Source organism: Oryctolagus cuniculus, chromosome 11 (genome assembly GCF_051225735.1).
Source record: "Oryctolagus cuniculus isolate XC-2025 breed Fujian yellow rabbit chromosome 11, ASM5122573v1, whole genome shotgun sequence".
In the NCBI taxonomy this organism is placed as follows: Eukaryota; Metazoa; Chordata; class Mammalia; order Lagomorpha; family Leporidae; genus Oryctolagus; species Oryctolagus cuniculus.
The window spans coordinates 85,180,623-85,437,558 of NC_142877.1; the positions used below are offsets into that span (position 1 = coordinate 85,180,623).

Consider the following 256,936-nt stretch of genomic DNA (forward strand, 5'->3'; position numbering starts at 1 on the left):
ACAAATGTACATGTTATGTTAGAGAAGACAGTATGCGCGGGGCTGGAATTGTGGTGTTACAGGTAAATCCACCACCTGCAACACAGGCATCCATTATGGGGGCAGTCCCAGCTGCTCCAGTTCCTATCCAGTTCCTTGCTAATGTGCCTGGAAAAGCAGCAGAGGAAGGCCCAAGTGGTTGAGCACCTGGGCCCACATGAGAGACCAGGAAGACGCTCCTGGCTCCTTGCTTCAGCCTGGCACAGCATTGATAGTTGTGGCCATTTGAGGAGTGAACCAGGAGATGGGAGATCTCGCTATCTCTCCTTATCTATATTTCAAATAACAAAATGAGTGTTTAAAAGTAGAAAAACAGAAGAAGGTATTATGTGCAATCAAATAAAGAAAAAGCACAGAAAAAGGGAGTTGGGGCTAAACAAGTGGAATCTGCAGTTTAAACGGATTGGTTCAGAAAGGTCTTTCTGAATAGTTGACATTTCAGTAAAGACGGACAAGAAGAGTATAGGCAGCTAACAATGACGTTATTCAAGAACCTTTAAGTAAAAAAATGTAAATTAAAAATGTCAATGAATGTTTTTAGGTTAAATTCTCAGAAAAACAATCACCAATGTCAAAATGTGTGTATATTTTTAAGATTCTTGCCGGCGCCGTGGCTCAATAGGCTAATCCTCCACCTTGCGGCGCCGGCACACCGGGTTCTAGTCCCGGTCGGGGCGCCGGATTCTGTCCCGGTTGCCCCTCTTCCAGGCCAGCTCTCTGCTATGGCCAGGGAGTGCAGTGGAGGATGGCCCAGGTGCTTGGGCCCTGCACCCCATGGGAGACCAGGAAAAGCACCTGGCTCCTGGCTCCTGCCATCGGATCAGCGCGGTGCGCCGGCCGCGGCGGCCATTGGAGGGTGAACCAACGGCAAAAGGAAGACCTTTCTCTCTGTCTCTCTCTCTCACTGTCCACTCTGCCTGTCAAAAAAAAAAAAAAAAAAAAAAAAGATTCTTGATAAATATCAGCTGCCTGGCAGATAACATCAGATTAGACACTCACTGAAAATGTATGTGAGTAATCAGGTCCACAAATTCCAACACTATATACATCATTGTTTTTATTACGAAGTTGAAAAACAAAACAGACAAAATGCTTCATTGGTTGACTGCATTTTCTATTGAGAATGTATCTATTTCACGTATTTTGTAATCAACTGTAGGTTTGTCTTTTAAGAAACATTTATTCTCTGAAATGTACTTTTGGAAAAGTTTGTTCTGTGAATCACGATAGTTTATTCCGTGACTTTTTATATATCATACAAATGTTTTTCCCAATTTGGTTTTTCTCTTTGAAGTAATTATCTATTTTTTTAAAGTTTTTATTTAGTGAATGCAGTTTTTCACAGATACATCTTTAGGAACATAGTGGTTTTTTTCTCCCATACCCACCCTCCCCCCATCAACTCCCATCCCACTTCCCTCTCCCTCTCCTATCTCCTTCTTCATTGTCATTGTGGTTCATTTTTAGTTTGATTTTATATACAGATATGCTCCATGTATGGTTTTTTTTTGTTTGTTTGTTTGTTTGTTTGTTTGTTTTTTTTGCCACAGAGTCTTGGCCTTCCATGCCTGAAATGCTCTCACAGGCCATTCAGCCAGACCAGGAAGCCTTAAGGGTTGATTCTGAGGTCAGAGTGTTATTTACAGTGAATGTTATTCTAGGAGTATGCTGTGTGCACTGCCTCCCATATTGGACTTTCCTTCCTTTTTAATTCTATTATTTTTACCAGGCACTTGATGTTATTTATATGATCATTTTTATACTTAAACCAATCTATATGTTGATTTTAACATTTAATATGATCATTTTAACAGTTAAGATGGCATTTATGCCACCGATTTTTATGGGTTTGGAGCCCCATGACTAGTTCTTAGGCTGAACCCTTAGAGGTAAGTCTGTATGACTGTATGTAGAACTATACTATGCAGAACTAAACAGTTACAGACTACCTCCTCCATCTCTTATTCCCCTCTCATTTTTAACTGGGATCTTTTTTCAACTGCCTTAAAATACATATGATTAACTCTATGTTACATAAAGAGTTCAGCATACAGTATGAAGAACAGAAAAAGTCAACTATCTATTTTTATGAGCAGAAATACTTTCAAGTTTGTGCAGTAAAATATACCCATCATTTTCTTTATGATTTAATTTTGAAGTAAAGTTCAATTATTTCTTACCTCCAAGAAAAGGTAATCAGATATTTTTCTAGCTGCTTTATAAACCCATTTTGAATTGAGTATATTTTATAATATAAATTTCTTTCTTTTTAAGATTTATTTTATTTCTTTGAAAGACAGAGTTATAGAGAGATGTAGAGGCCAAGAGAGAGGTCTTCCAACTGCTGGTTCACTCCCCAGATGGCCACAATGACCAGAGCTACACCGATCCGAAGCCAGGAACCAGGAGCTTCCTCTAGATCTCCCACATGGGTGCAGGGACCCAAGGACTTGAGCCGTCTTCCACTGCTTTCCCAGGCCACAGCAGAGAGCTGGATCGGAAGAGGAGCAGCCAGGACTAGAACGAGAGCCCATTTGGGATGCTGGCGCTTCAGGCCAGGGCTTTAACCCGCTGCACCACAGCGCCAGCCCCAATATAATATAAATTTCATGAAGTATAACTAGGAATGTAAAATACTCCAGTAAAATTTATGTTTCTTAGCAAAATCCAAAACTCAAGTGCTCATCTTGTATAAAATATTTTAAAATGGAAGCATGAAAATGTCAGCAATTATAATAAATATACCCTTTTGGATTTTTATTTAAAAATTTAATTGAGTATAATACAAAAAATATGTATTAGAGAAATTTTAGTATTAAAATAAATTTAAAAATCATTCTCAACATATTATTGTACATTATTTATCTTCCTAATATATAGTCCTTTGTAAAACAGATTTACACATCATAATATTTTATATTTAAATATATGTGTGTTTGGGGAGAGACAGAGAGAGTGTAGATAATATGCATTAACAACAAACAGAATCAAATCTAGAACAAAAATGAAATGGATATATCAAACTCAGAGTAATAGAGTTACCTTGATAAAGCATTAAATTTAACACTAAGCTTTCTGACTTAAAAATATTTGATACAACAAAATCAGGCCTACCTTTGCTTTCTCATAACAAGTGGCCCACAGGGCTTTTGTAACCTTTGCTTGATTGAATTACTGCCACTGCGAGGTTCACTGGAGCATTTTCTACTCCATAGCAGTCTCCATCACTCTGATATTTATAAATAGCAAGAGCAGCAGGCTGCAAACAAAAACTTCCAATGGAATAGTACAGGTTTTTTAAAACACTCAATATTAGTCCATTTTTAAATGCTTACTAAATTGTCAGCCCACATGTAGCTTATCATGTTTGCAATGATTTCTAATTTCCTATATTTGAAAACAACAAGCACTTCAAAAATATTTAGAAGTGTTATTCATTCAAGATTTTCATCAGTTCGTCTATATAGCTTCACATTACAAAATTGTGTTCATTTAATCAAATATAAGGGCATTATAAATAATACACAGTTCTTAATTATCCTACAGTAATTTGTTCTAAATCTTTCCTGGTTTGAGTTCCAAAAATAAGTAGGAATCACATTTGATAGATTCCATAAATCATTTCAATTTTGTGCTATCTGCATTGTGTGCATAAATTAAATTGATGTGAAAAATTCCCCTCACTAAAAAGGTTCATCCTTAAATTATGTGACTTATGGAGAGGATATACATATTTAGGCAAGTTTTGTATTACATAGGCATAAACTTTGATCAGTAAATACATCTGAATTAAGATATATTTTGGATTCTTAAATTTGTTCTATAAATCATAAAAGAACACATTTTTAAATGATCCTTAATTCCACACTGGTAAAATAGTGTCTTTTTCTCCCTCTGCTGGTCTATAAGGGTATTTAACTTTAAACTACATTCATATATTTGTATAGTAGCCTAGCATAGAGAAACAGAAACACCTTATAAACATATTAAATCTTATATTAGGACTGCAATCATAATAAAATCTAAGTAAAAATGAGCATGGTCCTAAGAAGTGAAAACTAGACCGGCGCCGCGGCTCACTAGGCTAATCCTCCACCTGTGGCGCTGGTACTCCAGGTTCTAGTTCTGGTTGGGGCACCAGTTCTGTACAGGTTGCTCCTCTTCCAGTCCAGCTCTTTGCTGTGGCCCGGGAAGGCAGTGGAGGATGGCCCAAGTCCTTTGGCCCTGCACCCCCATGGGAGACCAGGAGGAAGCACCTGGCTCCTGGCTTCAGATCAGTGCAGCGCACCGGCTGGAACAGCTATTTAGGGGGTAAACCAATGGAAGGAAGACCTTTCTCTCTTTGTCTCTGTCTCTCTCTCTAATTCTGCTTGTCAAAAAAAAAAAAAAAAAAAAAAAGAAAAGAAAAGAAAGGAAAACTAAAAGGACACTGGCATAAAACCACAATAATAAAAACAGAAAGACACAGGAAAAGACAAAAAAAAGCTCAATGGAAAGAATAGTACACCCCAAAGAGTTTATCAGGAATTTAATACATTATAAACACGATAGTCTAGCCGAGTGCGGAAGGAGTTTATTAATAATGTCTGCTAAAATAATTTGTTATATTGCTAGAAGAAAACAAAGACAGACTTCCATTTCATACCCTACACAAAAGCAAATTTCAGGTAGAATCACAAAAGTTTAAAACGTAAGTTCTACCCCAATGTAAATATTACGATATTATGATGAATTTCATACCTTTGTATAAAGGTGGTAAAGGTCTTCTGAAATAAAACAAGACATTTAGAAGTCATAAAGAAAAAGTAGTCATATTTAACTAATAGTGTGCACTAATTTCAAAGAGGAAAACACCATAAACTAAATCAAACACAACTGATTGGTGGCAAATATTGTAACATACATGATAGATAAAGCCATGAATTCTCTAATAAACAGAAAATTTCTCTAACCTGGTAAGAAAAAGAAAAGGAACTTAGAAAAACAAGCAAAGATTCAAGCTAAGGAAATGAACAGAAGTAGTCTAAATAGTCAACATATAGGGGCCGGTGCCCTGGCACAGTAGCTTAATCCTCTGCCCGCGGCGCCGGCATCCCATATGGGCATCGGTTTTAGTCCTGGCTGCTCCTCTTCCAATCCAGCTCTCTGCTATGGCCTGGGAAAGCAGTAGAAGATGGCCCAAGTCCTTGGGCCCCTGCACCCACGTGGGAAGAATGGGCGCAGATCCGGCCCTTGCGGCCATTTGGAGAATAAACTAAAGGAAGGAAGACCTTTCTCTCTTACTCTCCCTCTCACTGTCTGTAACTCTACGTCTCAAATAATATAAAATTCTGTTCATCCTCAAAAATAGTCAAGCACATTGAAAACAAGGATGAGTTTCTCCATGAGGGTTAAAAATAATTAATAGTTTAGTAAGTTTAAACCCTGTGCTAAATGGTAAACATTAAAAATATATAATATTCATCAGTGTAAGCTGCTGTAATCTTTCTAGAAGCATTTTAGCAATAACTATAAATCAAATATACATACACACAAAATTTGACAAGGTAACCCCATTTGGAGACATTAATCTAATCACAATTAAAAGAAAACACCTAAAAATATACATGTAGTAACACTTAGTGTGCTCTATTTGTAATAACCAAAAGCTAAAGAACATTCAAGTATCAAAGATAAAATATATGAGTAAGTTTCAGGATGCTCTATTTTGAATTTATTTCAAGAAAAGGTCATAATTAGGAATATATCTACTAATCAAAGGGAATGTTTATTGATCACAAGGAATCACTAATAATAGTAGGAACAACACTATGCCATTTCTACATGATTCTTCATATTTAGGTAAGCATAAAAGATACTGTAGAACTGAAGGAAAGGCCTTACTAGTAGCTTATGGAGAAATAAGAATGGAAAGAGCAGGGAAAAAACTTCAACTTCTCACATACACATCTTTAAATGTTTTTCCTAGTTAACATTAATACCAGTATCTTTATATTAATATCAATAAAATTTTTAAAGAAAAAGTCAGTATGAAGTATTCATGTTTACCTTTAAGGACATAAGGCATATTTTACACAGATTTAAGTCATAGGCTCTATCTTAATTGCTCTTTTTTTTTCTCCAAAAAAGGTAAAGGAAACTTTAACCGACTAGTAGTGTGGGTCCATAAAATTTGAGTAAGCAGAGAAGAGAGGTGCGGGGGCATGTCCAGACACTGTGGGGGCAAACAATGCCGAAGTACACACGTGTATGGGGAATCCCACCAATAGAATGTTGAAAACATTCCCACAAACCCCATCCCTTGTCAAGAGCCACAGCCTCACAGGAAGGTAGAGAAAACCTTCCCCCACTTGTTTTCCTGGGTTTCAATGGGGGTGGCTGTGACGGAAGAGGCTAGTAACACACAGCTTAAAAACTACTCTAGAAAAGTAGTGCAGTGTTCTTCCTGCCTTGGCTTCATCTGAGAATCAACTGGAAAATGAAAAAACAAAAACTCTGCTCCAGCTGACTGAAGCTAAATATTGGAATTGGGGATTGATTCTCCTGTACTGGCCTCATATTTTTAAAAAGCTCTCTAGGTACCATTAATGGGACAGGTGCTGAAAACCTGGCACTGGAAGTGGAAGCTAGAATCTGCTGTGTGCCTCAGGCAGGCAGCATGAAAAGAGGGGAAGATGGTTTATCTGCAAGAAGAAAATAAAAACCTGGAATGCTATACCCATGGTTGTCTGCTATTTCCTTTTTAGTTTAAACATCTTTATTGCCGTATAACTTACATATCACAAATTTACCTATTTAAATTATAGCTTGATAGTTTTAATAGCGCTGTATAGTTGTGCAAGCATCAATGCAAATTATAATACAACTGTCAATTTCATCATCCCTAAAATGTTTACTCATGCCATTTATAATCCATCTCAATCCCCAACCCCGTCTGAAATGTCCAATGATTTGCTTTCTGCCTCTACGGTTTTGCCTTTCTGAAAAATCTATTGGAATTATACCCTACGTAGTCTTTTGTTTCTGACTTATTTTGGGGTTGGGGATCATGCAGTCTTTTGGCTGTATGAATTCCATAAGATCATCTGGCCTAGGCCTGTCAGGGCAACTGCAACTGGGACTCAGAACTGAATAAATATATGGCAGGTTATTTTTTTTTAATACTGCTTCAAGTCTGTCGCTCCCCCTCTTCGTGGAGGAACGACACCAAACCCTGCCTAGGCTTCATATCCGAGTCACGGCACCATTATGTCGCTCCCCCTCTTCATGGAGGAACGACACAGGACCCTGCGCTGTTCTTTCGTCTGCTCGGCCCTCCCCGGGTTTGCTGCTGGTTCTTCCCGGGTTGGCTACTGTCCCTTCCACCTCCGTGGAAGGGCAGTTCCCCCGGCCACATTCCCCACTTCCGCAGGGGAGCAGCACACCGCCGGCCGGCTCTCTCGGGGGCTGCACAGGTGTTCCCCTTAGATGTTCCCCTTAGATGTTCCTGGTGCGTGCCGTCTCTCTCCTCCTTTATAGTCCTCCTCCGCCAATCCCAACTCGGCTGCCCACACGCCAAGTACGCTGCTCTCCAATCAGGAGCAAGTCCTACAGTTTATTGGCTGAGCTGGAGGCAGCTGTGTAGAAGTTGCTTTCTCCTCTCCCAGCGCCATATTGTGGGAGAGCAGATGCATAGAATAAGTCTTAATTCCAGTAACTCAGTCCAGTCTGGGTTGCTCCCCACAGATCCCCCTTTCTTTTTATTTTTTGGCGTTGATACGCGCCTGTCTTCGGTGTCCCGCGGCACACACTCTGCTCTACTTGCTAGAGTTGCCACAGGTTCTTACAAGTCCTATCAATCAGGCAAACCGAATCCGGGTCCTCTCTTCGCCATGTTGTGAGGAGGTTTTTAGGCGCTGATGCGTGCCTGTGTTCGGTCCCTGCAGCGCATGCTCTGCTCTGCTAGAACTGCCTGCAGGTGCTTACCGCCTTACTAATCAGGCAGACCGAATCCAAGCTCTCTCATTGCCATGTTGTGGGGTGACTTATTGGTGTTGATAACGTGCCTGTCTTCGGTGACCTGCGGTGCATAAGCTGCTAGCCGCCCGCAGGTGCTCATCGCCTCACTAATCAGGCAGACCGAATCCAAGCTCTCTCATTGCCATGTTGTGGGGAGGCCTTTCTATTTCTCTATTTCTCTATCTCCGGGCATTCCTATTTCTCCCATTTTACTTCTGTCTGCCAACATTCCTATCTCTCTCACTTTACTTCTAAACTTCTGTTTCTCTTATCCCTGCGGCTTCCCGGCGCCCGCCCCGAGGCTGCTTCTCGGTGGCTTCCCGGCTGAGCCGCTTCAGCCCGCTTCTCTTATCTGCGCGGCTCGGCTTCGCGCGCACACTCCGCGGTCTCGCACTAGCCCAGCGTTCCCTATCTACTTGTGCCCCGCACGCTCTCTCTGCGCGCAGCAGCCTCCGCGAGTCACACAGCGTAGCTTACGTCTCCGCCACTAGCATTCAATCTAAGTTCCCCGGGCTAACCTGGCGAATTCAACCCAGCTCACGTTTCCGCCCCACGATCTGGCTTCCCGTCCTCTGCTCCCCGGGCTAATCAGACGGATCCCAACCTGGCTTACGTTTCCACTTCTGGTTTCAACTCTTCGCCCCCCATTCCCGGGCTAACTTGAGAATCCCAAAGTGGCTTTCGTCTCCGCCTCGGCCTGCCCCCCGCGGCTTCAATTTCCCTAACATTTTTCTCTACCCAGTATGTTTCCCCAAGCTTTCCTCCAACAATACTCCTCCCTCATTTCTCCTGGCTTCTCCCCACAGTCCGTATCCAAGTCTGTTTGTTCTAGCTTTCACTTTCACTTTCGACCTTAGAGATTTCTCCCAGCTTCCCCCGTAGTCCATATCCGAGTCTATGCCTAGGCTTTCAATAGCTTCTTCCGGCACCTTTTTCGTCCGGCTTTCCCCTAGGCTCTCTCTAATCTCTCTCCAGTATTTTCCCACTTTTTCCCGTTTCTTCCCTCCTAAGTTTCCTATCCGAGTCACGGCACCATTATGTCGCTCCCCCTCTTCGTGGAGGAACGACACCAAACCCTGCCTAGGCTTCATATCCGAGTCACGGCACCATTATGTCGCTCCCCCTCTTCATGGAGGAACGACACAGGACCCTGCGCTGTTCTTTCGTCTGCTCGGCCCTCCCCGGGTTTGCTGCTGGTTCTTCCTGGGTTGGCTACTGTCCCTTCCACCTCCGTGGAAGGGCAGTTCCCCCTGGCCACATTCCCCACTTCCGCAGGGGAGCAGCACACCGCCGGCCGGCTCTCTCGGGGGCTGCACAGGTGTTCCCCTTAGATGTTCCCCTTAGATGTTCCTGGTGCGTGCCGTCTCTCTCCTCCTTTATAGTCCTCCTCCGCCAATCCCAACTCGGCTGCCCACACGCCAAGTACGCTGCTCTCCAATCAGGAGCAAGTCCTACAGTTTATTGGCTGAGCTGGAGGCAGCTGTGTAGAAGTTGCTTTCTCCTCTCCCAGCGCCATATTGTGGGAGAGCAGATGCATAGAATAAGTCTTAATTCCAGTAACTCAGTCCAGTCCGGGTTGCTCCCCACAAAGTCCCTGAGAGTTTTCACTCAACCCCCCTTTTTTTTATGGTGCTGTCTTATTTTTTTTAATTTTTTAATTTTATTTATTTATTTCACAGAGCTAGACAGTGAGAGAAAGAGAGACAGAGAGAAAGGTCTCCCTTCCATTGGTTCACCCCCGAAATGGCCGCTACAGCCGGAGCTATGCCAATCCAAAGCCAGGAGCCAGGTGCTTCCTCCTGGTCTCCCATGCAGGTGCAGGGGCCCAAGCACTTGGACCATTCTCCACTGCCATCCCGGGCCACAGCAGAGAACTGGACTGGAAGAGGAGCAACTGGGACTAGAACCCGGCGCCCATATGGGATGCTGGTGCCACAGGCGGAGGATTAACCAAGTGAGCCACAGTGCTAGCCCCCTCCCCCCTTTTTAAGATTCATTTTTTTTTTATTTATTGAAAGACAGAATTAGAGAGGCAGAGACAAAGAAAGAGAGGTCCTCCATTCCACTGGCTCACTCCCCAAATGAATACAACGTCCAGAGCTGAGCCAGTCAGAAGCCAGGAGCCTGGAACCTCCTCTGGGTCTCCCCCAGGAGTGCAGGGGCCCAAGAACTTGGGCCATCCTCCACTGCCTTCCCAGGCCACAGATCAGAAGAGGAGCAGCCGAGACTTGAACTGGACCCCACATGGGATGCCATTGCTGCAGGCTGGGCTTTAACCCACTATGCCACAGCGCTGCCCCCCTCCCCACCTTTTTTAAAAGATTTATTTATTTACTTGAAAGGCAGAGTTTCAGAGAGTAAGAGGCAGCTAGAGAGAGGTCTTCCATCCACTGGTTCATTTCAAACATGGCCACAACAGCCTGAGCTGGGCCAATCCAAAGCCAGGAGCTAGGAGCTTCTTCTGGGTCTCACACTTGGGTGCAGGAGCCCAAGGACTTGGGCCATCTTCTACTGCTTTCCCAGGCCACAGCAGAGAGCTGGACTGGAAATTGAGCAGCTGGGACTCGAACTGGAGCCCATATGGGATGCCGACACCAAGGCTAATTCTTCAGTTGATGATTTTGTTGGCCTGCAAATGATATCAATATCTGGCCCTTGGCATAAAGAGGTTCCCTACAATATTTAATGCCATGCTGTTGTATAGGTCAGTGTGTACTCTTTTTGAAATGTTGAACAGCATCCCACTCTGCTTACGCATTCTCCATCTGAAATGAATATAGCCAGTTTCCAGTTTGGGGCACTAAGAATGATGCTGCTACAAATAGTCACACATGGGTGTCTGTGAATGTTTGTTTTCCTTTTTTTATTCGGTAAATACCTAGAAATAGACTCATCTAATTGTAGAGAAAATGCTTAACTTTTTTTAAAACCTGACAATTTTTTTTTTCAAAGTGGTTGTACCATTTTACTTTCTCACCAGGAATACATGAAGAAGCTAGGAGACAATTCTCCTGTGTCCTTTCACATTTCTACACATTTCCCAAGCAGATGAATTAATCTCTCTTTTGTTTCAGACTACCTTTTTTTTTTTTTAAGACAATGTTTATATGGTGAAGAACCTTGAAGTGGCCAAGAACAAGTTTGTTTGCTGTCTCCTGTAATGTAACGTCTTTCTCGTATACATTGCATCCACCTGGGAATCAGGGCTCAGGGAATTGGTACAAAAATTATAATGCTCAGGCTACTGCCTAAATTATTTTTGATAAGAAACTGACTCTTGAATCAGTTTGGAATCTTGTTTCTTCTACTTTTATTTATTAAATGTAGGATAATTAATTGCACTTCTGAAGCTTCCAGTTTCTTCATATTTTATCAACCAGTCCTTAGTGTTCCTGTTGGATTTTAGTCAATTTTACAAAGTGTGGTTTTTATTTTCATTTCCGTGATAATGAGTGATACTGAGGATCTTTTCATGTGCTTCTTGCTACCCATACATCTTCCTTGAGGTCTATTCAAGTTAGTAATTCTCTTTAACATGGAATTGCCTTCTTATTATCGAGCTGTAATACACATATTCTAAATACATGTCATTTTGCAACTATGTGGCTTGTGCTTTACCTTCTGAAGAGCAAACATGTGAAATATTTATGAAGCTAAATTCACCAATTTTTTTAACAGATTATGCTTTTGTTGTCATATCCAAGGAACTTTCCTCAACACCAAGATCATAAAAATTCATATGTTTTCTTCAGATGTTTTATATTTTTAGCTTTTATATTTAGATTTATTAGCCATTTCAAGTTTTACAGGTCACGATTTTTGTTGTTGTTTTGTCTTTGCCTAAGATTCAACACCATATATTGAAAAGATAATGTTTTCCCACTGATTTACTTTGTCAACAATAAAATTATGAATCATAATCTATAGACCTATTTCTTGACTCCCTCATTTTTTTCTAGCCTTTTGCTAGCAGCACAATTCTTATATAACAGCACACTGTTTTAACTGCATAGAAAGCTTCAAATCAAATGACTATATTTTCCAAGTTTTTTTTCTTATTTTTCAAGTATTGTCTTACCTATTCTAGGTCCTCTGAACATTATTCCCATTAACAGTAGTAGCAACAGGCCAGTCCAGGATGACAGACTAGTGTTGAAGTAGGAATGAGTTCAAAGTGGTTAAAGTCATCCAGAGTGTTGGACATTCAGGCTGGGAAAATATGTGTATGAATTTCTATCTATGAATGAGAATATGGTTTTACAATCTGACCAGTCTGACCTCTTATTCTGATAGTTTTGGTTGCTCTAATAAATTAACTATTGCCATTCAGTTTTTTTTTCTAATTTTTTTTAAATTTTTTTTTTTTTTTGACAGGCAGAGTGGACAGTGAGAGAGAGACAGAGAGAAAGGTCTTCCTTTGCCATTGGTTCACCCTCCAATGGCCGCCGCGGCCGGCGCAACGCACTGATCCGACGGCAGGAACCAGGTACTTATCCTGGTCCCCCATGGGGTGCAGGGCCCAAGGACGTGGGCCATCCTCCACTGCACTCCCTGGCCACAGCAGAGAGCTGGCCTGGAAGAGGGGCAACCGGGACAGAATCCGGCGCCCCAACCGGGACTAGAACCCGGTGTGCCAGCGCCGTAAGACGGAGGATTAGCCTAGTGAGCGGCGGCACCGGCCGCCATTCAGTTTTATTAGCAACTAATTATTTTTTCTTGTTTTCTTGAAAGCTCTGCTATCCAGTATATATATATTAAAAAAAATTGAGTCTATTTCAGAGACTCTTTGAAGCAGTGGACCAGTTATACTTTCTATAAATATACTTTCTATAAATAGACTCATATTACAGGCTTTGGAGTTTAAACATACATTACTCACTTTGCAAACTGTACCAGAAGACTGATTTTTGATTCCTAGGAATTATTTTATTTCAGAAGCAGAATTCAGTAAATTAGATCCAGAAACATAGAAATTAATTACATGGAGACAAATGTACTAATGAGACATATTTAATTATGGTTATTTCTTTGGGCATACTGCTTCTATTATTTCTAGAGCTCAAATTTGCTCATGGAGTTTTGAATAAGCTTTTCCCTATCTAATAACCTACCTATAAACTCAAGTTATTCAACTAAGCTTTTACAAATTGAAATTGAATGCTTTTTAAATGGTACCTGATTCTCACTGACCTCTCAAGAATTCAGAAACAGATGCCTTTAATGGGTCTTCTTATTGTATCTGGTAATGCATTTATTTCATATGTTCAATAAGAATCCATCCTTCCTTTCACCAGGATATATCTGACAAATTGAGAGTGGAAACAAAGTCATAACAGAGTTAGACTTGATAATTCTCTAGAGCTATCAAAGTAGTTCACTTCACATCTGGAAGCAACATACACAGTCTGCTCATGCCACAGTGGATTGAAAGCTGTTTGACTTGCAAGGACCCACTCCCACAAGTGTTAAGAAAATTTACTTCCTGGGCAGGTCAAGGATCTTAAAATATTTGGGCAATCTTGAAGGGTATTTCATCCAAATTGATAAGCACTGGAAAAAAATCTTTTGTAGAGATTTCTGGCTCTTAGTTTTCTAGATCAAACTAAAAGAGAAAAGGCAATTTAAGAGTCCAATCATACAGTACTTATGAAAAGGACAGATAAAAGCTACTTTTCTAACCATTATTTGCTCAACCTTCTGTGTTCTATGCTGCTGGTATTACTTAACATCTCTCAGTGCACATATGTAGGTAATCACATCAAGACACTATGAGAAGGGCCAGCACTGTGGTGTAGCGGGTGAAGCCACTGCCTGCAGTACTTACATCCCATATGGACACCAGTTCGAGTCCCAGCTGCTCCACTTCCAATCCAGCTCTCTGCTGTGGCCTGGGAAAGCAGTGGAAGATGGCACAAGTCTCTGGGCCCTTGCACCCATGTGGGAGACCCAGAGGAAGCTCCTGATTCCTGGCTTAGGACTGGCACAGCTCTGGCCATTACAGCCATCTAGGGAGTGAACCAGCAGATGGAACATCTCTCCCTCTCTCTCTCTCTGTCTCTGTCTCTACCTCTCTATAACTCTGCCTTTCAAATAAATAAATCTTTTTTAAAAAGACACTGAGAGCAACCATTTTTTTGTGAACAGTAATAATCGTTGGATATCACTGGTTATCACAAGGGGGAGACACTTAAGAAAAGTCATACAGTATTTGTAAATAAAGCAAAGAAGAGCAGCACATTCTTTCAATGTCATATCGGAACACTGTTCAACAGGAATACCCAATAAATCTTTCATTATAAAGGGAGAATCATTAATTTCACTATTTGTTTAAATTGTCACCTAATAATGATTAAAGACCTACAGTGTGTGATTTTGCCTGTTAACTTGTATATTTTTGCCTGCTATTTTCTTTCAGTAGAAAATATAACCCCAGACTTTTTGGTATTACTGATTTTATTGTGTGTGTGTGTGTTTGCCTAAACTGGCAAGATCACTGTATATTATTTGCCCAATGTGAACAGAATTCTTGTTCCTTAGAAAGAGCATAGTGGTCCTGCTAGTTGAGGAGAGCAAATTTTGAACAATTGCTTCTTCAATGATTTATGATAGTTTTTTACCCTTGTAAAAATATACGACATGTCCATGGCACAAAACTAAGAACCCTTGCTCCAGCTAATTAGGGAATTCATGGAAGTTTATAGGACAGATAACTGAAATGAATTCATTTATTCGGTTAAAAATATGTATTAAATACCAATCATGAACAATGTCTCCACTACACATTACAGATATAATATTAAACATGGCATACCACTTTGCTGCCTTAAGAAAACTTGTGTTCACCTGAAGAAGCACACGACAAACCAAATAAATAATATACATATAAGTTACTAAGTTTTAAAAAGTATAGCCAAGGAAGATAGGTGATACATTATAGGGGGGAATGAATCACAACTTTAATTATGATAATCTTTGTAGAGGATCTTAAATGAAGACCTTAGAGTTGCAAGAATGAGCTAATGAGTATATGGTAGAAAAAAAGTCTTAAGAACTGGTTTTCGGGGCTGGTGCCATGGTGCAGGCGCCTGTAGCACCTGTATCCCATATGGGCGCCGGTTCTAGTCCCGGCTGCTCCTCTTCCAGTCCAACTCTCTTCTATGGCCTGGGAGAGCAGAAGATGGCCCAACTCCTTGGGCCCCTGCACCCGCGTGGGAGAACTGGAAGGAGCTCCTGGCTCCTGGCTTTGGATCAGCGCAGCTCCAGCTGTTGCGGCCAACTGGGGAGTGAACCAGTGGATGGAAGACCTCTCTCTCTCTGTCTCTCCCTCACTGTGTGTAACTCTACCTCTCAAATAAATAAATAAAATCTTAAAAAAAAAAAAAAACTGGTTCTCAAACTTTTTAATCTTAAAATCCCAACCCCTTCAATTTAAGATGTACTCAAGGAAATAACTTTTCTCATTTATACACACAGAGATCTCACTACCGCAATGTAAGTTCCAATTGCAGTCTTCTGAATAACCCATTTAGTTGGGCTTTGATGAAGTATCCTCAAGTATCCCTCTTTAGGATGTGGTAAGGAGATAAGCAGATACATTTCTCTTTTTTAGCCTTTAGAGTTTTCCTTTACAGGGTACCAGCAAAGTTCAGACAATTCCACTTTCTAACCTATGGGTTATTGATGATTCCAGCCTTCAATTATTTAACTTACCAGGTTTTTCAATGCCATTCCCACATGCTTAAGCCAATATATTGAACTATACATTCTGGGTGAGATAATCTGTGACAATAAATTCAGCCCAGTTGCACCTTATATTTTATGCTTCTTGGCCTAATCCCTTAAAACCCACTCCCAGATACATTTTTTACTTTTGTACTAATTCAGATTAGCAAGGAGCTGAAACACTTTTGGTGTGTGGGCTACTTCCCTTTCGAGCAAATCTTGTACTTCTTACCCACTCTAGTTCTGGGAGCAATTATAAGTGGGTTATGAGGAGAAGCAGTTTGTGGGATAAGTGAAGTCATTAAAAGGTTTTTATATAGAAGAGCTTTGCTTCTTTCTCTCTCCCTCCTTTCTCTCTTTCACAGATGTCTTATACATTAGGAAATTGATGACTGGAATGGAAGAACATCAAAGTTCACAGCTTCCTCCATACTGCTTAAACATCCATATCTCATCATCCTACCTCTTCCAATTTCTATCAGCACGGAGGTCTAGAAAGAATTTAGAATTCATTTGTATTAAAATCCTGCAATCCTCACAATCAGTCCTTGGGATTGGTTCTCACCAGTATCATCTCTGGTCAGAGAAAATGACTCATTTAACACTGCTCTTCAGACTTTCTGGTTATGCATGTGAGATATTTTAAATGAGTCATCAGCAGAAACCAGGTAAGGCCAAAAATGTCACAACCACGCTTTTACCCTAGCAACCTAGCTTCATAATCACTTGACAGTCTCATTTCTTGACCTGCTCATGTACTTTATCCATGCCAACATCAGTGATCATTTGAATAATAATGTCTTTGCATATCATTAATTATCTATATCTTTATATTTTTGTTTATTTGAAAGAGTTACATATGGAGAGGGCAAGACAGACCGGTGTGGGAGGGCGAGAGAGACAGCATGAGAGAGTGAGAGAAAAACAGAGAACTTCTGTTGACTGGTTCACTCCCCACAGGCCACAAGAGGCAGGGCTGGGCAAAGATGAAATCAGAAGCCTAGAACTCCTATCTGGGAATGCTGAAACTCCACCTACCACATGTGTAAGTTAAGTACAAGTACCTGGGCCATCTTCTGCTTTCTTAGGTACAATAATATGGAGCTGGATAGTGGAACAGCTGGGACTCCAACCAGTGCCCATACAGGACGCCAACATATCAAGTAGAGGCTTAACCCATTGTGCCACAACACTTGCCCCTATATACTATTTCTGCCCAGCATCCCTCAATTATGAGAACCATTCCTAAATTTAAAGTTCTGCTTCCTGGGACCATTTCTGGTACCAGTCAAGGTCGTGGCAAGAATATGTGGCCAAAAAACTAGAAAAATTCAAAAAGAAGGAATTTATACAAATATCGACAAGGTGTGAGAAAACCACAAGGATCATGAATATGCTAATATTTGCAGGTTCTTAGCATGCCTTTTCTGTTTAGTATTTAATTTTATTATTCATATAAAATATAAATTAAAAAGTCATTTATGATCCTCCCTTTTTTACTACAGCCAGCTTTCAATTAATTAAAAATTCAGTCTTACCCATTTCTCCTCCTAAACATATTTGCACATATAAAATATCTTCTCTTCCCTACTATGCTGTGGCATCAGGATTCAATACTGCATGTGTCTTAAGGATTTTATCATAGCCTAGATAATATATATAGGACAAGCTGGAGATGAAGTTGAAATAATAAGGTGGTCATGGAGAGTCTTCAGTGTCATAAATTCATTCCCCTTCACAATACATCAAAAGAAAAAAAAGGGGGGGGTACCAGAATCCTTCACATGTCCCTATTATTTGTGCTTCTGCAACTGAATGGTAAGTTTGAGAAAATGCATTCATGCAACATCAGCACAAATTATGTGTATTTGAATACATACATATCCTGTTACAGTCCTACAAAGAAAATTTAGAGAAAAGTGCTATAAACATCCAAAGGCAGAATTTAAGCAGTCCCCCCTTGCTGTGACTCCACAGAATGCAAATTACATGGTCTCATCTTATTTTAGAAACAAAACTGTATCCTATTAAAGCCCAATCTAAATTATGACCTGGGAATTAAAAACTGTAATATAATGCATAAATATAGACTTGCTGAATTCTTTATTTTGATTAGTATCACTGTGAAAAATAAAAGGCTTTACATGAGATAAATAGGGCCAATGTATTCAGTTTTTACAACCTGAACCAAAGTACCATTTTTGGACTGTCGGTATCAAGGTGAGATATACACATAGTTCTCCTTAGAATTGCTATATTTTCTATATACTTGATGTTAGCTATAATTACATAATACATAACAAATGTAAAGGTAAAGCATACCATAGGTCTCTTATCTGTGTTGCAGTTACATATGATAATGGAAACTGTGGATTTCTGTACTAATTGTAAATTAAAGTTAAATTCACAGTCCTTATTCATTTTAAAATGTTATAATTACACCTATGCATAACTCTACTTTATATTTTTCTTTAAAAATAGATTATTATATTTAATGTTCATCTTGTTAAATAAGAATGAGTGCTAGGTGGAAGGATCACTTTCCCATTCTTTTCTAAACTCCACAAAGGATTTAGGCCAGGTAGGTCTCAACAACTGTCTAGCTTTGCTTCACAGAGGAATTTTCTATTAGAAAGAATAAATGTCATTAGTATTGAGAAAAGCATTCCCTTTTTTTTTTTTTAAAGATTTTATTTATTTTATTTGAGTTAGAGTTACAGACAGTGAGAGGGAGAGACAGAAAGAGGTCTTCCTTCCGTTGGTTCACTCCCCAAATGGCTGTAATGGCCAGAGCTGTGCCGATCCGAGATCAGGAACCAGGAGCTTCTTCCTGGTCTCCCACGTGGGTGGAGTGGCCCAAGGACTTGGGCCATCTTCTACTGCTTTCCCAGGCCATAGCAGAGAGTTGGACTGGAAGAGGAGCAGCCGGGACTAGAACCAGCGTCCATATGGGACGCCGGCACCTCAGGCGGAGGATTAACCTACCGCGCCATGGCGCTGGCCCCAAAGCATTCCCTTTTAACTGTCAAGAGAATAGCTATATTTTTCAGCTACCCTGCAATTAATCACTACATCTTTTTAAATTTATTTTTAATGAACACAGGAGAGGCTGGCGCTGTGGTGCCAACATCCCATATGGGTGCCAATTTGTGTCCTGGTTGCCCCATTTCCTATCCAGTTCCCTGCTAATGTGCCTGGGAAAGCAGAAGATGGCCCAAGCATTTGGGCCCCTGCACCCATGTGGGAGACACAGAAATTCCAAGCTCCTGGCTTCAGGTCAGCCCAGCTCTGACCAAGCTTCTGGTTTCAGGTCAGCGAGCTCTCAGCCATTGTGGGAGTGAACCAGCAGATGGAAGACTTCTCTCCTTGTCTCTCCCTCTATCTGTAACTCTACCATTCAAATAAATCTAAAAAAAAAATGTACACATGAAGGGAGGGAAATGCACACTTAAGAAATGGTCAAAAAAAAAAATAGGAAGACCTTTCTCTCTGTCTCTCTCTCTCACTATCCACTCTGCCTGTCCAAAAAAAAAAAAAAAAAAAAAAAAGGTCCAGATCCCACCCAGTTCTGTTGTTATCCTACTTAAATAGTTTGTTATTAAATTTGAAGGACAATATACTGAAAATATTATTTTTTAAGTAACAAAAGTGACTAAAATGTCCTCCAGGATACTAAAACAAAGGTGGCTAATTTGAAAGCTGATAGATTTTTTCTTTTTTGACAGGCAGAGTGGACAGTGAGAGAGAGACAAAGGTCTTCCTTTACCGTTGGTTCACCCTCCAATGGCCACTGCACCACGCTGATCCGAAGCCAGGAGCCAGGCGCTTCTCCTTGTCTTCCATACGGGTGTAGGGCCCAAGGACTTGGGCCATCCTCCACTACACTCCCGGGCCACAGCAGAGAGCTGGCCTGGAAGAGGAGCAACCGGGACAGAATCCGGCGCCCCAACCAGGACTAGAACCCGGTGTGCCAGTGCCGCAGGCGGGGGATTAGCTTATTGAGCCGTGGCGCCGGCCAAAAGCTGATAGATTTTTATATAACTCATCCAACACTTGTCACGTGAGAATTTCTGTGTGCTTCCTTAATGTTTTGATTGCCATTACTCACTGACTGAGTTTACTTCTTTGGCAAAGACAATCTTGCATGCTTTTCAGTTTGTTAATATAAATATGTTATTAAAGATTTTTCATAGAGAAAATAATGTGATTAAGATTAACATATTACAGAGAAATAATTGTTAGAGGTCATTGCAAGCACTTCATACCATCAACAAACACACATCACAAGATTGTTGATAGAGAAAATAATGTGATTAAGACTTAATATATTATAGAGAAGTAATTCAGTTAGAGGTAATCACAAACACTTCATACCATCAACACACGTCATAAATCGCTTAACAACTGAGCTGCATTCTAAGAACTGCATCGTTAGTTCATTTCATGGTTGTATGAACATCATAGCTTGTATTTACATAAAACAGAGATTGTACAGGTCAATCACATTTTGGTCTCTTGCTACAATCGAGTAGTAAAAGGGATGAGCAAGGCTGCCACCAGTGTAACACAGCAAAATGTTTTACAGTAAAAAAAGTAGGAATACAATGCAAAATAACTACTGAACTAAATACACAAATAAAATAGTAATTTTTATTGTTATCAATATGTATATACAAGTTGTGTGATATTTTATGCAACTGGCGCACAGTTGGTTTGTTTATACCAGCATCACAAGAAGTGATTAATTCTTTGTGCCATGATGTTACAAAGGCTACAAATGTGCCAGATGATAGGAATTTTTCAGCTCCATTATACTTTTTATTTATTTATTTGACAGAGTTAGTGAGAGAGAGAGAGACAGAAAGGTCTTCCTTTCATTGGTTCACCCCCCAAATGGCCGCTACGGCCGGAGCTATGCTGATCAAAAGCCAGGAGCCAGGTGCTTCCTCCTGGTCTCCCACGCAGGTGCAGGGGCCCAAGAACTTGGGCCATCCTCCACTGCCCTCCTGGGCCACAGCAGAGAGCCAAACTGGAAGAGGAGCAACCAGGACTAGAACTCAGCATCCATATGGGATGCCAGCACCACAGGCAGAGGATTAACCAAGTGAGCCACGGTGTCGGCCCCAGCTCCATTATACTTATATAGACATAAAATGCTCTTATTCAACACATGACTGAGTAAGAGAGTACTTGGTAACATTTGTAGGAACAGAATAGACAACTTTATTTTGTTTAAAAAATTTTTGAAATCCCTGCATATGTAGGTTCTTCAAAAAGTTAATGGAAAAAGCATGTTATAGAGAAACAATGCGTGGATTCTAAAATTTTTTCACAACAAAATAGTCATTTTAACAATTTTCTCATTATCTTTGAAGTTTCTTCATGTGCTTCTAATTTTTTTAAGCATTAAATTTTTCCTTACACTGAAAACTTTGTCAATGAGCCAGCCAAATCCATCTAAGATTCCTGAGTATTAAACTGGCTGACCATACTTCAGTGCAAACAAGATGTTTAAATGTGTAGCACCTCAAAGACACAATGATACACACAATACTGTAACAACTAACATAAAGGCACTTCTTCTGTGTACCTTTGGGCTTACATGGAATACATTATCCATGTAAATTACTCTATTACATATTATTTCTGGTCTACAATCTTTCAACTACAATATTATAGGTGAAAAAAAGACTGAAAATTTTGTTTTTTCCCACACAGGCAGAAATCTGAACTGAATCAATATGAATCCATTTACATTCTTGAATTATCCCACTTAGTTTGAATAATTTATTTTGCTGCAAACATTTCAGTATTTTAATTTCCTGCCTGAGATCTTCCTGTGACTGTTATCTAAATATATTTATATGGTATATGCACTGATTTATTTTCTAAAATTCCAAACATTCCAAGTTATGAAATTCCTGGGCTAAGGGTTTTGGAAAGTAATTTATGAACCTACATCTTGTTTATTTTATAGATAGGCACTTGGAGCACAAAGAAGATAACTAATTTTTCAAACTCACACAGCTAGTAAGCAGTTGAAATGGGATTCATTTCCATGTAGGCATTTACTATGATTTAAAATGCTTCCCCATTCTTCCTTTATCACTAAGTAAAGATTCTGAACATGTAATTTTGAATGCACATATATGGATATGAAGATGATTTCTTTTTTAAACTAGAACATTTTATTGCTCAACAGCGTTACTAGCTAAAAATAATTTCATTTTTTCAGGAGGTGGATCAAGTAGGTCATTCTCAATGAGTCAACTGAAGCGGGAACATGGATTTATTTGTATGTGTATGTGGCACGGCTGTTCACACAGAATGCCCAATGCACTGGCAGCATGGACTGTCCAAAAAACCAGTGAGAATTACTATATAATAATCAGTCTGCAATGTGGGAATTACTGAGCTGGAAAAGTTTTCAAAGGGCTTAAATACATCTGTCTTGACTGAAATTTTACAAATTGAATTTCAAAAGAATTGAATTTTAAGAGAATTGAATTTCAAGAGATATCCTCACATCTTGGGATGGATGTTGGGAAACTCAGTTTTTTATTTATTTCCTATTCAGATTTCTACATTTAGACTTTTGTTTTCACAAAATCTAAAAAAATGAATGTTCATGAGTATAGATAAATGAGCAACTCTTTGGAGAGTCCAAACCTAGTATTTACTATTTTAGCAATTAATTCTGAAACAGTATCAGTTGCATAATATCAGAAACAAACTTAATTTTATCATCTGCAGTGTGTCCCAAGAAAGCAAATTTAAGCTGGTTCTTAAAATTTGTAATAGCTTTTTAGAAAGTGGCAAATAAATAATTTTTTATATTTGCACCTCTAAACACAGATTTCATCCTTTTCAAGTTATAAGTGTGTAAGTTAGTAACTCAAGCATTTTTGTTTCTATCATACTCTACATAACTGATTATGGATGTTTCTCAGGTTCAGTAGTAATCAAGACAACAGAATGCAGAACACTGATAAATTATTTCAATCATAAGAAAAGATTAATTCCCAGCTTTAACACTAGGTTGTTTCTGATTTCTTGGACAGAATGTAATCTATGACTGCTGAAATTTCTATGAACACAAAAAGCTGTTGACTCATGCTCATGGTTTACTTCTTAGGCCACTAATGCAAAATCGTTTCTGTGAAATCAAAGAATATGGATTAGCCTTCAGAGCTGATGGTAGGTCATACACCTACAAAGAATTTATAAATGTCCATAATAAATTACAAATTGTGGTTATTCAGATCACAGAATACACCTCAAATGTTTTCAAGTGGCTAGTCATGGGTTACTGTAAATGGTAAGCCTCTCTTCTCTGATTCAAAACTTATTTTTATTACTCTTTTAAGAAACCAAGTCCAAAGTAAACCTGTCTGAAAAAGCATGAGAGGTATACAGAATATAGTGGATGAATTTAGCTGTTTTTTATTACTTTGATTCAGCAAAAAGTTATTGTGAATGTTTGTAAGATGACACATTGGTACTATAATAAATTGCACAGAGTAAGATGAAAGAAAGCTTATCTACCCTTCTCAATATTTAAGTATAAAATGCAAGTCACACAAAAATGCTAATGTTTTAAAATGAATTCATATTTTAATCTACATTTAAAAGCATGAAAATTAACCTTCAAAACCTAAAGCCATGCTAATTAACTCCAGCAGAATTTCGAAAAGCCTTCTAAGAATGGAAAGAGGATGATGATGTCATTAAACATGTATTTGATTTTCTAAACTGCTTTTACCTATTGAGACAAAAATTGAACAAATTCAACATTTTTTAACCCAAGCCAACTTCTACTACTTTTTTAAAATTTATGTTCTAATAATAATAGTAATCCATACAGAACAACAAAAGATACAATACTGGGGGGTTTTCTCAAAAAATTTGGGGGAGCACCAATGGAATAGGTCTATGACCATGCTATCATGAGCCATCTCTATTCCATAATAGGAAAGCAAGGTCTCTCTGTGATGTCAATTGAATTGTTTTATCTGCATTTAAAGGTTAATTTAAACACTAGACTAGTTGGAGTATTTCTATGTTGTCCATTATGGAATTATACTATCTAAACTCCACTGCTACATGAGTCTCTTAATTTGGAATTATGGCATTTGGCTATCTGTAGATGAAACAAGAAGTAAAGTTCCTAAATCCCTTCATAAAGTTCTTCTCATATCCAAAAGGAGGTTTGATCATAAGGAATTCAGCTAACTTTGGCATAGAATCATCAGGTAAATGTCACCAAATACCAAAGATTCATTCAGCCACATAACTGATTCATTCAGCTGATAATCTTCTGAAACCCATACAGTTACACTCTCATTATAAACACACCAAAAGTATTTCCCTTGAAACAACCAATTCTCTTAGTCAGGATGAACTTTTTGAAAGGATAAAACATTGTAAGGCTGACGTAAATCATGGAAAATTACTCAGCCTAATCCTTTAGCAGGTTGCATCCAGTGATCTCTAGCTCCATTAAAACCACTATAGGTAGGCAGGAGTTATGCAAAAATCAACTCTTCAGAAACCTTTGCTAAAGACCTATTGTATTAGTTTCCCTTATTTTTCTATTATTTTTCATCTTGGGAATATTGCTGAAGGTAATACATACTTGTCATGAGCACTCTATCATTTCTAACACGTGAAACTGAGTAATAACGAAAGTGGTAAATAGGAGTGAAACAGAAAATCAAGAGTTCACAAAATTCATGTGGATTATGGTCACTGGAGACTACAAGAATCACAAATGCCAGCGCATAAGAACTGGAATTAAGGGGGCCAGCATTGTGGAATACAAGGTTAAGTTGCACTTGGGATACTAGCATCACATATTAGAGTATTGTTTTGAGTTCCAGCTACTCTACTTCTGATCTAGCTTCCTGCTAATGTACCTGGGGAAGTAGCAGGTGGTAGCCCAAGTGCTTAGGCCCCTGCCATCCATGTGGGAGAACAAGATCAAGTTCCTGAATCCATGCTTTAGTCTGACCCAGCTCTACTTGTTGCAACCATTCAGGGAGTTAACCAATGCATGGAAGACAGCTCTCTCTCTGATACTTTCAGATAAATAATAAATATTTTTAAAAAGTGAAAAAATAACTAACTGCAAAGGACTGATAGGATAGAGATATCCTGTACAAAACAGGGAGATTTCTCATATACTCAACCATTTTTGTGATTGCAAATGCACAAGATAACCGTAAGCATATATTTTAAATATACCAAAGAACTGAATATTGTTAGGCTCAACTGTTGAAACAAACAATAATCTCACAGAATTGGTGGTAAATCATCAAAGAATACTAATACAAAAATTATAAAAGGAGAATGATTAGGAAATTCATTTTGCTGTACCTTATTTTGTTGTATCAGGCACAGGAGAAAACATCACTGTCATCTTCATGGTTTAGGGCTCTTGGGCAGGTGACCTGACTGGCTTTTAGAGTAGTGAGCCATCTGGTAACATTTTTGATATAGCCTCAATTTAATCTCAGGAGAAAAGAAATCCATTTGAGCTGGTAGTTTGCTTTCACAGTGACAAATGAGCCCCTAGAAGGAGCACAAATGGTCTTTCAGTACTGTAAAATATTCATCATTGATGTGTGTTATGCATTGAATTCTGTTCCCTCTAAAACATATGTTGAGTTCAAACCCACACGGACTGGTCTGTGACCTTATTTGAGATAGGTATTTACAGATGTGATCAAATTTAAAATTATGTCATTAGGGTGGGATTTAATGTATTTACTGGTGCCCTTAGAAAAAAGGAAAATAGCAGACAAGGACATATGTGCTCAGTGAGAACACCACGTGAACACTGGAATTATGCTGCCACAAGCCAAGGAACTCTCAACAGATGCAACAAAGACCTGAAACGCATCTTCCCCTAGTGTCTTCAGAGGGAGCAGGGATTTTCAGAGATCTTGATTTTGGATTATACATTTTTGGCTTCTAGAACTGTAAGACAATAAATGTCTGTTGTTCTAAGATACCACACTTTGTTAGTAGTAGCTAAGAAACTAAGTCAATGTGTATTCTAAATGACATACTTCTTAGGCTGGAGGCCATGCAAAGCTTTCAAAATTTTTTTTTTTTAGGCTTAACTGAATAAAACATGTTAGTTTCTGACAATATTTAGGGAAACTTCTTGGAATGACCTTATAGAAAGAAAGCATGGGCGTCCGGCCTAGTGATTAAGCCCTTGTGAGGTGCCTGTATTCCATATTAGAGTACCCGGGTTTCAATACTAGCTCTGCTTCTGATTCCAGCTTCCTGCTATTGTAAACCCTGGGAGGCAGCAAGTGATGCCTGAAGGGCTTGGATCTCTGCGACCTACCTAGGAGTCTGGACTGAGTTCTCAGTTCCTAACTTCTGCCTGGCCCAGCCCTGATTGTTGAAGACATTTGGAGAGTCAACCAGAGGAGAAATTTTCTCTTGCTTACTCTTTGAAATCAATAAAAATTTAAAAAATTAAAAAGCAAAGAAAATTTGTGTGAGCTCTGACCAAAGAATTGGATAATTATAAATATAACAATAACAAAATATACATGAGGGCAAACTTAACAACTATGACAATGTTAAGGTGAAAGGGCTTCTATTCAGCCAGATGTGTACGCACAACCTAATGATTTAGGCAGATTTATAGACTATTTGTAAATCCACAAAAAGATTTTGAAGAAAAGGATTGTATCCTGTCTTGCTTTTATAGATTTACTTGGTTTATATTTGTTGTCCAACATTATTTATTTAATGTAAAATCTTTTTTTTTAAATCTCACAATGTGAATAAACATACAGTAATTTGACCAGGGTTTATTGGAAGGATTATGGTACAATACAATAGCCATATCCAAATCATCAAAACCTATCTATACCAAAAGGGAATTCCTGTGATGGACAATTTTGTCTTTCAGAAGGTTAAGCTGATCACTATGAGTCATTCATAGCCAGCTTAAATTGGGATAATCATCCTTCTGAACATTTGGTGGTGATAGATCTCAATTTAGAAGCAACTCATATAGCTGGGATGGCAAAACTGTTCATTTAGCATGTAACACAGCAAGGACATTGCCTTGTATTTTGGTCTGCTTATGAACTTCTTGCTTAACAACCATTATCTCCTTGTGAGTTTTTCATAACTTCCACTAAATCATTTATCTTTTGTACTGATAGTCAAAAGAGGTCATAAATCATTTCAGTTTATACAATATTGTAAAATAATGAATAGTTCTTAAAGCATATCTACTCTCTTTTTATCCTTTGCCACAATACAGGCTTCAGTCAGAGCTATTAACTCAGCTACCTGGGAAGATCAAACACAGTATAACAGAGCTGCTTGCATGGCTGCATTTTCACTGGTTACAACAAAAAGGAATGGCATTGCCATTTACAAAAGTGAAATTCATCTATGAGTTAGATTAAATAAGAATTAATTAAAAGGATGCTTGTAAAATCTGACCTGGGTATTCTTAACTCCTGAGTTATTGCTGTACTCATGTTTTCTCTTCATCTTGAAGAGGAAATCAAGTTACATGAATAATGTTTGAACTACATTAAATAGGAATACATAAAAGAGACAATAAAAGGATTTCATTAATGGAAAAGTTGAGAAATACTGAGTTGCAAGAAATAACAAGGATTATGCAGTAGGTACACAACAGAGATTTAGCACCATATTAACAGAAGCTTCAACCAACTTGGCAACTACTGCCACCTCTTGCAAACAACCAAGAGATATGCTGAGAGGCAATAAACAGGCTCCTGGTGAGTTAATTCCACCAATTCATCATCTTGTGTTCCTTGAAGAAAACAAGGATAGGAATGCCCAAAGTGAGAGGTTATTGAAGAGAAGAATTCAGAGAATATGTCTTCCATTTTGCATCCATGGGAGAGGCTCATGAGTTGCCTTTTCTTCTTCTTTTCCTTTCCTTTCCTTCCTCCCTTCGTTTCCTTATTTTACTTATTTGAAAAGAGACAGAGTGAGAGAGCAACAGACATAGAGTGTGGATGGCAGGAACTCAAGTACTTGAACCATCACCTGCAGCCTCCCTGAGTACATATTATCAAAAAGCTGGAACTAGAAGCAAAGCAGGGATTTAAACTCAGACACTCCAGTGTGGAAATGTTCCCAAGAGGCACTGTTAACTGCAGCACCGAACACCCAGCCCAGTTTTCTTTTTTAAGAATTTGTTGTTTGTAACAACAGGTAAATCTTTGTCTTTTCATTGTCTTTTATGTAGACATTTAATAAAATGGAATTGTCTCCATTCTGTTGGACAGAAAATATCCTGCTGACAGATTTGAGGCACAATTTTTTGTTTCTTGACAAAATCATGACTTTTCTCTAGATTGCTAATGCCCCTTGTTCAGTTAAACTTGAAAACAGATTTATGAAGTATTCCTGTGAGTTACTTAGATTGGGGGGGGCACAGTAATAAATCATTTATGTTTTATATAAGGATGGAGCCTCAAAGAAGAATCAAACCCTTTTGTAAATTGTTTAGAGTGAAAGAAATATGAAGAGGGGGTCTATAAATTCCACATGTGGTATAATCAACCTTATATACGTCCACTTTCTCACAAAAATAGCCAACACATGTTAACTGTCTTTCTCTGTATATATACTAAAGAAAGCTGCACATAAATCTACCACTACTAAATATTCACTTCTTCAAGTGGAGGACAGGATACAATCTTGTGGAAACTAAAGTTAATATTAGAAACAACTAAGAATCTAGGCATCATGGTTCTTTTGCTTACCCTGAGTTGTTGAACACACAAGCAGCTTGTTCAGGTAGGTTTCTTAGCCAACTATATAAAAATACTGCAACAATAGACATGTGGACATATTTACTTTAGTAGACTCAATAATGGCTATAATTCCTGAGATTTACAAAGGTTTCAGTGGCTATTAGGATGACATTGGTGAAGGTTTATATTCATTTGAGTCTTAGTCATTAATTTCAAATATTCAATGTATGTCAGTAGCATCTTTAGCCCAAAGACTAGAAGTAAGCTGACAGTGCATCAGTTCAGTCCATGCAAAGGAACTGCTACAATATGGGTTGTACTAATGTGGAACATTCTGATGAACATTTAATTTCATATCATTACAGAGTAAGTCAGCAGAGGTATACAAATTTGGTAAAAAGCTGCAACACTGGTAAGATTATAAGTTACCAGTGTTTATTGGAGACATCTTCCTGTTATTTTATTGGTACTCTGAAAATATGTTAGAATAAAATAATGCTACTTAAGGTAGAAAACATAGCATGTGTGTCCACCAGGAATTGGAAGGCTTGCCTTACAAATAGATAAAATACAGGGGATACACTGGAGTGCTACTGAGATCCTCTAAGTGGTGTCGTTGGGAGCTAGTTTTTCATAGGCTCCTTACCTAGTTTCAGCAGAAAAGTCACTTTTCCAGTGCTCAAACTCTTTACAGATATTACATTTCCTAAAAAATGAAATACGTTCCTACTATGTAACTCAACTGTTCTACTTCTAGGTATTTACTAAACAAAAATGAAACCATATACCTATCATGTAAGGCTTAGACACAAATGCTCACAGTAGCTTAATTCTAAGAGGCAAAAACTGGAAACAAGCTAAATTTCCAACCAGGTGGATCAGAATCATGGTATACTCATATAACAGAATACTCAGCAATAAAAAAGAAACAAATCATTATGCATTTATTAAATAACCAAGCTGACTAGAAGGCAGAACGAGTATATACCATATTATTTCAATAATATAATATTTTTGGAAATGCAGAGTATAAAGGGACAGATCTTTATACAGACAGATTTATGGCTGTCTAGAATCTGTTTCAGGAACTACCACATTATTGATTACAAAAGGCCATGAAGAAAGTTTCAGAAGTGATGGAGATGAATACATAATTGCAGTGATGATTTCATAAGTATATGTATGTATCAAAAACACAAAATTGTATATTTCAAGTATGTTCAAATATATCTCAATGCATATGTAAAACCCAGGGTCAACAGGCCCCTGAGGTGTCCATGTCTGTCACAGGGCTCTCTTTTAACGCCATAGGTGATGATTCAATTAGGTTTCTCAACAAGAATTATTCAAATAAGGAAAAGAGCTAATATTAAAATGCTAGCAAAGTAGTATTTCCAATTTTAGTATTGATTTTTCATGAAGTCTATCAACTAAATTACCTTTCAATATCCACAGAACAAAAAATTAGAATGCAAATATTTTTGCCATTATAGAGTTCAACAAAATTAAAATCCTTCCCAGTTTCTTACTTCATTCATTCATAGCAAGAATTTTTTTTTTTTTTTTTTGACAGGCAGAGTGGACAGTGAGAGAGAGAGAGAGAAAGGTCTTCCTTTGCCGTTGGTTCACCCTCCAATGGCTGCCACGGCTGGCGCACCACGCTGATCCGATGGCAGGAGCCAGGTACTTCTCCTGGTCTCCCACGGTGTGCAGGGCCCAAGCACTTGGGCCATCCTCCACTGCACTCCCTGGCCACAGCAGAGAGCTGGCCTGGAAGAGGGGCAACCGGGACAGAATCCGGCGCCCCGACCGGGACTAGAACCCGGTGTGCCGGTGCCGCAAGGCGGAGGATTAGCTTAGTGAGCTGCGGCGCCGGCAAAGAAATATTCTTAATGCTAAGTTTCTTCAGCAGCTGAAACCCTTGTATCTTTCTTAACAATGGATATGACACATTCAGCTCCTCAAAGGTTAAATTAATTCAACATCAAGTCTATGGTGTACATTTTTAAAAGGACCAAAGACTTAAAACACCCAAGGTGATGACACTTACCTTCTACACATCAAATTTAACACGCAGCTCTCCCATAGAAAACTATGCTTCCAGACACAGTAGTTGCTACCACCAAAGACAACATTCAGTAGAAACTGCAATAGAAACTCACGATTCTGTAGGAAGAATAGCTGGTGACAAAGCCTTAAGTCTCATCAAAATGCCAGTTACACGGCCTGCACACTAAACTGGAAAAAATTTGTTGGCAAGAAGTTACATTTATCACCACTGATTTTCCATGTCATACTGTATCTTCTCAGAGACACTGATACTAGCTTGAAAAGTACAGAATTTGCAGTGGTGCAGTCTCAATCATTAGCTCTCCTTTGACCTTGTTCTTCTCTGACTAGTCTGTTCAAAATCTTTCTACATTTCAATGATTGGTATCAACAATTTATACCTTGACCTTTTCTAGAATGCTTTATCCATAAAAGGATTTTTTTAAGTTTAAAACAGAAAATAGAAAATACTTATAGTCACTAACATCTAGCATTATCTATGAATATTCTATTATTAAATCTTTACTTCCGGCCGGCGCAGCGGCTCACTAGGCTAATCCTCCGCCTTGCAGCCCCAGCACACCGGGTTCTAGTCCCAGTCGGGGCGCCGGATTCTGTCCCGGTTGCCCCTCTTCCAGGCCAGCTCTCTGTTGTGGCCAGGGAGTGCAGTGGAGGATGGCCCAAGTGCTTAGGCCCTGCACACCATGGGAAACCAGAAGTACCTGGCTCCTGCCATCGGCACCGGGTGCGGCGGCCATTGGAGGGTGAACCAACGGCAAAAGGAAGACCTCTCTCTCTCTCTCTCTCTCACTGTCCACTCTGCCTGTCAAAAAATAAAGTTTAAAAAAAAAATCTTTACTTCAAATGAGATTGCTTTTTAGTGTTTACAGAGTCTAATGAGGCCCCTATTGCTCACACATGCATATTTAATGCAGGTCAGTTAAGCTGCATTAGCCTGAATCTCAGCCTCAATCAGTGTCCTTCTTGATGCCAGCACAGCCAGGGTAGCTTGCTAAGTTTCACTGTGACTGGCTTCTGCTGAGGCCATCCAAGAGGCCAGCAGATGGGTGAACACAATTACCACCTTCTATGCCTTTGCTGAAGATTGTATGTCTTCATCACCATGAAAACACGCCCTCACTTTTTGGTTGAGGCCAGCGTACATCTGAGTAAGGCCCAATATTGCACCTTACCTCTCTCTGGTAGAAACAACCTATTTCCCAGGAACAAACCTACCTTAACTTTGGTAGTTAAAAACTGCACACCTGCTATAGGCATTTGGTTTTGTGGTTGACACTCCCATCTCATTTTGCAGTGCCTGGGCCTGAATTCTTCCATCACTCACTGTTCTAGCTTCTTGCTAACGCACAGCCTGGGAGGCAGTGATACTAAGTATTGGGTCCCTGACACACATGGGAGACCTGGACTGAGTGAGTTCCTGGCTTCACTCTGGTCCAGCCTCACCTGTTGTAGACATTTAGGGAAGGAAGCAGAGGATGGCAGATTTCTTCAAAAAAAAAAAAAAAACCAACAACAACAACAAAAAAAACCACAGTTGTCTTAAAATCTTTTGCCAAACTGCTGCAAAAATATACTGCACACTTACAAATGGTGCAGTATAATTCCCTACAGACTGCTGAGACCAAAACTCTCAACATACACATTTAAGTCTGAAGCCTGAAACCACAAGTACTGGCCAACCTAAGTTTCTCTACTTATCTATTGTGTTTCCTCGAACTTTACCTGTTTTATCCCTTGATGTAGTGACCTATACAGCACAAACTTTTAGATGTTACATTCCTAAAAACACAAGCATCCTCCTCATAGCCTCTATCAATAGATATCCTTTACAAAAGCAATCAAGACTAACAGTACATGTACAATACCAGCCCAGGTCCTTCTCCCAAACTTACTTATATGTCTTTTTATCACCTGTGCATAGAACAAGTGTGACAGACAGTAAGGAGAATATGTGTATTAGGTTGAGAGTGTCTCTTCCATGTGGAATGAAACATCAGAAATGGCTGTGTTTCCTCTATCAGTAATAATATACACAAACTATTTGGTAGACATCAAAATGCATCCCAAGCTTCTTCCCTCTGAAATTCCTCTCATGTTGACTTCCCTTCTAATCTTCACAACCTTGAAGACTTTTCTCAACATTGCTTCACTCATGACATTTTCCAGAATTTCTCCAAATGAAACTACTTTGTAAAATGTGGCTTAAAGACCAGTAACAGAATCACTGGAACAGCAAATTAAAAAGTACATTACTGAGCTTATTTGCTCTATCCAAATCTCTAGGGGTTGGATTCTCTGGTACACTAGGTTGAACCTCAATTTGCACCTCACTGCCACTGATCACCTTTTCCCATTTGTAGCACTGACTATCCTTCAAGATCCTTGGATTCTATATTTAAAGAATACTTAAAAAGGACCTTGCATAAGAGTAGCTGCTCAACAGTTTTTCTGTTTGTTTCTTTTTAAGATTTATTTGAAGCAAAGAATGAGACATACCTTCCATCCACTGGTTCACTTCACAAATGGCTGCAACAGCCAGGGCTGGGTCAGGTTGAAGCTGGGAACTAGGAACTACATCCTGGTCTTCCAGATGGGCACCCGGACTATCACCTGCTGTCTTCACAGGTGCACTAGCAGGAAGCTGGATCACAAGTAGCCAGGACTCCAACCAGCTCTCAGATACATGATGCCAGTGTTGCAAGTGGTGGCATAACCTGCTGCATCACAATGCCAACCCCGACAAAAAAGCTATTAAAATAAACTTGGTTTTCACTCACATCTCAAGACTAGATCCCCTTCCAAGCGTGCCATGACAAAATATCTAGAAGTAAAATCACGTGTGAAATCATTACAAACTATTTTATTTTGAATCACAGTATACAGTCTTCACCAACACAAATTTAGGCTTCCTGAGATGCCTATTGTAAAAACAATAGTTTACTGCAAATGTCTAAGCACTACTTCTTAATAAATAACAAATTTGGTGTTTGCTAAGCATCTCTTACTACATTTTTAACTTAAGAATTAATCAGTAGTAGAGCATGGGGCTCCCTCAAACCTCAAATATTTACCATTTATAAAGCTATTATGCAATGTCTTATAAATCTTGTACAGCCCCCCCGCCCTTTTTTTTTTAACAGTGATTGTAAGTACTCCTCATTTCATTAAAATTTTGAGGCAGGAAAAGCAGTTATCCCAGTAGTTTCCCTCAGCCCACAAGGATTTAAGAGGCAACAATGTTTTTTTTACAGAACAGGGTCTCTCCCATGAGATCTAGAAAGCTTAATGCTAGACATTGTTCGGGTTTCCATCATCATTACCCTTTCAAAGTCTTATAGTAGTAAGTAGTTCCATTTAAGAGATTGTTTTTAAGTATCAGACTCTGGGAATTATTATTTTAAAAGATATTATTTATTTATTTGAAAGTCAGAATTACAGAGGGAGAGACAGATAGTTAGCTTCCTCCTGCTGGTTAACTCCCCTAAATACCCGCATCAGCTGGGGCTGGGCTAGGCCAAAGCCAGGAGCTTCACCTGGGTCTCCAATGTCAGTGCAGGAGCCCATAAACTTGAACCATCTTCCAATATTCTTCCAGGTATGTTAGCAGGGAGCTGGATCGGAAGTGGAGCAGCCAGGACATGAACTGGCGCGCATATCAGTTGCCGGTGCTGCAGGCAGTGGTTTAACCTACCATGTCACAGAGCAAGCACAAAATTCTGGGAATTTTTGCACCACATGGCTTAATGAAGGCCCCCCTTGTTATACAGTGGGAACAGATTACTTCAGCAACCAGCTATATTCTCAGCAATGTACAAAATCCATTTGCCTGTCACATGTACTTAGTTTAAAATAATTAAAAAATTCAAGGGGAGCATTTATTTCACGATTAAATTGTAAAAATACAGAGCTAATCACTAAGTTGAAACATTTCATTTCCTAAGGCAATTTATTTCACATGTATAAAAGAAGATATGTGCTTGAATCTTGTCTCCAAAATGGGTTTTATCAGTTCTTCAGTTTACCTGCCTTTAGAGGCAAATAAATAAGATACAAGTCCTGTTATGTGGAACATAAACAAAATATATAAAACATATACTTTATACATAGTCTATGTCAGCAATCCAGTTTATGAACAAATTTAGTTCATTGTCAGGAGGCACTTGTTACGCAAAATAATCGAATGGACAGTCAGTAAATATTTTAATCCCTAAGGACGAAGGTGTGATTTAATTTTTTTCTTGTATTTTTTGAAGAAGATATTCCATTTGCAAATTCAAGTTTGGTTGGCCCTTTTTAGTCTTTTTGCTCAATATTTTGAAGACTTCCATTTTCTTCTTTTTGTAGAGCCTTTGAGCTGCTTCTCTCTCTTGTTTTCTCCTCTCAAATTCCTGAAATTATTAACATGTCACTTCATTAGTACAAACAGAAGATATAATTCAGATCTTGTTTTCAAACAGCTATCACCATGCAAATACTCGAAGGGTTGTCTCACATTTTACAAAATGTAAATCATTTTTTTTTAATTGAAGCAATGCTCCATTTTGCTTTCAAACTATGATACATGACCTAACATGGAATAAAGTTATTCAACAGTTTCAATCATCCCCATGAAAATAAAACTGGGTGAATGAAAATAGAAGGCATACCTATCTAATAATTTCATTTAATTCACTGCACCAGAGAAGCAGAAAGGATGCTGGAGTTTATCTTGTCCAATTTTCCATATAACACTAAAAACTTCATTTCCAGTATTTGTATCTGATAACCTTTTTTAACATGTAATTTACAAGTTTAATAAAACATTTGTTCCTTAGTATTTATGTGCAAAATGTTCTGCTAGGCAATATAATTTTGATCACTACAGAGCTATCCTGCAGGTAGAGTAGCAGGAAAAGCTATTGCCTGCAGCCTGGACATCCCATTTGTGCACCAGTTCACAACCCGGCTACCCAACTTCCAATCCAGCTCCTTGCTAATGCACCTGGGAAAACAGCAGAGGATGGCCCAAGTATCTGAGTCCTTGCACCTACGTGGGAGACTTGAAGAAGCTCCTAGCTCCTGGCTTTGGACTGGCCCAGCTCCATCCATTACAGCCATTCGGAGAGTGAACCAGCAGAGGGAAATCTCTATCTCTCCCTCTCTGTAACTTTGCCTTTCAAACAAATAAATAAATCTTAAAAAAAGAAAAAAAGGCTATCCTGTACTTCTTTTACTTTTTTTTTTTTTTTGACAGGCAGAGTGGACAGTGAGAGAGAGAGAGACAGAGAGAAAGGTCTTCCTTTGCCGTTGGTTCACCCTCCAATGGCCGCCGCAGCCAGCGCTGCAGCCGGCGCACTGCGCTGATCCGATGGCAGGAGCCAGGTACTTATCCAGGTCTCCCATGGGGTGCAGGGCCCAAGCACTTGGGCCATCCTCCACTGCACTCCCTGGCCACAGCAGAGAGCTGGCCTGGAAGAGGGGCAACTGGGACAGAATCCAGCACCCCGACCGGGACTAGAACCCGGTGTGCCGGCACCGCAAGGCGGAGGATTAGCCTAGTGAGCCGCAGCGCCAGCTATCCTGTACTTCTAAGACTCAAGTTTGTTTGAATATGAGGAAAAATTACCAAGTGTTAAATATAAACTTGAAATGTACTAATCAGAAAAGCACTACAACATTCTCACTAAAATATGGAAGTTAAACATAAGTTCTTAAACAATGTAATATGGACACTGCCTTTAATTTCTGCTATGATGCAGAGCCCCTAAATGATACAGCCTTTTATTTTTGTAGTGCCTTATAAATTGTTCATTCATATACATCATATATGACATAACATATTCTACTCATTAAAAGGCACTCGTGCTAAGTTTAATGTTCATCCTACAGATGAAAAGTTAATATTTCACTCATGATCCCAATTAAGTGGCAGAAGTGAATCTCAAATTCAGACTTTAGAATTCAGAGTCTGCAATTTTCCACTATGTTTTTCTGTATCACTTGATGCTACATTATGACATAATACATTCTTTATTTTAAAGAACTGAAACTTATTTGTGTTAAGTATATACAGCAGAGTTTACATTTCAAAACTATTTTTTAGTATCTCTGCCATCAATCATCAGTCTTTAATTAATGTTCTTAACAATTTTGGTTTCCCAAGAGTAATGGTGGTGACATTTATACTAACATTTGAAATCTGTAAGAATAAGCTGCTGTCACATTTTCATGATTACAAAGCCCTAGCTGTATATAAAGGAAAATTTTAAAGTACACTAAATGTTTGCTAGTATATTTCATCTGGTATACTATTTCAAGGGTTAGAGAAACACATAATGTAATAAGGCATACAACAGAGGTCCAATCTTCCCATGGAGAAATTATTTCTGCTTAATTCTAGTCTGCCATAGCAATCATGACCAATTCAGACATCAGACCCAGCGTCCTGAATCGCCCAAATTTAAATGTAAAAATATAAAGAATATTACGTGAGTGCTACCTTTGGGGTATGTCTGATTGACAGATTATCCTTTTATAATAAAACTTCAATAAAAAAAAAATCAAGCACTAACCACTACTTCCACAAAATGATAACCTTGTTGAAACTGGGTAATTTTGTTCTACCTTTTTTTTTTTTTTTTAATATTTTGCTTTATTTATTTGGAAGTCAGAGTTACACAGAGAGGGAGGGAAAGGCAGAGAGAGAGAGAGAGAGAAAGGTCTTCCATCCGCTGGCTTACTCCCCAATTGGCCCCAACAGCTGGAGCTGTGCCAATCTGAAGCCAGGAGCCAAGAGCCCCCTCGGGATCTCCCACACAACAGCAGGGGCCCAAGGACTTGGGTCATCCTCTACTGCTTTCCCAGGCCATAGCAGAGAGCTGGATGGAAGTGGAGCAGCCGCAACTCGAACCAGCGCCCACATTGGATGCCGGCACTGCAGGTGGCCACTTTACCCAATACGCCACAGTGCCGGCCCCTTTGTTCTACTCTTTTAAAAAGTCTATTTAATTCTTGTTTTCTGGATCTTAACTTTTTGCTAAGTTAAATCAGTAGGTTCCTTATTGGCAAGACCAACCATTTATAAAGAAACACTTTATTCTACCAGCTTTCTTTTGCCTTCTACTTGCTTCAGTTTAAGATTTTGAAAATCATTTATTTATATGTTTCTTAGGTCAGTGATGGTCAAATTACTTTGACAAACACTGTCCAAGATGCTCTATTATTAACCTATAAGCAATATCATTAAAATTCCTACTAGTACTGCTTGCAATAATTTCAACAATCAAGGAATTATAGCATTATTCAATTCTCTAACTCTGCTCAGACAATCCATTCATTCCAGGAATATTTACAGAGAAATTACAAAATGTCCAATAGTTTGAAGCAGAGTTTGCACATACATTTAAGAGACATAAAGAAAAATGTACCTAAATATTTTTAAAATGGTACTTACTTGTTTCTTAGCGGCACGCACAGCTTGTATCTGTTCATATTCTTCTTGTGCTTTCTGATTTGATGTTTTCTTTTTATTTTTCTTTGGAACAGTAATGGAGCTTTATAAAGTAAATTAGACATATAAGACACAACGATTTAATATTACTACACCAAAACTATGATGCAATTACATCAGAGATTGTACTTGCACAGTAAAACTGCACCAACACAAACTGAGGAGGGAAGAGAGAAGGAATCAGAAACAAGGTATTAACCTGATTATGAAAACGCTCAAATAAAGATGTAGGCATCTAACCTAGCCATTAATATCCCTGTTTCCCATACTGGGTACTAGGTTCCATTTCCTAACTCTAGCTTCCTGCTGATGCAGATCCTGAAAGGCAATGGTGATCATTCAAATAACTGGGTTTCTGCCACCCATGTGGGAGACCTGGATTGTGTTCCTAGCTCCTACCATTGGCCTGATCCAGTTCTGGCCATAGAGGGCACTTGGGAATGAGCAGTAGATGGGAGTACTCAGCCTTGTAAGGAACAAAATTTCAAAATCAGATATTAAAAATACAGCAGCAGGGGCCAGCAAAGTGAAGAGAAACCGACAGCCTGGAAGAAAATATTTGCAAACTATACAACTGATAGAGGCTTAAAATTCAGAATCTATAGAAAGCTCAAGAAACTCAACAACAAAACAAACAATCCAGTTAAGAAACAGGCAAAGGATTTAAACAGACATTTTTCAAAGGATGAAATCCAAAAAGCCAACAGGCACATGGAAAAATGCTCAGGATCACTAGCCATTGGAGAAATGCAAATAAGAACCACAATGAAGTTTCACTTCACCCCAGTTAGAACGGCTTTCATATAGAAATCAAAAAATAATTGCAGGTGAGGATGTGGTGGGAATGTAAACTAGCACAGCCATTGTGGGAGACAGTATGGAAATTTGACAGATCACCAAATGACCCACCATCCAACACCTGTGAGTTTACCCAAACAAAATGAAATCAGCATATGAAAGAGTTATCTGTACTCCACATTTACTGCAGCTCAATTCACAATAGCTAAGATTTGGAATCAACCAGATGTTCATCAACTGATGACTGGATAAAGAAAATGTGATATATATATACACTGTATACAGCCACAAAAAAACAAATGAAATCCCGTCGTTTTCAAGAAAACAGATGCAACTGGAAAACATTATCCTTAGTAAAACAAGCCAGTCCCAAAGACAAATCTCACATGTTTTCCCTTATCTGGAATTATCAATGGAGTACAAAAAAAAAAAAAGTAATGTATATGAGCAAATTGACATTTTGAGATTCGATTATTGTTTACAGCCCTTGTTTCTACTGTTGAGGAACATTTTTTTACATAATATTTATTCTTTACTTAGTGGAAGGTTGAGATTATGATTACAAAATAAACTGAAAATATGTCCTTGTAAAAATTAAAACAAAGAATATGAAAGGAAGTAAGAAGGAGGATGGGGTGGTACCATGAGTGGGAGGGAAGTATCACTATGCTCCTAAATCTGTATAAACACAATAGATGAAATTTGTTCACCTTAAATGAATCAAAAAATTTAAAAAAACTTTGTGACATTTTTCTATGAATATATATATATATCTTGAAGTCCCTTTGCATTTTAGTTTCTCTCATAAGGAAATATAGAAACTGCCCATTACCCCACATTATGTCCCCATCTAACTTCCAGCTTTGTTCCCTTACCTTTTAGAGTCAAGTTTCTAGAAAGAAAAGTGAATATACTATGATTTTTATTCTCTAGTCTCATTTTAATTCTCTGATATCTGATTTCTATTCTCACACCATACAAACTGCGTATCTAAAGAGAGTGATCATCTTCTAGTCAACTATGATCAATGCACACTTTTCACAGTTTGAATTCATTACTTTTGAATGCTGTACTCCCTTAGTTTGGGTGATATTCTTTCCAGATCCTTTCTAACTGCTCCTTCTTAGTCTGTCATGGTACAGCCTCTTCCACTTCTTTTACTTTTTTTCCTACAAGGTATTTCTCTTCCTGGTTTCCATGCTCTTGTCTTCAAGCAGCTATCCACGACTATGGCTTAAGATGCCACGAGCACAAAGAGCTGAAAGCTTAATCAATGTTATCCACTGTGAAATTTTTCTTCAAAGTCACCAATGACTGCCTACTTCACATATTTAAAGACCTGTTCTCAGTTCTGTTTTCCTTGGACTTTATAGTATTGATAGTTAACTAATCCTTATTTCTCTTTACTTCTGATGTGGCATTTCCTTTTATTCAGTTTTGAAAAATTTATGTAATTTCAACTTCTTCCTGTTTTCACCTAAAAATATGAGGTAATCTTTCAAAATATTTTTGTTAGCTTCTTTCTTGTCTCATGATTTAACTTCTCACTTCAAATGTTTCTCTCCCTCTGGAAAGGACTCGAATCTGAGCTGCTGTGCAACTCTTTTCCCTGTGCTTTAAGCCTGTTACTTAATGTAACAGACAAGCCTAAACTTTCTGTGTCTCTGCCTTTACCCTAAGTATACTTTTTCCTGGGATCCTAACTGGTAACAAAAGGAAGACCTTTCTCTCTGTCTCTCTCTCTCACTGTCCACTCTGCCTGTCAAAAAAAAAAAAAAAAAAAAAAAAAGATAAAAGTTTATGGCACCAATTAATACCTAGTTTCTTTGAAGTTTGGATTTCAGCTTTTTTGAAAGATGTCAATTATGTGCAAAAATTTTACGTTAGATCCTATAAAACCAAACGTTATAAAGCTTTATGTGTTTCTTAATTGCAACTCACTTCCTTTTTTCTGAGAGAATCCAAATTAACAGCATCTGTAGCAGTTAACACTCATTAGCATTTACCACGTACCCACAAACTTTCTAAGTGGGTCACAAATTAACTCATTTAGCCTTCACAACAACGTCATGAACTACTTCAGAAATACCACAGAATCTGTGTGTATGATGCATTACAGACTGTCCAACATCATGGCTCTGAATACATGCCCATTTTACAGGAGAGGACAGCAGGGCTCCAATTTAAATCTCACTCTAGAATACAATCTGGTTGATAACTACACTTGTAATATCTGTCAAATCGTCATTTCAAACACCGTGTATTAATTACACACACTCTTGGAGTTAACTATACTCCAAGTAAGTTATCTGTCCTTGAGAGGTAGAAATCTGAAATCCAGATTTTTTAATTTCCATTCCATTACTTCTTCAACTATGCAAAACCAGCTTAATTTGGTTATTTTAAAAAGCCTCCACAGGCTGGTGTTGTTGCATATCTTGTTAAGCTGCCGTCTGCAACTCCTGCGTTCCATGTGGGCACTTGTTCCAGTCCCAGCTGTTCCACTTCCAATCCAGCTCCCTGCTAATGTGCCTGAAAAAGCAGCAGAAGATGGCCCAAGTGCTTGGACCCCTGCCACACATGTATGAGATTCGGATGGAGTTCCAGACTCCTGGCTTTGGCCTGGCTCATACCTGGCCACTGTGGCCATTTCAAGGAGTGAACCAGCAGATGGAAGACCTCTGTCTTTCCATAAATCTGCTTTCAAATGAGTAAATAAATCTTAAAAAATTTTTTTTCACAAAAATATGTCTACCTGTTTACATCTAAATGGGTAAACAAGGAAAACTCTTAATTCCTAATTGCTCTAATATACCTTCCAAAAATGCTACATATGTTTAAAATAAAGAATTCCAAAGAATAAAAAACATACTTTACTGTTCTGGTATGCTGTTCTTCCGGCTCAGGCAGGCGGACAGTACGCTGATCTTCAGACAAGGCCTGGTCAATGCTATACTGTTCTTCAGGCAAAGGCTGATCAGCTTGCTTTTCTGACAGCGGTCGGTCAGCTTTTCTTAGTTGCTTCTTTAGCCTTTCCTCTTCAGCTAAATAGAGATGTTTCAAATGATCTGGGTATCGATCTGTGAACTGGGATTCTTGCGATGTCTGAGCCTTCTTTTCCCTCCGTTGCAACTTCTTGTAATTTTGCTGAATCTTCAGTTTTCTTCGAAATGCAAAGCCTTGCCCTACATTGAAGAATACCAGTAAAAATCATTTCACAGAAAATAAGTTGAGTAAAAAATGAAGTTGTTAGTAAAAATGAAAATTTTTTTATATCAGCACAGAGACGGGAACTACCTGGTTTTACTTTAACATTATTTTAAACAACAGATTTAAGCTGAAGGAGAAACAACAAGTCTATAACAAGTCTATAAAAATAGCAAACAGTCTGCAGACACCCAAGGTAAGGATCTCAAAGATGTAAGGCTGTTGAACAATTCAAGTTTATAACTGTAGTCACAAGTCAAAACAAATTTCTTAATTTATGTGAAGTACTTATTACGTTCCTTCGTATAAATATTTTAAAATAGAAAAAAAAAACCTCCAACCTAATACCTTACCTAGAAATTTACTATTACACGACTGACTCGAAAATACTTCAACACCCCCCCCCCAAAATGGTGGTCTATGAATTTCTGAATAGCTAGCAGTGATCTGAACAGGGAATTGACTTAATATGTATGCCAACTGCGACCTGAGGGACCTTACAGACAAAAAGTCAAAGTCTATTGAAAGCATCGAAGGGAAAAAGTGAAGATTGGGGTATCGCGACGAAGGCTTTGAGGTGGTGTACGGATTTCTAGCTCCAACCTTCTCTCTAACCTTTACCACAATACAAGCGAAATTAATCCGCAGGCGCGCTGTGCTTGCGAATTCACCGGGCAATAAACGAATGGGCACTGCTTCGGGTTCAGTTGAAGATGCTGAAAGACAAAGCAAACACTGCCCCGCCTTCCCCTCCAGAGCCGTGAAGACCACAGCCTCCCTTGGCTTAAGAACGGCTTTTTACGGCCCGAGGAGCACTGGGTTTGTGAAATCTAAATCTCCCGAGGTGCGGCGGGTCTCACATCCCAGCATCTCAGCCCCGAGGACCTATAAATGGCTACCTCCTTACCCTGGCGAACGCTCCCCGCGAAGCCCTGCGTATGACTAGGCCACCAGGTTCTCTGTTTCCCGTTCTTTTTCCTGAAACCAACTGGAGAAACCCCTTCGCCACGCGTTCCAACACCATCAAACTGCCACCTCGCCGCCGGCCTTACCGGCGCCATGGCGAACTGTGTGTCGCAAGAAACGGACGCCTGCAAAATACGTCACCAGGCTGAAGCAATCCATTACGCAGCCAGACTCTAGCTCGGAGCTCTACTTATACGGCCTGTGCTGCTTTGGGCCGAACCATTGGCCTCCCATGTTTGCGCCACCTACAGCCTGGGAGGGTGAGCGTCATGGCGGCTGCCGGCCTTCTCCCGGTGACCCAGGACCTGCCCACTCTGCATGCTAAGTTGCAGGGGCTGCTATGGTTCCTCAGGGACGCTTTATCCATTTCGAATGCCCATACGGTGGACTTTTACACAGAGTCCCTGTGGGAAGAGCTGGTCGACTTGCCCCCGGAGACGGTGCTCGCGGCGCTGAGGAAGTCGGCGCTGGAGCCGCAGGCCCGGCTTGCGGAGTCGCGCCCCCTGCTGGAAGCAGAGATGGGGTCAGGTGAATGGCGGGTCACGCGGGCGGGGGTCCTCTCCTGTACCGGCCCAGTGCGGCGCGTCCCCTGGTGGTCGTGTCCGGGAAGCTGGAGAGCGGGGGGCCGAGGCGGGAACTGGGCGGCTGGGCTGGGGAAGCCCAGGAGGGAGCAGGTTAGCCCCAGGGTGCCGCGGGCTCTTTTCTCCTGGCGCTGCTGTGTATCCACACTTAAGGAAAACGAGAATTAGGACAGAGGCGTTCATTCGATTAGTAATTCAGCAGTAAGTTTGTGCTTGCGTGGATAGCATTCCAGGGGGAAACAGAACAATGTAAACAAGAAAGAAAAAAAAGTCGGTCAGTGGTAATGGCCAAGTAGAACATAAAAACGGCGGCTGCGTAAAAAGATGGCCTTAATTTAGGAGTTGACGGACATGGGAAGGCACCAGCCTGTGCAGAGTCACAAGCCAGGGGCAGCACCGGCAGGGCCGGGCAAGGAAGTTAGCAGGGGCCACATCTCAGGCAATGTAAAAACCTAACGTTATTTCTGTTTGGAAAGATAGCTCCGTTATTTACAGAATAGACTCCCAGGCAGCGAGGCAAAAGCACAAGGTAAGGGGCCAGTTAGGGAACTATTTTAGTAGTACCGTAAGGAAAGGATTCTCTCTTGGACAAGGATGGTAGCAGTGGATTATTCAAAAACTATTTATGCAAAGTGTCTGTTCTAGCCCATGAATTTTAGTAGGCTCCAGAGTTCCATGCTGTTAAGAAATTTAGATTCTAGAAAGGCGAGTATATTTTGCAGGCAGAATGGTAAGAAGTTGTCAACAGGCTCCTAGGACGTACTCTCCTTTGCATCAGTGCTTTCTGGCCCTTGTCCTTGCTAGTGAACTAAGTAAGCTTAACTGTTTGTTCCATTTTCCGCAAACTTAATTATTTTTTAGATGGATGTATTTATTCAAAAAGCAGAGTGGCAAGGCAAGAGATTTTCCGTATGATGATATACTTCCCAAATGGCCACAACAGCCAGGTCTGTGTGAGCCCAGAAGCCAGGAGCAAGGAACTCCATCTGGGTCTCCCACTTAGGTGGCAGGAATCCAAGTACTTGACTAGTCTTCTGCTGTTTTCCTAGGTGCATTAGCAGGGAACTGGATTGCAAGTGAAGCAGCCAGGACTCTTAACCAGAAATCTGATCTGGGACTGATAGGGGATAGTGCAAAGTGTGAACTTGGTGCAAATCGCTTTTTATATCTTCCACAATAATTATTTGTAACTGCATTCAGTTAAGAGTAGGATAAACGCACATCTATTTTGTATTAATGTTGAAATGAATTTAAGGGAGTTTAGAATAAGAATGGAAGATGAAATTAAAGTTAAATTCATGGGGCTGGCGGCGTGGCTCACTTGGTTGATCCTCTGCCTGTGGCGCCATATGGACGCCATGTTCTAGTCCTGGTTGCTCCTCTTCCAGTCCAGCTCTCTGCTGTGGCCCGGGAGGGCAGTGGAGGATGGCCCAAGTGCTTGGGCCCTGCACCCTCATGGGAGACCAGGAGGAAGCACCTGGCTCCTGGCTTTGGATCGGCACAGTGCCAGCCATAGCGGTCATTTGGGGGGTGAACCAACGGACGGAAGACCTTTCTCTCTGTCTTTCCCTCACTGTCTAACTCTGCCTAATTAAAAAAAAAAAAAAAAAAAGAGCTGAGCTAATGCATGTTTCTTCTCTACAAGGCACATGCTGGCTTTCAAAAAATAAAAAAAATAAAGTCAAATTCATGAAATCCGCAATGGGAAAAAAGTAGTTTTAAGAAAGAAGTGTGACTTGATTTTACGCCCTCCAAAAGTCTCTTATTAGTAATTTGATTATATTTATAATTTTTTGAAACAAAAAGCCCATTATGTACCTTACCTCAGTAATAAACACACTGATAAGAATTAATTGTTCTTAGAAAATAAGCCTAGGCTCAGATTAATGAATGGAAAGTAAATACTGGTCTTCTCAGTAAAAGGATAATGGTGCAATTGACAGGTACTAAGGTAGTGGTATGTTGAGGCATTGTGGAGCAGCAATGTCTACAGTGATCTTCAGAAATGACGATTGAGGTAGGAAATCAGGTATCTTTGTTAGTGATGGAGTTAAGGACCTGCTATCTCAAAAAGTGCTGATGAGTCTATTGGTTATTTCAAGCCAAAGTCAATGCAGGATAGGTAACCTCAGAAACAATCATTTGATCTGTCTTTTCCTACATGAAACAAGCCAAATGATTCTTTGGGAGGGATGTTCTTACCCACCTATGCCGGAAATTAGTTGATCATCAGAGACTGAATAATATGAGCTGCAACAAATCTGAATAAAATGACTCTGAAAGCCTTATCTTTCACTAGCTTCTACATCACCCCCTCCCCTTACTTCTTTCTCTTGTAGATTTATTTATTTATTTATTTTGAAAGGAAGAATAATAGAGAATCTGTCATTCTCTGGATAACTCCCCAAATGGCTATAACAGCAAAGACTGGGCCAGGCTGAAGCCAGGAGCCTGGAACACCATCCAGGTCTCCCTGGTGTATGGGGCCCAAGTACTTGCGCCATCATCTGCAGCCTTCCCAGGCAGTTCACGGTAAACTGGATCAGAAGTGGCGGTTACTAAGTAGAGCACCAGATCTGAGTAGAGCCATCAGGGCCCCAACTGGCACTCTATTATGAGATTATGGCATCACAAGCAGCAGCTTAACCCACAGTGCTACAATGACGCCCCCCCTCTATATAATCTCTTAATGACAGCCCTGGAATTTACTACCCTACTCTAAATAGTCATTTGTCCTGTTCTTTCACACATTTATTCTTTGTCTAAAAAGTGTAAAAGGATTGTGCTTTAGTTACTCTTCAGACTTATTTGTAAAGATCCTCATATACATGTAAATTTAATAAAACTTTTTTATGCACTTGTTAACATTTGTATTATTGATTAGTTTCCTAAGTCCAATCAGAGATACCACATAAGAACTAAGGGGAAGGGGCTGGCGCTGTGGTGCAGTAGGCACCATATAGGTGCCAGTTCGAGTCCTGGTTGTTCCTCTTCCCATCCAGCTCTCTGCTATGGCCTGGGAAAGCAGTAAAAGATGGCCCAAGTTCTTGGGCCCCTGTACCCACATGGGAGACCTGGAGGAAACTCCTGGCTCCTGGTTTCGATTGACCCGGCTCTGGCTATTGCAGCCATTTGGGAGTGAACCAGCTGACGGAAGACCTCTCTCTCTCTATCTTCCCCTCTCTCTGTAGCTCTGCCTCTCAAATAAATAAATAAATCTATCTTTAAAAAAGAGAGCTAAGGGGAAAGTAGAGGAGATCTCTCTCTGTCTCTTACAGCACGAAGGAGAGGAGAGACACGAGATTGATTTCCAACCAGTTACTGCACTGACATAGATAATTTTTATAATCTTACCATCACTTGTTAAAGCTTTACAACATGGATTTTATTTTGTATTTTTAGACTAAATTTTATTTGATTTATTAAATCTAAATTTTTTATTCAAGCAGCAGATGTATAGCCTAGCAGTTGACATTTCTGTGTCCCACATCTGAGTTCCTGAGTTGTTTCCCAGCTCTGGCTCCTGTCTCCAGCTTCCTGCTTCCCTCCTAGGAGGCAGCAGTGAAGGCTCAGGTCATTGGACTCCCTGCTGCCCTTACTGGGGAAGAGGTGACTTGCAGTCCCAGCTCTGCGCTTGGCCTGGCTCTGGCTCTTGTGGGCATTTGGGTAGTGAACCAGAGGATGCGAGCTCCCTCTCTTTCTCAGATAAAATTTTTTTTATCTCTGTGCCTCTCTGCCTCTCAGATACATATTTTTATAAAAAATTAGAAAACATGTTAAAATAATTGTTTAATTTGTCATTAAATGACTAATTTTAAGTTAATTACTGTGAATTTCTGTGAATCTCTTATCTCTTGCTTTTGTTTTCTGACAATAGAGTTAATAGGAAATTAAAACATTCAGTTAAAGCAAACTAAAAGCACTACTGCAGGTCTTGAATGCATAGTCAAGATTATAAACTACCAAATTTCATATCAGGTTTAGTGAGAAGTATCATTAATACTAAAATTCTCTTTTGTACTTTAAAGCTGATTGTGGGACACAGTAACAGTGTTATTTAGTGGGCTTTCAAACAGAGTTCTTATTTTTGACTTATCTATAGTATGGTAATACCCACTGTTAACTGTTTGACTTCCATGTTGATTCTTATGTTTCAACTCATCCATTTCTTGTACTTTCATTCTACTAATAGAGGGGTTTTTTTAGATTTATTTATTTATTTTAGACGTAGAATTACAGACAGAGAGAGGGAGAGACAGAGAGAAAGGTCTTCCATCCACTGGTTTACTCCCCAGATGCCAGAGCTGGGCAGATCCAAAGCCAAGAGCCAGGAGCTTCTTCCAGGTCTCCTCCACAAGGGCCCAAGAACATGGGCCATCTTCAACTGCTGTCACAGGCCATAGCAGAGAGCTGGATCGGAAGAGGAGCAGCAGGGACAGGAACTGGAGCCCACATGGGATGCTAGCGTAGTAGGTGGCAGCTTTACCCACTACATCACAGTGTCCGTCCCTAGAAGTTTTTTTTTAAAAAGATTTAGTTATTAATGTATTTGAAAGAGCAATAGAGAGAGAGGGAAGTAGAGAGTGAGACAGGGAGATTTTCCATTCACAGATTCACTCCTCAAATGGCTGCCAACAGTCAGACCTAGGTTAGGCCAAAACCAGGAGCCAGGAACTTCATCTGGATCTTCCACCTGGGTTGCAGGGAACTAAGGCATATTATCAGGAAGCTGAATCAGAAGTGGAGTAGTGAGAATTTCAGCCTTTACTCTAATATGGGATGTCTGCATTGCAAGTAGTGGTTTTATCTGCTGCACCACATTGGTTCCCTGTAATAGCAAAAGTCTTATGCTCAAGTTTCAGAACTCAAACCTCCTTTGTCACAGCAGACCCTATATTTATATCTGTATTGATCTTTGTTTCAAGTTGTTCTCTACTAGCCTATATGGTATTGTGGCCCTAAATAGTTGAGTATTTATTCCAACTAAGTCCCAAGTGTTAGGAAATTCACTAACTTTAGATAGACTTCTTGGCTTGGGGGTTGCCCGTTATGGTCTAGGATGTGTGTTAGGAATATTTAAAAAATAAAAATACAGTTGTGTATGTCTATATGGATATGTACATATATATGTGTATGTGTGTATTACAACACTATAAATTAGGTACTTCTCCAGCATTTTATAGATGAAGAAATTGAGCGTTAGAGCAAGTAAATACACTACCCATAGCCACAGGAATAAATAGTCTGAGAGCCAGAATTCAAACCCTAGTTCTTGCACACTCATGTACTCATTTCGTTCATTGTGTGCCTACTATGTGGCAGGACTTATTCTTGGCTCTGGTGATGTAGCAGTGAATAAAAATCAAAGTCCTTACAGAAGTCATGTGATATCATGATGAAGTCATTCTTATCAGACACAGAAAAAATTGGAGCCAGTAGGTAATGAAGGGAGGGCTTACACTTGTTTGTGTGAGAAACATGCTGTTTCAGTGGTCCACTGAAGTCCCACAGGAGATTACTTCTCATTCTAACCATACACTTGCTTTGCATGCCTCCCAGCTCTGCAGTTTTCTGTAACTGTCTATCTTTAAAACTCTACAAGAATGCAACAACTCAGACAAGATATTCTGGATAGGTCACTTGTCCCCCAAAGGAACCTCCACCAATGAACTGGAGCCAACTCCCACCTTGGGTTTCCAGACTGTATTAATTGACTTTTTCATCACAATAATGAAATGCCTGCAGCAACTACCTTATAAAGAGAAACTGTTTATTTTGCAGTTGTTTTTGGAGGCCAAAATCTAGACAGCATGGCACAGGCTTTGGCTTTGACAAAGGACCCAAGGCAGATGTGGCATGGTGCAGCAGGTGCAGAGGAAAAATCACATGATAAGCCAGAAAGCACAAGGAAAGTAGGCCCAAATCCAGGCTTTCAAAACAGCTCCTTCACAAGAACTGCCCTACAGGCACATGCACAGTGATAGAAGCATCTCGCACATGGCCTGGCTCCCATTAGTGACACTCAGAAGACCAATCCTTTAACACAAGGGCTTTTGGGGAAAGGAGGACATTCACTATCCAAAGTAAGAACAGAAAACTAATGAGCCCGTGTATCCAAGTGGCTTTTGTTTTTCCCTTTAAAAACATCGCTTTGTCTCAACCTCCTTGAAAATACTTGCATTGCAAAGCTCTGTTCCCAAATAAAAATAATTATAAATAATTATTTTGGGAGAACTCTCTGTTAGTTATATGGACATCCTTTTAGATATTACATGCTGTATCAGATGCTATTAAAAAAAAGTTAAAGAATTGGAGGGGAATGAGAGCTGAGTGAGGTTGCAATTTTAAATAAGATAATCAATGTCTTCCTTGAAGACAATATTTAAACAAAGATCTGCTTAAGAAAAATCTGAGATGAGTTAAATTTAACAAAGTTTATTTGAGCAAGAAAAAGTTTCTAGAACCAAGCAACATTGAGGATCAGTTTGGTTCAGAATATCCCACCCCCCCACATATGCAGGTTATATTTATAGTCAGAGAAAAGAAAATGACACGCAACCTGATTGACTGCAGTCAGCATTTCCTTATTTGGGCATGGTGTGATGAGGCGTTTGTCTTATATGAACATGGTGTGATCAATTGGCAGCCTGTGATAGGCTGAGACTCAACTGCTGTAATTGACTGAGACAGCTACTGTTAAGAAAACACTCTTAATTTGCAGCTCACTACATATGAAGGCAACTTTGGGCCAGATATTTTCACCCAAATATGGAACTGACTTAAGGCAAACTTACCAATTTAACAACTTGAAAGAAGTCAGAAAGTGAGCCATGAGTATATATGGAAAAACATAGTTTCAGACAGAGAAAAAAACACAAGTACAAAGGCCTGAGTAAGCTCATACAATGTGGCATTCCGTAGAATTCTAATTGGGTATTACTGAGCCCCCTTGAATCCATGTTGGTTGAACATTTGTTATCCATATGCTCCAATAATTGTAAAACACTGTCACCTAGATGAACCATAAGTTCAAATAAATTAACTTCATTAGGGTTCAGTTAGTATCTGAATACATTGTGGGCACTGCTGATTTATTTATTTTTATCAAGCTTATTTTTATTTAGCAAATAAATTTCTAATTTTTTTTCAATATATGTTTTGATTTTTCCTCAAATTAAACTATGAAAGGGACTTTAGAGTTAAAATACTGTGGTTAAATGTTTCTCTTCTTACATTTAATTTCATGTTTATAAATAACTTAGTTGAATGTGGAAATGCTTTTTGAATGATTAAGTGTACTTTAATATGTTCAGTGTGATGATAAAATTGGTACAATAAGGACGTGCATGTCAATTCCTTGTTACTTGTATCTTATTCCTTCAAAGATTTTGATTTTGTGTTGTTTAAATAACATTTTTAAATTTCATATTCATGTATAACTTAAATTAGAATAGCTTAGGCAAAAAATTCCCAGCACATAGTAAGGCAATATAAATTATTTCTTTTAAAAGCAGCAGCGTGTATTTTTATTTTTTCCCTCTATAGACTACAGGATCATAGTTAGATTAGACTCATGTGTTCATAGAATTTAACTCACCCTGCTTTAGTTTGAAAATTTAGGAAGTCAACTTTTGGTTAAACTCTGTTAACACAGTTATCAAAGATTGAAACCAAAAATACTGTTGGGGAAGCCAAAGCATAAATTATTTGATTAAATATGCATTGGATAACAGTCATTTTTCATTTTAAAAAACCTGTTCAACTCAGTTCAGCCAATACTTACTGAGCACTGTGCTCTGGGAGTTGTATGGATAACAGGAAAACTCAACTATGGAGCTATTACAGTAGCACTGGTGAGAGTTAATAGGATTTGAAACATAGCAGTGATGGGCGAGGAGGCTTCCAAATGACAGATACTTTTACATCAAAATTGATGTGTGGTTGGACATGTGGATTAAGGGTACAAGAAGCATTTAGAAAATAAAGTAGCTTTTAACTTTTTCACTCCATGAACCATCATGTTATTACAAGATAGAAAATTGAAGGGAAAGCATTGCAGATAGTGAGAACATTCAGTTCAGTTTTGAATTGTTTGAATTTGTGGACATTTAAGTAGAAATGGATATAGAGTATTTTTATGTCCTCGTGAAGATTATTGTTGACAAGGAACTGTTAATTTCTTCTTGAAATTCTAGGCATGAAACAGTACCATCACTTTGTTTCTAGAACTAGGTACCACAATAATATTTTATTGAAATATGTTATCCCCTTTTCAGAGACCTTTCAGTTGTTGTATATATAAAAATTATTTCTTTAAAATTTATCAAAGCTTTAAGATTACTTCTCATGGAGTGGGGGAATGAAGAAAGTGGAAGAATTTAGATGTTAAAATGAGTGTGCAGTATCTTAAGATGTTTCAGTTATTGATTTCTACCAGAGAGAATTCTTGCCATGATTGACTCAGAACCTAATCCTTTTCATTAGTGTTGTTCTGGTTGATTTCCTTTATTATCCATTGTAATTACTATAGTGACATGCTAATACAATGCAGGAATTGAGAGTAAAGTATGATGTCAGACTGCCCTGTAACATGCCCTGCCACGCTCTGTGCAAACTTGGGTAAAGTGTAGCCTCCTAAGTCTCAGTTTTTTCCTCTCCAAATGGCTATGAGAGCACTATGTAATTCATAAAACTGTCCCCTGAAAGGTAAAGTGTTTAACATGGTATCTGGTACATGGAATATATGCATTAACGGTTAGCAATAATGGTCATGAGGTATTATGAATTCTAACAGTAATCATCTTCCTTAAATTGCTGGATAACACTCAGATAACTTTCATGTTTTAAATTTTGATTTATGGATTAATTAATATACATTCATTGTTCTTATTTTTAGTTTTGAAATTTTATTATGCATTTGTGTACCTTTAGATTTTCTTAATCAAATATGTGTATATGACTTTTCTATCAAGACTGAACAAAAAATAAAAAGAAGATAAGCATATGTTAAATTACAAGATAAGCATATGTTAAATTAGAACCTGAACAGGAACTTCCAGTAGAGGGAGATATGGGCAAAAGAATCAAGCCACCAAATATGCAGGTGCAGTGAGCAGCAAATTTAAACACAAAGCTTTCCTCCTTTGAAAAACCTAAGAAGTAACTAAATGTAAATTAAACGATGCAGTGGTTTCTGGTTTGTTGGTTGCCACACTCAAACTGATTATACAAGTACTTGGGGAAGCACTGTGAAGGCTAGATAGATATACTGCCACTTAACTTTCTCACATACTGTGTCAGGGATGGAAGTAAAGACAAGACCATTCAGTACGCTCCTCTCTCTCTGAACCTCTAAAAATAAAAAGTCACAGAAGTTACTGTCTGGATCACTTGAAAGCAAAAAATGTACAGCAAATGTATTTCCATAAGTCAAAGATGTTTTTCATAGAGTTCTAGACTGTCCAAGTAAACTAGTGGAATGAATAAGAACACTATACTTTTTTAAAAAAAAATCATTGCTGATCAGGTAATATAGTTATAATTTAGACCTGTAATTTAGGGCTCCCTGAAATTACTGGGAGTCCTATAACTAAACCCAAATTAACAACATTTAATTCAGATTAGATTGGAATTTTTTCAAGGATTTTCAGTAGGATGGTTAAGTTGGTTTGAACCTTTACTTCTCCAACAGAAACATCACATTTCTTTCTGTTGGCAACTTTGTCCAATAACTGACTATTATAATAGTCCCTCTGCACTTTGAGATTTAATGCTCTTATTCTATCACACTATAAGAAATTGCTGCCCTGGAACTTGGGGATGTTGAGACTGCTCTTAAACCTGAGAGTCTCACGTAATAGTTGACTGAGTTTTCCCTTCTGTAGCATGCCTAAATATTTTGACGTAGATTTTATTGCTTTTGGCTGCCTTAGTAAATTCAGTGTAAAATGTCCACAGAACTTTGTATATAATACATGAAATGGATGTTAAATAAAGTCAGTACAGTAATTTTGTAATTTAAATTTCTGTTTAGTTCAGTCAAATATCTAATTTTCACATTCCTGCCTGTGTTCATCTTATCAATAGATTTGATCAATATTACCACTACCAACATAATAGAAATAGATCCTAGCTTTAAAAAAATAGAAGCTTAAATATATACTTTTTTATTTTAAATTTTGTATGCCATCAGTTTTCTTATTTTCAGGTTTGTCTAGGTTGATATTTTTAATTTTATTAAGAACTGTGAGATAAACTATGCAAGAGAAAACTTCATAGCAGATAGTATGGCTTGTTTTATAATTTTTTAATTTTTTATTTTTTTTGGTAGGACTGCAATTGTTTCCTAGATGGCACCATACTTTCTCCTTAGGTGAATATTTTCACTTAACCACTAAGTCTGGGTATTTTTTTTCAAGTATTAAAAGTAATTTTCAGTGAGTCATCTGCTAGGACTCATTTGTCTAAAGAATTTCTTAGAACCACTACGGATGAATTGGAATGCCCTTTTTAAACTCATAAATTGAAAAGTCTTGAAAATGGCCATAGATTACTAAGATTGCATAATTCTGTCAGGATACCAATGTACTTGCATCAGAATCTGTGGGACTGTGCTGTAGCAATATGCCAAAACCTGAGCGACTGAAAGCAGTAAAGTGTATTTTCGTGTATGCTGCATGTGCCTTTGTAGTTTGGTAACAATGCTATCCTTATTGTAATCCTTCAGAGATTTAGGTTGAGGGAAGTTCCATCTTCACACACACTTCTTCAATTACAGAGCTGGAAAAAAAGTTAGTGACTCTTCTGATAACTCATAAAACTTCTGACTGAAAATGTTTTTTTCATTTCAGTTTGCATGAACAAGATTTAAACACTCCTGAGTTCAATATGATGTGTAATCCTCAAACAGAAGAGTCAATGTATGTTCGTGAATAGTACGGCATTTTTCCATACTATTTTAAGTTCATGAGCCTTACTGCATTAGATTTAAGGATGTGTGGTTTAAAACTCACTGTGAAAATAAAATGACCTAGCCGGCGCCGTGGCTCAATAGGCTAATCCTCCACCTTGCGGCGCCGGCACACCGGGTTCTAGTCCCGGTCGGGGCGCCGGATTCTGTCCCGGTTGCCCCTCTTCCAGGCCAGCTCTCTGCTATGGCCAGGGAGTGCAGTGGAGGATGGCCCAGGTGCTTGGGCCCTGCACCCCATGGGAGACCAGGAAAAGCACCTGGCTCCTGGCTCCTGCCAGGATCAGCGCGGTGCGCCGGCTGCAGCGGCGGCCATTGGAGGGTGAACCAACGGCAAAGGAAGACCTTTCTCTCTCTGTCTCTCTCTCTCTCACTGTCCACTCTGCCTGTCAAAAAAAAAAAAAAAAAAAAAAAAAAAAAAGAAAATAAAATGACCTGTTTTCACCAGATCATTACCTGATTAGTTTAAGAACTGTTATGTTGACTGTATTGAACATATGTACACACCACACACACTTCCGCGTGGCCCAGATGATGCGTGAACTTGTTTTCAAGAACATTTTTACCCTAAGGTTTTTACCATTGTTCCACATGCATTGTGGATTGGGAATAACAGTGTTACACAAGCTGACTTCCTTCAAATACTCAGCTGTAGGTTATCTTAGACAGTTCATAAACTAGATAAGTACATTACTGTTCAGACTTTAATATTTCTTTTTCTCTTTTCTTTCTTGGCTAATAGTTCAAATAGCAAGCATATGAAAGGGACCAGTACAGAAATTCCAAATTTTTTTTCTCTGTCTTGGTTGTTGGAATGTTTAGATTTTCTTTTTTTTTTTAAACTTTTATTTAGTAAATATAAATTTCCAAAGTACAGTTTATGGATTAAAATGGCTTTTCCCCCCCATAACTTCCCTCCCACCCACAACCCTCCTGTCTCCCGCTCCCTCTCCCATTCCATTCACATCAAGATTCATTTTCAATTATCTTTATATACAGAAGATCAATTTAGTATGTATTAAGTAAAGATTTCATCAGTTTGTACCCACACAGAACATAAAGTGTAAAGTACTGTTTCACTACTAGTTATAGCATTAATTCACATTGAACAACACATTAAAGACAGAGATCCTACATGAGGAGTAAGTACACAGTGACTCCTGTTGTTGACTTAACAATTTGACACCCTTGTTTATGACGTCAGTAATCTCCCTAGGCTCTATCATGAGTTGCCAAGGCTATGGAAGCCTTTTGAGTTCGCTGACTTCAATCTTATTTAGACAAGGTCACAGTCAAAGTGGAAGTTCTCTCCTCCCTTCAGCAGAGAAAGGTACCTCCTTCTTTGCTGGCCTGTTCTTTCTACTGGGATCTCACTCGCAGAGATCTTTCATTTAGGGTTTTGGGTTTTTTGTTTGTTTGTTTGTTTGTTTGCCAGAGTGTCTTGGCTTTCCATGCCTAAAATACTCTCATGGGCTCTTCGGCCAGATCTGAATGCCTTACGGGCTGATTCTGAGGCCAGAGTGCTATTTAGGACATCTGCCATTCTATAAGTCTGCTGTGTATTCCGCTTCCCATGTTGGATTGTTCTCTCCCTTTTTTATTCTATCAGTTAGTATTAGCAGATACTAGTCTTGTTTATGTGATCCCTTTGAATCTTAGACCTATCAGTATGATCAGTTGTGAACTGAAATTGATCACTTGGACTAGTGAGATGGCATTGGTACATGCCACCTTGATGGGATTGAATTGGAATCCCCTGGCACATTTCTAACTTGAAATGGACACTATGAGAAACAGTGAGTTGATCAGCCCTTGTCCTGACTATTGATGTACAATTTAATACTTTATCCATTTTAGTATTTTTTTTTGTTCTACTTAATACTATTGGTTGAACTCTGTAATTAACACACAATTCTTCTTAGGTGTTTAAATTTAACTGAAAAGTGATCCCTGTTAAATATAAGAGTGGGAATAAGAGAGGGAGGAGATGTACAATTTGGGACATGCTCAATCAGAAATTCCAAAATTTTACACCACAATGAAAAATATTGTAATTTGTTCTAAAAATCCAATGGTATTCATTTACTGTTTTAAGATATATATAAATGAGCTATTAATTATTATTCATGTTCCTTTTCTGCCTGATTTTTTAGGTATTACTGATTTTCCCAAAATATTTAGTGAAACTTCTCAGAAGCTGGTGAGTGCAGAAGCCTTTGCTCTGGCTGCAAAATGTTTTTCCATGCAGAACTTGGGAATATGTACTCCTTTTGAACAGTTGCTTGTAGCCCTTCAAGGAAATCAAAAGCAGAAAACTGGTATGTGTGTTTATGTGTAAGTATGAGTGATTTTTATAGTGTTCATCACTACGTAGATATCTTTCCAATATGCTTTTAATTTAGTGTTAGATTCTCTGTCATAAGCTCTGATAAATTAGCTATTACCTAGAAAAGTAGTTTTTCTTGTTTCCATATTAGACAGAACATTTCAAAGATTTCTACATTTTTTCCTACATTAACCCTGGCAACCATTACTCCATATAGTTCTTGGCCCTCGAAACATGAATTGTGGTGGGCTACTACAGATTGCAAAATCTGTGCATCTGTTTTTGTTGCAGTAGGCTAATGTTCTTCAAGGTCAATATTTTTGTGGGAAAGCAGATAAGAGGAATGGAAGGGGATGGTTGGAGATGAGATGACCATCAGAAAATGGGACAAATGAAAAACCAAATAGCAACATCATAGATTAAAACTCAACCGCATCATAATTATGATAAATAAACTCTGTACTCCACAATTAAAAAAGATCAGATGTCTGGTTTTAAAAAAAAGCTATTCTTCAAACCTGAGTAAAGAATCAGCTATAATAATAACAATAATAATCTAATAGATATTACTACATGAATAATAAAATAATCTCACACCCTCTTTATCATCGCAAAGGTCTTTCATATCTATTAACTCACCTTTTAATTTTGAAAAATTCTAAACCAGAAAAGTTGCAGAACAGTACAGTGAATCCTGTAAACTTTTCTCTTAGATTCACATTTTTAATATTTTGCTAAATTTATTGTAGTTCTGTTTGCTAGGTTAGTGTCTGCCAGCAGTATAGCACTTTGCCCTTTGTGGAATCCAAACCTCTCTAACAGAGACCATGTCCTAAAGTGCTGTTGGTGTGTTACCAAGAAGTTTCTGGCTTCCATCTACAGGACCCTGAGTAACCACCACTTATACTTGGAAAGACCTTGTTGAAAACCCAGTTTCCCAAAGTGATGATACCAGGGTAAGCCTACATCAAGGCATTCTCAAATGTGAACACTGTCATACCATAATAGCCATCCCAGCCCTACATTTCAATTCCCCACCACCCAACTCTTTCATGACTGCTGGTGTTGACTACCTTGTCATATGCTCTTTATCCATTTCAGTATGCTTTATAATGTATAGTGGTGTATACTCTAAGGTGCTATCTTGTAGCATGTTGTACAGTGATGGAAATATTCTGTTGCTGTGCTGCTTAGTACAGTAGAAATTAGCCATGTATGGCAGTTTGGCCCTTCAAATGTGGCTAGGGTAGCTGTGAAACTTAACTTGCAATCTTATCTAACTTGCAAAGTTATTTTAAATGTAAAGTTAATAGTATGTGGTTAGTAGCAACTATGTTGGACAGCACAGATAGTGAAGTGATTGTTCAGATATTTTGCCCATTTTACTTTTGGCTTGCTTTTTTCACCTTCTTAATGATTATATTTTGGTGAAAAAATTTCTTTGTAGTCCAATTTATCAATCTTTTTCTTTATAATTAATTAATTTTTGTTGCAAGAAGGACTCTTACTACTATTTTTTTTTTTTTTTAATTTGACAGGTTGAGTTACTGACAGTGAGAGAGAGAGACAGAGAGAAAGGTCTTCCTTCCGTTGGTTCACTCCCCAAGTGGCCGCAATGGCCGGAGCTGCGCCAATCCGAAGCCAGGAGCCAGGAGCTTCCTCCCAGTCTCCCATGCGGGTGCAGGGGCCCAAGCACTTGGGTCATCCTCCACTGCTTTCCCGGGCCACAGCAGAGAGCTGGACTGGAAGAGGAGCAGCCAGGACTAGAACCAACGTCCATATGGGATGCCGGCACCGCAGGCGGAGGATTAAGCGAGTGAGCCACAGCGCTGGCCCCTCTACTATTCTTTTTTTAAAAAAAGATTTATTGCATTCATTGAAAGACAAAGTGACAGAGAGATAGGGAGAGACAGAGAGAAAGAAATCTTTCATTCACTGGTTCACTCAATAAATGGCTGCAATGGTCAGGATTGGGGCAAGCCAAAAACAGGAACCAAAAACTCCATCTGGGTTTCCTGTCTAGATGGAAGGAGCCCAAGTACTTGGGCCATCTTTTACTGCTTTCCCAGGAGCATTGGTAAGGAGCTGGATCAGAAGTAGATCATACAGGACTTGAACTTGCTCTCTGATGTGGGATGGTAGCATTTTAAGTATAGCTATAACACCAACCCCAACTGTTAGTAATAGTTTAGTAATCCTTTAATTTATTTTTATTTCAAATTTGACTCAAAGTGGCTAATCCTATAAAGATCTGACATCTAGACACCACAATAAAATCTCTGTATTTCCATTTTTAACTTGAAACAATGTGACTCAACTGATAATTCTTATTAAATTTTTCTTCTTTGATGGCAGTATGTTAATCTTGTTTATTTTCATTCAGGTGAAAATGTGAAGCCAGTTGAGTTTATGAATGTGAAAAAATCTCATGAAGTTCAGGCAATGTCAGAGCTGATCAGCAGTATTGCTGATTACTGTGGAATCAAACAGGTAAGAGTATTTCCTTATATGTTTAATATCACTCAAATTTCATTTTCTACAATAACTAGTCTTTAAAATATCAGTAAATAGTAGAATCTTTTAAACATCAGATCCTTTAATCAAGAGATCCCTTAAACATATGCTCTTATTCCCCCAGTGTGCTATAATTATAAATTGTTATGGTAAAAAGGAAGATACAACTAATAACATGTTGCTACAAATGTTTCTCTTTTGGAATGGATAGAAGTTAAGGGTAATTCTCTTTGATATATTGTAATTCCAACTTGAGGCAGAATTATAAAATGACATCCTATGCAATTGTTAGCCTCTAGGTGTTCTCAGGATCCAAGTTACAAGCTGTGGTATAGGATACCTGCCTCATTATAATGACATAAAGAAAATTTTTTTAAGATTTATTTATTTATGAGGCAGCGCCGTGGTATAGTGGGTAATGCCACCGTCTGTGGCACCAGAATCCCATATGGCCACCGGTTTGTGTCTGGACTGTTCCACTTCTGATGCAGCTCCATGCTACCATGCCTGGGAAAGCAGCAGAAGATGGCACAAGTACTTGAGCCCCTGCCACCCACATGGGAGACCCTGAAGAGGCTCTTGGCTCCAGATCAGCTCAGCTCCAGCTATTGTGGCCATTTGGGTGTTGAACCAGAGGATGGAAGATCTCCCTCTCTGTCTTTGCATTTCTCTCTCTCTCTCTCTCTCTGTGTGTGTGCGTGCGTGTGTGTGATTCTGCCTTTTAAGTAAATAAGTTTTTTTTTAAAAAAGAACTTACTTATTTAAAAGGCAGAGTCACAGAGAGAGAGAGGGAGAGACACAGAGAGACAGAGAGATCCTTCATCCACTGGTTCACTACCCTGGACAAAGCCAGGAGCTAGGATCTTCATCTAGGCCTCCCAGGTAGGTCTCCCTGGATACTTGGGCCATCCTCCATTCCTTTTCCCAGGCCATTAATAGGAACCTGGATTGGACAGGACACGTACCTGTACCCATAAGGGATGCCAGCATTGCAGATGGTGGCTTTACCTGCTATGCCACAATGCTGGCCCCTGTTTCATAATATCTTAATCCTAATGTATTCTCATTTGGAAAAATAGTTTTGATGAAAGATAGTGATCTCTGAAAATAAATTATAAAGTATAACTAGTAATTACCCATATCTTATAAAAATAGCTGTTTTTCTTACCCCTACTTGATCTGTGCTGGTAATAGAGGATTTTTCTTTCTTGTGATTATTATATAAGATATTAGAAACTCTTTAATGTGTTTATCCAGATTTGTAGAGGGTTTGAGGATGACTAGAAAACTATGATACCTTGAATGAGGCATGCAGAGCCACTGTGTGACAACATGGATCTCTTGGGTAGGGGATAAAGGCAGTGGCTAACACAAGAGTTTGCAGCCTTTTCTCCAGCTGTACCATATCTGAACAATACCTGCCAGTATCAGTAACAGTTTTGTTTTTTTGCTTTGTTTTGTTGTGGGTTTTTTTTTTTTTTTTTTTTTTTTTTTTTTTTTTTTTTTTGACAGGCAGAGTGGACAGTGAGAGAGAGAGACAGAGAGAAAGGTCTTCCTTTGCCGTTGGTTCACCCTCCAATGGCTGCCGCGGCCGGCGCGCTGCGGCCGGCGCACCACGCTGATCCAATGGCAGGAGCCAGGTGCTTCTCCTGGTCTCCCATGGGGTGCAGGGCCCAAGCACTTGGGCCATCCTCCACTGCACTCCCTGGCCACAGCAGAGAGCTTGCCTGGAAGAGGGGCAACTGGGACAGAATCTGGCACCCCGACCGGGACTAGAACCCAGTGTGCTGGCGCCGCAAGGCGGAGGATTAGCCTAGTGAGCCATGGCGTCGGCCATCAGTAACAGTTTTACCATGGCACTGATATTCAGCTGAGGTACAAAGAGAAAATATACCCATACACAAAACTTTCCATGTGTTGCCATATCAGAATCCCGAGGGCAAGGGCTAGTTCTAGTATCCTTCAGATCCTTCAGATGCTTATGAATGACCACTAAGATGATTAACAAAGGATATGAACTCCAGAGGAACAAATGGGTAGTTTAGTTAGAGTTACAAGGTACATTGCAAGATGGGGCAGTTAAGGTGTTGATTAATAACATCAGGCCTGTTGGAGAGGACAAAGTCCTAGAGATCAAAATTTCAGGTGATTGCTAGTCAGGTAAGATGGGTAGTATTCCTGTACGTGGACAGTGTGAATCCAGACACAGAACAGGAGAATAGAATAATAGTTCAGTCTTGACAGGAAGACTGATATGAATGAAGTAGCAATAGAGATCATAAGAACTAGACTTGTCTTTTGTAGAAACTAGGATTAAAAACTCAGTTATTTAGTTGGGAATTGCAAAATGTAAACAGGAGAAATATAGAACTGCCAAAGGGCACAGTAATACTTTCTGAAAGGGATTTTAATCATTATTCCTGTATGCTTAATTTTAAATGTTTTTCTTTTCATTACCAATATAATAATGGTATATTACCATAAAAGATTTGTTTACTCGGCCGGCGCCGTGGCTCACTAGGCTAATCCTCTGCCTTGCGGCGCCGGCACACCGGGTTCTAGTCCCGGTCGGGGTGCCAGATTCTGTCCCGGTTGCCCCTCTTCCAGGCCAGCTCTCTGCTGTGGCCAGGGAGTGCAGTGGAGGATGGCCCTGCACCCCATGGGAGACCAGGATATGTACCTGGCTCCTGCCATCGGATGCGGTGCACCGGCCACAGCGCGCCAGCCACGGCGGCCATTGGAGGGTGAACCAACGGCAAAGGAAGACCTTCCTCTCTGTCTCTCTCTCACTGTCCACTCTGCCTGTCAAAAAAAAAAAAAAAAAAAAAAAAGGCAATGAGGGAGTTTAATAGGAGGAGTGGTATGATCAGATTATGTTTGTCTTTATTCAGAATAGAAAGAAGGGAAGTGGAAGAAGGTGGGAGCAGGGAGATTGTTTGGAAAAACATTGCATTGACACAGGCTAAGGATGGTGTGAAATATCTTTAGTAAGTGGTCAGATTATAGATTTGCTCACAATTCAGATAAAATTATGAAAGAAATGAGTCCTGTTCTCTCCCTGAAGTATGGATATAGCATTAACTATGATAGAAAAATAACATGAGAGGAACAAGTTTATAGAAAGTTTCAAAAGCTCAATTATAAAAATGTTAAATTTGAGATGGTAGTTAGATATTCAAGAGGAAATATTAGGTAGATTGTTAGATATATGAATATGGAATTCATGGCAGAATTCCAAACTAGAGTTATAAATTTGAGGGTAATTAGCCTAAATGATAGTTAGATCTCCAAATCAAAAAACGGAGTAATTCTTCTCTCTGAAGTATGGAACCATTCCATCATTAAGAAACATTAAGATTTATTTATTTGAAAGGCAGAGTTACAGAGTTGCAGAGGCAGAGACAAAGAGTGAGAAATCTCCCATCCACTAATTCATTCCCCAAATGACAGCAACGGCTGGAACTGGGCCAATCTGAAGCCAGGGGCCCAAGAGCTTGGGCCATCTTCAACTGCTTTCCAAGGCCATAGCAGAGTTCAATCGGACGAGGAGCAGCCAGGACTCTAACCAGTTTCCATATGGGATTCAGACGCTGCAGGAGGCAGCTTTACCTACTACGCCACAGTGCCGAACTGTTGAGCAAACTTTTGAATTGTTGGGAACATATGTGCTGGTGCTTGCAAGCAACCTGCTTACTAGTTGCAAGTCTTAAAGTTGCGTTGCCAGCCGGCGCCGTGGCTCAATAGGCTAATCCTCTGCCTTGCGGTGCCAACACACCGGGTTCTAGTCCCGGTTGGGGCGCCGGATTCTGTCCTGGTTGCCCCTCTTCCAGGCCAGCTCTCTGCTGTGGCCAGGGAGTGTAGTGGAGGATGGCCCACGTGCTTGGCCCTGCACCCGCATGGGAGACCAGGAGAAGCACCTGGCTCCTGGCTTCGGATAGGCGCAGTGCGCCAGCCACGGCGGCAATTGGAGGGTGAACCAACGGCAAAGGAAGACCTTTCTCTCTGTCTCTCTCTCTCTCACTGTCCACGCTGCCTGTCAAAAAAAAAAAAAAAAGTTGCATTGGCATCATGAATGTGTTTCTCTGGAGATGGAGATGCAGGCAATCTAATAGATTTGTATTGAATCAGAGCACATATCCTCATATTCATGAGTGTAGGTGGCTATGGTATCGTCAATTAGATTGAGGTATTTTAAAGTCTAGGATATATGGAATGCTTCTGTGTTTTCCATAGTACCTTGGCCAGAGATTACCATAAAGTAGGAATATAGGGAATTATTGGTGACTTAATTTCCTACTTAAGATTTCATTTTTTAGTGAAGTTTATCTTAAGTTTAAGTCTGCATCATTAAAAACATTTTCTGAAATTCATTAGTAAATGAAAATGGTAAAATATTTTTTCCTTTTATCCATTAAAGATAACTTTCTGATAAAATGAAAAGAAGAAATACAGAAACAGTAAGACACCTTTTAGACATTTTTAAGGAATAAACTTGTTCCCATAGACCATTAAGACTGAAGTGCAATTTTGGAGATTTTGTTTTCAGTCTGTCTGTATATATTGGCCTGTGTGAAGGGAGCCTCTTTGATCTTGATGCAATTTAATAATAACATTTCTTGGTTTCTGATGGAACAACAGACAAAAGGAATTTTGCTTTATGTGTCACTTCTTCAATAATTGTATTGATTACTCAGGTTTTGTTAGTATCTTGGGCCTGTAAATGGAGACTCTTCATCAGAACTGTAAGAGGAGGATTTGAAAGCCCCTACTTCTGCACTTGCCTCTGCTGGAGCTGTTACCACTTCAAGGTCTACCACCATGGCCACACCCAGAACAGCTGCCATGGCTACCATAGCAGCTTAAGATCCTTAAAGTCTCAAGGATTTATTAATATGTGTTACTTAAGTCTGTTTCCTTGAGTGGCTCATACTTAGACTAGGTTTTCATTGGCTTTAAGGGTTAGATATAAATATAAAAAGACTGGGTAGTCATTTGTTGTGATAGTATTTCTATAATTGTCTATTCATTTCTTATGAAATGACATTGCAATAATAATCTTTGTGGTCTTAAAATCTTTATTATTTTTAGTTTTATTGAAGTATAATTTAGATATTCACAAAATACGGGTTTCAAAAACTTTGGAGTTGTATGCAGTTGGATAACCATCAGCATAATCAAGAATATTTTCTTTTTTTTTTTTTTAAGATTTATTTTGTTTATTTGAAAGAGTTACACAGAGAGGTAGAGACAGAGAGAGAGGTCTTCCATATGCTGGTTCACTCCACAGATGGCCTCAATGGCTGGTGCTGCGCTGATCCGAAGCTAGGAGCCAGGAGCTTCCTACCATGTGGGTGCAGGGCCCCAAGGACTTGGGCCATCTTCCACTGCTATCCCAGGCCTTAGCAGAGAGCTGGATCAGAAGAGGAGCAGCTAGGACTAGAACCAGAGCCCATATGGGATGCCAGCGCTTCAGGCCAGAACATTAACCTGCTGCGCCACAGCACGGGCCCCAAGAATATTTTCAGCACTCCAAAAAGCTTCCTCATTGTGCTCTGTAGGGTACTTTCTTTTCTATTCTCAAGGAAGCAGAGATCTGTTCATAGTTTTGACATTTCTAGTGATAGTATATAGACATCCATGTTTTAGTTCTTCCATCTGCATATATTAATACGTTGTTCCTTCTTATTGCTGAATGGAATGCCATATTTATCCATTCATCAGTTAATGGACATTTGAGTTATTTCCATTATTTTGGCTACTATAAATAAGGCTGCTGTGAATATTCACATATACTATTTTTTGTGGACATGTTTTCATATCTCTTGAATAAATAGCTAGCAGTAATATTGGTGGGTAATACGTAAGTGTATGTTTAACTGTATTGTAAATTGCCAGTGTTTTCCAAAATAATTGTGCCATTTTACTTTTATGTTTATGTTTTTATGGCTTTACTTTGCCTTTACCTAATCACCAGTGACTTTGAATTTCTCAGAAGTGGCCAGTTTTATGCTTTGTTTTGTGAAGAATACATTGGAATATTTTGTCCATTTTCTAGTTAAATTGCTCATTCTCTTATTATTAAGTTATGTGAGCTTTTTATGTACAGACATACACAGTTCTTTCTCAGATCGCATACCTCTGTTCATATTTAGCAAATATTTGCAAATTTTTTGTCTATACTTACCTATATATGTTAAATAGCAAAATTTTTAATTTCAATGAAGTCAGTTTTTTCCAGTTAATCTTCGTTGTCCATATTTTTAAACCCTTGCATAACACAGTGTCAAAAAGATTTTCCTATGCTTCCTTCCACATTCTAGCAGCTTTTACTACTATATCTCATTCCATGATCCATATGTAATTAATTTTGTGTTTAATGTGTGATGAGCAAAGTTCAGTTTTTAAAATTTTTCCTGTCGCTGCCCCTCTTCATGGAGGAACGACACTAAACCCTGCCTAGGCTTCATATCCGAGTCACGGCACCATTATGTCGCTCCCCCTCTTCGTGGAGGAACGACACAGGACCCTGCGCTGTTCTTTTGTCTGCTCGGCCCTCCCCGGGTTTGCTGCTGGTTCTTCCCGGGTTGGCTACCATCCCTTCCACCTCCGTGGAAGGGCGGTTCCCCCTGCCACTTTTCCCCACTTCCGCGGGGGAGCGGCACACCGCTGGCCGGCTCTCTCGGGGGCTGCTCAGATGTTCCTCAGGTGTTCCCCTTAGATGTTCCTGGTGCATGTTGTCTCTCTCCTCCTTTATAGTCCTCTTCCACCAATCCCAACTCGGCTGCCCACACGCCGAGCACGCTGCTCTCCTCCAATCAGGAGCAGGATCAGCTCCTGGAGGTCATCACTCAAGTTGGCAAGAGGCAGCTGCGTAGAAGCTGTTTTCTCCTCTCCCAGCGCCATATTGTGGGAGAGCAGATGCATAGAATAAGTCTTAATTCCAGTAACTCAGTCCAGTCCGGGTTGCTCCCCACATTTCCATTCAAATATCCAGTTATTCTATTTGTTGAAAAGAGTATCCTCTCCATTGAATTATGTTGGATACTTTGTCAAAACTCAGTTTATTCTTTAAGTGTGGATCTCTTCTGGACTCTGTTTTTTTCTTTGATTTATATGTCTATTTTTATATTAGTACTACTAAATACTACATACAATATTTTTATATTTATACCTGATTTTGTAAAATCCTTCAGCCTCATTCTTTTTCAAAATTGTTTTTGCTGTTATAGGTACTGTGCCAGCTCATATTGTAATATCAGCTTATCAGTTTCTTCAGAAAGCCCTGCTAGAATTTTGATTAGGGTGGTAGTGAATCTGTGTGTCAGTTTTGATAAAATTGCTGTTTTAGTATTGGACCTGCTATTTTATGAACATGGTATAGCTCTTTAGATCTTTTGAAATTTTTTCAATACAATATTTTAGTTTATCAGTCTATAGGTCTTACACTAATTCCAGAATGTTCTGTTTTTATATTATTTTAGTTCAATTGTCTTAAATTATTCTTTGCTTCAATACAATAATCTTTCCAACTATTTATGGCTGATTAATAGTGGTTTTGGGCCATGATACATTGGAAAATTCACCTACTCTTTCTGTTAGCTTTTATGTGTATTCTTTAGGATTTTCTGTGGATACAATCATATCATTTATGGTTGAAGACAGTTCACTTCTTCCTTTCCAATATTTATATATTTTACTTCTCTTCTTTGACTTAACTATTCTTGCTAGAACTTGCAAGAAAACTTGAATAAAAATAATCAGAGTAGTTTTTAATAGGAATCAAAAAATTGAAATAGAGTAACAAACAAACAGATTATATAAAGTATCCCACTCATTTTTTATTTAGGTTTAAAAAACATCTGGAATGCTTTCTGTTATGAGTTCAATAAAATTCTTAATTCATTTTGTTTTCCTTCCTATAGATAATTGACTTGGGTTCTGGTAAAGGCTACCTAAGCTCCTTTTTGTCCTTGAAATATGGCTTAAAAGTGTATGGAATTGATTCCTCAAATACTAATACTCATGGAGCTGAAGAGAGAAACAGGAAATTGAAGAAACACTGCAAACTCTATCATACTCAGTCAAGATTGGATGTCAGTGGACTGACATTAAAAATGGCAACAGAGACCAAAGAACGAAATGAAATGAAATATAAAGCAGGTATTGCGGAAATTTGTAACAACAGACCGGCAAATCAAGAAAAAATATCAGCCTCAAATTTTTTGCCAGCTGTTTCAGAATCTGTAATTTCTCACATCAGAAAAAAAATGGAAAACCTACGTACTCAGTCACATCTAGAAGAAAATTTTTGTTTTGATAATGCGTTGTCCCTTATAGACCTTTTGCCTGTTAATTCCTCAGAGCCTACTTCTTCATCACAAATACCTAGTAAAGAAATAGAAATGCTTGAAGAAAATAAAGAGAGAAGAAAAATGACATCAAAGTCACATGAATCAAATATTTATTCACCTTTAACCTCTTTTATCACTGCTGATTCAGAACTGCATGATATTATTAAAGATCTGGAGGTGATTTCTGTTTTAAATTTCTCAATTTACTTTGAAAAATATTTTAAACATAGAATTCAGTTTTAATAGCTTACTTAACATACATGTCATATTTAATCACATTGATATAAAAGATTATGATAAAATCATAAGCAGGCTTTCATTATACCCACGGCTATCAAAATCTGAGAAGAGCACGTTTTAGAGTAATCTGCTAATTTCAATCCTCCTAAATCAAACATAAGAACAAAAGCTAGTACTTAAGCTAATTTATCATTTTGCAACTTAGGCTTTGTTAAGATTACAACACAAGAAAACTCTAATATCTTAATGTAAATTTGAAGTAAAGATATATCTAAGGCAAGTTATGTTTACTACTTAGTGACCACATAGGCAATTTCTTTGAGCAAGAATAGCTTCTTGAGTATTCGTTAAAGCTTGAACTTTTTCTAAATTGCAAGAATTTCAATTATATAACTGAGAGACAGTAAATCATAAATACAGGTAGCGTTATATGTTGAAGCAATATTGTACAGAAGTTCCTGGATCAATTGACCTAACTCATTGTTTCAAAATACAAGATAGCTTTTGGAGTTGCCTTTTGTACTCTTTTAAACATTTCAAAAATTCTTTGGTGAAGAAATAAATAGCAAAGGATAGAATTCTTTTATAAGTTTAAATCCTTGCCTGGTAGCTAACCGGTTTTTTTACATGTTTAAACTGAAGAAAATTTTTCCCCTGATAATTTTGAGTAGCAGCAAAGTGAAAGGAAACTAGTTAATACTCACTAAATTGTCATTCCCATATATGAAATCCATAGTTAGATTATCCTTAATTTTTCTAATAGGGTTAAACCACCCCAACAACCTTAAGCTGACTTTAGAAAATAAGAACTTTTAGTGCATACTGTTACTTTTTTAAGTTTATCAAAATCTTGTTCAAAATATATGATCAAAATTGTATGCAAGCTCATAAAAGTGTCTAAAATAAGATACGCTAGAACACTGTTTCTTGGATTCCATAGTGCATTAGCATTTAGTAATAGGAATTAGCAAACACCTCTCATTTTCCCATCACCCAGCCCCCCACACAGTACTTGTATATTTTCCTGTTGAGATAAGCTTGTGATATTTTTGTTTCTTAGGTACTATTTGCTAATGTTATTAACCAATCCTACATGATAAATATGTGAACAGTGAGATTAAATGTTCTTGTATTGTCTTTAGGGAGAACTAAATTAATTTTAAAGAGAAAAGTATACCTTTGTGGAAACATTTTCTGACTGAATTCTTTTTTACTTGTAACATTTTAGCATCTAAATAATGCCTTTTCAGAACATCTAATCATCAAGAAAAAATAATTACACAATCCTCTAAAAACTGCTTTAAAAGAATTGTGGTTGAAGTAACTGAGTGTTCTATGCGGAGCTACTTCTTTGTAAAAATAACTCTTGTGACTGAACTGGAATTTAAACAAAGGTTTAAATTATGTCTAGATTACATAGGATAAGATAACATTTTTAGTTAAATGATACCATTGTATTCAGAAAATAATTATAAAAATATACTTGAGTTATAAGTTCATACTTTTATTTTTTTTTTTATTTTTTTTTTATTTTTTTATTTTTTGACAGGCAGAGTGGACAGTGAGAGAGAGAAAGAGAGAAAGGTCTTCCTTTTGCCGTTGGTTCACCCTCCAGTGGCCTCTGTGGCCGGTGCGCTGCGGCCGGCGCACCATGCTGATCCGATGGCAGGAGCCAGGTACTTATCCTGGTCTCCCATGGAGTGCAGGGCCCAAATACTTGAGCCATCCTCCACTGCACTCCCTGGCCACAGCAGAGAGCTGGCCTGGAAGAGGGGCAGCCGGGAGAGAATCAGGAGCCCCGACCGGGACTAGAGCCCGGTGTGCCGGTGCCGCAAGGCGGAGGATTAGCCTAGTGAGCCATAGCGCCGGCCAAGTTCATACTTTTATTATTTAATTTATCATTAAGATAAATCTAATAAGAAAGCATAGAAAACATTTAGTGAATTTTTTTGTATGTCAGGGATTTTTTTTTTTTTTTTTTTTTGACAGGAAGAGTGGACAGTGAGAGAGACAGAGAGAAAGGTCTTCCTTTACTGTTGGTTCACCCTACGATGGCCGTCGTGGCCGGCGCACTGCGGCCAGCGCACCGCGCTGATCCGAAGGCAGGAGCCAGGTGCTTCTCCTGGTCTCCCATGCGGGTGCAGGGCCCAAGCACTTGGGCCATCCTCCACTGCACTCCCGGGCCACAGCAGAGAGCTGGACTGGAAGAGGAGCAGCCAGGACTAGAACCGGTGCCCCAACTGGGACTAGAACCCGGGGTGCTGGCACCGCAGGCGGAAGATTAGCCAAGTGAGCCGCAGCGCCAGCTGTATGTCAGGGATTCTACTTACTGTCATTTATAGGGATTATCTTATTTAATTTTTAAGATTTATTTATTTGAAAGGCAGTGTGACTGAGGGAGAGGCAAAGCGAGAGTGACATCTCCATCTGCTCGTTCACTCCTCATATGACTGCAGTAGCCAGGGTTTTGCAAAGATAATACTTTGAGACCCATGATGATGATTTAGTGTTTTTTTTTATTAGAAATAAATATACATTTAATAGAATCACAGATCTTAAACTAATAATGTGATCTTTGAACTGTTTGGGGTTGACTTACTAACCTAATCATCTGCCTGCGGCGCCGGTACCCTGGTTCTAGTCTTTCTTTTTTTGATTCACCGGTTCTGTCCTGGTTGCTCCTCTTCCAGTCTAGCTCTCTGTTGTGGCCCAAGTGCTTGGGCCTGCACCTGCATGGGAGACCAGGAGGAAGCACCTGGCTCCTGGCTTCGGATCGGCGCAACGTGCCGTCCATAGCGGCCATTTGAGGGGTGAACCAATGGAAGGAAGACCTTTCAACCTTTCTCTCTGTCTCTCTCTCTCACTGTCAAACTCTGCCTGTAAAAAAAAAAAAAAAAAAAAAAAAAAAAAAAAAAAAAAAAAAAAAGAATGTCAGCTAGAAAATCGGAAGTATAATATTAGAAGTTCTCCAAAAATATTTTTATTTCCAAATGATAAAAGTTGCATTCTAATAGGTATGAAAATCTCCCTTATTAACACTTTAACCAAATTTCTAAGAATCTTGTCAGAGACAATAATGATTGCTATATTGAACATTTGTACCCGTGTGGGTGTAAATACATTTTAATTAGGCTGTGGTTAATTATAAAAAATATTTTGTAGAATTTTTGTATAAAGTTCATACTTAAAAAATCTATACTTTGTTTTGATTTTGAGAGAGGGGGAGACAGAAGGATGAATAGAGAAGTCCCATCCTCAGGTTTGACTCTAAAAGCCTACAATGGTGAAATCTGGTCCAGAGCGGAAGCAGGGAGCCGGGAACTCAATCCAGGGCTCCCACATGGTGGCAGGAACCCAATCTGATGAACCATTACCACTGCTTCCATGGTCTCATTAGTGGGAAGCTGACTCGGGAGCTGAAGCGGTTTATCAGACACTGGTACACTGGTATGGAATGTGTGCATCTTAACTTGTATTTCAACTGCTGGGATAAATGCCACTCCTAGAAAAAAAGTTTGTATTTAATTTCATATTGTCATATTTTGTACAAAGAATGATCTAAGTAAATTTGTCAGAGTTAGAATAGGAGTGCCCACTTAGTGCATCTTAAAATTTAACACTAATGTTTCATAACAATCTGTGAAGTGAAGTCAGTGAAGAAAATTGACTAGTATGACCAAGGTATGTTATAAACATGTCTGAAATCATGAGTTTGCCTGGTAATGTATGCGACATTTAATTGATCCAAACTTTTACTAGTTTTAAGCAAATATTAGTTGTAAATGAATAGAGAAAACAAAGATTAACAAGGAAGCAAAAGCACAGATGACAGTGCAATTGTTTTGCTAATATACCACAGTCATTTTGCCTTTAAAGGAAATAATTATTCGTTATGAAAATTAAAAAAATACTTCTATGTATAATTTCTTAAGTATAAAAAATCTTCACAGGGGTCATTGCTGTGGCATAATGGGCTGGACCTCTGTCTGTGGTGCTGGCATCCCAAATGGGCGCCGATTCGTGTCCTGGCTGCTCCTCTTCCAATCCAGCTCTCTGCTGTGGCCTGAGAGGGCAGTTGAGGATACACAGGTGCTTGGGCCCTTGCACCCTTGTAGGAGACCTAGAGGAAGCTCTTGGCTCCTGGCTTCTGATCCGCTTAGCTCCAGACTTTGCAGCCATTTGGGAAATGGACCAGTTGTTGGAAGACCTTTGTCTCTCTCTCTCTGTCTCTGGCTCTCTCTAGCTCTGCCTCTCAAATTAAAAAACAAACCAAAAACAAACAAACAAACAAAAAAACTTTACAGTGCTACTAGGCTTTGAATGTTTTATCCTGAATTTATCCCTCGTTTTAATTGCCACTATTTATTTTTCTTGTCTGTAAAGGATTGTTTGATGGTGGGTCTACATACCTGTGGTGATCTTGCTCCAAATACTCTGCGAATATTTACTTCCAACTCTGAAATCAAGGGAGTTTGCAGTGTGGGTTGTTGCTACCACCTCTTATCTGAAGAGTTTGAAAACCAGCCTAAAGGTACAAAGTTCTCCATGTGTCATAATGTTTATTTATTGGAACATAATGGCTGTTTTCTATTTCTCCTTTTTGAGCATTATTGTGATTTTAATTAATATTTAGGAAATCTCGCAATTTTAATTTTTCAGTATTATTGAAATTTGATATATCATCTCTTTTTCATTATATTTTGAATTTCTAATCTTGGTGAGGGCTGGAAATTTTGAAGATTTTATGTAGTATATATTTTAGAGGAATTCTGTTTAAAAATACTTGTGGGGCATATATTTACTTAGATGGTAAAGCTTTTGTCTTGATTATAGAGCCCCTTGATTTGCTTTCACTTTCATTGTCTTCCCCTTTTTTGAATGAACACTGATATTCCAAAAACGAAAGTTCTTTTGCATTTTGAAGGGCCAGCAAACTAGGATTTTAGAACACTGTAAAATGGTGGGACTACATTAAAATATTTGTATTCAAACTAAGTCCGCTGGACTGGAAGGTGCTCAAGAAACCAAGTAGTAGGTGGGAAGGTTCGAGGTGCTCTGCAGCCATTTCATTCAGAGCAGCTCTGGATGGCTCTTTATCTAAGTTTTAAAACCCAGTTCAATATGAAATTTTGATCATCTAAAATTTAGTCCAATGCAAAAGGTATAAAACTGAAAATAGATCTTCGTAAAAATTAAGAGTGGGAGTAGGAGAGAGAGGAGGAATAGGGATGGGAGCATGCGCAGGAGGGAGGGATGGAATGCATGAAATTTATATACCTTAAATAAAATTTTTAAAAAGTAGTTGTATGTCTATTGAAATGAAAGCAAGTAAAACAAAAGTCATCCCTATAACTGGCAAAGATTTTTCTGAAATAGAGTTAATCGAATTAGAATTCTCTGTTGTGTTGTAGAAAGCATATTTTAGGAAAGGTGCATAATAATAAAATTATGACTAAGTAGAGATGAGGTGCGAGGGAGAAAGCAAACTGGCAAAAACTTAGCAATAGTTTTACTGAGGGAATACATGATTGTCATGCCATCAGTACTTGCTCTGAAGTATAAAGATTTTCACGATAAAAGTTATAGGAAAATGTGAATGCAAAAATAGAGAATAGCATTTCTTCTAAACTGTGTACTCCAAATCTTTACATTACTTTTATAATATTTCTATATCTTTCCTAAAAGAAATGAAAAAAATTACAATCAGAGCTCTACAGTTTGTCCTTCTCCAAACCTGGGAAATTTTCTGCTAGTATCTCACTAAAAAGGCATTCTAATCCTTTTTCCCTCTCCATGCCTTCAGGAACTTCTAGAACCCGAATGTTGGGTTTTTAATAGTATCTTGTAGATTCTCAACAATATTTTTTAGATTTCTAATTTCCTCTTCTTTTCTTTGGTTTGACTGTATACTTTCCTGTTCTCTGTCTTCTAAGTCCGATATTCTCTCTTCTGCTTCACTCATTCTGTTTTTAAGGCTCTCTAATATGTTTGTCATTTGATCTATTGAATTCTTCATTTCATTATGATTTCTCGTCACTATCACAGTTTCATGTTCTACTAGTTGCTTCATTTCATTTTGATTCCTCCTTAATATTTCATTTTCATGAGAGAGATTTTCTATCCTGTCCAGTAGGGATTTCTGTAGTTCAATAATTTGTTTTTGAGAACTTCTTAATGTTCTTATCAATTTTTTGAGATCCGCTTCTTGCATTTCTTCTATCTCGTCATCTTCATAATCTTGAATTGGGGTGTCTTTATCATTTTGGGGTGTCGTAGTGTCTTCCTTGTTCTTGTTACCTCGGTTTCTGCGTTTGTTTGGCATTGTGGAGATACTCTTTGGTTTCTTTGCTGTGGTGTTTTTTCTTGTTATACTATGACTCTAGATTAAGTGGACTATCTGCTTTTGATGGAGCCTTAGAGGCTTGAGATGGGTGTGGCCTGAGAGCTCTGTTTGGTTCCTCAGGGTTAAGGGTATGCCAAAGGTGACACTCCCAGGTTAGGCGTGGTAAATCTCTCTCTCTCTCTCTCTCTCTCTCTCTCTCTCTCTTTCTTTTTTTGATTCAAAAGGGAAGTAATTCCGCACAGCTTGCTTTCCAGCGCGCTGGTGTTTTGAGTCTGCTGCTGGTGTCCCGAACTGTGGGCTCCCACGCACTCCACGCAGGTCCACCGTGAATCACTAGTTCCAGAAGAGTTTCCTCTGCTGTTTCTTCCCCTACTCTTCCTTGAACCTGCAGTATCTCCACTTTTATTAAACTGTCTCTTCCCGGACTATCAGTGTGCTCCCTTCCTATTCCGCCATCTTGCCGCCCAATTTAGAGACATATGTAGATGTTTGATGTGTCTTTAGATTCAGATAATTTCCTACATTTAAAATCTTTAATTTCAGCTTCCTGCTTCCTTCTTTCACTTAATTATCATTGTCCCCAAGGATGCCTTCCTTTTCCTAGCTGCGTCCCTCTCCTCTTCAGGAGGACTTTCCTTAGAACCTCATCTCTGATCCTACTGGACCCTAACAGCCATTCCTCTCAGATCTCGTCTCTGTACTTCCCCACCAAGAATGAGAGATTCTCTTTTGGCCCATGTATTCCACTAGCATGTCCTTTTCTCCACATTGCCCATCTTGCTGTCCTTATGGAATGATGCCCAGACCTGGTTCTGCTGATTTGAGATGTTTATTTCCTAACTCATATTTAAATGAAAGTTAATGGGTGTATGTGTGGGTTCTGAGTAATTTTATTTCTTCTTTGTCAGTTTTCCTCAAATATGTAATGAGATTCTTTAGGTGTCTCTCCTTATTTTATGACAACCAGTAAATGTCATTGGTACAGTTTCATCTGATATCTGATTCTTTAATTTTTTTCTTAAAGGAACTGGCAAAAGCTGCTCACTAAGGTAAAAAGAATTAATAAAAGAGATTGACTACTTATTCCTTTGCCAGTCCCCTTAATATCAGTCTTCAGGTACCTTTTCTAACATTTTTGCATTTATCTATAACAGGATTTATTGACCGTGTACTCTGAATAAAATGGACTTGAATATTAGTATTAGATAGACCTTTAATGAGCCTGAAGAGCGAAGGAAGATGGCCGTCTCCACATACTCGGTCACTAACATTTCCTTCCTGCCAAAGAAACTTTGTATAGCTTCATGAGGCTTCCTAGTATAGACACTGAGTTTTATTTACTTTTGTATCATTAACATTAGTTCACCCATTGACTCAAAATGAATGTTTATATAGTGTGTGTTGAATATATTATTGAAAACAAGTGACTAGGAATAGAAAAAAAATCACTGTCCTTTCCTTGGCACATCCATTTCATACAGGTAAGAATATTTGGTTGGATTGAATAAGCATTGAAAGTAGCCAGTGCTGTTTTCAAGTCACTGTGTGTGGCACTTTGTATGTAATAAAAACAAATGGGCTGCAGTACATAAAGAGTACTTTAGGAAAGAAGTAAGAAACTCAGATAGATGTCACACAGAGTTCAGTTTAGCAAACATCAATGAATGTCAACCATGTTCTGCTCTGCACTAAGTGGTAGTTATATAAAAATGTGTAAGATATCATCTTCACTCACAAAGATTAAAAAAAACTCTCAGTCATAGGACTCAGATAATCTTTGTTTATAACTTAAAAAAATTTAGTAGAAATCATTTAAGTTAGGAAATTAAATTAACATGAAAAAATATGAAAATACAAATAAGTCTCTATACTCATGTTACTGGTTACTTATGTATCTTTGCAGAAAATATACATACACATACATATTTTATATTATGTTTTAGAAAAACAGCTCTATAAAACTATTCATTACCTTTTTCTTACATACTGTGTCTTGATGATCTTTTCATGTCAGCAAAAATCTTTTCTTGTCAGCAGACAGTGTTGCCCTATTCTTTTTAATGATTCCAAAGTATTTCATAAACTATATATATATATTTTTTTTTATTTTTTTTGACAGGCAGAGTGGACAGTGAGAGAGAGAGACAGGGAGAAAGGTCTTCCTTTGCCGTTGGTTCACCCTCCAATGGCCGCTATGGCTGGCGCGCTGCGGCCAGCGCACCGCGCTGATCCGATGGTGGGAGCCAGGTACTTCTCCTGGTCTCTCATGGGGTACAGGGCCCAAGCCCTTGGGCCATCCTCCACTGCACTCCCTGGCCACAGCAGAGAGCTGGCCTGGAAGAGGGGCAACCGGGACAGAATCCGGCGCCCCGACCGGGACTAGAACCCGGTGTGCCGGCGCCGCAAGGCGGAGGATTGCCTAGTGAGCCACAGCGCCGGCCTCATAAACTATATTTTATTTTTCAATGTTAAATAGTTATTATTTGCATAAAGCAATGGTACTTCTCTTTAATAGCCCATAATTTAGTAAACAGATGGTCAGTTCAGTGTAGAGTTAGGAGAGAATAGGACACCTGTGTCTATATCCTTGTTTTCTTATCCCCAAACATAAGTTTTGAAATAGTATAGGAGGCGCTGGAAGACCGGATATTATATGTATACTATTTAACAGCAAAGTAGCATATAGCTCAGCCTATGAGGGTTTAAGGGTATGTTCTTTTGTGGCAATACCCACTATGTTATGTCTGGAAGATGAGTAGAATTTAATCAAGCAAGAAGGTGGGAAGGGTACTGCAGGCAGAATCAACAAAAGCATTGGTTTAGAAATGTTTAAAATCAAATTCTCTTTAACTTTTATTGTCACTTTATGTTTGTAACTGTCTTTTCTCTTATTCTTCCTCGAATCAATCTCAGAAATGATAATGGTAAGCCTCATGTCATTACAACAAATATAAAGGCATGGTAGTTTTTTTTTTAAAGATTTTTATTTACTTATTTGAGATGTAGGGTTACAGACAGAGAAAGGGAGAGACAGAAAGAAAGGTCTTCCATCTGCTGGTTCAGTCCCTAAATAGCCACAGCAGCTGGGCCCATCTGAAGCCAGGAGTCAGGAATGTCTTCCAGGTCTCCCACATGGATGCAGGGGCCCAAGGACATGGGACATCTTCCACTGTTTTCCCAGGCCATAGCAGAAAGCTGGATTGGAAGAGAAGCAGCCAGGACTAGAACCGGCTCCTTTCTGAGATGCCGGTGCCAGCTTAGCCCACTATACCACAGCGCCAGACCCAAAGCCCAGTTTTCAAAGTGAATATGATGTCTTTCTCATTTCAGGGTACTCCATAATTTATTTCTTCAGAATCTCTCCTTGGTTACTCAGTCAATTTTTTTTTTTTTTAGTATATGGTCATTCATAAAATAACCTTTCAATTTTCTGAGAGTTAGTTGAACAAAATAGCAAATTCTGCCCACTGAAAGGAAAACTCTGTCAGTTAACAGACTACCAAGCATCAGACCTGGATCCTGCCTGAGTAGAGGCAGTTTCACCTTCTCTTCTAATTGCTGTTGTTCACTTTGGGTTGATGAGACATTTTGGGTATCAGGAAAAAAGAAAAATTAGAACGTTTCTCAGAACAATGAATGGCAACTATAAGCTGTCACTAGCATAATCAATTCATGGAAAGCCTTGCCTGCCAAAACGTGTATATCCATTAAAAATAACTAGGGTTGACATTTGGCACAGCCTTTAAGATGCTGCTGCTTGGAATGCCCACATCCTGTATCGTCCACATTAGAGTACCTGCATAACTGACTCTGCTCCTGATTCCAGCTTCCTAATATCCCTCTCCCTCTCCCCTCCTTTCTCCCTCTCTGCCTTCCAGGCCAGCCCTCTGCTGTGGCCAAGGAGTGCAGTGGAGGATGGCCCAGGTGCTTGGGCCCTGCACCCCATGGGAGACCAGGAAAAGCACCTGGCTCCTGGCTCCTGGCTCCTGCCATCGGATCAGCGCGGTGTGCCGGCCGCAGTGCACCGGCCGCGGCGGCCATTGGAGGGTGAACCAATGGCAAAGGAAGACCTTTCTCTCTGTCTCTCTCTCTCTCTCACTGTCCACTCTGCCTGTCAAAAAAAAAAAGAAAAAACCCTTCATTGAAAAACTAAGAATCATGGATATTAACAGTTAAATAATACGTAACTGAAATCCTGAAATGGACAGGAGGTTGGGAGTTTAACTTGTCAGAAAAGCAAAGAATAAGAACAACTAAGGGATGTGATAAAATGGGTGGGGTACGTAAAGCATAATACCCTTAGTTACTCTGAAGGTTAAGAAAAGAGTTGGTAAGCCAAGAGATAAGAGAAAAATGTAGAAAAATAAGTGGTAGGAAGAATAAAACAAACTTGGTTTACGTTGCAGTTTTGCTTAACCCCAGCTACCACTTTTTTTCAGCTCATAAAACAGATGGGAAAGGTAGTTCACTCCATTCTCTCTTTCCCACACTCCATCCCCATTTTTCTCATCTTATCTTTGTGATAGTAAAAGAGAGAAGATATGAATCATTTCTTGCAGTTTTTATAACAGTGTTTCTCAACTTTGGCTGCCCAGCTGAATCATATTTGACACTTTTAGTACATGGATGCCTGAAACCTGCCTCTGATCTTCTGAATTATTATCTAAAATTGTAAGATTTGAATTTAAACATTTTGAAGAAACTCCTTCAGTTATTCTGATGAACAGCATGGTTGAAAACAAGGTATTATGATTATGTAGGAAAACTTGGAATTCTAAATATGTTCAAGATTATTTTTAGTCGATTCAACTTCTCTCATGCAGAGAGTTAGACTGATGCCAGATTTTAGTTTCAAACTACAGATTGAACCCAGAGGACCCAGAAGGGTATATCAAAATCCAGAGGGTTGGAGTAATAAGCTCCCCACAAAGTTGCTGAATTGTAGAGCTCAGAAAATGTGGGGAAGCCAAACACAGATCTAACAGGACAGGGATAGGGACTTAAGTAGTGAATGAAGTTAAGAATTAGAAGGTAAACAAAGTCAAGGGAAGCATTCTAGAACAAGCAAGAGATGTACAAAATTATTAAGGACATCTCTATAATTTTGACCGCTTGATTAAAAAATAGGTGCGCACACATGCACATGTGTGAGTGTATGTGTGTGTGTGATGGTAGAAGATGGCAGATAGAGTTCTGGGATGTCCAGCAACAACTATTTTGACAGAGAATATGGATGTAGTTTTATTTTGCATATATATATATATATATATATAGTATGTAAGTCCTAGTATTCTTTACTGAAAAAGAAATATACCACTATGTAGTTTGATTATAATATTAAAATAAGTGACTTACAGAGCAAGAAGTTAGATGCACAGTGCCATATGCCAAGCACTACATTCCATAATTTTCTGTCTCTGAATGATCAACTATGTCATGTCTCCCTCCCTTCATATCTTACACACCTGCCCCTTACCCTCACTTTATTTGCACAGCTGTTTTTTAAGTTTGAATTAGAGCAAGGTTATCCTTTGGGATGTGATTTTGAGTTATTAATAGTCTAACATAATGTAGAAAATTCTGGTATGTACATTGCAACTTTTTATGATGATATTTACTCTGTAAACAGTATACGTTTTACATGAATATGTTTACCCAATTCACTGTGGTAGACTATAGTGGTGGTCTGTCATGAATGTCAGGTTTTCAAAAATCCCTCAAACCTCTTTGAGGCATTATGAATACAGAATTTATACCATATGTTTTAAAAACTACATTTAAATATTTTTACATTGTGAGCCAATAGTCCCTAGTAGAACTAGAAATACCAGAAACCATTCCATTGCAGTACTTTATAAAATGTACATTTATGCAAGCTTAACTAATGTTTCAGTATTTTATTGTAATAGTGATTAGTGTTATCTAATTAAGTTGAAATGTTTGTATTATTTCTTTGAGAAGTTGGAGAGAGAATTTCTTTTGTAAATCTCAGTATAACTTCATTGTTTTTCTCATAAAAGTAGAAACAGACTGTAAGAAACACAGCTACTTTCCAATTTAGATCCACGTATCTCTTTTTCCTGATAATTGAACCATGATTTTGTTTAGCCATTAGTTACTGGGGAGATTGAGCCCTTATGTAGTGTCAGAAATAGGTGAAATCTCAATTAATCTGAGGTTATTGTAGTAACTGCATTGATTTATGAAGGAATATGAGATAAAATACCTAATCAGTGAGACAGAAAGGGCGTGTCTCCAAGCACAGTCTCTGGGCATTTTCTTTTTCTTCAAACCAAACACGGGTCAGAACATTGGTTTTTGTTTTCTTTTGTTTCCCTGCCTCTGCACTTTGTCATCTATAGGTGTTCAGCCTAACAGAGGCATCTGTGTCTGCCCATTGTTGGCTCAAAATGTATTCAGAAATCAGTGTCCATGCTCTGATTGAGCCCCTCAGGTCTAGTCAGAAGAATCAACGGTAATTTTGCCTAACTGCAGGATTATATGATCATCTCAGAGACTTAGGAGTGCAGAAAGAATAGGAAAAAAAGCCGTTCCAGGGTGCTGCTTACTTGACTTTAATAGAAGTCCCTACTAGGAGCAACCCTTGTCAAGGCACAAATTTGTGGCTGGTCTGCATTTTCCCTACCTCCTGCTAGCCCGATACCAGGGAGCCTTCTAGTATTTATTATTAGTACACTCCAAGTAATGTAGATCTACAGAGTCAAATATCAGTGGTGTAACCCTTGAAAGCCTACAGCATACCTTCATGATTACTCTACCCTTAATGTGATACAAGGTAATAAGTTGATCCCCCCATAGATCCCTCCATTTACCTTTCTGTGTTTTGTTGTCTGTTTTGTTTTAATTAGCAGAGGGTAACAGATAATCTTTTGGTGACCTCTTAAAAGCTTATGTTGCCATTTCTGTATCAAAGATAAATTTGTCAAGGGTGTATGATACCTATGCAAGTAAAGACTTTCTCAGTTTGTGTCACCCATAGGACGGAGGCAGGGTCCATAGCCTACTTCCTTTTGAGATTTAAAAACTAGTTCCACTGCTTTAAATTTAGAAGTACTTCATCTGAAAAGGTGCTTAGAGGTTGCAGAAAAATTTATTGAGCTGTTGTATGAAGGAACGTCTTTTAAAAATGAGCTTTTATTAGGGCTGACACTGTGGCACAGTGTGTTAAACTGTCACTTGGAATGCACACATCCTGTGTCAGAAAGCTTCCTAAGATCCTGGTTGCTCCACTTCCAATCCAATTTCCTGCCAATGCACTTGGAAAGTGGCAGATGGTGGACTTCTTTCCACCCTCATGGGAGACCTGACTGGAGTTCCTGACTCTTGGCTTTGGCCCGAGCCAGCCCGAGCTGTTGTAGGCATTTGGGGAATGAACCAGCAGATGGAAGTTCTCTCTCTCCTTTGGCTTTGTGTCTCTGTGTCATTCTGCCTTTCAGATAAATTAAAACATCTTAAAAAGAAAAACATATATCTCTAGACCTCTCAGATATCCTGCATGTGGTATTAAAAACTGCTAAGAAAGCATTGACTTGTGAATATCTATATTAAACTATTTATTGTGGCCGGCGACGCAGCTCAATAGGCTAATCCTCCACCTAGCAGCGCCAGCACACTGGGTTCTAGTCCTGGTCGGGGCGCCAGATTCTTTCCCAGTTGCCCCTCTTCCAGGCCAGATCTCTGCTGTGGCCCAGGAAGGCAGTGGAGGATGGTCCAAGTGCTTGGGCCCTGCACCCCATGGGAGACCAGGAGAAGCACCTGGCTCTTGGCTTCGGATCAGCGCGGTGCGCTGGCCGCAGCGCACCAGCCGTGGTGGCCATTGGAGGGTGAACCAATGGCAAAAGGAAGACCTTTCTCTCTGTCTCTCTCTCTCACTATCCACTCTGCCTTTCAATAAATAAATAAATAAATAAACTATTTATTGTATCATGCAGTTATGATTAATTTCTTAATATTCTTTGAGCAGCTAGGTAGAGATGATGCTGTGCCGACCTGCGGCACAGTGAACTGGGTTTCCTGAAACAGAGAGTGGGAATGCAGCCACAAGGACGCAAAGAATGGAGCCAAGACAAGTTCTGATCAAGGCTCCTTTATTGAATAAATCCAGTAGTATTTAAACATGACCAGTTGTTTACAAGAAGGAGCACAAAAGATTTACATATCAAAAAGGCTTTTTAGGTTACAATAAAACACTTAGGTGATAAATGCAGGTTTCTGGTGTGACTGATATTATCTCTTGTGAGAGGTTTAGGTTCTTCCTGCCTCTTCCTGGAATCTCCCTAGCCTAATTGTCTGTGCTGGGAAGTCTCCATTCATATTTTTAAGTGTAAACAAAGGGAGTGACTACCTGTGGCTGCCCACAGATGCAACTTACATAATGGTAAACATGAAGGAAGGACTGCATTTTGGGTGACATTTTGAGTTTTACTTTGAGATTGTATATGAGTGATCATATTTTGGAAAAGCTTTATGTAAATTTCAAGATGTAAACACATGGGAATGGAACTATTGTGGCTTAAACACATAGGATTTATTTTTCTCATATTTTACAGAAAACATAAGAAGTAGTAGTTGACATTGGTTTATGTGGTTCAAAGACGTGAGTAAGGGCCAAGTTTTCTGCAGTTTTACTGGCTTTTCACTTATGGTTACATAATAATTGCTACTTCTCTGGCCATTACAGTACATATGAATTGAAATATAAAGGTGAAAGAGATTCTCCCATCTGAAACAGCCTTGTTTAAATAACCTCCCTGGGAATTCTATCCAGTTACTTGCTTTTCTTCTTATAAGCCAATCTAGAAAGCTAAAACATAAAACGTTTTAAATGGGCATGTTACAACTGCAAAACAAATGGACATTCTGGGAATGACAAGGACAAACACGATATTGGGGGGGCGTACTATATTCTTCTGCCCCAGAGTATGTGTCTATATGTGTAATGTGTAAGATTTTGGGTACATGGAAGCATTTGTAACAGAGTGTAATAGTGTCCATTGCCCTCTCCTTTTTTATTCATGTAGTTCCTCTTAGTTTAGCAGAACAAACATCTCCCATTCTTTCAGCTAGGGTAGCTGTTTCTCAGGTGACTAAGTTTGAGCCAATAGAATGTGAATCAGAGTAATGTGTATAACTTCCAGGTACCATTCTTTAAGGGGATGCTGCTTGCCCTTAGTTTCATCATCTTCTCCTTCTTCTTCTTCTCCTCCTCCCCCTCCTCTCTCTCCTCTTGCTCCTCCTCCTCTACTCTACCCTTCTCTCCCTCCTCCCCCATTCCCTCATTCCTTCTACTAGTTATGGAATAGCAGTAGTCTTGATACCAAAGTTGATAGTAGAGCTACCTTTCCCACATGGGTCTCTGAATACTTATTGTATATTGTCTGTCTTCCTATGGACTATGAAAAGAGAGAAATGGCTTGTTTTATTTATGAACCTATGTTCTAAGATGCTCTTTGATATCATGCCCTGTCCAACTGAATCTGAAATTTTGTTCTGAATATTTTTCTTTTATGTCAAACTCAAATTTTGAGATTGTATTATGAATGTGGAACAGCCAGAGTAATAGACAAATAAGCATTTATATATAATGAATGCATTTTATGCAGATATATAATGTTTATGTCATTTCTAAGAAAAGAAAAGAGAATATGGTAAATGTTAGACAAGCTATTTCAGCCAGAAGGGAAATTCTTTTTCCTCTCAAGAAACCGGGACAGACTTAACTTAGGTAGTAACGTTTGAGTTCAGTCGCTCCTCAGCCTTTTGGCTAAGATCATGTGTAGTAACATTTGAGTTCAGGTTTTTAATGTTGGATGTAACTATGCAAAACATTTCAAGTCTGAGCAATATCTTAGTCCATTAGTGCCACTATGGAAAATATTACAGACTAGGTAGTTTATAAACTACTCCTCCCAGTCTTCCAGAGGCTAACAAGTCCAAGATCATGACACATGCAACTTTGGTATCTGCTGGAGCCTGCTCACTCTGCTCCCAAGGCAATGGCTTTTGCAGCATCACTCAGATGTGTCAAATGCTGTATCCTCACTAAACTTTAGGGATGGAAGAACAAAAGGGACCAGTGCTCATTCACTGGTTTTATCTATTTTGTTCTTCTATCTATTTTGGAAATTTATTTTATTTATTTATTTATAAAGATTTATTTGTTTATTTGAAAGAGTTACACAGAAAGAGGAGAGATAGAGACAGAGAGAGAGGTCTTCCATCCACTGGTTCACTCCCCAGTTGGCTGCAACGAGCTGTGCCGATCCGAAGCCAGGAGCCAGGAGCTTTTTCCGGGTCTCCCACGTGGGTACAGGGGCCCAAGGACTTGGGCCATCTTCCACTGCTTTCCCAGGCCATAGCAGAGAGCTAGATCGGAAGTGGAGTAGCCGGGATTCAAACCAGTGCCCATATGGGATGCCGGCACTGCATGCAGCGGCTCTACCCACTATGCCACAGCGCTGGCCCCATTGTTTTTATTTATTTTAAAGGCAGAGTGACAGAATTTCAAAGAGATGTAGATAAACACAGAGAGATTTTGTATCTGTTGATTTACTCTCCAAATGCCCACATCAGCTGGGGTAGCCTGGGTTGAAGCCAGAAGCCTGGGACTCCATTCAGATCTCCTAGGGACCTAAGAACTTGAGCCATCACCTGCCACCTCCCAGGTTGTGCTTTAGCAACTGGAGCCATGACTTGAACCCAGAATCTCTGATATGCTCATTGCTTGGTAGCCTTTATAATCTTGCTAATTCTGAGGGTACCGCCCAGTGACTTCATCACCTCCTAAAGGCCCACTTCTTGGTACTAACACATAACAGGTTAAGTTTCAGGTTAAGAGGTTTGGGAGGCACATTCAGACCTCTGCAAAAAACAAAGGGGTTCAAGTTAAGAAATGACAAATCTCTCATTAGAGTTCTGTGAATCCTATAGAGAAGAAATAATTAGTTGACATAAGTCATTTGAGAATTGGTAGATAGTGGGTTGGCTTTTCCCTTCTTAACAAAGAGAACAGAAGGGTAGAGAAACTTTATATTCCAGCAGCCAGTGGAGTAAAATGATGAAAGCATACTCCTTAGATGACACAGAAATCTTATGTAACTTTACCCTGGTTCAGATTCTTTTGTGATCATAAGTTACATTTCCTGTCTTCATTGTTTCTTGAGAAGAGACAAAAAGCTTCCAAATGTTTACTTATTAGTGACAAAGATTTTATTTTCTCTAATTTTTAATCACAAAGCATATGATAACTACAGACTGTAAAGCATATTTTTGAAAAATATATTCTCATTGTCTTGATTATAGTAATCATTACATGTTGTTTTGATATGGACCCACGTGAAGAAATCCATTTTACCTATCTACATATTATGTATATAGATAGATTAATAACACTGATATTTAAATTTTTAAAAATTTTTGTTTATAGGCCGGCGCTGCAGCTCACCAGGCTAATCCTCTGCCCATGGCTCCAGCACCCCAAGTTCTAGTCCCGGTTGGGGTGCCGGATTCTGTCCTGGTTGCTCCTCTTCCAATCCAGCTCTCTGCTGTGGCCCAGGAAGGCAGTGGAGGATGGTCCAAGTCCTTGGGCCCTGTACCCGCGTGGGAGACTAGGAGGAAACCTGGCTCTTGGCTTCAGATTGGTGCAGTGCGCCGGCCGCAGTGCGCCAGTCATAGCGGCCATTTTGGGGGGTGAACCAACAAAAAAGGAAGACCTTTCTCTCTGTCTCTCTCTCTCTCACTGTCTAACTCTGCCTGTCAAAAAAAAAAAAAATTGTTTATATAAGGTGAACAAATTTAATGTATTTAGTACTTAAATTTTATTTTAAATAATACCTTCAAACTTTGTTGTGATTAATATTTATTCTTTCATAGATATTTAATCTTGAAACACAATGTATGTTAACATTAATGCTTAGGCCGGCGCCGCGGCTCACTAGGCTAATCCTCCACCTTGCGGTGCCAACACACCGGGTTCTAGTCCCGGTCGGGGCGCCGGATTCTGTCCCGGTTGCCCCTCTTCCAGTCTAGCTCTCTGCTGTGGCCAGGGAGTGCAGTGGAGGATGGCCCAAGTACTTGGGCCCTGCACCCCATGGGAGACCAGGAGAAGCACCTGGCTCCTGCCTTCGGATCAGCGCGGTGCACCGGCCGTGGCAGCCATTGGAGGGTGAATCAACGGCAAAGGAAGACCTTTCTCTCTGTCTCTCTCTCTCTCTGTCCACTCTGCCTGTAAAAAAAAAAAAAAAAAAAAAAAAAAAAAAAAAAAAACCATTAATGCTTTAAAAATGTCATTGATTTTTTTTATGATTTATTTTATTGATTTGAAAGACAGAGTTACAGAGAGACATAGAAACAGAGAGAGAGGTCTTCTATCTGTTGGTTCACTCCCCAGATGGCCACAAAGGCCGGAGCTACACCTATCCAAAGGCAGGATCCAGGAGCTTTTTCTTGGTCTCCCACGTGGGTGCAGGGGCCCAAGGACTTTGGCCATCTTCTGCTGCTTTCTAAGGCCATAGCAGAGAGCTGGATCAGAAGAGGAGCAGCCAGGACTAGAACCGGCGCCCATATGGGATACCTGTACTTCAGGCCAGGGCTTTAACCCGCTGTGCTACAGCCCGGCACCTATAAGTCATTGATTTAATTCTCAGTGAACTCGTTCAGCCTTTCCATAAATCATTAATATTGAATCAAGAATCTGGTGATTGAGTCATGGAAATTCTCCATCTAATTTCAAACTAATAGGAAATTAAAATGAAGACTCAGAAATTATGAGACCATAAAGCTGATTTAGTAACCACAACATTAGGCATTGTTAAAATTACTGAACAGTATTCAATATAGAATGTGCTGAAGTTTAGGAGACACTGAGTACCCACCCACTACCTGCTTTGCTAGGTATAAGGGATGTTTAAATGAAATGACTTAAGGAAATATATAATAGGTAAATTTTGTTACAGATTTTAAAAAGATCTACAGTATGGTACATGCTGAATTACATTTATGTATAAGTTCCATTGAAAGCACAGAGTGATAGCTAAGTGTTTAAGAGCGTACAAAACACAACGTAGAGAATATTGTTTGACTTCCTACAGTTCTCATTCATGTCTGTAGTGCTGTACCCTTGGCTAAATCAAGTGGCATTCACTGTAAAGTAGTGAAACACCAGAGAGGTTAAACTAGATGATATATCTCTTATGACTTGTTTGCAGTTTTCTAAAATGCATTTACTATTTAAACTGAAACTCTTTCATACTTACCAGGATATTTGGGTTTAGTTTTAGTGTCTTCTTAATTATGTTGGGTTTCATAAACAAATACTCTGCTTTTCTTTTATGATTCTGCATTTGGATACAATATGACATTTTTGAAAACCATACTTTATATTTATACCAGCATAACAATGCAGTAAATGTTTTTTTCCCAGAGTTTTGTGTTTTTTTAAGTAATAAATTTACCTAACCATAATTCATAGTAAATGCATATTTAAGCTTTCATCTTTTTAATTTACCAGTATTAACAGTTTCTTAGTAATTCACTGTGAAACAATCAGGATCCACTGCAGCTAGTTTCTGAGGTGGCTACACTAGCTATTGTTCTTTGCAATCTTAGAGCAGATAAGTAGACTCTAGTGCCAGCCTTATAGATCCAGCTGTTTATAAATGTTTGTTATAATATCACCTTACTTTTCACTGTGCAACTGAACCTATGTTTCAGAAAAATTCTTGCCAAATAATATGGGATGAGTACAGAGATTTCTAGATGTACTTGGCATTCCTTGTACAATTACCTCACACTGGCAGCTGTGTCTGATCTACAGTCAGCTGCATGTTTTCTAGAATGTTGGCATTCATTTTATTTTTGCCATGGGGCATCTTCTTACTGCCTATAACTAGTTAAAAATGCATCTTAAATACACTTTGTTCCTTTCTTTCTTTAATTTGCACTTCATTTTTTGTGACTAATGTAAAGTAGTTTTTTCAGTTCATGATGTTTGAATTTATTCAGCACAAAAAAGTTCTCCCTGTGTTCATGATAAATAAAAGCCTGGAATGTGATTAATCTGAAATAGGAAATGAACTTGTCCTCTTTAAAAAAGTAATAAAAAGAAATAGTTTGTTTCAAATATAAGGAAATATGAAGGGAAAGCTGATAGAATTTCTTGTCTGATAGTTGACTATTGCAATAATATAAAAGTCTTCAAAAAACAAGTTTACAATCTACTGGTAAATAGATAAATATACTTTCTAGGTTTGTAGAGCAAATGTCCTTGAAAAGTATTTTACTGTACATTCAGTGTTCTCACATATCTTTTCCTTGTGGTAAATAAGTTATAAGCAAACTTGTCTAAATTTCCTTGTTCATTATTAATCTGATACCATGACTTATTTTTTAATAGGAATAGCAGTTTAAAGATTGTCTGATATTCCACGTGTTTCTCAATATAAATTGTTTAGTCAAAAGCAATGCCTTGCAGCAGAGAACCTATCATGTAAAGTGAGAAACTTCATTGGGGAGCTTGTGTCACAGTGTTTCCCAGATCAGCACAATGTCCCCTCCCCCACCAGCACTTGGCATTCTATGATCATGCATAACTTTGTGGAGACAGTACTATCTGGATGGTGTTTTTTGTTGTTGTTGTTGTTGTTTTGTTTGTTTGTTTGTTTTTATTTGATGGTCAGAGGAACAGAACCAGATAAGACAGAGGAAGATGGGGAGAGGATGCTTACTCCCATCTGCTGGTTCACTTCTCAAACACCCACACAGTGGCCCTAAGAGCTAAAACTGGGAGCCAGGAACACAATCCAGGTCTCCCTTACAGGAAGCAGAAACCCAATCCACTTGAGCTATCACCACTGCATCCAGAGATCTACATTAGCAGGAAGCTGGGGTATCAAATCCAGGCATTCTGATATAGTCTTAAGGTGTCTTAACTGATAGGCCCAATGCAGACTGGCAAAGATGAATGAAAAGAGTATATCTGACCGGTGTTTTATATGGGCACACCATTTCTCCCCTCTCCGGCTCCCCCCTCCCCTCCCCCCTTCTTCTGGGATTTTGCTGGCAGGCAGAGGTAGGGATTCTGGGCATGGAATTTGTGAAATTCCTCCCAAGGCTTTATCAACCCAGTAGTGTTGTGAGGATTCAGATGGGTTAATAGATAGTCAGGGGATCCTAGTGGAATTTGGGGTGTAAAATATTTGCTTCCTTCCCCAAGAAGGAAGAACAGACTGGCCGCCCTACTTCCTTCAATTCTCCAAATTTACCATGAGAATAGCAAGGGAGCTCTCCCTGAGCTGGCAGCTTACTGTGAAAACAAGTTAGCTATCCCACCATTAGCAGGCCAGACAGGATGGAGAATTGTAAATGAGGTCTTTTGATGGTTTTTGTTCCTGCCTGATAACTGAATGCCAATCTGATTGTCAAGTTGTTTTTTTTTTTTTCCTTGGAAATTATACTTAAAAGCCACTGCCACCAATCCCTTTGGTTTTTTCTCTCTTGGAAGCCCCCTCCACACTGCTGTGGCTGGAGGCCTTTGATTCTAATAAATACTTTTAAATCTCTTAGCTGTCCACTTGGAAATACTTCTTCTTCTTCTTCTTTTTTTTTTTTTTTGACAGGCAGAGTTAGACAGTGAGAGAGAGAGAGAGAGAGAGAAAAAGGTCTTCCTTTTTCCATTGGTTCACCCCCGAAATGGCCACTATAGCCGATGCCCAGTGTGTTGCGGCCAGTGCGGCGCTGCGCCAATCAGGAGCCAGGAGCCAGGTGCTTCCTCCTGGTCTCCCATGCAGGTAGCAGGGCCCAAGGACCTGGGCCATCCTCCACTGCACTCCCTGGCCACAGCAGAGAGCTGGACAGGAAGAGGAGCAACTGGGACAGAATCCGGCACCCCAGCTGGGACTAGAACCCGGGGTACTGGTGCCGCAGGTGGAGGATTAGCCTAGTGAGCTGCGGTGCCAGCCCTGGAAATTCTTCTTCTATGTGAGACAAAGGACTGAGGTAACTAATTCTCCTTCACCATTTTTCTGTAACAGTATTAGTCGAAATAGCCCCCCTGGTGCAATTCTGAGAATATTACCCTGAGGTGGTAGGACTAGGACCCACCTACAAGGGAGGGTCCAGTGGATATTGATAAGGACTGGATATTGGTAAGATTTTTGATATGTGAATGCTGGGCCGCTTCTAGGGCATGCTTCTGAAATCGGACAAGACCCCCTAAAATTTACACTGAAATGTGACCCCTTAAAGTTCCCTAGAAATACTATCCGGGGTGCCACATGTGCTACCGGAATTTGGGGTGCCATACGATTTCACCGCGGGCTTATTACTAACTCCCCAAAATTAATGAGCCCAAGAGGGTTCTTGCCTAATATTCAGAGAAGAATTCTAAATACCGGCACAGATAAACAAGGCAGCATGGTACATATTAAGCTTTTATTTGGTGAGAAAGATGCATAGGAGAGTGAGAGCTTTATTTAAGAGAGAGAGGTAAATAGGGGTTCATACCAAGCACCAGGAACCAGCCACGTGGAAGAGTATCTATGCCTGTATCTGGGCCAGCAAGCCTAGAGCACATGGCCCAAAGGCCTTGCGCCCTGGAGGCTCAGGGCTACAGCAAGCCCCCTCCTGACAAGAGGCCAGGGAAGAAGAGCAGGGGCCCTGGCCACATTGTGTCCTAGGCTTTTAACCCACTTCCAAAGGGGAGTGGTTAATTACCCTGATTGGCTGGTTGACACCCAGGTGTGGCCAGGTAGGGGCATGAGGTCACACAGGGGCGTGGTGAAGGCATAGTCTTCCAGCTCACAAACCTAATGGATTTTAACCTATACACCTGCCCACTTCCCTTCTATCTTTCTTCCTTCATTCAACCTCATAAACTCTACCCCCTCCTTTTTTTTTCTGTTTACCTTCTCTCACACAAAGGCTAATGTCTCCCTTCCTACCTAAAATTAGGCTGTTTTAAATTTTTTATTTTTCTTTATACATTATTGTTTAAGAGTAGAGGTATGATTTACCTAATTATATTTATCCTTTTACTATGCTTAAGAAACTAATTAAGTTATTAGTACTTTAGAAGTCTTCACAGCTCACATGAACATTTAATATGCCTTTTTCCCTAGGTCATATTTTGAATACTATATTCACTATATGTCATTTAAAGACTTTAATGAAAGTTAAGACATTTTCATAGAATTGTCCTCTAACCTCTAATGCTAGTTTTAAACCATAAAAAGCTAAGGTTGGAAATAAATTTCTAAACATGCAACTAAAACGAAAATGTCATTCTTATTTGAGAGAGAGTTAGTCTCTAGTAAGTCTTCAGGTATCTTAAAAGGATGTTGTTAAGAATATTTGTAAGCCTAATGAGCTTTAGTCAATCCTTGAGGACAGTGACAGAAAAAAGACAAAACTTTAAAAATAAGATAAAACATCTTGTAAATATATACTTGACTTTTTGGTTTAAAAAACACTATTTTGTGGAAGGCTAAAGGATGTTTATTAAATTTTATCTTATTTATACAAAGCATTATAAACATGGCATACCCCAAGGAAGCTTTAATAAAGGACTTTATGAATGAACTTAAACGGTTACATTTATTCTTAGGTATTTATATCACCAGGGATGGCCAGTTTGCCTCGATTGATTTTTGCTACTGAACTAATGAATTACAGTTCAGTGAAATTAAAGTAGGAATAGGAAAGCAAAATTTATTAAAGTAGGTTCCTAGAAAGGGGCAGACCAATTGAAAGAAAATGTGACACCCTTTCTTTCTGGTTTGGGGCTTTTATTCCTAAAGCATAAGGGTATTGACTGGTGATGTAGCCTTGACAGGCATGATTGGCATTTGTGATTGACTTCTGGAAGCAGCATACCTTTGAGCTCTGTACCTGTGCTATGAAGTAGACTTTTCTTTTTTTAGCTGAGCTCCCGTTTTATCAAGATGCCTTATCCACAAGTTAAACTGTACACAATCTTTGGTGGCCCAGAATGTACAAAAGGGTCCTTGATTTCAACCCTGGGAAGGGTCATGTGACTCCTCCCTAGTCACTCATGTCTAGCTCTCTACCTGACCTTTCTATGTTTACCTTCCAGCATAAGTAACATATAAATATATTCTATTGTGAAATAAATACTCATGGTGTAAAAGCATATGCAGTAAAAAGCAGAAGTCTTTGCTCAGCATCGCTGCCTCCAGTGACCCTCCCTTCTTATATATATACATATATGTATAAGGCACATAAATATACAGTATGTACCTATACAAATCTGTAGCAGGTTTTTTAAACAAAAGAAATCAAATTTATTATAATCATTCATGCGTGCATTTTTCATTCTTTCAGGAAATATTTCTTAAAGACATTTATTTATTTGAAAGGTAGAGTTAGAGAGTGTGAGAGAGATCTTCCATCTGGTGGTTCATTCCCCAAATGGCCACAATGGCCAGAGCTGGGCTAGACCAAAGCCAGGAGCCAGGAGCTTCTTACAGGTCTCCCACAGAAGCCCAGGTACTTGGGCCATCTTCTGCTGCCTTCCCAGGCACATTAGTAGGAGCTGGTTGGGAAGTGGAGCAGTGGGGACTTGAACCAGCACCGCCCATGTGAGATGCCAGCACCGCAGATGGCGGCTTAACCTATTACCCCACAGTGCCAACCTATCAGCAAATAAATATTTATTAAGTGTCTACAATGGACCAAATATGGAGCAGAAATTGTGAAAAGTTTGTATGCTAATATTGTTTACGTTTCTGTGGGTAGAGACAGCAAACTAATTAGCAAATATGTATCTAGTATAGTGGATGATTGTAACAACTATGTAGGAAAAATGAATGAGATTGAAGAGATGTTGTTTTATATAGGGTAGCTACAAAAGGCCTTTTTTTTTTTTTTTTTTTTTTTGACAGGCAGAGTGGACAGTGAGAGAGAGAGAGACAGAGAGAAAGGTCTTCCTTTTGCCGTTGGTTCACCCTCCAATGGCTGCCACAGCCAGCACGCTGCGGCCGGCGCATTGTGCTGATCCGAAGCCAAGAGCCAGGTGCTTCTCCTGATCTCCCATGGGGTGCAGGGCCCAAGCACTTGGGCCATCCTCCACTGCACTCCTTGGCCACAGCAGAGAGCTGGCCTGGAAGAGGGGCAACTGGGACAGAATCCGGCGCCCCGACCAGGACTAGAACCTGGTGTGCCGGCGCCGCAAGGTGGAGGATTAGCCTATTGAGCCGCGGCACTGGCCGCCTTATTTTTTTTGAAACTTTCATTTAATAAATAGAAATTTCCAAAGTACAACTTTTGGATTATAGCAACTTTTCTCCCCATAACCTCCCTCCTAGCCACAACCATCCCATCTCCCACTCCCTCTCCCATCCCGTTCTTCATCAAGATTCATTTTCAATTATCTTTATATACAGAAGTTCAACTTAGTATATACTAAGTAAAGATTTCAACAGTTTGTACCCACATAGATATAAAAGTATAAAGTACTATTTGAGGTCGGCGCCGCGGCTCACTTGGCTAATGCTCCGCCTGCGGCACTGGCACACCGGGTTCTAGTCCCGGTCAGGGCGCTGGATTCTGTCCCGGTTGCCCCCCTTCCAGGCCAGCTCTCTGCTGTGGCCCGGGAGTGCAGTGGAGGATGGCCCAAGTACTTGGGCCCTGCACCCCATGGGAGACCAGGAGAAGCACCTGGCTCCTGCCTTCGGGCCATAGCACGCTGGCCCCAACGGCCACTGTGGGGGTGAACCAATGGAAAAAGGAAGACCTTTCTCTTTGTCTCTCTCTCTCACTGTCCACTTTGCCTGTCAAAAAAATAATAATAAACTACTGTTTGAGTACTAGTTTTACCATTAATTTGCATAGTACAACACATTAAGGACAGAGATCCTACATGGGGATTAAGTGCGAAGTGACTCCCGTTGTTGATTTCACAATTGACACTCTTATTTATGACGTCAGTAATCACCCGAGGCTCTTGTCATGAGCTGCCAAGGCTATGGAAGCCTCTTGAGTTCACAAACTCCAACCTTATTTAGACAAGGCCATAGTCAAAGTGGAAGTTCTCTCCTCCCTTCAGAGAAAGGTACCTCCTTCTTTGATGGCCCGTTCTTTCCTCTGGGATCTCACAGTTGTTTTTTTTTTTTTTTTTTTTTTTTTTTTTTTTTTTTGCCAGAGTGTCTTGGCTTTCCATGCCTGAGAAACTCTCATGGGCTTTTTAGCCAGATCCAAATGTCTTAAGGGCTGATTCTAAGGCCAGAGTGCTGTTTAGGGGTTCCGCCATTCTATGAGTCTGCTGTATATCCCGCTTCCCATGTTGGATCGTTCTCTCCTTTTTTAATTGTATCAGTTAGTATTAGCAGACACTAGTCTTGTTTATGTGATCCCTTTGACACTTAATCCTATCATTATGATAAATTATGAACTAAAGCTGATCACTTTGACTAGTGAGATGGCACTGGTACATGTTACCCTAAAGGGATTAATATGGAATCCCATGGCACGTTTCTAGCTCTACCATTAGGGGTAAGTCCAAGTGAGCATGTGCTGAACTGTACATCTCCTCCATCTCTTACTCCCACTCTTATATTTAACAGGGATCACTTTTCAGTTAAATTTAAACATCTCAGAATAATTGTGTGTTAATTAAAGAGTTCAACCAATGGTATTAAATAGAACAAAAAAAATACTAAAAGGAATAAAATAGTAAGTTGTTCCTTGACAGTCAGGACATGGGCTGATCTAGTCACTGTTTCTCATGTTGTACATTTCACTTTAACAGGTTTCCTTTTTGGTGCTCGGTTAGTTGTCATCGATCAGGGGGAACATATGATATTTGTCCCTTTGGGAATGACTTAATTCACTCAGCATGATGTTTTCCAGATTCCTCCATTTTGTTGCAAATGACCGATCTCATTTTTTTTTACTGCTGTTTTGTATTCTATAGAGTACATATCCCATAATTTCTTTATCCAGTCTACTGTTGATGGTCATTTATGTTGATTCCATATCTTAGCTATTGTGAATTGAGCTGCAATAAACATTGAGGTACAGATAGCTCTTTTATTTGCCGATTTAATTTCCTTTGGGTAAATTCCAGGGAGTGGGATGGCTGGGTCATGTGGTAGGGCTATTTTCAGGTTTCTGAGGAATCTCCAACCTGACTTCCATAGTGGCTTAACCGGTTTGCATTCCCACCAACAGTGGATTAGTGTGCCTTTTTCCCCACATCCTCGCCAGCATCTGTTGTTAGTTGATTTCTGTATGTAAGGCATTCTAACCAGGGTGAGGTGAAACCTCATTGTGGTTTTGATTTGCATTTCCCTGATGGCTAGTGATCCTGAACATTTTTCCATATGTCAGTTGGCCATTTGGATTTCCTCTTTTGAAAATTGTCTATTTAGGTAAAAGGTCTTATTTTTAAGAAAGCTTTTGAACAGAAAGTTAAAGCATAAGAGAGCAAAATATATAGTTGTCCTGGAAACAATGTGTTCCAGACAGAAGAAACAGTAAAATACAAAGCCCTAAGGCAGAGATTTGTTGCAGTTGATTTCTCAACGATGTTGCAGTGGATTCGTTTCTGAGAGGAGGAGCGTGGTGGGGGCAAGAGGTGCAGAGTCACCACACAGACCCCGGGAGTTGGGTGAAAGCAGGCCTGAGGCAAGCAGCCTGCAGACTCATTTATTTGAGTTAGTATAATAGCTTATATAGCCAAGACCAGCCAATCCGGTCAAGGGGCAGTCTATGCCCCAACCATTCACAGCCTGTTGCCAGGCAGTTTCCAAAGCCATCCAGTCACAGCCTGTTGCCAGGCAGGCTCTTGTCGCCAGGCAGTTTCTGAAACCATCCAATCACGGCCTGCCGTCAGTCAGGCTCTGTTGTCATGTGGTTTCCTCTGTTGTCATGTGGTTTCTGAAGCCATCCAATCATAGCCTGTTGCCAGATAGTTTCTGTTGTCAGCGACCATATTGGCATGACCTTTTCACCTCAGTGGCCATCTTGGCATGAACTTTTCACCTCAGCGGCCATCTTGGCATGAACTTTTCACTCAGTGGCCATCTTGATATGACCTTTCCACCTCATTCTACCACATTTCCCCCCTTTCATTTATTTTTGAGCAATGGGAGGCATGATTCTTGGCAATACCATTGTTGACCCCGTTTCTTTGTGGTCTCCGTACACAGCTATGCCTTAGGTTGTCCCGCAGGGGATCTTACCCGTCATTGACTAACCAGTGCTCAAATCGAGAGACCACAGGATTGCTTGCTCAGATAGGGGTAGGAATAATGGGTATAGGAATGGCATGACTGCACACAGGCTGTGGGCCATTTGAGTGGCTGACCAGAGCTAGTGGGATACAAAACAGTAACAGATATGGCTATGGGCAGTTTCTCAGGGTAGGATGATAGGGCAGGTGCGTCTGCTAACAAGGTGGACTCTCAGTCTTGTTCAGCTGGTTCTGGTTGGCTGTCAGTTGCAGGCTTGATGTTTCTGGCTGGTACCCAAATGGGCTGTTACGCATTCTCTGGAAAGACACAAGCATATCCTCGACCTTTGGGTAGCAGAGGATGTGGTCCTTTCCATTCTCCTGTCAGGGGGTCTTTCCACCTAACCATAGGGGCTGGGGGCTGGGATGGAAAGGATCCCCAGTGTTTATAAGTTGGGCTTATCCCATGGGAATCAAAACTAAGAAAATTGATAGTGAAAAGGACCTCAGTCAAAGCAAGTTGTGGGTCTGAGGCATATGGTTGTTTTTTTGTCTTTGTAAGAGATCTTTAATCGTCCTGGGAGTTCTTTCAATGATTGCCTGTCACTGTGGGTTGTATGGGATACCTGTGGCAAACTGTATTTTCTGCCTTTTATAAGGAACAGCAAAGACAGTTATGGCTAGCTAAAACAAAAGTATCAAGAATAGAAGCAGGACAATCTTCTAGGGAGCTATTCCAATCAAATGACACAAGAGGGCAGCTTAGAAGAAAGAAGTAGTTGAATTTTGAATATGAGAGTATTGCCAAAAGAAATTATTGACAGAATCCCTGGAAGTGTGAAACAGAAGAGCTTTCAAGTATAAATCAAAGGTTTTTACCCAAAACAAGAAGATTCAGTTGTCATTAATCAAGCTGGATGTGCCTGCAGAAAGAGAAAACTGAAGGTGGAAGTTGTTCACTTTTAAATAGGTTAAGTTTGACATGCCATTTAGGAGTTCAAGTGCAGAACTTCTGTTGTCAGTCGGATAAATGATTCTGACTTTCTGAGGACAAATCTTGGTTAAAGATAAGAAATTCATGAGCATGCAGTTGTTACTTAAATCATTTCTAAATAAAATCCCCCTGGAAATACATATATGAAAAAAGGAAGTACGGGGTTTGAACCCAAAGGAGATTGGAAAGATAAGGAAAAACAGCAAGATAATCTGAGAAGGAAGACAGTGTAGTGTTGTCCCTTTACTCAGCAGCATTTCTTATAAATCTCTCCATCACTGATGTATAGAAATTTGCTAAATATTTTTTTCACAATAGAAAGTATTCCTTAGAATTTGTGTAATGTATTCTGTTTAACTTCTCCTCTGTTGGTTGTGATTGAGCTTGTAACATTCTCCTCTGACTTTTATAGTTTTGTTTTATCCAGTTTCATGATCTCTCTGGGTTTATTTTTACTTGATTTGAGATATATCTCTGAATTAATATTTTTAAATACTACTTAATGATGCTCTTTTTGTATACTAGTATATTTATGAATTCTTTTTTCTCTTGATCATTAACTCCTATAGCAGTACTTCAAATGTACTGTTTTAATTAGTATACTTTGTTGGAAACTTTGAAGTCTGGGAAAACAAGTTGCCTAAGCTTTTTGTCTTTCAGAATTTATTTAGCTTATTTCATGCATTTTCTCTTACAAATTGATTTTAGAATCAGATTATTAAAGACCATAAAAAACCATTAAGATTTTGATCGGCATGCATTGAATTTATAAATTACTGTGGAGAACATTAGCATCTTTATGATGTAAATTCTTCCTTTCTGGAGCATAAATTATCTCTCTATTTTATTTTGCTTTCAGATATCCATGCTTATCTTGCCTGATTCAATGTGTTTTTTTTTTTTTCCCCTAAGGATTTTGGGTTTTTTTTTTTTTTTTTTCAATTTATATAGGAAATATTTATTGGGTTGCTGCTATATGTTAGTCATGGTTCTAGTTACTAGGGATGCAAAAATAAATGAAGAGAATGCCCCTGCCCTCATCAGATGTATTCTAATAGAGTGTCGGGCAATTGAGAAACAAACATATTGTTGTATTGGGTTATAGTTGTAGTATTGGGTTATAAATGTTTGTTTGTTAATGGAAACAGTGTAGAATGAAATAAAATCTGACGTTACATAACATATATAAGTGGATGGAGGAAAGTAAACTATAAACTTTTTCAAAAGATTTATTTATTTATTTGAAAGTAAGAGTTACACAGAGAGAGGAGAGGTAGAGGTAGAGAGAGAGAGAGAGAGAGATCTTCCATCCGATGGTTTACTCCCCAATTGGCCACAACAGCCAGAGCTGTGCCGATCCGAAGCCAGGAGCCAGGAATTTCCTCTGTGTCTCCCATGTGGGTTCAGGCACCCAAGGACTTGGGCCATCTTGTACTGCTTTCCCAGGCCATAGCAGAGAGCTGGATTGGAAGTGGAGCAGCCGGGTCTCAAAGCGGCCCCCATATGAGATGCCGGCGCTTCAGGCCAGGGCGTTAACCTGCTGCACCACAGCGCCAGCCCCTTAACTTTATATATACAGTTGAAGTTAAATTATTATCAGATTAAAATACAAAACTATATTCATAAAATATTTGATATGAACCTATGATAAGCACATCAAAAGTATAGTAGGTACATAAGAGATAAAAGAAATCATACCACTTCAAAAAAAAGAAATTAAACCACACAGACAAGGGCAGAGAGAGGGGCAAGAATACTACACAAGAGAAAATAATTGGCCGGCGCTGCGGCTCACTAGGCTAATCCTCCACCTTGCAGCGCCAGCACACCGGATTCTAGTCCCGGTCGGGGCGCCAGATTCTGTCCCGGTTGCCCCTCTTCCAGGCCTGCTCTCTGCTGTGGCCAGGGAGCACAGTGGAGGATGGCCCAAGTGCTTGGGCCCTGCACCCCATGGGAGACCAGGAAAAGCACCTGGCTTCTGCTGTGGCGGTGTGCCGGCCACAGCGCGCTGGCCGCGGCGGCCATTGGAGGGTGAACCAACAGCAAAAGAAGACCTTTCTCTCTGTCTCTCTCTCTCTCACTGTCCACTCTGCCTGTCAAAAAAAAAAAAAAAAAAAAGAGAGAGAGAGAGAGAGAGAAAAAATAATTAGCTAAATGGCAATATTAAGTCCTTACCTACAAGTAATTACTTTAAATGTGAGTGGACTGATCTCCCCTATCAAAAAAACCTAGAGTGATTGGATTTTTAAAAAGAAAAGAAAAAAGCCCTCACAATACAGAAGACTTAGCTTGGAAGTCTGAGTGTGAAATTTAAAGGGTAGAAGGAGATGGTTGCTGCAAATGGTAACAAACAAACAAGAGGGTACCTATACTTATTTCAGAAAAAATAGACTATGGGATTAAAACTCTCATGAGGGGCCTGGTGTTGTAGCACAGTACATTAAACTGCCACATATGATGCTGGCATCTCACTTCATTGTCAGGTTCAAGTCCTGGATACTCTTCTTCTGATCCAGCTCCTTACTTACGTGCGTGGTAAAGCAAAGATGGCCCAATTGCACCCATGTAGTAGACCCAGATTGACTTCCAGGCTACTGGCTTCAGCCTAGCCCAGCCCCAGCCATTCCAGCCAGTTGGGGAGTGAACCAGCAGACAGAAGACCTCTCTCTTTCTCTCTGTGTTTCCTCTCTCTCTCCCTCTGTTACCCTGCCTTTCAAATAAGTAAATGTATTTTTAAAGATAAACAAACAAACAAAAAAAAAAAAACCTGCTGTGAGGAGTTAGATGGGTTAATAAGCAGTTTGGTAAGACTCCTGTTGAAGTAAGAAAGGGGCAGGGTCCCTGTAAGAGTGGAAGAAGCCTCAACAATTGAGTGTCCAGTAGAGATAAGCCCAGAAATGTTCCACTGACTCTGGTGATAAAAAATGAGACCCGTTGCTTGCTAACTGAATATAATTTCTATTCCTCCCTCCCTTGTTGGTTGTTATCCCATACCCTCATAGACCTATCAAAAGAGTATTTCCGGCCGGCGCCGGGGCTCACTAGGCTAATCCTCCGCCTTGCAGCGCCGGCACACCGGGTTCTAGTCCCGGTCGGGGCGCCAGAATCTGTCCCGGTTGCCCATCTTCCAGGCCAGCTCTCTGCTGCGGCCAGGGAGTGCAGTGGAGGATGGCCTAAGTGCTTGGGCCCTGCACCCCATGGGAGACCAGGATGAGTACCTGGCTCCTGCCATTGGATCAGCGCGGTGTGCCGGCCGCAGCGCACTGGCCGCGGCAACCATTGGAGGGTGAACCAACGGCAAAGGAAAACCTTTCTCTCTCTTTCTCTCACTGTCCACTCTGCCTGTCAAAAAAAAAAAAAAAAAGTGAGTATTTCCATGACCCTTTCTTCCCCACAGATTGGAAATACTTTCAATCACTTAAACTAGCCCATTAAAAAGCAACACACCCTTTTTGGTGCTACTTTGTGTGGAAAAAAAAAAAAAAAGGATCTCTCACTTGGAAGCTACCCAGGCAGCTCCTTCTTTGGAACCTTGCTCCTGACTGCTGCAACAGGAGACTCCTTGCTTTCAGTAGAAATTCTGGCTTTGCTCACTACCATTGTCCTGTGGGAATTGCTGTTTGGCGAAGGACAAGGACAGACATCCTCCTCCTCCTCCTGAGTTCTGACACTATCATGAAACAAAGAAGGGCATTACATAGGAGTAATGAAAAAAGGGTTAGTTCAACAGGAAGATATAAAAATGAATATATTGTACTCAACATTAAAGCACCTAAATATGTAAGTAAATGTTGACAGGCTGAAGGGAGAAATAGACAGCAATATAGTAATGGTGGGAGATTTCAATACTCTGCTCTTTACAATGCATAGATCATCCAGACAGAAAAATCAATAAAGAAATAGTAAAACTGAACAGCACTGTAGACCAAGAGGATCTAACAGATGTATACAGAACAATCCACTCAATAGCAGCAAAAAATTCATTTTTCTCAAGTCCACGCAGACCTTCCCCAGGATAAATCACAATGCATAGTCACAAAACAAATATTAACAAATACAAGAAGAGTGAAATCATTTCAGGTATCTTTTCCAGAATGAATGACATCAATAGTAGAAATATAATCGACAAATTTACAAATACATGAAAATTAAATAACTCAGATAACCATTAGATCAAAGAATAAATCAAATAAGGTATTAAAAAATGTCTTGAGGCAAATGAAAACATATCAAAACTAGTGAGATACATCAAAATCATTACCAATCTAAAACCAAAAATTCTGATACATTTTTAACATTAAAAAGAAGAAAGATATCAAATAAACAACCCAACTTTATAGCTGAAGTAAATGAAAGAACAGACTAAACCCAAAGTTAATGGAAGAAAGTAGACACAGACTAGAGCAAAAATAGAGAATAGAAAACAATTTTTAAATTAACAAACCTAACTTGACTTTTTGAAAAAATTTTTTAAAAATAATTGATAAACCTTTGGCTATACTAACAAAAGGGAGAGCCTATAATAAAATCAAAAATGAAAGAAGAGATATTACAATTTATTTCACAGAAATAAAAATCATCACAAGTGACAGTTATGAATGATTACAACCCATCAAATTGGACAACCTAAAAGAAATAGAGAAATTCCTGGAAATACACAACCAAGTAGGAATGATAAAAGAAAACCAGAACTGACAAATCACGAATAAGGAGACTAAATGAGTAATCAAGTTCCTCCAGAGAAAAGAAAAGCCCAGGACCAGATGGCTTTACAGATGAATTCTACCAAACTTTTTTTTTTGTTAAAAAATTGATACAAATTCTTTTTAAACTCTTCTTAAAAACTGAAAAGCAGAGCACTCTTCCAGATATATTTTCTATGGTCATCATCACCCTGATACTAAAGCCAGAGAGGGACATCACATAAAAAGAAAATCACAGGCCAGTGTCCCTAATAAATTCAGTAACATAATCATGCACTATGACCAAGTAGGTTTTATAACATGAGGTACAAAGATGGTTCAGTGTATACCAGTCAGTATTATACAACACATTAACAGAATTAAACATAAAAAAAATCCCTTGAAATGTCAATAAATTCAGATTAAACCATTTGACAGAATCAAATACCCTTTCATGATACAAACTCTCAACAAAGAAGAAACTTAACAAATAAAGGCCAAATACAAGTCCTAATATACTCAGTTATGAAAAGTTGAAAACTTTTCATCTAAGATAACAGAGCAAAGCAGGAGTACATACACATTGGAATGATATAAACTGTTTTTGTTTGTGGATGACATAATCTTTGAAAATTCACTGGTCTTTCCATACTCTAACAACAACCTTGTTCAGAAATGAAATTAAGAAAACAGTTTCATTTACAATCACATGAAAAAAATAGTGTTTAAGAATGAACTTAAATGAAAGAAATGAAAGACTTATAGATGAAAAACTATGAAACCTTAATTAAATAAATGTTTTAAAGGTATTTGAAAGGTAAATTTACAGAGAGGCAGAGAGAGAAGTCTTCCATCTGCTGGTTTACTCCCTGAATGGCTGCACTGGCTGGAGCTGAGCCAATCTGGAGCTAGGAGCCAGGAGCTTCTTCCAGATCTCCCACGCAAGTATTGGGGTCCAAAGACTTGGGCCATCTTCTACTCCTTTCCCAGGCCATAGCAGAGAGTTGGATCAGAAGTAGAGCATCTGGAACTCGAGCCAGCACCCATATGGGATGCTGGCACCACAGGCAGAGGCTTTGTCCACTATGCCACAGAGCTGGCCCCCAAATGAAATAAATTTTAAAAGGTATAAATAGCTGCAAAGACATCACTGGAAGAATCAACATATTAAAATATCCATCTCCTATAGCAATCTATAAATTCTATACAATCATTATCAAAATGCCAATAACATAAATTACAGAAATAGGAAAAATAATTTTAAAATTCATCTGTAACCACCAAAGACTCCAAGTAGTCAAAATTGTTCTGACTAGAAATGTAAGCTATAGTTTTCACACTTCCTAATATCAAAACATATTATAAAGCTAGAGTAATCAAAACAGTATGACACAAGCACGAAAATAGATTTATAAAAAACAGTGAAAGAAAATAGAGAGGAGTCCAGATATCCAAGTAAGAAAATGGGGAAAGGATAGTTTTCGATATATGATGTTGCAAAATTGAATTTACCACATGAAAAAGAATGGAATTAGTTTCCTATCCCACATAATATACAAAAGCCTAATCAAAATAGATTAAACACTAAGCATTAGTCTAATCATTCTTTAATCAAAGTATATTAAAGGCTTAATTGTAAAACCTGGGTCAATTAAATTTTTACATGAAAACATAGGCAGAATTATTCTAGACATTGGACTAGATAATGATTTCTTGCAAATGAAAGCAAAAGCAAAAATTGAAAAGTGGAATTACATCAAATAAAAGATTTTTGGCCCAGAAGAAGAAGAAATAAATTGAAAAAAGCTCTCTGTGGAATGGGAAAAATATTTATGGAACATATATGATAATGAGTTAGTATTTGAAATATATAGCAATAGCCCCTGAAAATGCAATAGTTCACCCCCAAAATATATGGTGGAGAAAGATGAAGAAAGGGAGAAGAGAGAGAAGGAAGAGAAAAAAAGAAATGAGCAAAAAAAAACTGAGTAGTCATTTTTCTATAGAAGACATACAGGCCTATGACAAGCTGCCCATTGTCACTAATCATCAGAGAAATGAAAAGCTCAAAGTGAGTATCACCTCATATCTGTGAAAATGACTGTTACCAAAAAAAAAAAAAATCAAAGGACAAGCATTTTCAAGGATGTGAAGAAAAGGAAACCCTTTTACACTGTTAGTGGTGCATTCACTATGAAAATGTGTATGGAGTTTCCTCAGAAAATTAGAGTATCATTACTGTTTAGACCAGTAGTCCCACTTTTTGGTCTGTACAGCCAAAGGAATTGAGTTCTGGGTCACAAAGAGATGCCTGCACTGCCATGTTTACATGTTTAAACATTACAGTGTTTATTGTAATAACTGCAATAGCCAATATAGGGAATCAACCTCAGTGTTCATTGGCAGATAATTAAAGAAAATGTGGTGAATATATACAGGGGAATTATTAATATACCTTTTAAAAAGGTGAAATGCTGCTAGTTGTGGCAACATTGATAAAATTCAAAGAAAGTGTGAGACATGAAATAAGTCAGACACACACAGACAGATACTGTGTGATCTCACTTCTGTGTAGAATCTCAAATAGTAAAACACAGAAGTAATGAATAGAATAATAGAATAATCAAATGCAAGGGCAGACATTATTATGCAGTGGTTTAAGCCATTGCTTGGAATGCCTGCATCCCATATTGGAGTACTGATTCCAGTCCCAGTTCTTCTACTTTGAAAACAACTTCCAAATAATTCATCACAGGAGTCAGTAAATGATGGCTGAATTGCTTGGGGTTCTGTCTCTCTCTTGGGAGACCCACATGGAGATGTAGATTCCTGGCTTTGGCCTGAACTAGCTCTTGCTGTTGCAGGCAATTGGAGAGTGATCTACTAGATGGGAGACATGTCTCTTTCTGTGTTGCTGTACTTTTCAAGTAAATGTAAAATAAACAGCCAAGAGTAGATGAACACAGAAGCAGAATACAATACTATATTATTTAAAATCTGCAAAAGGAAAAAAGAACAGGGTTGAGGGGAAAAATTTGTACATGATGGTTAAGTTTACAGCATTGCTTGTAATGATGGTTTCATGGGGTATATGCTTATCCCAAACACATCATGTTGTATACATTAAATGTGCACAGCTGTTTGTTCTTCAGTCATACTTGAATAAAATGTTTTTTTAAACAGGAGGGGATAATATACATATATATGCATATATATGTACATCAGCTTTGGATTATTTTTTTAAACTAAAGAATATTTACATTAGCCATTGGTCTTGAGTGTATAGTAACTACCCCTAAGTTTGTATATGTAAGATTGAAAGTGCAACAACAAAAAGGGCTGAAACAGAGAACAAAGTAGGAGATGAAACTAGAAAGGTGGGCATAAGCAGGTCATAGAGGATTTTGTCAATCAAGTTAAGGAACAAGGTCATAATCTTAAAAGGAGAAGTATTTATTTATTTATTTATAGTTTTTCTTTTTGTTAAAGATTTATTTATTTATTTGAAAGAGTTAGAGAGGCAGAGGCAGAGAGAGAGAGAGAGAGAGAGAGAGAGAGAGAGAGAGACAGATCTTTCATCCATTGGTTCACTTCACTACCCAAATGGCTGCAATGGCCATAGCTGGGCCAATCCAAAGCCACGAGCCAGGATCTTCTTCTCGTCTCCCACAAGGGAGCAGGGCCCCAAGGACTTGGGCCATTTCTGCAGGTTTCCTAGGCATAGCCAAGAGCTGGATCAGAAGTGGAGCAACCGAGACTCTAACTGATGCTAATATGCTAATATGCTGCAGGCAGCAGCTTTACCCACTATGCCACAGTACCTGCCCCAAGAAGTATTTATTAAGAGGGAAAATGAATGACACATTTAAATGTTAAAAGATTATTATGGTTGTATAATTGAGATTGGAATTAAAGAGAGCAAGAGTACATATTAGCACACCAATCACGTAACTATCATAGCAGTCCAGGTAGTTTGGAATGGTGGATATAGAGAATATTTATGGATTTAAGGTATTTTTAGGAGAAAATAAGTAGGAATTTCTAAAACATTCCATGAATGAGGAATTTTCAGAGAAGGCTTCTGAATTGTTTGACTTGTGCAAATTAATAAATGTTACTGGGTCATTGAAATAGGACACTTAGTAGGATATAGATTTGAGTCCTTAGGTTAATTAGATTTTAGGCATATTTTGATACTAAGCTGCCAATAAAGTATCTACTTAGAGATAGTGGTTAGAATATTGGAGGTGTTAAAGTAGATCTAGTTGGAGAAGATGGTGTTATCTATGTATTTAATTATTATAGTGGGTTGAGTAATGCCCCCCAAAATATTATGTCCACCCAGAACCTCATAATGTGATCTTATTTGGAAATTGGGCCTTGGCAAATAAAATTAATTAAGATCAGATCATACTGTATAGGGTCGGCCCTAAATTCAGTGAATCCAAATAAGAGGACAGAAACACACGGTAGGAAGACTGCCATGTGATGGCAGACAGATATTGAAGTGAAGTAGCTGCAACCCAAGGATAACAAGTAGCCACAAGAACCTAGAAGGCCATTAAACCATTCTTACTTATGGATATCAAAGGAACCTGGCTCAACTAACACCCTGGATTTCAGAATTCTAATATCAGAACTTGAGAGAATAAATTTCTGTTGTTTTAAGCCCCTCTGTGGTAATTAGTTACCAAAACCCTTAGAAACTAATATAATAATAAGGAATTATGAATATGTATTTAGGTTTAGATAATATAACCTAGGGAAAGAATATAGATAGAGCAAAAGTAGCAAACTGGCTGTGATTGACAGAGTCCTCACAGATTTATTTTGGGCTCTTTGGACAGACTCACTATACCTAATTTGTACCTTAAATAGTAGTAGTACCAGGCAGATAGGATACCCGGTTACCATACAAATGACTTAATACCAACTGCATTTTTTTTTTTTTTTTTTTTTTGGACAGGCAGAGTTAGACAGAGAGAGAGAGACAGAGACAGATCTTCCTTTTTCTGTTGGTTCACCCCCCCAAGTGGCCACTTACACTGGCACGCTGCACCGGTCTGAAGCCAGGAGCCAGGTGCTTCCTCCTGTTCTCCCATGCAGGTGCAGGGACCAAGGACCTAGCCATCCTCCACTGCCTTCCTGGGCCATAGCAGAGAGCTTGACTGGAAGAATAGCAACCGGAACTAGAACCCGGGGTGCCGCCACCACAGGCGGAGGATTAGCCTAGTGAGTCACGGTGCCAGCCCAATACCAACTGCATTCTAACCTAGCCACTTCTCACAAAACTGTGGGCATTTTACTTAATGATAATGAGTCTTTAAAGAAAGTATAAAAGTGGAGTGGGAAGTAACAGAACTAAGCCAAAGCAACACGCAATAGCTGGATAGAAAAGAATGAGCCATTAAGGGATCATGCAAGCCAGAGGTGAGAATGTTTTAAGGATGGAGTGTCTAACACTCCTGAAAATCTATAATGAGTATTTTTCAACCCATTAAGTTTTTTTCAGAGATGCTAGTGGTGAGGTAAATTAGAGCTATCAGAGTGACATGGTTAGATGGGAATGTTTTGGAAATATAATGTTACTCTTAATATGAAGGATGGACAGGATGACTAAAAGAAAGCAAAAAAGGGGGATTAACTAGTAAGGAGGTATTGCATTCATTTAGTCAAGAGCTAATGAAGATTGAAAATAAAAAGCAAATACAATTATGATGAAGTGTAGGGGCTGGCACTGTGGCATAGCGGGTTAAAGCCCTAGCCTGAAGCACCAACATCCCATATGGACACTGGTTCTAGTCCCAGCTGCTCCTCTTCTGATCCAGCTCTCTGCTGTGGCTTGGGAAAGCAGTAAAGATGGCCCAAGTCCTTGGGCCCCTGCACCCACATGGGAGACCTGGAAGAAGCTCCTGGCTTCTGGCTTTGGATCAGTGCAGCTCTGGCCATTGCTGTCATCTGGGGAGTGAACCAGCAGATGGAAGAAGTCTCTCTCTGTCTCTACCTCTCTCTGTAACTCTGTATTTCAAATAAATAAAAATAAATCTTTAAAAAGGTTAATTAAAAAAGATGAAGTGTATATAAGAATTTGGGATTAAAGAATGAAATAATAGAAAATGGTTCTAAAGTTCATGTTTGTTTAACTGGATGGATACTAAAACATTAATACAAAAGGGAAAATTAGTAGAATCTTAACATATAAAAGATTAATGAATTTCTGGAGCCCACAAGAAAGACTAAGAAATAGAAGGAAAGAAACAAGTGACTTCATCTGTTTCAAAGTTCTGATTTAAGGAGATCATGGAAGAGATGCTGCAGGAAAGCACCTGATTTGCTGTAAGGGTGATTAATGTGCAGTTGCAGTAGAATTGAATATGGGTCTATGAACACAGTTTAAGACACTGGTGGGTAGTGGTAGAAACTCAGTGACTTTACTTCAGAATACATAAGGGAACTCATTCTTCACTACAGTCAGAATGAAGCTAATAGATTCTCAAGACAATATTGAATTTTTGAATGAAAGGCTTTGTTTAACTTCCAAGGTTTCCTGCCTCTTTATCAGTTTTCTGTTCTTACTCCTTTATAAAAAGAGCAAAGCTGTGAAGCCACCATAATCTTAACTGCACAGGAAATTATGATGCAGATTCACAAACTTCAGGGTGGTTTTATAACCTTGTGGTGTCCAAAAGAATGATACAGCTTCACATAGCGTTGAGCCACATTTGGCACTTCTACAAATTATCTTTGGATCTTAAAAAGTTCCTACATGTTTTGAATGGGAGTAAGGCTGTCCTCTATCCTTTGCACTTTGGATTTTAGCCAGAGCTCTCTTATAAGCAGATTAAAAGTGCTCTTCTCCAAGGCTTCATTGTGATGATAAATAGCACCTTTATAAACTATTAGGAAGTCCGTAACCTTCCTCCAACCTCATCACTTTCATGAGCTCAGGTGGTGGAACATAACTGAAAGATGATCATTTGTTTCTAGCCTCCATATCTATAGTGAGAGTTTCAAATGCTGAGTCTATAACTGCTCTCCTGTTGATTTCCAATGCAGTATCTTTTGAAATTAGGAGATCCTATATATGTCTACTAGTGTCTTCCTGTATCACCAGAAGTCAGTTAGGAAACCCAGAATTCTGTTTCCCTGGAAAATTCTCACCTCTTTTTTTGTGCTATCATAGTGTTCACAGCAGTGAATGCTGATTATTGCTTTAGTTATTTGAATCACAAGTGCAATGGAGCCAAAGTGAATCATAGTTGAAAATATTATAACCTCTTAATATAAGGAATAAATAAAAATCAGTACAGGTATTATTTTTCTGAAAAGTGAATATGGAGGCTTCAACATTATTAGGAATGAATTCATGTTATTCCATAATAAATTCCCAAATGTCATGTGTAAGTCACTTTTTTTGGAGAATCAGGTCAGAAATAAATGCCCAGTATCTCATGACTTATCTCCTATGCACTGAATGTGAAGAGCATTTGCATTTTAAATTGCTTTTGCTTAATCTTAGACAAATGGTTTTGGTAAATTGGTTGGTATCAGACCAGGAACTTTAACACAAAGCAGCTGTTGTTGAGCAAATACCATTTTCATAACCTTAATATGCTTTTAATTAACAAACTGGAATGAACTGTTAAACATCACTACTTCCATGTTAAACTACTGTTTGACTTTCTCAGTGACTGATTTGCTTTCTCAGTAGATGATTTACTTTAACTGAAAGGGGATGAATTTTATTTAAATATGTATTTTTCACCCATCTGCAGAATGTCCTCAAGAAACGTGGGGATTTCCAATGTGCCGCTATTTAAAGGAAGAGAAGTGGTGCTGTGGTCGCAATGCCAGAATGTCAGCCTGTTTGGTATGGTATTTTTTTTCTAGAGTAACAGTTTTATCCAAATGTTATAGAATTTATTATTTTTGGCTGATATCATACATTAAATGCCATATTTGTAAAGCATCACCATTAACACCATTAATACTTTTGTACATAACGAATTGTGAGAAAAAAATGATTTGCCTTTCCAACATTATCCAGTCTACATGAAGTGTCAAACACATTTTTACATAAAAATTATTCTATAAGATGTTCCAAGTACCAAGTCTTATACAAAGAATAAGTTCAGTATTTTATTCACAGCTCTGTAGAGTGTTAATGTTTGGTCTCCTAATTTTTATATAGTTAGGAAAAATACTAAATTACTGGGATATGAAGTTACTAGTCAAATAAAATTTTCATTGTGTGTGATTTGAAAAATGTGCTTAGATTTAGAAACTTTAGCCTATGGTGTTTTCTGTTGGCAGTGTAATACTGATTTACAAAGGATCAAACTAAATATTGTAAATGGCTCTTTTTGTTGTCAAAAACTTAAAATATTGTAGTTATGCAGAATGAATAAATCTAAAGACCTAAAATATAGCATGAGGACCACAGTTAATCATGACTATGAGTATTATATACTCAACACAGGAAATTTTCTAAGAGTAGATTTTAGGTGTTCTTCCTATATACACACAGTAACTATTTAAGATGGTGGATTTTAGAATTTTCTTACCTGTAGTAGTCATTTCACTATGTATTTAAACATAAAAGCATCATGTTGTAGACTTTCAGTTTATACAAAATCACTTCAAAATAAAACATTTTATTTATATGGTTAAATAATACATTTAAAGACCAAATACAAGATAAGTTAATTATTTTATTTTAGGACCTGCTCTTTCTATTTAAGTTACATAGCAATTTAAGAGCTATTATACCGGTGTTCTAGGTTATATATCTTAGAAATCTATGTATGCTGAAATAATAGTTCCCTTATGTAGACCCACTTAAAATACTTTTCTGGAAATTTGTCTTGTTCTTTCATCTTATTTGTCAGTTTTACTTGTTTAGGGTCTTGCTCTAAGCAAGAAATTGAAATAGTTTTTCCAGGAAATCTTATTAGCCTAGGAGGAAAGACAAAAAGATACTAGCATCAGGGATATCACAGTGAAACAAGATAGAACTAGTGAGGCACCCAGTTAATAATCCTTACTCGTAACCACAAAAATAATCAAAATTATGGTATCTTCATTCTAATTTATCAAAAACAGCCAAGAATCATTGAATGTCTAAGGAAATTCTAACATTTAAAAAAAAATGGAAATCATGGTGCCAGCATTGTGGCATAGCAGGTTAAGCTGTCATCTACAGTGACACCAGCATCCCATATGGATGCCAGTTCATATCCCAGTTGCTCCACTTCCAATCCAGCTCTCTGTTGATGTGCCTGGGAAGGGCAGCAGAAAATGGCCCAAGTGCTTGGTCCCTGCCAGAAGATCTGCTGGCTCTTGGCTTTGACCTAGGCCTTTCCTGGCTTTTTTGGCCTTCTGGGGAGTCAAACAGTAGAATGAAAACTCTCTATCTCTCTCTCCCTCTCCCTCTCCCCCAAGTGTGTGTGTGTGTGTGTGTGTGTCTCTTCCTGTCTCTGTCTAACTCTGCCTTTCAAATAAATAACTAAATCTGTTTTTAAAATGGAAATCAGATAAAAATAAATTGAAAAAAAGCAACTTGGAAGATATGGAGACTATTCAAAATAAAATGACAGCTATTAATATATCTTAAAAAGAAAAAGGAATATAATGAACTCACAAACCAAAAATTTATTCAAAGAATGAAAAGGAAGAAATTCTGAAAATTAAATTCAAAAAAATGAATTTGGAACTCTGCTGTGCTTAAGCACTTTATTTGACCAATATCAGCTGCCCATGGAATACCCCTCTTTTTGGTTCCCATCCCAGTCTCTGGCTACCTTGACTTCTTTTTTTGATTGCAAAATAATCTATGAAAGTGTAAGGCATACTTCTTTTGGTACGTTTTTGTATGGTTGTATTAAGCAATTTGTCAGCATACTTTAAGCCTGATAATAAAACTGCAAAAACATTCTAGATTAGTATGAGATAAACATATGGTATCTTTATTCATTGCCAGAAACAATATTATTATTTACAAGAGACTTCTATCACTTTCCTGATTATCTTTATTATGTAATCAAAATTCATCATTTGTACTTCTAAAAAAGCTCATTAGCAATACATACCAAAAATACTCCTGTGTTATGTAACATTTTTATTGACACCAAAAATTTTAAGCTCTTTTGTTTTTTTATTCTGTTAAACTTTTAGCAAAAATTCATAAAAAATTCTAATTTGAAAATAGGGCTACAGTACCATAAATGAAAACTCATTTTCATCTTTAATGGTAAATCTGTTCTGGGCCTGTTACTATTTAACTTAATATGAAAATTATGTGATAACTGTCTTCTGTATTCGTAACATCCTAGTTGGCTCTAGATGTTCAGTGAAATTATCCTTGAAGTAAATGGGAAAATTATATTGCTTCTGTACTTTTCAAATAATTATTGTATAGCAGATTTTCATACAAGAAACTCTTTCCTTCCCCCTAAATCTGTATGTTGCAGGAACGTCAGAGGTAAACCAAGGTTTAAAGAGCAAATTTTTTAGCTACTGGTCACCTGCTAACTAGTTATGCTTCTTCATGCAAGTAGTCAGGCTTGTCAGTGACTTTTTAAACCATCTGTAAAATCACATCTACATAAGATAATCTGATTATTTTTTAATTTTGGAAGCATATGATTCAACTCTATCTAAATAGTCTTATCCAAACCTTGAAATGTGAAGTAAGTTTTTATTTTGATCAGTAACTATAAGCAAATCTGCTCTACTTTCACTGCTTTTCTTTGTTTCAAATATTTTTGTAGGTAAAATTTTATGTTTGTAATTTTAAAAAAATATTGATGGAAAATGTAAAATTAGTTTGTTGCATTTTAAAACTAATTTAGTTATAAAGCTTTATAAATATGGAAATGTATATCTCTAAAAAAGAAATATTTCAGAAGACTTTATTCTATGTTTAAATTATTTTGTGACAGATTATGATTATTTGTTAGAAATGTTAAGAAAAATTTTGTAAAAATGTTATATGAATTGGAAAACTAGTACATATAAAATTGTAAAAAGAGATATATCACTTTCTCTTCCATTTGTCACTTGGTGGTCACTTATGAATTTGATTTGTATTTGCAGAACATGCAGATCCAAATATACATACTTTTCTAATAAGTGTTAGACCTATGTGTTCAACTATGTGTTCATTTTAATTTAGTAAAATGTAAAATTATATGTTCATTAAAATTGTAAGAAAACATCAAAATGTAGTATGTAAGTTATACCTATATGTCTTTATGTTTATTGAATAATTGCTTTGGTTATATATAATTATTTCAGCTACACTAAAAATGAGTTGAGACTGTGTCCTTTCATTTCTGTCATGTTTGCTAATTCATTCTGAAATTCAAGGAGTATGTGTAATTGGACTATGTATGTGTTTGTGTATATGACACACATCCAGTATAAATCAGTCCTAAATTATATAAGCACACTAGTTAACATTCTTTAATAATATTAATACTCCCAAGTGTGTAAACTTACATGTTATCAATTAATCTTTTTAAATGTCAGTTTTACAAACTCTTATTCAGTGTGTTTATAACTCTTATAAGATATATATACTAAATATATCAGTAGTCTTTGTATTTTTTTTTCTTTTAAAGGCATTGGAGCGAGTTGCAGTTGGCCAAGGGGTAAGTGAGAGTGTTTATTGTAATCCAGCTAAATCATGATAGTTTTTCTTGCAAACCCTCTTCATACTTGACCTATTGATGAACTTAAAACCTGATGGATCTTAATAAATATCACCTCTTCTTGTCACTGCTACATATTCAAATTTTACAATTCTTATATGTTTACTTTAAAAGCAAAGTGAACTTTTAAAAAAGTAAATTGAGCTTTTAGGAGAATTTCCACATTATACTCTTGTACTTACCTCTCACTTCTTCATATACTAAACAGACCATAAATATCTCCAAAGAATGTTGTTGCTGAATATAAGGCTTTTATGGGCTTAGTTCAAGCAAAGATAAACAAGGTATAACATCGAATGTATTATTTAACTATAATCCAAAACATATTTCAGTTGGTTGTTTGATCACTTTTTAAAAAAATTAACTTGATTAGTCATTAATTGTAGCAGCCAACTGGACTTGCATGTATAAACAAAAGTTAAATATATCCCACAAATATCCATATAATTGCATTATCCTCCATCTTACACTCATGAAACATGTTAGGAATTTTTTAAGAGCTTTTCATGGGATTATTGTTGAACTTAAATTTAAGAAACCACTCTTTCACTTCTTTTCAAGGAACTTTTTTTTTTTTTTTTTTTTTGACAGGCAGAGTGGACAGTGCGAGAGAGAAACAGAGAGAAAGGTCTTCCTTTTGCTGTTGGTTCACCCTCCAATGGCCACCGCGGCTGGCGCGCTGCGACTGGCGCACCGCGCTGATCCAATGGCAGGAACCAGGTGCTTATCCTGGTCTCCCATGGGGTGCAGGGCCCAAGTCCTTGGGCCATCCTCCACTGCACTCCCGGGCCACAGCAGAGAGCTGGCCTGGAAGAGGGGCAACTGGGACAGAATCTGGCGCCCCGACCGGGACTAGAACCCGGTGTGCCAGTGCCGCAAGGTGGAGGATTAGCCTAGTGAGCCGCGGCACCGGCCTCAAGGAACATTAAAAATTGACATTTGCATTTTTTTAAATGATGATTTTAACATAATAATACCAATAGCAAGTGTTATATCCAGAGTGCTTACTCTGGGCTAGGAACGTTAATAAGCACTTTGTGTGTCGTTGTTTTTTGAATGTATTCACAGGCTATCTAAAAATGGTTAAAAACGATTTCTGGTGAAGCATTAGAACGTATGAAGAATGTAGGTTGTAGACTCTGACTACCAGTTGACATCCTGTCTTTATCACTTCATCATTTTGGACAGTATCACAATTTCTATATAGTTTAATGTCTTTATCTGTAAAATAGGTAAACAATAATAATAATAGTAATAATATTTTCCTCATAGGACTATGTTCAGTATTATGAATGAAAATGTGAAATACTTAAAACAATGCCAGCTCATATTTAAAAACTAAAAAAAAAACTGTTGTTATTATTAGATGTTATAGATAATTATGGTCATGAAAATCTTAGCTAAATCTAACCCAAACCTTACCAAAGTACTGTTCAAAGTTCTCATCAGTTAAGGTAATAGATGCATAGTATTATAAGGTATATTTTCTTAAAAATAATCCCATGATACACATGAGGGAAATATTAGGTAGTAAATGCTCATTTGAATCTGTATCACTCTGGAATTCAGGCTGTTACCTACTATGTTGCATATCAACTTAGTCATTTTCCAGGTGCTGGGAAAGCGAGCTTTGATCATGTGTGTTATTTTTTAATTTTCCAAATATTTGTCAATCTTATGTGTTGGGTATTACCCCAGACTTTCATGAGAGCATGCTCCACAGCAGAAGTTAAATAATGTGTTCTAGCTTCCATAATTAATTGTAGAGCCCTCACTTTCAGCTTAGTACCTTTTCCACTAGACCTGTCAAATGCATGTCTAGCATGTATGCTTTAAGAGTATACACTTTCTGCTCCCTCCTATTTTTAAAATGAATTAAAGTGTTAAGAAGATTTACCACTTGTGAGAGAAGAACGTAAACTCTGAGTCATATCCAGTTTATTCCTGGAATAGCCCAGCATAGGCTGCTTGGGAGATGTTGACTCCCTTCCCATTTACCCCCATCTGTATTTACCAGGATGAATAGTTCTACTTATTCCAGGAATGCACATTTGAAGGCACTTCATAACTCCCTTCCCTTTCTCTTAGGAAACAGCTGTAAAGCTCTTATTTCTCAGGGTAACTTGGGAATAGTGATTGATTCTGTCCTGTATTTCTCTGTGTGTTCCATCTGTATGTTCTCTTGCTTAAAATCAATTTCTTGGTCTTTTGTTCTTGTGTTTCTATAATCTGCTTTTAATAACAATATAAATACACTTTGATTTCTAAATTATCTTGATACCAAGTTATATTGTTTTCCTCAATGGCATGAGAAGGAAGATTTTTAACTATTTTTAGAAGTTTTATGTAAAATTAATAGTCCATCTATTCTAGCTAATACAACAGAAAGTTGTTTATAGTACAAATAACAGTATTCCACTTCATCCAATAGATTTGTCAAAATGTCTTGATTTTCAATAGAACAATTATAAGAATAGTTGTTAATATTTGCAAAGATTTGTTAGTGTTTGTTGTAAGAGAAGTAAAGGGATTTTCAAAGAAATAAAAGATGATAAAGATCTCAGTATTATAGAAAAGAGTTACTCAAGATGAAAATTGTCAGATTAAAAATATAATCAAACATAATCAATTTTTTTTTTATTTTTTGACAGGCAGAGTGGACAGTGAGAGAGAGAGACAGAGAGAAAGGTCTTTCTTTTGCCGTTGGTTCAAACATAATAAATTCTAAGTAAAGTATTTAGCACAGCTTTCAAGGAAAAGCAAGTTTTGAAATTGGTGTTTTTTTCTTGTCTCAATTGAAGGAATTGTAATTGGAAAGAGATATTATGTTAGAAAGTTATCTTTTGAAGGTTATACATTTTAGTGTGGGCACTCAAATATATGCATGAGTCTACTCTCGGTGAGCTATTTTAGGAGTTAATTTGGGGACTAGTATATTCCTAACAGTATTTCCTACTGGCATTACCTCATCTTCCAGAGATCACATTGTTTGTGTTCTTTCAACACAATTTCTGTTTGAAGCAATGTGCTGTGTTAAGGTGCCTTTGAGTCTGATGACTTTTTAGGTCAGTACAGTCACCTGATGACCCAAGAAATGACAGTAACCCCTACCCCCCAACTTTGTTTTTTTGTTGTCTTAGCACCACAGTTAGGGAACTTACCATTGAACTGGGGAGAGGGGCAATAGAGGAGGTTTTCCACCTGAGCACACAAATTTTTATTTCGTGCTAAATTCCATCTGAATTCAAACATATTTTTTTCTGATTGGAAACATAAAACTAAATGATTTGTCTCTGAAAGAAAATAAGTTACTGAAGGGTAACTCATGAAAATATACGTTCTAAAACTTCTGTCTTTAAAAGTATACCTGTCATTGGACAGTGTATGTTTTACTTGATTTGACTTCTCCAAAGCATTAAATATTGTTGGCCTCACCTCATTCTTACTTATTTTTCTCTTCTCTTTTTTCTCCCAAGAATAACTTTGCTTGTCAGTTGGATTGTTGTTGCTAACATTGTTTTGTCTTCAATGTTCCTATACTCTCAATATCAAGAAATTTGTGGAGATGTGGAAGGGTTTTTCATGACTTTTATGGTTCTTATAGGAGTTCCTCTTTAGTTACTTCATTGAAGATTTTTCTTTCACAGATGTTATTTTCCTATGTTCTACTTCTTTGAAACTTTCATGCTGGGGCTGGTGTTGTGGTGTAGCAGATTAAGCTGCCTCATGCAGCGCCGGCATCTGATATGTGCACCAGTTCGATTTCCCACTGCTCCACTTCCAATGCAGCTCTCTGCTAATGTACCTGGGAAAGAGCAGAAAATGACCCAAGTGCTTGGGCCCCTGTTCCCACATGGGAAACCCAGAAAAAGCTCCTGGCTCCTGGCTTCAGTTTGACCCGGCTCCTGCCATTTCAGGGGTGAACCAGCAGATGGAAGATCTCTTTCTGTCTCTCTTTCTCTAACTCTGCCTTCCAAATAAAATAAATAAACGTTTAAAAGAAAGAAGAAAGATAGAAACTGTCATGTTCCATGGAGCCCTTCTCTCCAGCCCTTGCTTCACCTCTCATCTCTTTCATGCTAAAAGTGAAGCCTCTCCAAGAATCAGTCTCGTCCTACGTCCTTGCCAAAGCTCTACTTTTCAACTATGCTGTAGTCAATACCATGATCTTTGAGGCCTCGGAAATATTTTTAGTATTTACTTACTTAGGATATTATCTTCTAATTGATATCATATCTGTTCTACCTCCCTTAGGACAAAGCCACATTCCCTTCTCTTTTATACATATCCATCTTGACTCTTAGAGGCTCCAGCGCTGGCTTGGCTGATCTTCAAAGTTTATTTCTGCATTTTTAACTTACAAGCACTCCATTTGGAGCATTAACTCATTTTTCATTGATTATGACTTTTCTCCCTCATACACTGCTGTTTCTTTTATGGCTTCCTCTCTTTTCTTGCAAAATTACTTTTGCAATGAGGATTAGCCTCAGGGTAACACTTTAAGTTAAAATGGAAAAATTACAAAGTCCTCTTCTCTGTTTAGCAACAAAGTTAGCCTTCTAACATTCACTTATGGTTATGACTTTCTGGTATTGATTTGGTTTCTGTTTTTTATTTGTTTCTTCCACTTATATATGTCTACATTTTTTTCAGCTGCCTACTGAATCACTCTTCTATCGTGCTGTTCTTCAGAATATTATAAAAGATTGTTATGGCATCACCAAATGGTATGAGGATTTTATTTTAATAAGAATAATCTAATACTTATTAACCTCATATAATTTAATAAAAATAATCATGTTCTATTGCAAGTGAAGTAACTTTTAGTCTTCAGGTGAATTTATTCAGTCATTATTATTAGAAGCTTTAACTTCAGCATAGTATCAATAACAAAGAAATAGACAATAACTGTATCTTAAGTTAATCATCATTAAAGTGGGAGCTCTGGTGTTTTTTTTTTTATCCTGAAAGTTTGTTGTAATCCTAAAGTAATGTATGAAAAATATACTTAAGAATTTTTGAAATATTGAAACACTGTATATATGTAATTCAGTTAATTATCAATTGAGCAGGAGTTATATTTAGAATGTTTCACATCCAATACAGCATAGACACTTAACTAATTACAACAGATATCTATTGTTAAATCACCATTATGGTCATTCAGGTTTCCATTGGTAGAATAGTATCCCTTTGTATGTTTTGTTTTGTTTCTGTTTTTGCCAAATAATATACTGCTTATACAAGAAGAAAAACAGTATGAAAATTTTGTCATCTTGGTTCAACAACCAAGTATGCTATACTCATGCATACATTCACAATCAGACAGATTTCCTGAATATTTTCTTACTAATTACAGTTTTAGGATTCTGATAGCCATTTGGAATAATAGGCTTATTCTGCAAATTAAAATACGGCAATTTTCAGGTTCTAGTAAAAACAAACAACATTTACTAAGACATGGCAGGGATTTTTAGATTAACTCTTATTTCTCGGTAAGAAAAAATATTTTTATTACCAATAGAAATTATTATATGTAAAATCTAAATACTCAATTGGTTTCAGCTGTCATTTTTATGTAGTTAGTTCCCAGATCCATGCTATTCTCCATTCTCATCTTCACAATGCCCAAAAGTGAATTTATCATGCTGTCCTAAAAATTCATTGCTTCTTTTGAGATCACTCCTTGATGCTAACTTTGTTGAAAACTTAATAAAATTATGCAAACTTGTACATGTTGACCACTTAAGACTTCAAATCTTCATACATTTATTGTTCTCTTAATGACTTCTTAAATTTGTCTCCATTCTTTTCTAAGCCTTTCTTCTCACTTAAATATTTAATACTGTTCAATCCTGCTCCTTCCTGCTTTCCTTTACTACTCGGATGATAGATGATATTTATTATAAGATTTCTTTCATTCCAGAGATTCATTGACCTTTCAACCACATTTGACCATGTTGATAATTGTTTTTCCTCTAAACTGCCTTCCTCATTAACTTCCATTAAACTGCATTCTTTGGAGTCTCCTTTTCCTACTCTGACTGCTCATCTGTTTTCTTTAAGGGTTCTTATTATTCCATCCCCTAAGTGCATCTGAGCATTCCTTCATGCTTTATATGCAGTTCCTGTCTGTTTACATTTCCTTTCTCTTAGCAATTACCCTCCCACAAACAACTCTTCAGTCATGTAAGTTACTTCCACCTGTTTTTAGAAATCCAAATCTAAAGTGCTCATGTTTATATGAACAGCTTCACTTAAGTACTTCCCAAATGCATCAAATTTGGTTGTATCTAGAAACCAATGTGATCTTCCTAACAATTTTTTTCCTTCCTTTGACTTCTTATTTCTGGCATTAGCATAGCCATTATTAAGCTTTAGAAATCTCGAAATCATATTTGATTCTTCATCAGCAGACCACACATTCAAGTCAAGACTTGTACATGTTAAGTTTTTTTAAAAACCAATAATTATAGTCATTTATTGCTTAATGATGTAGATACATTCTGCAAAATCTATCATTGAGAAATTTCAGCTTTGTGGGAATTTGATGGAGTGTACTTAAAAATTGCTGCTAGGCTACAAACCAGTGTAGCATGTTATTGTACTGAATACCTTAAGAAATTGTAACATATGGGAAGTACTTGTTTTCCTAAGTATGTCTAAATATAGAAAAGGTACAGTAAAAATATTATATAAAAGATAAAATTGGTACATCCATATAGGGAACCCATAATGAATGGAGCTTGAAGGACTAGAATGTGCTGTGGTTGAGTTGGTGAGTGAATGTCAAGACCTCAGACTTACTTTATAAGCCTTTAAGCTTTCTATTTCTTGGTAACAGCTTAAAACATAAAGATATACCTGTACAAAAATGTTTTATTTGTATCCTTAATGAATGAGATTTTTTTGTTTTTAAACTTTTTTACTTTTTATAATTTTTTGTTAAAACCTAAGACAAGGGGCTGACATTGTGGCACTGTGGGTTAAGCTGTGGCTTGAGATACCCACATCCCATGTAGGAGTGCCGGTTCAAGTGCCCACTAGTCTACTTCCTGCTTCTGTACCTGGGAATGCTGCAGATAAAGACCTAAGTACTTGGGTACCTGCCACCCACATGGGACACCCAGATGGAGTTCCAGGCTCCTGGCTGTGGTCTAGCTCTGGCTGTTGGGTTGCATGTAAAGAGTGAAAAGGTGGGGCCGGCGCCACAGCTCACTAGGCTAATCCTCCACCTTGCAGCGCCGGCAAACCGGGTTGTAGTCCCGATCGGGGCGCCGGATTCTGTCCCGGTTGCCCCTCTTCCAGGCCAGCTCTCTGCTGTGGCCAGGGAGTGCAGTGGAGGATGGCCCAAGGGCTTGGGCCCTGCACCCCATGGGAGATCAGGCTAAGTACCTGGCTCTTGCCATTGAATCAGCGCGGTGCGCCGGCCACAGCGCGCCAGCAGCGGCGGCCATTGGAGGGTGAACCAACGGCAAAAGAAGAGCTTTCTCTCTGTCTCTCTCTCTCTCACTGTCCACTCTGCCTGTCAAAAAAAAAAAAAAAAAAAAAAAAAAGAGTGAACAGGTGGACAGAAGATTTCTCTCTGTCTCTCTCTTTGTGTGTGTGTGTGTGTGTCACTCTGCCTTTCAAGTAAATAAAACTTTTTAAAAAAAGAAAGAAACATCAACACTGAGACACAGGGATAGGTGTGCATCCCATATTGCAATCTCTTGGCTCCATTCCTGTCTGTGGCTCCTGAGTCCAGCTTCCTGCCCATACAAGCTGGAAGGCAGAAGACCTGGAGTGTGTTTCTGGCTACTAACTTCAGTTTTGCAAACCATTATAAATATTTGGGAACTCTGTATCTGTCCCCTCCACCCCTTCTCACTGTCACTTTCAGTCTCTCAAAGAACTTTTTAAAGTTTTATAAATAAAGGTAATAAAAAGACATTTTCAGATGAACAAAAACTGTAGATATGCTGCCACACATGATCCTAGATTGAAGTTTAAAGATACAGGAAGGAAGAAAAATAGTACAAAGTGTGAGCATAGGCTAAATCCAAATAAAAATTATGTACAAAAATATAGAAATAAAATCTTGAGAGCTAAAACAAACAGTATTTATGTAAATCAGAGGAAACTAAATGGAGTTAAAAATGTTCCAGTCAGCTTGAATTGTTCAAGGAAATGAAAAATGCCAATTTTATATTAGCCTTTGTATAAGTTAAGAATGTATATTAAAACATTTGTGCTGATATTGAAGTAATGGTAAAAGGATGTATATCCATTAAACTAATTGCAGGGGAAAAATAATATAATGAATAACATAATGAATGAATAATAAAATAAATATATTAATATAATAGAATGTATATCATATATCGTATATGAAAATAAAATATGTTCACTCAGTCCAAAAGCTGAATAAGTAGGAACCTAAAAAAAAAAAACACAGACTGAAATGCTTTAATTGCTGATGAACCAACAATGATATCCCAGGAGCTAACACAGGATTAGACTAGTTTTTTCTTTGACTAAGTAGAGCATGTATTGATAAAAATTGTTACCATAACCAACCTGGGAACACTTGTCAATCTGAATATGCCCAAAGTTAAGGTGGAAACTGCTCAATAACCAGACACATTGAAAGAAATTATTTCATTGAACTGTAACAACACGTCTAGCACAATCTCAGAAATTTTTAAAAAGGTTTGAAAGTGTAGTCGAGCAGTGAGATAGGAGGAATACATTCAAGAGAACTATGGTACAATATTCTGACTATAGTTAATGATGTATTCTTAAAAATTGCTTTTAAGTGTTCTGATAACAAAAAGTAGCTGATTAATGTTTGTGTTTATGTTAATTTAGTAATTTAAATTTAACTTCAATTTAGTGATTACACTGTGTATAGTGCAAAACAACATGGTATATGTAATTAATATATACAAATATTTGTCCATTTTAAAAATTAAACATTGGAAAAATGAAAATAGTTTCTAGCTTACAAATTAGTCTACATAAAAAGAAGAAAACCTAATCATTAAATCAGCCTAAAAGGGGCTACATGGTTGAGAAAGAAATGAACCAGAAACAACAGAAGAAATAGCACAAATTCAGTATTATTCCCTAATTTAAAAACAATTTTAAAAGCTTTTAAATTAAAAACAGCTGATAAAGGTACTTCCTTAAATTGAAAATAACATGTATCTTAAATTGTACATCAAATGCTATGCCAAATAGATTAACAGTAACAGTAGTCACATTGCTATTAAGACCAAGACAAAGATGTCTGCAACTATCACTTTTTTTTCTAAGTTTTTTTTGTTTGTTTGTTTGTTTATTTGAAAGGGTTACAGAGAGGCTACTATCACTTATAATCAGTATTATAGCAGAAGTCAAAACCAACATTTAAAACTAGAAAAATAAGTTGACAGTACAAAGAAGGAGCAAAGCTATGATTATTTGCTGCTGTATGTTAGACTATGTAGAATATCAAAAATAATCTACATGAGGGTTGCAAAAATCTACTCTTGGCTATAACAAACTGTCTTGAAATGATAACAGGTTAACATTGATTATACAGACATGGAGACAACAAAGCAAACATAAATTCTAATAACTCCATATTTTGTGCTCCATTCTTCCCCACATTTTGAATCTTCTGATTTATTTATTTTATTTCTTTATTTGAAAGGCTGAGAAAGAGAGAGAGAATCTTCCATGTGCTAGTTCACTCCCCAAATTGCTACAGCGGCCAGGACTGTGACAGTCCAAAGCCAGGAGCCAGGCAGGAACTCTTTCCTGGTCTCCCACATAGGCATAAGAGGCCTAATATGTGGGCATTTTCTGCTAATTTCCCAGGCACAGTAGCAAGAAGATGTCTGGAAGCAAGCAGGTGGAACTTGAACCAGCACTCTGATAAGGGATGCCAGCATCACAAGCAGTGGCTTAATATGTGCACTACATCACCTGTCCCCATATTTTGAATCTTTGTGTATTGCCTGTTTCTTCACACTAAAGATTTAAATGGGGACCAGCACTGTGATGCAACCAAGCTGCTGTCTGCATTGCTAGCATCCCATATGGGTGCCAGTTTGAGTCCTGGCTACTCCATTTCCTATTCAGCTTCCCTGCTAATGCACCTGGGGAAGCAGCTGAGGATGGCCCAAGTCCTTAGGCCCCTGCACCCATGTGGGAGACCCAGAGGAAACTCCTGGCTCCTGGCTTCGGACTGGCCTGGCCCTGGTCGTTGCGGCCATTTGAGGAGGGAGGGAGGATCTCTCTCTCTCTCTCTCTTTCTCTCTCTCTCTGCCTCTCCCTCTCTCTCTCTAACTGTGCCTTTCAAATAAATAAATATTTTTTTAAAAAACTAATTAAAAATTTAAAAAACAAAATACAGCAAAAAACAATAGTAGAAAGCTACAAGACAATATCCTTGATGAACATGATTGTATAAAATCCTTAACAAAATACTAGCAAATCAAATCTAAGAGAGCATTAAAAAATCATTCACTATGACCTAGTAGAATTCAACACAAGGATGCAAAGTTGATTCATCATATGCAAATCAATAAATGTGAATGAAGGACAAAAAAATGGGGCCGGTGTTGTCATAGTGGGTGAAGCCATCATCTGCAAAGCCGGCATCCCATATAAGCACCAGTTCAAGTCCTGGCTGCTCCCTTTCTGATTCAGCTCCTTGTTGATGTGCCTGAGAAAATGGAGGGTGGCCCACATACTTAGCCCCCTGCACCCATGTGTTGGACCTGGAAATAGCTCCTGGCTCCTGTCTTTAACTGACCCAGCTCCATCCATTGCAGCTGTTTGGGGAGTGAACCATCGGTTGGAGTATCTCTGTCTCTCTCCTCTTTCTTTCTTCTTTCTTTCCATCCTTCCTCCCTCCCATATCTCTGTCTCTTTTTCTTTCTTCCTTCCTTCCTTCCCTCCCTCCCTCCCCCCCCCCTTTCTTTTCTCTTTCTAACTCTGCTTTTCAAATAAATAGATCCTTTTTAAAAAAAATCAGATGATCATATCACTACATTAGGGCATTTGATAAAATTCAACATCCCATCATGTTAAAAACTCTAAACAAGAGGTTTAGAAGGAACATACCTCAACATGATAAAAGCCGTCTATAATAAACCAACAACTAACACAATATTGAATAGGGAAAAGCAGAGTTTTCTCTCTAAAATCTGCTTTTCATCACTTTTATTCAACATAGTCCTCTTTAGGGCAATTAGAAAATCAGAAAAAGTGTCAAATTTTTGCTGTTTGCAGATGACATGATCTTATATATAGAAAATCCCCAAGACTCCACCAAAAAGCTATTAGAATTACTGAAAAAGTTCAGCAAAGTTGTGGGGTACCCAATATACTTAATGAATAATGTTGCTATACACAAGTGGTGAATCTTCTGAAAAAGGAATTCAAGATAGCAATCCCCTTTCTAATAGCTACAAAAAATGAGAAAATATGTGGAAGTATGTTTAAGCAAAGAGGTGAAAAATCTCTATGATGAAAATTAATTATAAGTCACTGATGAAAGGAATTGGAGAGGACACAACAAACTGGATAGACATTCTGTGTTCATGGTTTGGAAAACTTGATACCATCAAACAGCATACTGCCCAAGGCAATTTAAGGTTCAGTGCAACCTCTGTCACAATTCCTATGACCTTTTTCACAGAACTAAAAAAAAAAAAAAAAAAAAAAAAAAAAAAAAAAAAAAACACTACTAAAAATGTGTGGAACCACAAAAGACTACCAATAGCCAAGGTGATCCTGAAAAAAAAAAAGCAGAAGACATTGCGATATCTGACATTATATACTACAAAGCTACAGAAATTGAAATAAAATGGTTTTGGCTTGAAAATAGCATTAACGAATTTCATTGATGAATGAAACACAGTAGAGACCCTAATAGTAAACCCATAGATCTTCAGCAAATTGACCTTTGACAAAGATGCTAAGAACATGCTTTGGAAGAAAACTTAAGTGGTGTTTGGAAAAATTTGATGTGCAGAAGAATGAAACTAAACACCTATCACCATGTACAAAAATGAACTCAAAATGTATTAAAGACCTAAATGTGAGGCCTGAAGCTTTGAAAATTTAGAAGAAAACACTTCAGGACAATAAAACGGGTAAGAATTTTCTGTTTCAGACCCTAAAAGCAAAGGAAATAAAAGGAAAAATAGACAATGACATTTCATCAAACTAAAGAATTTGTGAATAGCAAAGACAACAGTCAGTAGAATGAAGAGACAACTTGCAGTATGGGAGAAAATATTTGCAAGCTATACATCTGACAGTTAATATCCAGAATGTGTAAGGAACTTAACAGCAAAAAAGAAAGAGATAGAGAATAAAAGAAGAGAAGGAAAGGGAAAGGGGAAGAAAAAGAGGAGGAGAGGAGAGGAAAAGGAGAAAAGAATCCCATTTGAAAATGGGCAGTAGATTTAAATCTTTTTCAAAGGAAAATATAAAAATAGCCAATGCCACATGAAAACTTCCACGTCACTAAATGGAGAGCAAAACCACAATAAGATATCCCCTCACTCCAGTAAAATTGACTGTTATCAAAAAGATAAAATACAACAAGTGTTGCCAAAATGTGAAGAATAGGGAATGCTTGCACACTTTTGATGGGACTGTAAATCAGTACAGCCATTGTGTGAAACAATGTGTAGGTTCCATAGAACACTAAAAATAAAACTGCCATAGACCTAGCAATCCCACTCCTTGGTATGTACTCAAGAAAAATGAAATTCATCTGTTAAAGGGAATATCTGCATCCTCATATTTATTGCACCACTATTCACAATAGCCAAAAAATGAAAACAACCTGATGCTTATTAGAAGAGGAAAATGTGGTACATACAATCTGCTAATAACCATAAAAAATGATGAAATCTTGTCATTTGCTATTAGCAATATGAATGGAACTGGAAGTTGCTGTGTTAAGTCGAATGAGCCAAGCACACAGAGACAAATATCACATAATCTCATTCATATATAGAACCTGAAAGAGTATGTAATCTCATAGAAGTTAAAATATAATTGTGGTTACCAGAGGTGGGGGGCGGGGAGTGAGGAGGAAGGGATGTGGAAAGGTTGATTGATGGGTACTAGGTTATAGTTCGATAGATGATAGAAGTTCTGTTTCACAGTACGATGACTATGGGCAATGTTAGTGTACTCTGTATTTCTTAAAAAAAAAAACCTAGAATAACCTAGAATATAGCTTTGTATTTTATTGCTGTAAAAAATATTTATTGCTTTAAAGAATAAATACATTTACTATGATTGGACATTGTCCAATATATGATGTAACAAAATATCACATAGTATCCCATAAGTATATACAATTTATAAAAATATATGATAAATTTTTTGAATATATAAAAATTAGCAAGTTATTTAATAAAACCGATTAGGAAGGTGGTTAGATACTTAAAATCTATTTCTTTACCTAATAATGGCTAGAAAATATGATTTTGAAAACCCAGTTAGAATTTTTTAATTATTTATTTTTATTTATTTATATATATAAACCTAACAAGGAAAATGTGAGACTTTCATAAGGAAAATAACAAAGTGTGAAGGCATCAAATACCTCCTAAGTAGGGGCCAGCATTGTGGTTTAGTGGTTTAAATATCCTCTCTCTCTCTCCCTCTCCTTCTCCCTCTCCCCCAAAACTATGCCTTTCAAATAAGTAAATAAATATTTTAAAGCAAACAAAAATGTCTCCTATGAAAATTGACAAATACAAGCAAGTGTTGAGCCTAGCAATTAAGAGTCTGCTTTTCATTCCTGTGTCCCATATCAGAGTGCTTAGGTTCAATGTTGACTCCAGTTCATGACTCCAGAGACCTTCTGGTGTGTACCCTGGAAGGCAGTGGTGATAGCTGGAGTGATTGGGTGTCTGCCACTGATTATGTGAGACCTGGATTGAGTTCCTACCCCGAGCTTCAGCCCCCGAGTTTTTGCAGGCATTTAGGGAATAAGCCAGTGGATGTGGGAATCTCTCTGCCTCTAAAGTAAAAGCATAATTTCTTTTAATTTATGGAGCAGGTAAGAAAAGCAGAGTAACTAAAAGGATCATGTAAAATGCTTTAAAAATAATAAAATAACAAATGGGCATACATACCATGTTAGTGGGTAGAAAGATACAATGTTGTAATGATTTTAGCTCTCCATAGTAGTTGCTAGACCATTGCAATTCAGTATATCTAACAAATATGCCAGAGGGGCATTAGTGTGTCTGTATGTTTGTATAGAATTGGTAAATTATTTCAAAATTTATATGTAAGAGTTAAAACCAATAAAAGCCAAGACACTGCTGAAGAAAAACGAGATGGAGAGTCTTGTTTCACAGATTCCAGCATTTGTTTTTGAGCTACAGTTGCCAGATTGACCCATGAAACTAAGTAGAGGACACAGAAACAAACTCTTTCGGTATTGTTGACGGTTTGAAGAGAAGAGGTACTAATTATTAAGTAGATGTTTATACTGGATACTGCTATAACAAATTACCACCAATTTGGTGGCTTAAAATGACACAAATTTATTATCTAGAGTCCAGAATATTAGAAGTATGAAATGGATTTCTCTATTTCTCCAAATGGACTAAAAAGAAGGTGCCAACAGGGCTGCCTTTTCTCTGTAGGATCTGTGAGATAATTCATTTCTGTGCATTTGACAGCTTCAGTGGCATTCCTCATACCTGGCTCAGTGCTCCTCCCTTTGTCTTCGAAGCAACAGTATTACCATCTTACTATGACTCTTCCTCTCCCGTTTCCCTCTTCTACTTTAAAGAATCCTTTTAATTATATTGGGCCCACATAGATAATCTGGATACTGTCTGTATTTTAAGGTCAGTGAATTAGCAAGTTTACTTCCATCTGCAACTTTGATTCCTCTTTGCCATGTAATATAGCATGTTTACAGATTCTGGGGATTGGAAAGTGGACATTTTTGGCAAACCATTACTCTGCAAGCCACATGCAGAAAAAAATTGATCCTTAATTTTATATCAAACACAAAAAGTAATTCTTAGTGGACAAATAACTAATTACACAATACTACAATACTATTAGGAGGTAGTATTGAAAATTATCTTTATGACCTTGGAATGGAGAAATATTTCTTAAACTGAATATAAATAAGCCAAAAATAAAATATTTAAAATTCATACAGTAACGTTGAAGAATTCTGTTTCTTGAAATGTCATAAAAGAGCAAAAAGACAATGTGTAAAATAATAACCAAATGATATAAAGAATGCCTGCTAATCTGTGAAGAAAAATAACCCATTCAAAAGAAAAATAGTCAGACTCAAAAGAAAAATAGCTTCAAGACATGATTATTACTTCACAAAGAGAATTCTCATGTGGCCAGTAAACATAGGAGAAGATGCTGAATCTCAGTCAACAAGCAGGAGAATGCAAAATACAGCCACTATGAAATGTTATAATCATTAGACTAGCAAAGATGGAAAGATTTGACAAAATCAAGTGTTAGTGAGAATGTAGAGTATCTGAAATTTTCCAGGTTGCTGCTGCAAGAAAAAAAATATTTTGAAAACAAATTAGTATTTTCTAATAAAATTGAAAATATACCAGAAGTCTTTTAGACAGTTGATGGAAAATGGATATTATGAAGAAAATTACTCATGGATTTCAAAGATGTTTTATGTCAAAATTGACCTATCTCTAAAATCCATTTTCCATGAACGTATATATGTGCTTTGATAGAATGTTAAATAGTGATCAATAGCAGCAATGTTTATGAGCAAAAATATATAGAAACAAAGTTTGTTAACAGAAGAATAGATAAATTGTAGTATGTTCATATAGTGAAATATGGTACACAATGAAATGCATAAAATAACTGCTTGCATCTTTGTGGATGAATCTTGTGGATATAATTTTATTTTGTTTTAAGTTTTTATTTCTTTATTTGAAGTCAAAGTTACAGAGAGAGGGGGAGAAACAAAGAGGAAGAAATCTTCCATCCACTGGTTCACTTCTCAGATGGCTGCAATGGCTAGGGCTAGGGCAGGCCAAACCCAGTATCCAGGGGCTTCACCTGGGTCCCCCAGGTGGGTGGCAGGGGCCCAAACACTTGAACCATTTTCTGCTTTTTTTCCTAGGCCATAAACAGGGGTCCGGATCAGAAGTGGAACAGCCAAGACATGAACCACCAGCCACATGTCGTGCCGCACATGGCAGCTTTACTCACAACACCACAACACTGGCCCCATGGATGTAATTTTAAATGAAATAAGTCCTGGAAAAATTCCATCCAATAAGATGGTTCCATTTATATAATTCAGAAATAAAAAATGTATAATAAATTATTTAGGAGTATGAAGACTGTAAACAGTCAAGAGAAACTAACAATAACTTTAAGATTCAGTATCATAGTTTCCTTTGGAAGGATGACTTATGAAGTTGGCAGTGATGAGATAAAGAATATGGGGAAGTCAGTATACTGCTAATATATTTCTGGAGTCTGGGGTTCATACAACGGTTAATTTTATTCATATTCCTTATACCTTACACATATTCATAACGCTTTTAAATACACATTTATAGTGCTTGTAAATGCTTATTCGATAGAAATAAAATTTTAATATTTTATCAGGGTACACCCAGGTGTATTTGAGACATGTATTGAACATATTCTAATTTTTAGTATAGTCACTTCTTTATATAGTCACTTCTTTATATATAGTGATGAAAAATTCAGATTACAGTAATTACAAGCTTGTCTGAAGTTAACAGCCTGAAAGAACCAGGACTAGGTCCACATTCATGGTCTGTTGCTCCCCCTCTTCGTGGAGGAACGACACAGGACCCTGCGCTGTTCTTTTGTCTGCTCGGCCCTCCCCGGGTTTGCTGCTGGTTCTTCCCGGGTTGGCTGCCGTTCCTTCCACCTCCGTGGAAGGGCGGCTCCCCCTGCCACTTTCCCCACTTCAGCGGGGGAGCGGCACACCGCCGGCCGGCTCTCTCGGGGGCTGCTCAGATGTTCCTCAGGTGTTCCCCTTAGATGTTCCTGGTGCATGTTGTCTCTCTCCTCCTTTATAGTCCTCTTCCACCAATCCCAACTCTGCTACCCACACGCCGAGTATGCTGCTCTCCTCCAATCAGGAGCAGGTCCTGCTGTTTATTGGTTGAACTGGAGGCAGCTGCGTAGAAGCTGTTTCCTCCTCTCCCAGCACCATATTGTGGGAGAGCAGATGCATAGAATAAGTCTTAATTCGAGTAACTTAGTCTAGTCCGAGTTGCTCCCCACAATGGTCTGTAACTGTTTTCACTAATCCCATCCTTAATGGCTCTTTGTTTTAAGATTGTAAATCAAAGTTTATTTGATAAGAATCTCTATCAAACTAGGATAGTAAAGATAGGAATTAAGATCACTTAATTCTTTCATATTTTGTTTAACAGAAAGAATTATCTTTTTGTGATAAGCCATTTTAGAATACATGGAACGTTATTTTGAAAATTTCCTTCAGTGTTAGTCTCTGCTTGGCCAAAGATTAGAAATAACCTTTTTCATGGACTTAAATATGACATTTTGATATAACTATAATTTAGCACTTAATGTTTATGTTAAACTCAATCATTTATAGAAAAATTTTTATTTTGTAATTAATCCATATCTTGAGACTTTTAAAAGGAGTAAAATTCCAGAAAGGAAATTTCATCAGATAAAATCCTCTTTACGATTGAAACTGTGGCAGGGGAAATAGAGTATACACATTTTGTTCACTTTATTACTCTTTCATAAGAATTTTATAAAGCCATATATGAAATAATTTTTGCTACCTATAATTATGAGTTACCTGGTTTAATTTTAATTTTGATTTTGCTGATCAAATAGGGAAGAGAAAATCAAGATCTTAAAAAGTGTCTTACCAAATTAAAGCTAGTTGTTAATCCATAGTGTCTGGTAAAATTGAGATTAGGAATTGTATATCTTTTAAACTGAAATATAATTTGAAGATTTTTTTCCATTCCCTAAAGTGATTACCAGTTTTACCAGATTTTATGTTGCCAATAAGTCTTTCAATAAGTATTAGCATATAAAAGGCACAAAATAATTAATTTCATAAATATTTTATGATAAGAGACTGAATTTTGTCTCTTCTTATTCTGTCCTACATGAATATGTTTTCATTTATTTTGTATACACAATTCACCTTCTCCTAAAATCTGCAATAGAACTGTTTTGTGGAAAGTGCTACAAGCAAACCATTCTCTTACAATTACATTATTGGAAAAGCATGTGGGGAGTGTTAGATTCAATTGAGCAGAATTCTAATTAGATCTATTGCATTCGCTTTTATTAAAAGAAAGAATACTAATTCCTTTTTAGTATGCTGACCATGTTTTATTCTGACACAGAGCCCTGTTTTAATCTGTTCTTAACTTCCTATAATTTCTCTTTTGGAAACAGCTAAGTCATTTTTCTAACTTCTGAAGATTTTATCTTATTTTTATACTCCAGAACCAAAATATCCTGATTATGACATTCAGTGAATGCCACTTCTGATCTATAATTACTGTCTATTCCAGCCAATTCCACCGCCCCATTCTTTATTTCCTACACCATACGCTGCTCCCCATGCGCACTGTCCTTCATTTATTTCTCATTCAACTGTTTTTACACCTCTTGTAATTTCTTGGAACTGTGGTCTACCTGGCATATTCTCCCAAGTTCTACCACCCTTTTCTCTCAGGACCTCTGTCAAGTGAAATCTCGAGTGTCCTTTAAAAAACCTTCTGTAACATCTTTCTTCCTCCTCTACCTCTTTTTCCCTCCATATATATGCTACAATTCTCTGCTATTATTGAACTAACGATACAATTAATTGCATTCTTATTCCTCTACCACCTTCTGAGATCCTTGAGGGCCACTTTTCAAGATTAATAGATAAAAAGATGTATTGTGGTAGTTAAGACCACATATTCTCAAAATCCTCTTTGCATGCCAATTTCTTTTCCAGCCTCTGTGCTGTTTCTGTTCTTTACAACAAAATTTCTTGAAAATGCTGCCATTCTCTTTCCCATTTTCTAACCACATTCCAGTGAGATTTTATTTCCATTGCTTCAGCAAACCACCTTTCCCAGGGGCACTAGTGACTGCTCATTGCTAAATTCCATGGTCATTTTTCAACCCTCATCCTGCTTTGCCTGCCATCTTGGAGCCAATTTGCCACTCTTAATTGAAACTTTCTTTAATATTCTAGGGAAGGACCAAGGTACCATTTTCTCTCACTCCTTTTTCAGTTTGGCTTGCTGATTCCTCTTCTTTGAAACATCTAATTATTAGAATGTTCTTCTTTTTTTTTTTTTGGACAGGCAGAGTTAGACAGACAGAAAGGTCTTCCTTCTGTTGGTTCACCCCCTAAATGGCCTCGTCTGTGCTACTTCCCAGGTGATTCCATGCCATCTCATGGGTGTAAATATCACCTGTATGCTGATAAATCCCAAGTTAATGACAGTCTTATTCTTTCAGTTCCTCAGGCCAGAAATCCTGAAGGCATTGTTGACTGTTCTGTTCCTCTCACTACCTAGATCCAGTCCTTCAGCAGCTTCTCTCCCTTCCAAATACATCAAAATTTTTTCAATTTGACCATCCGAAGAGCCAACAGCTATTATGAGCCACCATCATTTCTCACCTAGATTATTGTAATATTTTCCTGATTGATCTTCCTGCTTCTGCTTTCACCCCCACAGTCTAATCTCTGCCCTGCAGCCACTGTGATCCCATTAATATAGTTTAAACTCACAGTATTTCAATGGCTTCTCTTTAAGAAGTAAACCTAGTATGTTTGCTATGTCCTGCAATACCTTACATTATAGGGCACTATTCCCTCTCATTTCTACTCTTCTTCACTTTGTCTATACCTGCACAGGAAATCCTAATTTCCTTGATATTCCTTGAAAATGATAGAAACACTTCTCCATTTGATCATCTTTCCCAGGTGTCTGCCTGCCTCATTTACTCTTTTCAGGACTTTCCTGAAAATTACCATATATGAAATAGCCAGAATTCACTATCTCCTCAGTAATATTCCATATCTGGCTTCTCTTTTCTAGTATCAGCTTTTCATCAGTTCTTGTATCTGATATACTGTAGGTTTTACATATTTATTGATCATCTATTAAAAATCAAATGATTTTTGTTTGTTTTTTTATTTTTGCTCACTACATGTGTAGAACCAAGTAATCTAGCCCCAGAATATTGTTTAAAAGCTGTAAAAAGAGAATAAATCAGATTATGACTGTTCTGTAACAATGTTCTCCATCCATAAACATCATATATTGTGGAACAGTACTTGGAAAAAAAATTCCTTAATGAATCGAATGCTACATGTAATATCTTCCTCTTTAATAGCCCGAGTTGCATATTTATGTCTTAAAAACTCCCAAAAGTTTGACAAGAGACAGCAATATCCCTACCATTAATAGAATAAGTGCAGTGGGGGCCGGCGCCATGGCACACTAGGTTAATCCTCCGCCTGTGGCACCAGCATCCCATATGGGTGCCGGTTCTAGTCCCAGTTGCTCCTCTTCCAGTCCAGCTCTCTGCTGTGGCCCGGGAGTGCAGTGGAGGATGGCCCAAGTGCTTGGGCCCCTGCACCCACATGGGAGACCAGGAGGAAGCACCTTGCTCCTGGCTTCAGATTGACATAGCTCCGGCCTTTGTGTTCATTTGGGGAGTGAACCAATGGAAGGAAGACCTTTCTCTCTGTCTCTCTCACTATCTGTAACTCTGCCTGTCAAATAAATAAATAAATAATAAAATCTTAAATTAAAAAAAAAAAAGAATAGGCACAGTGGCCAATATTATGGCACTGTAGGTTACAACACTACTTGTGATGCTGGCATCTCATATCAGAGCTCCATTTTGAGTCCTGGCTGCTCTGCTTCCAGTCCAGCTGCCTGTCTGCTTTTGTGCCCATGAAAGCAACGGAAGATAACACAGATGCTTCACCACTGGCACCCACATGGGAGACCTGAATGGAATTCCTGACTCCTGGCTTCGGCATGGCCCAGCTTTGGCCATTTGTGGAGTGAACCAGGAAATGGAAGATTGCCTTCTCTGTCTCTTCCTCTGTCACTCTGCATTTCCAATACATAAAAAATGAATTTTAGCCAGGGGTGGGGAGAGAGAAAATAAGCACAAAGCTCTACTGTCTTGTTTCTAATCTCAGTATCTTCTGTATCATCATAGTAGGGTCTTGGGCACATTATTTAACATTTTTTTGGTCAAATGAGTAAGAAAGTTCACATAGGAACTCCATAATATATAGTGGCAGTATTGGAGTGAAATTTGCCCTTGAAAATTCCTTATATTTCCTTTGAAGTACATTTATATGGATTTGGATATGCAACCCAGTGTGGTAATATAAATGTATGAAATACTTAAGAGTGTGAAAACATAGTGAAATCTTTTACAGTGCTTTTAATGACATACCAAATGAATGTTACTGAATTCTTGTTTTGTTTTTCTTTTTGTTCTTTAATTAGATTTTTTTTTAATTTTAAAGAAAGAAGGAGAGAGAGAGAGAGAGAGAGAGAGAAATGGGGGCAGAGGGAGAATGGGAAAGAGGGAGAGACCTTCAATCTACTGGTTCACTTTTCAAATGCCTGCGATGACCTGGGCTAAGTCAAGCTGAAACAAGCAGCTAGAAGCTTCTTCTGGGTCTCCCACATGGGTGTCAGGGCCCAAAGAACTGGGTCATCCTTCACTGCTTTCCCAGGCACATTATCAGGGAGCTGGATCAGAAGTGGAGCAGCTGAGACTCGAACCATGTCCATGGGGAATGCTGCAGGCTGTGGCTTAACCCACTGAGCCACAGTGCTAGCCCCGACTTCTTATACATTAAATATTATTTATAGGATTCAACTCTCCTTTATCCTTTGGTCATGTAACACCCACCATATTACACCATATTAACTTATATTAGGATATGGATAAGAAGTTTTGTTGTGAGGTTTTTTAGTTTTTTGCTTGATTCATAGAGGAAAACCTTGAGTTTTTTCATATGATGGAACTAAAGATCAGTAAGTAAGGAGATACTGAAGATACAGAAGACATGACTGAAAGAAATGGCTTTCAAATCCCTGGTCTTACACATTTTCTGAAAATAGTAATATTAATTATATTACTTACAGATTCTGAAAACAGACACTGGGTAGTTTACTTAGCTTCTGTGTACTTTAATGGGTATGATAATGGGACCTACAACATGGAGTTGTCATAGGAATGAATATGTGCAGGAATGAGTGTTTGGTAAAGTAGTTTCTATGCTGCTTGGAATGCTTGCACCTGATATCAGAGTGCCTAGTTCATATTACAACTCTCACGTAATTTCCAGCTTCATGCTAATGCACTCCCTGTGAGGCAGCAAGTGATGGCTCAAGTGTTTGGGTTCCTGCCACTCACTTGGAAGACCCGAACTGACTCCCAGTTCCTGGTTTCAGCCTGGCCCGGCCTCCAGCTTTTGCAGGCATTTGAGAAGTGAACTGGTAGATTAGAGATTCTGCTCTCTGGCATTTCTTTCTTTCTTTCTTTCTTTCTTTCTCTCTCTCTCTCTCTCTCTCTCTCTCTCTCTCTCCCTTTCAGATAAAATGAAAATACATATTTTTAAAAAAATGAGTAATTTCAGCAAAATATTTAAGTCACTGACAAGACACATTGTTATCTGTTACTATGTTATTATTCACTTTGCAGTTTAATGTATTTCTCCTGCAGTCCTCTCCATATATTTCAAATTACATTTATTTGTGTAGTTAAACCTAACTATACTCTTTATATATTAGTTAAACAAATCAGAGAAAACGTGATATTTGTCTTTTGAGGACTGGCTAATTTCACTAAGCATAATGGTCTCTAAATACATCCATTTTGTTGGGATAGACAGGATTTCATTGTTTTTATGGCTGAGTAGTATTCCGTTGTGTTTACAGACTACAGTTTCTTTATTGGGTCATCCATTGATGGGCATCTAGGTTGGTTCCATATCTTAGCTATTGTGAGTTGAGCTGCTATAAACATGGGGATACAGGTAACTCATATGCTGATTTCATTTCTTTTGGGTAAATTCCCAGGAGTGGGGTGGTTGGACAATATGGTAGGTCTATTTTCAGATTTCTGAGAAATCTCCATACTGTCTCCCATAATGGTTGTATTAATTTATATTGCACTAACAGTACATTAGGATACCTTTTTTCCCACATCCTCACCAGCATTTGTTATTTTTTTTTTTTTTTATTTCTAACTAGGGTGAGGTAAAACTTCATTGTGGTTTGTAGTTTAATTTCCCTGGTGCCTAGTGATCTTGAGTATGTTTTCATGTGTCTGTTAGCCATTTTTATTTATTATTTTTAATTTTATTTTTATTTAAGAAATATCTGTTCCTATCCTTTGCCCATTTCTTAACTGGATTGTTTGTTGTCACTGAGTTTCTTGAGCTCTTTATACATCCTGAACATGAATCCTGTATCAGATGTATGGTTTGCAAATATCTTCTCCCATTTTGTCAGTCACTTCTTTATTGTTTCCTTTGCTGTACAGAAGCTTCTTGGCTTGATATAATCCCATTTGTCTATTTTGGCCTTTATTGCCTGTGCTTCTTGGGTCTTATTCAAGAAGTCTTTGCCTATGCCTATGTTTTGCAGTGATCCATCTGTTTTCCTCTACTAATTGATGGTTTTAGGTCTTAGGTATAGATACCTGATTCATTGTAAGTTGATTTTTGTAATAGGGTGTAAAGTAGGGGTCCTTTTTCATACTTCTGCATGCAGAGATCCTGTTTTCCCAGCACCATTTGTGGAAGAGACTGGCCTTCCACCAGGGAGTGATTTTTACTCATTTGTCAAAGATTAGTTTGTTGTGGGTGCATGAATTAATTTCTGGGGTCTGTAATCTGTTCCATTGGTCCACATGTCTCTTTTTGTACCAATACCAAGCTGCTTGGATTATAACTGCCCTCTAATGTCTTGAAATCTGTTATTGTGATGCTTTCCACTTTATTTTTATTGTTTAGGATTGCTTTAGCTATTTGAGGTCTCCTATTATTCCCTATGAACTTTAGGGTCATTTTTTATAGTTCTGAAAAAGATGTCTTTGGTATTTCGATTGGGATCACATTGAATTTATAAATTGTTTTGGGTAGTATGGACATTTTAATGATATTAATACTCCCTATCCATGAACATGGAAGATTTTTTTCATTTTTCTGTGTGTGTTTTCTATTTCTTTCCTTTACATTTTTAAATTTTCATTGTAGAGGTCTTTCACCTTCTTGGTTAAATTTTTCCTGAAGCATTTAAAAAAAATTTGGAGCTATTGTGAATGGGACTGACTGACAAGTTCTTTCTCAGTTACAATATTGTTTGTGTAAACAAAGGCAATGGATTTTTGTGTGTTGATTTTATAACCTGCAATTTTGCGAAACTCTATGAGTTCCAGTAATCTCTTAGTGGAGTTGTTTGGTTCCCTTATACATAGGATCGTATCATCCACAAACAGGGCTAATTTGGCTTCCTCTTTCCCATTTGTATCCCTTTGATTTATTTGTTCTTATATGATGGCTCTGGCTGAAACTGGTTCCAGATCATAGTGGAAATGCTTTTAGCTTTTCTCCAATCAGTATGGTGCTGGCTGTGGGCTTGTCATATATTGCCTGCATTGTATTGAAGTATGTTCTGTACCCAATTTGCTTAAGGTTTTTTTTTTTTTTTTTTTTTTTTTTTTTTTTTTTTTTAACTTGAAAGAGTTACACAGAAAGAGGAGAAGCAGAGAGAGAGAGAGGTCTTCCATCCGATGGTTCACTCCCCAATTGGTTGCAACGGCCAGAGCTGTGCCAACCCAAAACCAGGAGTCAGGAGCTTCCTACGGGTCTCCCATGTGGGTGCAGGGGCCCAAAGACTTGGGCCATCTTCTACTGCTTTCCCAGACCACAGCAGAGAGCTGAACAGGGAGTGGAGCAGCTAGGTCTCGAACCAGTGCCCATATGGGATGCCAGTGCTTCAGGCCAGGGTGTTAACCCACTGTACCATAGTGCCAGACCCTGCTTAAGGTTTTTAATCATGAAAAGATGTTGTGTTTTCTTAAATACTTTCTCTGTATTTATTGAGAGAACCATATTATTTTTATTTCTCAATTTGTTAATGTGATGTATCACATTTATTGATTTGCATATGTTGAACCATCCTTGCTTACCAAGGATAAATCCTACTTGTTTCGAGTGAATGTTCTTTTTTATGTGTTGTTGGATTTGATTAGCTAATATTTTGTTGAGGATATTTGTATCTATGTTCATTAGTGATATTGGTCCATATTTCTCTTTGTTGTATCTTTTTCTGCTTTTGGAATTAAGATAAGGAGTTTGGGAGGATTCCCTCCCTTTTAATTGTTATCATTGTTATGAATAGTTTGAGAAGAATTGAAATTCTTTCTTCCTTAAAAGTTTGGTAGAATTCAGCAGTGATGCTTTCCAGGCCTGGGCTTTTCTTTGTTGGGAGGGCTTTTATTACCAATTCAATCTACATCTTTGTCATTGGTCTATTTAGGTTTTCTGTGTCTTCATGCATAAATTTTTGTGAAGTGTATGTGTCCAGAAATCTATCCATTTCTTCTAGATTTTCCAATTTATTGACATAAGTCTGTTTGTAATAATTCCTAATTATTATTTTATTTCATTTGAATCAGTGTCGCTCCCCCTCTTCGTGGAGGAACGACACTAAACCCTGCCTAGGCTTCCTATCCGAGTCACGGCACCATTATGTCGCTCCCCGTCTTCGTGGAGGAACGACACAGGACCCTGCGCTGTTCTTTTGTCTGCTCGGCCCTCCCCGGGTTTGCTGCTGGTTCTTCCCGGGTTGGCTACTATCCCTTCCACCTCCGTGGAAGGGCGGTTCCCCCTGCCACTTTCCCCACTTCCGCGGGGGAGCGGCACCCCGCCGGCCGGCTCTCTCGGGGGCTGCACAGGTGTTCCTTCAGCTAGATGTTCCTGGTGCATGTTGTCTCTCTCCTCCTTTATAGTCCTCTTCCACCAATCCCAACTCTGCTACCCACACGCCGAGTACGCTGCTCTCCTGCAATCAGGAGCAGGATCAGCTCCTGCAGGTCATCACTCAACCTGGCGAGAGGCAGCTGCATAGAAGTTGTTACTCCCTTCTCAGCGCCATATTGTGGGAGAGCAGATGCATAGAATAAGTCTTAATTCCAGTAACAGTCTAGTCCGAGTTGCTCCCCACAAATCAGTAACATTATATTCTGCCTTCAACTTACAATGGCTAGCACTTGTGATCATCTTGACTCTGTTCTTTTAGTTCTAATCAAAGAAAAGTCTAAACAGTTCAGTAGTGATAAACAACAACAACAACAAAAATAATGATATTAACATCACAAGCACATATCATGGCTCTGTTTTGAGCTCCATATGTTTATTTTTTATTTACTACTCACAGTAAATCTATTTTACTACTCACAGAATCTAAAAGTATTAACTGATTCTACCATTTTTGTGAACAAGGAGCTCATAGATGACAGCACCTATGTGATTGGAAACCACATACTTACCTGCCGTGCTGTGGCTCTTCTCTTGAGCTATTCAGAAGATGCCTATAAAAAATATAAAATAAGAACCAGAACCACTGGCCCATGGAAGAAACTTAACTACCTATCTGTCCTTGTGGGTTAAAAACAAAATGAAAACTTGAACATTCTTTTGAAGTAAGGATCAGGAAGTTCATATGAAATGATGTCTTTGGCTGACTATCTAGTTATTTCATTATTCTGTGATACATGAGATACACCTGTCTATAACATATCTTCTATACATAAGTTGCATAAGTGTATGTGCAATCTGATAATGATACATAAACCTATAAAAATATAGTTTATATTTTCTTAAAACTTATACCAATTTAAATAACTATTAACTCAAGGCAGTGATAAAAATATAATAAATCAGGGGCTGGTGCTGTGGCATAGCGGGTAAGGCCACCACCTGCAGTGCCGGCATCCTATATGGGTGCCAGTTCAAGTCCTGACTGCTCCACTTCTGATCCAGCTCTCTGCTGTGGCCTGGGAAGGCAGTAAAAGATGGCCCGAGTGCTTGGGCCCCTGCACCCGCATGGGAGACCTGGGAGAAGCTCCTGACTCCTGGCTTCTCTCTGTCTCTCTCTCTCTCTCTTTCTCTCTCTCTCTCTCTCTCTCTGCATCTCCTCTCTCTGTGTAACTCTGACTTTCAAATAAATAAATAAATCTTTAAAAAAATATAACAAATGAATGGAAGAAGGGTAAGAGTTATAGAATCTCAAACTTAGTAAAGATTATTATTAATGATGTTACCAAAAGAACACATAAATTTGAACTTTATCATAAAGTATAACTAGCTGAAGCTGAACAAAAGAGGAGGGAAATATAATTCATTAAGAGGTGTGTGCATGAACAGAAATATAGAGAACAGTCTAAAATAATGATAGATTGATCTAAGGAGGGAAGAATAAATTCTGGAATATAATGCAATATGAGAGATTGGAAAATGTGAGTATAGTGGGCCTGATAATTTAACTATCCCCCAAAAGTTGAAGAGTTACTGAAGGGTTTTGGAGCAGGAAAGTGACAAAATAAAACTGTTCTTCTAAGAAAGTAACAAGCAGACCAAAATGAAGGACAGAGGGTTAAGTTAGAGTTCTTAAATAGGAAATAATTGGAATAATCAGGAAATGAATGAGGTAATAAGAAGTGTAGTTGGGGTGGCTGTCTTGAAACTGGGCTGAAGGAATAAGTTGGAGATGTATTTCAAAGGAAGAATTGTTAGAGTGACATGGCTAATCAGTCATAGGGGTATTAGTTTTACTGCAAAAAGTAAGGCTTTCTTCATTGTTTTTTGATGATTTGTAGGTGGTGATTTATTTTTAATCGCTTTGATTCTTACATTATGTATAAAATGTAACCAAAATTGTGAGATATTGTAGACTAGTATTATATTCATTAAATTCAAAACCATCTCATGCTTTATTGTTTAAAATTATAATGAACGTCTGTACAATATAAATGACATCAAGTCAGACCCAACTCAGCATATGGTACTTGATCAGTGGCTGGCATGAGGAAATTCTCTTTGCAAAACTGTTGAATTATTGCCATTATTAGCAGGTGTTGCAGTGATATGTGCACAGTAATATTCAGCCAATAAAATTAAGGGATCTTTTGTAGCACAGTGGAAACTTTTGTAAAACCTGTATATTCATTTTTAAAATTAAGCTTTTTTACCACAAACTTAAGACATCCTTCTCATAGTATTATCTTCATAATGTTGCCTACCACTGCTGTAGGTTGTAAAAATTCTCAAAAGTAGATCTGAATGTTTTGCAACTTAAAAATATTCACAAAAGTACTAGTACATTTTGATCACATCGGGAGCTTTTACCATATATTCAGGAGACAATTAAAAATATTTAGTGGCAAAATATAAAACCATATGTAATTTAAATTGGGAAAAACTGAAAAATATATTCAATTTTGTTTTACAGTGATCAACATGTTGGTAAAATTTATTCCAAATGTTCTTCCTTTCTGGAGTATGTCAGAAAGTCTCTTAAGAAGCTTGGATTAGATGAATCAAAAGTGAGTATATTATTACCCATGGTTTTCATGAAATAATTTCTATGGGGTAAATATATATATAGTATAATATATATTTTAAATTATATATTATATATAAGAATATATAATGAATAAATATAATTCACCTTTAACATTTCTTCTATTTGTGAAAAAGTATAAATTATATTGATAGCAAACTTCCAAAATTTTTATTCCAATTCATCTTTCCTATGAATATAGATAGTTTGCTGTTTTATACCTCCAGGAGATTCGCCCTTGAGTTTTATTGAGTTAAATCATTAATCAACAAAGAATTAAGAAGCAAGGTAACAATACAGAAGTTATAAGTAAAGAAAGAAAAATTGGTTATAATTTTGAAAAGCATTGATGTACAGCTTTTGTAACCAGTAAAAACTAAACATTGTAAATTTGCAAAAGCCTTTGCATGAAAGAATTCTGGAGAGATGTAACATCATAGGAGTCCCAAGCTAATAACTGATAACATTATCAAAGGCATAAAGGTAACCTGATTGACTGACAGTGATAATATTTTAAAACTGAGGAAAAAAACATTCAAATAAGTCAGTAACTGAAATATCAATTTGAACTTGGATTACTCTGATAGTTTAAATTTATTATAAGTTGCAACAAACAGGTGGTTAAAAGAATAAAATGGATTCCTTAAAAGAGAATAGTTACACAGACATGATTAAGTTATATCAGAGCTAAAATTATTAGTGGCCGGCTCTGTGGCATAGTAAGTTAAGCATCCACCTGTGGCACCAGATTCCCATATGAGCACCAGTTCAAGTCCCAGCTGCTCCACTTCCAATCCAGCTCCCTGCCGATGGCTTGGCAAAGCAGTAGAAGATGGCCTGCACCTGCGAGGGAGACTTGGAAAAATGCACCTGGCTCCTAGCTTCAGATCAGCCCAGCTCCAGCCATTGTGCCCATTTGGGGAGTGAACCAGTGGATGGAAGACCTCTCTTTCTGTCTGTAACTTTGCCTCTCAAGTAAATAAGTAAATCTTAAAAAAAGGATTACTATTTATTTTATCAATTCTCTCTCTAATCCCCAATTGTTTTCATACTTAAAGCAGTTGGACTGGTAGTAATCAGTTTCCTACCGTGTAAAATTACTATCTGCTTCCTAGCTGTTTATTTGTTTGGTTGGTCATTTATTTATTTATCCTGCTTTACGTTCTTTCTCTGATATTTCTGGATCTGTGGTCTGGTGCCTGACACTAATCTGGAAAAATTTCTGTCCTTATTACTTCAAATATTTTTTTTTCCTCCTCTCTTCTGATAATCTCATTAGTTATATTTACAGCTTTTTGTAGTTGTCTTTTACTGTTGATTTTTGTGTTTCTCCCCACTATATGACATTCTGGGAAAGTAAAAACCATGGCCAGTGATCGTTAGAGTAAGGAAGGAAGGAGGGGTGAACAGGCAGAGCACAGATTTTTACAGCAGTGAACCACTCTGTATATTATAATGGGGATACATGTCCTTATGCTTTTGTCCAAACTCATAAGATACATAACTCCAATGGGAAGTCCTAACATAAACTGTAGCATTTGGGTGGTGATATTTCAGTGTAGGTTCATCAACTGTTGTGTGCCACCCTGGTGAGAGTAAGAAACACAGACTGTTGTGCACAGGGGTAGAGAAGAGAACCAAACAACATGATAAAGCGTAAAACAGGTCGTGCTGGGGAAAGGAAGCAAATAGATAAGTATGTTTTGGGATTAGTTTCTTGCTTGTTTTTTAGTTTAAGCAGTAGGAATTGAAAGAACACAGAGTGTCTCTCTTGCCCAGAACAGTTGGAAGTGGGAAAAGTTTTTAAAACATAACCAAGATTATCTTCCTAATCCAATACAAATCATCAGTGGATGTTAGAAATGTTGGTGAGAGATTTTGAAGTAACATGATATTTATGCATTCTCAAAGTATCTCTCCCAGATTATCTATCCATTTCAAAATGGATAAACCTGGTTAAAACCCCAGAACCAATGATCAGAGTTACTATAACAAATAATAGCACAAACTGACATCATGTGCCTCAAAATGAGATTCACTGAAAAGGACATAATATCATTTATGTAATATTTTCTATTGAAAAATGCCTAACTAGAATCTACTCATGAGGAAACATTGAGACAACTGGCCTTTTCAAAATGTATTAATATCATGAAAAACCAGGAAGGCTAAGGAACCATTCCAGATTAAATGAGACTAAAGAGCCATCACAGCTAAATGCAGTGCCTCATGCTGGATTGGGGGCTTTTTAAAAACTCTGTAATGACCGTTATTGGGAGAAGTGGTAACATTTCAATATAGACTGTAGAATAGTTAATAGTGTTGTATCAATATTAAATTTACTGAATTTGATTACTGCATTTATATGAATACATTGATTCTTTGGGGCTACTTGCTGAACAATTTAGGCATAAAGAGTCATGATACCTTCAGTTTACTGTCAGATGGGTTAGCAATAATCACAATATTAATAAAAATGAATGGATGGGTTGAAAAGGCATGTGCATAAATTGGTGAATCTAAGTAATAGATATATCAGTGTTCTTTATACTTTTTTGACATGTTTGATATTTTTTAAAAAATTTGTAAAACCTCGGTGCATCCTCCAAACCCAAAGGAGGTGATCTTCATACCAGGTTAAGACAAAGTAGTGCTTCGTAGAATGCAAAGGTAGCCTGCATTCTTGGAAATCAAAGCCTATCCTGAAGTACCATAACATTTAGTACCTAGAAGAGTGGGAGCAATAAGAAAGGATGAACTGGCTGTAATAAAAGGACAGCAATTGTTTCAAGCCTTTTTAGAGTCAAACTTAATAGACAGCTTCATTAAGCCTTGAGACAGTTACTGTGGCCCAGACCAGGCCTCTTTATCAGTTTGATTCTGACCAAACAACTATGTCCTTATGTGGCCGGTCATCCTGACCCCTACTGACATGACTGCCCACCAAAGTTGCTGGCCAACAGCCATGAAAAAACACGTTTGGACAGATTCCTCACCCATCAATCAAGCTGACTTTTGCCCCACACAACATATTACTCATTGTTCTCATTTTCTCATTAAGATTTCATGTTTTAGGAAAATACTCCAGCAAGCACATTGAACAACAATTTAATTTGCGTTCATAGCATCTTTTCTCTAACTTCTATGTAGAAAGGCACTTTGCATTAGAATTCATACTTTAATCAACTTGAATTTTTTCTGTAGCAAAATATTATGGAAGATTCCACTTTAATAGTTTAATTTAAAAGTGTCTTATAGTATACCATCTCTTTGCTAATTGATTGTTGACAGATTGTCAATAGTCAAAACACCAAAACCTAAAAATTCATATATGATGGTTTCTTTTGGCAAATTCATCAGGCTCATGGAGGTGTTTAATTTTATGCGTATTGCTGATATTTATAAAAAATTTCAGAACAGACTTAGTTGGAAGGCTATTCTGAAATTTCAGTAGATGTTGGAAGGGAAAAAAGAAATCACAGGAAGGTGATTTGGAAATCACTGTTCTGAGAACTAGACAGTAAATTATTTCCTCTTCCAGAGACTAATTAATTAGTTCTTATCCACCATACCAGGACCTGAAGCTCTGAAGAGATCACTTCTTTGCAAGAATGTCATTTTTCTTACTGCTTTGATATTATATGTACCAGAACTCTAGTACACACTTCTTCCCTAGGAACCTTTTGACTCCACTAAACAGGCACAAGTACAGTACTTTTCATATACTCAGCGAGGCATGGAGTTTTAAGACTTTGGGGGAAGCTTTAAGGAGAATCCTATTTAGAAGTCAGTTTGGGATTTTCCTGGCTGAGAGTTCAAATATTTATGTATATGCTATGTATCTTTGACTTATATTCTTTGACCTGCATCTTCTATTCTGTACCTCATCACCTGCCTTCCAATGCTAATAATCACTTTTTTATGGTTTGTTTCTGTAGATTTGAATTATTTTTTTAGGTTCCAAATGAGATCGATCACACAAAGTTGTTTTTCTTCTGTTTGGTTTATTTCACTTAGCAAGTATAATATCCTTAAAGTTTATGCATCTGTGGCAGATCACAAGATCCCCCTTTTTAAGGCTGAATAATATTCCCTTGTGTATATGTAGCATTTATCCATTTATTCATTGATGAGCAGTTAGATTGTGACTGTATCTTGCTATTGTGATTAACAGTACAATGAAAATGGGAGTATAGATATCTTTTCAGGGTGCTTATTTCGTTTCCTTTAGATGGGTAACAAGAAAAGAATAGATTACAGATTTGTAATTCTGACAAAATCCCAAGCCTATCATGCCTTAATTCTATCTCTCTTAAGCCTTCATTGCTTTAGCATGTGACCTTTAATCCCCCAGCAAGTGTTAGACTTGAAGCACCTTTAGTGTCTCATGGGATCATCAATGATTTTTTGGTCTTGCCTCCCTAACAGTGAAGATCTGTACTAAACCCCACTGCGACTTCATACCACCTTTTGTTCTATAGATAAAGAATTGAAAAATTCGAAAAAGATGCCAAAATGTATTAGCCCAGTATGGGCCTGAGATTCACACCCTCATTTATTTAATCTCTCCCTTGGCTCTTTCCTTTGCCCCTCTTCCTACCTGGTTAACCTAATACCAGTCCATTTTTGTGCAGGTGACCAAGCTGTATATACTGTCTCAACTCAAAGTGTAGTACAAGGAGCACCTGCAACAGCAGCCTCTGGGACAGACACAATGAATTAGAAAATACCTTCTGACAAGGTCCAAATGATTTTATACACTCTTAAAATTTGAAAAGGATTGGTCTATACTAGGCAGATCTCTTCTTACAAACCGAGCTCCAGACTTTTATGTGTTTATCAGGGACTCCAAAATCAAATGTTCAGACAGTTGTAAGGTAAAAAGGACACAAAATTTCCTTCTCTCAAAAAACTAACATTCTAACTGAGAAGAGAAGAAATCACTATTATTTTGCTTCCTGTCAAAAGCCAGATTGAGAAATTTGTGATTTGAAATGATTTTTAAAAAATATAGTGAACATATGTCCTGGCTTGTCCCAGAGAGTCCTGCTTTACACCTGTTTTATTTCCCTAATTATTAGTAACACTAATGCTTCACTCTAAAAAGTGTGACAAATTATGTTATCTTCCTACTTTTAAGGGACATGCTATCCATACATAATTCTAGATATCCAAGCCCGATTTCTATATCAAATTACATCACTAGAGAGCTATACTCCTGTGTTTACATGTCTACACTCATCATAGATCATCCCCATATGGATACATTATCAGAATTATGATTAAGTAGTTTACTTTTATCAAGGTTTAAAAGAGGAGGAGATGTGCTATTTGGTTATTTGATTGCAAGAAATAAAAACTTACTCATATTTTTTCAAACATTGGTAGAAGATTATTCCATGCATGCATTTACTTAACAGAAAGACTAGAATCATTCAAGTTTTGAGGAACCCACAAAGGGATGACGGCCGAGTCTCATCAATGTACATTGTTAACTATAGGCAGGATGCAAAACAGCCCATAATGACAGAGGGCATTTGGTGTACCAGTTAAGACACCTTCAGACATCCACATCTCACATCAGAGTTCCTGGATTTGAATCTGAGCTCTGCTGCCATTGCCACCTTCCTGCTTATGTGGCACTCTGTGAGGCAGCAGTTAATGGCTCCAGTACTTGGTCTCTGCCACCATGTGGAAAATTTAAAGGGAGTTCCCTGCTCCCAACTTTAGCCCAGCCCAGCCCTGCTGTTGCAGGTGTTTAGAAAAGTAAACCAACAGAAGGTCTCTCTCTCTTTCTCTCTCTGCCTCTCAAGTAAGTAAATAAATGTTTTTTTAAACCTTCTAAGTTATTTTTAAGAGAAAATATAGTGTGTTTTCTATAGTCACCCCACCATGCAATAGAAGCACAGAACTTCTTGTATCTGTCAAACTATAACTTACTACCCATTAGTCAACCTCTTCCTCTTCCCTTCTTCCCATCTCACCCCTGCCTCTGTTAATCACCCTTATACTTTTAACTTCTATGAGATCACCTTTTTTTATTAGACCCCACAAGTGGATAGATACTAAGTTGTTTCTAATTTTTGACTGTTGTTAATACTGCTGCAATAAACATGGGAATGCAGATGTCTCTTCAATAGAGTGATTCTGTTCCCCTTGGGCCAGTAATGGGTTAGCTGGGTTACACAATGACCTATTTTTAGTTTTTTGAGGAATTTTATGCCTCAAATTTTAAGCCTCCTAAAATATTCTTTAGAATTAACATATTACTTTTTCTTGTATCTTATGATGTATAGATTTGAGCCAGTTAAATTTTAAGAAAACCACAAGAACTAATAATTATACTTCCAAATAGCCATCAAAATCAGTATAATTGTATTCAAATAATATCTAATAATATCTAATTTCACATACATTGAAGATAAAAATATTGCCATTAAACAATAGAAAAATCTCATGTAATGTTAGTCTAATTCTGTATAAAAACCATAGTGCCTTTTAAAATTGTCTTTATTTTTCAAGCTAATTACAGAAAAACATTAGGTACACAGATGTTCCCCTGGCAACCAATAGCTCTGAGGAGTAGTAAAAGATATTATAACTAAAAGAATAAGAACAAATAAAGGGAAAATGCATTATTATTTTTTATTTAGGAAAAAATTAAAAGCTTCTGAATTATTAATACTACTGTTAATATAGGAAAAAACAATTTTAGTGTGATTTTTGATAAGAATTATTGAAGTTTATATTATGCAATGGTTTATTTAATTCAGATGAAATAATATTTAATTATACGATTTGCCAGCCCTCATTTTTAGGATGACTATGAACTGAAAGTAATATTTTTTGAAAATTTCTATTTATATAAAAGGAACAAATGTCAGGTATTTCATATATATACTTTTAAGGACATAATGATACTTCCCACCCTACCTTCCTTTTCTCCCTCGCTCCTACCTCCCTCCTTCCTTTCTTATTTTTCTCTTAATTTTTGCAGTGACATGCCTTCAGTTTACTTTATAATCACAAGCTTAACCCGCCACTAAATAAAGAATTCAACAAGTAGTAACTAGGAAAACCACTATTCCTCAGGAGTATAGACAAAGGCTGTAAATAATCAAATCTCAAAATATTGTATGGTAAAATTTACTGTTCAAATGTTAGTAGGTTCAAATTTTATTTCTATTAGCAAATAAAAACATTTGAAATTTGTGTACTTCAGATGTATGTTTACATTCAAAATAACATTTGGGGAAGCACAAAATGTTTGGATGAGGGTACTTCAAAAATTTCATGAAAAATGGAATTTAAAGGTAAGCTTATTTTGTTGCAAAATATTTTGAAATCTATTTGTACACAGGATCTTCAAAAATTCATGGAGAATGTGCATCATAAATAAACTGTATGTGGTCTCCAATTTTTTGCACCACAATAAACTTATCTTTTTTATATTCCAACCTTGTATTTTCTTTTTAAGATTTATTTATTTATTTCAAAAGCAGGTTTATAGAGGGAGACAGAGTAAAAGAGTTCTTGTATCCACTGGTTCACTTCCAAAATGGCCACAACGGCCAGGGCTGGACCAAGTCAAAGGCAGGAACCAGGAGCTTCATTCCATTCTCCCACATGGGTACAAGGTCCCAGTTTGGGCCATCTTCCGCTGCTTTCCCAGGCATGTTAGCAAGGGAGCTGCAATGGAATGAAGCTGCCAAAGCACGTACTGCCGCTCTTACGGGATGCTAGCATCACAAGTGGTGACTTAACCTGCTGTACCACAATACCAGCCCCTACACTTATTTTTTTAATCCCATCTTTTAATGAACTTTTTGAAATACTTTTCATAAATGAAGAAGAGGCACATTTCCCATGGAAGAGAATATCAAGTAATATATGTGGATATTCTACCCTCAAGGAAATGGAACATAATTCCCATTGCTAGGTGCTAGCTACGTATTGTGACTTTTGTTCAAAGAGTGAAGAAACCTGACAAACACTAAATCAAGGTCAGCATTGATAATGAAAAGTCTTATTGATAATATGTATCTTTGGTATAATGTGAGGAATATAGCACCTTGCTCCTGTGGTCTTTCAAAAACCCTAACTCCAGTCTATTTATGAGAAAAACATCTGACAAATGCCAACGGAGGAGTACTCTACAAAATACTTGAGCATTGCTGCTCAAAGCTGTCAAGATCATTCAGACAAGGCAAGTCTGAGAAGCCATCAGAGCCAGGAGGGCTTAAATGTAATGTGGTATCTTGGAGGCATTCTAGAACTGGAAAAGAGTATCAAGTTAAAACTAAGGATATCTGATTAAAATGTGAACTTTAATTAATGTCTTTTAATATTTTTTTGAATTTTTAACTGACATCTTAAAATATTACTTATTCATAGGTTATAGTTGACAAATTTTGATGCACATATAAAATATCCAGATCAGCATAATTGGCATCTCTGTCACCTAAAACATTTATTACTTCTTTGTGTTAAGACCATTCTAAGTTACCACTACTTGCTGTTTTGTAATGTGCAAATAATCTTTGTCAACAATAGCTTTCCCATTGTGCTATAGAACATTAGAAATTGTACTTCCTTTAAATCTCAAACTATGTGTGTTATCAGATACAGTGAACTTAATAGAATGATGATAGAGGCCATGAGGAAATGCTTCAAATTACAGATCTCAACCAAACCTAGTGGAACACAATTCTCCAAAAGGTCATCAACTGAGAAACAAAATCAACAACCCTCAGTGTGATTCTTTCTTGTTTGGCACAAAAGAAGAACACAAAAAATAAAAGACCCAAAGAATCACAATGAAAAACTATTTGTAGAAAGCAAAATTGCAAAGATTATAAGTTCTGATTTTTCTGGCAATGGCTGATTCTCAGGATGGTAGAGGTAAAGGACTAAAGGTTGTAAATCACACACAGACACACACACATGCAAGTTTGTGAGACACAGATTTTTGCTGCCTTAAAGCACAAGCATGAATCCAGTCCAACTTGTTCTTTGAACACTTGGTCTAGGAGATACTCATTTAATTCAAAGATGGATGAAATTTTAAAAGGATTAGGAAGTAGATAATCTGCATGGGTTCTATACTAAGGGAGAGATCTTTTCTTGAAGGTTACTCAAGAAGTTAGATTAAACAAAGCCATGCTTTCACTGTTACCCTTTTCTGCTAATTCAAAAAAATTTGAGCTCAGTAAGGAAAAGAATATAGGTGTCAGCACTGTGGCATAGCAGGTAAAGCTGCCACCTGCAGTGCTGGCATCCCATATGGGCAACTGTTCAAGTCCCAGCAGCTCTACTTCTGATCCAGCTCTCTGCGATGGCCTGGGAAAGCAGTAGAAGATGGCCCAAGTCCTTGGGCCCCTGCACCCATGTGGGAGACCTGGAGGAAGCTCCTGGCTCCTGGCTTCAGATCAGCTCAGCTCCAGCAGTTGCGGCAATCTGGGGAGCGAACCAGTGGATGGAAGACCTGTGTGTGTGTGTGTGTGTGTGCTTCTGCCTCTGCCTCTGCCTCTGCCTCTCTCTAACTCTGACTTTCAAATAAATAATAAATCTTTAAAAAAAGAAAAAGAATAGAGGCTTTTAAAAAGATTCTTGGCTCTTTATCCAGTCTTTCATTTGTTTTTACCACATGTATTTTGACAGCAATTTCTTCTGTTGAATTTCCTTTATTAAGCCTTTCACAAAGGCATTCAACTTCAGAAACATCTTTTCCTTTTGTATTCGTATTTCATTGGTTATTTTACAATAACATAATTGTCATTAAGAAGTCCAGAAATAGGCAAAATTGATTCAGTAATCAAAGTTCAGCTGGGAGGCACGGAAACATGTAAGTGAACTAGAATGTAATTTGCTAAGTACAAGAATTCAGTATACTGTGGGTAAATGTTTTAGGGAAAAAAATAGATGATAGTGATTATAGATGGCTTTGTTAGCTGAATGTTAAGAGAAATTATGTTGAGTATGAAGCAACACCATTACTGTGTTCCTGTTGCCTTGGAATTTTTCTCTAGGATATATAGTTTTAGATGCAGTATTTACATATTATTTTTATTCAAAAAAGTGTTTAGTGAACTCCTATATTCATCAAGCATGGAAATAAGTGATAATAAATATTTCATCACTATTTACTGACATTAAACAATATTAATGTGGTGTTACTAATAATTTTATTTATGCATGCCTAATAACCTATAACAATGGAGAAGATTTAAATGAAATTATTGTTTTATAGATTTGCTTTGTGAATGCCCTTAGAAAGAACTTTTCAGACACCTAATGTTGTGTTAGATTGATGCCATGTTTATTTTTCATGGGAGATGTTTGATAAGGAAAAATACTATCAAGTTCATTATTGTTGTTTTTATCTTGAAGCTACCAGAAAAACTTATAATGGAATACTACGAGAAGTATAAGCCTAGAATGAATGAACTGGAAGCTTTTAATATGGTAAATCTCAAAATTAAACATATTAAATTGGATACATTGCTAGACTTCAATAGGGTCTTATTAAATTTTATTATGGAGCCAGCCAATCTGTATTGTTTTTTTTTTTTTCTTTCTGTAGAAAGACTGTTTTGGATCAGTTCCTATTTCAGAGCTGTATTAGGTGTCAGTAATGTAATAAAGACAACACATGGTGCATTTCTCTTAGAGTGTGTTATAAATGCATGGAATGAAGTTTCAGAATCCTTTGAACACGTATTGGTCTCAATGGCAGTTATTTCACAAGCATTCCTTTTAATGAATTTCATTCCTAGTCCCCTTTTAAAAAACTTTCTACCACATATGATTGCTTGTTGGATTCTACTCCAAAGTCACTTAGAGGCCATTCTTTTCCTGTCACTATTAAAAACTATCTCTTCAGTGTTCTTTTTCTGAAGATGCACAGTGGGTATTAGAAATCTGATCTATAAAAACTTATGTGGATATATTTTCCTAAACATGAGTGTTAAAGAAATAAGCTGGTCTCTTTTTTCTTTTTCTTTCTCTTTTTTTTTGTTTGTTTGTTTGTTTTTAAGTAGCACCACTCTATATTATTCTTCTTTTAGTTGAAAGTTGTTCTGGCTCCTTGTATAGAGACACTGATTCTTCTGGATCGACTTTGCTACCTTAAAGAGCAGGTAAAAAAATTTTTAATGCATAACAAATATCTTTACTTAATACAGTGATCTGAACTTACTTGCTTAAAATAAGGTTATTTTACATAAACTAGTAAGATAATTTTTCTCATGTTTTCATAGTTTAAATATTCATTTTACCTCTTTTAAACATGTAAGCATGTGTATGACAGATGTTTTCAGCAAAGTTGCTATAATAAAGTACACATTCTTTTTAATTGTGTGGCAATTGCCATACATAGGCAGTGAACACATGCTACCATATATGACATATTATATAGCAAAAATTAATACCATGCATAAAAGATATTGTGTACATATTACATTTTGTGAGAGTTTCCTTTTTAATTCACTTATGAACTTTTGGATATAATCATTAGCAGTAGAAAAACTTGATTCTGATCAATGAATATTGCTTCTGTTTTAAACATTCTTATTTATCTGAGTGACAAAAACACTGCTTTTTGGTTATATTTAGTGAAAATATTCTTTGCAGATGAGATGTTCAAATCAAACCCATTTGTGGACTCAGCCTAATATTTCAAGTATAAATCCTTTATTTTAATTGTTTTACCATATTGGGAGTTCTGCCTTCTTCTCCTCAATAGTCTGCTAGGGACAAATGGATTTGAATAAATATTGCTTTGTCCTAATTTATATTTTTATGGAGAAAGGCAATTTTTAAATATTGAAATAAACACTTTCTTAAGTGGACTGCTAACTCCAAATAACCTTGATTCCCAAGTTGGTAGATGACAGAATTAATACCTATTTCACAACTTTATTTTTCCTTTTTTATTTTAATTTTCATTTTATTTGAAAGCAGAGAGAGAGAGGGAAAACAGAGAGACAGAGAGACAAAGATCTTCAATGTGCTGATTAACTCCCCAAATACCTAAAATGTCTGGGGCTGGGCCTAGCTGACCAGGAGCTAGAAATTCAATCCAGGTCTCTCAAGTGGGTGACAGGGACTCAACTACTTGAGCTACCATGGCTGCCTGCAGGATGCACATTAGCAGGAAGCTGGAATCAGGAGTGAAGCCAAGACTCAAACCCAAACATTCTAGTATGGAATTATGGGTACCCCAAGCAGCATCTTAAATGCTGAACCAAATGCCTGCCCTTCATTTTCCTATTCAAAACAATTTGTATTAATCTAAGTACAGTATTTAGGCAAACAGTATTCACAAAGAGTGCTATGTTGTAATGAAACAATAGAATCATATGAGTATTAATTTTAATATTTTAAACATTATAAAGGTAATACATATTTATATTACAATTTGTTAAATACATAGAATATAAGACAGAAAATTGAAAGTAATCAAGATACCATCTTTTGAAATAGCCTGTTAAATTTTTGTTGTATTTCCTAGTGATTCTCTCAAATATATGTGTACACATTATTTGTACCTTCATTAAAATTAAAATCAAATTATAAATGCATTTTTGCATCAAATTTGTTTCCTTTATTTGAAATGTTCTTGGGTTATTGGCAATATCCAATTTTTCATGATCACAGCAAATAAACCTTGTAATTCACTTTCCATGTACATCTCTAATAATTCCTTCAACATAAACTCTTGAAGATAAAATTGTAAATATTAATGTTATTTTGCAAAGAGTAGTTTTACATAATTTTTATGTGGTCATAATTATAGTTTATGGCTTGACTTATTTTTCCTTGTGTTCTTCTTCTAATCGTTGTATATCTAAAACACCTGTCAATTTGCAGGAAGATATTGCATGGTCTGCACTCGTGAAGTTGTTTGATCCTGTGAAATCTCCCAGATGTTATGCTGTTATTGCTCTGAAGAAGCAGCAGTGATTTCAGTTGAAGCAAATTATTCGATGTATCTGTTGAAACTGTTGCTAAGATTGCATTTCTAAACACGAATGTCCTATGGTGTAAATATTTTTAAATCACTGCTATATATTTTAAATAAACAATGAAATAATGGCTAACAGAAAGTCATATTCCACTTTTTTCATTGCACAAGCATACACTAATAAAATAAGCACCCGTGAAAATATTATGAAAAGGTCGACCTGCATTCCTGAGTTGGTATGTCAATAGGACATTGTAATCTGAGTTGTAATTCTTGTTCAATATTTGAGATTCTTGATATTTGCTACATATAACATTTTCACTTTTAATGAATAAAAGCAGATGAAAGGTACGAGTGTAGATAGAGTTGTAAATTAGTTGTATTTGAAGATTATTTGCATTTTCATTTGGAAGAGTTGTCCACATTACCAAAAGGGAAAAATCTACTTCTAAAGGGAAGAACAACCCAGGAACCAAGCCAGCTATACAAATTGCCTAATATAAAGCACATTTTGCGCTGTTCTTTAAGTTACTTCTGGCAATATTCTATACTGTTAAAGAAGTGAACATCTTGTAAGTGAGCTATTCACTCTAAGGATTCGTGGGACTATTTGTCTTACTGAAACAAGGTGACGGGTTGGCACTTCATGGAATTACCTTATGTTCTCTAAAGCAATCCTGAATAAAGAGTGGACAGAATGAAGCCAGCATCCTGCTCAGAACGGAGCAAGTTCCTTTCATTAGCAGAAAGCTTGTGGTTTCTAATGCACAAAGAAGAAATGGACAGCTAGGATCAAGTGTCCTTCATGCCGAGCCAAAGAGATTATAAAGTTCTTCAAAGCAGAAAAAGTAACTTTCTTAAATTTTGCAGTCTCCGCATAGATGAGGAGAGTAATTGTTTTGCTGTAGGTTATAGTATTGATACTGAGTTAGCAGGCAGGATGTGTATAAATGAGCAGGTAGTTTGTACAGCAGTAAAATATTAGATAAGATTTCAAAACTATCCAAATATGCAAATCAGAATATAAGAACTCATATGTAGTCATTCACAAACTTAAACAGTAATCAGTATTTTACCAATCTTGAGTCCTGTGTACAAACTTGAAGGTACATAATGCCTACACTCCACCCACACCCATCTCCCCTGGACACTTTTACACAAGCCCCAAGCAGTCTGTTATTTCTCATAAATGCTTCACTATATATGAGTGGATTGCTAAAAAGTAATGAAAAGCTTATACTATCTCTTAATTCACATTATCCTTTTTTTTTAAGATTTATTTATTTTACTTGAAAGTCACAGTTACACAGAGGAGAGGCAGAGAGAGAGAGAGAGAGAGAGAGAGAGGTCTTCAATCCGCTGGCTCACTCCCCAGATGGCCGCAACAGCCGGAGCTGCGCCAATCCGAAGCCAGGAGCCAGAAGCCTCCTCCGAGTCTCCCACATGGGTGCAGAGGCCCAAGGACCTGGGCCATCCTCTACTGCCCTCCCAGGCCACAGCGGAGAGCTGAATTGGAAGTGGAGCAGCGGCATCTCAAACCAGCGCCCATATGGGATGCCGGCACCGCAGGCAGCGGCTTTACCCGCTACACCACAGCACCGGCCCCCACGTTATCTTTTAATTGCTGCCCATAGAACATTGGTGGTTGTCCTCATTCCCATATCTGCAGTTTGTTCTGTTAGTTTGTTCAATTCAGAATCCAAACCAGAGTTACGTATTTACACTTGATATGACTCTGGTTATTTTCAAAATAGCAGCCTCCATTTTTAAAAATCTCATGCCTTTTTTATCTTTCTAAAAATAAAATCAGGTCAGGTCATTTATTCTATAGACTATTCCACTTTGAGATTTATCTAATTATGCCTTTGTAGAACTCCTTAATGCATTCACCCATCCCAAATATTTCCTGTAAACGTTTAGATCTAGAATCTTGATTAGATGAGGATATTGTGTGTGTGTGTTCTATACCTTCTGTTGTATCACATCAGGAGGTGTACCATGAGTGCTGTCCCACAACTAGTGGTACTGAGATTGATCAGCGACTTCATTTGGTTTGAGCCTGACTTACCAAGTATAAAATTTCCATCAACCTTCCTCTTAATGGTTTTAGCAACCACTAACAATGATTGAAAGCAGTAAGAGAGAAAAACACACTATGAGTTGATTTACCATATTCATACTGCTTGCTTGGGAATCCTCTCCAGTTTCAATATGACTGCATTCTTCATTATTTTCTGCTAAATTGCCTTTTTGTTTCCGCATACTGGTACTTTATTTCCTGGTATTGTTTGCTGTATAAGTAGCTGTCTTGAAGGACTAGAAAGCCCTTGCAGCCTATTCTCTCTTCCCTTTCATAACTCTACCTCCTGTTAAAATTTTGAAATTTTTAAGCCCTTCCCTAGTTCTCATATATTCGTGTAACATTTGTTTCTCTTTATAAATGCAGTTTTTAAAACCTCATTTGTAAGACACCAGTTAATAGATAGAACTGAATTACAACTGATTTAATGCAAGGAAACATAGTAATTTCCCTGTGTTTTAAGTGAAATTGTATTAATTAATATTTTCCATTTCTATTAGTCAAATGTATTACAAAAAAATTAATCAAAATGAAACAACCTGCATGATCACACTGAGACAGTGTTTCAGCAAAAAAAAAAAAACAAAATATTTTTAACAAGATAGCAATATTTTTAGCAATATTTAGCAAGATTGCAGCTTTATACACAGTAATCCCATTGCAATGTTTCCAGAACACCATCTTGAAAAAACTGCTCTTTGAGAAATACTTTTTGGTTGGGGCTGTAGTAGGTTAAGCTACCACCTGCTCTGCCGTCATCCCATATGGGTGCCATATGAGCTTCAAAGAGCCTTAGGACCAGAAAGAGATCTATGTCAGGACAGAGCTACCACAGAAAGCCCTGACTAAGGCTTGTTCAGTGGAACTGAGAGTCAGAGCTGCCTTAGAGAGTCACCAGTTAAAGCAATGCCTGGTATAGCTGTGAGAGCAGCGCATCTCCTAAGAGCCTACAACTGAAGAGCCAACTACATGCAGCACCAACCTCGACAAGCCATAGGCATGTAATCCCAATGCATGAGAGCTTTAGTGTGGGCTGGGCCCTTCAGAACTGTGCACACCTGAGGCCTTGAGGGCTCAACCCCTGCCCCACTGTACCCCAGGATATGAAGTTGAAGATTACTCTCAGGGGCCGGCGCTGTAGCACACTAGGTTAATCCTCTGCCTGAAGTGCTGGCATTCCATATGGGCGCCAGTTCTAGTCCCAGTTGCTCCTCTTCCAGTCCAGCTCTCTGCTGTGGCCTGGGAAAGCAGTAGAAGATGGCTCAAGTTGTTGGGCTCCTGTACCAGCATGGGAGACCAGGAAGAAGCACCTGGCCCCTGGCTTTGAATCGGCATAGCTCTGGCCATTTTGGCCATTTGGGGAGTGAACCAACAGAAGGAAGACCTTTTTCTGTCTCTATCACTGTCTGTAACTCTACCTGTCAAATAAGTAAATAAAATCTTAAAAAAAAAGATTACTCTCAAGCCTTTAAACCTTGAGGTATCATGTCTGCCCTGCTGGATTTCACACCTATTTGGAACTTGTTACTCCTCTGTTTTTCTGTTTTCCTATTTCTCACTTCTAGAATGGAAATGACTATGCTATCCGTGTCCCACCATTTTATTTTAGAAGCATATAAACTTGTTTGATGTTTGTTTGAGTCATATAGGGGAAACTTAATCTCCAATAGATCTGTGGGTAGGTGTAGCCTCTAGGATGTGGTTAGTTTTTGAGGGCTCCACCCTCATGAATGGATCAATGCGTCTATGAGGAGGTTTTCAAGAATGAGTTTATTCTCTCTTGCCCTTCCTCCTTCCATCATGTGAAGACACAATAGGGAGACTCAGATCAGGTGCCAGCACATTGATCTGGGACATTGCTGCCCTCAGAACCATAAAAGAATAAATTTACATTCTTCATAAACTACCCAGTCTCAGCTATAGTATATATAAGCACAAACTAGATGAAGCTATTATGAGAATTAAGTGAATCAATAAGTGTTGGGAACTCCTCCAAAATAGCACTAAAAAAAAAAAAAGTGAAGCTAATTGTACAGGTGGAGCTTGCCTTGACAGTCATGACCATGTCTGTAAAAGGCAAAATCAGGAAAAAAATATTTACAGGGCTGGTGTGTCTGGGTCAAAAGGAGTAGAACAGAGTGGAATTTGAGAAAGTTCATGATGTAATATTTTAGGATTAGTATATACAGCAATTCAAGGGTCTCAAAGCAAGTCTTAAGAAAACTGTCACTGGATAAGTAAGCTCTTTGCAAACGTGAGAAAACTGTTTGTCTGAGATAAGTTAGAATACTACAATTTCCTGAAATAAACAATAAAATTATTTATTGGTTTAGAGGCTTATCTTTCCTAGGCAAAGTTTTCCTGTAACAAACAAATAAATCATGTTGACACAGGTGGTTTCAGTTCTTAGACTCAAGAGCTCCATCATGCTGATGTACACGGTTGTAGTTCTTGATGTAAAAAACTTCATGCTTGGCAAATAATGCATAGTATTTATTTTTTAATTTACTTGCAAGACAGATGTAAGAGATAGATAGATAGATAGATAGATAGATAGATAGATAGATAGAGATAATAGATGGAATTCCCACTGAAGACTTCAAATGCCCACAACAGCCAGGGTTGAGCCAGGTCAAAGCCAGGGGCCTGAAACTCCATGTAGGTCTCCTCTATGAGAAGCAGGAACCCAAATACTTGAGTCATCACTTGGTGTCTTCTAGGGCATACATTATCAGGAAGCTGGAATCAGGAGGTGAGCCAGGACTCAAATTCAGGCATCTCTGATATGGGAGGTGAGTTCTACAACTGACATCTTAACTCCTGTACCAAACACCTGTTCCCCACTGCCCCCAGGCATAGTATTTAATAGCTGTATTTGTAAAATGTGCTAGAAGGACAAAGTGGGAAGTTAATCATATTTACAACAGTGATTTTATAGGAAAAATGTGTGCTCTAAATTGTAATCAATTTAAAAAATGGATTTTTAATATTCAAAAATCAGAGAAATTGTCCACTTTTCAGAGTAGATTTGACTCCTGGATTAAACACATTACCTTAAATACATTAGTTTTACAGTAATTTTGCTTGCTAGGATGATGTATTACCTTCAGATTAGTATTAATTTCTAGATTAATTTCTACCTACTATGTTTCCGTCTTTTCTAACTTAGTGATTATTCCTATATCTATTGGTGGAAAGCAATGCAAGGACTAATACAAAAAGTCCTTCCCCATTACGTGCATCTGAAGTTTAATCTTTTATTTGTGGTTCTAATCATCGTATATTATTATTTATTGTTAATATGTATTATTATTACACAGTTTAATATACATCGTTAATCTATAGTCTTATTCATGAAATTCCATCATTTCCTAGAGGGTTATGAACTAAGTTGATTATTCTTTGTTTTGTTTAATTTCTGGCTTCTTGCTATTCTTGTCCATTCTATAAAGTTTCTTTTGTGGAAACAAGAAAACACATTTTGTTTAAATCTCTCCAACTTTAATTAATTACCCTAGAGCCATATAAGAATATTGCTGCCGTCAGTTTTTGGTAGAGACATGCTTTTATAGCAGACACAGTGAACAGGCTTCTAACCTTAAATTCACTACTGGTCATCCTGCCTTAAGAACCATTACTCAGGAGGCCTAGAATGAACAGGGGCACAAACGAGCCTCCTACAATACTTCTGGGTGTAACTTCTAAAAAATGACTCCATCACCAACCTGCCACTCTGGAATCATGGTGGAATGCATCACCCCAACACTATTAGAAATACGACTTTTTTTTAAAGATGTATTTTATTTATTTGAAAGACAGAGTTACAGAGAGAGGTAGAGACAGAGAGAGAGGTCTTCTATCCACTGGTTCACTCCCCAGATGGTTGCAATGGCTGGAGCTGTGCCAATCTAAAGCCAGGAGCCAGGAGCCTCCTACAGGTCTCTCACATGGGTGCAGTGGCCCAACAACTTGGGCCATCTTCTACTGCTATGCCAGGCCATAGCAGAGAGCTGGATCGGAAGAGGAGCAGCCAGGTCTCGAACCGGCACCCATATGGGATGCTGGAGCTTCAGACCAAGACTTTAGCCTGATGTGCTATGGTGCCGGCCCCAGAAATATGATTTTTTTTCTTAGCATTTACCACAGTCTCTGCAACATAAACACTGAGATCACTATTTGCCACATGAATGTATCATCAGCCTTAAATCACTTACCAAAATAGCCTACAGAAAGCGGTACCTTTGCTTCACACATTTGTGTGTATTAACCTATTTAATCCTAACAACAATTCACAAAGCAGGTCTGTCATTATCCCCATTTTGTATATTAGAAAACTAGCAAACATTAACATTAATCTTCTCTGCAAAAATTGTCATTCTAGGCTTCACAGTATTCATACAATTTCACCATCAAGATTTTCTACAAATAAATGTCTGGTACACTATCAAAAATGACCTAACATGCGTACAGGGAGGTTAAAAATTAATAGGAACTACAGAATAGAAATAAACCCATAGATTTCCCATGTATTTCAGTTGTTAGACATAACCCAGAAATGAAGAGAGTGAGAATTTCAGCAGAAAACTAGAAGCTATAAAGAATGCAAATTCTGGCCGGCGCCGCGGCTCACTAGGCTAATCCTCCGCATTGCAGCGCCGGCACACCGGGTTCTAGTCCCGGTCAGGGCGCCAGATTCTGTCCCGGTTGCTCCTCTTCCAGTCCAGCTCTCTGCTGTGGCCTGGGAGTGCAGTGGAGGATGACCCAAGTGCTTGGGCCCTCCACCCGCATGGGAGACCAGGATAAGTACCTGGCTCCTGTCTTCGGATCAGCACGGTGTGCTGGCCGCAGTGCGCCGGCTGTGACGGCCATTGGAGGGTGAACCAACAGCAAAAGGAAGACCTTTCTCTCTATCTCTCTCTCTCACTGTCCACTCTGCCTGTCAAAAAAATAAAAAAATAAAAATAAATAAAAATAAAAAAAAGAATGCAAATTCTGGCCGGTGCCGCTGCTCACTGGGCTAATCCTCTGCCTGTGGCGCTGGCACACCGGGTTCTAGTCCCGGTCGGGGCACCAGATTCTGTCCCAGTTGCCCCTCTTCCAGTCCAGTTCTCTGCTGTGGCCTGGGAAGGCAGTGGGCCCTGCACCTGCATGGGAGACCAGGAAGGGCACCTGGCTCCTGGCTTCAGATCAGCGCGATGCGCCGGCCACAGCGGCCATTGCGGGGTGAACCAATGGAAAAGGAAGACCTTTCTCTCTGTCTCTCTCTCTCTCACTGTCCACTCTGCCTGTCAAAGAAAAAAAAAAAAGGAAATTCTAGAAGTGAAGAATACGTTAAGTAACATCAAGAATGAGTTAAATGGGCTTAATAGAGTTTAGACACAGCTGAAGGGTGAATTAATGAACTTGAAAGAATTTGAAATTAAGAATTCAAATGAAGCCCAGAGATAGAAAAAGATCAGAAAACCAGATAAGGCACATTGAGAACATCTAGCATATATAACCGGAGTTTCAGAAGGAAGGATAAAGTATGGGAAGGAATTACTTTTGAAAAAATAATGACTCAGAATATTTTTAAATGAAAAATAATCAAGTCACAGATTTAAGAAGCAAATTAGAAAATGCATATCTAGGCAAATCAAAATTGCTAAAAAGCAGAAACAACATGAAAGTCTAAAACCTGGCCAGCAATGACAAACCACATCACTACTTAGAAACAGCTATTGGTCTGACACTGAGCTTCTTGGTAGAACCAAAAGCCTCCACAAGACAATTGAGCTATATTGCTGAAGGAAAACATGTAATTCCATTTTGAACAGCCCTTGTCTGGACTGTTGAGAAACAGTTTTGTTTTGTGCATACTATTTGTTAAACTCTTTACTTAGTGTAGGGTTAATCTTATGAGCATAAAGTTAATTGAAAATAGATCTTTGTAAAAATAAAAATGGGAATAGGAGAGAGAGAAGGAAGAAGGGCGGGAGTGTGGGAAAGAGGGAGGGAAGGGAGGAAGAATCCCTATGTTCCCAAATTTATGTATGTGAAATGCATGAACTTTGTATTTCTTAAATAAAAGGTTTCTAGGTAAAAATACTATACACCAAATAATAATAATAATAATAATAATAGTTAAGGTGAAATAAAGATAGCTTCAGATAAATAATAGAATTGCAGTGGCTTTTCTGTACTAAAATAATAATGGGTATTCTTCAAGCAGAAGAGAAACTGTTCAAGATAAAAGATTGTGTAATATAGAACAAAGGAAGGCCAGCAAAACATCTAAATTATGGGTAATTCAGACGACTGTTGACAGCAATAGTAATAATAATAATAATAATAATGGTGCCACAAATTAAATTCCAAAGAATAATTCTCAGAATGGGGTTGGAGATATCTGATTGAGCTCACACATTGGGTAGAAGAGTGACACAAAGGGAATAAAAAGGACAAAAGCAGATTTTATTCTGGGTTTGCGCTGCTCTGCTAAGATGGCAGTGTTAACCCAGATGGTCCCAAGCACCAGAGAGGATTCCAGTGTGCAGGAACCCTTGAGGTATGGGGCTCAAGACAAGTGACCCTGTAGCCCAGATGAGAGTGTGGTATGGGTCCTCATTCTCTCCCCCTCAAAAAAGACAAAAGAGAGATAAAAAAAAAAAAAAAAACATAGAACAGGACATTTAGAAAGTAAAAAATGAGATTGGTAGACTTCCGATATATCAGCAATTAAATCAAATTTAAATTAAATCATTCAATTATGACACAAAGATTTTCTATTTGGAAAAATAAAGCCCAAAAATATGCTATTTGGAAGAGATACCAAATGTTAAAATTACTGAGAGGGAAAAAGGCATACTTGTAAAAACTCAACAGAAGGAAGCCATGTCAGTGTCAAAATGGACTTTAAGTAATATTTTAATTAATGTAAGACAAAAAATATTCTTAATGATGAAATATCCCTCATAACTGAAAACTTTTCAATTTTCCAGGAAAACATAATAATTCTGAATTTATATTCAGCTGAAAATATAATCATGAAATATATAAAGTAAAATTAACTACAATGACTACAAACAAAAGTAGATAAATACATAATCATGTGAGATTATATACATACTCCTAGTTATTAGATGGATAAAGCAGATAGATTAGAAAAATGAAGGTATGACATCTGTATGATGTGTTTTGTAATTGGCCCAGTAAACAAATGTAGTACACTTTACCCAGTCACCACTGAACATGTAGCTTATTCAAGCACACATAGAATTTTAAAATATTGACATGCTGGTCTTTAAAGTAAAATTCAATGTATTTCAAGCGTCTGAAATCATATACATTGTTTCTGACTACACTGTATTTAAGCTAAAAAAAGTATTTTAAAGATATATTTTAAAATCGCCATGTGCTTTAAATTTTAGAGCTATACAGCTAAATAGCTTTTGGATCAAATAAATCATAGTGGAAATTAGAAAACATTTTTATGTGAATAATAATGAAAAATTGAATTGTAGTGAAAAAAATTACAAAGTAAAACCTGTGGAACGGGATAAAAATCATACTAAAAGGAAGAACATTAGCTTCAAACATGAGTATATTTCTACTTACTGCTTGTTGAGTTCTTTATTTAGTGGAGGGTTAAACTTGTGATTATAAAATAAACTGAAAGTATGTCATTGTAAAAATTAAAGAAAATTAGAAAAGGTAGAGGACTCAGTTTGGGAGCATGGGCAGGAGGCAGTGGAGGGTGGGAAGTATCACTATGCTCTTAAATCTGTGTATTTGAAATACATGAAATTTGTTCACCTTATATAAAAAATTTTTAAAAGAAGTAAAACCCATTAAAGACTAAAAAAATCAAAAGATTAGTAGTTAGTAAAAGAAAAAAAACCACACAGAGATGACTAAGACATCAAAAACTTAGTTGCTAGATAGCTACTATGCTGGAAACTAAAGGTTGAAAAGAAATATTTTAACATTACTATAGTTCTTAATCTTCCTGAGTTTATAAGTTAGTCATTGAATCACAATATAAATATATGGAAGAGTTAATATTTAAATAATGACTTTGGGGCAGAGGAAAAGAAAATTGCTACACAAATACAGAATCCTAGAATCATTCACTTCGGTCCTATTCTCCTTGTTAATTATAGTTTCCGTTACATTGTTTTAAAATGTGTTCAGTAGAATGGCTTGTTTTCATTGAATAGAACTGTTTAAGAAATAATCTGCTGTATGAAATATGTGCTCTGGTTAACCTGTGACCAAAGGAACTCCTTTCCCCCAAACCTCCCCAGATGGCTTGTACTTGGCCGGCGATGCTACTGTCTGTGTGCATGGGAATTTATTAGTTGATGTATTTATCTCAGTGGATTGCCTCATTAAGTTTGCAGATGTTCTGTCAATGGAAGGATTTTTTTTTAAAACCTTGCTGTTTTTATTAGAATTTTCCAGTGCACAATCCAGCATAAGAGAATTAACACATTTCAACACAGAACAAAGTAGCATGTATTTATACCTCATGGGAGGAAACGCCTTTAACTTGTGCTAAGACAGCTATGATTGAACATGCTGAATTTTAGAAAAATAGACAAAGTTTGCAAATTCCAGCCTAAAATTCTCCACGTACCTCCTGTCAGTCAAGATGGGATTTTTGTGTGCCTTAGCTGATCCTGTTGAATTAAATGCACATACATTCTGAGTTAGCTGCCACTCAGAAAAGAAGCCACAGACTTCTAAGACCTCTGCGGCTCCTAAGAAAAGAACTTGATCTGAATGGTGGTTTTCCATCAAGCAAAGTGAACTCGAATAACAAACATGAAGGGAAAGATAAAACAATTCCCGATACCGATGATAATAACAGACATTTCGGATTTCTGGTAGTTTCAGGATATTTCTAGTTTTAGTAGACAGTGTAACTGTATAAGTAAACTTCTGTGAATAAATGCATGAGGCAAATTTTAAATCACAAACGAAAAGTACCATTTCTGTACGTCCACTTTAACTCAAAAGGGCAGAACTAAAAATAAAATTGAAGACTAAAGAGGGTTCACTTGTAACGTATAAATGTTGGACATTTTTCTATGTAAACAGACAAGGCCTTTAAAGGTTTCACATTTCCATTCACATGACAGCTGCTATTGGGTGTAGGAAGTTCAGAAAGCCAGCCACTCCTTAACAGCAAGTACAGTGTACTGAAGAATGATTTTGAAAGATTTTGAAGTTCAACCTTTAGCATATGAGAATTGAAAGCTGTCACAAGATGAATTATTTCTTAGGTAAGTTTTTCTCTCACTTATAACAATATTTATATTACAATTAGATTTGAAATTGTTTCACAAGCACACTTTATATTTAGTTCTCTATCACAGTTTTTTTAAAAGAAACCTTTTACTGAATGAGTACAAATTTTATTTGTACAACTTTAGGAATATAGAGATTCTTCCCACCATACCCACATTCCCACCCCACCTCCTCCTCCGTCTCTCATTCCCAGTCCCATTCTCCATTAAGATTCATTTTCAATTAACTTTATACACAGAAGACCAACTCTATACAAGTAATCATTTCAACAACTTGCACACATACACACAAAATATAAAAACTGTTTGAGAACAAGTTTTATAGTTAATTCTCACAGTACAACTCATTGAGAACAGAAGTCCTGCATAGGAAGTAAGTACAGAGAAACTCCTGTTGGTAATTTAAGAATTAGCACTCTTATGTATGAAGTCAGTGATCACCAAGGCTCTTGACATGAACTGCCAAGGCTATGGAAGTCTTTTGAGTCCATAGTCTCCATCAGTAATAAGCAAAATGGAAGTTCTCTCCTCCCTTCATAGAAAAGTACATCCTTCTTTGAAGTCCTTTTCTTTCCACTGGGGTCTCACTCACAGAGATCCTTCATGTAGGATTTTTTTTTTCCACAGTGTCATGGCTTTCCATGCCTGAAATGCTCTCATGGGCTTTTCAGCCTGATTATAGCCTTAAGGGCTAATTCTGAGGTCAAAGTGCTATTTAGAGTGCTGTGTGGGCTGCTTCCTATGTTGGAGCATTCTCTCCTTAGTTCTATCTATTGGTATTGCCAGGCACTTGATCTTACTTCTATGTCCCATTTAACACTTAATCCTATCTATATGACCAATTTAACACTTAACATGATCACTTTAACACTTAAGAAGGCGTTATTATCACCCAGCTTAATGGGATTTGGAGTCCCATGGCAAGTTGTTAGCTGTACCCTTAGAAGTATGTCAGTAGGAATGTATACAGAACTATACAGCTCCTCCCTCTATTATTCCCACTCTTGTTTTTTACTGGGATCTATTTTCACTTGACATTATACACATATGATTAATTATATATTAAGTAAAGAGCTCAACCAATGGTATTAAGAAGGAGGAGAAAAAAAACTCCTCGACAGTCAAGACAAGGGCTTTTCAAGTAATTGCGTCTTAAAGTGTCCATTTCTCTTCTACAGGTTTCCTTTTAGGTGCTCTGTTAGTTATCACAGAGCATGGAAAACATATGGTATTTGTTCATTTGGGACTGGTTTATTTCACTAAGTATGATGTTTTCAAGATTCATCTGCTTTGTTGCAAATGACGGGATTTCATTTTTTTTACTGCTGTGTAGTATTCCATAGAGTACATATTCCATAATTTCTTTATCCAGACTTCAGTTGATAGGCATTTAGTTTGATTCCATGTCTTAGCTATTGGGAATTGAACTGCAATAAACATGGGGGTGCAGATAACTCTGTTATTTGCTAATTTCATTTCCATTGGTTAAATTCCCAGTAGTGGGAAGGCTGGGTCACATGGTAGGATTATATTCAGATTTATGAGGTATCTCTAACCCGTCTTCCATAGTAGTTTTACCAGTTTACATTCCCACCAACAATGGACTAGGGTACCTTTTTCCTCACATCCTTACAAGTATTTGTTGTTTGTTGATTTCTGCATAAAAGTCAATATAACTAGGGTGAGGTGAAATGTCATTGTGGTTTTGATTTGCATTTCCCTGACAGCTAGTGATCCTGAAAATTTGTTCATGTGTCTGTTGGCCATTTGGATTTCCCTTTTTGCAAAATGTCTGTTTAAGTCCTCTGCCTGTTTCCTAACTGGGTAATTTGTTTTGTTGTTAAGTTTCTTTGTATATTCTGGTTATTAATCCTTTATCAGTTGCACAGTTTGCAAATAATTTCTCCCATTCTGTCTGTTATCTCATCCATTTCCTGAGTGTTTCTTTTGCAGTACAGAAGCTTCTCAATTTGATATAATCCCATTCGTTAATTTTGGCTTTTATTGCCTGTGTCTCTTCTTTTCCAGGAAGTCTTTGCCTGTGCCAATGTCTATCAGGGTTTCTTCAGTGCTCTCAAGTAATTTGATAGTATAGGGTTGTAGATTTAGGTCTTTAATCCATTTTGAGTGGATCTTTGTATAAGGTGTAAGGTAGAGGTGCTGCTTCATACTTCTGCATGTGGAAATCATTTTTCCCAGCACCATTTGTCAAAGAGACTGTCCTTGCTTCAGGGATTTGTTTTAGCTCTTTGGTCGAATATAAGTTGGTTGTAGTTGCTTGGATTGATTTCTGGCATTTCTATTCTGTTCCATTGGTCTATCCATCTGTTTTTGTACCAGTACCAGGCTGTTTTCATTATAACTGCCTTGTAGTATATCTTGAAATCTGGTATTGCAATGCCTCTGGCTTTGTTTTTGTTGTGTAAGATTGCTTTAGCTATTTGAGGTCTCCTGTGGTTCCATAAGAATTTCAGTATCATTTTTTCTAGACCTGAGAAGAATGTCTTTGGTATTTTGATTGGTATCACATTGAATCTTTAAATTGCTTTTGGAAAAATGGGCATTTTGATGATATTGATTCTTCCAGTCCATATAACATGGACGATTTTTCCATTTTTCTTTTTTTTATTATCTTTAAAAAAATTTTTTTTTGACAGGCAGAGTGGACAGTGAGAGAGAGAGGCAGAGAGAAAGGTCTGCCTTTTCCGTTGGTTCACCCCACAATGGCTGCTATAGCCGGCGCGCTGCACCAATCCGAAGCCAGGAGCCAGGTGTTTCCTCCTGGTCTCCCATGCGGGTGCAGGGCCCAAGGACCTGGGCCATCCTCCACTGCACTCCCGGGCCACAGCAGAGAGCTGGACTGCAAGAGGAGCAACCGGGACAGAATCCGGTGCCCTGACCAGGACTAGAACCCGGGGTGCCGGTGCCGCAGGTGGAGGATTAGCCTAGTGAGCCACGGTGCTGGTGATTTTTCCATTTTTCAAAAATATTTAGTTCTCAAAAATATATTTAGTTCTCTAACACAGTTTTCATAATCACTCTTGTTAATGTGATTATTGTTACTGTTTTTATTCTAATATGTTGGATGTAAATGCTTGGAGAAGAAAGGCTTTCATTAAAAAATTTACCATTAATAACATACCTCCTACCTTTAAGACAATGAAGCAAGGGAAAAAAAAGAAACAACCAAAATCTCCATAACTAAAACTAATTCTCATAGAGCTTAGTTAACTAAATAAATGATGTGGACCCTTGAAGGTCACAGTAGCCTAGTGGAGTTACATTATAAAAACAAAAACATGTAGTGATACTTTCCGTCCTGTTCCTGAGTCTGTATATGGGAAATACATGAAATTTATATACCTTGAATAAAATTTAAGACAATAAAAATTATAATATGTCTATATATTGGCATACTATGCATCCATGAATAAGCATGATGTTAAAAAAGATTGAGGAGGCCGGCGCCGTGGCTCACTAGGCTAATCCTCCGCCTAGCGGTGCCGGCACACCGGGTTCTAGTCCCGGTTGGGGCGCCGGATTCTGTCCTGGTTGCCCCTCTTCCAGGCCAGCTCTCTGCTATGGCCAGGGAGTGCAGTGGAGGATGGCCCAAGTGCTTGGGCCCTGCACCCCATGGGAGACCAGGAAAAGCACCTGGCTCCTGGCTCCTGCCATCGGATCAGCGCGGTGCGCCGGCCACAGCGCGCCAGCCGCGGCGGCCATTGGAGGGTGAACCAACGGCAAAGGAAGACCTTTCTCTCTGTATCTCTCTCTCACTGTCCACTCTGCCTGTTTAAAAAAAAAAAAAAGATTGAGGAAGCTTTAGTACATACACTGATACATAAAGATATGTGGGATGTATTGCTTATTTTTGATTTGGGCATTTTTAATAAAAACTGTATGATTTAATGTATACAACATGATGTTTTGAAATACATATACTTATTACTGTAATCAAACTAATGAACATATGTACCACGAAATTTCTCTGTGTGTATATGGTGAGAATACAGATTTTCTCTCACCGAATTTCCAGTATACAATTAAAGATAATTAACTATAGTCAGTATTATCCATTGCAGTGTTAAAACAGTCAAGACACGGAAAAAAAAAAAAAAAACACAGTATCTTTCAACAAATGAATAGTTAAATTGAGTGTGTGTGTGTGTGATGGAATATTACCTAGCCTTTGTTTTTTAAAGATTTATTTATTTATTTGAAAGGCAGAGTTACAAAGAGGCAGAGGCAGAGAGAGAGGTCTTCCATCCGCTGTTCACTCCCCAAATGGCAGCAATGGCAAGAGCCGGGAGCTTCTTCAGGTCCCTGATGCAGGTGCAACAGTCCAAGGACTTGGGCCATCTTCTACTGCTTTCCTAGTCGATAGCAGAGAGCTAGATCAGAAGTTTGAGCTGGGACTCAAACTGGCATCCATATGGGATGCTGGTACCTCAGGTGGCAGCTTCACCCACTGAAAGAACTCTGTCTGTATACAAGTGCTAGACAACTTCGATGTCAAAAAAGCAGGTTTTGTCATGAAGTTTTCATACTCAGTGGTACTTGGGAACTGACTTCCTCCTAGCTGTGAGATGTAGCCTCTGGTCATTTGCACTGCCAGTAGCTGATCCTTTCATCAGGTGCCCTTAGTCTCATGGGTTTTTCTCTGTATTTGTTTAGGAGCACCAGGTAGAAAACCATTCTCTTCTTTACTCCCCGAGGAAAGGAATGGCAAAGACTGGCATGGTTCATTGGTTCAACTTCATTTTCTTTTAGTATCTGTTGAGAATCCTGGTTCCAATGAGGAAATTTGGGTACAGATTGTGGAATTACTGTAATAAATGGTTTCCTAATTTTAGGACAGCAATCTGACTCCTCTGCTGAGTTTCTTGTTGTTGAAGGTTAGTATTTTTCTTTTTCAATATTTCCAAGCTGTCTAAAGCTGTACTATGTTCAGACAGTGACCTTAAAAGTGAAATGATATTTACTAATCCAGAAAGTTCTGAGGAATTTCTAGGATTATTCCAGTATTGTTTGCTCTGTCTAGCAGTTTTGACTTCTATCTGATCATTCGGTAAATGTCTAAATGTCTAAATCTTCAGATTCAGGAATATATAGTTTGGTGCCTGAGGAAATAGGAAGTCTTTTATCTAGAGGGTAAACAAAGAATTGGAATCTGGAGTATTTGTTTTATCAAGCTCTGTACTTCCAGAGTGATTCTGATTTAATAGTTGGATATTGTTGTCATTGCTAGAGGTTGATGGTAAAATCTGATCACTTTTGTCTAATTCACTTCCTAAAATAGAAGGTTGAGGTTGAACATCTTCTGAAAATAGACTTGTTTTCAGGCATCTGATTGTGATTATGTTTGTATCTTTAGATTTATTTGGGAGTGAAGGAAAATCATAGCTAATTCTGACTTTTTAGAGATATTTATTAGCATCTTCTTTATTATCTACAGAAACATTATTAGTCTACTCTAAAGGTGAATCAAAATTGCTTAATATGTCATGATACTCTTCCTCTATTTTTTCCCAAGGTTTTTAGCTTTGCAAGGTCCTGTGTCAAAAACCCACACAAGTTTTATCACAAAACTGTGATGGCAGAATCTATTTAATAGGACATGTTTCTGATGGTTTGCCACCAATGTTCACTACCTGTACCTTGATGGCTTATATCCTTACATTTCTTCTGAACACACAAATTGCCATCATTAACCAATATTTCTTTTATTCCATTTTCTGAATTCTGGGAAATTTTGTTGCTTCCCTGTGATTCATCCTCAGTGTCACTGATCTCAAAATGGTTCAGATTAAAACTTATCTTCAAAAATGGTTGTGTTACATTATTTATAGATTCATGCACACCATTAAGAGCTTCACTATCAGTATGACTTTTAGAAAACATGTCTGTAATGTCATCAGAGATCCTAGAATTGCTACTCAGAGACGAGTCAATTTGTGGACGTTCTGATTCAGACAGACACGAAACTGATTGTTTTTACTCTTTTTCTGGTGTTCCACAGGCATTAACCACCCGAGCATTTCCCTTAATGCAAATAGATTCTTTTATGTATACCTCGTTATTCTGATTAAAAGGCATTTTATTATTTTCTGGAATGTCAGATTCAGATAAATCGCCATTTTCTGCTCTACTGCAGGTTAACCAGGAAGCTGGCGCCTTCACAGAATGAAGGAATTTCCAACTTTATTTCCTGATTCCAGGATTGATCATTACTTCCTACTGGCTTATCTTCATCATGCTTTTTACTCTTTTCAGTATACGTCCCAACGAATTTTACTTCTTTTTGTACCAAAGGGTTTTTCACATCCAAATTTATATCATCTTCCTGGGCCTTGAGTTTTCTTTCTACATAGTTTCCATCCATCATAGAATAGTGTACAGGTGAGTTTTGTACAGATAAATACAGTAGCCCATCGACTTTCATTTCCCATAGCATTTTCTAATTGGTGCTGAGAGTCTTCACCTCAGCACACTCTTCCTGCAGAATTAAGCACTTCGGTTTGGTAGGAACGTTTAAACATCCTCGTGGCTGTACCTGAGGAAAATGTCCTGTAGCCTCAGAATTGAGTTCTTTATACCTACTAGTAGACTTGGACTTCAGAAGAGCTAGTATCTGTGCTTTGCTTCTGATGGTTTGGGAAACTCCTGAACAGTGAGAGGTCAAAATATCTCTTTTCATGGGCTCACAGGTGAGTGAAGAACCTGAATGCTTACTTTCAGAGCGAGAATAAACTTTTTCACTTGGCATTTCTGTGTTCATCTTAGAGAATGGAGCAGTCAGCTGAAGAAATGCCATTTCTCTGTTCTCACAAGGGGCAGTGTTCTCAAGGTTTGTTGGCATAGTGTTTATATCTTTTTTTTTTTTTAAGATTTAGTTATTTGAAAAAGTTACACAGAGAGATTATTTAACTTTTTATTATTAAGTTGTAAGTTTTCTTTATAGATTCTAGATACAAGTTTCTTATTATTACATGAGCTACAAATATTTTCTCCCACTCTGGGGGTTATCTTTGTTTTTTTTTTTAATGATGGATTTGGGGCATGGAAATTTTTAATTTTCAAATCCAACTTATCTATTTGTGTTGTTATTCTTGTCTGTGCTTTTGGTGCCATGACTAAGAAGGCTTTTCTAACTCAAAGTCATAAAAACTTTGGCTTATGTGTTCTTCTAAAGGTTTTATAGTGTTGTCACTTACATTTAGGTATATGATCAGTTTTGAATTAATGTTTTTATATGGTGTAAATAAAGTATTTCAGCCTCATTTTCTTGCATGAGGATACCTGGGAGCTGAGAGTCATTTGTCAGAAAGGTTATTCTTTCTGTTATGAACTGTTTGGCACTTTTATTGAAATTAAATTGACTATAAATTTGAAGGCTGCTCTTGTAGCAAAACAGTGTACTATTGTCATAATAGATCAATGAAACAGAATCGAGAGCCCACACATATTTACTTTTAATTTTCTTATAATTATATGATAAATTAGAGGTAGAACTTAGCAATTTAAAGAAAAAGTTCAGCTTGAAGCCACTTTTGAGAGAATTAAACAATTATAACTTAGGAAGGTTGATGGAAGCTGAGAAGATTTCTGTCCAAGATACAAATTTTAATTTATAAATAATTTTAAGATAAGTACTACTGAGCACCAAAGGGGAAACTTGTTGAAGTGAAATGGACACTATGAGAAACAGTGACTTGATCAGCTCTTGTCCTGACTGTTGATTACAATGTAATACTTTATCCATTTTAGTATTTTCTCTTTGCTTTGTTCTAGTACTATTGGTTGAACTCTGTGATTAACACAGAATTATTCTTAGGTGTTTAAATTTTAACTGAAAAGTGATCCCTGTTAAATATGAGTGGGAATAAGAGAGGGAGGAGATGTACAATTTGGGAAATGCTCAATAGGACTTGCCCCAAATGGTGGAGTTAGAATCATGCCAGCGGAATCCCAATACAATCCCATCAAGGTGGCATGTACCAATGCCATCTCACTAGTCCAAGTGATCAATTTCAGTTCACAATTGATCACACTGATAGGTCTAAGAGTCAAAGGGATCACACAAACAAGACTAGTGTCTGCTAATACTAGCTGATAGAATCAAAAAGGGAGAGAACGATCCATCATGGGAAGCAGGATACACAGCAGACTCATAGAATGGCAGATGTCCTAAATAGCACTCTGGCCTCAGAATCAGCCCATAAGGCATTCGGATATGGCTGAAAAGCCCATGAGATTATTTTAGGCATGGAAAGCCAAGACACCCTGGAAAAAAAAAAAAAAAAGACCTAAATGGAAGATCTCTGCGAGTGAGATCCCAGTGGAAAGAACAGGGCCATCAAAGAAGGAGGTACCTTCCTCTGAAGGGAGGAGAGAACTTCCACTTTGACTATGACCATGTCAGAATAAGATCGAAGTCAGCGAACTCAAATGGCTTCCATAGCCTTGGCAACTCATGACTAGAGCCTAGGGAGATTACTGACCTCATAAACAAGAGTGTCAAAAATTGTTAAGTCAACAACAGGAGTCACTGTGTACTTACTTCTCATGTGGGATCTGTCCTTAGTGTGTTGTCCAAAGTGAAGTAATGCTATAACTAGTACTCAAACAGTATTTTACACTTTGTGTTTCTGTGTGAGTGCAAACTGATGAAATCTTTACTTAATACATACTAAATCAATCTTCTGTATATAAAGATAATTGAAAATGAATCTTGATGTGAATGGAATGGGAGAGGGAGAGGGAGATGGGAGGGGTGTGAGTGGGAGGGAAAATTAAAAAAATACACAGTTACTCTTAGGTGTTTAATTAATGCTATAACTAGTACTCAAATAGTATTTTACACTTTGTGTTTCTGTGTGGGTGCAAACTGGAAATCTTTACTTAATATATGCTAAATTGATCTTCTGTATATAAAGATAATTGAAAATTAATCTTGATGTGAATGGAAGGGGAGAGGGAATGGGAGAGGGGAGTGTTGTGGGTGGGAGGGAAGTTATGGGGGGGGAAGCTATTGTAATCCATAAGCTGTACTTTGGAAATTTATGTTCATTAAATAAAATAAAAAAACATATATATAAACAATAGATTATTTTATCTTATTATTTGGTCGACATGTACACAATTTATTAGCACCATAATAATAAATTATATAAATACAAAAAAGATAAGTACTAAAAATAAGCTTTAAAATAATTGGTGATTAATAATGCTAAATATTTAGGCATTTTACATATCATATACCTAAGGGTCACTAAAAAATCAGAGAGGAATTTTTAAAAAGAAATATATCTAGAAATGAAATTTGAAAAATTCCAAAGCAAATTCTCAAAAGCAGTCAACTGAACATATGTCATAATGTTAAGCCATTTGTTTTTTTAAAAAATCAGTTGCTTTTTATTTGAATAGAAAAATCAAAACTTTAAAGTTGTTCTTGAAGAATTGGTCATGGAAATAATTTTTAAAATGTTTTACAGATTCTAAATTCTCTTGTGAAACATCCCTATTGTACCTCCCAATATCATATGCATATTTTTAAAGAGTTTATCACTGACTTCCATGTCTTGTGTTTGACATGATTAGCAATCCTAACTATCATTACAACAGGACCTCTGAAAATTAAGTCTAGGCAATTCTCTATTGCCAAAGCTGTTGTTGGGTGTTTTGACATTAATATACAATAGCTAATATACAATATACAATAATACAATTATTATACAATAATAAAATATAATATTTGATGTTAATACAACAATAATCTCAAACAAGCAGCTTAATCACATTTTCTCATTTCAGAAAGCTGATGGCCATGTACCAATGCCTGAGACTTCTACCTAGAGTTACAGGGTACATTTGTTGATAATCAAAACACACCTTCCTAGACACAAGTGTAAAATCTTGTTCCCAGGTACAACACTTCTTTTTACATTGGATTCTACTCAAATGACATGCTTTCTTGTCCAAAGTTTAAATTTTCAGTGCCAGAGATAATATGAGAATTGGGAATTTCTTATATCACTTCTTTCTGTCAAGTAAATAAGCTTGAAATCTCACTAATTCAAAAATATAACCCAAGTACCAACAACATCAGCATCACCTGAAAGCCTGTTAAAAATGCAGAATCTCAGTCCTCACCCCTGTCTTACTCAGGCAGAAACAGCAATTTAAGAAGCTTCCCAAGTGACTCTTGTTTGAGAATTACAGCCTTTAGAAAGTGTCTCTGAGATAGTGCCCAAGAACGCAGAGAGCTCTGTCTGGCTCCACAGTGTCTGCTGTACTCCATAGTGGGAGAGCATGCAAGTCCCACAAGCAGTCCCTCAGCCTTGCATGAAGTGGATCCACATCTTGAGTCATCCTCAAGAAGTTTATTTGTAAGATCAGACTTAACTTCCCTGCAGTCACTACTAAAAACCAGGTAAGTGACCAACACTTCCCAAATACCCTCTGCCTTCACCTGGTGTTTTTGATGGGGATTTCTGTAAGGGAGTTTATTAATGAAGTTTAGTTTCAAAGTATTTTTTAACCATTTCTCATAAATGAATATGGCTGTATCTTTTAATTACACTAAGATATTTCATTTGAAAATAGAACTTAAAGTTGTATAAATGTTGTTCAACATCTATATACCTACCATAAGATCTAACTTCTAATTTTTATATATTGTAATTTGGGAAACATAATTTTTCAGAAGGCCTTTGTATCTTTTGTGAGCTCTGAATACCATATATTATGCTTTCCCTATTTATCTCTGATTATGGTTATCTTTTCAAACATGGAATCTTTTCATATCATAAACATTTTAATTAATAATAGCAAATCAGTTGGCATTGGAATTGTTACAGAATTTATCAAGAAAATTTATCAAGAAAAATCAAGATTCTATGACTCTATAGAAGCAATCAAATCAACTTCCTGAGCTGAAGTTCAAATTACCTTAACATACAAGCTGTGCTTTTTACAAATTCATAAAAAATGAGCAAGGGAATTGGCTCTTGAATTATATGGTCATACCATCTTAAATTGTTTACTTGTCTCTTTTTGCTAAGATAAAATGAAGCAAGTATATTTAAAGTTGCTCATAGTCCCACCACTGAGGAGATATTTCCATTTAGCTCAAATGTATACATCTATATTTGCCTTAACAGTGAACATATCATTTTATATTCTGCCTTGATTACTTAACATTAAACAAATATAGTAAACATTTTCCCACGTTCTATACTGCCTTCATAATTATTTATAAGGCCATCATAGGAGTCCATTCTAATTAAATATACTTTTTTGACCCATTATTCCATTTTTAGATCTTTAGGTTGTTTTTAATTTCTTGCTATTATCCATAAGACTACTGTGAATGCCTTTGAACATAAAGCAGTATTTATTTTCCTCAATTATTTCTACTCTCCCAGAGGATATAATCCCAGAAGTAAGGTAGATACAGATATTTGATATACTACTGTTTGGGAAATGTGTTTTTTATAAGCCCCTTTGAAACTCCTATGGCCAAATTTCCAATTTTTAAGCAAATATATGAGACACTGAACTTATGTGCTCCTCTCATAAAAGCTGCCAGCTCAGGAAATCATTGATGGTCATTGTCATTCCTAGATATTTGTACATAAAATATGAGAAAGGTAGTAATCTATTAATGATTTGACACAAATCAATTTATATAACTGATCTTACACATAAATGTGCCAATAAATTTAATTCAAATATATTCCCCCCCAAAATGGCCAGCCACAAAATATACACATATCATTCCATATGTGCCACTTATAACTAACAAAGTAACCTATAACTTCATCAATGTTGTAAATTGTTTTCTTTGTCCCAGATAAATTACTTCCAATCAAGTAAATACAAAACAGTATATAGCTTAAATGAAATTATCAATAGACACCAAAGCCCAGTTTAAACAGATGTCATCAAAAATATTACTCCATATACCTATATTAGTAATAGATGTCAAAGTGGGCAGCTTGACAGCAACTGATGAATGGGGAGTTATAGATTTCGTGGAATCCCACTGAATTTCCAGTTTTGCTGACCTCATATTCAGTCCAAAGGTGTTACATAAGCCAGTTCCTGGCAAGAAAAAGTACATCATCAATTTTTTTGACATTTTTGAAAGTCTACTCTTCAAATTGTTGTTTCACCATCCCAGTCTCCATACAAGGTTCCAGTACGTTAACATGATTCCAGATTCACTGTTCTCAAGTGTGCTGGCATATGAGTAAGTCTCTCAGAAGGAGTGTTCTTGAGTGGTCAGCTCTGTTTAAAAAATTTTAGAAGCAATTCGAACTTTAGATTTCTCCTTTATGCCTTTATGTCATTCATAAACACAGTGCTTTTGGCAACCTCTCAGCTTTCAAAGGTTTTTTAAACTGCAAATGATATGGCAGATTATAAAAATAATGCCAACTAAGTATTTTTTTTTAGTCTTATTCTGCACTAGGTGCTGTTTAAGCATTTTATATATATATTAACTTATTTAATCCTCACAAGAATTCTAAGAGGAAGGAGCTGTATTATTTCTCCTGCTTTACTAAAGAGGCATTGAGATACAGAGAGGTCAAGCAACTTACTACAAGTAGGGGTAAGTAGAGGGGGCTAATGAATGGTAAGATCAAGATTCAAATTCAAGCATTCTGAATCTTAGTCTAATTTTAGTCTAATCATTTAGCCACTCCTGATTCTGTTTTAATTATTTGAGGATTCTCTTTTGATATTGCATTTCATAGTTGCCTCATGAGAAAAGCAAAATATTCCTGGACATATAACGTTATAGTCATGGTGATACCGTGACTGCTCTGCTTCTGCAAGAGTAGGTCTTATGGTGTGCCAAGTAGATGGAACTGTTGTTGCAAATTAGTAACATAATATTTGGCTTCATTGTAGTCATGTTAAACATGACTCAGTATTAAACAGAAGGAAATAGGTATAGAACTAAAACTCTATAATTTGAAGTCTCTGTTGAAAATAATATTAGATGTTTGCTTTAATTTTTATATTGGAAAAATTACAACAAGTTAAAATCACTTTTCCCAAAATTAACTAGCTAAAACTTGAAAAAGTTAAAACTCAAAATAAATAAGAAAATGCTAAGACTCAAATAAGCATGAATGACTGCTACAGCAATAACTGATGCGGCTAATGAATTTATTCATTTTCAATCCAAGTTCTTGTATATCACAGAGACATAAACACTAGGCAAAAACTGGTATTGTGTACAAAAGGAAATAAAGTTTATTAGGCAGTGAGGGAATAAACATACATTCACATGTGATTGTGGGCCATCGGACACAAAGAAATACACAACATGAGCAGGCAGAGTTGCCTATAAATTATGTGTGGATGGGAAGGCCTGTCTAAGAATAGGAAGGTAGAAGAGTGGAAGAGCTTCATCTGAGCATTGCTGGAAAGATGCATGCCATAGCGCTAAGTGAGGTCTAAGACCAAGAGCACTCTCACACCTTCCACCTCCTTTTGTCCCCTACGCACCAGATTTCCAGATAGAACAGGTGCATCATAGGAAGGCCGGCGCTTTGGTTGACAAGTAGGAGAGCATATGGGGTGGGGGATGGAGGAGTAGGAGGGCAGTTTGTGACTTTTGGCTGTGAAGACCTAACCATCTGCCAGCCTATTTATTTCACATAAAAACTACTCCAGGGTCACTTTAATCCTCTTCTCTCCTAGATAATAATAATAAAATATTCCATTCTTTGAATTTTCTCAGATTTTTGAGAGCAATAAATAATCCAGAACCGGACTCCATGATTTTAATCCACCCTACAGCCATGCAATACCAGCCCAAATCCTACAAGAAGCTTCTGAAAAGTCCTTTTTACTGAGATAACCATTGTTCCCCTGGAATGCATTCTTTCTGGCTGCTGAAAGCAAGGTAAAGCAGGCAGAGACTGTAAGTATCGTCCTAGTACTCCTTAGTCAAAAAGATATGATAGGGGCCATGCTGTAGCATAGATGGCTAAGCCTCCACATGCAGTGCTGGCATCCCATATAGGCACTGGTTTGAGTCTCAGCTGCTCCATTTCCTATCCAGTTTCCTTTAATGTGCCTAGGAAAGCAGCGAAAGGTGGCCCAAGTGCTTGGGCCTCTAAACCCATGTGAGAGACCAGAAGAAACTCCTGGCTCCTGGCTTTGGTCTGGCCCAACCCTGACCACTGTGGCCATTTGGGGAGTGAATCAGTGAATGGAAGATTCTCTCTCTCTCGCTCTCTATCTCTATCTCTATCTCTATCTCTATCTCTATCTCTATCTCACCTTCTGTCTCTGTATCTCTGCCTTGCAAAAAAAAAAAAAAAGAAAGAAATCTTTTTCAAAAAGATTTGGTTACTTTTAGATTATTTGAATAGATAAAATGTATAGCTAAAGCTCACGTAAGAGCAATATTTGAAAAAAAGCAGTATTTGTGGGGAAAAATGCAAATTATTTTTTGGATACATTGAATTTAGGATGCTTTTGAAACATTAGCGTGTTGTTAAAGAAGTGCTGGTCTTTTTAAATTTCTGTAGCACAAGGGGAGACTTTGATATAAATTTAATTTAAAAGTTATAACATGCAAGGACAGAGATCCTACATGAGGAGTAAGTGCACAGTGACTCCTGTTGTTGACTTTACCAATTGACACTCCTGTCTATGGCATCAGTAATCTCCCTATGCACCAGTCGTGAGTTTCCAAGGCTATGGAAGCCCTCTGAGTTCTCCGATTCTTATCTTGTTTAGACAAGGTTATAGTCAAAGTGGAGGTTCTCTCCTCCCTTCAGAGAAAGGTACCTCCTTCTTTGAAGACCTGTTCTTTCCACTGGGATCTCACTCGCAGAGATCTTTTGCCAGAGTGTCTTGGCTTTCCATGCCTGAAATACTCTCATGGGCTTTTCAGCCAGATCCGAATGCCTTTAGGGCTGATTCTGAGCCCAGAGTGCTATTTAGGACATCTGCCATTCTATGAGTCTGCTGAGTATCTCACTTCCCATGTTGGATCACTCTCCCCTTTATTTATTCTATCGGTTAGTGTTAGCAGGTACTAGACTTGTTTATGTGCTCCCTTTGACTCTTAGTCCTTTCATTATGATCAATTGTGAACTGAAATTGATCACTTGGAATAGTGAGATGGCATTGGTACATGCCACCTTGATGGGATTGAATTGGAATCCCCTGGTATGTTTCTAACTCTACCATTTGGGGCAAGTCAGCTTGAGCATGTCCCAAATTATACATCTCTTCCCTCTCTTATTCCCACTCTTATGTTTAACAGGGATCACATTTCAGTTAATTTTCAACACTTAAGAATAACTGTGTATTAATTACAGAATTAAACCAGTCATATTAAGTAGAACAGACAAAAAAACTACTAAGAGGGATAATGTATTAAGTTGTTCATTAACAGTCAGGGCTATGCTGATCAAGTCACCGTTTCCCATAGTGTCCATTTCACTTCAACAGGTTTCCTTTTTGGTGTTCAGTCAGTTGTCACCGATCAGGGAGAAAATATGGTATTTGTCCCTTTGGGACTGGCTTATTTCACTCAGCATGATGTGTTCCAGATTCCTCCATTTTGTTGCAAATGACTGGATTTCGTTGTTTCTTACTGCGGTATAGTATTCTAAAGAGTACATATCCCATAATTTCTTTATCCAGTCTACCGTTGATGGGCATTTAGGTTGGTTCCAGGTCTTAGCTATTGTGAATTGAGCTGCAATAAACATTAGGGTGCAGACCGCTTTTTTGTTTGCCAATTTAAATTCCTTTGGGTAGATTCCAAGGAGTGGGGTGGCTGGGTCGAACGGTAGGGTTATCTTCAGGTTTCTCAGGAATCTCCAGACTGACTTCCATAGTGGCTTGACCAGTTTGCATTCCCACCAACAGTGGGTTAGTGTCCCTTTTTCCCCACATCCTCGCCAGCATCTGTTGTTGGTAGATTTCTGAATGTGAGCCATTCTAACCGGGGTGAGGTGAAACCTCATTGTGGTTTTGATTTGCATTTCCCTGATTGCTAATGGTAAAGTCAACAACAGGAGTCACTGTGCACTTACTCCTCATGTAGGATCTCTGTCCTTATGTGCTGTGCATTGAGATTTAATGCTATAACGAGTACTCAAACAATATATTTCACTTTGTGTTTCTATGGGCGTACAAACTGTTAAAATCCTTACTTAATGCATACTAAACTGATCCTCTGTAAAAAAAAAAAAAAAAAAAAAAAAAAAAAAAAAGAAATTATCAACTCCCAACTTGACTCTCACTGGGATTAAACATGACCATAGGTCTGATCTGATTTCATCATCATTTAAAAAAAATCATCTATTATTTTTCACTTTATGTTTCTGTGTGGGAGCAAACTGTTGAAATCCTTACTTAATGTATACTAAGCTGATCTTCTGTATATTAAGATAATCGAAAATGAATCTTGATGTGAATGGAAGGGGAGAGGGGGGAGAGAGAGTGGGAAAGGGGAGGGTTGTGGGTGGGAGGGACGGTATGGGGGGGAAGCCATTGTAATCCATAAGTCGTACTTTGGAAATTTATATTCATTAAATAAAAGTTAAAAAAAAACATTAAAAATGCTGATACAAAAAAAATTACTCTGAAAAATAAATAAATTTGCAAATAAACAAATAACTCTAAGACACTTTTAAAAGGTGAAGAACATAGCCACAGTGTTGGATTTATACTCAATAATTCACCGGAGAATTTGCAAAAATCAAACCTAATTTTTCATTTAGCTAATTGGGAGTATATGTCCTAGAAATGTTGATTGAAAATGTTCTTAGCTGCCTGCTCTGTATTAAAAACCTTCAAATTCAAAAAAAAAAGTTATAACATGCAAATGAGAATTGAAGCTAAGATATGGATGAGATCAGTTAGTGTAGAAAGCATAGAAAGAGAAGAATGAGGAAAGAAGGATTGAATCTTGAATAATTCCAAGATGAAGGTTCTGTAGAGAAGGCTGAGAAAGCACATCCGAAAATGCAGCATAAGTACCAAAAGCCTATCATAAAGCAAGGAAAAGAGTATTTCAAGGCCACAGAGTACCAAGTGGTTGAAAGCATTTGGAAGTTCAACTAAGGAAATATTTGAGAATATCCCTTTGAAGTTCAGAATTAATATTTTGTGAGAGATTTTTCAGACTTTAGAAGGAAGCAGAAGCCAGATTAAGTGGATGATAATTAAGTATGCTGTAAACTAAGTGAAGAAAAACAAAAGGATAATCTAGGGGAAAAAAAAAAAACCACTGTGGTAGCCATATAAATAGTAGTTAAAAGTACGGATTCTGACATGGAACAGCCCTTGTATAGACTGTTGAGGAACAGTTCTCTTAGTTTTTTTATTCCATTCATTCTTTTTTTTCTTTTTTCTTTCTTTCTTTTCCTTTTTCTTTCTCGGATAAAACAGGAGAGGTAGCAGGGAGGGGATAATGGGTGGAAGTGTGGTACAGTGGTAAGGATTACTGTGTTCATAATGTATTTATGAGATACATACAAATTAAAAATAAATGAACAGAAAATTTTTTTAAAGTATGGACTCTAGGTGAAGGTTTATAGAGTTCAAACCTCAGTCTTGCATTTTACCGGCTTTGTGAGCTTGATTAGGCAATTGTAGTTATTTGTGCCTCACTTTCCCTATCTGTCAACTTGGGGAAATGCAGCAACATATCACATAGGACTGTGAGAAGGAATTGGTCAATTAATAGAAAACCTTCATCTTAAAAGTGTTTCAATAAGTGTTAGCAATGAGACAGCGTGATGCCAATTAGGGGCTTGAAACGTGAGTATTGAGATAGACCATAGAGTTTGACAGAGTCCTAGATATGGAAGACCTTGAATACCTTGTCAATGAGGCAGAAGGATCCATTAAGGGATTTTAAGAAGGGACTGATATGATTGATTTTCTATTTTAGAAAATTCATCCTGACACTCTAGGCTGGAGTACATCTTGTCTGGAGGCTGGAATAGCACATAGATCCCCATTTCAGAAATCTAAATGAAAAGTGATAATACCTAAATTAAGACAAAGGCTATTACAATGGACAAAAAAATCTGACAGAAGTCAAGGAAATAAAATTATTATGACTTGTTTGTTGATTTTAGGAAGGGAAGAAAATGAAGTCTAGGATACACAGCAAGTTTTTAAGTTGGAGAGTTAGTTGCACAAAAAAAAAACCATTTACTAGTTGATGCAGCAAAACTAGGGAGACAAAGCACTAAGGATTGCTTGGGGATTAGGAAGATTAATGTTCAATTTTGGATGTGCTGCATCTGAAAAAAAAAACACAAAATGAAGATATACACTCCAGAGCCCGTAGGAATGTTTGAGCTCAAGATCTTGAAGTATTTAAGTCATTTATGTTTGGGTGGTTATTGAGGAAAACTAGAAAGAGAAGCGTACTTGAAAAAATGTCATTCCAAAATTAACCTACACCATCAGTTAATGACGGATTCCAAGTCTTGTAGACAATGGAGTAGAAGACAAATTATAGCAATTGCTCTAGCTGGCTAACATCATCAAAGCCTTTTACTTGAGTGGAGAATTACTGATGAAGAGCGACTAAGCCTCCTGGATTTTCCTAATGGTCAATGTTATGTGAGAAAATAAGCATCCAGCACTTAGAGAAAGCAGCAGGGGAAGCAGCACCTTGAGAGTTAGACAAACTTCAGGGGAGGAGGGATTTAGTGAAAATATCCATCATATAGGGTAGTAGGTTTTCCGGTTTTAGGGATTTGCAGAAGACCTCCATGGAAAGGATGGCAGCAGTGCAGGAATGAGTGAGAGGGAGGAGAACAGAGCAGCACCAACATGGAGTTACTGCTTCTGGCTTCAGCCTGTGCCCCAGCCTAGCTGTTGTGTGTATCTGGGGAGTGAACCAGTAGATGGAAAGTCTGTCTCTCTCTCTCTCACTGTCTCTCTCTCTGTGTGTGTGTGTGTGTGTGTGTGTCGCTTTCTCTCTCTCCCCACCCCCACCAACAGCTCTGCCATTCAAATAAATAAATAAATCTTTAAAAAGAAAAGAAGTTTCTACAAAGACAAATGGAACAAAAATTAAAAAAATAGATTTTCACAGAACAAATGGAATGAATTTTAATATCAACTTACCATCAGACAATATGAAATTGTTGTTAAATTTGGAATATGAAAATCAAATAAGTTTATGTTAAAAGACTTAGCCTTTATAATTGTGATATTGATGTAGGTATGGATCAAATCATGTCTTTGAGTTATCTTAAGAATAATCCAGAAGCTGGGAGATGGTGTAAAAGAAACACATGTCTTTAAGTTTTGATAATTCTTGAAACTGGGTGATGATGCTAGAGTTTTGCATTTTTGGTCAAGTCTGTAATAATGAGGTACAGCAGTTGTATGAAACAAACTGAGGAAATAGACACCAGGTTGTAACATCAACCAAAAATAAAAAGTAGGAGTATGAGGATGGATAGATTACCAGAGAAGTGTTTTGTTGTATTACATATGCACAATGTTTGGAGAAATACAGAGAACATGTGCTTCATTGAAAGTTACTCAAAAATGGACAATACCTCAGGTAAGAAAACTATCAGGAACTCATGTGGAGTCTGAGCAGTGTTTAAAATTTCCATGATTTGGAAAGAGATCATTTTGTGGATGAAATGGCTTGCCATTATATTAGGGCATTCAATAAATTGCAGTATCTTTTTTAATTTATAAATGTTTTGTTTTGAACTTTTAAATATTTTATTTGTAATTGACAACTATCAGATATATACCTTGGAAGTATTTCAAGTTTGGTTCCAGATCACTGCAACAAGGGGAATAAAGCAATGATGCATACCACATGGACTTATTCTTCCTTTCACAAACGATTGCTTTGTTATTTCACCTTCACCAAAAGTAGAACTCATAGCAAAAAGTCTTTTTCTCCCTTTATCCAAGAGAAATAACTACTCATTTGTTCACATTTTACCATGAGATTGTAGCAATTCAGTATCTTGAGGGTCTGCTAGTAGTTCTGGTCTCTTACTATTTCCACACCTCTGCAGTTGCTGCCTCCACTGAAGTCTTGACCCTCTCAAAGTCAAAGTCATCCATGAAGATTGAAATAAACTTCCAGTTAATGGTGATATTTTGACCTCCTCCCATAGATCACAAATGTTCTTAATAGCATCTGTAATGCTGAATCTTTTCTGGAAGACTATCAATTTACTTTGCCCAGATCCATCAGAGGAAGAACTATCTATGGCAGCTGTAATCTTACAAAATACATTTCCTAAATAATAAAATTTGAAATATGAAGTTACTGTTTGATCCATGTGCTGCTGCATAAATGTCATGTTGGCAGAATAAAACAACAGAAATTTCATTGTACATCTCCACCAGAGCTCTAAGGTGACAGGTGCATCGTCAATGAGCAGTCATATTTTTAAATGAATCTTTTTTTGAGTATGTCTCAGCAATGGACTAAAAATATTCGGTAAACCATGTTGGAAACAGATGTGTTGTTATCCATGCTTTGTTGTTCCCTTTATAGAGCACAAGCAGAGTAGACTTGGTGTAACTTTATGTGTTTTAGGATTTTTGGAATGGTAAATGACCATTGGATTCAACTAAGTCACCTGATATGTTAGCTTTTAACAAGAGAGTCAAAGTTGAAACTTTGAAGCTACCTTCACCAGTCATCTTAGAGAGTCTGGATTATTTGCTGAAGCTTACACATCAACCACTTGCTTCTCCTTGCATGTTTATTTCATGGAGATGATTTTTTTCTTTCAACTTCGGGAACCAACTTCTGCTAGCTTCAAACTTCTTTTCTGCAGCTTCCTTACTACTCTCTCATCCTGGAATTGAAAAGAGTTAGGTCCTTGCTCCAAACTAGAATTGAAATTAAGGGTTGTGCCTGCTTTAATCTGTTCAGACCATTAAAACTTTCTCCATATCAGCAATGAGGCTGCTTCACTTTCTGATCATTCACGTGTGCACTGAAGTAACATTTTTAATTTACTTCAGGAATTTTTCCTTTGCTTTCACAACTTGATTGTTTTGCGCAAGAAACCTAGTTTTCTGTTTATTGTGGCTTTTGACCTGTCTTCCTCACCAAGCTGAATCATTTCTAGCTTTTTGTTTAAAGTGAGATGCATGTAACTCACTTTTTTCACTTAAACACTTTGGAGGCCAAGTATGGTTAAAACTGGCCTATTTCCAATATTGCTGTATTTCAGAGAATGGAGAGGCCCAAGGAGAAGAACAAGATGTGGAAATGATTGGTTGATGGAGTAATCAAAACATACACAGCATTTGCTGATTAATTTGCTGCATTAACATGGGCACGAATCATGCTACCCCCAAACAATTCTAATAATAACATCAAGGATCACTGATTATAATTTACCATAACTGATAGAAGAATAATGAAAAAGATAGAAATATTGTGGAAATTACCAAAATGTGACATAGAGACATAAATTCAGCACATGCTCTTAGAAAAAAATGGCATTGATAGACTTTCTTGAGGTAGGATTGGCAAAGACTTTCAATTTGTAAAAAGCATATCTTTAAAGTGCAACAGCAATAAAGTGAAGTGCAATAAAGTAAGTGTTACTCATAGAGTAACATGATAATTTGATGCATGTATATATTGTGAAGTGACTAAATCAAACTAATTAACGTATCTATTACCTTCCCCGCTATTTTTTGGGGGAATGGGAACATTTAAAATTTACCCTTTTAATAATTTTGGGACATAAATACATTATTATTAACTTTGGTAATCATGCCTTATAATAAATCACTAAAACTTACTCTCTAACTGAAACTTGGTACCCTTTGGCCACATCTCCTCTCTACCATTTTACTCTGCATCTGAGGGTTTTAGTTTTATGAGGAACCTCCATATTATTTCCACAGTAGCTGTACTAACTTACATAACCATCAACATTGTACTGGATTCCCTTTTCTCCACATTGTTTCACTTGATTCCATCTACATCAGGAAAAGAGAAGAAAACCATGACTAAAAAATTAGCAACTGCATTTATGGTTTGTTATTAAAAAAATGAAAATGTATATAAAAGCCTGTATTAGATTAGGTTTGCTCCAGATTCTATATTCTTTTTCCTTTTTTTTTTTTTTCTACAGGCAGATGGACAGTGAGAGAGAGAGAGACAGAGAGAAAGGTCTTCCTTTTCCATTGGTTCACCCCTCAATGGCCACTGCGGCCGGCGCACCACACTGATCCGAAGCCAGGAGCCAGGTTCTTCTCCTGGTCTCCAAGGCAGGTGCAGGGCCCAAGCACTTGGGCCATCCTCCACTGCACTCCCGGGCCATAGCAGAGAGCTGGACTGGAAGAGGAGCAACTGGGACAGAATCCAGCACCCCAACCAGGACTAGAACCCGGGTTGCTGGCACTGCAGGCGGAGGATTAGCCTATTGAGCTGCGGCGGTGGCCCAGATTCTATATTCTAATTACCCAGTAGTGAAAAATCTTATTTCAGGGTAGCTGAATACAGTCTGAAATCTGACTTGGGTTGGAACCTTGAAATATCAATCTAATTCAAAGGCAGGACTCGCTTAGACATTCATTGTGGATATAAGTAGGATATTAGATTAGTGGGCAAATGATTATACACAACATAAAATAAAATAATATTGAGCCTTGAGTTTGGAAGCTTGTGCTCTCTTCCTGCTTTTCCACAAGGTGTATGACCTGGAAGAAGTTACTTCACCCCTCCAGGTCTTAGTTTGCTTATTTTTATAATGAGAGTGTTAATTTAGACAATTTCTAAACTACCTATGGATAGCTCATGACACCATGGTCACAGTTAGGTTGAGAGGACAGAATGCAGACTAGGGCTGCTGTCCTGGAATGCTGGGTTGGCTGAAAACCCTGTGAACAGGTGAGCATTGTGGGTGGCCATCGGGAAAACTGCAGTGTGTTGCAAATCTGCCAGAAGCCTAGCTTTACCTGGGGAGATGCCCTGAACAACAGAACTGGTTCAGCCTTAAAGAACAAGGATAATGTATTTGATTGCCTGTGGTATTATTTGAGATACTCTGAGCATCTGCCAGAGCCCTAGATTATCAGTGAACTCTTAGAGAAGGGAAAAGCAGAAAAAGGAGAAAGACTTTGCAGGATAGGATTCAGTGCACTTGACCAACCTCACACTCATCTCCATTTCTCCTTCTCAGTCTCATTTAAAGAAATCCCTTTTTCTAAAGATAGTTCTCTAATTGTAAGTCCAGATACACCCCTATACTCTAAAAAAAAAAAAAAAAAAAAAAGCAAACACCTAAAATCATAGAAGACAAGTTTTAGAAGGGGAAAAGAGAGTCAGCTACCACTAGGGTCTATGTCCCATGTCAACACCTCCCTGTGGGCATTCATATCACCAAATCTAAAGGACTTTTTATTGACAGTGCTCATGGCATCTGCCAAGGTTATGGACTCCTATTATTACACTTCCTTAAACTACAGCTATCATTTGCCCTAACTGTATTTTTCCCTCCCTGTCCACATCTCCTGCCAAAAGAGTGAATCCAGGCAGCCATGTTTTATATCCAAGGCTCTTGGGACCAGTTGATGGAGGTGGAGGTGGACATCTGGTCAAGGCAAACGATATCCTTGATGTGTGACCTGGGCCAAAAGGAAAAGTTAGAGCTAATCCGGTTCTCTCTTTCTCAAGAATTTGGAATAGAAAATGTTGTGGGCCTAGGGAGTGAAAGGTCATAATATATTAAGAAATTCTAGACGCTACTGTTATGAGAAGAAAGAAAATATGAATGAGCAGAGGGAGAGATCAGGAGACAGTGAAGATGAAGTCCATACAGAGAGAGAAAGACTATAAGCTACAGAAAATTGCAGGGAACACATAAGCCCAGAGTTTGTTCCTAGAAACCAAAAATGCCACTACCCCTATGCTGTCCCTTCCCGCTCTTTCTATGTTCCCTCCCAGTCTTCTTTTCAGACTCTTCTCTATTTGTCCCTTAAAGAGTAGCCCTTTCCATTGAGGGTTCTGACCTTATGCCTTTCAATCTTCACGCTTCCCAGGGAAACTGGCTGTGGCTTTCACTTCTGCAGGTGATGTTTAGATCCTAATCTCTAGGGTAAATATCTCCCCTGAATCTCTCCTGAGCTCCAGTTCTGCTTATCCAACTGCTGGGTGGACAATTCCAGTCCCCCAGGACATTTCACCAGCTCCCCAGATCAACATGTCTAACATTGAACTTCCCTGTCGAACCTGCCCTTTCATTAGTACCCTCTTCAGTGAAGGAAACGTTCGGCTGGAAAACCAAAGTTATTCTAGAATATTTTCTCCTTCAAATCCATGTAATCATTCAGTCATATTCATTCTCCCTCTGACATTTCTCTCGACTGCCTGGCCTCTCCAGTCCTACTGCTACAGTGAAAGTTCAGGTCAGCCAAACCACCCTTCCGATGTCCTTGGCGTTAGTCTCTTAACCCTGCTATAACTCTTCTATGGCCCATTTTCTTGCACAAAAGCCCATACCCTCCTTGATGCTTCCCCTGGCTACTTCATCAACATAGTCATTTGCTGCACTCCATCTAACCCTAGGTTTCAAATTATCCATACTTTCTGTAACTCCCACAAGGTCTCAAGTATTGCCTCCATCTGGACTTTGCTCTCCCTGATCCCTCCTCCAGGAAGGCGAACTTCCCTTCTCTTCCTGTCAACACTTTCCTACATGGCCCTTCAATATTTATGACCCTGCCTCTGCCTCTGAATCATTATCTTTTTATTATCTCAACTATACCCTGTACAGAAGCCTATGACAGCATAAATAGCACTTTATTGTATTTAATTTTAAAGTATTTTTATCCCCCTATTCAATCTGGAGGGGCAGAAAAGATATCATTTTAACTGTCTTGTGCCTTGTAGCAAAAGCACTCAGAACATGCGTTGGAGGAAGTGAACACATTGATCCTCCACGGGGAATAAAAACCTAGCCTATTCTCCAAGCAAAAAGAATAATGTCAGGTAAGCGAAGTCATGAAATTTTGAGATCATAATTTAAAATACTCTCCCTATTGATGGCAGATTTTTGGCACAGCGGTTAAGAAGACACTTGGGATCCCTGTGTCCTAGATCAACGTGCCTGGGTTTGAGGCCTGGATCTGCTTCCAATGCAGCTTCCTGCCAATGAACACCTGGGAGGCAGTGGTGATGGCTCAAGTACTTGGAGTCCTGCCACCCATGTGGGAGGTCCTGACTGAGTTCTGGGCTCTTTTCTTTAGCCTGACCCAGCTCTGGCTGTTACGGACATTTGGGAAGTAAACCAGCAGATGGATGTGAGCTCTCTCTCTCTCTCTCTTTCAAATAAAATAAATAAATATATCAAAAATTTTCAATATTCCCTCTCTGCAAAAGCCTTTTGATGGAGTACCATCCTCTCCCTCAAGACGATGTAGCACCTCAACAACTAGAAGTAGACACTTTGGAAGGCAAGTCACCCTGAGGACAACTGACGAGTAATTCTTGCACAAAGTAAATAATTCCTCAGATATGAAGTGTTGTTATCTACACACCTGTCTTAGTGAGCATATTCCCAGTGGGCAGCTAGAATCTGTCCCCTTTAGCCACTGAAACACATAGAGCCAATGGAGCTCTTCACAGAGGAATGGTCCCAAGGACGCTGGCGGGCAGGAGCAGCAAAAGCTGTGTCATAGCTGAAATTGGTGACAAAGAATCAGTTGTCCCTAATAGGCTCAGCAGGCCTTGCTGCTTCGGGGTTTGCGGAAACACTGGAGGACAGTCCAACCAGGGAGCTCTTTGAGTGATAATCTCCGCTCAGTCTGCAATCAATGACTGATTTAATCAAGCGCGGGAGAGTAGCTAGAAAGCATCACCGGGGCTCAAGCACTGAAGGAAAAGCTGAATCCAGGAATCGGCACCCAGGCATTCCTCCTGTTTGTTCTGCTGCGGTATCTAAGTGCGGAATCCAGTGCCGCCCTCCAGTCCCGGAGTGAAGGACAATGGCTAAAGGTGAGGAGGGACGGTGATAGGATGGGCTGAGGAGGGGCATGAGAAACAGGAAGGGGCCCTAGCCAGAGGGCTCCTTCAGCTAGGGGCTCTGTGCCTCCTAACCGGGAGAGAGCTTTGTCTGCCAGAATACGATGGCAAGGGACATGCATCTAACCTGGCAATTAAGGTGCCCAGGTTACCTGATTGGCTTCTGAGTCAAGCTTCTCACCAACGCAGACCCTGAGAGGCAGCAAGTGGCTCATTTAACGAATGTCCTGCCACCCACCTGGGAGACCTGGATTAAGTCCCCAGATCCTAGCTTTGGCCCCAGGCCAGATACCACAGTTGCAGGCATTTGGGGAATGAGCCAGCAGATAGGAGTTCTCTGTCTCTATCTTTGTGCCTTTTAAATAAATAAAACTTTAAAAAATGGTAAATGCAAACTAAATAGTCTAGTCAAGAGTGGGAACCCACTTTGGCGTCTGCATTTTAAGAATGGTTTTCTCTTTGGTGCCTGCGGGGCAGTTGGAGCAGGCAATGCATCGTTCTCCACATGACCATTCTTCTGCCCTGTAACTTCTGGCAGAGAAACGAATCTGATGCTTGTCCATATTTCCTGTGTGTGCAAGCCTTTTCCACCTGTATTTCATGCCTTCTTATTCTTCTAGTTTCTTCATATGTGTCTTACTGTGGGAAGCTTTTCCTGGTATTCTGCCCACACCTCCACCATCACCGAAGAGAGAGGTAGGGACAGTATATAGGTCTCTCCCATGTGTGCTCAGCGAACACATCAACAGGATGCTGCCATAGCCTGCTTGGGTATCCACCTACAAAACTGGACCCAAGATCTGCCCAGCCCAAGAACGCCTGATTCATCTTTGACAGGGAATGTTGTCTAATCTCACATGTTCAATTAAGGTTCATTGAACTAAATTATGTAAATTGAATAAGGAAAAGTTGGTAGCACTGCAGTATTCTATACTGAAACATTGAGACTTTCTTTATTTGAAAGGCAGAGTTAAATTGTTAAGGCAACGACAGGAGTCACTGTGTACTTACTCCTTATGAGGGATCTCTGTCCTTAATGTGTTGTTCAATGTGAATTAATGCTGTAACTAGTACTCAAACAGTATTTTACACTTTATGTTCTGTGTGGGTGCAAACTGATGAAATCTTTACTTAATATATACTAAATTGATCTTCTGTATATAAAGATAATTGAAAATGAATCTTGATATGAATGGAATGGGAGAGGGAGTGGGAGACGGGAGGGGTGTGGGTGGGAGGGAAGTTATGGGGGGGAAAGCCATTGTAATCCATGAACTGTACTTTGGAAAATTATATTTACTAAATAAAAGTTAAAAAATTAAAAAAAAATAAAAATAATGAACCACACACACACACACACAAAAGAAAGACAGAGTTACAAAGAGGCAGAGGCAGAGAGAGTGTGTGTATAATCTTCCATCTGCTGGTTCACTCCCCAGATGGCCGCAACACCCAGAGCTGAGCTGATCTGAAGCCAGGACGCAAGAGCTTCTTCTGGGTCTCCCACATGGGTACAGGGGCCCAAGGACCTGGGGCATCCTCCACTGCTTTCCCAGGCCACAATAGGGAGCTAGATCAAAAGTGGATCAGCCTGAACTTGAACTGGGCACACATATGGGATGGTGGTGGCTTTTCTGGCTAAGTCACAGGGCCAGCCCCTGAAGACATTTTAATCCACCTCCCAGGGTGGAAGACAACCTAAGCAGCATTCCTGGGGGGTGGGAATACAGGAAGCATTGCTAAATGCTCCTGGGCCCTAAGCCCTTCTGACAGTCTAGACATGCTTTGGATTTCTTCTCAAACAACAAGGTAAGTAAATATGGCAAACTAAAACACTTGCAGAAGAAACAGTAGGTTAAAAAAAATCTTTGTGTCCTTTGGTTAAATAAAAGATGTATTAGGACATAAAAAAACACAAGACAAAAACTAAAAAATTTGACAATTAGGACTTCAGTGTTTAAATTGCCTGGTCTCCAAAAGAGACTGTAAGGAAATGGAGACAGGACACAGATTCCTTAAAAAACAAAACAAACAAACAAACAAAAACACAGCGAAATAGGGAACATTGTGAATCCTGTGACTGACTGATAAAGAACTAGAATACACAATCATTATAATAAAACAGTAAAAACAGAAGCCAAGAATCTGAAAGAACATTTCACCAAAGAATATATATTCTTTCTCTCTGTCTCTCTCACTCCTTCTGTTTCGAACAAAATGGAAATAAACAATTTTTTAAAGTAAAGGAAATATTTAAATGGCCAGTAAATGCATGATCAATACTCAAGATTCAGTTATCAGGGAGCTATGAATAAGAAGGACAAGGAGATATCATTGATCACCCACCAGAGTGGCCAGAAGCTACCGATCATTCCAACTGTTGGAGACCCTGTAGAACAATGGCAGCACTGATATGTTGCTGTTATTTTGGAGAACAGCTTATCATGTAATCCAGCAATTCCACTCATAGGTATTTGTCTAAACTAAATGAAAACACGTGTCCATATAGCAAATATTAGTGTTTGTTTTATTCGTAGTAGTCAAGAGTGCATTCACAGGAGAATGGATATAAAAATTGTGCTTGGGGCCGGTGCTGTGGCTCAGCAGGTTAACACCCTGGCCTGAGTGCAGGCATCCCATAGGGGCACCGATTCGAGACCCGGCTGCTCCACTTCCCATCCAGCTCTCTGCTATGGCCTGGGAAAACAGTAGAAGATGGCCTAAGTCCTTGGGCCCCTACACCCACGTGGGAGACCCAGAAGAAGCTCCTGGCTTCGGATCGTCACAGTTCCAGCAGTTGTGGCCAATTGGAGAGTGAACCATTGGATGGAAGACTCTCTCTGCCTCTCTTCTCTCTGTGTAACTCTGAATTTCAAATAAATAAATCCTTTTAAAAAATTGTGCTGTATTCATATTCATATACTGGAAAGAGAGGGAACAATCTACCAATGCATGCCACTACATCATCGCCACTCAAAAGTGATACACTAAGTGACTCAGTAAAATATGCCAGACACAGTAGACTACTTGGCAATATGCTTTCATATTTATGACATTCTAGAAAAATCAAAACTGTAGAAACAAAACATCTCTGGTTGCAAATGGGCTGTGAGTGAATAGACATTGTCTGCAAAGGGCCAGGAAAGAACTTTCTGGGATGAAAATGTCTTGTATCTTAATTTTGGTGGAGGATGCACAATTAGTTTGTATATTTAAACTCATTAAACTGTATACTTTAAGGGGGTGAATATTGGCTGGCGCCGCGGCTCACTAGGCTAATCCTCCGCCTGCGGTGCCCGCACACCAGGTTCTAGTCCCGGTCAGGGCGCCGGATTCTGTCCCGGTTGCCCCTCTTCCAGTCCAGCTCTCTGCTGTGGCCCAGGAATGCAGTGGAGGATGGCCCAAGTCCTTGGGCCCTGCACCTGCATGGGAGACCAGGAGAAGCATCGGCCATTGGAGGGTGAACCAACGGTAAAGGAAGACCTTTCTCTCTGTCTCTCTCTCTCTCACTGTCCACTCTGCCTGTCAAAAAAAAAAAAAAAAAAAAAAAAAAAAAGAAAGAAAAGAAAGAAAAAAAGGAGTGAATATTATTGTATATAAATTTTATCTCATAAAAGTCTTACCTTAAAAATCTTAAAGTTTTATCAATGAGAAATTGAATGATATCTTATACTAGAACACAATTGTCCTTTTAGAAAATTTAATCTAAGCATTTTTCTCCAAAGTGAAAAGTCATTTGTACAGCCTCTAAACACAGAGAGGAACAGATGCGTTGGCTCAGTGTCTTACTGAGTTTGTATGTGTTTGGAAATTGGTTGCTTTGACAAATTACTTGCTAGACAGGAAAAATATTAAGTGATTATTTGTCCACCATGATTTCAAATTTTTCCATTATGATAAAATCATTTGAAATTAAAGAGTGCAGCCAAAGTTGTTTTACTTGGGGAGATATTATTTCATATAGCCGTATTTCTCAGAAACACTATCAGCATGAAAAAGAAATGTGTTCCAATTTTCAAATGTTTTACTTACTTTAGGTGTTACAAATAACAGTACCAAGCAAATTTAAATAGCACATTCTTTAGACTTTCCTTTAAGTGATTATTGTCTTAAAGATTTGAAATCATATATGGATGTGGGTGTTGTAAATTTCACTCAACAATTTGAATCTTAACTCATTATACTTTAATGCTATTTGAGGACATTTCTAGATTTTTACATGCTAACATACTATAAAGTTTTTCTACAGAGCTACAGCACATTTTACTCCAATAGGCCTCTCCTCATTTCAAGAATTTTTTTGCAGATAAGTGATGTTTTCATCAATAATACAAAGAAAAGCTTTAAAATCTTCATAAAGCCAATTTCTTGCTTTCAGTTATTAATAGAACATTGACATTATCTGCTTTATTCAAAATAACTGTTTTCCTTTCCACAGGTCATAGAATGAACAACCTCTACTCGTTCTGAATGAGTTCTTGTGTACCTATGAAAATCAATGAAATAATTTTTATAGTTATGCCTTTTTAAAGTATAATCATGACATTAGTTGTTTTAGTGAACTGATAATCAAAAAATTTTTATTACTTTTATTGCCAGAAAGACCAAATAACTGCAAAAAATTAGCCCATGTTTTCCAATTTTTCCTTATTAGTTGAGCCCCAAGTAATTACTTCCTATATTTACATGAAGTTTACCCATTTATATATGATGTCCAACCACAAAGGGTTAATTAAATTAATTAAAATGAAAACTCTAATGCCGTAGTCACAGTGAACAAGTTTCACGTGCTCAATAGACACGTGTAGCTCATGGCTATCCTTTCGGCAGCACAGATACTGAATATTTACATCATCACAAACATCCTATCAGACGGTGCTGGACTGGATCGTGGACAGAAAATGTGTTCTTACAGGACTGCATAAGAAAAATTTTAGGATTTATGGGTCAACTGGCAAAACTGAATCTATTACTTAGGTGTTTTTATAACTACTTGAAAAATAGACCCATTTTAAAATGGAAAAAAAAACATTCTTGAGGGCCTTTATAAAAAGCAACCAATGGGCTGGTGTTGAATTTGCCCACCCTGGTGCAGATAATTCAATCAATTAATTTAATTAATGTGATTTAATTTTGCGTTCATTAAGCATATTGTTATTCCACATGTTTATGCTTTTAATCTTCAGCTAAATATTAACCCTTGAGTAGTGAGTAAGGAAACAATCCCAGGGGCGGACATCCTGGCAGAGTGAGTTAAGTTACCGCCTGCAATGCCAGCGTGCCATCTGGGCACCTGTTGGAGTCCTGGCTGCACTGCTAATGCACCTGGGAAAGCAGCAGAAGGTGTCTTAAGTACTTGGGCCCCTGCGTGTGTGAGACCAGGAAGAAGCTCCTGGCTTCAGCTTGGCCCAGCTATGGCCATTGAGGCAATTTGGGGAGTGAATCAGCAGATGGAAGACCTCTCCCTCCCTCCCTCCCTCCCTCTCTATGTAACTATGCCTTTCAAATAAATAAAACAAATTAAAAAAAAACAATTCCAGCCCTCCTAGAGGTCAAAACAGAATAGTAAGAGTGTTATATCTATCAAAACATACACAATTAATCAAGTATAATTTGACAAATACAATGACAGAGATGTACAGGATGCTGTGACGGGAAGCAACGAGTATATAAACCAGTTTAAAAATTAGCTTGATTCTAAAAATCCTCTACAACCAGTATTACTTTTAATAAATGTGTGGTAATTACTATCTACTGTAGACTTTCTGTAAATTAATGAATCTAGGGACTAGCATGTGAAGCAGTGGGTTAAGACTCTGTCTACAATGCTGGCATATCATTTGTGCACCAGTTCAAGTCCAGGCTGCTGCACTTCTGATCCAGCTCCTTGATAATGAGCCCAAGAAAGCAGCAGAAGATGGCTTAAGTTCTTGAGTCTCTGCACCCTCGTGAGTTAAAGGCTTCTGGGAGTTACAGGAGTTATAGGGAGTTACAGGCTCCTGGCTTTGGCCTGGCCTAGCCCTGGCCATTGAAGTCATTTGGGGAGTGAACTAGCGGATGGAAACTCTCTCTCCCTCTCTCTCTGTCTCTCTCTCTTTCTCTGTCTCTCTCTCTGTAACTCTGGCTTTCAAATAAGTAAATAAATAAATCTTAAAAAATAAATGAATATAGATAATATTGCTAAATAGGTTTATGTTCAAATATATAACATATAACAGCTGCTCTGTGTATGTGAATTAATGAAAAAGGGTGTTTGCAAATTAATATTTGTTAATATTTAAACTCCTATTTTCCTACGTCTAGAATCTTCAGTAAGAATAAGTGTAAATTTTTCTTTGTCACCAGAAAAACATTATTAAATTGGCTCCAATTTCCTTTTATTAAATGCTATTATCAAAATTCAAATTGAAGCCCTCACTAAGCAAAACATTGTGATAAACACAAAATCAAGCCACTTTGACAGATTTTTAAATAACTTCTGATGCTTTTCATTTATGAGCACTTACAATGCATAATCAGTAAAACAAAAGAAAATAAAAATGTATAATCCATTGTTTTCTCACATACTGGCAATGTTTCTAAAGATTTGATTTTCTGTAGCCATTATTGCATTTTGTAATTCATTCCATTGTTGCCTTTTTATTGTTAGCTCAAAAACTTTATGTAAATCCCAATATTTGATCACTTAGCATGTGAGAAAGAGAGAGAATTGGGTGAGCAGAAGCCACTCTGAATAATGCATGCCCTGCATGACAGACAACTAGGACAAACTGAAATTGTTTAGAGATTAACTCATGTGACAAATTCTTTGTTGCAATAAATAAACTGCAAATTGTTAAGTGTGGCTGATTATATAGTGAGATGAGGATGAAATAAAAACAATGAAATATTTCCCAGGGTCATGACATCAAGTTTCAATTTTTTAGTTCTACTAAAATTAACAGGCCTAGAAGCAAATCCATCTGCTGAGTCAGGTTTTACATTGTTACTGTGTGGTGACAAATTAAGTGTACCAAGAAATTAGAATTCGACATTCCCTTTATGGCTTCTTATAACAATGCATGTTGGAATAATGCCAAGAACATTGGAGTTTAAATTTAAAAATTAACGACAGACTGTCAAGAGGAAACCGTTTCTGTCTAATTTAACTGCAGCATTGCTTTTCTCTCACCTTTGTGCAATTTGTTGCATAGAGTTGCTGCTGCTGCTCTTTCATTAGCGCAGCCTATTATGTACAAACTAAAGAGTCTGGCACCCTCAAAGCAAATGGTTTCAGTTCATCTATATTAAAAGAAAAGTGTTCTACTTATTTAATTCACAGGGTTGAAGGTCTTCCATAGTAATGAAGTCTTGGTGTCACCTGGGGTAGAGTCATAAAAGCTACTGAATAGTGACACCGAGTTTCCTTATGGAATATGGAACTTCTATGAACATGGTAAATCTATATAGATGCCCCCATCTTGTGCTTTGTCTATCTGTGAATCCCTTCAGTTTCCAGGAAAGGGCTTGCTCCCAAGGGCTTATGCACACAATACCATCAGCACTGGACTTGGAGGTGCTCTTTATAATGGGTTCATGCGCTAGAACTTTGTCGTAGGAACTGGCACTGGAGCAGAGGTGGCTGAGCGACAGGGTCTGCTGCTGGAGTGATAGGAAGTGATGAAAAGGAATCATTCACGTGTCTTGTCCCTCCTCCACCATTTGTTTCTGTGTAGAGCCTGTGTCAATCAGATCATTATACCTAATCCCCATTCCTAAGATCTTGCCATATCAAAATATTTTCTGGTGCCTGGCACAGTGACGTAGTAGGGCTAAGCTTCTGCCTATGTTGCCAGCATCCCATATGGGCTCCGGATCGTGTCCCGGCGGCTCCTCTTCCAGTCCAGCTCTCTGCTAATGGTCTGGGAAAGCAGTGGAGGATGGCTCAAGTGTTTGGGCCCCTGAACATGCATGGGAGACCAAGAAGCTCCTGGATCCTGACTTCAGATCAGCCCAGCTCTGGCCGTTGCAGCCATTTGGGGAGTGAGCCAGCAGATGGAAGATCTTTCTGTCTCTCCCTCCCTCTGTCTGAAACTCTACCTCACAAATAAATAAATAAAATCTTTAAAAATTATATTTTCTGGCACAAGTCTCTACTTGCATTTCATATTCCACCATTATCTTTGGTCTTTGAGACCCCTTATGTTCCCTATGGATTCCTCCACACCTACACAGAAAACTAAAAGCTTTGCTGGGATCTCTTTTTCCCCAGAAGCTCTCTGCCTTGATTTAGATCTCAGCTCCCAAGGAAAATGATAACCAAGCATTGCCAGTTTATTTCAGGATGGTTTTCCTTTCCTTGCAACTCATGTTTATGCTATTTCCTTTTTGTCTTGCTATCTTTTAAATCACAACTTATTTGTACTTTTTCCCCTTTTTCTCCTTGTCACAATGGAAGTATTAGACGGCTGTGATCTATTGCATCCTGTCTGGAAGGAGACTTAGGAATTTTATTTCAGCATGCTGACACATGTATCCCATCAACACACTCCATGAATGCCTCTTTCTGTACAGCAAAACAAAACCTATCACGTGCAGCCTTTTGGTGAAGCAAGAGGACTTAGTAATAAGGTTGTGTTGGATAGTGTTTGAAAACCATGCTTTTCAATGGGATACATTTGAAGATACTTTAGAGCCACAGAACTAGTATTAAAAATATCAAAAGCTGAGGCGGGCATTGTGGTTCAGCAAGTTAAGCTGCTACTTGGGATGCCCACGTCCCATATAGTAGTACTTGGATTTAAGTCTCGCCTCTGCTTCTGATCCAGCTCCCTGCGAATGCACACCAAGTTCTTGGGCCCCTGCCACCCATGTGGGAGACCCAGATGAAGTTCTGGGCTCCTGGCTTTGGTGTGGCTCAGCCCTGGCCCTTACATGAATTTTTTTGAGTGACCCAGAAGATGGCTGACCTCTCTCTCTCTCTCTGACTCTCTCTCTTTCTCTTTCATTCACTCTATCTCTCTTCCTTTCAAGTAAATAAAAAAATAGACAAACATTAAAAAAAATCAATCTGCACATAAAAAACTAGAACTTGAAAATTGTTTACTTCTAAGTAAAGTTTTTCAAGCAATGATAATAGGAATTCAAAAGTAAATAAATTAGTATATTTATATTATATAGTAATTTTTTTCAAATTTTTAAAATCTTTTTTTTCAAGATTATTTATTTATTTGAAAGTCAGAGTTACATGGAGAGAGGAGAGGCAGGGAGAGTGAGAGAGGTCCTTCATCCAATGGTTCACTCCCCAACTGACCACAATGGCCGGAGCTGCGCCCATCCGAAACCAGGAGCCAGCAGCTTCTTCTGGGTCTCCCACGCGGGTGCAGGGGCTCAAGGACTTGGGCCATCTTCCACCACTTTTCCAGGCCATAGCAGAGAGCTGGGTTGGAAGAGGAGCAGCCAGGACTGGAACTGACACCCATATGGGATGCTGGCACTTCAGGGCAGGGCGTTAACCCACTGTGCCACAGTGCAGGCCCCTAAAATCTGTTTATTTGAGAGACAGAGTGCACCCATTCAGTGGTTCACTCCCGAACTCCCAAAACAGCCCGGGGTGGAACATGGCCAAAGCTGGGATCCGGGAACTCAGTCCAGGTCTCCCACAGGAATGGCAGGAATCGTACCACCTGAGTCACCTGCACAGCAACTCTCCTTCTTCTTGCAGGTGCCCTTCCTCCCTCCCAGGTTGCTTGCAGAACCTATGCTCATGGCAGAATCTGGGAGGCCAGGTCACTGGACTCCTAGATCCTACTGGGCTAGGAAATAGCAGGCCATTCAGCCCCTCCACTGACCACTCTGAGACCAGGTCAGAACATGTGTCTGGTCCATGGTCCAGGAGCAGCGCTTGTCCCCAAGTGGCCATCCTGATGTGCTGATGTGAGTTTTGCATGTTCTTGGGTTATTTGACTCTGTTCTTCCGTGTCTCTTAGGCATGTCACCATTTTATGCAGGTTTAGGGAACTCTCCAGACAGTAGGGAGAAAGTTACAGGGAACTTCATGTTTGTGATATATTGGTTTGTCTCTCCTGTTTTTGATGTTATGTGTGAGATTTTATTCTTCCTTGCTCACACATCGTCTAATGGCTTGCGAGCTTTACCAGTTTTCAATACCTGCCCAGTGGAACAAAGCTCTTTTCTATCATGTATCCTGGAGCATCATTGTGGGCTGCAGCAAACTTGCTCTGTTGGGTGCTGGCTTCATCTCAGTGGGATGTGCAGTTGCTGTGCCTTTATTGTCTGACTTTTTTATGTCCTAGGAAGAAGAGAAAAATCAAATAAGAAATAAAGTCATTCTATTCTGAAAGCCCTTAATGGAGAAAAATAAAAGCTGAAAAGAGGACCCAGCAGCTCCCACCTGACTCCCCAGGCTCTACAGTGAGCCCCCACCCTACAGGAGCAGTTTGGTTAGCACAATGACACCATCAGTTACCTGGGCATCAGTGTTACACTGTCCATCCACCTGGGGGAGGAGTGTTTCCCCTCCAGCAGGTTCCAGACTGGAACAAGGCTTGATAAAGGTGCATGGGCCATCGCCAGCTCTGACAGAATAATTGGAAGGGTCGTGTTAAAGGCCTGAGCGCTGACTCTCAGGAAACCAGGCCACTGATTCAGGGAATGATTTACAACTCGGAGCACCACCTGAGCACAGATTCCAACCCTAACGAGCACTCTTCTCATAGCAGAACTGTGCTGGTAAAAGCCTTGTAGGAAGCTAACCAGCAGCTGCCAGTTATCCTGTTGACGAGGTGTGGAAGTCATTTATGGCTCCAAATTAGAGTGCCACCATGGCAAAGGACCTAATGAAATTAGGGCCATTACAGGGATATGTTGCTATAGACAAGAAGAAGTTAGCATGCACCCTGAGGACTTGGAGCAAGATGAGAGGGTCAGCAAGAACAAGAAGAAATCTCTCTGCCTCCCTAAGACGCTAAGGGAGTGTCTCAAACAGTAGACCTCCTGGAACACTGAGGCCCAGAGAAGGCAGAGGTTTCCACAGACCTACTTCCTATCTCAGAGGATCCGGGCAATCTGAGGAAGCTTCAGAAGTTGGCTGTCAATCCTGAAACTAATCCCTCTCTAGTGGCGGACATCGCCTTTGTGGTATATGGCTGCAGCCAAAACATGTAGATCAGGATGGCAATGAAACCACGTGGAGGCAGGCAGGTTGTTTGGTCTTGAGTTCTCCAGTTTACTACAGGCACCCACCAAGACGAGGCAGCAGCACCAGTGAGTGACCCTGACCACCAGGGGGAGCCCATCGGTAGGCCCCTACCATTGTGCCTACTGTAAGCTGGAGGGACGCTGGCAATGAGACTGTGGGAGCCATCCTTACCCAGGAAGCACTTGGTGCAAACCCTGACTCCTCTCAGCTCCCCTCGGCAGAACAAGGAGACGAATGGGGCCACTGGAGTCCCCAGATGACTCCTCATGGTAAAATGCACATCCTCCCCCAGAAGGCCCTTGTTGTTCAAGAGATGGAAACTTTTGCTCAACATTTTACATTCTCGCGGTACATTTGGCAAACCTAAGAACTGTGGGTATATTACCATTAATTTAATGTCTGACTTTATTTTTCAGTAGTTTTCCACTAATGTCTTTCATAATCTACCAGGATGCCATGTTGATGTTGTATTTAGTGTTTTGCAAATTTTTTATGATTAATATTTTGTAAAATTCCACATTTCTTAATTCAGTGTCCTTTGGTGATTCTATGAAAGCACTTAATGCAATGGTGTGCATTTGAGAATTGCTGTTAAGTGCCAAAGTGCAGTGTTTTTCACACTCCAAACTCACAGGCAGGCCTCTGAAGACAACTTATCTCTTATTTATAACACCATACATTAAAGTAACTGAAAATATTCAAAATAATGTTACTTTGTGTGGAGTCCATGAACTCTACCCAGAACACATAAATGTCAAATTTGAACAATACATTTTGACTGATTTTGAAATTCCTTTGAAGGCATTTTTTTTTAATGCTCATGAAAAATATTTTAAAATAATACTTTATAGAACCTTGTTTTTTATGGGATCTGAAAGTTCCCAAGGTAGATTTTTAGTAAATTTCTGGATAGTTTAAATATGATTTCAGATTGTCAAAATGAGAAATGCTTTTCATTTTTTTATTACAGTGATTTATCACTGAAATTTACTATATTCCGAACATTGGTTTTTTGTTTGTTTGTTTGTTTGTTTATTTATTTGAGAGGTAGAGTTACAGACAGAGAGAGGGAGAGACACAGAGAGAGGTCTTCCATCTGCTGGTTCATTCCCCAAATAGCCACAATAGCTGGAGCTGGGCCAATCCAAAACCAGGAGCCAGGAGCTTCTTCTGGGTCTGTCACATTGATGCAGGGGCCCAAACACTTGGGCCATGTTCCACTGATTTCCCAGGCCATAGCAGAGATCTGGATCAGAAGCTGGGACATACACTGGCTCCCATATGGGATGCTGATGCTGCAGGCAGAGGCTTAGCCTAGCGTGCCATACCTCTGGCCTCAAAACAAACATTGTTTTTTAAATATTTCAAATAAACCACTGGCATTTTTCTGTGTTGTCCTTTTCTTTGTTGTGTACTCTGCTCTTCAGCACTTCCAAATTTTAAAAAGTGTCCTATTTTGGGGGTCATTAGAGAAGGCATATAAGCCATTATCTTCAAAGACACAAGCATTATATGGTAGAAGATTAAATAAGGGAATGGATGATGGCTCCATTAAAAACACCAAGATATTCCTGGAAAACCTATGAAAATATGTTTTTCAAGTAAGGAAAAGCACTTATCAATGCCGCTGGTCCCAGTAAAGATGGTGTATTCTAATTTAAAGCAGACATTTCTCGTAACAAACATGAGGAGGGCATTAGCCTTGATCATGACATAACTCTCTTCCAGGTAGGACTCCAACTTCTGAAAGCAACTCTCATCAGCTCACAATGACTGCAAAGCTTGGCACCAGTTCAAGGCGGCAGCTATGATTCTGATTAAAGGTCTGGGCCTAGAGAACCATGTGGGAAGGCTTGGAATTAAGATGACTTAGCCTCAAGAGGAAACCACTAAAGCCTGGGTCACACAGTGGTCACCTGAAATCTTACTTTGTTTGGTCTAGACAGTTTTTTTTTTAATATTTGAATTAATTGCTGTCTTCTTACGTATTGGGAGATTATCCTACTAAAGTCTTAGTTGTTCTCGTTTGTGCGTGTTAAAGAGAATGCAGAGATGAGCAGCAGGTCCCTTTTCCATGGGGGCATGGCCTCCCCAGGTAAACAGTCCCCAGCAAACCCAATGGTGAGTGGAACCCCCTGTGCAGGTGTTTCCATGGTGCTATCAAAAGAAGGCAAAGAGGTGGAGCTTTGAGTGAGCTTTGTTCTTCACTCATTCCCAACAGACCCTGAGGACACCCTAGTGACGGTGTGTAATCTGAGGTACTATTCATCAGAGGGTGATGTCCTTCTCTCCTGACCCTTGGTTGGAAAGGAGATACAAATCTCAACATATAGATCCCCTTTACCTTTAAATTCTTTTTACCTTATTGTTTAAGGCTTAGTGGATTTATTTGTTTTTTTTTTTTTTTCCTTACCATATTTTTAATGGAGAATTTTAACTTGTACAAAAATAGAATAATACATGAAACTCTTGTGTACCCATTGCCCAGCTGCAACAATTATTAATTCATGACCATCTTGTATGATTGACAGCCCTAATTTGCCCACATATTTTAGTGAAACGAATCCTAAGCATTGTAAGATTTTATCCAAAAATATTTTAGCATATACAATTATGTGTTATTTCTTTTTTTTTTTAATTTTTTTTTTTTAATTTTTTTTTTAACTTTTATTTAATGAATATACGTTTCCAAAGTACGAATAATGGATTACTATGGCTTCCCCCCCATACCGTCCCTCCCACCCACAACCCTCCCCTTTCCCACTCCCTCTCCCCTTCCATTCACATCAAGATTCATTTTCGATTATCTTAATATACAGAAGATCAGCTTAGTATACATTAAGTAAGGATTTCAACAGTTTGCTCCCACACAGAAACATAAAGTGACTGAACACCAAAAAGGAAACTTGTTGAAGTGAAAGGGACACTATGGGAAACGGTGACTTGATCAGCATAGCCCTGACTGTTAATGAACAACTTAATACATTATCCCTCTTAGTAGTTTTTTTTGTCTGTTCTACTTAATATGACTGATTTAATTCTGTAATTAATACACAGTTATTCTTAAGTGTTGAAATTTAACTGAAATGTGATCCCTGTTAAACATAAGAGTAGGAATAAGAGAGGGAAGAGATATATAATTTGGGACATGCTCAAGCTGACTTGCCCCAAATGGTAGAGTTAGAAACATACCAGGGGACTCCAATTTAATCCCATCAAGGTGGCATGTACCAATGCCATCTCACTAGTCCAAGTGATCAATTTCAGTTCGCAATTGATCATAATGAAAGGACTAAGAGTCAAAGGGAGCACATAAACAAGTCTAGTACCTGCTAACACTAACCGATAGAATAAATAAAGGGGAGAGTGATCCAACATGGGAAGTGAGATACTCAGCAGACTCATAGAATGGCAGATGTCCTAAATAGCACTCTGGCCTCAGAATCAGCCCTAAAGGCATTCAGATCTGGCTGAAAAGCCCATGAGAGTATTTCAGGCATGGAAAGCCAAGACACTCTGGCAAAAGATCTCTGTGAGTGAGATCTCAGTGGAAAGAACAGGTCTTCAAAGAAGGAGGTACCTTTCTCTGAAGGGAGGAGAGAACCTCCACTTTGACTATGACCTTGTCTAAACAAGATAAGAGTCGGAGAACTCAAGGGGCTTCCATAGCCTTGGAAACTCATGACTGGAGCATAGGGAGATTACGGATGCCATAGACAGGAGTGTCAATTGGTAAAGTCAACAACAGGAGTCACTGTGCACTTACTCCTCATGTAGGATCTCTGTCCTTAATGTGCTGTGCATTGAGATTTAATGCTATAACGAGTACTCAAATAATATATTTCACTTTGTGTTTCTATGGGGGTGCAAACTGTTGAAATCTTTACTTAATGCATACTAAACTGATCCTCTGTAAAAAAAAAAAAAAAAAAAAAAAAAAAAAGAAAAGAAAAGAAACTATCAACTCCCAACTTGACTCTCACTGGGATTAAACATGACAATAGGTCTGATCTGATTTCATCATCATTAAAAAAAATCATCTATTATTTTTCACTTTATGTTTCTGTGTGGGGGCTTAGTGGATTTAAGCACTGACTCTGTGGTTAGTCACCTTGTTTCAAATTCCAGCTCTGCTACTGATAATTATGTGACCTTGGGCAAGTCACTTAACCTCTCTATGCCTCAGTTTCCTCAACTATAAAACGCCAACAATGTACCCGCATCGCAGAACTGTGCGGATTACTTGAGTTGATGCATGGCAGACCCGGCAGATACTGCCTGTTGGGTATTATGTGCAATGGAAGTACGGCAGTCATGACCCATTTTACACTTGTGCTAATGGATCATTTGTTACCGGGCGCTTCTTAATTTATAAGTGACATGTGAGAAACTCGTCTCAAGGGTTTCTGACCTTCATCCCCATTTGACCTCCATGATCTGCACCAGCTCTAGGGTCTGGCAGTGTGTTTGCATATCGAAGGAGGTCAATCACTATGGTGAATAAAAAATATTCAGAAATTCAGGACTGGTACCCCAGGTATCATCTCATCCAGGACTTGAAAAACTTTCCCTGTTAGGGGTGTGTGAGATTGTAAATACATTGACTTCATCACCACATGGTCTCTGTAGAAACTACTCCACTCTGCCTTTGCAGACTAATGACTAAGGCTATGTTCTAATAACACTTTCTCTGTGGACACTGAAGTTTTAATTACATATAATTTTTATATTTCATGAAATAGGATTCTTTTTTATATTTTATAACTATTTAAAAATGTAAAAATTGGAGCTGGTGCTGTGGCATAGCAGGCTAAGCCTCTACCTGTGTTGCCCGCACCCCATATAGGTTCCAGTTCGTGTCCTGGCTGCTCCCTTTCCAATCCAGCTGTCTGCTTATGAATTGGGAAAGCAGTAAAAGATGGTCCAAGTGCTTGGCTTCCTGCACCCATGTGAGAGACCGGGAAGAAGCTCCTGGCTCCTGGCTTTGGATCAGCTCACCTCTGGTAGTTGAGGCCATTTAGGGAGTGAACCAGTAGATGGAAGACCTCTCTCTCTCTGCCTCTGCCTCTCTGTAATTCTGCCTTCAAATAAGTAAATAAATAAATAATGTATTAAAAATCTAAAAATTATTTTTAAAATGCTTTTTACTATTTTCACAAAAACATAAGTTTGGGACATTAAAAAAAAAATCTGTCCCGGTTGCTCCTCTTCCAGTCCAACTCTCTGCTGTGGCCCGGGAGTGCAGTGGAGGATGGCCCAGGTCCTTGGGCCCTGCACCCGCATGGGAGACCAGGAGGAAGCACCTGGCTCCTGGCTTCGGATCAGTGCAGCGCGCCGGGCGCAGCAGCCATTAAGGGGTGAACCAATGGAAGGAAGACCTTTCTCTCTGCCTCTCTCTCTCACTGTCTAACTCTGCCTGTCCAAAAGAAAAAAAAAAAAAAAAACAGGTGGAGGGTTTTGCCTAGCAATTCCATCAGGGACTTCTTGTTGAAAAATGAGGCTACCTGGGCCTCACTGCAATCTCTCCGAATACTAATCTCTGGGTTGTGGAACAATGGATTCTATGCTGTGAGCACGCACGTGAGTTCCACCAGTCTCTTGGGACCATACTTTGAGAAATTACTCAAGGCTGTCAAATGACTGTGGAGACTTCATGTGCCTTGTATGCCCAGGGCTTAGGACCCAGGACAAGCAGATTCAGATGCCAACAAGTCTGAGGACGACTTGGAGCCATTTGTTGGTTTGCATCTCCTTTACTCACAATAGCGATGTGGAATGCACAAAGAATAGTCACCTGCCCCCCACAGGGGCGGGGCCACAGGAGCTATCCGCCTTTGTGTCTGTGGCGGTGGTCAGACACACACACCGAGACGTGTACAGACAGCCACACATAGCTACATCCCGCCACATGCCTGAGTGACTTACATGGGCCTGCAGACAATAGTGGCCTGGAGTCAACCCATTACATTAACGGGGTTGGGAGCAGTAGCCAAGCGGACAAACCTGACAGTTACCATGACAGCAATTACCATACAGAGACAGAAGCTTGGGAGCACAGAGATAGGGAGGCAAGGGCAGAGGCATGGGAACTGGACAACTTCACCTTCCCAAATTCATCTCTTCAGTATCCCTCTTCATTGATGTAGAAATGATTTAAGAAGGCTGAGTGTGAGTACTGCATTGCAAAAATGAGTAAGATCACTTTTGACCTAAATGACTTAAATGTGCTCTTTATGTCCTTTGATTATCAGTTTCTTGTCGACCAGGGTCATTATTTTGTTCTTTTGTGTTTGAAGGATGTGATACTATTTTCAAATTACTCTAAAATAACTTCCCCTTAAAGAAATCTCATTCATCGTTTGTCAACATAAGAACACATGCATGTTTATTGGCGCATGTTTTAGTGGCCAAAAAAAATAAAACAAAACCTGAAAGCACGTTAAATATGCTGGTGATAAGTCCTGGTGCAAACTCTCTTAAATATTCTGTCCCTGTTGAAATAGGATGCCCTTAGGTAAGGAATGTGTTTGAGCTAAATGCACTGCCCTGGACGAGGCATGTCCATAGCAAGAAGGTAACAGCAATAACATAAACAAAATGTAGCGATTTGTACAATTTCATGTTCGTGAAAAAGCAAAATACATTGATGATATTGGTTATTTTAAGCATAAAGACTATATGAGGAGCAGAGAAAAATATACTGTTTAACATTCTCTTTAAATATATCTTTATTTTTGACTTTTTATGGGAATAATTCTACTTGAAATTGAGACAAGAAAGAAAAAAAGGAGAGACAGGCACAGAGATTCCATCCTCTGGTTCACTCCCCAAATGCCCACGGCACCTGGAGATGCAGCAGGTCACAGCTAAGAACCCAGAATTCAGAGTATCCCAGGAAGGTGGCGGGGAACAAGAATTATCTGCTGCCTCCCAGGGTGCACATTAGCAGGAACCTGGAATGAAAAGCAGAGCTGGGTCTCAAACCAAGACACTTCTCTATGGAATGTGGGCATTCCAAATGGCACTTTAACCTCTGTGCCAAACACACCCAACTCACAAATAATTTTTTAATGGAAAACATTTTAAGCGCAAAAGTGGAAGCAAACATTCAAATAACTTTCATAGTCTATTTGGGTCCAGAATCCATTTCCCTAAGAGAGATGTCTACTTTCAAGACACAGACACAGGCAATGTGGAACGATTTAATTTATAATGTGAATCTGGCTACAAAATCATATCATCAGCATCTTTTTTTTCTAACTCAAGCTAGCAGTTCCAGAGTCTGAAGTGGAATTACGTTTATATAAATCGCATCTGTTGTCAGGTAGAACTCTGAACAGGCCCCTCCACTGACTGAAGTTAGAAAGAGACAATTCATTCTGCTTTTCATGTTTTCAATACACAGAATGTCATTTCACTAGGCAACCTATGGTCTGTTCTATTATAGAAAGTTTCTTGGAAAAGCAATCTTCCTAAATAATTGCTAATTACAAAAGTCTAGTTAGACTTCTACTTTACCCTAGTGTTTTTTTTTTTTTTCAGAACAGATTTTATAAGAATTTTTGAGAACACTATTACCAAATACTCATCTAAATTATTGTGCCTTATTTGGGCACAACTGTCATTTTCATGTAATCACAATTGAGCATTAGATAGCTAATACCTTCTTAAGAGAGAAAAATAGATGACTCTAATAAATCTACCAGTAGCCACAAAATAATGTTCTCAATTTCCAAATGAATGTTTCAAGACAAAAAGGGGAATTTCATTCTCTACTTGCAAAATACTCCTTTGTTCACGCACCATGGATTCAGTGTTTACTGTGCCTGGACCCGGGGTGGTAAATTCACATGTGCTATTACCCAAAGCCATCCGTCCATTCTCTTTTAGTCTATTTGGGGGAAAAAAAGGCTTGGAAAATTAGGTAACATACAGACACACATTAATAAAGATATAGGCAGATACATTTCAGTCTATAGATGAAGTTAGCAAATATTATTACAGCACAGTGCCAGGGATTTTTCTAGTACTTGATTAACATTAATGCATCAAATCCTCATAATTCCAGAGGGAGGGAATGTTGTACATACCATTCCACAGAAGAGTTCATTCAGAGGAAGTTTAAGTAAAGCAGAATTGGAATTTAACCATAGCAACAGACATCAGAGGCTTTTCTTGGAACCACATCACTAATTGGCCTTTTCCATCCTGAAGGCCTTGTCCCGCTCTTGCACTGGTCTGTTTAACAAGGCAGACAGACACACAAAGATAGCACAGAGTGAGATGAGAGCTCAGGTCAACAGCAATGGCAACAGTGTTTGCAATCCTGTCCTACTGAGGGTTAGAAATCCAACCCAAAGTTCTCTGGAAGAAGAAAAGCAGGGGATCAGGGCCGGCACTGTGGCATAGCAGGTAAAGCTGCCACCTGCAGTGCTACCACCCCATTGGGCGCCGGTTCGAGTCCCGGCTACACTACTTCTGACCCAGCTCTCTGCTACAGCCTGGGAAAGCAATGGAAGATGGTCCAAGTCCTCAGGCCCCTGCACCCACACGGGAGACCTGGAGGAAGCTCCTGGCTTCTGGCTTTGGATCGGCTCAGGTCTGGCCATTGTTGCTATTTGGAGAGTGAATCAAAGGATGAATGACCTCTCTCTCTCTCTCTCTCTCTCTCTCTCTCTCTCTGCTTCTGTCTCTCTGTAAAATCTGCCTTTCAAATAAATAAATAAATAATCAAAGCAGGGGGTAGAGACTTACTATCAAGCTATGAACTGAACTGTGTAATGGTCGGCATTTGTATGTTGAAGCCTGATCTCCTGTGTAACTGCATTCGGATATGCTTGATAGAGTTGGTGAAGCATGGGACCCTGACACCATAGGATTAGTCCTTCTGAGAGGCAACACCAGAGAGCTTATTCAAACTTGTGCTCTCACTTGCTCGCTCTGTCTCTCTCTCCCTTTCTCTCTTCTGTAAGTATTCATGCAGAGGGCTTGTGAGCACACAGGAAGATGGCAGTTGCCTACAATCCAAGAGAAGAGGCCTCGAAATGAAACCTCCCTTGCCAGCATCTTGATCTTGAACTTCCCAGTTTCCATTACCATGGGGAAATCACTGCCTGCTGTTTAGCTTACCCAATCTATGATACAGCATGAGGAGACCAAAGGCGCATCACATTTCTGAAAACTCTTAGGGTTAATCTACTTCAGATGCAGATGCATCCAAGTTTTCGAATAATATCATTGTCTCGAAGGTAGATACCTCTTGTCAATTCTTTTTTTTGTTTTTGTTTTTGTTTTTGTTTTTTTGACAGGCAGTGTGGACAGTGAGAGAGAGAGACAGAGAGAAAGGTCTTCCTTTGCCATTGGTTCACCCTCCAATGGCCATTGCAGCCGGCACACCGCGCTGATCCAATGGCAGGAGCCAGGTACTTATCCTGGCCTCCCATGGGGTGCAGGGCCCAAGCATTTGGGCCATCCTCCACTGCACTCCGTGGCCACAGCAGAGAGCTGGCCTGGAAGAGGGGCAACCGGGACAGAATCTGGAGCCCCGACCGGGACTAGAACCTGGTGTGCCGGCGCCGCAAGGTGGAGGATTAGCCTAGTGAACCGCAGCACCGGCCGTCAACTCTTGTTTTTGCTTTCTTCTCTCGGCCAGCTCTTTCCATGGCCTCCCTAGGCTGACATGTGATTCTAGTGCATGCTGCTAGCAAAATCTCAGGAGGAGGAATTTTTTTTTTTTTTTTTAAGATTTATTTTATTTGAAAGAGTTACAGAGAGAGAGGTCTTCCACTTGCTGGTTCACTCTCCAGATGGCCACAACAGCCGGAGCTGCACCAATCCGAAGCCAGGAGCCAGGAGCTTTCTCTGGGTCTCCCACATGGGTGCAGGAGCCCAAGGACTTGGGCCAACTTCCACTGCTTTCCCAGGCCATAACAGAGAGCTGAATCGGAAGAGGAGCAGCCGGGACTCGAACTGGCGCCCATATGGGATGCCAGCACTTCAGGCCAGGGCATTAACCTGAGCCACAGCGCAGGCCCCAGGAAGGGGAAACATTTCTCTTTTCCCACAATTCTATCATAAGCTTTGCAACTAAACCTTTCTGGCCTAGCTTGGGTCAGGTTATCTATCCCTGAACTAGCCACAGGAGCAGGGCAAGATTAGATAAGCCTGAGTTCTTTATCTACTTCTGCAGCCTGCAAACTCAGATCAGCCCCTTCTGAGCTACTTCAGCTGAGAGTGGTGGGGTGGGTGTGAGGGAGGGCTCCCCGGAAATCAACACACCTGCACCGGAAGAGAGCAGGCGGGCCAGGCAGACAGAGCCAGTAAGCATCTCCAACACAGCATTGCAGACTTTCTACCAGCCCATTAACTGTCAAATGCAGCCTTGTGTTGAAATGATGTAGGAATTTGTGAAAACTCAGAAGGCCAGATGCTTACCTTCAGCAATTCTAACTAGATACTTTTTTTTTCAGGACTCTCTCTTGCATGCAGGAGCCAGAAGCTCAAATATTTTCCTTTTTTACTAGGTTGATGATGAGAATCCGTCTTCTCAAGGATGTCAGAAATGAATGAGAGAGTACAGATTCAACTACTTAAAAAAAGTGTAAAACACACCTGTAAGCTGGACCTGAGTACAAAAAGTGACACTTTTCCTTTCCATGAAAACTCGTGAGTAAAGGAAGCAGAATTACTCATTGAGAAGCACATAGTAATATTTACAATCAATGGGTCAGGATATAAATACATAAACTGAAGGAGCCAGGACAGTGCTCAAGGCCAGCAGGACAGCAAGCCTGTGATCCATTCTTATTACTTCATTTCTGTGAGTTATCACACATATGTGGTCAGTTTTCAGTGCTAATAATGGACACTTCCGGCCGGCACTGCGGCTCACTAGGCTAATCCTCCGCCTGCGGCACCGGCACACCGGGTTCTAGTCCCGGTTGGGGTGCTCGTTCTGTCCCGGTTGCCCCTCTTCCAGGCCAGCTCTCTGCTGTGGCCCGTAAGTGCAGTGCAGTGGAGGATGGCCCAAGTACTTGGGCCCTGCACCCGCATGGGAGACCAGGAGGAGGCACCTGGCTCCTGGCTTCGGATCGGTGCAGCGCCGGCCATGGCAGCCATTAAGGGGTGAACCAACAGAAGGAAGACCTTTCTCTCTGTCTCCCTCTCTCTCTCTCTCTCACTGTCTAACTCTGCCTGTCAAAACAATAATAATAATAATGGACACTTCCAACACAAAAAGCTCTACAATGGTTTTTTATGTTCATGTACTTTACCTCTTCTAAGTATTGGTCATGGTTAACTTTTCTGATTTTAGAAATGCCACTGGTATTTTATTTATGTATTTTTTTACTTATATGAGAAATAAACAGAAACAAAACCTATTTGAAATGAGCAGAAGGGAAAGAAAGACTACAGAGCCTGGAAAAGCTATGAAACCCCAATAATCAGAACTGCTGAATATTTTGTTAAAGAAGCAACATGAACATTCAAAGAAAGTGAATGTGAGAGATCTCATTTGAGACATCGATGGATATGAGCATTAACAGGGGAGGTGTGAAGTCTTGTTCGGAAGCTGTTGGGAGAAGAAATATAAATGAGAGATTAAGTAGTGGTTGGAAAACAGTTGTTGATGTTCTGTGCAAGCAATAAGAAATCATTGTGGCCTTATATGAAGCAGCGGTGGAGTTTATTAAAAGAATAAAGGTTAGCTCAAAGAAGCATCATAAAAGAGACCTAGAATGTAGGCAGAAACAAGATCTAGACCTGAGCCAAAATCATGCCATAAGCCAGCCTGATGATGACCCTGCTGCTGCCCCATGAAAGTATGGGCCTCATGTTAGGCTCCCCAGGCCTGGACACTGTATGCCATCGCCACATTCCAGGGCCATTTTACACATACTTGGTATAAACAGTGATTTGCAGAACAGCAACTCTTTCCTATAAGAGAAGTTGGCTGTAAGCAGGCTACTGAAATCCAAAGAATGTATAATTTATCAATATCTAACACAAATGGAAATGTTTAAATTTTTCACCCAGTAATTTCACTTTGGGGTGTATGTCCTTGTGAAACTCCTTCAGTATATACTAGGATCCACAACTCCAATAATTTTAATTGAATAACAGTTTTCTATTGCAGCCTTTTATTATTGGCTTAAGTGAGGATTTAAAAGAATCCTTGCAAACTATCAAAAAACAATGTAGGGATACAGAAAAAAGTTTTCAAAATCAGTCTTTCTGAATCAGAAGAGAGGTTATGAATATTTCCAAAGCCTGAAACACTACAACCAGTGAAATGGAGTCTAACAATGGTGAGTTTTTCCCTAGTTTTTTAAAATAATTAACCATTCAAATACAGAATGAGGAAGATCTGGTTGTGGCAGTAATTCCTATGAAACTTACTTGAAGGGGTTGAGCTGACCCTAAACAGAGCATGGGTGTTGTACGACAGCTAGATGAGTGCTGCTCTTACGTTACATCTGGGCCTGGTATTGAACTGAGGGACGACATAATTGTCTTCAAATACGGTGTGGAAATGAGGATAAAATTGAAGCCATAAAATTTTAGCTAATGTATTACTCTAGGGGATGAAACATGAACAAATAGATAGAAAATATATGAATTTTTTTTTTTTTTTTTGCTTAAGAAAGAACATTCTGACATATGTGGGTTTCCAATAGTCAGTTTAATGAGGTAGTAAGTTACAAGGTGCAATCAAGGAGAAATTCCATGGCTCTTTGGTTATTCTACATTGGATGACAGAATCTATTTTACATTTTCTTAATCTTCTTTTGCACTCAGAGTTTTCACTTTTCCGATAAGAATGTAGGCTTGAAGAGTGAAGAAAAACAAAACACCACTAATAGTTTCGAAGACATAATATATTCAAGTTTTTACCTACTTGATCTTAACCAGAAGCCATGGGATATGGGAAGGAATACTCCACAGAATTGTACTAAAAGGGAAAAGAGATAAAAATGAGGTTGTTTAAAATTATGTCCCCTCCCATATGAGTACAGGGTGAGGAGAGGCTGACTTGAGAGGTTATTTCCTATGAAAATAATCTGAGGGGTTTGAGTTGACCACAAACCTAATATGTCTGTTATATAATAGCATGCATTATATACAATTATTCTAAAATGGTCTTAGTTTCCCCCTCTCTTTCCCTTCAGTACTGCTCAGTGCGGCTATTCCTTGTTCTGTTGGGATGAAAGCTTGCGCCCACCTATGCTTTTCTTGTTACACTTAGATAGTGGTCCTACAGTCATTTTAAGTCACAAATACAGTCTAGTTTATAATTTAAAACATCTGTTTTTGTTCGAACTACAGGTTTGAGTCTGATTTAGAGTGAAAACAAGCCTGTCTCCGCGCTCCGTTGGCCAGAGCCTGCCTTCGGTCAGCGGCTTGCAACGGGAGAGAGCAGTGGAGAAAAGCTCAGGGCGAGAGGAGATGCAGGGAGAGCGCTTTCCCTAGAAAGGAGCTCTGTGAGTTGGCAGCGTTTTCTCCAGGGTGGAGTGCAGAAATGGTTGTTTCTCGCCGCCGTATCGCTCTCTCGTGGGAACCTTTGCGTCTCTGGGGACTGTCTCCAGGGACCCTCCAAACGCAGCTCCCTTTTCAAGGCCGGGGTCTCAGTTCTGGCAGGCCTGTGCCACCCTCCCCTCCGTTTCAGCCCCGGCTAGTGTAACTGCTTATGCCTGCAATCCCCGTTCCCTTGAAGACGTGTGTGTGAGCGAGATCCTTTTATAAACAACCCAGGTTGACTTCACGGTCATGGTTTCCACATCGTGCCCCGAACCCGCCGTTAGGACAGCTGTAGCTACTTCTCAGATGCTGCGTCCGGCTCTACTGTCATCAGCTGCCTTTAGTGCAGCAGATGATAAGTAAACCACAGTCCACAGGGCACAGGAGCCTCTACCGCGCTCCCTGAGAGGACTCGGAAATGCCTCTTCCGTCCGACCTGGCCCTGGGAGCCAGCACAACCACACCCTCCCCAAGAGGAGGTAGGCAAGGCAGCTCTGGCCCAACAAAGCCTCTGGACAAATCCTGCCCAGATTCTGACTCTTCCGGCATGTTTATATCCATGTTTTGCTTAAGGACTCCTGGGTAAAGGCAGTGCACAGGAGTGTTTTCTTTGTAAATTTGCATTTTGAGGGTCTGTGGTATCTGGTATTTATCATATATTGGTGCCTTGATCAAAAATCGACTTGTTGATCATTATGGTTAGTGGTGCATTAAGCCTATAAAGTAAATGGAAATTATATTATTGCAAAAATTAAAGGAAAAAAAGGAAGAAGTATGGATTGATGGAGGGAGGGAAGTATGGTTATTTTCTTAGAATTTTATCTATGAGATGTCTGAAATCTGTTCTCTTTATATTAATGAAAACCTTTAAAAATTCCAGGTAGGAGTAGGTATTTGGTAAATGAGTTAAGTCACTGCTTGGGATGCCCACATTCCATATCAGAGTGCCTGGGTTCAAGTCCCGCCTCTACTCCCGATTGCAGCTTCCTGCTGATGCTCAAGCAGTTGGGTCCCGGGCACCAACCTAGGAGACCCACATTGTGTTCCTGGCTCCTGGCTTTGTCCTGGCTCAGCTCCAGCTGTTTACGGGCACTTGGGAGCGGGAATCAGCAGACACGAAATCTCTGTGTATCTGTCTGCTTTTCAAAAAATAATAAAATTCCAACTAAGCATCCCTATTCTCATTTACTTCCCTCAACAAATGTACTTTGATCAGGCTTTGTAGCCACATTTTTCAGATAGGGAAACTGAAGCAAGGAGAGATGAGATAACTTGCTCAGACCTTGGCCACGCAGCTTGTGAGTTGTGAGACGTGATATGAACCCAGATTCTCTTCTCTGCACTCTGCTCCAGGCTCTGTTTGGATCAGCAAACATCTGGTATTGTGTTCTAATCAAAAGTTTGAGTCTGATTTAAAATGGAAACACTCATGTCTTCTTGTTCCCACTCGCCCGAGCTTGCCTTAGGAAAAGGGAGGTGATGCGTGCAGCCGGAACCAAACGAAATTCCCCTCACAGTATTCTACTGAGTGACTACTTAAAAGCTCTCCTTTTCAGATTAGTACATTCCTATGTGTATATAAAGTTAGGAACTACCTTGGTATGCTATTCTGCCAATTTATCTGATACATGACAAAATATTTGTCGAGCACTTATTAAGGGCCAGGCACTATTCTAAGTGCCTTTTCCAAATTCCCTCACTCTATACTCATAACAACACCAGGGCAGTGTGAAGAAAGAGAGGTCCAGGAAAAGTAGTGGAAAACACTAAAGACAGATGAGCAAGCTGCCGCTGCTTCTCTCACCATTTGCTAGGACTCACGGTTTGTGGCCCCGTCACGCAACTCCTTAGGATTCCTGATCTATAACATAGAGGGAATCTTGGTGACAGTCAAATGAGACAACAGATGGGTAAGAACTTTTAAAACTGACCAAGTCCTGTCCAGATTCAAACACTCAGATGGCAGTGTTGTTCCTAAGGTTACTGTCTCGTGAGCATTTACCTAGAGTGGGTAACACTGCTCGTCCTTAGCTGACAAGAAGACAAGGGCCTCAGAGATGCTGTCCAACCAAGAGCAGCTTGCATGCACTGCCTGGGAGAAACTTCCCTGAAAATCATTTCAACGGAAGGAAAGCAAACTTAGAATATAAAAAAGGAAGAGAGAAACTCAAATATATTGCTGAGACAGGGCCAAGCTGGGAAACCTTTGGGAAACTTTTGTTGTTCTTAAGAGCTATTAGGCTTGGAAATGAGAGCCAGGTGCGGGAAGAAGGGTAGGGCCACAAAAAGACGCTCTGAGAAAGAAAAGAAACTTAAACTCAAAATTCAGGGGAAGCTTAGCATAAAAATACAGGAAAGTTATTCTTTAAAGCCACTCGAAAACTGACCAGAGATTTGAAGATAAGGCTGCGTGTTTCCAAAACACAACAACAGCTTTTTTTTTTCACAGTCTAGGAGAGAAATAATGGAAACTTTCTTTTCTCTTTTCCAACAAGACATAACAAAAGCCGCACTGATGTAATTAATGAAAAAAAGATGGCAGTTTGAAACAGTGAGGTCTCTGAACAGCAGAATGGGATGGAAATGAAGTCCATATTTAGGGACAATTCATTATTTATCTCCTGTAATTTTTATGCACACCATGTTCTCCAGTAATAGTTCTCTCTCCAGGGAGAACACCAAACCAGGTTGGTAAGCTATGCAAGCATGAGTAGTTAAAGGCTGTGATATAAGCAGTGGACAGATGGAGTTACTCCTTGAATATCAATTAGCATAGTCCATCCAACTTGAAGACTCTTACAATTGAATACTTCAACTTAATGGATCTGTTTTCAAATTCCCTTTAATGGCCCTTCTGCGACCATAATCTCTCCTTTTCCAGACATCCTAAGTAGAAACCATTATGGACAATGTATGTAGATTCCCCAAGGATAGCATATGGAGGGGAGAATGTGGGTTGCCAAATATAGCAGCTCTGGAGAGAGTGTTTTTGAATTAAACTTGAGTCTATGGGGATTACAGTTCATTTATGACTGGCAAAACATATCTTCCCAATTGTGAAAGATAAATCCCACTGATCTACATGTGGATTTCACAGGGTTTCTCAAAAACTCTAAGAAAAAAACACAGGCATTCTATAACTCTTTAGGAATGATGATAAGTCACATTGTATTTTGACAGTATTGTTCTGTAAAGTGGGACATTCTGTAAGTTCTGTACCAACTCTGACCTGAGGGAACAGATCGGAAATTGCATCGCTGAGAAGTAAGGCTAACTTGTCTGTTTTGAAACAATTCTGAAAATGGAAGATTGAAAGGCCAGTGACACAGGCTTGGAGTTGTTTTTTTTTTTTTAATTTTTTTTTTTTAGATTTATTTATTCATTTGAGAGGCAGAGAGAGGCAGAGGGAAAGAGAAAGGTCTTCCATCCGAGGGTTCACTCCCCAGATGGCCGCAATGGTTGGAGCTGTGCCAATCCGAAGCCAGGAGCTAGAAGCTTCTTCCAGGTCTCCCATGCGGGTGCAGGGGCCCAGGGACTTGGGCCATCTTCCGCTGCTTTCCTAGGCCACAGCAGAGAGCTGGATTGGAAGTGGGATTCCAGCACTGCAGGCAGCAGCTTTACTGGCTAAGCCACAGCACCAGCTCTGTGGGATTTTAAAAATAAGTAAAATTCCGAGAGTACAGGGAAGGAAAGCCTGAGCATCCTCAGTTTGACTTTTGCTAAATAAGTTCAGTATTTTTATTCATTTTTACCGACTTTGATTTGTTCTATTTTTCACATACACAAAAAAGATAATTTGCAGTATATGCATTTATAGTTTAAAGGGCACATCTTTAAATTTAATGTATTTAATTTCACGAAAAAGTATCTTCCTTTATCTTTACGTTCTAACCTCACTGTGGACAAGTGGAAATACTCTGACAAACTAGCACTGGGCTACAGACCCACAGCCGATGACTGCTTTGCCTGATTCTCTTTTTTAGCACCACCTAGTTCTGTATCCTAGCCAAGCATTAATATCTAACTCAAAACTTCCAATGTCTCTATTAAAAGCAAACACCTATAACTTAGGAAGAGGTGATTAAATCCCTTGGTGAATATTTACATTTATAAGAGAATAATGTGTCCTTTTCTATCCATTCAATAAATTCATTGGAATAAGTTTCTCTTCTGTTTTCTTCCTGTTTTTAAGGACTTGATAAAGGCAGGATTTTACCCACGTTTTAGCAGTTTGTATCATAGCTATCAATATGTCTTGAAATACTAGTAAGGTTTCTGACTTAAGAGTGCAATAGACTCTTAATTCTTCTTTTTTCCATTCTAAATAAGTTCTTTTCAGCCTAAGATTCTTTTCTATAGGTAAAATCAAATCATGAGCTCCATGAAACTACTAAGATTCCTCGTTTCTGTTGGCATTATCTTGTGTTCAATGTCTAGTCACAAATGATCTATAAGTGGAGACTTAAAAATCCTTGCTATTCAGCAACTTTCAATATTTTTAAAAGAGATTTGAGCTAATATGAAAAAAGAACTTTATTTATGCTGATTGGGCAACATTCCACTGCAAATGAAAGATGAATCTAAAAATTGAGTTTTATCCCTTCATTACACTTTGAAAACCTACATTTCAGATACCTACTTAGAAGCACACTTGGTTCTTTTTTCTTTCCATTTGAAAATTGATAACAGCACTCAGACACTTTTAGGAGAAATGGGTTAAATCTTCCATTTGGCAAAACCAGCAGGCAATCTTCTAGAACACTTAATTCTTTAAAGTCATGGAAGGAGAGTATGTTTTTAAATTTTTAAAATTTTTTTCTCCTCACCTTGTTACTTTGGGAGTCTATGCATGTTTAAATTTCATCTCCCTGACTGAAAACCTAGAATCTCAAACCAAGTAATCCATACATTAAAAATAAATTTTCACATGATAGATTAATCTGAATCTTGGAAAATTTGACTCTGGCAAATGGCAATGAAGAGGCTCATTTTTTTTTTTACCAATATTACTTCGTGAGTATTTGGATTCTTTTTCTCACAACATGCTTATATTCCTGTTGCAGTAAGTAAAAATTGATTGGGCATTCTTTATTTCTACCTGTTGTTCTATGATAAGAATATCTAACATGATATCTACACTCTAGAATTTTAGGTATGCAATACCGTCGCTGTCAACAATAGACACTATGTTGAATAGAAGATATCTTGAACACGGTCATTTTGCATAAGTGTATTCAGCAGCATTTCTTTGAAATATGTATTCTACAGACTCTAGAACAGCTATATTTTTATTTTTCAAAAAATAAATAACAGAAATGGGAGCAAAATTCAATGCATTTTTAAACTAAAATTATTGCATATAGAACTTTAACTGAATTAAAACAAGCAAGGGTCTTTTTTTTTTCACATAAACACTTAGTTTTCAATTCATTCTGGTAATTTTTCCCTACGCATCATACAGATGTGGCTGCTATTGCCTAAATTGTTGAGGTGGTTCAGTTGACAATCTCTGATAGCCAGTAGAGGTCGTCATCTACCACCTTCTAGCATTTCAGAGGAGGGAAAATAATCCTGAATGTCTGATTGGTCAGTAAAAATGCACAAAAGGGTCAGAAGTTTTCAATATGAAGCTTTCCTTCTGGAAGCTTTGCATAATTGAACCAATATTCAAGTCAGAAAAAGAAGTATAAATAAAAATAATGGATACAAGATGTTGGTGTTACGGAACTTCAAAACACAGAATTTCTTAGAAATTACATAAAAATTCTTCTAGTTGACTTGGTTAAATACAAATCCGTCTTTATGTCAAAATGTTGGAAAGGAAACCTCAAAATGTTATCAAATGCAAACATAGTAAAATCTATATATTCACAAAATTTCTTTGTGGCCTCTTTCTACCACTCCATGTTTAGAACCCTTAGACTCAAATATTTGTTTTTGTGCTGACATATTTCGTGACTTCCTACATTTTATTTTTTAATATGATTTTTTCAACTATACAATGAAAGTGAACTTGTCATAGTGTTAATGTGGTTTTTAGCTATCACAGATTATAAAGCATTTTATAGCTTTAATGTATAATTCCTGCTATTGAGTTTCACAAAGAAAGATTAAAGTTTATTTTCCTGAAAGTACAGAGAACTGAGATGAAAAAACTTATTTTTTGAGGTAGAATCTATAGATATCTTGGAAAATTAAAAATTTGTAGTTTAGAAGAAGAAATAAGCTTCTATTTAGTCCTTTTGGGGTGGGAAGAAGGGTAGAACTATAGTGATCAGCAAATCAGGGAAAGCCTCGGCCACAACAGAAATTGTTAAAAGAGAAATGGCTGTTTCAGAAGTTACTTAAGCTTGCTGTTACTGGAAATACACAAATGGACTGGATACTTGCTTGGTAAGAATGTGTTAGAGATTTCAGTTCTCAAATTTGGTCGGGAAGCTGTGCTCAATTTCTAAGAAAATTTTAATACATAGATTTTTTTATTTTTTAAATTGATAACAGTGTTCTTAAATTTATCCTGTGTTGGGATAATGCTAGCTGATGTGAGAAATCTAAAAGTTTAAGTAGCTTAACACAACTATTTATTTCACACTCATGCACTCAAGTCAAGCTATTATTTGTGATTAGCAGTTAACTCTCTAGAATGTATGGATATTCCTGGACTCAGACTTTGGGGTTGTGTCATCTCCTAGGGTCTTGAAGTATTTTGCCTCTATTCAGCAGAAGGGGAAAGAAAGGAAAGGAAATACATACGCACTTCCTTACCACCTTGTACTAGAAATGACACATTTACTTCCTCTCATATTCCACTGGAAAAAACTAATCACATGATTCCACATTGATTCTCCATAGAGGGGAAAGGAAGCACCAACTTTGATACAGTTTGCTGGCTTTTCCACTGTCTGTCAGTGTGCCAACTGAATATTCGAGAATATCTTTGCTTATTTGTAAAAGGGACCCATTACTTCTACTGAGTTACATTTAGCAACTTCATGTAATGAAAAGTCCAGAAAATCTGGTGGTGCATAATCCTCTCCATCAGACCTGGATGTGATTTTTCATTCCGAGGACTGTATTGATTTCCTGAAATGGATCATGCCATTGGCCCAATCTTAACCACTCCCGTGTCCACATCTTTTCCATAAACTTTGTGGTGTCCATTCACTTGACATAAAATGTTGTTCACCAGTGTTTACCTCTGAGCTCAACCACGTGACTTGCTTTGGCCACTAGAATGTTAGGGGACAAGAAGTCCTCAGATGATTGCACTCTCCCATTAACAGGAGACATTTTCATAATTAGCATACAGAGGGATGAAGGCAACTTGAAACAGAGGCAGTTGCTGCAGCCAAGGCATCCCAGATTAGTTGACAGCCAGCCAATGTCCACATACATGAGTAAATTAAGCCAAGAGAAAGCTGTCTGGCCAAATCCCAGCTGATTTGAAACATGAACAATAAAATGCTTCATGTCACATGGCACTTAGATTTTTGTATTTGTTTATTATGAAGCCTTATTGAAGTCATAGATAAGTAATACATTTAGCAAACCAAACTTATCAACTCAGTGAGAAGATCCTTACTTTGCTTTTTGGAGTCTGTAGTCTGAATGATATCTAATGCTGTGCTTTTCCAAATTGGAATCTGAACTTTTGTTGAGCTCAGTTTAATATATGAAGTTACTTCAAAAAGTTTGTGGAAAAATGGAATTAAAAGATACATTCATTTTGGTGCAAAAAATTGAAATTCATGCAGCTTTCTCATAACACACACTTTCCATGAACTTTTTGAGGGTCTTGCTATAACAAGATTTAGAGACAATGCTTTAAATATCATCAAACACAAGCATAAATGATCTTTTTTGTCTTCAAAAAAGCACTTTTATATTCTCAAATCACTTTCAGTTGATTTTCATAGCAACTTTGATAGAAGGTAAAACAAATATCAACTCTAAATTCCTAACAACAAATCTCAGTGACTGAATTACTTGTTCCAGTTACAATTGGTTAATGACAGAACAAGATCAAACACATTGGAATCCATATCTCTGGTTCCCAGAATGTACTTTCTTGACTAAATAGGACATCACTAATTTTCCACAGCTATTCTATGAACAATATGGTTTTGAGACTCTTATCCTGTTAGTGGATATTTTCAAGGTAAACTTGTTCAGAAATCTCTGATCCCAGGGATAGGTGTTGTGTCACAGTGGATTAAACTGCCACTTGAGCCCCTGGCATTCCCTATTGGAACATGGGTTTGAATCCTGGCTTCTCTCATTCCAATCAAACTCTCTAACTCATCTGGAAGGCAGCAGATATCAAGTGCTTGGGTCCCTGCCACCCACATGAAAGATGCTGATGGGCTTCCTGGCTCTCCTGGCTTTGCTAGATACAGCCCTGCCTGGCAGTTGCAGCCACTTGGGGAATGAATCAGTGGATGGAAGTTTTCCTCCCTCCCTTACTCCCTCCCTTCCTTCCTTCTTTCCTTTCTTCCTCTCTCTTATATTCTGCCTTTCAAAAAATATGTAAACAAAAGAAATCTCTCATGCCAGATTCTGCCAATTCAAATGCTTAAATACGTTCTAACTAAGCCTGTTGAACTGATCCATAAAAAACTGGATATAAAAAATTTTGTTCTATGTCAGAGTTTCTCAGCCTCAGGACTATTGACATTTGGGGCTAGAGAATTTTTGTTTTGGGGACTTCCATGTTTTTTGTAGCATACAAGGGGACTTCAAAAGTTCATGGAAATAGAATTAAAACAGAAGTTTATTTTGGTGTCAAAAACATTGAAATCCATGCAAAAGGTTTTCAAAAAGTTCATGAAAAACCATGTATGTATAGGCTTCAAAATTTTTTTGCACTGAAAAATACTTATCTTTTAATTTCATTTTCTGCAAACTTTTTTGAAGTCTCTTTATATTTAACAGCTTCCCTGGCCTTCACCCATTAGATTCTAGTACCATTACTCCAAAGATCACCTCTGGGATTATATGTGCCCCTTCACATGGAAAAATTCAAGTTGGCCATTAAATGCAATCAGTATATTACGTGAATGTCAGATTCCTTGAATACGAGAGGTAAAAACCTAAGGAGTTTCTACAGGATTTTCATTTTATTAAGGAGGAAACTACAGCCAAAGAATTATACAAGGCCACCAAACTAGTTAATGCCATGTCTCTTGACCACAGCAGTTTTGTTTTCTTTGTACCTATTCTCCTTTTCTTTGCATTGTGCAATTATGGGATTTCTTTTTTTCATTTTTTAAAAGAATTTGAAAATCAGAGAGAGACAGAAAGAGATCTTCCATCCATTGATTCATTCCACAAATACCCTCAGTAGCCAGGGCTGGGACAGACCAAAGCCAGGAGCCTGGATGTCAATCCATGTCTCCCATATGGTTGTCTGGTACCAGGTAGTTGAGCAAACATCTGCTGCCTCCCAGAGTACACATTAGCAGGAAGCTGGGATTGTAAGCATAGCTGGGACACGAATCTGGGCACTTTGATGCTGGATGCTGGCATTGTAAGCAGCATCTTAGCCACTGCACCAAATACTCTCGCCCACTTATGGAAATTGTAACAGTCCAGTAAATTTAAAAGTCTTGTTCTGGTTCCTAATAATGACTTCTTTTATTTATCTTCCTACCAAATCCCTATTCAGAAATTCATGAGTAAAACTTATAGCTTGCAAGAGAAATTGGTTCCCGTGCAGTGATTTAAGCTGTGGCCTGTGCCTGCATCCCATCTGAGTCCTGGCTGCTTCACTTCCAATCCAACTCCCTGCTAATGTGCCTGGGAAAGCAATGTAGGATGGCCCAAGTGCTTGGGCCCCTGCACCCACATGGGAGATCCAAAAGAAGCTCTTGGCTTTGGGCTGGCCCAGCTCCAGTCATTGTAGCCATATGGGGAGTGAACTAGTGGATGGAAGATACTTCTCTCATTTCTCTCTCTCTCTTCCCCCTTCTCTCTCCCTCTCTCCTTCCTCTCTCTTTTCTCCCTCTCTCCTTCTTTCCCTCTCTCCTTCTTTCTCTGTAACTCTGCCTTTCAAATAATTTTTAAGAGATTTACTTATTTATCAGTTATCCCTTGAAATTCCTCATTGCTGTATTTGTTAATATGCCTAAATGTGATATTTTCAGCACTCCAGACCATTGTCCTCACTCCCGACTCGGAGTAGCCCATCAATTTCTTCATTGTTTTGGGTCACAAGGTATATTTTACAACTACCTTCCCTTTTTTAAAGCATGCATGTGAGCAAAAAAAAAAAAAGCTCTTTATTAAAATATGGATTAACAAATTCAGTCTAATGGGAATTCTGTTTCATGAAATTGGTAGAAAATAATTATTTGATAAGGGTGCCGAACTACAATGAACAATTCATAAATAAAAGGCTTGCTATCATGGTACTCAATTACTGTTTATATTCAGGAAATTGACTCCTTTTGTTACAGTGTGTTAAGAATATAATCTGATTTCAAGTGATTATGTATTAACCTGTTGTGAAAAATTGTCACTTTTTTTGAGCAAGAGTAAAGAGGAAAAAAATAGCATTCCATAGGATGCTCAGGTCAAAGGCATTTGGAAAATACTCTTTTCACTTACTTGAGGAGTGATTATTAATTTGCTTTTTAAATTACTTTGATTTATTCAAGAAAAAAAATGGATGTCAAGAGAGGAGACATGGGAAGAGAATAGACCCAAAAGTCTCTGTTGATACTAGTAAAATCAGAAAAGAATTACTTATGAGGATCAATTTGATTCTGCCATAGATTTAGGTACTGAACAACTTTTCTAGAAGTCATAAATAAAAGGAAATCAGTCCAATTTATAAACATGAGACATAAGGGTATGGCAATATTATACAGTTCTGAATGTCCCTTTAGCACCTGGAAATTTTAAGGCTAATCTTCAGCTCTGATTTCAAATTATATACTTCAGATGGTAACTTGATTTCAGGAAAAGTCATTTCCAATCCCAAGCTCAAGATACTTTTGGTTTGTTGTCTAGGTTGAAAAGGAACAATTTTTTAAAAAAAGATTTATTTATTGATTTGAAAGTCAGAGTTACACAGAGAAAGAAGAAGAGGCAGAGAGAGAGGTCTTCCATCCGCTGGTTTACTCCCCAAATGGCTGCAATGGCCGGAGCTGCGCAGATCTGAAGCCAGGAGCCTGGAGCTGCTTCAGGGTCTCCCACATGGGTACAGGGGCCCAAGCACTTCGGCCATCTTTTTTTATTTTTTTTTTAAAGATTTATTTTTTATTTATTTGAAAGACAGGTTACCGAGAGAGGTAAAGACAGAGAGGTCTTTCATCAGCTGGTTCGCTCCCTAGATGGCCGCAATAGCCAGAGCTGTGCCTTTCTGAAACCAGGAGCCAGGAGCTTCCTCTGGATCTCTCATGTGGGTGCAGGGGCCCAAGCACTTGGGCCATCTTCTACTGCCATAGCAGACAGCTGGATCAGAAGAGGAGCAGCCAGGAATTGAACCTGCGGCCATATGGAATGCAGGCGCTTCAGGCCAGAATGTTAACCCAGTGCGCCACAGTGCAGGTTGGGCCATCTTCTACTGCTTTTCCAGGCCGCAGCAGAGAGCTGGATCAGAAGAGGAGCAGCTGGGACTCGAACCAGTGCTCATATGGGATGCCGCGCTGCTGGCGGAGGATTAACCTACTGCGCCACAAATCCGAATAACCACTCACAGGATTTAGACATGATAATCTTAGTGGAAATGGGATCTGTACTTTAAAATTGCATTGTGGGTCAAGCATTTGGTGCATAAGGTTAAGTTACCATTTGAGATGTCCACATCCAGTATCAGAGAGCCTGGGTTTGAATCCTGACTCCATTTTCAATTCCAGCTTCCTGCTACAAAGCATCCTGCGAGGCAGGAGGTGATGGCTCCTGGGTGCCCTACCATTCATGTAAGACTCCTGACCTTAGCTCCTGGCTTTGACCTAACCCAGTCCCAGCTGTTGTGAGCATTTGGCATTTGGGGAGTAAAGTAGTGGATAGAAGATCTGTGTGTGTGTGTGTGTGTCTGCCTTTCAAATTAGAAATAAAGTATTGAAAAAACTGCATTGTTCCCAGCAAACATTCTATATTTATGCATACTATTAAATATTTATTAAAGGGAGATGTGATGCTATCTCCATTTTGTTGCTGTCATTGTTGTCACTATAATATATTGTAAAGTATTGGGAAAATCAGATAAGCCAGTTAAAATTTGTAGTATATTTTAATGATTCAGAACTTCATTTGTCTTGGTTGGTTTTCCACTGAACACAAAACTAATGTTAATGAAGACTTCCTGTCAACTTGTTTTGTGTAGATATGTAAATGTGGAATTCTTTAGCTTTTTTAACTTTCCTTTGAGGGTGTGACTAATGTCTCTCTTACACTTCTTTGTGTAAACCCACTAATTCCCCTTGGTATGGATCTTTCTGTCTCTGTCTCTCCAACTACTTTCCTCCCTCTCGATTGTTCATGTATTTGTCATTTTTATAGTAGTAGCATTTGATTTCTCTGCAGTAAATTACCCCTCCTCCTTTCTGTAAACACCGGTTATGGCTTTGAAAATAAAAGAACTGAACTCAACACTCTGCTATGGCACCCTCTTTTGCACCCAGGGAATTTTAATATTTGGTTCTTTGGCTTCTCCTTTAGTTCTATGAATTGCCTTATAATTTCTTGGGCAATTTTTTGGTGTAATTTCATCAAGAAGTGTTCCAAACCTGAAGATTCTCAGCCCTGAGGGACACGGTGTGCTTCTGGAAGGGGCAGCTGACTATATGTGCATAACTATTGCCAGCCCAGGAAGCTCACCTGACCTGCAGAATCCAGACTTTTTACTGAGACTCTTTGACATAGCGCGATTGCTCAGACAGTTGAATTCAGTGTCCAGCTCTTTCCCCTCCATAGGTCAGACTGGTATCACACGGCTCAAAGCCCCAGCCCTCTAACCTCACCCTTGATCTTCTGGTGTAGTCCGTTACCATCCCGAGTCATCTAGGTAGCAGAGAGGGGTCATTATGAGAGAGTCCATTACCTGATGGGGACCCACCCTGAGCAGTAAAGATGCTCCTAGCACTTGAGAATTTCCAACAGTTTAGAGGTCATCTCCTTTGAGCTAAGCCAGAACAAAAGGTCAGATCTCCCTTTAGGTAAAGCTCATTTTTCGCTACTTATTTGTGCTAATACTAAAATGTATAAATCTGTAATGTGGTAAGAGCTTTGTATATTGCCTCTAATTCTTGATAGTATCAGTAGGATAAAGTGTTATTAACCACATTTTAAAGGTTAAGAAACAGAGTATCAGGGCCAGCATTGTAGTGTAGTGTGTTAAGACACCGCCTGCAATATGGGTATTCCATGTGAGTGCCAGTTCAAGTCCTAGCTACTCCACTTCTGATCCGGCTCCCAGCTAATGTGCCTGGGAAAGCAGCAGAAGATGGTTCAAGTATTTGGCCCCTGCCCCAGGTGATGAAGCTCCTGGTTCTTAGCTTCAGTCTGGCCCAGTCCTGGCCATTGCAGCCAATTAGGAAGAGATGGTTTACAAATATTATCTCCTATTCTATAATTGTTTTCTTCACTTTGTCCTTTGCTTGCAGAATTTTGTTAGTTTGATGCAATCTCAGTTGTTTGTTTTCGCATTTGCCATCTGTATTTTTTGAGACCATATTTAAAAAGTTACTGCCAAACCAATATCATAAACTTTTCCCCTGTTTTCTTCATCAGATTTATAGTTTCAAATTTTATAGAACTCTCTAAATCCATTTTGAATCGACTTTTGCGTGTGCTATGAGGATCCAGTTTTCTTCTGTGGATATCCAGTTTCCCTAACATCATTTATTGGAGACAATGCTTTTGTTGTTTTGTATTCTTGGCCCCCTGTGAAAGGTCACTTGACTATAAATGTGTGAGATTATTTCTGGGCTCCCTATTCTGTTCCATTTTGTGTGTGATTGTAGGTGTATGTATATTTATAGTCCCATTGTTTGAAATTATTATAGCTCTCTATATATTTTAAAATCAGGTAGTGTAGCATCTCCAGGTTATTTTTCCTTTTTGCTAAAGATTGTATTTGCTATTCAGAGTTTTGGGGGTTATCTATACATTTTAGGATTGTTTTATGTGTTTGTGGAATATGCCATTGGAATTTTGGATAGGGATTGATTAAATCTATAGATCGAGTAGCGTGAATATGACGACTGTATTAAGTCATATAATACTTGAACATAGAATATTATTCCATTTATTTGTATCTTTAACTTCTCACAGCAGTGTTTTTCAGCTTTTAATGTGTAGATCTTTCATTTCCTTGGTTAATTCTGTTCCTATTAATGTATTCTGATGCTATTACAGATGGAGTTGTTTCCTTCACCTATTTTTTTTTTTTTTTTTTTGGAAAGCTCATTGTTAGTGTGTGAACATACTAATGAATTTTGTAAGTTGATTTTGTATTCTGCAATTTTAATGAATTTCTTCATCCAGACGGTTTTTTTTTTTTTGGTGAAGTTTTTTTATATGATATTATGTCATCTTCAAATAGAGGCCATTTTACTTCTGTAAGTTTAGATGATATGATGTTGGATATATATATTTACTTATGTTTATTACATACTCCTGGTGGACTAACATCTTTGTCTTTTTATAATGATCTTCTAGGTCTCTTGTGATGGTTTTTACTTAAGGATTTTTTTGCCTATTGAATATAACCACTCCTATTCTCTGCTGGTTACCATTTGAACTTCCACCCTCCTGATACTTTGCATCACTGATATCACAATTTACATCTTATAGCATACATCCATTACAAATTGTTTAACCTATATTATTTACTCCTTTTATCTTTTGATATTTATGATAGATTTTTTAAAAATATTTTTAAAGATTTATTTATTCATTTATTTGAAAGTCAGAGTTACACAGGGAGAGGAGAGGCAGAGAGAGAGGGAGGTCTTCCATCCAATGGTTCACTCCCCAGTTAGCCACAATGGCCGGAGATGTGCTGAACTGAAGCCAAGAGCCAGGAGCTTCTTCCGGGTCTCACACTTGGCTTCGGGGGCCCAAGGACTTGGGCCATCTTTCCCTGCTTTTCCAGACCATAGCAGAGAGCTGGATTGGAAGTGGAGCAGCCAGGACTTGAACCAGCACCCATATGGGATGCTGGCACCACAGGCAGTGGCTTTACCCACTATGCCATAGTGCTGGCCCCTTTTATGCTAGATTTAAAAGTAATTTATGTACCACCATTACAGTACTCATATTCGAGCATTCTGAATTTGACTACCTCTTACCTTTACAGTGAATAGAAATATATTTTTTTAATTTATTTGACAGGTAGAGTTATAGACAATGAGAGAGAGAGACAGAGAGAAAGGTCTTCCTTCTGCTGGTTCACTCCCCAGATGTCTGCAATGGCCAGTGCTGTGCTGATCCGAAGCCAGGAGCCAGGTGCTTCCTTCTGGTCTACCATGCAGGTGCAGGAGCCCAAGCACTTGGGCCATCCTCCACTGCCCTCCCCGGCCACAGCAGAGAGCTGGACTGGAAAAGGAGCAACCAGGACTAGAGCCCGGTGCCCATATGTGATGCCAGTGCCGCAGGCGGAGGATTGACCAAGGGAGCCACGGTGTCGGCCCCCAGAAATATTTTCAAATGTTTCTATATTGTTAATGCCTCCCCTTTTTTTTCACTGTTAAAATATCCTTTTAGCACTTCTTACAAGGTAGATCTAGTGTTGATGTATCCCCTAGCTATTATTGGTCTGAAAAAGTCCTGTCTCTCCATTATTTCTGAGGAATAACTCCATGGGCATAGTGTTCTTTGTTGGTAGTTTTTATGTTTCATCACTTTGAATATATTATCTCACTCGCACCTGATCTGCAAGGTGTCTGCAGGAAATTCATTGAGTTTTATGGGAGTTCCCTTGTATGTAATGAGTTTCTTATTTGATGCTGCTTTGATAATTCTCTTTGTCTTTGAATTTTAAGAAATTAGTTAAAATGCATCTTGGTAAAGATCTCTATATTTAATCCACTTGGGGTCTTTGGAATTTGTAGATCTGAATGTTTATTTCCCTTTCCAATTTCTAAATGTTTTCTGTCATTATTTCCTTTTTTTAAAGATTTATTTATTTATTTGAAAGTCACAGTTACACAGACAGAGGAGAGGCAGAGAGAGAGAGAGAGAGAGAGAGAGAGAGGTCTTCCATCCGATGTTTCACTTCCAGATGTCCGCAATGGCCGGAGCGGTGCCAATCCGAAGCCAGGAGCCAGGAGCTTCTTCCAGGTCTCCCACACAGGTGGAGAAGCCCAAGGACTTGGGCTATCCTCTATTGCTTTCCCAGGCCATAGCGGAGAGCTGGATTGGGAGAGGAACAGCCGGGACTCGAACTGGTGCTCATATGGGATGCTGGCGCTTCATGCCAGGGCCTTAACCCACTGCGCCACAGCACCAGCCCCTGTCATTATTTCTTTAAGTGAACTTTATAGCACTTTCTATTTTGCTGTTTCTGGAATTTCCATAATGTATGTATTGATTCACTTGATGATGTCCCATAGTTCTTATGGGCTTTCTCCTTAGTTTTTATTCTTTCTTTCTGTTATTGTTCCTCTAGCTGGGTAATCTTAAATAAAGTGTACCTGTCCTCAGGCTCACAGAGTCTTTCATCTGCTTAATCAGGTCTGTTGATGAAGCTCTTTATTGAATCTTGCAATTGAGTCATTCTATTTTTAGCTTCAGAGTTTTTTTTTTTTTTATTTTGTTCTTTTGTATCATTTCTGTATCTTTGGCCTTCTCATTTCTCAGATTCTTTTCCTAATTTTATTTCATTTTCTATCTGTGTCAGTTGTAGCTTACAGAGTTTTTTTTTTTATCTGACATGTAGAGTTACAGGCAGTGAGAGAGAGAGACAGGGAGAAAGGTCTTCCTTCCATTGATTCACTCCCCAAATTGCCACCACGGCCAGAACTGCGCTGATCTGAAGCCAGGAGCCAGGTGCTTCTTCCTGGTCTCCCATGGCTTACAGAGTTTTTTAAATGAGATTATTTTGAATTTTTTTGGTCAAGTACTTCGTAAATTTCCATCTCTTTATTTTTAAAAAAATATTTATTTGAAAGAGTTACACAGAAAGAGAAGGAGAGGCAGAGAGAGAGAATGGTCTTCCATCTACTGGTTCACTCCCCAAATAGCTGCAATAGCTGGAGCTGTGCTGATACAAAGCCAGGAGCCAGGAGCCTCTTCCAGGTCTCATACATGGGTGCAGGGGCCCAAGGACTTGGGCCATCTTCCTCTGCTTTCCCAGGCCATAGCAGAGAGCTGGATCTGAAGCGGAGCAGCCGGGACTCAAACCGGCACACATATGGGATGCCGGCACTGCAGGCAGCAGCTTTACCTGCTGTGCCCTAGTGCTGGCCCCCTCCATCTCTTTAGATTCAGTCACTGTGCTTTATTTTGTTCCTTTTGTGGGGTCACATTTTTCTGATTATTTTTAATCCTTATGGCCATGCTTTGGTATCTGTACATTTGAAGTAGACACCTATTTCAATCTGTACAGACTGGCTATGGCAGGGAAAATCCTTTACTGTTCAGCCACTCCAGAGATTCCGAGCACAACATGTTGTGAAAGCCATGGGCAGGCTTGCTGCTTGAGTTCACAAGCAGGAGAGCTAGATGTCAGGGTCAGCAGGTGACTGGAGCAGACACCTGGGCCTACAGAACCTCTCAGAACTCTGGATCTCTAGGGTGATGCTTGGAGCCTGGAGTACCTCTGGAGTCCTCCCTGTGCCTGGGTTCATGGCAAGGCTAGACTCTGGATCTGCTGGAACAGAACCACAACTTTGGCCTGCTTGGGACTGGGTGGAACTTACATAGATGGGGACTATTCTTGAACCTATACCTGAAGGGGCTAGCCTAGTACCTAGGGCCATGTTTCTGGCCTGAAGCCTGTATATACAGGGACAATTTTGCAAGGTTGGTTTGCAATTAATTGGAGATTTGGAGGCCAGATCCCATGGACCTGAAGACTCAGGTCGTAACAGCTGGCCAGGTGCTGGAGTAGCCCTGAATTACAGAGCTATGGAGCCAGCCTTGTACTTGGAGAGGCCTGAATCCTGAGACTACGAATACAGTCATAATCCTAAAGCTACAGGCGTTGGATTTCACTGGAGGGGTCCTCGTACTGGAGTCCATGGTGTAGTCAAATACTCATTTCCTGATGCTTCTGCCAAGCAGAGTCTCCCTGATACGCTGCCTAGGCTCGAATGTAGAGTGAAGCAGGTAGTGTGAACCTCTTCTCCAATGCTGTTCAACACGGTTTACTTATTTCCGTCCTGTGTCCAGGTGCTCTAATCTCTCATCCGGATGCCAGAGCTCTTGAGACGCGACTCCACACGCAGATCGTTGTTCACAATGGTGTTTCTGCGGATGAGGGTGAGCACCGGCAAGGCCCGCTTTCCTGTCTTGATGATGTCACTCTCCTGTATTTCCAACATGAAGATATTTTCAGACAGTTTGTTTTCAGAGCCCTTGTATCACTTTTTATCGGTTTTGCTTCAATATTTCTACCTAGCTTTACCACTCCCATTTGTCTTCAATTCAAAACTCCCTAACAGCAATCTTACCATTTCAACTTCTTATTCCCCTTTTACATGTAACATCTGCTTGAAAACTAAGCAAAGGGTGTCGTCTTTAACTCCCCTAAGAACTTCTCCTCTGGCATCCTTCCAAGTGGCTCACAGTATGACTTTCCCGGTTTAATAAAAGCTTTGCTTTTTTTTGTATTGATGTAGTTTATTTCTCCAAATCTATTTGAAGTTCTTATCTTCTAAAAGGAAGTTTCCTTACCAAAGGACCCTTGTGATTTTCTTGATTAAAAATAAATTCCAAACTCCCGTATTTCTCAACTCAAAATTTGTCTCTAAATTAAAGAGGAGGGGTTACTGAACCATGGGCTGACCCTGTGACTCAGCTCCCCTCGAATGCCACAGAGAGAATTTTGCCTCTGTTGGGATGACTTCAGGGGCTGCAGCATTGACTTCATTGTCTTATTCTCATTTTGGCTTTATTTTTCCCCAAAGAAAAATAAAGTGGTACTGTAGAGTGCATTCTTCCAAGGGCTCCTGAAAAAGGGTGCCACTGTTGGTTGAAACACAGGTCATGCTTCTCTGGGCAAGCCTTTCCTGCAGCATATGTGAGTGAGGCTCACTAGCAGGAAATATTTGCTTACTGTTTGACTAAAAGGATAACCAACAGAAAATGCTAAAGGAAGTAGCATACTATGGAATAATCTAGTGCATAATTATATCTCCTATTGGCGTTCTCCTTATAGGTGTCTTGCTATTGTACTATGGGCTAGGATGCCTGATGCAGAGCTCACCTGCTTTTTCAACAGAACATTTCAGATCCTTCCATCATCTTTGTGCAAATAAAATGGTAATAATAAGAATGGGTTGTAAAGACTATTTCTTCATATCTAGAGTCTTCAATACCATGTCTGCTACATAATATGTACTCAGGATGGGTTGTTATCATTATGATTCAGTAGCATTTGCTTTTTCTCTTTGAATTTATTGTTCCCACTCAACATTATTCAAACTTACCAACAAAAGTATTTTGAATACCAAATAGACTCTCTAGATCCTTAACTAGAATGTCAGCTTAGTGAATAAATACATCTTGCTTCTTAAAAATATACATGTATGGCATTTATAAAGTACTTATAGAATATTAATGTGAATTTTAACATTTGATAGTAGTGTGTGTTGGCAAAACTTAGTAAACAAAATACTATTCAAATCCCTGTGTTATACTGTAATCAATGTTATAAATGTTGTACAGTTTTTTTGTTTGTTTGTTTGTTTGTTTTGAAAACCAAAGGTGTTTTCTGCATGGAAACTCTTTCTAGCTGCCAGTTGTAATCCACTAGGCTTCCCGGTACCTGGACCCCTCCAGGTTAGAACTCGAACTCTATTTGAAAACACCTCTGTCCCCTTTGACTTTGAAAGGGAAACAATCCTCTCTGACATGTCACCAGCCTGGCACCAATTTTATTCTCTTGCTTGGAAAGGCTGATAACATCTCGCGATTACAAAGAAATCAAGTGTGCCACTGAGTGTCATTTAGACTTAGTCAAGCTGGATTTATATAAAGTAGAATGTGTTAGAGATAAGAATGGGCTGATATTTTTAGATCTTTTTAAATTTAAAAAGCTTTATGCCACCATTAGCATGCTCATTAAAGTAGCATTCAATTATGAGATAAGGTTTTTTGCATATATAATGTATCAAATTAAGCAGAAGAAAATTACTTTAAGCCTTCTTATTTTAACTGCCTTTGCATTTCACAGTTTTGGGGAAAGTAATTCTTAATTTTTCGATTAATTTTTTTATTAGGAAATCTCTGTAGGAATGGCAATTCACTGAATCCTTGGAGAAAAGATGAGACAGGCTACAGTTGTAAAGATATCCTTAAGGGGTCGATGTTTTCCTGTTCCACCTTGAAACAAACCTGGACACCTTCTTTAACCCCATTGCCTGCTACACTATAGATCAGGAATCACAAAGTTAAAAGCACAAGGAGAACAGGTAGAAGAATAGACAAGGGTCATGTGCCCAGCATAAGATAACAGAGGTAGGGGAACTCTGGAAAATCAGCTAGTAATCACTCTTTTTGACATAACAATAGCTATTTAGTTCTAGTGCGTCACTGGACACGTTGTTGTTGATAAATCAGCATATTTATAAGAATTCTTTTACATTTATAAGTGTTGGTAAGTAATTCAAATAAAAGGGAAAGATGTGTTCTGCAAGCTCATTCTATTGAGAGCCAAAGGGGGAAAATGCAGCTATGAGCCAGAATCAACCCATAGCCTGCTCAGGTGTAACACTGGACAGAGTAAAATGAAATTAAGAGACAGACTGTTAGAAACATCAGAAGATTACAGACATAAAAACTTGTCAGGAATCTTTTAGTTGCAATTGACAGAAAACTCAAAGCCTATTATCTTTTTTTTTTTTTTTTTTTTTTTTTTGACAGGCAGAGTTAGACAGTGAGAGAGAGAGAGAGAGAGAAAGAGAAAGGTTTTCCTTTTGCCGTTGGTTCACCCCCCAAGCGGCTGCTAAGGCCGGCAGGTTGTGGCCGATCCAAAGCCAGGAACCAGGTGCTTCTGGTCTCCCATGGGGTGCAGGGCCCAAGCACTTGGGCCATCCTCCACTGCACTCCCAGGCTACAGCAGAGAGCTGGCCTGGAAAAGGAGCAACTGGGACAGAATCCAGCGCCCCAACCGGGACTAGAACCCAGGGTGCTGGCGCCACAGGTGGAGGATTACCCTAGTGAGCCTTGGCACCCACTGAGCCTATTGTCTTTTCAAAGGGAGAGAGATTTACTGTCTTATTGAAAGAAATGTCCAGATGTATGTCTAGACTTAGGCAGGGCTGGATTTAGCAATTCAAATGATCCAATGCCATTTCTCTCCATTTCTTCTCTTGGACTTCCAAGATTTCTTCTTTATCTATTGGTTTCTTATAGTAGCACCCAGCAGATTCAGGCTTTTCTATTGAATTTGAAAGTTCATAGCCATGTTCTGTGCTTTACAACTTCACGCTACATGTACTAGCAGAAGAAAGAAGTTCTTTAGGACTTGCAGAAGAGAGAGTAAATCTCCCTTCTTAAAGGTATAAAAGTGAATTTCCTTATATATAGTAATATCCAAGGTTATAGGGCCTACCCTTCACCACCATGACCAGGGGATACAATTCCCTTTTAATGTAAACTAGTTTCAGAGACTCCTTTGGAAAATCTCAAGCAATAACATACTACAGAAAATGAGGTAGGTAGGTTCACAATATTTCCTTAGAGATTATTGCTTAGAGGAAAGAAAAAGAACTCAGAGCCACAAGAAATCGTTGTCTACAAGGTTACTGAAAAGCTGTTAAAGAAACTGAAGGGGCTGGTGCTGTGATGTAGCGGGTAAAGATGCTGTCTGCAGTGCCGGCATCCCATATGGATGCCAGTTCGAATCCCAGCTGCTCCACTTCTGATCCAGCCCTCTGCTATGGCCTGGGAAAGCAGTGGAAGATGGCCCAAATCCCTGGGCCCCTGCACCCACGTGGGAGACCTGGAGGAGGCTCCTGGCTTTGGATCAGCTCAGCTCTGGCCATTGCAGCCATCTGGGGAATGAATTAGTGGATGGAAGACCTCTCTCTCTCTCTCTCCACTTCTGCCTCTCTGTAACTGTCTTTCAAGTAAATAATAAATAAACATTTAAAAAGAGAAATGAAAAGTAAACACTAGCACAGGTGTTTCATCTACTGCCTAAGTCTCCAGGTGGGATACTCATATTGGCTCAATTTCTGGCTTCCTGCTATTGCAGCCTTGGGAAGTAGCTATGATGCATCAAATACTTGGGACCCTGCCACCCATGTAGGAGACTTGGATTGAGTTCTCAGCTCCTAGCTCTGGCCCCCAGCCCAGGCTGTTGTGGACATTTTGGGAACGAACCAGTAGACAGGAGCTTGCATTCTATGTGTTTTGGCCTGGCCAGGACTTGCTTTTGCAACCAGTTGGGGAATGAACTAGCAGATGGACTCTCTTCCCCAACCCACCCTCTCTCTCTCTCTCTCTCTCTCTCTCTCTCTCTCTCTTCCACATACATTCTGTGTTTCAAATAAATAAGTCTTTAAAAAGAAAACGAAAATAATACCAACAAATTTGAAAGTTTCAATAAGGAAGATGTGAGAATCAAAGGTAATTACTGTAGGGGCATAAAGTACAAGAACAGATATTATCCACTATAAAAGTACTAAAAGTACTAAAATAGCAAGACTTTTTATTTTATTCCTAGTTTAAATACAAGACTTAGAAGACATAGGTAAAGCTAAATTAATTTGACAATATAAAACTTTAAAATTCTACATGTTTACAAAACATAATTTTATTAAAAATAAGAGAACTACCTGGTGATATATTTGCAACTGATATGAAATGCACACTACATAGCGTCCTTAATGATTAGTTAATACAAACTAAAAGATAAATCCATAGGAAACTGAGTATAAGTTATTAACAGGAAAAGTGCTTTGAAAAGATGCTCGGTCCGGTAGTAATTTAAGAAATGTGTATCTGGGGGCCGGGGCTATGGCTCACTAGGTTAATCCTCCACCTGCAGTTCTGGCATCCCATATGGGTGCCGGGTTCTAGTCCCAGTTGCTCCCCTTCCAGCCCAGCTCTCTGCTGTGGCCGGGGAGGGCAGTGGAGGATGGCCCAGGGGTTTAGGCCCCTGCACCCGCGTGGGAGACCAGGAGGAGGCACCTGGCTCCTGGCTTCGGATCAGCGCAGCGTACCTGCCGTGGCGAGCATTTGGGGGGTGAACCAACAGAAGGAGTACCTTTCTCTCTCTCTCTCTCTCTCTCTCTCTCTCTCTTTCTCTCTCTTTCTCTCTCTTTCACTGTCTAACTCTGCCTGTCAAATAAAAAAAAGTAATGTGTATCTGGTGATTACTGACATAAACAAGAGTGTCAATTGTTAAATCAACAATGGGAGTTACTGTGTACCTACTCCCTACGTAAGATCTCTGTCCTTAATGTGTTGTACTATGCGAATTAATGGTAACACTGTTACTCAAACAGTACTCTATACTTTGTGTTTCTGTGTGGGTGCAGTCTGTTGAAGTCTTTACTTAGTATATACTAAGTTGATCTTCTGTATATAAAGATAATTGAAAATGAATCCTGATGAAGAATGGGATGGGAGAGGGAGAGGGAGTGGGAGATTGGATGGTTGCAGGTGGGAGGGAGATTATGGGGGGAAAAGCCGCTATAGTTCAAAAGTTGTATTTTGGAAATTTATATTTATTAAATAAAAGTTGAAACAAAAAATAAATGTGTATCTGAATGAGACATCATTTTATCCACGTCATGTTAACAAATATGTCAGAATGTTTAGTGTTATGTAGCATTGGTAAAAGTATGGGGAAATGGGGACCAGTGTTGTGGCATAGTGGGTAAAGCTGCTGCCTGCGATGCTGGCTTCCCATATGGGCACCAGTTTGAGACCTAGCTGCTCCACTTCTGATCGCGCTCCCTGCTGATGGCCTAGGAAAGCAGTGGAAGTCGGCCCAAGTGCTTGGGCCCCTGCACCGAAGTGGGAGACCTGGAAGAAACTTGTGACTCCTGGCTTCAGTCTGGCCCAGTTTCGGCCATTATAGCCATCTGAGGAGTGAACCAGCAACCAGCAGATGGAAGATCTTTTTCTCTGTCTTCTCCCTTCTCTGTAACTCTCCTTTTCAAGTAAATCTTTAAAAAAAAGTATGGGGAAAACAGGCATGTTCATATACCATGTATAGGATTATAAATCTCTTTGAAAGATAATAACTCTCAAAATACTCAAAACACACACTTTGATTTCAAGTGTCTGTCAATTTTTGCCAGTGAAGGAGTGTTAGGAAAACACCTATAAAGGTACTAGTTGTAATTATTACTTACTACAGAACTCTGATTTGTCTCTTTAAGTAGGTGTCATTGCTACCTATCTTTGGGGATTTTTGGCTTTTGGCATCTTGAATGATTCGGAGGAGAGTTCAACGAAGATAGACTTGGTTGTGGATTAGGTTTTGTCAAAGTGGAGACACTTCTCTGATTGGGTATCTCAGTCTATCTAGATGGAGGACAGACCAGAATAAAGAACAGAATAAAGACACAATCAACTTTATTAAGCAGGAGAGGGAGGTGTTTGTTGTTGCTTGTATAGCAACCTTTCTTTTTTTGTGTGCTTAGACAAAATTATGAAGTGGTCTTACTTTAAATGATTGGATTATGGCCTTTGGATGACATTGGATGGTGCTGGTGTTTTGTGAGATTATGTATGTCCAATAGGAGGACTTCATGGCCTGAGTGCCAGGTTAACTTCAAACAACATGGAAACCTACTTGTAAGTGATGTCAGGAACTAGGGTTTTCTCATATCCTAAAGAGAATCCCAATTATGCGAACAGGCTTTTGTACAAAGATATTCAATCTAATAATATGTATTGCAAAAACATTCTGACTATTTACCTAGAGTAGTAACAGTACAGCTGCATAGTGGATTACTATGTCGCTGTGGAACATGAAGTAACCATATGCTGATAGGAAGAATCCTAAAAAGTTGTTAAGTAATAAAAACAAGATTTAAAATAACATTTGTTCCTATTTGTGTGGAAAGTTATTGGTGATATTTGATAAATACTTCTGTTTTATCCCTCATGACAGTCTTGATCCTTAGTGTTTAGACTGGGCCATGTTACTAGTTCTTGTGAGTGAGTTATTAAGAAGATGAGCCAATTTCAAATTATAATGGTGAATTGTTGGGGGCCAGTACTGTGGTCTGGGGGTAAAACCGCCACCTGCTGTGCCAGCATCCCATATATGTGTGGGGTTTGAGTCCTGGCTGCTCTGCTTCCCATCCGGTTCCCAGCTAATGTGCCTGGGAAAGCAGTGAAAGATGGCCTGAGTGCCTGGGCCCCTGATCCACATGTGAGACCTGGAAGAAGCTCCTGGCTTCCACTTAGCCCAGACCCAGCCATTGCAAGTATTCAGGGAGTGAACCAACTGGTGGAAGATCTCTCTCTTTCTCTCCCTCTGTCTGTGTAACTCTGACTTTCAAATAAATAAATACATGTTTGTTTGTTTTTTAAATGGTGAATTGTTAGTCCAAGGCTCTCTTAACTTTCTTTCTTCTTTTCAAGTCTGTTGCCAGTGACCTAGATGGTGGTCTGGGTTCTAGAATTTAAAAGCCATGAAACACAGCCTTCATCCAGCTTCCAACAGGGACAGAACATGAGATAAAATTCTTGTCATTGAAACTACTGAGATGATGGGATGTCAATAGCAATAGTGCAACCTAATCTATCCTGATACGTATGAGCACAATATTAGTAGCAGTAATAAGGAATGTGTGGTTTCTGTGGGAGTCAGTGAGAACACTTTTATCCAAGGCTGTAGGGTGCGGATTCCTATAATTCATTAGCTAAACATCTGGTAAAATTCTCCCCAGGAAAGTATGGGGAGAGTTAATTCACCTATTATGACTGAGGCTTTAGGGGAAGAAGTTGAAAGAGAAAATGTTTATAGTTAGTCCTGTTAACTGCATTTGGCAAATTATTATAAGAAATAAGCTCCAAATAGAATTAGCTGTTTCATAAATGAGAATACGGTGACCCTTTTAACATGTAGGTTCAAGCCATCATTTGTTTCAGAAAAAATATTTTGATTTGTATTTTCCAGCATTGCTCTCACCTATTGCTTTAGGTTTTGTTCCCAGGATCTCTTTTTATGAATATGTTGATTCTTCTTTGCCTGGCATTTAGAACTGTCACTGTCTCTCAAATGCTTTTAACATCTTATTCCTTCATTGTTTTTTACTTTTTACTTCATACTTCTTTGGAGGCATTACCCGTTTATTACTTCCCTCTTTTGTTCTTCCTGGTTTATTCTTGAATTCTAAGATTACCACGACTCTTTAGCTCTCACTGTGAAATAAGGTCTACAAAATTCCTACCCAGGTCCCATTCTTGTCTTTAAGTTTTCCTGATAAGTTTACCAGCGAGCACTTACTGGTGATGTAGTATTCTGCGGCTTTCAAGAACGTCAGAACCTTCTTTGTCCTCTGCCTTGTCTTACAGTATTTGTGAAACCACGCGGCGTTGCTTGGTGGCAGTGGTTAGTACTCACCTCATATTTCAAGTTAACCTAGTGTCAGTTTAGTGGTAGATGTTCTTCAAATGGAACATTTTGCTATCCTAGTTCCTGTTCCTGGTTTTATGGGATAAAACAAAACAAACTTTGTCACCAACTTTACCTAGAGTCTTCCATGTCTGGATGTTTAAAAATTTACATTTTTGAGCTTATGCTTTTATGTATATTATTTCTCTTCGAATATTTATTAAAAAGATTTTATTTGAAAGGCAGAGTTAGAGAGAGAATGAGAGAGAGAAAGAGAGAGAGAGAGAGAGCGAGCGAGCTTCCATTGGCTGGCTCACTCTCCAAATGGCCTCAAAAGCCAGAACTGGGCCAGGCTGAAGCCAGGAGTCAGGAGCTTTATCCAGGTCTCCCATGGGGGTACAGGAGCCCAAGCACTTGGACCATCTTCTACTGCTATCCTAAGTGTCTTAACAGGGATTTGGATGGGAAGTCAAAAAACTAGAATTAGAACTGGTGTCCACATGGGATGTCGGCATTATAGGCAGTAGCTTAACTCTCTTTGCCCCAGTGCCAGCCCTAATTTCTTATGTATATGCTTTACCATATATATTTGTCCATATTCATGTGTTGTGTGTGTGTGCGTATTGGTGCAACCATGTGTCATGATGAGTAGGAAAAACTAAATTCTTGATACACATTCCAATGTTATAACTATTATAAATGTGTGTTTGTAGATCACAAAATGAGGACTCCTTGAAAGGTAACAAGTCCAAATTCCAGGGTAGAAAACAAAATTGGTATGGATGTCAAGCATCAATTTCTTTTTTATAAATGAATCAACTGAACTTGAAAGTGGTTGTTACTAAACACAAGGATATTTTTAATGTCAACAAAATTACAGAAATAAACAAAGACAAATTATAGGAATCCTTATTAGCCCATGTATATAATTTGATCTTTAAAATTGATGATAATTATTATGGCAGTTACACTGTTTAACTAAGCAGATTCAATGTAAGAAATTCTATGTTCCTGATAATACTCAAGAAAATATAAGAAACTTTGTATGTTAATATCAAAAAGTGTCATAATACACAAGAAGAATAAAAATAATAGAATATACTTAGAATTTATTGAATAGAACATATAAAGAGTTGTTTATATATGTTAATATATAAAAGTATTAATTAAGTATATGTCGTTAAAGTTAGGTATGTACTTTCTATTTTTTTTTAAAGATTTATTTGTTTATTTGAAAGTCAGAGTTACACAGACAGAGGAGAGGCAGAGAGAGAGAGAGAGGTGTCTTCCATCTGATGGTTCACCCCCCAAATGGCCGCAATGGCCAGAGCTGTGACGATCCAAAGCCAGGAGCCAGGAGCTTCTTCCGGGTCTCCCACGTTGGTGCAGGGGCCCAAGGACTTGGGACATCTCCTACTGTTTTCCCAGGCCATAGCTAAGAGCTGGGCAGGAAGTGGAGCAGCCAGGTCTCGAACCAGCACCCATATGGGATGCCGGTACTTCAGGCCAGGGCATTAACCCACTGCGCCACAGCGCTGGCCCCATGGGATGTACTTTCTTTAATCAACACAGAGTGCATAAGCTAACCAAGTTCATCTCAGATTCAGAAGCGAAAAATGGAAGTCTAATCAGCACATATAATTTATCAGATTCAAAGTGTGTCTACAGCTAATCAGCTTCAGTGGTCACACACAATGACCAAGTAAAAGGAGAATTCAACAGAGTGTCCTAAAATGATAAATTAACCAAACATACAAAGGAGTGCAGCTGACTATGTAGACACAAGTGCTCATCTCCTAGGCGTTGACAATTCTTGATAGTCCAACTAATTATAATAAAATGCTAATAAGAAATAATAAGATTTTAATATTACTAACAAACCACAATAATACATCAAAGTGATGGGGCAAGGAATAGGTAAAACTTAAAACAATTCTTCATTTCTTGGAAAATTACCAAGTCTGAAAAATTAAAACACTTACAAAGAAAAGTCCCATTATATAATGATTAAAATTTTCTTATAAGAAAGAATTTACTATGATTAGCAATCCCCAAATTACCTTAGATTATTCAACCACAGCCATGTCCTGACAAAATTCACATCCCAAATCTGATTAATCTTAAATGATACTAGTTTCTTAAAATCTGGTTAGTCTGAAATGATATTTTCTTAATGAGGGAGTTTTAATGAAAATCTAGGAAGACAAGTAGAGAAATAATAATAATAAGAACATAGAGCACCTTTATTCCTGATTTTAGATTAAAAATGCTTACAGGGAAGCATCCAGATACACACACACACATACACACATGCACACACACACACACACACAAACATCAGAAGAAATGAATTAAACAGACCAGGACAGGGCTTGGTGCTATGACATACTGGCTCCAGTTCAAGTCCCCTGGTTGCCTCACTTCTTGTCCAGCTCCCTGCTAATGTGCCTGGGAAAGCAGCAGAGGATGGCCCAAGTGCTTGGGCCTGTGCTACCCAAGTGAGAGACCCAGAGGAAGCTCTTGGCTTCAGCCTGACCATGCCTGGGGCCATTGAGGCCATTTGGGGAGAGCACCAGAGAATGGAAAATCTATCTGTCTTGCTTTCTTTCTCTCTCTTTCTCTCTCTCTCTCTCCCTCTCTCTCTCTCTTTCTCTGCCTCTCTGTAACACTGCCTTTCAAATAAATAAATAAATCTTTAAAAAATTTAGATCAGCCCTCACCCTGACTGTTGATGAGCAACTTGATATGTTATCCCTCTTAGTATTTTGTTTGTTCTACTTAATACTTTTGGACGAATATTGTAATCAATACACAATTCTTCTTAAGTGCTGAAACTTAACTGAAAAGTGATCACTGTTAAATATAAGAGTGGGAATAAGAGGGGGAAGAGATGTGCAATTCGGGACATGCTTCAGCTGACTTACCTCAAACGGTAGAGTTAGAAACATACCAGGGGATTCCAATTCAATCCCATCAAGGTGGCCTGTACCAATGCCATCTCACTAGTCCCAGTGATCAATTTCTGTTCACAATTGATCATAATGATAGGACTAAGAACCAAAGGGTTCACATAAACAAGACTAGTGTCTGCAAATACTAGCTGATAGAATAAAAAAGGGAGAGAACGATCCAACATGGGAAGTGAGATACACAGCAGACCCATAGAATGGCAGATGTCCTAAACAGCACTCTGGCCTCAGAATCGGCCCTTAAGTCATGCGGATCCGGCTGAAAAGCCCATGAGAGTATTTCAGACATGGAAAGCCAAGACACTCTGGGGAAAAAAAAAAAAACCTAAATGAAAGATCTCTGTGAGTGAGATCCCAGTGGAAAGAACAGGTCTTCAAAGAAGGAGGTACCTTTCTCTGAAGGGAGGAGAGAACTTCCACTTTGACCATGGCCTTGTCTAAAAATGATCAGAGTCAGTGAACCCAGGGGGCTTCCATAGCCTTGGCAGCTCATGACAAGAGCCTAGGTTGATTACTGATGCCATAAACAAGAGTGTCAAATTGTTAAGTCAACAACAGGAGTCACTGTGCACTTACTCCTCATGTAGGATCTCTGTCCTTAGTGTGCCGTACATTGAGATTCAATGCTATAACTAGTACTCAAACAGTATTTTTCACTTTATGTTTCTGTGTGGGAGCAAACTGTTGAAATCTTTACTTAATGTATGCTAAACTGATCTTCTGTATATAAAGAGAAACGAAAATGAATCTTGATGTGAATGGAAGGGGAGAGGGAGTGGGAAAGGGGAGGGTTGCGGGTGGGAGGGACGTTATGGGGGGGAAGCCATTGTAATCCATAAGCTGTACTTTGGAAATTTATATTCATTAAATAAAAGTTTAAAAAAAATTTAGAGAAAAAGAAAGGCCAGAACTAAGGAAATATGTTGGGGTCAGCACAGAATGGTGAGCTGGGATGAGAAAAAAGAACATTGCAAATGAGTTGACATGATGTCTATTAATCCAGAAAAGAGGGTTCCAAATAGAAACAGAGGAAATGATTCAGGTCTATCAGACCACTAAGATGTACATCTGTTTCTGGGCATGGACTTGACTTTTTTTGGGGAGAACACCCTGAAGTTAGAACAACATTTTGCAACAAACAAAAGCAATCAAAGCATTAGTTATCTTCCACTGCCACTTTCTAAATTTTTTTTGAATTTTTAAATATTTTATTTGGATGGCAGAGTTACACACATACACACACACACACATACACACTCTAGAGGGAGGGGGCAGAGGAAGAGAGAGAGATCTTCCATCAGCTAGTGCACTCCCCAAATGGCCACAATAAAGCCAGAAGCCAGAAGAATCTTTGGTGTCTCTCATGTGGGTGCAGGTGCCCAAGGATTTGGACCACCTTCCACTGCCTTCTCAGGTACATTAGCAGGGAGCTGGATTGAAGTGGAGCAGGTGGGTCTTGAACCAGTGCCATATGGGATGCTGGCACTGCAGGCAGCGGCTTTACCTCCTATGTCATAGCATCAGCCCCCTTCTTATTTTCTAGTTGAGGAAATCAAACTGGAAATATCAAATAGCATGTTGAGGTCATATAGTTAAATAATAGAAGCACTGAAATTTGAATCCAGATTTCCTAATTCCAGTTAATTTATCTTGCCCATATTTCCCATAATTTGGGTGATAGCAATCCATTTCCTGTTATTTTTAGCATAGTGCTCTAAATGTTTCTTGGGGAATTCTTTAGAGTGGAGGACTATTACTCCAGCTAGAGTTTGAGTATGAGAACAAATGCTAGATTTGCTCTCTGGCACGTTGAATGGGGAACCCAATGACTTAGGACGAGACAAGCGATGAGGCTGAATACTGGTGGCAGTAGCACGCCGACAAGCCTGCCTGTTAAACTCGATGCTCTGGCGCCCTGGAGCTCCTCGTTCCTGTCCCTAGGGAAACTGGTTCTTTCCCTTTCCCTTCTGTTTTGGAATTGTCTCTTTATTCACATTTATTGTGTTATTTTAAAAAATCTTTTTGCTTAGCACAGTAGAATCTATTTCTTTTGCTTATAACCCCAAATCCCCCAACTGCTGCTCTGCTTCTAGGAATCCAAACGCATCAGGACAAGAGCTAAGACATTAAAGAAGCAGTCAAGGGGGAAAAAGAAATGGCAGAACTCACATTTCATAAACAAATCTGAAGTGGTTTGAGGAATATACTTCTACTCATTTGTGGGCTGACCCAATACCTTTTCATTAAATATCTACTCTATGCGGGGTGAGGGGTGAGACAACAATCTGTGGGCTCTAATGAATGGGAAGAGATCTGGCAACACATGGCAACAGCCCAACAGGTGACCTACACAGCCCAAAGCAGAGAACGCGGGAGCCAAGGTGAGGACTGCTAGATGGGGTAGAAAGTGGTCAGAATAGCAGCTGTAAGATGACTGAGCCGCTGGATCCCAGGAGCTACCTCATTCCTGCTTCTGAGTCTAGCTTTTTCACTCTCCCTTTCATTCAGGACATTTTGAAGCTGATATATATTTTTTTTTTTGACAGGCAGAGTGGACAGTGAGAGACAGAGAGAAAGGTCTTCCTTTGCTGTTGGTTCACCCTCCAATGGCCGCCACGGCTGGCGCACTGCTGCCTGCACACCGCGCTGATCCAAAGGCAGGAGCCAGGTGCTTCTCCTGGTCTCCCATGGGGTGCAGGGACCAAGCACTTGGGCCATCCTCCACTGCACTCCCTGGCCACAGCAGAGAGCTGGCCTGGAAGAGGGGCAACCGGGACAGAATCCGGCGCCCCGACCGGGACTAGAACCCGGTGTGCCGGCGCCGCTAGGCGGAGGATTAGCCTAGTGAGCCGCGGCGCCGGCCTGATATTTTTATGGAACAGAGCAAAGCTGAGACCACAGGCACAGTCGAGCACAGAGGCACAATGAGATTACTGTCTTGTGTTTCTATCTCTTGCTTGGGCATTGTAGCTCTATTAAAATGTCACTGGAAAAAAATAATGGTCCACGAAATGCAACTGGGACTCTTGCCTGATTTTGCCTGTAGTACCCCTGAGCCAGAAAGTTGTTTTCTGTGGGCCTCAATTTCCTCTTCTGCATGATGAAGAGAAACAACACCCGCTCTGTTTACCTCCTGAGTTTCAAGAATTACATGAGAAAATGATTGCGATAGGTTAATAAACTGAGAGAAAAGATCAACTGAAAAATGTTACTTTCCCTTTGGCGTCATTTCCAGCCTTTGTTATGAACAACCATTTCTCAGCCATGGCAGAGAGAGAGAGAGAGAAGTTTAAACAACACAGCGAGCTAAAGAAAAGGAGATGATGACTTTGTTCCCAGCTTTAAAGGTCAGCTTGTGGGGTATGCAGCTCTTAGCTCTTAAACAAGAATAGAACAAAGGCTCTGGGAAGAGTTTTGGCAAAAATTAAAGTGCAATAAATGTATATCATAACAGAAATTACCAGCATAGTCAAAAATATATGTATTTTCATCAGAAATAATCTCTTCAGGGGTGAGAATACATTTTTTTTTTTTTTGACAGGCAGAGTGGACAGTGAGAGAGACAGAGAGAAAGGTCTTCCTTTACCGTTGGTTCACCCTCCAATGGCCGCCACGGCCGGCACACCGCGCTGATCTGAAGGCAGGAGCCAGGTACTTATCCTGGTCTCCCATGGGGTGCGGGGCCCAAGTACTTGGGCCATCCTCCACTGCACTCCCTGGCCACAGCAGAGAGCTGGCCTGGAAGAGGGGCAACCGGGACAGAATCCGGCGCCCTGACCGGGACTAGAACCCGGTGTGTGGGCGCCGCAGGTGGAGGATTAGCCTAGTGAGCCGCGGCGCCGGCCCCAGTGTGGGATTTGAGCATCTTAACCATTAGGCCGAATGTCTGCCCCAAAAGAATGTATCTTTAACTTTTTAATCCCATCACAAATATGTATTTTTGAATAAATGAGTGAGTGAAAGTTACTCTTGCCCTGGCCCAAATGAATACATTTGTTTTAATCCTTGTCCAGTGAGATACTCGTGTCTTCTGGAGTTGTGACATCAACATGCTGTTTAGAATGGCAAACTAATTGCAGAGGTTTGCCTAGTTTCCTTCTGGAGTCTCGTAATTTTACAATCAATTTTCTACTTTTGAGCCTATACGACTGGTTTCTTGGCTTCAAGGAGGTCTTCAGAGAACTGCTAAGTCCATTCGGGGGCATAAGAGAAAAATTAGTCTGATAGTTTCTTCCTGGCCCAGTTGTTCCATTGTTCAAGGCCATCCTGTATCACAGCCCTTCTACTTTGCACCTCTGGGCAGGTTCTGGATATCCTGGAGGTCCAGTACAACCGTGGTACTTGCACTTGGTCAGGTTCTTGTTGCCTGGTACCATGCTTGGCCCCCTCAAATTGTAGTTGTCATAGCAACTGCAGCTGAAACCTGACTCTGGCTGTGGGGATGGTCTGAGCCATTGCTATGGTTGCTAGCTATAAGAAGTAAGGTCGGCCGGCGCCGCGGCTCACTAGGCTAATCCTCCGCCTAGCGGCGCCGGCACACCAGGTCCTAGTCCCGGTCGGGGCGCCGGATTCTGTCCCGGTTGCCCCTCTTCCAGGCCAGCCCTCTGCTGTGGCCAGGGAGTGCAGTGGAGGATGGCCCAGGTGCTTGGGCCCTGCACCCCATGGGAGACCAGGAAAAGCACCTGGCTCCTGGCTCCTGCCATCGGATCAGCGCGGTGCACCGGCCGGCCGCGGTGTCCATTGGAGGGTGAACCAACGGCAAAGGAAGACCTTTCTCTCTGTCTCTCTCTCTCACTGTCCACTCTGCCTGTCAAAAAAAAAAAAAAAAAAAAAAAAAAAAGAAGTAAGGTCAATGACTGAGGCACACAGGGAGAGCAGGTAGCTGCATAGATGGGAAGGAGTACTTAATCTATATTCAGTATACACTCTAAATATTCCCTTACTTTAGCCCAGAAATAGAATAAATGCAAGATGCCGGAATTAGGGAAGCAAAATTGAGGATCAGTGCAGAGGAGAATGACAGGTATGGACAAAGTTGGAGAGCAACTTGCATACTACAGCAGAGAATGGGGTTAATGTGTTGTACTATGTGAATTAATGCTATAACTAGTACTCAAACAGTACTTTACACTTTGTGTGTCTGTGTAGGTGCAAACTGTTGAAATTTTTACTTAGTATACACTAAATTGATCTTCTGTATATAAAGATAATTGAAAATGAATCCTGATGGAGAATGGGATGGGAGAAGGAGCGGGAGATGGGAGGGTTGCAGGTGGGAGGGAGGTTATAGGGGGAAAAAGCCACTGTAATCCAAAAGCTGTACTTTGGAAATTTATATTTATTAAATAAAAGTTTTAAAAAATCCTTAAAAAAAAGAAAATGGGAGTCTCTGTATGAAAGTTGCTCATGAAAATAATAAATTTGAAATATTTAAAAATGAGTTAATATATAATTAAGCCTTATTGTTTAAGAAAAATGAAAGACAATTAGAAACTCCAGGGGAAAAATTAAACCAAGAAAATTGCTTTGATAAAGTTATGATAAAATATATAGCAAATTAACTATGAAATAATCCTAGTGATTTTCATGAAACTAAAGAAACAAAATTCTCTTTTCACTCTAGAAAAATACCACTTTGATCAGCCGAGGGAAGTTGCAATATTAAAACTGCAAATTTTGTGCCATGTTGTGGCATAATGGGTTAAGCTGCCACCTGCGATGCCAATCCCATATGGGCCCTGGTTCAAGTCCTGGCTGCTCCACTTCCAATCCAGCTCCATGCTAATGTGCCTGGGAAAGTAGCAGAAGATGGTCCAAGTGCTTGGGATCTTACACCCATTTGGGAGACCTGGGAGAAGCTCTCGGCTTTGGCCTGGCCCAACCCTGGGTTTTGAGGCCATTTGGGGAGTAAACCAGAAGATGGAAGATTTTTTTTTCTCTCTCTCTCTCACTTTGCCTTTCAAATTAATAAATTTTTTTAAAGAAAAGACAAAAATTTGGCCCAGATACAAACAATATTTACCACAACTATCACAATGTAAATGTTGGTGATTTCCAACATTTAAAGTCAGTCAACCTGTGGACACAGAAAAAATGATTTATATTTGTAGTATTTATATTTGTAGAGGTAATTATACATACTAATCACTTGAAAATTTGAAAGTATAGCTGTTAGAATTTCAGCTGAGATAAATATTTGAAGAAATGAGAGAAAAGTAAGAAATAGTCTTTTTTTTTCAAAAATTTATTTATTTATTTGAAAGTCAGAGTTACACAGACAGAGGAGAGGCAGAGAGAGAGAGAGAGGTGTCTTCCATCTGATGGTTCACTCCCCAATTGGGCACAATAGCCAGAGCTATGGTGATCCAAAGCCAGGAGCTTCTTCCAGGTCTCCCACATGGGTGCACGGGCCTAAGGACTTGGGCCATCTTCCACTGCTTTCCCAGGCCATAGCAGAGAGCTGGATGGGAAGTGGAGCAGCCGGGTCTCGAATTGATGCCCATATAGGATGCCGGCGCTCAGGCCACAGTGGTAACCCACTGCGCCATAGCGCCGGCCCCCGTAAGAAATAATCTTAACTTCAATTTACAAAGTGGGGGTTTGCAGTATTGACCACCCCAAAATAAGAAAGGAATGATCATTGAGAATAATTTTTTCAAATGATGTTTAAATGTAGTAATTTGTTCATTCCTAGCAGAATTTATCCTTGGAACAAAAAAATCATTAAATATTTCATATTAATGGTATTTTTAAATAATATTTTTACCAGTTAAAATTAGGTTTGGGCTGCTCTCTTTTGGACCAGAGACTAGAGTTGATGCAAACAGGTTTATTTACCATCCTATGGGAATGTGGACTTCTTTAGTCCCAAGTGTGTTCTTCCCAAATTGCAAGGTAGCAGGAAGACTTTTAGAGAAGACAAGGTAGTTGAGGGAGGTTGGGGAAGATAATGACTCTAGCTGATGGATTGTTATGCAGGTTTCCAAGGCCCATTCTGATGGTCAGCCTGGCAACAATATTAGGTGGTGATTTCTGTGATAGGAAGCATGGCTGTAGCTGCCAGTTGTACATTTCTTCCTTATCTAATGTATGAGATCTGCCGTTCTGGCCATTTCCTTGCCGTTGACTCCTGAACCTCTTAGGCAAGCATTATTCACCTATTTGAACAAATATTCTGATGAGTTGCAAGATTAGTAGTTAGCTTTTGTTACTTAAAGTGTGAAAAGGGGAGGGAAAATGTATTTATTACAGCTATGATATTTGTATTGTTATATTAAAATTAGTATATATCAGCAGATAAAGCAAAAAACAATTGTGTTAGTGTCTTCAAGAAGATTTGTAAAATACGAGAAATACAAAATCAGTAAGATTAAGTAAAAATCATGTGATTTTATCATATCAATAATGGAAACAGCTGATTTCCTTACTATCTGTATTGAATAAACCTAGCAACAATAATAACCTGCTATACATGAGCCACTCTAGTGTCCAGATTTTGGTCTCTAAATATCATTTCCCACTAAGAGGATCTTGGGATCCTTTTAAACCTGATTCAGAATCTAACAGGGAATAAAGAATGTTGGGGTCATGCCAAAATACCTTAGACAATGTACAGTAGTTCTCACTGTTTGAATAGAAAACTTGAGAACCAAAAAGAACAGTGACTTCACTGTATAAAACAGATTAAATACATAAAAATCCATGAATTTCTCATGGAACTGAACAAAAAAGCCTCATTGATTTGCTAGGACACCAACTATTTATTCTGAAAATTAATAAAGGACATAAATCAAAAATTCACCCTTTGTTTTTTGTCCTCTTTCTTTAAAAATTAATTTTAAATTTATAAAACAAATTGTGTGAGGTAGTAATAAAACAAATTCTTATCTACTGTTCTTGCCATTTCCCCTATTAAGAGCTCATGTTAGTAGATGTCACAATTAATGAACCACATCCAGTTTGCCCTATTTTTTAAAATCCAAACTGCTTTTACATATCCCTCCACCCCCATCTGCTATATGCAAACTGTATGTCAGGGTAACAAAATAGTTAATGTGGGAAAATTCTTCATGGTAGAACAGTAATTCAGAGGACACAGTAAACTTAGGAAAGACAGCGTACTGTTATAACTAGTGAAATAAAGGTCTTGCCAAATATCATTTGTGAGTTCTAAAATTATTAGGTAAAATGTTGCTGGGAAACATTATGATAAGTAGATTTGACTGACATTCCTTGAATTCACTGATTAATCTTCACTTGTCTAAAAATAGAGCAAGCAGACTTGATGCCTCTCCTAGTGTTATGCAACAGTAGTATACAGCACAGTCCATGACATATTTTTCAAAAAGAAAAATTTTTGTAACACATTTAATTAAGCCCGTGGTCTGACTATCAACTTTAAAGAAGTATTTGAGAAAATACACATTAAATAACACAACATGACAAACCAAATTTAGTTATTCCATGTTGTCCATATTTTTCTTCATGTGAAGATAAACTGAATTTAAACTACCATGGAAACAAATATGCTCAAAGGTTACAAATACATGGTAATGTAAGTGTAAAGCAATCTCAAGAAGGGTATTTGAATTTGATTCATTCACTTACTCTACCAAAAAATAAGTCCCCTACAGCACCATGATTTATGGCACCAGAAATGCACATTCTCTGTCCTGGGTTTAATTATAGTTCTCTTAGAAACCATAAATCTGCTCTTTCAGATAAATTAACTGTGCAGAAATATTTGGAAGGCAATAGGGGAAAGAACTGTGGCCTAATTATCTGACTATGTAGTACCTGATAATGTAGATATTAGACACGATCTAGGACCATATTGACAGAAATGCAAGGAATTTTATTTTGGAAATTAAAATGAAAATTTTTATACTCATAAAATGGTCTATTCTCAATTTTTTCATAGTTTCTTTGATTTTAAAATCAAGTATATGGAGAATTATTAGAAGCACAATCAGAAAACCCTTTAGCTTTAACTGTAAACTTCTGTGAATTTTTAGCAGGTATTTCATTTATAGATCTGTTTTTAAAAACTCTTAACAGGAAGTGGCTTTAGGATGAAAGTCAATCAGAAGAGCAATATTTATTTTGAATCATCAATTGCCAAAGGATTTCTAAGAGAGGCAGCTGATTCTTAAAAATTTAAAAAGGAGAAAAATGTAAGCTCTGGGATTTCCTTCTCATATGACAGAATCCAACAAGGAATTCTTGTAGGGGTTGCTTTTCCCATATCAAGCAAAGAGAGTATTTCCAGGTTTTCATGTAATTGGAATAATCCATCACTTTTGTAGAGGGACTTCGTTGCATCATTACATAGAGTAAGCATTTTACTATCATCTTGGCGAAAAAGAAAGCTCAGGAGAGTCTCTAGTCTTTGAAATAATTTTGAAAAAGAACCATTTATGTTTTATATAATACAGTTTTTAAAAAATTAAGTAGAGTTATGAGAGTTTAGGAAAATAGTTTCTTTGAACTTTCTGGGGTTAGCAAGAGTTTAACTTACTTTCAAAAAGAGTCTTCTGTTGTACTGACCTGTTAT

General features: G+C 38.6%; 2 protein-coding genes and 1 pseudogene across 14 annotated transcripts; 1 reads left to right on the top strand and 2 right to left on the bottom strand.

Annotated features, from left to right (window-relative positions):
* Positions 1-33,439: 33,439 nt before the first annotated feature.
* Positions 33,440-43,284, bottom strand: CCDC59 (coiled-coil domain containing 59). 4 transcript variants are annotated; one of them, XM_089307527.1, is made up of 5 exons: positions 43,146-43,284; positions 41,759-42,071; positions 38,222-38,245; positions 38,032-38,131; positions 33,440-34,987 (listed from the first exon to the last, which is right to left on the bottom strand). In XM_089307527.1, exons 1-5 carry the CDS (start codon positions 43,216-43,218, stop codon positions 34,826-34,828), a joined length of 672 nt encoding a protein of 223 aa, XP_089163653.1. In that variant the 5' UTR covers positions 43,219-43,284; the 3' UTR covers positions 33,440-34,825. The 4 variants fall into 4 exon arrangements, with proteins under 4 accessions (XP_089163653.1, XP_089163652.1, XP_008255074.1 ...); XM_089307526.1 differs by having other exon boundaries at positions 43,001-43,186; XM_008256852.5 differs by lacking the exon at positions 38,222-38,245.
* Positions 43,262-155,741, top strand: METTL25 (methyltransferase like 25). Of its 9 annotated transcripts, none has more exons than XR_016216217.1 (12): positions 43,262-43,587; positions 56,760-56,924; positions 59,316-59,422; positions 67,369-67,974; positions 72,421-72,568; positions 110,039-110,133; positions 113,885-113,914; positions 118,628-118,701; positions 142,525-142,618; positions 153,025-153,099; positions 153,672-153,773; positions 155,506-155,741. XR_016216217.1 is itself a non-coding variant. In XM_002711367.6 (12 exons), exons 1-12 carry the CDS (start codon positions 43,329-43,331, stop codon positions 155,596-155,598), a joined length of 1,818 nt encoding a protein of 605 aa, XP_002711413.3. In that variant the 5' UTR covers positions 43,262-43,328; the 3' UTR covers positions 155,599-155,741. The 9 variants fall into 9 exon arrangements, 4 of the variants coding, with proteins under 4 accessions (XP_002711413.3, XP_008255073.3, XP_089163651.1 ...); XR_001793373.4 differs by having other exon boundaries at positions 153,675-153,773; XM_002711367.6 differs by having other exon boundaries at positions 153,702-153,773.
* A 14,850-nt stretch (positions 155,742-170,591) lies between these two features.
* LOC100338731 (5'-3' DNA helicase ZGRF1 pseudogene) lies at positions 170,592-175,713 on the bottom strand (annotated as a pseudogene). Its single transcript, XR_016216222.1, has one exon. The product of XR_016216222.1 is annotated as a 5'-3' DNA helicase ZGRF1 pseudogene (transcript).
* Between the last annotated feature and the right edge of the window lie 81,223 nt (positions 175,714-256,936).

What these genes read in the sequence shown, in the direction of transcription:
- CCDC59 (XM_089307526.1), bottom strand. Translation starts at nt 43,154, where the DNA reads ATGGCGCCGGTAAGGCCGGCGGCGAGGTGGCAGTTTGATGGTGTTGGA. An exon ending in TGTTGGTGCAGTTTTACTGT is followed by an intron (nt 38,132 to 38,221) that starts GCAAGTACAATC and finishes TACTTTATAAAG; the next exon opens with CTCCATTACTGTTCCAAAGA. An exon ending in TGCGTGCCGCTAAGAAACAA is followed by an intron (nt 34,988 to 38,031) that starts GTAAGTACCATT and finishes TAATAATTTCAG; the next exon opens with GAATTTGAGAGGAGAAAACA.
- METTL25 (XM_002711367.6), top strand. Translation starts at nt 43,329, where the DNA reads ATGGCGGCTGCCGGCCTTCTCCCGGTGACCCAGGACCTGCCCACTCTG. An exon ending in AAATCAAAAGCAGAAAACTG is followed by an intron (nt 56,925 to 59,315) that starts GTATGTGTGTTT and finishes ATTTTCATTCAG; the next exon opens with GTGAAAATGTGAAGCCAGTT. An exon ending in TTGGATTAGATGAATCAAAA is followed by an intron (nt 142,619 to 153,024) that starts GTGAGTATATTA and finishes TTTATCTTGAAG; the next exon opens with CTACCAGAAAAACTTATAAT.